This window comes from Monodelphis domestica, chromosome 1 (assembly GCF_027887165.1).
Source record: "Monodelphis domestica isolate mMonDom1 chromosome 1, mMonDom1.pri, whole genome shotgun sequence".
Classification (NCBI taxonomy): Eukaryota; Metazoa; Chordata; class Mammalia; order Didelphimorphia; family Didelphidae; genus Monodelphis; species Monodelphis domestica.
The window spans coordinates 573,989,801-574,278,158 of NC_077227.1; positions in this window are offsets into that span (position 1 = coordinate 573,989,801).

Here is a 288,358-nt window from a genome sequence, read left to right on the forward strand (position 1 = left end):
GAAATATCAGTACTCAACATGTATGCACCAAATGGCATAGCATCCAAATTTCTAAAGGAGAAACTAGTGGAGCTCAAGGATGAAATAGATAGAAAACTATACTAGTGGGAGACCTGAACCTTCCTCTATCTGAACTAGATAAATCAAACCAAAAAATAAATAAGAAAGAGGTAAGAGAAGTAAATGAAATCTTAGAAAAATTAGAGTTAGTAGACATGTGGAGAAAAATAAATAGGGACAAAAAGGAATACACCTTCTTTTCAGCAGCACATGGTACATTCACAAAAATTGATCATATATTAGGGCATAAAACATTGCAAACAAGTGCAAAACAGCAGAAATAATAAATGCAACCTTCTCAGATCACAATGCAATGAAAATAATAATTAGTAAAGGTACATGGAGAGGTAAATCAAAAATTAATTGGAAATTAAACAATACAATTCTCCAAAACCGGCTAGTTAAAGAACAAATCATAGAAAAAATTAATAACTTCATTGAAGAAAATGACAATGATGAGACATCCTTTGAAAATCTATCATATGCAGCCAAAGCAGTACTCAGGGAGAAATTTATATCCTTGAGTTCATATATTAACAAATTAAGAAGGGCAGAGGTCAGTGAATTGGGCATGCAAATTAAAAAACTGGAAAGTGAACAAATTAAATATACTCAGATGAATACTAAATTAGAGATCCTAAAAATCAAAGGATAAATTAATAAAATTGAAAGTCAAAGAACTATTGATTTAATAAATAAGACTAGGAGCTGGTACTTTGAACAAACAAATAAAAGAGACCAAGTACTGGTCAGTTTAGTTAAAAAAAAAGACAGAAGAAAACCAAATTGACAGTATCCAAGATGAAAAAGGAAACCTCACCTCTAATGAAGAGGAAATTAAAGCAATCATTAAAAACTATTATGCTCAATTATATGGCAACAAATATAGCAATCTAGATGATATGGATGAATACTTATAAAAATATAAACTGCCTAGACTAACAGAGGAACTAATAAATTACCTAAGCAACACCATATCAGAAAAAGAAATTGAACAAGCCATCAAAGAAATCCCTAAGAAAAAAATCCCTAGGTCCAGATGCATTCACAAATGAATTCTATCAAACATTCAAAGAATAACTAATCCCAATATTATACAAAGTATTTGACAGAATATCAAAAGAAGGAGTTCTACAAAATTCATTTTACAACACAAACATGATACTGATCCCAAAGCCATGCAGGTGAAAAACAGAGAAAGAAAACTATAGACCAATCTCCTTTTTTTAAATTTTTTTATTTTTTTTTTAAAACCCTTACCTTCCGTCTTGGAGTCAATACTGTGTATTGGCTCCAAGGCAGAAGAGTGGTAAGGGCTAGGCAATGGGGGTCAAGTGACTTGCCCAGGGTCACACAGCTGGGAAGTGTCTGAGGCCAGATTTGAACCCAGGACCTCCCGTCTCTAGGACTGGCTTTCAAGGCACTGAGCTACCCAGCTGCCCCCTAGACCAATCTCCTTAATGAATATAGATGCAAAAATCTTAAATAGGATACTAGCAAAAAGACTCCAACAAGTCATCACAAGGGTTATTCACTATGACCAGGTAGGATTCATACCAGAAATGCAAGGATGGTTCAGTATTAGGAAAACCATCCACATAATTGACCATATTAACAAGCAAACCTACAAAAATCACATGATTATCTCAATACATGCAGAAAAAGCCTTTGATAAAATACAACACCCATTCCTACTGAAAACACTAGAAAGTATAGTAATAGAAGGGTCTTTCCTAAAAAGAATAGACAGTATCTGTCTAAAACCATCAGCAAACATCATCTGCAATGGGGATATACTAGAAGCCTTCCCAATAAGATCAGGAGTGAAACAAGGATGCTCATTATCACCTCTATTATTTAACATTGTACTAGAAACACTAGCAGTAGCAATTAGAGAAGAAAAATAAATTGAAGGTATTAAAATTGGCAATGAGGAGACCAAGCTATCACTCTTTGCCAATGATATGATGGTTTACTTAAAGAATCCTAGAGAATCAACCAAAATGCTAGTTGAAACAATCAACAATTTTAACAAAGTTGCAGGATACAAAATAAACCCGCATAAGTCATCAGCATTTCTATATATCTCCAACCCATTTCAGCAGCAAGAATTAGAAAGAGAAATTCCATTTAAATCACCGTAGATATTATAAAATACTTAGGAATCTATCTGCCGAGACAAACACAGGAATTATATGAACACGACTACAAAACACTCTCCACCCAATTAAAATTAGATCTAATCAATTAAAAAAAAAAACACTGATTGCTCATGGGTGGGACGAGCTAACATAATAAAAATGACAATCCTACCCAAATTAATTTACTTATTTAGTGCCATACCCATTGAACTACCAAAAAACTTGTTTACTGAATTAGAAAAAAACATAACAAAGTTCATTTGGAAGAACAAAAGATCAAGGATATTCAGGGAAATAATGAAAAAAATGCAAAGGAAGGAGGTCTTGCAGTCCCAGATCTCAAACTATACTATAAAGTTGTGGTTATCAAGACAATTTGGTACTGGCTAAGAACCAGAAAGGAGGATCAGTGGAATAGACTTGGTGTAAATGACCTCAGCAAGACAGTCTACAATAAGCCCAAAGATCCCAGTTTGTGGGACCAAAACCCACTATTTGATAAAAACTGCTGGGAAAATTTGAAGACAGTGTGGTAGAGATTAGGTTTAGATCAACACTTCACACCCTACTCTAAGATAAACTCAGAATGGGTGAATGATTTGAATATAAAGAAGGAAACTATAAATAAATTAGGTGAATATAGAATAGTATACTTGTCAGATCTTTAGGAAAGGAAAGACTTTAAAACCAAGCAAGAGCTAGAAAAAACCACAAAATATAAAATCAATAATTTTGATTACATCAAATTAAAAGTTTTTGTACAAACAAAACTAATGCATCCAAAATTAGAAGGGAAACAACAAATTGGGAAACAATCTTCATTACAAAAATCTCTGACAAAGGTCTAATTACTCAAATTTATAAAGAGCTAAACCAATTGTACAAAAAATCAAGTCATTCTCCAAATGATAAGTGGGCAAGGGACATAAATAGGCAATTTTCAGTTAAAGAAATCAAAACTATTAATAAGCACATGAAAAAGTGTTCTAAATCTCTTATAATCAGAGAGATGCAAATCAAAACAACACTGAGGTATCACCTCACACCTAGCAGATTGGCTAACATGACAGCAAGGGAAAGTAATGAATGCTGGAGGGAATGTGGCAAAGTGGAGACATTAATTCATTGCTGATGGAGTTGTGAATTGATCCAACCATTCTGGCAGACAATTTGGAACTATGCTCAAAGGGCTATAAAAGACTGTCTGCCCTTTGATCCATCCATAGCACTGCTGGGTTTGTACCCCGAAGAGATAATAAGGAAAAAGATATGTACAAAAATATTTCTAGCTACACTCTTTGTGGTGGCAAAAAATTGGAAAATGAGGGAATGCCCCTCGATTGGGGAATGGCTGAACAAATTGTGGTATATGTTGGTGATGGAATACTATTGTGCTCAAAGGAATAATAAAGTGGAGGAATTCGATGGGGACTGCAATGACCTCCAGGAATTGATGCAGAGTGAGAGGAGCAGAACCAGGAGAACATTGTGCACAGAGACTGATACACTGTGGTACAATCGAATATAATGGACTTCTCCATTAGTGGCAATGCAATGACCCTGAACAACCTGGAGGAATCTATGAGAAAAACCACTATCCACATCCAGAGGAAACACTGTGTGAGTAAAAACAACAAAGAAAAAAAACTGTTTGAATATATGGTTCAAAGGGATATGGTTGGGGATGTAGACTCTAAATGAACATCCTAGTGCAAAGAACAACATGGAAATAGATTCTGATCTAGGACACAAGTAATACCCAATGAAATTGCATATTAGCTGTGGGAAGGGTGGGTGGAGGGGAGGGAAAGAAACAATGTGATTATTGTAACCAAGGAATAATGATCTAAATTTACTAAATGAACTAATTCAAATGGGAAAAAAAGTCTAGCCAGCAAATAAAACAAAAAGTCAAGTCAAAATTTATAGTTCACCAATTTTGAGGAGCAAATCCTCACATTGAAAATTTAATAATTCTCTTTGGTTGCCTAGTTCAAACTGGCTCCAGCACACCTCTGCAGAAAGAGACCTAAAAAGGACAAGTCAGACAAGTAAAAGGAGCCCAGGAGAGAGTAGGGTCATGAAAACCAAGAAAGGAAGACTTCAGCACAGGCTGATCAATAGTGACAGACAAAGCAAAAGGCTCACAAAGGGCTGAGAGACAAAAACCTCTTCAATTAAGGGTATCATTGGTAATTTTGTATAGGACAATCTCATTTACATTATTAGGTTAGACATCAGACAAAAGGATAAGGAGTTAGCAAAAGGAAAGGAATTCAAATGTAGATAGTTTTTTTTTTTTTAATTTTGGCTACAAAAAGGAGAGATATAATGTCATATCTCAAAGTGATAATCAGTGGTGAAAAATTTTCTTGTTTTAAGGAGAGGGGTAACAATTACATTTGAAGGCAGCAGTCATGGAGAGCTTGAAGATTAGAGAGGGATATTATTGAAAACTTTAGGAAGGGATGAGATCAAGGGCATATGATACAGGCAAGCATCTTTGATTAGTATAATCCTCATTTTATCTTTCATTTGATAGTAATGAGCAGACAACTTTTGAAAACAATTATTTTGTGTGATAAAGCAATCTTTTATGTCCTCATCATATGTGGAATTGACATCTTACTGGAAACGAGCCCTCACAATTTTCTTACTTTATTGAGACAAAATAATTTTATTATAATTAGCAATTAACTAGTTTATTTGCTTTGCCTCAGTTAATTGTTGACTATGTAGTTATGGTCTGCTGCATGAGAATTTGTTCCCTTGTTCTATTTTCTTCAATGATATGTTTGATATAAACACAGACCACATTCATATTTTATAAAAATAAGAAAATTCACATGCATCTCGTAGTGATTTTTACTGAATTGCTTTTTATTGGTAATTTTTCTATGATAAAACATACATCCCTATTAACAATAAGAAGACATTGCTATGTTAGAACAGTTTTTTGTCCTCTAGTTTCATTGATCAAATCTGCCAGGAGAACCTGGTTAGCTGGTTGATATAACAAATTTATTATAGGCCTGACTTCTTCTCCATGTTGTTTTTGATACCTTGTGAACTAATAATGCTAATATTCCCTGGTCAAATTATCTTTCATAACATCTTGTACATTGGTTAGCCATTCTAAATTGCTTTTACTTTTGACTGTCATGTGTATTCATCAGGTAAGGAGATCAAGTATTTCCTGAAATGACTTCTGGGGTCTTTTGACTTCTTCCTAGTGGCAATTGTTTTTCATCAGTTAAACTTTTCTTTAAAAAAAAGTAATAATACAAAATAAACCCACATAAGTCATCAGCTTTTCTATATATCTCCAACACAGCTCAGCAGCAAAAACTAGAAAGAGAAATCCCATTCAAAATCACCTTAGACAAAATAAAATACCTAGGAATCTACCTCCCAAGACAAACACAGGAACTATATGAACACAACTACAAAACACTCTCCACACAACTAAAACTAGACTTGAGCAATTGGAAAAACATTAACTGCTCATGGGTAGGACGAGCCAACATAATAAAAATGACTATCCTGCCCAAACTTATTTATCTATTTAGTGCCATACCCATGGAACTCCCAAAAAATTTCTTTACTGATTTGGAAAAAAGCATAACAAAGTTCATTTGGAATAACAAAAGATCAAGGATATCCAGGGAAATAATGAAAAAAAACACTAATGAGGGGGGCCTAGCAGTCCCAGACCTCAAACTATATTACAAAGCAGCAGTCATCAAAACAATTTGGTACTGGCTAAGAGACAGAAAGGAGGATCAGTGGAATAGACTGGGGGAAAGCGACCTCAGCCAGATAGTATACGATAAACCCAAAGATCCCAGGTCTTGGGACAAAAATTCACTATTTGATAAGAACTGCTGGGAAAATTGGAAGACAGTGTGGGAGAGATTAGGAATTGATCAACACCTCACACCCTACACCAAGATAAATTCAAAATGGGTGAAAGACTTAAACATAAAGAAGGAAACCATAAGTAAATTGGGTAAACACAGAATAGTATACATGTCAGATCTTTGGGAAGGGAAAGACTTTAAAACCAAGCAAGACATAGAGAGAATCACAAAATGTAAAATAAATAATTTCGACTACATCAAATTAAAAGGCTTTTGTACAAACAAAAGCAATGTAACTAAAATCAGAAGGAAAACAACAAGTTGGGAAAAAATCTTCATAAAAACCTCTGACAAAGGTTTAATTACTCAAATTTATAAAGAGCTAAATCAATTGTACAAAAAATCAAGCCATTCCCCAATTGATAAATGGGCAAGGGACATGGATAGACAGTTTTCAGATAAAGAAATCAAAACTATTAACAAGCACATGAAGAAGTGCTCCACATCTCTTATAATCAGAGAGATGCAAATCAAAACAACTCTGAGGTATCACCTCACACCTAGCAGATTGGCTAACATGACAGTTATGGAAAGTAATGAATGCTGGAGGGGATGTGGCAAAGTAGGGACATTAATTCATTGCTGGTGGAGTTGTGAACTGATCCAGCCATTCTGGAGGGCAATTTGGAACTATGCACAAAGGGCGATAAAAGAATGTCTACCCTTTGATCCAGCCATAGCACTGCTGGGTTTGTACCCCAAAGAGATAATGGACAAAAAGACTTGTACAAAAATATTCATAGCTGCGCTCTTTGTGGTGGCCAAAAATTGGAAAATGAGGGGATGCCCATCAATTGGGGAATGGCTGAACAAATTGTGGTATATGTTGGTGATGGAATACTATTGTGCCCAAAGGAATAATAAAGTGGAGGATTTCCATGTGAACTGGAACAACCTCCAGGAAGTGATGCAGAGCGAGAGGAGCAGAACCAGGAGAACATTGTACACAGAGACAAACACACTGTGGTATCATCGAACGTAATGGACTTCTCCATTAGTGGTGGTGTAATGTCCCTGCACAATCTGCAGGGATCAAGGAGAAAAAAACACTATCCAAAAGCAGAGGACAAACTGAGGGAATAGAAACACCAAGGAAAAGCAACTGCCTGACTACAATGGCTGAGGGGACATGACAGAGGAAAGACTCGGAGCGAACACTCTGATGCAAATACTAACAACATGGCAATGGGTTCAAGTCAAGAACACATATGATACCAGTGGAATCACACGTCGGCCACGGGGGGTGGGAGGGAGGAAAAGAAAATGATCTTTGTCTTTAATGAAAAATGCATGGAAATGATCAAATAAAATACTATAAAAAAAGAAAAATATTAAAAAAAATAAATAAAAAAAAGTAATAATCTTAAATTGGTTTATTTTTATTCATTTCTCATCTTTTCAGAGTCACTAGTTCACTTAAGTAGGAGGATTTGGTCATTGGACCAAATGTAAGTAGGGGTCATTGGAACTGAGTTTTAGAAAAATTGCTTTGGTAACTAAATAGAGGATAGTTTGGAGTAGGGAGAAACTTGAGGCAGGCAGTCCCAGCAGTAGTTCATTCAATAGTTGAAGTGTGAGGTGGTGAGAATTTGCAGCAGGTTGGTGGCAGAACAGAGAAAATGGAATATTCTAGAGAATTGCAAAGATGAAATCAACAGGACTTGGCAAAAGCTTACATATGGGGGCGGAGAGATAATGAAGAGGTGAAGATGGCACTGAGGTCACAACCCTGAAAGACTGGGAGGAAGGTGTTACCCTTGAAAATAATAAGTAAGATAGGAGGTGAGGGAAGATTTAGGGAGATGGATAATGAGTTTTATTTTAAACTTGTAGTGTTTAAGATGAATAATGGAAATCCAGTTTGAGATGTTTGAAAGCCTATTGGAAAAGTGAGCAGAAAGATTAGGGCAGAATTAAGTAGATTTGGAAATCTTTAGTACAGAAATGGTAATTAAATGCACGGGAGCTCATGAGACCACCAAGTGAAGTAGAACAGAGGGAGAACTGAAGAGGGGTGAGGTTAGAGCCCTGTGATACACCTATAGTTAGAGGGCATGACCTAGATGAGGATCCAGCAAAGGAGTCTTCTCATAGGTAGGAGGAGAACTAGGACAGAGTAGTGTCCCAAAGCACAGTAACATAATGGAGAGAGTGTGGGCCTAGAGTCAAGAAGACTCATCTTCCTGAGTTCAAATATGGCCATAGATAATTATTAGTTGCATGACCCTAGGCAAGCCACCAAACCCTGTTTGCCTCAGTTTCCTCACCTGTAAAATGAGTTGGAGAAAGAAATGGCAAACCACTATACTGCAGTGGTTTGGCCAAAAAAATCTTTGCCAAGAAAACTCCAGATAGCGTCATGAAGAGTTAGAACTAAAATGATTGAGTTACAAGTGTCCCAAAAACCTAGGGAAAAGAGAATAGAAAGGAGAAGAGGTGATCAAGGGGATGTCAAAGACTGCAAAGAGATCAAGAAAATGGGGATTGCGAAAAGATACTTGGGTTTGGCAATTAAGAGATGATCAGTAACTTTTGAGAAAAGTTCCCTTCTCTCCACTCACAAAGCTACCACCATAGCTGAGACCCTTATCATCTTTTACCTGAGAGTATTGCAAAAGATTCATTATTGGATTCACTATTTCAAGTCTCTCCACACTTGAATTTACTCTCAAAAGCACCAGACACTTATTTTCCAACAATGCATTCCTCATTATATGATACACAGCTCTCCATTCACTAAGCTCCAGTGGTTTCTTGTTAACCTCTAGGAACAAATCAATTTATTTGGCATCTGTAGCTCTTCAAAACCTACATCTTTCAACTTTTCCAGTCTTTTTATATACTTTCCTCCTCCATAGCCTCTTTGGTTTAGTATTATTTGCCTGCTTGCTGGTCGTCACACATAATGCTCCATTTCTCATCTCCATCTTTTTGCACTTGTCTCCCTCCCATGCCTGAAATGTCCTTCCAAGACCTTCCTGTGTGTTGGAAATTATGCATAATGGCAAACTCCATTATTTAATAGGTATTTCTTATATGAGCATAACTATGTACTTTATGACTTTTCTTAGGCTTATTAGTGTTACTGACATCACTAGTCTTATGTTTTGGGGACATTATTAATAACTAAATGGCACTGATTAAACAAAGAGAAGCACTCCTCTGATGTGGATATGACATATTACAATTAAGAACCCTGGACAAAGACTGATATGGGAGCTAAATGTTGGGTGCGAAACAATGTAATGACACATTAATGCTTCTCAGAGTTAGAGAGAATGATTGCATAAACTGCTACAAGACATTATGCCACTTGGAAAAATGGCACACATTTAGCATGTAATTAAAGAATGTTCATTTTGCATATTTTAGCCTTTATTTTTTATTGCTAATCATATATACCTGAATTTGCATGTGTTGCATTCACATAAAACCAGGTACTACTGTATAAAGAAAGCTTAAAAATCTCTCTTAAAAGCTATAAGATTCTTGCAAGGATTTCTAGAGACCCCAGAGAATTTCATTGTTCATTGCTTCTAATCTACTTGCTGGAGGGCTTTATTTGCTTTTATTTACCTGTGAACTACTTTTGAACTTCCTTGCAAACTGCTTTTACCTGAGGGTGTTGGAATACATTTTTAATAAAAGGAATACTTATTTAAACCCTCAGAGTCTGAGTGATCCATTGCACCAGATGCAGAATTGCCAATGGGATATAGATATTAGAAGAATGGAGGTCCCTCCTACCTTGTTAAATTGGCTTACTGCTTTTAACAACCTTATGCATCTTCCTAAGACAAAGGCCCACTTTTAAACATTAATAATCTTCCAATGATATTGTATGACTGTATCATAAGATGTTATAATCACAAAAAGAATGAGACTTGTAGATTACCTAACAAAATCTCTAATAAATTCTGGGAAGTGACTAAATCATGATGTGTTCTCTGTGATACTTTGTGACTGACACAAATAGAATTATTTACTGAGGAGGCACAGCAGTGGAAAGAAATTCTCCAATTGATAAAAAGAGAGACTATCTATCCTGATTGCTGGTTCACAAAGTCCAACCTTGTCAAACTGAGTTTAATTTATGTTTCCTTGCTAGCCATCTCTAACATCTCCATCAGTCATTGGCAAGAGGTTTCACTGGTCCTCCATTCCAGAAAGGAAGGTATGATGCTAGCAGGGCAGAGCTGCAATAGACACGTTTAATGTAGGTTTGGTACCAAAGGAGAGATCTGAATTGTATCACAGTGCTCAGAAAAAGGTCTAAACAAAGTAAACACCTAATGACTTGAGACTAAGTCTCAGGTACTGTTGTTGTTTGGAAAACTCATCTGTGGCATTGGTAGTAATAGTTATTCAAGTGATGGCCTATAGAGCATCATTTTTTCAAATGTAAAAATGAACTAGTTATACAATCTTGAATCAGAAGAAACCATAGAGGGTCACTCAGCCCAATTTACACATGAGGAAATTGAGTCCCAGACATATACATGGGACAAAAAAATAGCAGAATCTCAAAGACAGGCCTTTTGACTCCAAATCCAGTGTTCTTGTAACTGTACCATATTGCTCCACTCAGTACTAGGGTTGGTTAAGGACAAATTTTACTCCCAAAATGAAAATTTTATTCTAATATACTTCTTAAAAGCTATCCACATTGCAAAACCTTTTCCTTTCCCCCCATATCTTTTTCCTCCCACCCTGAATTTCTCCTCTCCAGTTTCCAAGTTATCATACAAGGGTAATGAAGGGAAGACTAGCCCATGGTAGAGAATTCAGATATCTCTCTAGTCTATAGTGATTCTGAGTTTGGGACTCACTGGTCCAGAGGCCTTAGTGTTCAACATAAAATATAATTGGACAGTCTCTATTTTAGCATGTACATCTTTATTCCTTACATTCAGAACAGCATCAATTTTTTTTTGTCACCTCCTTCTAGGAAGTTTCAGGCTTCCACCTGGAATTCAGTTAGACTCTATGAGTGCTGTTTTCCTTCCTTCCTTCCTTCCTTCCTTCCTTCCTTCCTTCCTTCCTTCCTTCCTTCCTTCCTTTCTTCCTTTCTTTCTTCCTTTCTTTCTTTCTTTCTTTCTTTCTTTCTTCTTTCTTTCTTTCTTTCTTTCTTTCTTTCTTTCTTTCTTTCTTTCTTTCTTTCTTTCTTTCTTTCTTTCTTTCTTTCTTTCTTTCTTTCTTTCTTTCTTTCTTTCTTTCTTTCTTTCTTTCTTTCTTTCTTTCTTTCTTTCTTTCTTTCTTTCTTTCTTTCTTTCTTTCTTTCCCTTACCTTCTGTTGTAGTATCAGTTCTACAAAACCCTTTTAATTTGATATAATCAAAGTCATTCATTTTACATTTTGCAATGTTCTCTATCTCATGCTTGGTCTTAAATTCCTTCCTATCCCACAGATCTGACAGATATATATGAGTGCCGATTTTCAATCTACTCTTGTTTTCACTTTCTAGCCTTTTAATTTTAATCTCTTCACTAACAACATAGGGCAACTTTGCCCTTAGACTTGCTATCCTGATTGGTGAATCCTTACTCTGGATTCTATTTCATGAGCTGCCCAAGCAATGCTCACTTCATTTCTGGCTCAACTCACTCTAAACTCCTCCTCCTTCTTATAAGAAGCCTTGAAAAAATAATTATAATTGCTTATTATGTGCCCAACCCTGTACTATTTGTTGGAGATACAACCACAAAAAAGGAAGACAATCCTTGTTCTCAAGGAGCTTATATTTTAATAAGTAGTGGGCAGGGAATAGTCATTTGGTTCAGAAAGTTATCAGCATGGTAAGGGGAATTACAAAGAAGACTGACAGATCCTTTCTATATTCTTGATTTATTTATAGTTCTATAAATATAAATGTTGGAGATGGGGAGTGGAAAGGAAGCGAGTACCCATTTGGCCACAAGGTAGTTGGTGAGAAGATGACCAGAAAGTCAACATGACTGGAATCATGGCTGAAACTGGTCTAGAGTTAGTGTATTACCTACATATAGAAGCAGGGGTTGCACAGTGGAAAGAGTTCTGGGCTTGGAGTCAAGAAGACCTGATTTCAAATCTGATCTCAACCACTTACTAGCTGTATGACATTGGGCATGTCACTTAAACTATGCCTGCTTCATGTTCTTCAGTCATAGAATAGGGTTAATAATAGCACCTATCTCCCAGGGCTATTGGAAGCATCAACTAAGATAATATATGTAAAACACTTAGCACAGTATCTGGTACATAATAGGTGTTTTCTTTATGCTTATTCCTTTTCTGCTTCCCCCATCACCTGAGGTACTTACTGATTAGGACAACAGCTCCCTAGGTTTGGAGTTCCAAAGCTCTGGAGGGTAAGTAATCACAAAGACTTTTAAGGAAAGCTTGAGATGCTTCTGATCTCAGTGAATCCTTGTAACTATTGTTAGCTCACTAGAAAGTTGGGTACTTCAGTCTTTCAAATATGAAAGAATTTTAAAATATAATTTTTAAAAAAACTATTCTTGTTCATGTTTAGAGAATCATGGAGACCTTCAGAGGCACAAAAACTGTGCTAATTTTCAGAAAGTAGGAAAAAGCTAGGGTTTCAAACCATAGGCTTGTAAGCCTGAACTGACTCCAGTTGAAATTCTAAAATGTGTTATTATTTCTTTATTTCTCTTAAGCTTCAAAGTATAAATATCAATCAGAATTTGAGACAAGCTTTCCCTTGGAATGAACCACTTCCTGATTATAAAGCAGTCCCCTTTGGAACATAAATTTACTTTTCCCAACTTTTAGTGCATAGTTTAATCACTCTTTTCTACATTACTCCTGACTAAGCTGAAAATACCAGTATGGTTTAAATGACAATTGAAATCCTGCAAGAAAGCCAAGAAGTCAACCCTAGAAATGTCTATTTCAATGTGCTTTGTAACCTAGATAAAGGATCCAGTGCAGAATTAGACATAGTGCTTGTATCAGTATTATAATGATTTATTCAAGATCTTTACATAAATCATAACTTTCTCTTCCTAAGCACTAGCAATAGGTGGCCTGTCATCAAAAGAATCTAAACTGTCTTAATAACATGATGACTTTTGAGCAAATGTAAAGTAAATTGATGATAACTGTGAGCCATCATGAGTTCATTAAAAATAAATTATGTTGGACAAAGGTTGTTTCCTGATACTAGGAAATGACATAGACATAGTAAGGGAAACTATTTCCTTAAAATTAGAGTTGTCTTAAAATGGAACAGACCCTCTTTGGAGAAGGAATTCCCTGTTGCTGAAGGTACTTGAGCATAGCCTGGAATTTTATTTATTAAATCATCAGAGATATTGAAAATGATATTTACATATGAGGTAGGGTTGAACTAGATGGTTGTTGAGGCCCCTTCATATTTGGAAATTCTATCATCATCTAGAGCAGTGATGGAGAACCTTTTAGACACTGAGTGCCCAAACTGCAATCCTCATGCCATGTGTCAAGTCCCTGCCTTACCACAGACAGGTTAGGAAGAAAGCATTCCCATTGGGCTATTAGGCAGAGAGGCAGATGATGAGAGAGATTTCCTTCCGTGCATGTGGAGAGGGGGAAGGAGCAGCCCTCTCCAGCATGCATGTCATAGGTTTGCCAACATGATCCTAGAGTCACAATTTCTTGCCTCTGAAAATTTTAACACCATGGTAATCACCTTTTTGTGTGATGCTCATTTATGAAAAAGCTGAAAGGCTGAGACTCTTAATTTGTCAAAAGATGGACTTGAAAAACTGCTACTTCAATTGCATTGCAAAATTCCTGAAGGCATAGATCAAGCTTTCATTAGGGTACAATCAGCCATGATTTGAACTAAGTTCTATGGAAGAAGTACAAGATCTCGTCTCTTCCCTCAACAGTTATAGAGGACTTCAACAGTCAAGATTGTATTCATGAAATAACATGAAATTGTAGGAGGTGCATAATGAGAGAAATTAGAGATGGCCAGAGTAATGAAACAGTCATAATGACACACATTTCTATAGTGCTTTAAGGTTTACAAAGCATTTTCCTAATATAGCCCTGTGTGATAGGCAGCATTTTTACAAACTAGGAAACTGAGGTTCTTAACATTTAGAAGAAGGCCAGATAAAATGGTGTCCTGCAAAGCTCATTGGGCTAGGACTCATGAGAGAACAAACCATCCAAAGTTTATATGACCTCTACCATGTCTTCTGGATAATAGAGTGGCTTAGGGTTGTGGGAGGCCTGGCAAATGTCTCTTCTGACACAAGTTTTATGACTGCAGTTGATCTCTCTATACATCAATTGCCACCTTTGTAAAATAATGCTGAGGCCCATAATATCTATATTATGTAAGAATCTGTAAGAATCTAATTATATAATATATGAGCAGCATTTTGTGAACTTTTACATTGAGATAATTGCTACCATTATCCTTAGAGGAGGTGAAATTTGAGCCAGGGCTTGATGGATGTGTAAGGATTGTGTCCTTTCAACTTTTAAACTCTCTATTCATAGAAGAACCATAACTAATAATCCATGCATCTATGGCAAACTCTATCAACCCTGCAAGGGGCACAAAAGATATCCTCAGTGATAACAGGGCAAGTCACGGTCTCTTAGGGAAGACAGGGACCCCTGGACCTTGACAGAAGGCCACTTTTAGGTAAGCTATTGGGGCTGACCTAGGCAAGTGAAAAGGTCATCATAGAGTGCCATCTAGTGACTTCCTGTTTAGCTAATTAGTTATTTATTTTGTTTTTGTTGTTTGTTATTTTTTATTATCACGCACAACACACTTACATATTGGTCACTGTTGTTAGAGCACAATCATACAAAACCCAAACGCCAAAATAAACTATAAATACTCCAGTGTGAAAGACAGTATCTGCATCCTTCTTACTCCAACAGTTCTTTCTTTGGAGATGGATCACATTTCCCATCATAAGTCCTGCAGGATTGCCGCAGATCATTGCATTGCTGAGTGTTGTTTGCTATTGTCTACATAGCTAAAAGGATTCTTTTGTCAGCAGACTTTAAATTCCAGGTTCTGAGGCAATGCCTTGATCATCTCAGCCCGGTTATGGCTCTGAATCATAATACCTAATGTAATACCCTCCCTTCCACTCAATCCTCAACAAGTAGATGCATGATAGAAATGTTTACTTAACCTAATAGCTAACCAAAGGGTAATCATTTCAGGAACCACCGCTTTGAGCTACAAATATATTCTGTACTTCTGGTCCCTAACCCTGTCTGCTATCATTCCGGCAATCTTGCCAGTTGTGTGAAGTGGTGGACAGGGCAAATTCCTCTTGTAACCAGTTATGCACTCTGGTTATATCCCCAACACCTGCCTGAGGCTGCATGCTGATAAGACAAGAACAGGCCTTGGGAGAGACAGTGAGTGCTGATCATCCTTCTCAGAACGGGAAGCTGCCTGACTGGCTAATGAACTAAAACCAACAGGAAAAAGAGAAGAAACAGAGCATCAGGTAATTCTCTTTCTCTCTCTGTCTCACTGCCTCTGTCTCTGTCTTCTATCTCTGCCTCTGTTTCTGCCTCTTTGTCTCTCTGTCTCACTGTCTCTCCATCTCTGAATCTCTCTAGTTCTCTGTCTTTCTCTCTCTTTGTCTCTCTTTCTGTCTGTCTGTCTCTCTCCTCCTTCCTATGATCTCTCTCCTACCCAACTATCCTCAGAATCCTGCTTTTTTTTCTTTCTTTTAAATTTTTATTCATGTTTCTTATGTTTATATCACCTTCATTTTTAATATATTTCTTTACCTTCCTCTATCCAGAGAACTATCTCATGACAAAGAATAAAAACAAGAGAGGAAAAACATCCTGCTTCCCTTTTCACAAAGGAAAGAGATGATTTCTATTGTTTCCAAAGCCTAGGCAGATGGATTAGCATTCCAGCTCTAATCTTGGCTGGCTCCTGGACTTCCAACCTGTTGATTCATTTTTCCTATTGCAGATTGGTACAGAATCAGGGAGGACAACATGTATACAGAACACATGCTCTCGAGACTAGCATAACTAAAGGCACATTAGACATTATGGCTCTGAGGGTCTATGAAGCCAGTAGCAGTCTAACATACAGGTGGATTAATAGATTCATAAATGGTTAGAGCTGAAGAAACCCTTGGAGATCAGTTAGCACAACTCCTTTGGCCACAGACTGGTTAGTGATAGAGTCATAACTCAGAAACAAGTCTCTTTCTCAGACTTGTACTCTTTCTGCCACTTGTTTTTCATGTCATTCAAGAAGAGAATCTAGGATTCCTGAATTTTCTATTTATTGAAATCGCTACTGCCAGCTAACCAGTGAGCCTTTCCTAGAAGGTCTACAACCACCACACATTTCCCCCCAAACTCTCCCTTTCAATCTATAAGCCATGTAGTAGTAATAATACTTCCACAGATTCATAACTTTAACTGGTAGAGGCACTTATTATACCAGTACATATCACAATCTCCAAGTGCCTTCTTATCCTCTGTGATTCTTATTCACATCTTTCTTTAAATCTTCCTTAAGGGAGCCAGAATGATAGGTGAAAGTCTAATGTCTCCAAAAGGATGGAGGTAGGTTATAGAATGGCATAACATAATGGAAGGAAAAGGATATGGAGTCTGAGTACAAATCTCATCTCTACCAGTTACTATAGAGACCTTGGGCAAGGCATATGGCCTCCCTGGGCCTCAGTTTCCTCATCTGTAAAATGAGTGAGTTGGACTAGATAGCCTCTTAGGTCCCTTCCAGGTCCAAATCTATAATCCTATGTACAATTAAAAGGCCAGTTTGACTGTAAATAAGAGTGCATCAAGAAGTGCAATATGGAACAGGACTAGAAAGACTGTGGTAACCCCATTGTTTAGGGCTGCAAAAGCAGAGGACACTTTCCCTTGGTTCTTTTACTATCTCATATATGATAATATATTACTTGGACTTCTCATATGTTATCTCTTATTCTTTCTATATGTCCAGCCTTGATGCCTTTTCCATTGGCATTAGTCCATGACGGTATATTTACATGTTACTTTTTACACATGACTTATTGTTGGTAATAATAACTTAGTTAAATCACACCCACCATTCACCATTTACATTGTCATTATGATTCTTTTGAGAGCATTGTCCTCTAGGATTGGCAGCTAAGTAGTGTCACTGGAAGGATATTGCTATTAAGGAGATGCACTCCTGTGGCAGCACAAAGCTAGGGCAATTGAAACAACCACCAAGTTTCCTAAATTCATTCAGCTCAAACATCTCCTCAGTTCTTGATTAAACTCATTGTTCATCTGTAGCATCTATACAAAACATATTGATATTGTACATTTCATATTAGGTACTTATATGTTACATGTATTTTAATGTGTTTATATATTATATATGAGGTATTATATGTATCTATGTATTATCTAAACACTGGTTCTAGAATTGGAGAACCTGTGTTCAAGTTCATTCATAAAGTCAACCACCAGAGTAGATAGCTGTATCTTGCACAAGACATTTAAATTTTGAGACCATCTGCTCATCAGTAAAGTGAGGATGAAGATTAGATGGCCTCCAAAGTCCTTTCTGTCTTTGGGTCTATGATACCATGGCCCTATGTTGTGATGAAGTAACACAATAGGCTACACATCAAACTGAATATAATGACATAATATATTGATATGTTAATCAATATCAATATATACCATTAATACAATATTAATCAAGATGAATATATGATAATTATATATATAATATATTGATAGCATAATATAATGACAGGGAATAAGTGTTTTTTATGCAGTTGAATTTTCTGTTCAGGTTGATTGGGTTATTCTTTTGAGATCTCACTGAGAATCCAAATGGTATTCTTGTGCTCAGTGCAATCAGTACAATGACATCTTTTGCATAAGTCCTTCAGGAGTATCCTGTCTTGTTGCATTGCATTGCAATCTATTACATTGGATTTTTCCAAAATGTTTTACTTTCTCTGTACAATGTTCTTTTAGTTCTGCTCATTTCACTCAGCATCAGTTCATTGAGGTTCTCCCAGTTCATATAGAAAGCCACCAGATCAGGGGGCAGCTGGGTAGCTCAACTGATTGAGAGCCAGGCCTAGAGACGGGAGGTCCTAGGTTCAAATCTGGGCTCAGACACTTCCCAGCTGTGTGACCCTGGGAAAATCACTTATTCCCCATTGCCTAGCCCTTACCACTCTTCTGCCTTGGAACCAATACATAGTATTGATTCCAAGATGCAAGGTAAGGGTTTAAAAAAAATAAAGAAAGTCACCAGATCATCACTCCTTACAGAACAATAGTATTCCATCACCAACATATGCCCCAATTTGTTCAGCCATTTCCCAATGAAGCGACACTCCCTCATTTTCCAATTTGTTTCTACCACAAAAACATGGCTATGAATATTGTTGTACAAATATTTTTCCTTATTACCTCTTTGGGGTACAAACCCATCAGTGGTATTGCTGGATCAAAGGATATGCATTCTTATAAAGTCCTTTGTGCATAATTCCAAATTGCCTTCAAAATGGCTGGATTAATTCACAACTTGACCAGCAATGCCTTAATGTCCTGATTTTGCCACAACACTTCCAACATTTATTATTTTCCATTACTGTCAAATTCATTTCTCTAATTATGAGAGACCTAGAGTACTTTTTCATGTGCTTATTTATAGCTTTGATTTCTTCATTTGAAAACTGCCTATTTATGTCCCTTGACTATTTGTCAATTTGGGGAATGTCTTGATTTTTTTGTACAATTAACTTAGCTCCTTATAAATTTGAGAAATGAGATCTTTGTCAAAGGTTTTTGTCATAAAATATTTTCCCCAGTTTGTTGCTTCCCTTCTAATTTTGGTTGCATTAGTTTTGTTTGTACAGTAACTTTTTAATTTATATGATCAAAATTATTCATTTTACATTTTGTAGTATTCTCTGTCTCCTGTGTGGTCTTAAATTCTTTCCTTTCCCATAGATCTGACAGGTATGCTATTCTATGTTCACCTAATTTGTTTATGATTTCCCTCTTCATATTTAAGTCATTTACCCATTCTGAGTTAATCCTGGTATATGGGGTAAGATGTTGATCTAAGCCTAATTTCTCCCATATTATTTTCTAATTCTCCCAGCAGTTTTATTGCTCCACCATTCTATCTCTAAGCCTGTACCATATAGTTTTGATGATCACTGCTTTATAGTACAGTTTGAGATCTGGTAAAGCTAGGTCTCTATCCTTTACATTTTTTTTCATTATTTCCCTTGATATTCTTCCAGATAAACTTTATAATATTTTTTCTAATTCTATAAAAAGTTTTCTTGGTAGTTTGATAGGTATAACACTGAATAAATAAACTAATTTAGGTAGGATTGTCATTTTTATTATATTAGCTCCTCCTACTGAGGAGCAATTGATGTTTTCCCAGTTGTTTGGATCTAATTTTATTCGTGTGAAGTGTTTTGTATTTATGTTCATATAATTCCTGAATTTGACCTGAAAGTAGATTGCCAGATATTTTATCTTATCTAGAGTAAATTTAAATGGAATTTCTTTCTAATTCCTGCTGCTGAGTTTTGTTGGAAACATATAGAACAATAATGATCTATGTGGGTTTATTTTGTACCCTGCAACTTTGTTAAAGTTATTGATTGTTTATACTAGTTTTTTTTTGTTGTTGATTTTCTTGGATTCTCTAGGTATACCATCATATCATCTGCAAAGAGTGAGAGTTTAGTTTCCTCATTGCCTACTTTGATCCCTTCAATTTCTTTTTCTTCTCTAATTGCTATTGCTAGCATTTCTAGTACTATATTAAATAGTAGTGGTGATAATGGGCATCCCTGATTCACTCTCTATCTTATTGCAGAGGCATATAACTTATCCCTATTGCAGATGATATTTGCTGATTTTTTAAATAAATACTGTTCATCATTTTTGAAGACAGATACTTCTATTCCTATATTTTCTAGTGTTTTCAATAGGAATGGGTGTTGTATTTTCTAAAAGGCTTTTTCTGCATATATTGAGATGATCTGGTGATTTCTATTAGTTTGGTTGTTTTTATGGCAAATTATGTGGATGGTTTCCCTAGTGTTAAACCATCCTTGCATTCCTGGTATAAATATCACCTGGTCATAGTGAATAATCCTTATGATAACTTGCTGAGACCTCTTAGCTAGTATTTTATTTAATAATTTTTGCATCTATATTCATTAAGAATATTGATCTATAGTTTCCCTTCTCTGTTTTTGGTCTGCCTGCCTTGGGAATTAGTACCATATTTGTGTCATAAATCCATTCGACCCTCACAATTTTTTCTTAGGGAGTTAGGTCATTAGATTATTTAGTTTCCAATTTATCTTAAATTTGCCTCTCCATGAACTCTTATTAATTATAATTTTTATCACATTATGATCTGCAAAGCTGCATTTATTATTTCTGCTTTTCTGCATTTGTTTGCAATGTTTTTATGCCCTAGAATATGGTCAGTCTTTGTGAATGTACCAGGTACTACTGAAAAGAAGGTATATTCTTTTTTAGCCCTGTTCAGTTTTCTTTATGTATTTATTAATTCTAATTTTTCCAAGATTTCATTCACATCTCTTACTTCTTTATTATTTATTTTTTGGTTTGATTTATCTAGGTCTGATAGAGGAAGATTGAGGTCTCTCACTAGTATAGTTTTATGATCTATTTCCACCTTAAGTTCACATAGTTTCTCCTTTAAAAATCTGGATACTATAGCATTTGGTGCATACATGTTGAGTACTAATATTTCTTCATTGTCTATCCTATCTTTTTATCAGGATGTAATTACCTTCCTTATCTCTTTTAATCATTTCTATTTTTACTTTGGCTTTGTCCGATATCATGATTATGACTTCTGCCTTCTTTTTCTCAGTTGATGCCTAATAGATTTCACTCCAGTTGCTTTCCTTAATTAAATCCTGTATGTGTCTACTTGCCTTATGTGTGTTTCTTGTAGACAACATATGGTAGGATTTTGGTTTTTAGTCCCTCTGTTATCTGCTTCCATTTTATGGGTAAGTTTATCCCACTCACATTCAGGGTAATAATTACCACCTGTGTATGTCCCATCATTTTGATTTCTTTTAGTCCTGCCATTTCTTCTTTCATTATTTCCTTCTACACCAGTGTTTTGCTTTTAATCAGTCCCCCTTTTCCTCACCCTTATGTTACTTTCCTTCCCACTCCTTCCCTTCTTATTTCCCTCTTATTTCTCTCTAAGGACTATTAATTACACACACACACACACACATATACACACACGCACACTCCTCAACCTTTCCCTCCCTTTTAATACTCCCTATCCCACTCCCCCATTTCATTATTCCCTTTCAAATGCCCTGTAGGGTGATAGTTTCTATGCCCCAATAGATTTACACAAAATAAAATATAAAGGAGCTCAATTATATTCAAATACAGTTATAAAAAATTAAAAACAGGTACACATATCCCAGATTAAGAACAGTTGTCTTATGTAGTTTAAAATATTCTTATGTTAAACCATGGAAAATTCCTGGGATCAGATCAGAATTTTCTTTAATATGTGCTGATGTGTTGTGAATACCTGAATATGGATGAAAAGGATATAGATCCATACTATATGATAGGAGTGGGGATGAACTGGGAGACATATGTAGAGAACTGAGTATGCAGACTTGAAGTGAGCTTTTTGTGAAATTAGAGCAATATAGAAAAGAACTAGAGAGCTTCATGAGGTAAAGAATCCTCAGTACCTTGATCAAAAGTACAAATTTTGTACTAGTGATATTGTACTAGTGCTGGTGGTACTGCCAGATCAAAAATTCATACTCTTAGATTCATTAGAGATTTCTGAAATGATCTGGTTCAATCTCCCTCATTTTGCAGGTGAGGAAACTAAATCTCATAGATATTTTTCTAGTCACACAAGTATCAGACCCAGAGCCAGGCTTAGAATTTGAATCTCCTGAGTGTCCATATGGCACTCTTTTTTACCACACTATTTTTTTCTATCTTATTTATTAGAAGGTTGGATTTGGCACGTGTTTTAAAATGGATTACAGAATAAATACCTGTGCCCTTAGAACAGGACATCCATATTTTATACAAAGTCTGCATTACAGGAACATGCAACATCAAAATCTGCAAAAAGAGTGAGGGAAGGATAACCCTGCCCCTACCTCATCCCTAAGATCTCAAATTTGTCATCATTTTCAGAGTCCAGGTCTGTGGTTGGAGTCCCATCCTCTTCCCCTGTCCATGGCATGGAGGGCTCCTGTTACTTCGTTATATCCATAGATCCTGCTCTGTGCACAGAAGATGCCAAAAACTCTGTGAGAAGTGTCTTTCGAACTGAGGGAAGGGTAGAGAGAGGCAGAAAATATGCTTGGCTTAAAAATAATAATTAAAAAAATCAACACAAAAACCTACCGGATCATCTCTTACTGAGTCAGTGACTGACCTTTCCCAAAGAAAATCAAGGTATAATCATAGACTCTCAGACTGCAATATTTAAACCTGCATCGGAAAAACTCAATGGATTTCCAATCCATTACTTTAGATCCTCAGCCATAAGTATTTCTAACTCTTTTAATTACAGTGAGGCTCAGAGAGGTGAAGGGACTACTCTCTCACTTCCACCTCTTAGGCTTCTCTGGTTTTCTTCAAGAATCAACTCAAATCCTATCTTCTACAGGAGTCCATTCATAATCCCAGCCCCTTATCCCTTTCACTACTAATGTCTTTTGCAAGAGATTACCTACTATCTCTTCTATACCTACCTTGGATGCATAGTTATTTAAATATATTTTTTACTTGTTTTACATATTTACATTTTATTTTGCCCATTCAATTGAGAGTTTCTTGAGGGTGGGGATGGCATTTTTGCTTTTCTTTGCTTCCTTACTATTTGACGCAGTTCTTGGCACATTGTAAGTGCTTATTAAATTCCTATTTATTAGGCAACAATAACATCTTTATAAAACCTCACAAACTACATTGGTTATAGAGTTAGAGAGTTACCTGCCAATAACTTTGAAAAAAAAATGTCACTTTGATTTTAACTGAGCTGGGTATTTTCCACACTCCATAATAGATCATTAATAAATGCTTATTCTTGACTTTTTGTAAGTTAGTGGAAGAGCCAGAAATGAAATCCAATTCTCCTGATTCCCAGTCCAGAGATGAGAAAAAATTCAATTTAATTCAAGTGAAGTTAAGACAACATGAGTTTATCAAGCTTATAATATGTGCATTATTGTATTTCTTAGTTAGGATTATAAGGTTAGAGCCAGGAAATACCAGGTGAATTGGTAAAGGAGGTGACTGCAATGGTACCAATCAAGTAATCATATCTATGTATCATAAGCTTTGGAGCAGGAAGGGACCTTACTCCAACCCTCTCATTTTGACATAATATTTTATTGATGATCTTTTAATAAAACAGTCACTTCCAAATGACTATTTCTCCACGGCATATTCCTGTGCAACAAAGATGTTATATTAAGCAACAGCAAATTATTTCATTGCTAACCTCACATAACCTATATCAAGAAAGCAAAAGACAGAGACTTGGGGTGAAGTGAAGCGAAGTGAAAGGATTTGTCCAATGTCAGACTGAAAGAGATACAATGTGAGACCAGGTGCTCTGACTCCCCATGTGGTTGTCTTCCTGCTTTATCAGGTCACTCTTAATGTGGATTAGAAGCTCAAATGGTAAATATTCAAGACCCCACAGTTAAATATAATAGAAAGCTTCCCAAAGTAAGCCATAGTCAGTCAACTGTTCACCCCAGAAATGGAAGGTGGCAATAGGATGAGATTAGCCAAAAGAATTGTAGCTACAAGTGTGAGGATTACAATGAAGGAAATCAAAATTCAAGGTTTTAATATCATATACATTTGAAAATTGACCTTCTTGACATTAGAGACTTTTAAAGATAAAAGGAAGAATTCTTGTCATCGCTAACCTCAAAGTTGTTTCAATCTGCAATTCTCTAATTATTAGGAATTTAGAGCATTTTTTGCATAACTGTAGAGAGCTTTAATTACTTTGAGAACTACCTGCTTCTAACCTTTGACCATTTATCAGTTGGGGAATGACTTGTATTATTATACATTTGATTCATTTCTCTATGCACTTAAGAAATGAGTCCTTTATTAGAGAGACTTGTAAAAAGGTTTTGTACCATTAAAATTACTGTATATTATTCTCCTTCCCATTTCCCCTTGCTTAGTTTACAACCAACTCTCCCAATTTATTCTTTTTTTCTATCAGCCTCACCCCCTTCTCTTATTTCCTTACCCTCCTTTTTCCTGTATGGCAAGATAGATTAAATACCTAACTGATTGTATATTTTCTTCCCTCATTGAGCTAATTCTGATGAGGGTAAGATTCACATATTCCCCTGCCCACCTCCCCAGTCTTTCTTTCCACTGAAAAATCTCTTTCATGCTTTTATGTGTAATAATTTACCCCATTCTATTTTTTCCCTGTGCCTCTTCCAATAGAATTACTCTTTTTTATGCTACAATTTTCTTATTATCATCCCATTGTATTCAACTCACATCCTTGCCCTCTGTCTACATAAACTCCTAATTGCCCTAACTGAAATAATAAAGTTTTTAGAAGTTATAAGAATCATCTTCCCCATGTAGGTATATGTACAGTTTAACCTTATTAAATGATTTTGAGTTCTCTTTCCTGTTTATCTTTTTATGCTTCTCCTGTGACTTGTATTTGAAAGTCAACTTTTCCAGTAAGCTCTTGTCTTTTAATCAGAAATGATTAAAAGTCCTCTATTTCACCGAATACACATTTTTTTTACCCTGAAGGATTATGCTTATCTTGCAGGTAAATGATTCCTGGCTGAAATCCTATCTCCTTTACCCTCTGGAATATTGTTTTCAAGGCTTTTCAATCCTTTAAAGTAGAAGTTGCTGAATCTTATGTTATCCATGACATTTGAATTTTTTTTTCTTTTTAGCTGCTCGCAATATTTTCTCCTTGGAACTGGAAGTTCTGGGATTTAGATATAGTATTCCTAGGAGCTATCCATTTGGGATTTCTTTTATGAGATGATTGGTGGATTTTTTCAATTTCTGTTTTGCCCTTTGATTCTAGAATATCAGGAAATTTTCCTTGGTAATTTCTTGAAAAATGATATTCAATCTCTTTTCAAATTATCTCCAATAATTCTTACATGATTTCTCCTGGGTTTATTTTCCAAGTCAATTGTTTTTCCAATGTTTTTCTAACATTAAAAAAATTCTTTTGACTTTGATTGTTTTTTAATGTCTCATGGAGTAATTAGCTTCTACTTGCCGAACTCTAATTTTAAAAGTCTGATTTTCTTGAGTGAGCTTTATACATCCTTTTCCATTGGTCAATTCACTTTTTAGTGAGTTCTTTTCTTCAAGTAATTTTTGTGCCTCTTTTTCCATATGGCCAATTCTGTCTTTTCAGAAATTATTCTCTTCAGCATTTTTTGTATCTCTTTTTCATTTGGCCATTCTGCTTTTAAAAATGTTTTTCTCTTCTTTGGATTTTTGTGCCTCTTTTACCAATTGGGCTATTTTTAAAAAGATATTGATTATTTTCAACCTTTTTTGCCTCTTTTACCAAATTGTTGACTTTCCCCACAATTCTCCTTTATCACTCTAATTTCTTTTCCAGTTTTTTCTACTTCTCTTATTTGATTTTTTAAAGTCCTTTTTGAACTCTTCCATTAATTGTTTTTGGGTGTGAGAGCAATTTATATTTTTATTGGAGGTTTTGGATGAAACAATATTAACTTTGTTTTCTTCTGAGTTTGCATTTTGGCTTTCTCTGTGACCAAAATAATTTCTTATTTTCTTTTTTCTTGTTATTTGTTTATTTTCCAGCCTTTTTCTTTCCTTTTAATTAAATAAAAATCTGTTAAAATTGGGCTCTATAACTGTGGTGAAGAGAGCAGTTTCCCCAAGTTTCAGTTTCCTTGTGCAGCTGCCTTTGTAATTAGCTCTGGAGAATCTATCTGCTTTTATAGTTCTTCCAAGGTGGTATGATGCAAGAAGAGATATGTTTAATACTCTCCTCACCTGTGCTCTGGTCTATGAGTAAGCACTCTTTTCCCCTTTGGAATGTCATGTCATCAGGGTCCATTTCTCTCCTGTGGTCAGAAGCACTAGTGTGTTCTAGAGCTCCTCTTCAGCCTGAGACCATGTCTTAGGACTATAAAGGATGAAAAATCATCAAGCTATAAAAGGGATTTAACCATTGGTCATTAGTCAAGCAAGGAGTAACCATTTCTCTTCAAAAAGAAGAGAACAATTAGAAAGTAAATCACTTTGAGTAACTCCAAGGCAGGAGCCAGTATAGAAGAGGACCTCAGCTCCTCATGAGGCATATTGAAGATGCATGGGGCTAGAAAAGGGAGACCAATAAAAGCCACATGTAAGTGGAAGAATAGAAGAATGGAAAGAGAATGCCATCACAAGGTATAGGGACAAGGACACCTAGAGAAGTGCTATATGCTCCTATCAAGTGCTTAGAACATCATAAGACAGATTCTGTATTGTTGGAATCCACTGGCCTACACATCCCAAATTAATTCTGTATTTATTTTTTCCTTTTGGATTCCTTCATGGAAGTTTGAAAACTTTCCCTATGAGCATGGGGAAAATCTATTTATCTTTGTATTGAGTCTTTATTTTGTCCTGATAGTGTATACTAGTGGCATTTGATAATTTGGGAGTACCTACTAGGAATACAGGTAGACCAGATATAGTAGTGGTACACACCTGTGATACTAAGCACAGAGTCTTGCAGATCTCTTGAGTTCAAGACTTATGAGCTGCAGTGGGTTTGTCTACCTGGTGACATATTAAATTAGGTATTAAATGATGAATGCCTTCTTCTTGTAGTGTGGATCAAGTTGCCTAAGGAAGGACAAAAGAGGCCAAGTCAGAAATCATTGCTTGGCTGATGGCCAATGATTATGCTCTATAAGTACAAACTTAAAATTCTTTGATGTTATCATTTAATTAGAGTCTGATGCCATATTATAGTGCTAAGAGGCCAGTTTGGAGTCACACACTAAATGGTCCTACTGTAATAGAGGCTCCTCAACTAGGATATTTAAGGTAAGAGAAGTGCTGGAGCAGTGACACTAAGAAATAGGTTAAAGGAGAAACTGGGATTCTCACTCCTTCCCCCCACCCACTTCCTGCATCTCTCTCTCTCTCTCTCAGTCGGTTTTAACAGATCTTCTCAGATGGTAAGTTAGCAGCAGCTTTCAATAGACTAATTTTACACTATAGTGCTTTCTAAAAGGGATTTATTTTAAAGAAAGAAAGTTATGAAGTTGGGATAGGAAAGAGGGAATTTATGGTTTCCCTAATCTACTATGAAATTCAATACAAGGAAGTAAAGTTGATTTGTCTCTGAGGGTATATTGTTGATAAATTGAAAAGAATCTTCAGAGCTATACCCCAATCTTTTCAATGTTAAGTCACTAGCCAGGAATTCATAGCAGTGGCCTGCTAGCTCCTTCTCTGCAGTTCAAGAGAGAAGAAATTTCAGATGTTGACTTTCTTAACTGTCCCCCTGACCAAATTTTTCTTTGTAATCTTCCCTTCTCTCCTTGATTGACAGTCCTTCAAGCTTCCATTCTTTGCATCTGCTTGCCAATCTCACTGATGTTGTAATCTCTTCTTCACATTGTGAATTTTAACTACTCCACCATACTCAGGCTGTAGTTTAGAAGATCTGATTTAGCTATTTCCTGATTAGTAACAATGGAGATACTTGGTTTAACAGAATCAAGTCTTGGGAACTATACATTTCTCCACCCTACTCAGTTTAACAAGGTCAGGATGCCTGTACCATACTCAAAGATTTAATTATCTGAGGAAATGGCCTTCAACAGACATGTGCAGAAAAAGCAGACAGACCCCTGGGCTGTCCTAAGTCAAGCTAAGCTATCTTTGGTACAGATGAGATGCGGGAAAGTGGTGTAAAACCATCTATATAAGGCACGTCACTTCCTCTCTCTCCCTCTTTCCCCGGAGTGGTGACTCTGGCTAGCAGCATGCTAAACATTCTGACATCGTGGCATGGTGGCAGCTATTTGTCTGGATTTGGTGGTGAGTTTGCCCTTGAGCTGATTCAGGTTCAGACATCTTGGCTGAGTCCTTTTGGAATTCAGGCTGGTTCCTTCCTCCTTACTTTCTAGACCCTCTGGTCTTCTTTCTGACACGAGCCAGACAGGAGAAATCCAACTCCCTTTCCTTCCTTTTTCTTAATCTCTTTCCACTATATCAATTAAATCACCATAAATTTCCAGCTGACTTGGGTATTTTATTATTTGGGATTTTCCCTGGTGACCAATTAAATTTAGATTTTAAGTCATAACACTAAAATTATCTTTGCAACACCAAAACCTTTTGAAACTCATAGGTAAACATATAGAGTCTACTTTCCTATTGTTAACTCTGTTGCAAGGTCTTGACTTACTCTAAGGTCCTTGAGTCATTTTCTTTTTGCTGCCTTAGGTAATGCTAGACTCTCCTACTACTTTGAGGTCCTCGTCAAGAAAATCCTTTTATTCTAGCTTGGTATCAATAAAGAACTCTGAGAATTTTTCCATTACAGCTGAATCTGACTAGGAATGTACTCTCCTACATCTGCTACTGGTTACCTCTTCTTAACCAACCCATTTTTAGGATATATAATCTTGTCACTTGAACTCTAACTTTGAATGTGTTCTCTCCACAACATGTCTCTCAATGCTGAATTCCATTAGATTGTAAGCTCCTTGATGACAGGGACTATCTTCTGTCTCCCTTTTGTATTCTCAGCACTTAGCACAGTGCCAGGCACATAGTAGGCACTTCATCAATGTTGATTGATTGGACCACTTTCAATTCCTAGATATGTTTCACATTTTCCTTTATTTATGTCTTTGCCTCTGATGCTTCCTATATCCAACCCAATCTTATTTATCCTTTGAGGTCCTGTTTAAATGTTATATCCTCCATTCTCCACCAAATCTTCTATGGTCACCCTAATGGAAGTGGTGATCACTGTCTTCTCTAAGCCCCATAGTTAGGGTAAGTTTCTTTCTTGTGAGGAGAGACAAACATCCATGTGTTTATATCAACATATTGTGTACATATACTTTGCCTATTTGCTGCATCACATAACAAAAAAGATAATGATGGCATCATTTCCCCATCAATTTTCTAGAAATACCAGACCTATGTATGTGAGAGGCCAAATAAAACAGATTCCCTTTATAATTGAAAGAATTGTTTCATCCTTCACAATGGGATCATTAGCAGATATCTTTTAATAGTAAATTTAGCATCTGGTTGTCAACACCCTTACTTTCTGTGATTAAATCCTGGACTACATATGAAATATGTAGGAACAAAGACTCCCATGCCAATCAATGTAGGCTTGGGTTTCCAGCCTTGTGAAATAGAGAAAGCCAGTCTTAAAAAAATTAAAGTTTTAAAATATCATTTGGTTTGGAGAGGGCAATTGGGGTAGCAGCTTCTTTAGAAGAGAGAGAGAGAGAGAGAGAGAGAGAGAGAGAGAGAGAGAGAGAGAGAGAGAGAGAGAGAGAGAGAGAGGGAGGCAAGGAGGGAGGGAGATAGAGATACAATATCTGCTTGGGTAGTTGGGGTTAAAAAAATAGGGTAGTGAATAGCAAAGCTAGGCCTGGGACCCACTGGAGATTTTCTAACTCCAGATCCATTCCATTCCACTATACCATACTTTTACTCCCTCTACTCCCTTAAAAGAAATCAGCAACTCACCAAATTAGGAGGTAGCTAATAGTATCTCCAGAGAGGAAGCTAGATGGGGTAGTGCAGTGTATTTTGGGAACCTTCAAGAAGTCTAACTCCCTCTCAGGAGTTCAACAAGACCAAAATGATTTTCATAATACTGACATTTTCATTTCTGATGTGGTAAATATCAATTGATATAATTCATATAAATAAAAGGGACATCTAGATAGTAGAGTGAATAAACTGCCAGGCCTGGGATCAGGAAGACTCATTTTTATGAGTTCAAATCTGATTTCAGAAATTTATTAGCTGTGTGTTATGGGTCACTAGTGTGGACTATGGAAAAGTCACAACCCAGTTTGCCTGAGTTTCCAACTGTTTCCAGCATCTTTGCCAAGATAGCCCTGAATAGGATAAGGAAGAGTCATCATACAAGACTGAAATGACTGAACACAATATAAACAAATATTCTAGGACGAGAGAGGGAGGTTATCAATAATATTTTTCTTTTCTTTTTTATTCTTTTACAAAACCAAATGAAACAAACATTTCCATATACGAAGAAAAAGAAAATAATACACAAATGAAATCATGAATCTTCTATATATTTACTTTACTTTTCTTCATACCTATATAGTAAGTCCTATCCACTAGTATCCCATTCCCTCCTCACTCTCCCTGCATCACAAAAGATATCCTCAAGGTGGCCAACGTATACATATAAATTGTCTTTCATATTTCACCTTTCTGTTCACTTTCTAGAGGTAACATTCACATTTTATTTTTCCAGGATTAATTCTGTGGCTGCATGTATTGTTCTCTTGGTTCTACTCATTTAGCTTTTCATTATATCATGTGGTTTTTTCCAAGTCTTTAAAAAAGCAATCTCTTCATTTTTATGTCATCAGTAATTTTAAGAGCATAGAAGGATCTTGAAACTAAAAATTTGAGGGTCTCAGATATAGTGAATAATGTTCTGGGCCTAGAGTGAGGAAGACCTTAGTCCAAACCCTACCTGAGACTTTTATCAGTTGTGTTTGACCCTAGGAAAGTTCTTTAATCTCTCACTGCTTCAGACTCCTTATCTCTAAAATGGGAATACTTAATAGAACCTGATGTGAGAATCACATGAGATAGTACACATAAAGTACTTTGAAAACTTCGAAGTGCTGCATAAATGTTAATTATTATGAATATTATTATCACTTCATACTACATTGTACCACCTTTGAGGACAAGAATTATGTAGTTGCTTCTTATTTCTCCCTGGCTCCCCAATGTACTAGCACAGTGCTTTGTCTATAACGGGTGCTTAGTAAATATTTACTGGAAGAGGAATACCAAATTATGTCAGCTACAACAGTAGATTGAGGCTTGGGGTAGGGAATATGGCTGTTGCTTGGATTGTAATTTTAAAGCCCACAAAGAAAGGATTCATTCTTCAATAGTGATGAGGAACTAGTATATGAAGTATTTGTGGGTGAACTCCTTCTATATAAGGACCATAACAGGATTGAATCCAATTTCTAGCTGGAGAGAGAGGAAAACTCATTAATAATTTTAATACAATGTTTCAGTTTGAAAAAAGGTAACTTATATAATGCATGCATTAGAATAAAACTGAAGGGAATCGTTGTTTTATTTTCTTTTTAAATTAATAACCCACAGGGAGTCAAGAGACTATGTCAATATACTATTTTTTAATATATCCAGAGTGAATATGTAGCAAGGATTTAAGAAAACATGCATTTGGGTAAATTATCTATGTATGTATATATCTATCTACATATATAGAATTGGAATATATATATATGTATATATATATATACATACATATCTGCAACTGGAAAAGCCAAAGAGGGTAGTAAGGGGAGGGAAAATGTCTCAATTAATGAAAAGAGATTCTATTCACAAAAACCATTTTAGCTTATAATTTGGTCTAAAGGCATCACCACTCCAATGTTCTTGACAACCACTAGCTGATCTGAGTTTCTATTTTTTTTTAATGGTCTGGGGCAATAATAATAATTCAAAAGCACAAGAAGGCAGGGCACAGGTACCTGTCACAAAAGCATAGTGGGAATGGGAAATGCCTGGCATAACCAACAAAAAAAGAACAAAGCCTCAGGGGAAAAGATGGCATCAGACCAATCATCATTTGCCAACAGGCTTGGTAATATCAAGTGCCTAATTCAGTGCAGGCTTCCTGGCTTGAAATGCTATTAGATTATGCCTCTACTTCAGCCCTTTGGGATTCTTATCTTCACAAGAAACTGCTTCCTTTTACTTGCCAACCACATTGCCTGATGTTGCACTTTCCTGGGCATTATTATTTGCTCTATGCTCTTATGGGGGACTAGTTTTCCATTAATTCTAGCAGCATTTTGGCTTGTCTTGGATACAATTTAATTCTTGCCAGATAAGAATAGAATTGGGGCAACACTCTTTTCAAAAAGATATCTGGCTTTTCCTTTGCAATCTGCAGAATTGAGAAAGATATTTGTTTACTTCATCTGTGCATTGGAAGGAAAGAGAAGACATTCAAATACATAGGCTCCTTGACAAACCACCCTTAATTGATTTTCACAATTGGGAATTCTTTCTGTCACCTAGTCTAAATTTCCTGTGTAGTCATTTCATTTTCCCTTCTGGAACCCCCAACATGGAATAACAAATTGCCCTGATTGGTGACTATGAAACATGGCCCAGTATATCTAGCAAGTCCCAGCTATATTTCACATTCCACCTTGGTTATCTTTTTTCACCATCATTCCTGCCAGCCACTATATCCTTCAGACCACTATACCTTGGTATCTACCCTAATCATACTGTGATAACTTTACTTTTACCCCTGGAATCATAATTAAGTTAATACTACCATTGCAATGGGAAAGAGATTGTCAATCAGTTCTGCTTTGTATTTATTGATCTTCAGACCTTGAAACCAAAACATTCCTCCTTGGCTCTCCTTTGTATGTCTTCCTCTACTAGAATGCAGTCTTCTTGAAGGTAGAGATTATCTTACTTTTATATTTGTATTGCTGATAAAGTATATAGTAAGCAATTAATAAATGTTTTTATTGATTTATTGATTTTATTAACTTAAATTTTTTTTGGATTACATGCCAATGAATTACATTATAATTTCTAATATTCACTTCCTGGCATTTTGTAATCCATGTTCTCTTCATCTCTACCACCTTCTTCTCAAAAAGGCAGGAAATATAAGTAGCACATATATTACCATAGGATATTTATTTCCCTTTTTGTCATTTTGTGCAAGACATATATTGCTTATAGTAGAGAAAAATTCATGGAGTAAATGAAGTGAAGAGAGGTATGTTTCATCAGCATTCAGACTCCATCTGCAATTTCTATGTGATGGATATCTTATTTTATCATGAGTACTTTGGAGTGGTTCTGGATCCTTGTCTTCTCGATAAGTTGTCATTCACCATTGAGCATTATATATTTTTGTTGTTATTGTATACTATATTTTCCTGGTTCTGCTCACTTCATGTTGTATCACTTCATATAAGTCATTTCAGTTTGTGTGTGTGTGTGTGTGTGTGATTATCTTGTTTGTAATTTCTTATGGAACAATAGTATTCCATTATGAACATGTACCACAACTGACTTAGCCATTTCCCAACTGATAGACATACCTTCAATTTCTAGATTTTTGTCATCACAAAGAGATACTCTAAATATTTTAGAGCATGTAAGTTCTCTTTCTTTTTTCCTTGATCACTTTAGAAAATAAATCTAATAGTGGTGTTACTGGGACCAAAAAAATGTTTTATAAATCTTTGAGTATAATTCCAGATTGCTCTCCCAAATGATTGGATAAGTTCACAGTTTCACCAAAAAGTATTAGTGCCCTCATTTTCCCAAAACCTTTCCAATATTTTTCACTTCTCCTCTTATCATTTCAGCCAGTCTGGTAGGTATGAGATGATTGAATATCAGAGTTGTTTTGATTTACATTTCTCTAATAAATAATGATTTAGAGACTTTTTCATATAGTTATATATAGCTTTGATTTCTTCACCCCAAAACATCCTGGCTGCTGGTTCATTTTCTCTCTTCAGTCAGTAATTTGGATACACTCTTACTCCTCTATGAAGGATTCTCTATAAAGTTTGTTTTAATCTTGAAATGTCCTATTTTCCAACATATGTTGACTTCTTTCAGCAATCTAACATTTATAAGGCATTTTCCTCACAGTAATCCTGTGAAGCTTTGAGTCCAAGTGTCAGAAGATCTGGATTTAGAGCTAAAGGTATCCTGAGAAATTGTCTAGTCCAACTTCTTCATTTTATAGTCATTTTTCTCTTTGCATCTCTAATACCCATCACAGTGCCTGACACAAGGGAAAGTGATTTCATTGTAATAGGAAATTCTTAAGGGAGGAAACTCAACCCATGCAGACCAACATCTTCTCTGAAATATAGTTTTAGAAAGTTGGTTAAGTGATTTGCCAAGTATCAGAGCCTGTACATGTCAGAAGACAGCCTTTAATCTAGGTCATCCTGGCTTCAAGATCATCTCTCTATCTACTAGATCACTTTGCCTTTCTAATCCATTGTCAAACGAATAAATGAATGAATAAATGAATTTTAATTACAACACTTTCCACTATGCAACTTTGTATTATCTATATTTGACTCAAGGAAACTGTTTCAGAGAAGTGAATTTGCTTGCTGAATGAATTATTTAAAAAGAAAAACTTTTGTTAAGTGCTTAATATATGCAAAACTCTAAGGGTACAAACTGAAAAGAAATGTTTTCCTGTTCTCCAGGAACTCATATTCAAGAGAAATTGTCAATACTTAGAGGAGATTTTAGCTGCACATCAATTGGAAAGGCCAGTGGTCCTTAGGGTCCATCAGAAAAGCAGATAGTAAAGCATCTTCTTTAGTATAATTTCCACTAATAAAACCATATAGGTTTCTGATGATGAATCATTTGGCAAAACCATTTGACTCAATCATTTGATTGAGAACTGTGGTGGTAAGAATTTTATTTTCTAGGTCTTCAGTGGCTGTTCTTGATAAGAAAATGGGGACTTGGCAGGTAGGAGGGACTTTGCACCTGCCTCAAGGAAAATACCAGGTTGAATGTCTACAAAGGTTGTTCCCCTTTTTTTACATGTCTATATTACATTTCAGTGCAAGAATCCAAAATCAAATATTCTGTAGATCAATCCAGTCCTTTCCCCACTCAATATGGCAGTCATTTAAAGGGAATATTTTCCTATTGATAGAAACAACATATGTCAAGACATGTGAATAAAATGGTTACAAGAAAATCAAAGGAGTAACATTCAAAGGACTCTAAAGTAAAAACCAAATGATTCACACATGTGAGATCAAGAAAATACATGAGAACCCGTTCTTGATCATAGCTCAAAACAATGAACTCAGGATCAAAACAGATAACCAAAAGTTCTATGTCTAAGGCTTTGCTGTGGATGTTCCTATTCTTCAAACACATCCTGTGGAGGTAAGAAACCAAATACTGGCACAGGATGTTCTAGACCTAATACTGACACAATGGGATGTCTGGAAATCATGGAGACATTTTGAAAGAAATCAAAGATAAAACAAAGATTCCAACTGTATAATGCCTAGCTATAGACAATAGGCTTCCTGGAGGATGACAGGTTGCAAATGTAACTTTTTGCAGAATAATCAGATAGGCTAGGTAAATAGATCTTTTATATGAAGAGCTTAAAGAATTGTCACATAGCTCAACTGAAGATACCCAAGGGAACATGGAAGGGAAGTCAGGGGAAAGGGTCCTCTTAGTGACCCCCACCTTGTGCTGGCCCAGGACTATTTCAGTAGAGGAAAGGAAGGGGGAGGGCAAAGGGGAAAAGAAAGAGCAAGAGAAAGGTAAGAAGAGGAAAGGGAAAAGGAAGATTTAGACAGGATAGTTTTCAGACCATGGCAGGATTGTGGATTTTATAATATTCCTAGAATCCTGCATTAACTATCCCTCTTTATATTGTAGGGCAACTTAGGGATGAGACCATTCAGGTATTCTATAGAGATGAGAGGAAGTTTACTTATATCAGTCTAATCACTTTTCTACCACTAGGATCACAGGAAGGGAGACACCAACCATTTAGGAAATGGAAAATTCCTAATCTGAAGTAGGAAATTCCAGATGAGGAGTTCCAGAAAAAAGGCAGAAAATAAAGAAGGAAGTAACATCAGGTAGAAGGAAAAAGCTTTAATGGGGTATGGGCAGACTGTTTTATAAAGAGAAACTAAGTCCATTATAAATAAGAGAACACTAGCACAATCTAATATATAGCCTTTGGGTGACACATTCAGAAAACCTAGGGGAAAAAAGAGTTTGAGGCCTAAAGGGAAGTTGTCTCAAGAGGAATGAAATGCTCTCAAGAATTAATTTCTTATGACAATCACAAATTATTCTGAGGAAGAAGTAAAAAGAGATGATTTAAGACACCAATGTGGCTAGTTGGGGACCTTTCCTCTGGCTCAGATTTTAAAATAATATTTACAAAAAATAAAAGGGAGGGTATATATAACTAAGGGTGACTTTAGAAGAGTGGTATAGTCCTAAAATAATAATATCAGGAAGGCTAGTGGAGAATGAGCTGAGGTTTTGGGGGAATATAATGGGAAAGTAGAACTTTTAAAACCACTTAGGAGAGAAGTTAGGAAGAGTGTCCCAATGTCCAGGAGTGACTTTGATTATTACAACTTGGGCAAAAGAAAAGAATGGCCTACTTTCCCCCCTTCCCCTTATTTTCTTTGTGAGGAAGAAGAATCTTTAGAATGGTAAGAAGAGGACACAAATAAATGGTCAAGAGGAATTAGACCCAAAGATAAGAGAAAAAGTATAGTAAGAGACCACTAAACTGCTTCGACAATTATAAAATTATATTATAATATTACAAAGACCAATCAATAATATCCACCACTTTTAAGTTACACTTAAATGTAAATTAATGTGAAATGTGAAATGAAGCATCCTGTTGTTTCAAAGGTGCAAATTTAAAAAATGCATAAGGACAGTACACTTATAATTATTTTATTTCATCTATTTATTTTTGGTTCCCATAATATTTATTTTGTCATCAATATGTTATACTTCACAGTAAAAGAAGAGAAATTCAATCTTTTGCATTTTCACATTCTCATCTCAGTGATCACACAGGCTTCTAAAGGCTTTTCTTTTTTTTTTTCCTTTTTATTATCATGCAAAACACACTTCCCTGGTGGTCATTGCTGTAAGAGCACACTTATACAAAACTAAAACCCCAAACTAAAACTTTAAATACATTAATGTGAAAGATAATATGCTTTTATTTGCATATGACTCCAACAGTTATTCCTCTGGAGGTGGATAGCATTCCCCATCACAATTTTTTCAAGATTGTCCCAGATCATTGCATTGTTGAGAGTAGCCAAGTATTCTTGGTTGATCATTGTATAATATTGCTACTGTAGATGATGTTCTCCCAGTTCTGATTAATTCACTTTATATCACTACATGCAGATCCTTCCAGATTTTTCTGAACTCATTTACCTTATAATTTTTTATAGCACAATAGTATTTCATCATCAACATTTTGACCTTATTTTGGTAAAGGGTGTGAGATATTGGTCTATACCTAGCTTCTGCCATACTATTTTCCAATTTTCCTAGCAATTTTTAAATTTTTAAATAGTGAGTTCTTATTCTAAAAATTGGGATCTTTGGGTTTATTAACCAATAGGTTGCTAAGATCATTTATCCTTGTATATTGTGTATCTAATCTATTCCATTGATCAGCCATTCTTTAGCAAGGACCAGATTGTTGTGATGATTGCGACTTTATAGTACAGTTTGAGATCTGGTACTGCTAGGTCATGTTCCTTCACATTTTTTTCACTAGTTCCTTTGATATTCTTGACCTTTTGTTCTTCCAGATGAATTTTGTTCATCTTTTTTTTTTCTAGTTCTATAAAATAATTATTTAGTAGTTTAATTGGTATGGAACTAAATAAGTAAATTAATTTAGGCAGAATTTGTCCTTTTTGTTATTTTAACTCAGCTACCGATGAGCAATCGATGTTTTTCCAATTGTTTAGAACTGACTTTATTTGTGTGAAAGTATTTTGTAATTGTGTTCATTTAATTCCTGAGTTTGTCTTGGCAAGTAGGTTCCAAGTATTTTATATCATCTAGATTTATTGTAAATGGAATTTCTCTTTCTATCTCTTGCTGTTGAACTTTTTGGTAATATATAGAAATGCTGATGATTTATGTGGATTTACTTGTATCCGGCAACTTCAGTAAAGTTATTATCTCAACTAGTTTTTTTAGTTGATTCTACTCAATTATTTTAAATAATATTTCTGTATATATAACATATTTAAATGATATATATCAAGTTGTAGCTAACTTGAGCAGAGAATAAAATATTTTTTATTCCAACCATAAGTATAAATAAACAAGGAATATTGTTCTCACATCTTTTGCAACTTCCTTAATACCTATATTTTCTGTTCTTTGTCTTTTGGAAAAAGCATTGAGTTGTAAGGCTCCTGCCTCTTGGGATGTGGATAAGAATTAAGGTCTTTTTCTTAATGTACCCTCTATCTATACAAGTTTGAGCTGAAGGAAACCCAACTTACCAGAAATTTTCAGGTGTGCTAGAAGGAATATAGAGGAATCAGTGTCTTGAACAGAAGGCTAGTTTCTTTTCTCGAAAAAATTTCATATAATAAATTTCACATTTTTTTATATGTGTCCACATAATTTTCTCCTCTCTTGTTTTTTGTACCACCTTAATGTGGGGGGAATTTTATAATGTGGTCCTTTTTTCATCATCTTTAAAGGAAGGCTCCAAAAATGATTTTTGTTTGACTTTATTATGTAAATCTTCTAGACTGTTTAGTTTCTTTGTAGCAACTGATAATTTTTCATCTTTTACATGGAGATTTTCTTTTTGCTCACTGAGTGGAGAAGTATCTGTCAGATAAGATTGATATTCTTGATATATTGTCTGGTCTAACAATTCTGATAAGCTATCATGCATTTTTCTTCCTAACTATGGATTTTTCTCTCCTTTTTGATCTTGCTTCTTGATTTTTAAAAGCATAGTTTCATTAATCAATGTACAATTCATGTCCATAGTCTCCTCTACTTATCTTGATTGACACTATCCTTATAGTAATATCTATTTTATACTGAGAAAGATCTGCTACTAGATCTATACTCAACAGGATAGTTTCTCTCAATTTTCTTGTAGAATTCATTCTTTAGTTTTTCTACAAGGATTTAATTGACAAACTAAGGCAAGTTCATAATCTCCTTGTCCCATCCTACTTTTCATTTTTTATTGCCTCATAATCACAAGTGACTTCATTTCCTTGGCTTTTTTCTTGATGATGGATAGCTGAAAATTGATCTGATAGATCTAGGGACTTACCCTTTACAGAACTTTACAGAATCTCCCTTGACAGAAGGTAGAATATCCCCTTAGAAGGAGAAGCATTTTCTTTTTCAAAAGACCTTTGGGAACAATGTTTACTTTCTTTTTCAGTCTTCTTCCTTTTGGCTCCTCTGCCTCCCACTGGTTTCCATGACATAAAAAGATCACATCAATAGCCTCATTTTTGCATTGGTCTCAACTTGTGTATCTATTGATTCATCTATAGTCTTACTCACAAATATTTGCTTAATGGAAGAAAATGATTGATAATAGTGCTTTCTTGAGAACCAAGATTAAGGCATTGTAAAAAGGCTTTAGATTTAGACCTAGGTTTCTGTAGTCTAGAATTATAATTATTGCTGAGGGGGGTTGTTTTAAGGTAGGATTTTTTCTCAGCCTCCAAAAGAGAAGAGGCCAATCTTGTATCTAAACCTAAGCCATTGTTTTTTTGAGCAGAAGCAGCTCCCAAAATAGGAAAGGATGTCTGAACAATCCAGTCAACTTTTTGTGGAATCCTTGGAGAGGAATCTGAAAATCTCAAAGCATCTTCACTATTTTCTATGGATTATTGAAAGAGTTGTTTCTTTGGTTGTTCTTCATATTGATGGTACAGTTATTCACTGAGGAAACTGAGAGCACTTTGAGAATCAGAGTCCTTTTTAACACTAAGCCCAAGAATTTTGACAGCAATAGCAACTACATGTCAAGATGATTTCTTAATGAAATTATTGTTGGTTTCTTGAGTATTGGTCATAGGTAAAACTCTTTGAAAAGAGATATTTTGTGATCAGGGTTCCTTTCTGAGTGTAGTTTTAACTGGATGTCCCTGAGATCTATTCCAACTCTTAAATTTTATGATTTAAATCTATACGGATGCTTCCTCAACTTATAAACTATGTACCCCAACCTTCCTTGGTAGATGATTTCATAATTTTTCTTGGCAAAAATATATCTTGACATAGCCAAGATGGTGGAGTAGAAGCAGGGAAGCTTAAAACCACTGTGAGAATCCTCTCCAATCAATCTTAAAATAAAGACACAAAATGAATACAGGAGTGAAAGAAACAACAAGGAAATAGAATGAAGCAACTTTCATGAAGAGAACAACTTGAAAGGTAGGCAGAGAGGATCTGGGGCACTAGGTTGAGAGGAGATCCCAACCAGCATGAGGCTACAGCAAGGGGCAAGGAGTAAGCCAACAGCAAGCCCTCCCAACCCCCATATCTACTGTTCAAGGTTCTGTTGGCCTTAGCCAACATCCAGATCCTGGACCCTGCCTGGGCTAATAGCAGTCCAACTCAATGCACAACCCCTTAAAGTTCTAAGCAAATCTTTTGTGTGTTCTGAAATACCAGCTTGGGTCAGTCTTTGCTGCCAAGCCTGATGGGCCTAGAGTAAGGTAAGGAGTTCCTTGAATCCCAGTTTGGGGCAGTCAGTAGACCCAGAGATGGACCCCAATCCCTGGGAAGGGTGGACCCCCGGGTGCTGGCTTGTGGGAACCTAGATAACCCTTGCCAAAGATAAAGGAGCAGCCCAGGGCAGGTCAGTCTACAGTGTGTGGTGTGCCTGACCTAATCAAACCCAAAGTGAGACCAAAATCCTATACCCAAGCCTGAGGCTAGAATTTGAGCCATCAGAAATCTCAGTGGGTGATTGAATCAGCAGTTTGAGGTGGCTCTCAGCACTCCCAGCCCACAGGTCATCATACCATCTTGGAAGAACTGAAACTTGAAGAAACCCAGAAATAAGACTAAGGGTAGCATCAAGGAAGAATCAAAGTTTAAAAGAGTGCCCTGGGGGGTGGAGTCAAGATGGCCACTTAGAAGCAGCAAAAGACCAGACCTCTGTGAAAACTCTTCCACACCAATCAAAAACAAAGTGCTTCAAGAGTACAGAAAACAAAATATAACAATAGGACAGAACCAGGGGACCCCTCTAACCCTGCTCAATTCAACTTAAAAGTTACACAGAGAAGGCTGAATTCTCAGGTTTAAGAAAAAGGAAGAAGGAATGTCCCAGGACCCCTGCCCCACCTACTGTACTGAGTCTCTGATGGTTGCTGGAATCTCTAGCTGGGAGGGAATGCTTTGCTGCCATAGCTGTGCCAGGTTGAGGTCTCTAACCACAGCTGGCAGGGAGGCAGCTATAGGAGAGGCACTGAGAGGAAGGCAGCCTAGTCATAGCAACTACTCCCCATCTTGGGCCTCTGTTTCTCAAGGTTTTGGCCTAAGGGCACATCCATCTCCACCTTGGCTTAATCTAGTCTATCAATAGGGCAACTAAGAAGCCTTCAGAGGGCAGGGAAGCTCAAACTCCAACACCCTTCCTCCACCAAATGAGCTCAGAACCACCATAAGAATCCTGCTGACTCAGATCCTAGGGCAAAGGCTGCAACCTCAACAGAATACTTTGGTAACAGGGAGGGAAACACAGCTCCCTTCAGCCTACACACCTTCACCTACACCTTCAGCTTCTGCTGCCAGCTGGGGAAGATCTGACCTCAGGGCTCATTAATACTCCATCAGCTTAATCTAGTCAATCAGTAGAACAGAAAAAAAGCCCCTTCAGGACAGGATAGCACAAACCCACAGATCCAGCAAATAATCAGAGGAGCAAGATTAGAATCAATGACAAGAGTCAAAGAAGGAAAAAAATATATATGTGAGTAAACAACAGAAAAAGAAAAAAGAAATGACAATTGACAGTTTCTATCCATGTAACAAACAAAAAGCAAATGGAACACCAAGCAAAAATGCAAAAACTACAGAAAATTGGACACAGGCTTTGGAAGAACTCAAAACAAAATTCAAAAACCAATTAAGAGAGGCTGAAGACAATGGGGAAAAGAACTTAAAAAGCAAAATAAGTCGTCTAGAAACAGAGGCATATGAACTAAAATAAGAAAATAATATATTGGAAGACAGAATTGACAAGCTTGAAAATGAGGCAAAGAAAGTGAAAGATGGCCTAAAAAGAAAAACAGACCAGAAGGAGAAGGATGACCAAAAAGCCACAGATGAAATTCAGTCTTTAAAAATTAGAATTCAACAACCAGAAGCAAATGACTTCACAAGGCAGCAAAAATCTATAAAACAAAATCAAAGGAATGAAAAAATTGAGGAAAATATAAAACACCCATTGGTAAAACTACATACCTGGAAAATAAATCTAGAAGAGACAATTTAGGAACTATTGAACTACTGGAAAATCATGACAAAATAAAAATCCTAGACATCATTCTACAAGAAATTATCCAAGAAAACTGCCCCAACATTCTTGAACAAGAGGGAAAAGTAAAGATGGAAAGAATCCATAGATCACCTCCTGCATTAAATCCCCAATTGGCAACATCCAGGAATGTTATAGCCAAATTCAAGAACTAACAGATCAAGGAAAATATACTACAAGCTGCTAAGAAGAAGTCATTCAGATACCATGGAACCACAGTTAAGATAACAGAGGACCTAGTTGAGTTGCATCCACACTGAAGGCCCAGAAGGCATGGAATATGATAATCTGCAAAGAAAGGAAACTGGGTCTACAATCAAGAATCAACTACCCAGCAAAATTGACTATATTCTCACAGGGGGAAATATGGTCATTTAATAAAATAGAAGACTTCCAAGCATTCTGAAAGAAAAGACCTGACTTAAATAGAAAATTTGATGCTGAAACACAAAACTCAAGGGATGCATCAAAAAAATTTTTTTTCTTAAGGGACCCAATAAGTTCAAATGATTTGTTTTCCAATGAGAAAAAGATGATATCAGTAACTCTTAACAATTGTTATTATCATCAGGGTAGCTAGAAGAAGGATATTTAGAGAGTACAGTGACAAGTTGTAAAAAAGAGGATAATATTAAGAGAAATAGGAAAAGAAATAAAATGGAGTAAATATATATTACAGAAAGAAGTACATGGGGGGAGGTTGGGAGAAGACTAATACAATGGAAGGGTGAAAGAGGTTAGAGACAGTCTCAAAAGAAATTTTAATTACTCCAGTGGGAAGGGTCAGAAAGGTTCAAATGGAAGAAAAACCTCCAACTCCAAATTTAATCATCATCATCATCATCATAATCAACATCAACACTATCAATATCATCAACAATATCATCATCAACATCAACATCATCATCAACAACAACATTGTCACCGACATCATTATCATCAACAAGATGATCAACATCATCATCAACTACATCATTAACACTATCATCAATATAGTTAACAACATCATCATCCACATCATCAACAACCTCATCATCAACATCTTCAACATCACTATCAACAACAACATCAACATAATCAATGTCATCATAAACATTAACATCAACATCTAACTATTCATCTAGATTTTTGCTGGGTGGCCTAAGCTAAGAGTATACTATTCAGGGTACTGAATAAGAGCCAAAAGACCTAAACTCTGGGTTTGCGCTTCACTACATTTCCTTTGGGGATAAAAAGAAAGCATTCTTTTTTCTAGACTCAGTTTCTTCATTTATGCATGAGTGAAGTTTATCTGGACTCTGCATTAAGTTAATTAATTAAATCAAAGAATAAACCAGGTGTAAACAGGGGAAAAAGCTTTTTGTAGCATGCTAGCAAAGTTCAGAAAATTAAAACTGATATAGCTTGGCCCCTTAAAAAACAAATAAAAGAGTGCCCTATCCTCTTGGAGAACAGAGCCTACCTTTAAAATAAAATTTATTTATTTTTAAAATATTTTTCCAGGTTTACATGATACATTTTCCTTCTCTTCCCTCTTTCCTCCCCACTCCCAGATACAACAGGCAATTCCACTGGGTTATGCAAATGGTATAACTTGATACCTATTTCCACATTATTCATTTTTGCAATGGACTAATCTTTTGAAACCAAACCTCCAAATCATGTACCCATATAAACAAGTGATAAGTCAAATATTTTTCTTCTGTGTTTCTACTCCCACAGTTCTTTCTCTTGACATGGATAGCATTCTTTCTCATAAGTCCCTTAGGATTGTCCTGGATCATTGCAAAGTCCATTACATTTAATCATTCCATAATGTTTCACTTTCTGTGCACAATGTTCTCCTAGTTCTGCTCATTTCACTCTGTATCAGTTCATGGAGGTTTTTCTGTTTCATATAGAAATCCTCCAGTTCATCATTCCTTATAGCACAATAGTATTCCACTACCATTGTATACCACAATTTGTTCAGCCATTCCACAATTGAGGGACATCCCCTCATTTTTTAACTTTTTCCACCACAGAGAGTGTGGCTATGAATATTTTTGTACAACTCTTTTTTTAATTATCTCTTTGGGGTACAATCCTAGTAGTAGTATTGCTGGATCAAAGGTTATGCATTCTTTTAAAGTCCTTTGAACACAATTCCAAATTGCCTTCCAGAATGGTTGGATCAATTTACAACTCCATCAGCATTGTATTAGTTTCCCAATTTTGCCACATCCCCTCCAACATTTATTGTTATCTTTTATTGTCATATTGGCCTATCTTTTAGGTATGAGGTGTTACCTCAGGGTTGTTTTGATGATCATTTCTCTAATCAGGAGGGACTTTGAACACTTTTTCATGTGATTATTGATGGTTTTGATTTCATCTGGAAACTGCCTATTCATATCCTTTGACCATTTGTCAATTTGGAAATGGCTTGATTTCTTGAATATTTGACTTAGTTCCTTATATTTTGGGGAATTTAGACCTTTGTCAGGGAATTTTGTTATAAAATTTTTTCCCAGTTTGTTGCTTCTCTTCTAATTTTGGTTGCATTGTTTTTGTTTGTACAAAACCTTTTAAATTTATTATAATCAAAAATATTCATTTTACAATTTACATTTTAATTTACATTTACATTTTTTTAATTTTACACATTATTTTATTTGGTCATTTCCAAACATTATTAACTGGAAACAAAGATCATTTTCTTTTCCTCCCCTCCCCTCCCTCCACCACCTTTCCCTCTCCCATAGCCGACACACGATTCCACTGGTTATCACATGTGTTCTTGACTTGAACCAATTTCCCTGTTGTTGGTATTTGCATTAGAGTGTTCATTTAGAGTCTCTCCTCAGTCATATCCCCTCAACCCCTGTAGTCAAGCAGTTGCTCTTCATCGGTGTTTTTACTCCCACAGTTTATCCTCTGCTTTTGGATAGTACTTTTTGGATCCCTGCAGATTGTTCAGGGACATTGCATTGCCACTAATGGAGAAGTCCATCACCTTCGAGTGTACCACAATGTCTCTGTGTACAATGTTTTCCTGGTTCTGCTCCTTTTGCTCTGCATCACTTCCTGGAGGTTGTTCCAGTCTCCATGGAATTCCTCTACTTTATTATTCCTTTTAGCACAATAGTATTCCATCACCAACATATACCACAATTTGTTCAGCCATTCCCCAATTGATGGGCATCCCCTCGTTTTCCAATTTTTGGCCACCACAAAGAGCACAGCTATGAATATTCTTGTACAAGTCTTTTTCCTTATTATCTCTTTGGGGTACAAACCCAGCAGTGCTATAGCTGGATCAAAGGGCAGACAGTCTTTTATCACCCTTTGGACATAGTTCCAAATTGCCCTCCAGAATGGCTGGATCAATTCACAACTCCACCACCAATGAATTAGTGTCCCCAGTTTGCCACATTCCCTCCAGCATTCATTACTTTCCATAGCTGTCATGTTAGCCAATATGCTAGGTGTGAGGTGATACCTCAGAGTTGTTTTGATTTGCATCTCTCTGATTATAAGAGATGTAGAGCACTTTTTCATGTGCTTATTAATAGTTTTGATTTCTTTGGATGAGAACTGCCTGTTCATGTCCCTTGCCCATTTATCAATTGGAGAATGGCTTGATTTTTTGTACAATTGATTTAGTTCTTTATAAATTTGGGTAATTATACCTTTGTCAGAGGTTTTTATGAAGATTGCTTCCCAATTTGTTGCTACTCTTCTGATTTTGGTTACATTGGTTTTGTTTGTACAAAAACTTTTTAATTTGATGTATTCCAGATTATTTATTTTGCATTTTGTAACTCTTTCTAAGTCTTGCTTGGTTTTGAAGTATTTCCCTTCCCAAAGGTCTGACATGTATGCTATTCTGTGTTTGCCTAATTTTCTTATAGTTCCTTCTTTATGTTCAAGTTATTCACCCATTTTGAATTTATCTTGGTGTAGGGTGTGAGGTGTTGATCTAAACCTAATCTTTCCCACACTGTCCTCCAATTTTCCCAGCAGTTTTTATCGAATAGTGGATTTTTGTCCCAAAAGCTGGGATCTTTGGGTTTGTCATATACTATCTTGCTGAGGTTGCTTGCCCCCAGTCTATTCCACTGATCCTTTCTGTCTCTTAGCCAGTACCAAATTGTTTTCATGACCGCTGCTTTATAATATAGTCTGAGATCTGGGACTGCAAGGCCACCTTCCTTTTTATTTTTTTTTCATTTATTTCCCTGGATATCCTTGATCTTTTGTTCTTCCAAATGAACTTTGTTATGTTTTTTTTCTAAATCAGCAAAAAAATTTTTTTGGAAGTTCCATGGATATGGCACTAAATAGATAGATGAGTTTGGGTAGGATGTTTATTTTTATTATATTGGCTCATCCTATCCATGAGCAGTTAATGTTTTTCCAATTGTTCAAGTCTAGTTTTAGTTGTGTGGAGAGTGTTTTGTAGTTGTGTTCATATAGTTCCTGTGTTTGTCTCAGGAGATAGATTCCTAAGTATTTTATTTTGTCTAAGGTAATTTTGAATGGGATTTCACTTTCTAGTTCTTGCTGCTGAGCTGTGTTGGAATTATATAGAAATGCTGATGACTTATGTGGGTTTATTTTGTATCCTGCAACTTTGCTAAAGTTGTTGATTATTTCAATTAGATTTTTGGTTGAATCTCTAGGATTCTTTAAGTAGACTATCATGTCATCTGCAAAGAGTGATAGCTTGGTCTCCTCATTGCCAATTTTAATGCCTTCAATTTCTTTTTCTTCTCTAATTGCTACTGCTAGTGTTTCTAATACAATGTCAAATAATAGAGATGATAATGGGCATCCTTGTTTCACTCCTGATCTTAATGGGAATAAATTTAGTTTATCCCCATTGCAGATGATACTAGTTGATGGTTTTAGATATATACTGTTTATTATTTTTAGGGACGACCCTTCTATTCCTATGCTTTCTAGTGTTTTTAGTAGGAATGGGTGTTGTATTTTATCAAAGGCTTTTTCTGCATCTATTGAGATAATCATGTGGTTCTTGTTGGTTTTCTTGTTGGTGTGGTCAATTATGTGGATTGTTTCCCTAATATTGAACCAGCCCTGCATCGCTGTTATAAATCCTACTTGATCATGGTGGATGACCCCTCTGATCACTTGCTGGAGTCTTTTTGCTAATATCCTATTTAAGATTTTTGCATCTATATTCATTAGGGAGATTGGTCTATAATTTTCTTTCTCTGTTTTTGGCCTGCTGGCTTTGGAATCAGTACCATGTTTGTGTCATAACAGGAGTTTGGTAGAACTCCCTCTTTGCTTATTATGTCAAATAGTTTGTATAGTATTGGAGTTAGCTGTTCTTTGAATGTTTGATAGAATTCACTGGTGAATCCATCAGGCCCTGGGGATTTTTTCTTAGGAAGTTCTTTGATGGCCTGTTGGATTTCTTTTTCTGATATGGGATTATTTAAGAAATCTATTTCTTCTTCTGTTAGTCTAGGCAATTTACATTTTTGTAAATATTCATCCATATCACCTAGGTTGGTATATTTATTGCCATATAGTTGGGCAAAGTAGTTTTTAATGATTGCCTTAATTTCCTCTTCATTGGAGGTGAGATCCCCCTTTTCATCCTTGATGCTGTTAATTTGCCTTTCTTCTTTCCTTTTTTTAATTAGATTGACCAGTACTTTGTCTATTTTGTCTGTTTTTTCAAAGTACCAGCTTCTAGTCTTGTTTATTAGCTCAATAGTTCTGTCACTTCTGATTTTATTAATTTCTCCCTTAATTTTTAGGATCTCTAGTATGGTTTTCTTCGGGGGTTTTTAATTTGTTCATTCTCAAGTTTTTTTATTTGCATTTCCAATTCCTTGATCTCTGTCCTCCCTAATTTGTTAATATATGCACTCAGGGATATGAATTTTCCTCTAAGTACTGCCTTGGCTGCATCCCATAAGGTCTGAAAGGATGTCTCGCTGTTGTCATTTTCCTCAACGAAATTATTAATTATTTCTATGATTTCTTCTCTAACTAACCAACTTTGGAGTATCATAGTAATTAATTTCCAATTAATTTTTGATTTGGCTCTCCATGTACCCTTACTGATCAATATTTTTATTGCCTTGTGATCTGAAAAGGCTGCATTTATTATTTCTGCTTTTCTGCATTTGAGTGCCATGATTCTGTGACCTAATGTATGATCTATTTTTGTGAATGTGCCATGTGGTGCTGAAAAGAAGGTGTATTCCTTTTTGTCCCTATTTATTTTTCTCCATATGTCTATTAACTCTAATTTTTCCAAGATTTCATTCACCTCTTTTACCTCTTTCTTGTTTCTTTTTTGGTTTGATATATCTAAATTTGATAGTGGTTGGTTCAAGTCTCCCACTAATATGGTTTTACTGTATTTCCTCCTTCAATTCTCCTAGTTTCTCTATTAAAAATTTGGATGCTATACCATTTGGTGCATACATGTTGATTAGTGGTATTTCCTTATTGTCTATACTCCCTTTTCACAGAATATATTTACCTTCCCTATCCCTTTTGATCAGGTCTATTTTTGCTTTGGCTTTGTCAGATATCATGATTGCAACTCCTGCCTTCTTTCTATCAGTTGAGGCCCAAAAGGTCTTACTCCAACCTTTAATTCTAACCTTGTGAGTGTCAACCCACCTCATATGTGTTTCTTGAAGACAACAAATGGTAGGGTTTGGGGTTCTAATCCAATCTCCTATTTGTCTATGTTTTATGGGTGAGTTCATCCCATTCATGTTCAAAGTTATGATTGTCATTTGTGGATTTGCTGGCATTTTGATATCTTCCACTAGTTCTGACCTTTCTTCTTTAGCTATCTCTTTTTGAACCAGTGATTTACTTTAGGTCAGTCCCCCTAGTCCCCTCCCTTGAGATGCTTCCCTTTCTAGCCCCTTCTTTTTTGTGTTCCCTTCCCCTCCCCCCTCTCCTTCCCTCACTTTTTATACTCCCTCCCCTTCCCCCTCCTTAATTTTCCTTTCTTTCTTGCCCTAATGGATAAGATAGAATTCAGGATCCCACTGGATCTAGATGTTCTTCCCGCTCAGATTTGATTTCACTGAGAGTAAGGTTTAAGTAATTCCACTTCACACTCTCTTCCTCTCCTTCTCATATGAGAGTTCTTCCCCTCCCCTTCCCATGTGTATCTTTATATGGGAAAGATTATTCTATTAAGTCCCCCCCTATTTCTTGAAGTAAATCTTAGTGTTATCGATGGTTCCCCCCTCCCTTTTCCTTTCTTTGCCTCCACTTTCCCCAAATCTTCTTAATGCCCCAATGTTTCCCTATGCATGTTTCTTCTAACTACTCTTATGATGCATACAATTTTTGAGAGTTACACAAAACATTTTCCCCACATATTAATATATATATATACATATATATATATATATAATTTGATGTAAATGTAGTCCTTATAGAAGAGAGTTTGACTTAAAGAAAAAGATAAGATTTATCTCTTTTTCCCTTTCTTTCATATTTACCTTTTCATGTTTCTCTTGCTTTCTGTGCTTGGATATCAAATTTTCCACTAAGTTCTGGTCTTTTCTTAGCAAATGCTTGGCAATCTTCTATTTTGTTGAATGCCCATACTTTTCCCTGGAAGTATATAGTCAGTTTTGCTGGGTAGTTGATTCTTAGTTGGAGACCCAGCTCTCTTGCCTTTCTAAATATCGTGTTCCATGCTTTTTGGTCTCTTAGTGTGTTAGCTGCTAAGTCCTGTGTGGTTCTTATGGGAGCCCCCTTATATCTGAAGCTCCTCTTCTGGGCTTCTTGTAGGATTTTCTCCTTTTCTTAGAAGCTCTTGAATTTGGCAATTACATTCCTAGGGTTTGTCTTTTGTGGATTTAGTGTAGAGGGTGTTCTATGAACCCTTTCTATTTCTATTTTGCCCCCTTGCTCCAGAACGTGTGGGCAATTTTCTTTTATAATCTCCTGTAGAATAATATCGAGTTTATTGTTTATCTCTGGTTTTTCTGGGAGACCGATAATTCGGAGGTTGTCTCTTCTTCCTCTGTTTTCCAAGTCTATGACCATTTCAGTGAGATATTTTATGTTTTCTTCTAATTCATTAATTTTTTGGGTTTTCTTTATTGATTCTTGCTGTTTTATGATCTCACTTTCTTCGAGTTGCTTAATTCTGATCGTTAGGGACTGGTTTTGCTTTTCAGCTTCGTCTGCCCTTCTATTGGATGCTTCGAGTTCTTTTTCCAATTGAGCAGTCTTATCTGTTAGACTGCTGATCTCTTTCTCCCATTTTTCTTTCCAGTTTTCCATCTTTTGGGTAAGTTCCAGTTTAAGATCTTCCAGAGCTTGTTGATAGTTTCAATTTTGGGAGGCATGTTCTGATTTTTTTTTTTTTTGGATTTCATCCTCTTTCTCTTATTTTCCTTGGGTATTTCCACCATAAAAGTTTTCAATAGTCACCTTTTTCCCTTTCTTCCTGGAGGCTTGATTTTGGGCCATGTGAGCCATCCCTTTGGTGGTTTTATTCCCCTTTCCTTTTTGGTCTGGGGTCTGGGTGATATGGGCAGGTTTTCTGTGAATTTAGGTTGCCTCAGACTAGTTCTTCCCAGCCTCTGAGTTTTCTTAGAGCGCTGGGCCCCTGATCACAGCCAAAGTGCCCAGGTGTTTAGCTCCACCCAGAAGCTCAGTGCAACCGTTCTGAGTAAGGCTCTGCGGCCCGTGCTCAGCACAGGATTCTCCCGTGAAACCACCCTGAGATGTTTTTTCCTGGCAGTCCCCAGATCCCAAGGACCCTGGAGTGCCCCCCCCCCTCAGACAGAGATGTTCCCCACTCACTCGCTGTCCCAGTTAGCGCTCTGGTAGCTCACTCTGGTTTGGTGGGGGAGGTGGGGGAGGGGTGAAGGGCAGCTCAGTTCACGTTTCTGTGCAAGCTTTTCCTCCTTCTTGTTTATAGTGTGGAGATGTTCAAACCTCACATACCTTCGCCTCTGTGGTATACTGGGGAGTACTGGGGAGTCCTTCTGTTCCTCCAAAGGTGATTTTTATGCTCATTTGATGTAGTCTATTTCGTTTGGTGCCGGGGAGAGGAAGTGTGAGGCGTCTAGATTGCAGCCATGATTACCCAGAAGTCTCTTACCTTTACATTTTAATATTCTCTGTCTCTTGCTTGGTATTAAATTCTTTCCTTTCCCACAAATCTTACAGGTATACTATTCAACATTAACCTAATTTATTTATGATTTCACTCTTTATAGCTAAGTCATTTACCCATTTTGAATTTATCTTGGTATAGGGTGTAAAATGTTGATCTAACATAATTTTTCCCATACTGTTTTCCAATTTTCCCAGCAATGTCTGTTAAATAGTGAATTCCTGTTCCAAAATCTGGGATATTTAGGTTTATCAAACACTAGCTTGCTGAGATAATTTACCCCTTTACTCTACCATTGATCTACCTTTCTATCTCTTACCCAGTAACATACTGTTTTGATGATGATTGCTTTGTAGTACAGTTTATGATCTGGTAAAGCTAGGCCTCCATCCTTCACATTTTTTTCATTATTTCTCTATAAATATTCTTGGTTTTTTGTTCTTCTAGATGAACTGTGTTATACTTTTTTATAATTCTATAAAAAGTTTTTTGGTAATTTGATAGTGTGGCACTGAATTAGTAAATAAGCTTAGGTATGATTGTCATTTTTATTATATTAGCTCATCCTACCCATGAATAAGTAATGTTTTCCAATTGTTTAGATTTAGGTTTCTTTGTGTAAAAGGTGTTTTGTAGTTGTGTTCATATAAATCCTGAGTTTTTTGTGACAGATAGATTCTCAATTATTTGTTATTGTCTAGAGTGATTTTAAAAGGAGTTTCTCTTTCTAACTTTTGCTATTGAGTTTTGTTGGCCATATATAGAATGCTGATGATTTATGTGGGTTTATTTTGTTTCCTACAACTTTGATGAAAGTATTAAGTATTTTATATAAATTTATATTTTATATATGTATAAATATATATATATAAATATAAATATAAAATTATACTGAGTAGTAACTGTTTCTATATTGTTTTATGACTCACCAGTTTTGAAGAATTATATTATTTAGTTTCCAATTAATCTTAAATTTGTCTCTCTGTGAACATTTATTAATTATAATTTTATCACATTATGATCTGAAAAAGTTGTATTTATTATTTATGCTTTTCTGCATTTGTTTGCAATGTTTTTATGCTCTAGTACATGGTTGATCTTTGTATATGTATCATGTACTGCTGAAAAGAAGGTATATTTTTTTTATGCCTGTTCAGTTTCTCCAGATATCTATTAACTGATTTTTCTAACATTTTTCACTTCCCTTACACCTTTTTTATTTTTAAATTCAATTTATCTAGTTCTGATAGGGGAAGGTTGAGGTCCCCTACTAGTATAGTTTTACTATCTATTTCCTTCCTTCCTTCCCTATCTAAATTCCTTCTTAAGCTCCTTTAGTTTCTTCTTTAGAGATATGGATGCTATACCATTTGGTGCATAAAAGTTTAGAATTGATATTACTTCATTGTTTATATTATCTTTTAGTAAGATGTAATTTTCTTCCTTATCTCTTTTAATCAGATCAATTTTTTATTTTAGCTTTGTCTCATATCATGATTTCTACTCTTGCCTTTTTCACTTTAGATGGTACATAATAAATTCTGTTATAGTCTTTTATCTTGAATCTGAGTCACCTTGCTTTAAATGTGCTTTGTAAACAACATATATAGTAGGAGTCTGGATTTTATTCCACTCTGCTATCTGCTTTAATTTTATGAGGGAGTTCATCACATTCAGAGCTATGATTACTAACTGTGTATTACCCTCCATCTTAATTCCCTTTTGATCCTGCTCTATTCTCTTTCACTCTATTCTTCCTCACCATTGCTTTGCTTTTTAATCACCCCATCACTTCCCCCTCCCTCTAATTAACTCCCCTTTACCTTGTCTTATTCCCCTTCTACTTCTCTGTAGGGCACGATATAATTCTATACCCCAATGAGTATATATTTTTTCTCTCTCTTAACCAGTTATGATGAGAGTAAAGTTTAAACATTGCTCATTGCCACACTTATCCTCCCCTCTACATAATGATTTTCATGCCTCTTTATATTATATAATTTACCCCATTCTATCTCTCCCTTCACTTTTTTCTCAGTGAAATCCTCTTTTTCACCCCTTGATTTTTAATATATCATATCATATACATACATATCATATCATACATACATATAATTTTATATCATTACATATACATCATGTCATTTTACATCATCATATACTTCATGTCCTCATAATCAGCTTACTTCCCAACCCTCTTTCTAAGTATATTCTTTCTGTCTTTACTACTAAGAGTAATTTTTGAGAATTACAGATACCCTCTTTCCATGTAGAAATACAAACATTTTCCCCTTAATGAGTCCCTTAAACTTTCTCTTTCTTATTTACTTTTTTAGGCTTCTCTTCAGTGTTGTGTTTTGACTTCAACTTTTTGTTTAGGTCTATCTTATTCCTCAGGAGTGCTTGGAAATCTTCTATTTTTATTGAATGTCCATTTTTTCCCCTGAAAGAACTAAGTTTTTCTGTATAGGTAACTCTAAGTTGTAAACCTAGATCATTTGACTTCCTGAATATCGTATTCCATGAGTTCCAGTCCTTTAATGGAAAAGCCTCTATGTCCTGTGTGACCCTGATTGTACCCCCATGGTATTTGAATTGTTTATTTCTGGCTGTTTGAAGTATTTTTTCCATGGGTTGGGTGCTCTTGAATTTAGCTATTCTTGAAGTTGTCCTTTGAAGATTTCATTCTGAAGGTGATCTGTGAACTATTTAAATTTCAATTTTATTTTCTTGTTTAAGGCTATCTAGGCAGTTTTCTTTGATAATTTCTTGTATTATTATGTCCAAGTTTTTTTTTTAAATCATTGCATTCAGGACATCCAAAAATTCTTAAATAGTCTCTCCTGGATCTATTCCAGGTCATTTGTTTTTTTCAATAAGATATTTCACATTTTCTTTGTTTTTTTAATTCTTTTGGTTTTGTTTTATTGTTTCTTGATTTCTCATGAAAACATTCCTAATTGCTCAATTCTAATTTTTAAGGTCTGATTTTCCTCTATCAGCTTTTGGTTCTCCTTTTTAATTTCTTCTTGTATTGCTTTCATTTCTCTTCACAACTTTTCCTCTGACACTCTTAATTTTTTTTTTTAATCTTTTTTTGAGCTCTTCCAGAATCTGTGTCCAATCCACATTTTTCTTTTGGACCTTGTATGTATTTGCTTTGCTTTCACTATCTCCTTCTGTATCAATACCTTGCTCTTTGTCTACATAAAAATTCTTTAGAGTTAGTTGCTTTTTGGTTGTTGTTTACTTCTTTTTCCTACCTTTTTACAAGTAGGCTCTGTTTTCTGGGAAGATAGGGTACCCTCCCAAACTTCAGTCCTTCCTTAACTCTACCCCTAGCTTTTTATCTGGGTTTCTGTCAGTTTTGAAAGCCTGAGAGCTGAGAGCTCTGAGAACCCCCTCCTGTTGCTGATTCAATTAACCCTTGAGATGCAGATAGCTTAAAGACTTGCCTCATGCTTGGGCATAAAATTTTGGTCTTACTCTGAGCTTGATCAGGTCAGGAACTCCTGAAATTCTAGCCTAAGGCTTAGGTGTAAGTTTTTTTGGTCTCACATGGTTTATTGCCCTTTCCTGGAGATCTTCCCTGAGCTTTCCGCAAAAAGATCCAGATCTACCTCTAGTCCACCAATTACTCCAAACTGGAATCTATATGCTTACCCCAATCCAGACTGGGACTCCTGGCTTTGCTCTATGCAAATGCAGACTGTCCTGGGCTGGGATTCTGGGTTTCCCCACAGGTTTAGAATTTCAAGAGGTGTGGGTTGATGGAACTGCTATTTGCCCAGACAGCATCTCAAGATATGGATGTTGCTTGACTTATGTTCTGAACCTGGGACAACAGATGTGTGTGTGTGTTTGTGTGTGTGTGTGTGTGTGTGTGTGTGTGTGTGTGTGTGTGTGTGTGTGTGTGGCTTGCTCTTGACTTTTTTTTCATTCCTTGGTATAGACTCCTGCTGACTGTGCTCCCCTCTCACCTCAGTGCCCCAGATGTTCTCTGCCTATCTTTTGGGTTTTTCTTTTCTTGAAAGTTGTTTCACTCTATCTCTTTATTGGTTCCTTCTCTCCTGCATTAGTTTTATGGTGTTACTTTAATATTGGTTGAAGAAAGTTCTTGTGGTGACTCTGAGCTTTTCTGATTTATTCTGCTATCTCTTACCCCCATAACAAAATTCCTATCTTTAAAATAAAAATGAAAGTCAAGAAAAAGGCTGTGAAAATGAGCTAACATCTAAAAAAAAAAAACCTAAACATCTAACCATAGATTTACAGGAATCACTTCCTTCCTCATCATCCATAACTCTATGGGAATGCCATCATCTTCTCATGAAATCAACATTCTTTAAAAAGGACTTTCTCTTGGGATCTATTTAGAATCTTTTCCAGGGTCCCTGGAGCATTTCCCATCATCTAAAACAAAAATTCCAAAAAAGGAGAAAAAAGGGGGAAAACAAAAAAATCTGAACTTTCTAATCTTTTCCCACTTTTATTTGTATTCCTAAAGAGGTCCTGTTTTAAAAATATACCTTTTCACACCTAGAAGATTGGCCAAAGGTAAATAATCAATGATGGAGGGGATACGGCAAAAGTTGGGACACTAATGCATTGCTGGAGGAGTTGTGAATTGATCCAACCATTCTGGAAAGCAATTTTGAATTATTCCCAAAGGGCTTTAAAATAATGCCTGCCCTTTGATCCAGTCATACCACTGCTGGGTTTGTGCCCCCAAAGAGATAATAGGGAAAATATGTGTACAAAAATATTCATAGCCATGTTCTTTGTAGTGGTAAAAAACTGGTAAATGAGGTGGTGTTCCTTGATTGGGGAATGGCTGAACAAATTTGTGGTATCTGATGGTGATGGAATACTATTATGCTGAAAGGAATAATAAACTGGAAAAATTCCATGTGAAATGGAAAGAACTCCAGGAATTGATGCAGAGCAAAAGGAGCAGAACCAGGAGAACATTGGACACAGAAACTGATACATTGTGGCACAATCTAATATAATGGATTTCTCTACTAGCAGCAATGCAATGATCCAGGATAATTCTGAGAGACTTATGAGAAAGAACACTATCCACATCCAGAGAAAGAACCATGGGAATAAAAATGGAGAAGGAAAAAATGTATGATTGATCACATGGTTTGATGGGGATATGATTGGGGATGTTGACGTTAAATGATCACACTATTGCAAATATGAATAATATGGAAATAGGTTTTGAACAATTATACATGTAAAACCCAGTGTAATTGCTTGTCAGGGAGAAGGACAGAGAAAGGAACATGGTCCACAGAAAAATATTCTAAATTAAATACATAAATAAACAAATAAAAGTTTGATTTAATTTAATTAGAAAAAAATTTTAATCTATTTTAAGCTTCCTTCTCAAGCTAATGCATGGTCTCCATGAACCATCCTAAGCACTGACTAATTTAAAGTGGAAAATGGAATTAAAAAGGAAATTCATCATTCCTCCAATCAAAATCATGCTGATTCCTCATTTTCTAGAACTGAGCAAAAAGGCCCTCCACTTCCCCATAGTCTAACAATCTAATTTAAAATAACACAAGACAGATCTTGCCAAGTTGATTCTTAGAGTGGCTGCTGTCTCATATGAGGAACCAGAACTCAAAAAAAATCTATTTTCTAGTAAGCCATTTTTGTGAAAAACTGAGAGGTACAGGAAGAGAAGGAAAGAGAAGAAAAAATAGAAGGCATATCATCAACTTCTGGACACTATATTGTTATAACTAAAAATTAATCTGTAGACTTATTAATAAATTTATTAGTGTAAATTTTAAATTAATATCTAATAACTCCAAGTATATTTATAAGATTTATCAACAATTACTTGAAGTAGAAGTAAAAAGAAATAGAAGTTATAAGCCTAATTTTCTAAATAAAGTAAGATCACGTGAGTAAACTTTCCTGCCAAGCTCTCCCTCTAGCCTCAGCAACCACATTCTGGGAAGAAGAGAGAGGGCAGAGATGCACATAACTTATATCTTTCATATGTTAGCACATTAGCATGAATATGCAAATAGAATGCTGGAAAAGAGAGTCCCTGGGGAGCAAAATTCTATCCACACAATGACCCCTGTGATTCCACTGGGAAATGAGCATGAAGAAATCTACCCAGATTTAAATGCCTAGTTTACCAGTGAATCAGTACACATAACCAATTTATATCTCTAAAGATCTTTAACTAGAGGTACATACAATATTGCACTTTTTAAGGGGAAATTACAATAATTTGGGGATAAGAGGGAAATAAAAGATAAAGAGAACTGAATCAATGATTGCTAGGCACATTGACAAAAAGGCAATTGGGGGAAGACCCCTTTGGCATGAGTGAACATTCAAAATAAATGCATTCAACACCCCACAGTTCAATTTACTACATCCCAAAGTTCATCTTGGATCTTTTGGTGCAGTGAGTGGTTTCTTCAGATTTCTTTATGGTGTGTTCTCCAAACAGTTCAGTTTCTTTATTTGGGAAGGTAGCAAGTTTCTTATCCTAAATTTACTCTCAAAAGAATTTAAACTTTGCATTATAGGATAATAATACACCCCCCCCCAACCCGATGAGGGTGTTGACCAACACACAGATCACCCTGGGATAGATGACTAAATTATGAGGTATATGAATCAATTGTCAAAAGAAAATAAAAAACAAAAAAAAAACAAAAAAAAGCATCTTCTGGATGAAACATAAAATATCACAGTCTCATGTGTAAAAATTCTAAGTAAGGAAGAATAAGCCCATAACAGGTACTTGAACCAGAACCCAATGAATGTGATTTATGTCCCACAATTCTGTAGTAGGAATTTTGCACTTACCAAATCAGTAGCTAGGACTACAGAAAATTGGAATTCTATAAAAGAAAGAAAAGGGACTAGATTTTGAAGCAAAAGGAAAACATCATTCCCTGGTCTGATTATACTTTTGTTCTCAGGGATAGGGGAGCCAAAATGGCAGCCAAACTGAGGTACTTGGTAGAAGTCTGGATCTGGCATGAGAGAATCTTGTGTCTGAGGGTTTCAAATAGCCACTTCCTCAAACCCCAGAATAAATTCAATTCTGTCTTGGTGCAGAATCTCATCAATCCCACTGGGATTAGTTGGTCTCCTCAACCTTGTACTCCTTGGCACTGTGCAGTGGCTCTTTTGTGATCCCTTCTCCTGGATTCAGACACAATAATTAGTCAAAGTCTCATAAAATTTAACAATCAATGGAAGATTTCCATAGTCTAATGCTTTTGGTTATGCATTGACATTAGGGCTAACGGACATTTTAAACTTATCACAGTGGAAAATCAAAAAACTTACTACTGGTAACATGTGCTTCAAATCCAAAAAAAATGAGAGGAAAAAGGAAAGCTCAAATACTCTATTGAATATAAAAGGGAAAATAGTAATAAAATTTAAAGAAAAATAAAAAATATATATAGTTCACATTCCACAAGACACTCTGTTAGAGGCACAGTACAAAGGTTTCTTACCCAAAATGAGATCCATTTCCTTTTTAATTTGGCCTTGATCCACAGTGTGAGTGCACATGATTTTTTTTTTATCAAGTAATAGCTTTTTAAAACAGTAGTACAGCAGTTGATGCACATTCAAAGAAGTACCCAAATCCCCCAAATCACAAGAGTCCATTCAATGACAATAGCAAACAAACCCACTATCATTAAGATGCACTAGTCTCTATAGCAACTTCCTGTGTCACATTTAAAAAACCTTTGAAGCTCATGGATACTTGTCACAAGTTCCCCAGATCTAGCTAATCTTTCATTCTTAGCAAAGATATTTGTGACAAAGTCTATTACTGCTATCATTTCAAAATGTGGCAGGAGAAACCAGAAAAAAGCCCCCAACAACCCTCTGTACTGCTGATGAAAACCTTTTGGGTCTAAAATGTCACCAAGAACCTAGATCATTCTGGTGGAAATATAGAGTAAGCTGAAGAGTTGCAAATATAACAACCTGTCTAGGGTTTACAAAGCCCTCTGGGAAAACCTTATCACTGTCTGGATAAGATTATAACCATCTTGGGGTAACCAAACCCCTTGGGAAAACCTCCCTCCTCTGGTATGAAACTGTAACAGCTATAAAAAACATGTCTTTATATTTCCCATCCATTGCAATTGGAGGTGAAGAATACAATAGTGAAAATCACTTCTGATATCTCATCTGTTACATTTTTATAAATGCAGAGGTAAGGAATATAATAGTGACATTGCACTTCACTTCAGCTACTAAATGGACCCTTACCTCTTGTTACAAACAACTCAAAGGTAGGTAAATGATCTGTCAGAGATAGTGGTCTACTAGATATCTGAAATTAACTTCTGAAGACCCCTTAAAATTAACTGAGATTTTTAGCTCATTAAATTCTCCAAAGGTTGTATACAGGTTGTAACCAGTTCAATGGAGTCCATCCACCATCATCTATGTGACAATTAATAAAGACAAAAGGCCATCAAGTCAACATGTGACCTCTATGGATCTGGTTTGTCCAAATTGTTTATGGACTTTTATAATGGTATTTTCTCCAGTCCAGTAATAGGGTAGTGCAAATAAAGACAGTGCAACAGAATATATAGCTAATAGCCAAAACACAGTAACTGAAAATGATATAATATAACATAAGATATTGGATGAGATTAATATGTGGACTTAAACAACAAAATTAAATCTTAAAACAAACAAATCAGCAAATGTAATAAGTAAGACATGTTCACTCATTATCTAAATAAGGTACTCTCTTTACATGTGAGTAATGGATCCAAGAGTCCTTTTCTACAACTCTGATAGCTGTGTTACAGAGACTTCTTCACTATTTGGAGGGGAACAAACTGAAACAATTAACATCAATAAGGCAATGGAGTTCGAAAAGGCTTAAAATTCACCTCCAGAATCATTAAGGTTGCTTCCCCTCCCAAGTATCATCATCCATCTAGATTCCTTTGGTCATACTTCTGGGATTCCCAATACTAAGGCATAGTGTAGATGAATCCCATATTAGAGGTATTGCAAAGGCTGGGCATGCTTAGATAGTAAGGGAAATGAATCTCTCTTCTGAATCTTGAGATTACTCAAGCTAACAACAAGGACAAGTTTACTCAGGAACTGTAGTAAGAAAAGGCATCCTAAAACTTTGAGCTGTGTGAGCTCAGTAATGATTTCTGGGAATCAGACCTGTTTGAGATATGCAGGAAACTGGGCCATGCTTGCAATTCTACTTCCTGTCCATAGGTGGTGTTATCCTAGTATGTACTGGCTAGGAGTGAAAACCTCACAAGGCTAGTAGATGGAGACAAACTCCAATCAACCTCTGAATGGAGGGTGAGGTGAAAAAAAACTTAGCCTGGGACTGGATTTAGTAGGGAAAAGAAGAAAACACACTGTCTTGAAGGTAAAAACAAACAAACAAACAACAAACAACAACAACAACAACAACAAACCTTAGGAGTTATCTAAGAGTTTTGGAAGAGTAACTTTCCCCTCCCTAACTAGGAGCAAAAATGCCAAAGAGACACTTGCTTCCACTGCCATGTGAGCAGGGGACTGCTGCTCCCCTTGATTGCTCTCCCCAGCTATGTGGGCAGGGGGTTAAGAGGGTAGAAGCTTGCCCCCAGGTGAAAGCCCTGAGGAAACTAATTGTTGCCTGAGAAACATCAGGGCTTCCCATAGCAGCAAATACTCAGCTGTTAGCAATGCAAGGGGAAATTTACATTTTGCCCTCCAATGCAGAAAAACGGCTCAGGAGAGCCCTCAGCTAGTTTCTGGTCGAATATGTGAGGCAGTGACAGTGGTGGCAGCAGCAACAGCAACAGTAGCAGTGGCAAGTGAGTGGGCGGGTGGCCCTAGGCTTTTAAAACTAAACTGTCTTTTTCTCTATTAAAAAAATTGCTCTACCAACTTAGAGAGGAGCAAGGGTCCTAAACTCCAGACTTCTGGTCACCAACAATGTAAAATTTAAATTAATATCCAATAATTCCAAGTATTATATTTTATATATAATATTTATTAATAATCACTTGAAGTAGAAGAAAAAAGAAATAGAAGTTAAAAGCCTAATTTTTTAATTAAAGTAAAACCACATGAATAAACTCTCCTGCCAAGCTTCCCCCCCCCCCCCCCCAGCCTCAACAGCCACATTCTGGGAAGAAAAGAGAGAGGGCAGAGCTACACAAAACTTATATCTTCCCTACTTCAATATATTGGCATAAATACACAAATGGGATGCTGGGGATCAAAATTCTATCTCCTTATTAGTAAAGTGAAAGAAAGAGAGAAATAGGTTTCAGTCCTTCTAATTGAAGGTAAAATTTCAATCCTCCATTATAACAAACACTCTATCCTGCCTCTCAACAATAGCTGAGACCAAGAAGGGAGGCAGTGAGTCATTTCACTGAAGCTCTTGCCTCTAAGTCAACCTCCACCTTCCAGGTCCACTCTCTGAGGAGACATACTCAGTCCCTCAAGGAGACAAAAAATGTTACCTTTCCGAAGGGGAAGAAAAGGGAAAATCAACCTCTTTCTCCTCTCATTCTCTCAACTCTTTCTCTCCCTCTCTCCAGTTCTCCAGTGTAGGTGGGTGTGTACCTCCTTACTGGCCATATATTACATAAGTCTGTATAGAGTAGATATGTAACTAATAAACATATAGTAATACACAGGCATAAAAAAGACAGAGATGTCACGTGTAAGGAAAAAAGAAGGCCAGCTTTGCTGAATCTCAGTATGGAGATTAATGTTGAACGAGGCTGAAAATACTTTGGGGCCAGTATGTTAATTTTTACCCTAATTTTGTGCCATTTTTATTTTGATAACTCTACTATCTGTGACTTTACCCAAGTTATTAATAAAAATTTTAAATAGTACAGGTCAAACATTGGGGGACTTAACTGAAAAATCCTTTCCATGTTGACATCACACCATTAATGATGGCTGTTTGTATCTAATAAATCAATCAAACCCGAACACACGTAATTGAACCAATTTGTACTGTCTAATTACCCTTTTTCCTTATTTTCCATATGAATAGCATGAGAGACTTTGGCAGATGCTTTGCTAAAATCTGGATAAATTTCATTTCTAGCCTTGTTGTGGTATACCAATTTCATGATCTGTCAAAAAAGAGAGGGGAAAATATTTAATCTGGTATCACTTATACTTGATGAAGTTATGCTATTGTGATAATCATCACTTCCTTTCCTGGATATTAATAAAATGTTCTTTTAATAAACTTACTCAGATTTTTGCCAGGAATCAAAATCAAACTCATTGGATATAGAATCATATAAATAGATATCCAGAGCTGGAATAGATCTCAAAGACCATTTATTTTACATATGAGGAAACAGAGTCCCAGTGAGTTTAAATGACGTGCTCAAGGTCTCATACATACTCTGAACATCAGAATGGGTTTTAAAAATAGGTGTTCTCTGAATCCAGAGGCAATGCTTTTTTCATTACACCATATTACAATGTGCTACCTTAAAAAAATTAACACATGAGTCATCTTTCTCCTATCCTAAGAAATCCTTGTACTTTTCCATAATCTTTTAAATATACATAATCTTATTTTCCAGTTCTTTCACTACTAAAGGATGTACTCCATCTGACTCATGTGACTTGAACTAATAAAGAACAGCATGTGCTCCCCTTATTTATCTTTAGTATGAATTCCAGTGTTGTTTTTGTTCTTTCTAGTCCATAGATCATACTCCTTGCCAAAAACAAAAAAACAAAAAAACAGAAGCAAAGTGAGAAATGATCAGGTCCACCTCATTATTTTCTTCATCATCATTGCCCCAAATAGTGGTTTAATCTCTTATTTTATTCTTCTCTTTCATTCAGTACAGCTCAAAATAAAACACACTTTTTGGTTATCCTCAAATGGTCAGCCTAAGCTCATTCTGAACTTTAGCATTATTGATGTGATTCTTACAGAAGTGTACAGAGTCAAATCAGCAACAAGCCTTACTTATTATGTGCCAGGCATTATTTTTAATGCTGGAGATACCAAAAAAATAGTCCCTCCTCTCAAGAAGCTAGCAGTCTAATTAAAGAGACAACATGAAAATAACTATGTACATGCAAAATATATAAAAGACAAATTAGAGATAATTTCAAAGGGAAGGTGGTAAGATTAAAGAGAAGTGGAAAAGCATTTTGTAGAATGTGATATTTTAGCCTGATACTTCAGAGTATCAGAGAGTGGCAATCAATACGGAAAGAATTCCATTCATTCCATTCATTCATGGAAATAGCCAGTGAAAATTCTGGGATTTGAGGGATAAAGCATCTTTTTATAAAGCATGTCAAGGAAGTCAAATGTTTCTGGCTCAAATAATTCATAGAGATGAGTATGGTCTAAGAAAACTGGAAAGGTAGGAAGGATTCCAGGTCATGAGGGCTTTAAAAGCCAGACTAAGGATGTGATATGTGATCCTGGGTATAAGAAAGGTACTGGAGTTATTGAATAGGTAACATAGCCAGATCTGTGCTTTAGGAAGATAAATTTGATAGCCACGTGGAGCAGGGACTGGAGTGGGTAGAAATATGAGGCAGGAAGTCCTATCAGAAGGCTATTACTATAGTCCAGACATTAGGTGATTATGGCCTGGATGAGACTGGTCACAATCAGTGACCCTGGGGTGATCACAGTGCCAGAGAAGAGAACTGGATGTATGTCAGAAATATTATAAAGGTAGAAATGTTAGAATTTGGGAGAATAGATATGGGGTATGTGGGGTGGGAGGAGAACATAGAGAAGTGGTACATGACACCTAAGTTGTGAGCCAGGGTGAATGAGAGATTGATGAGTAAGTATTCTTTATAGAAAAAGAAAAGTTATGAAGAAGGAAAAGTTTAGCAGAAAAATAAAGTGTTTAAGTTTTGGGTATATTAAATTTATATCTATATGGGACATTCAGTTCTAGATGTCTAATAGATATTTTTGTATTCATCCTTTATTGCCTGCTCTTATTTCTATATTCTGTGAATCTTCTAAAAATCTGTATTTGTTCATGAGCTCCCTGTATTGGGGGACATTGGTTTCTCTTGACAACTACTTTTCTTCAATAGAACTTTTTACTTTTTATAATTTCATTCCTATCCTTACTGTACTATTTCCTTATAGCATTTTATTGCCTGGGATTCAAGTTATCCCTTTTTTGAATCCTTTGAATTCTAAACTTCCCAAATCAAAGGGAGTTTCCCTCTCTTCTATCATAATTGCAAGATATGGAATTTTCACTTTCCTTCAAAGTTCTTATCATTTCCATTTCCCCTACATTTGGAATTTGATTGGCATAGTTCTAAATCTATAAATTAATTTGTATAACATTGCCATTTCTATTAGTATAGATTAGTCATGAAGTCTTCCTTTATTTTTGTAAAGAGTGCTTTATAGTTGTAGTTCTTATAAGTTCTGTGTGTTTTGATTGGTTAATTCCAAGATATTTGGTATTTTATATTTCATGCAAGGTAACCAATTCATTGACATTTTTCTATCAATTTCTCCTGATATTTTTTATTACTATGCAGAAATGCTATTTTGTGAATTATAAAAATCTTATTATTCTACTATTGTTTCTATTAGTCTTTTTATTAATGTTCTATGGTATATAAACATTGTATTTAATATTTCTTCCCTTAGACATTATTTATTAAATCTTCATTCCCTGACATAGTATAATTTTGATAAAAGATTTATTGATAGGCATATTCTTTAATATGCACATTCAGAAGTTGTTGAGTTCTTCTAGATCTAATTTTTCTAATAATCTATTTGTTTCTATGCTTTCCTTCTTATTTAGCTTCCTATTAGATTTATCTAACTCTGAAGGGAGAATTTTATTTTATTTTTTTTAAATACTCTGATTTTTCTTTTCTTTTTTAAATTTTATAGTATTTTATTTGATCATTTCCATGCATTATTCATTAAAGACAAAGATCATTTTCTTTTCCTACCCCCCACCCCCCATAGCCGACGCGTGATTCCACTGGGTATCACATGTATTCTTGCTTCGAACCCATTGCCATGTTGTTAATATTTGCATTAGAGTGTTCGTTTAGAGTCTCTCTTCTGTCATGTCCCCTCAACCGCTGTAGTCAGGCAGTTGCTTTTCCTCGGTGTTTCTACTCCCACAGTTTGTCCTTTGCTTATGGATAGTGTTTTTTCTCCTAGATCCCTGCAGATTGTTCAGGGACATTACACCGCCATTAATGGAGAAGTCCATTATGTTCAATTATACCACAGTGTGTTTGTCTCTGTGTACAATGTTCTCCTGGTTCTGCTCCTCTCGCTCTGCATCACTTCCTGGAGGTCGTTCCAGTCTCCATGGAATTCCTCCACTTTATTATTCTGAAGGGAGAATTTTAAAGTTTCCTACAATCATTCCATTACAAATTTTGACTTTTCTCTATTTTTTTTAACTTTTCACTTAAATACTATGTGATTTGGCAATGTACATTTAATAATGAAATTTTATTTTGATGGCTTTATGCTTAATATAGTTTTCCTATTTTTTGTCCTTAATATTATTAATTTTTTATTATTGACTTATCTAAAATTATGACTAGAACAACCTGACTTTCTGAAATTGCCAAATATAAAACAAATTTTGCTACAGAGCCTCATTTTTATTCTGTATGAGTCTTTACATTTCAAATGTGCTTCCTATATGCAGCAACTTGTTTAGTTATATTTTCTTACTCATTCTTTCCATTCTTTTTCATTTTAGTGGGAAGTATATTCTTAAACATTTCAATTTCTGTATAACTTTGCCACCACTTGTTTAGCCTTCTTATTTTAACTTATGTTTGCTAACTTAATGAGCGTGAAATTGTTGCTGTGAATTTTACATTTACATTAATCTGAATATTTATGAGGAAAACTTTCCTCATAAATTTTCAAGTATTTTTATACTTGTATTTCAATCTAAAATTGGTGAAAGTCTTTGAGGATTAAATGAAATAACAGCCATTTATTACTACATTTTAGATGTTTTTATATATTGTGCTTGCTCTGAGTATGTTTTTCAGAAGCTGAAGTCAATAAGAGCAAGTAGAACTGAACAAAAAGATATAGAAGAAATCTATGCAGGAGGCAAAAGAATTTTCAAAAATTTCTAGGATTACCTTTTAAGTTAATTTAAAGATAGAAAGATTTCACAAGAATAGAAAATATCATGGATGTTATTTTTGTAAGGATAAGAAACAAAAAGATATCAAGAGGTAATAAGCTTTGTTCTTACTTTTTTAAATTATTAAAATATTTAAGAAATAGAATGTTCCTGTATGAAGTGTTCTTCATGAAAATATGAGAAGACCTAAAATTGTTTCATAGATTTTTTTTTCAATAGACATTTTCTGTTATAAAATTGACTGATGGGTATTGAGAATATAAAATCATATAGTGTTTATTTTGCTGATTACATAAAATGTTTTGATGTGGTAGAACAAAACAGTCTTAATAGCTCTAAGTTAACAAAGTATAAAAATTCTTTAATAAATATAACTTCTGAAATATCATTCTCCAATGATATTTTAATTGGTATGAAGCTAAAAATAAAATAGGTATGTGCATGTTCACCAAAGGTGAATTCTTGTCAAGTATGAGAGATTAACTTGTTCTTTTTAGTTCTGAAATGTAAAACTAAGGTTAATAGATGTTAATTATAAAGAGACAAGTTTAGTCATAATGTAATTTAACATTTCCTAACTTTTAAAGCTAATAAAAAACAGGTTACACTTTCTTGGGTAAGAGTAGTATCTCTTATGAAAGGTCTTTCAGCAAAAGTTGGATGGCTACTTGTTGAAAATTTTGTAGATGGAATTGTTGTTTGGATGAACAATTGAAGTTGGAAGTCTCTCATATGGCTTCTCTAATTCTGAGATTCTAAGTTGTTCCAGCTACTCCTCTGGGTAGATAGTTTTATTTTGATGGCACCAATTCCTTAAATATTATAGTAAAACCTCCAGATATTCAAAAGGGATTGACCTAGCAAGCCACATAGGAAAACACAGTATAGAATGCTTATTTTCCAAATTATGATGTGAAGGTAGATGGACAGACAATGAAGGTGAATAATGAGCTAGACCTAGAAGTAAATAGGAGGAACAGAACAGGATGGATTGCATTTTGAGAAATTATGTAGTGTCTTCAATGATCCCAAAGTACTTCTTACTACCAAAGTCACTGATTTTCTCTAGGTTATGTCATTTGGCTACAAATCATTGCCTTGATTTCAGAAGGACATAAACTCAACATGAACCAAAGGAAAAGGTAATGATGCATGTTAAGTGTAAATGGACTAAAGCATATCACCAAGAAGCAATTGCCCAAGAAATGGTGTGCAATCCATTAGGTTGGCAAAGAGGACCAAAAGAAATGTTAAATGTTGTAAGGGCTCTGAGAAAATAGCCATATTATTTCACCATCGATAGAGCTGTGAATTGATGTCAAGCTATTTTGAAAAGCAACTTAGAACTTAAAGTCACTAACCTGCATATTTCTTTTGATCTAGCTATACTATTACTAGGCCTATATCCTAAAACATCAAAAAGAGAGAGGAAAGAGACCAAAAATCTGGAATCTATGAAGGAGCCCATTAATTGAAGGATGGCTAAATAAATTTTGTTATATGGGTATAATGAAATATTAATTGGTATAAGAAATCATGAAATGGGCAATTTCAGAAGATATTGGAAAGATTTTCATGAACTAATTCAGAGTGAAATGAATAGAACCAGTAGAACATTTTTACAGGTACAACAACACAAAGGAATGAAACAAAAAGGTTTCAAAGACTTTAGAACTTTGATCAATGCAATGGGAAACTATGGATCCAAAAGTCTCAAGAAAAAAACATAATATAGGCTTCTGGAAGAGAAGTGATGGACTTAAATGCAGGATGATCCATACATTTTTGGACATGTCTAATGTGGAAATATGTTTTGTTGAACTTTGTATGTTTGTTATTAAGCCTTTATTTTTTTTAATTGTTCAATTGAGGGAGAATGGAGAAATTGGACAAAAAGATAATAAATGATTGTTCAATTATTCTTAAAAAGAAATTGTATAGAAATATTATCAAGAGTACATTTAAATATAAACACAGTTCTGATAGTAATCTAGTGAGAGTGATGGATAATAGTTTAGCAGTCTCACTGTTGAATTTGCACCCACAAAATATTAACAGACCTAGTGGAAAGTATCCAGAGTGTTAGTTTCTCTTTGGCAGATTTATTAAAGGACATCAATTGAACAAGACAAGAAGATATTTGGAGGAAAGATTGCAACATGCATCATTGCATCCACTTTTCCTTATCCTCATCATTCTTGACCTTTCTATAGCCTTTGATGCTATCACTCTTGTTTTTGATTCTCTCTAGGTTTCAATGACATGACTCTATACTTTTTCTTCTTTTACATTTTGATCCTTTCTCTGCAGTGTCTTTTGCTGGATCTTTATATAATCATGTCTACTAACCCTGGGTTTACTCCAAGGTTCTCACGTGGGTGCTCTTTTCTGCTTCTGTACTATTTTGCTTAGTGATCTTATGAACTTTCATGAAGCCTATTATCATCTTAATAATTTTTTCCAGATTATGACATACAATTTTCAATAATCATTTTTTGACATTTTGTGATCCATTTTCTCTCCCTCCCTCTCAGTGCTCCCAAGACAGCAGGTAATATGATCTAGATTGTAAATATGTTATTTTAAGTTTGTATTTAGAAATAATACATATTTCTTTGTTCATCATGTTGTGAAAAAAAAAGACACTTATCACTTAACACTAGAGAAAAAATCATGGAGGAAATAAAGTGAAGAATGGTATGCTTCAATCTGCATTCAGAATTCCTTGTTTCCTTCTATAGCAGTGGATAGCCTTTTTCATCTTGGGTCCCTTGGAGTTGTATGGGATCCTTGCAATACTGACAAAAGTTAAGTCACTCATGTTTGATCATTCTGTTTTATAGCTGTTCTGATCACTTCATTTTGCATTACCTCCTATAAATCTTTCCAGGTTTTTGTGGGCTTCATCTTGATTGTCATTTCTTAAGGCACAATAGTATTCCATTACAAACATGTATCACAACTTGTTAAATTATTCCCCAATTGATGGACATCCCTTCACTTCAGTTCCCAATATCATCTTAATGCTAGATTCTCAGATACTTATCTAGTCCCAACCTCTCTCCTAATTTCTAAACTTGAATCTCCAACTGCCTATTGGATATCTAAAACTGGATGCTTTTTAGACATCTTTAACACAAAATGTTGCAAAACACATCATTGGCTTTCCCCCAAAACCAAACTCTTCCCAATTTTCCTATTATTGTCCAAAGTAATTACCACCTTCCCAGTCATCCAGGCTTGCAACCTAGATGTCATCTTCAACTTCTCACTTTCTCACCTCCCAATACCCCAATCAGTAATCAAGTGCCATAATTTTTACTTTCCCTACCCCTTCTCTCTGCTGATACTAGCACCATTTGGGACTCGTTCCTGGACTACTTCAATAGCCTTTTGGCTGTACTCCCTGTCTCAAGTCTCTCCTCACTCTAGTCCATCCTCCATTCAGATGTCAAATTGATATTCCTAAATCACATTTCTGTCTAAATCACCATTCCACACGTCCAGTAAACTTTAGGTTCTCTATTACCACTAGGATCAAATATGAAGTCCCCTATTTGGCATTGAAAGCCTTTTAGGACTTCATTCCCTTCTACTTTTCCAAACCTTTTAAACCTCCATATATAATACTATTCATTGACACTGGCTTCCTTGTTCTTTTTCACATATGACATGCTATTTCTTGACTCCTAGCATTTTCACTGGCCATCCTCCATGCCTGGACCTCTCTCTCTCCTTATCTCTCTCTCCAGGTTTCCCTGGCTTTCTTCAAGTCCTAGCTAAAATTTCATATTTTGTAAGAAGTCTTTTAATATTCATAGTTTTCTGTTTTGCCCAATTATATATATGTATATATAGGTATTCATGCATGTTATATATTTATACACAAATGTGTTTTTATATGAGTGTAATCTATACCCATATAGCTTACTTATAAATAGCCAATTAACAAATATTATTAGGTTCCTATTATGTGCCAGAAAGAGAGAAGACTCATTTTCCTGAGTTGAAATTTAGTCCCACTTACCAGTTTTGTGCTCCTGGACAAGTCACATACCCTTTTTGTGTCAGTTTCATAATCTGTATAGTGAGCTGAAGAAGGAAATGACAAATTACTCTTGTATGTCTGCTAAGAAAAACCCTTGAAATAAGGTCAGGAAGAGTCATACGTGACTGAACAATGAATGAAAACAACAAAGCAATGTATCAGACATTGTGCTAAGCCCTGGAGATAGAAAAAGAGACAAAAGACAGTTCTTGCCTTCAAGGAACTTATAATTTAATTATAATTAATAGAATTTAATTACATTTTAATAGAGGAGAGGAGAAGCAAACTAAAATCTACAAACAAGCTATATACAGGATAAGTAGGACATTGTTAACAGGGAGAAGGCACTGGAATTGAGAGGGTTTAGAGAGGGTTTCCAGTAGAAGTGGCAACTTAAGCTGGGACTTAAAGGGATCCGGGGGATATCAGTAGATGGAGAGAAGAAAGAACATTCCAAGCATGGGGAGCAATCAGAGAGAATGCCTAGAGTTGAGAAATGTAGTATCTTCACAGAACAACCAGTAGGCCTCTGCAACAAGAGAGTAGAGTATGTGTGTGGAGGGCAGGGGAAGTAACAAGAGTTTTGAATGTTAAAACAGAGCATTTTATATTTGCTCTTAGAGGCAATAGGAAGCTACTGGAGTTTATTGAATGAGGCTTGACATGATTAGACCTAAGTTTTAGGAAAATCATTATTGGTTGAATGGAGGATTTGTGTAATTAGAATCTGTTACCCTAAAAAAAAACAAACTATGATTCCCAGCACCCTACTCACTTCCTGTCGATACATGTACAGTAGACAGGATATAAATTCTGTGGAGTTCCATCTCTAGCACTTCCTGTGAGAGCAACTGTGGATGCAAGACTTTTGAAAAACTTAACCACATGGTTCTATTTTGTTAGATAATAAACTTTATTAAATATAATACTTGGAGTATTGGATATTAATTTAAATCCTACAGATTGATTGGAGTTTGAAGAGATTTGAGGCAGACTGACCCACCAGGATAGTATTGTAATAATCCAGGCATTATTTGATGAGAACTTACATAGTTGGATTGTCAGAGGAGAAAAGGGGGCAAATTTGAGAGTTTTTGAAAAGGTGAAATTGATAGTCCTCAGCATTCTTGTTTGCAAGTCATTTCTCCATTAAACTATAAGCTACTCCTTAAAAGCAGGTAGTTTGGTGTTTTTCTTTGTGCCTCAGCACAGCACCTGGCACATAGTAGGCACTCAATAATAATGACTTGACTTATTTTGATGGTGACACCAGAAAACCTTTACCTTCTCAATAATTTTTCTCATCACAGTGGTACCCACACCAATATAACTCAAGGAGAATGTAATCTGAGAGAGTAAGGTTGACTTCTTCAGGTTCTAAGTAAATCATGACTTGCCTGGGTCTTATTCCACCAAATACACAGGCCAAGTTCCCTTTGTTCTTATACATTCCCTGCATCACTTCTCCTTCCTTTACCACTGCAAAGGAGCCGCTCACCAGAGGCCCTCCCTGGGGGCTTTTATTAAATCAGTAACAGTTCACATATCCCTTCTGGCTCCCCTGGACTTGTAATGTGTACTTTCCCATGAAAGCCTTCAGGCTATCTTTTAACCAATTAATGGGACTCTGGACAAACTTTTATAAAAGAAATAATCTTTTTTTCAATGTTCAAAGCATAGAAAAATGTATACTATAATCAAAATGTTTATAAACAATTCTTTATGACTTTGGGTTCATCACTGTCTGCATTGTCTAGACTCTAAGTGGACTTCAAAATTCTTCACAGCAAGACTTGAGGACGAATTTGGGGGCATATTTTTCTGTTGCAAGTTTCTTCTTAGCTTCTTTTTCAAACAAAATTATGTAACAGAGCAGTTTTTGATCATCAGTGTGAGCTAAATCTTCAAAGCCCTGTAGATATTAGAAAAGGTTATAAGAATATTCTTTCTGAGCCTGCTGACTCTGTGATAATTTGAGCATGTCAGAGAATATATGCCCTGGAAGAAACCTTAGAACATAGGATCTTAGAGCTAGATGGGCACTTGACAATGATCTATTCTAACCCTGAAAGAAACTGAAGTCTAGTGACAAGAAATGACTTGGTCAAAGCTCCAGAATAATTTAGTGGTAATTCTAGGGGTTGACTTCTTCTCTTGTCTTCTTTCCACTATCCATAGTCTTCATTTCTCCCTGGTTTTCCCACCCTGTGACAGCAGAGGAATTAGAATAGATAATGGATCTTAATAACTTTGGTGCTAGAGCTGGAAGGCACCTGAAAGATTATCCAGTTTAATTCCTTCATTTTTTGCATAAGAAAATGGAAGACAGAAGAAGAGAAGGCAATTACCCAAGGTTACACTATTAGAAAATTTGAGAGCCAAATTCAAACTCAAATCTTCTCTTTTTTAATCAAGATCTCTTCCATGCTGCTTAGGTTAGTGACAGAGCTTAATATGTCCCTCCCTCCACCTTCTTTGTAAGCAAATATTTTATGTTTTGATCCTATTACATAAGGACCTGGAGACAAATGTTCTTTTGGTCCAAAGGAAAAAATAGTCATGACACATTCAAGAATTTCTCATATTTGAGCACCAGCCCCATTCATAGCCAAGGCTATATTTCCTAATTGATTAATTAGTTGATATTAATTAGATTTTACAAAAATAAATTTGCTGAAAGGATATAGCAAGGACCTAAGTTATAAACATAACCCAAATCACACACATGGTCCCTGGGGAAAATGAGTTCAAACTTAAAGTAAAAATGTGGTAAAGAATACATAGAGGAAATATACAGGACCAAAAGATAATTCACAACTCCTGTTTTTTTTTTCCTTTCCTCTTTGTGGGTGAAGCACTGATGGTGGACTGGCTCATTGCAGAGAACAGTGTCTCAGCTAATCCATCAGTCCACTTCTAGCTTAGGTCAAGCAGGTCCCTTGACTGCTGTACTAGCTACTCATAGACTTGATTGATCCTTCCACCAAGTCTGGTTGCCCATGGAACTTCTTTAATGGATCTCCTTATCTCATTGGTCACCTAGGCACTGTCCTGGTCAGGCCACATCTGGAGTATGGCATTTGATTTAGACATAAGATTTTGATATAGATGACTTATACAATACTATCTAGGGGCCATTCTGCTTGAAAAGAAACAATCACATTCAGAAAACAATTCTGAAAAATTTCAGAACTCTAATCAATATGAAGAGTAAACATGAATCCAAAGGAATAAAAATGAAATATGATATTCATCTTCTGACAGAGAGGTGATGAATTTAAAATGCAGAAAGAATCCTAAATTTTCAGAATGAGTGAGACTGTTTTTTGTCAAATTATACAGCTATATGTTGAATGCTTCATTTATCAAACTGGTATGTTTTTATTTGCTGAGTTGTAGTTTGGGGGGAGGGAGGAAATAATAGTAAGAAGGACAAGCAAGTAAAATTGTGTTTATTCATTAAAATAATAAATAATAATTTATAAAAGGGAGAATCTCATTTGCTGGAAGAAATTCTTCAAAAAGATCACACTTTTACTCAAGAATATATAGCAAAAGATTTAACAAGTCCAGAATTACAAAGATTCCCACCCTATCACCTGGAAGGTATTTACTTTCCTCTACCACCTATCTCTAGGGTGAGTGGACTAAGATGTAACAGAATTTCTATGTAGTATTCTCTCCTCAAAGTTTACTTCCAAATATGGTACAATCAAAGGATAGATCAATAGAAATGTCTGTTATCACTAGACTGAGATGTAGAGGTTGCTCAGGACTTCACTCCTTGTATCCAGCTTCTGGCAAATACTGGAATGGTCTCCAGCTAGGGGAACTTTGATGGTTCTTGATCCCTTTCAAAAATCACAAAAATGTAGCTATTCCCCTGTCTCCCTTACCTATAACAAGAAAGAACAAAAGCAAAGAAGAAAAAGCAGAGGCTCATGTTTAGGGGTCACATGTTGAACTCAAATGGAGAAGACAAAGCTTCTCCCTTGACAGCATTAGCATTGTCTCTTTATCTGGAACACAACCAGACAGAAAAAAAGAGCCGGAGCCAAGAGACTACATTTTCACAGATGTGTGTGCGTTAACTCTCAGAAAGGATATGTCCCAGGCAAGTACTTTGATTGGGTAAGATAACTCTGTAGAACAGGACTTCAAAAACATTTTGATCTTTAGCAGGATTTTTATATCAGGCGTTAGAATCCTGAGTGGTTGCATATTCAAGGATTCAATTTAATTTAATTCAATACAACAAAGGTTTTGTCATGACCCACTATGTCCAAAGTATTGTTTTAAATATTGAGGATACAAAGATGAAAAGTAAACAATTCATGTCCTGCAGGAACTTAAAATTTAAAGTTAAATAATATGTATATAAACAAATGAAATCAAAGTAAGTTCTTTGTAATTCCAGGATGGAAAGAGCACCAGTGGTTGGACTTCACTAAAGTGCTTCATGAAGAAGATAGCATATTAGCTAAGTCTTGAAGGAAGACTTGAAGGAAGCTAGAGGTTCAATGAGGCAGTTGTCAGGAGGAAGTACATTCCCGATTTGAGGGTCTACCTGTTCAGTGATGCAGAGGTGGGAAAGGGATTGTCATGTATAAGGAATGGGTAAAGGAGAGTAAAATATGTAAGACTATAGGAAAAGTAAGTGAGGACCATTATAAAGACTTTAACCCATGAATGATTTTTAGTTGGGAAAGTGACCTAGCTATGGATATATGGAGGTATCTAGGACAAATCAGGCCCACTGAGGAAAAGTAGACAGAAAAGACATGCCTGCAAGTTTGAGATTCTTGGCAAGGCCAGTCTCATAGCTGTAGCTGTTCTCTAGGCTGAAACTCAGATAATAAAGGATTACTCCCCCAATATGGTCATCATCAAACCTGGGATCTTTCCTCATTCTAAAGAGCAAAGACTTCTTTGTAATATCATGACTGAAAGTAACACATCTTCCTTTCCCTGAGTTACACAGAATAGATTAGCTGTCATTCTTTATCAATTTGCTTACATTTGTAAAGGAACCTTGGTAATGCTCTTGTGTGAAGTTATTTCATTAAAAATATCCTGTGGGAAAGTAACACCCCGCCCCCCGCCAAATGATATAATGTTTAGAATTCTACTCTCTATAAAAGTCTTCTTGTCACAATAAATGGAGTTCATGGAGACCATGCCTCTGTGTCTGGTGCTTGTTTTGTTATCTCTATAATCTCTATCCCTCTCTCTCTCTCTCTCTCTCTCTCTCTCTCTTTCTCTCTCACTCTCTCTCCCCTTTCTTTTCCAACAACAGAACCCTAGTACACTATATAGTGCCCCCAACACATAGCCAAATTTGTGTTTTAAGACTATCAACTTGTCAGCTCATGGAAGATATATTGTAAAAGGCAAAATGTAGCAGTGTGGAGCTAAAATAAATAAATAAATGAAATTAAAAATAATTGTACTAATCCTTGTGAAAAGTATTGAGGGAATGAAGTGACATACTGACTATGTAAGTAGAGAGATGATGGATATAATATATATTGAAGAAGTAGAATTTACAAAACCTGGATTGGATATCAGCACTGAGGAAGATGGAAACAAGAAAGGTTATTGAAAATTTCTAAACCTGACTGACTGGAATAATGATGAGGCTCTCAACAGAAACTAAGCATGTGGTAGAAGGATATGAGTTACATATTAGACATGTTGAATTTGAAATGTCTATAGGATATCTTAGTAGAGAGAACTAGCAGGTAATGTTGGACAAGAATTAAAAGAAGTTGGATATATAGCATTCATGGCTCAGTGAATAGAACACTGAGCCTGGAGTCAGGAAGACTTGAGCTCAAATCCAGTTTTAGGCATTTGCTAGCACTGATCATAAGTAAGTAAGTTGTTTAACCCCTATTTGCCTCACTTCTTCATCTGTAAAATGAGGATACACTGGAGAAGGAAATGGCAAACCAATGCAATATCTTTGCCAAGAAAACTCCATTGATGAACTCATGGAGTTGTGAAGGACTGGATAAACTGAACAACAACAAAATATAGCATCTACACATAGGTGACATTTAAACTCATTAGACTTGACAAAAATCACCAAATGTATAGAAAGAAAAGAAAGCATGGCCTTCATCTGACTTTGCATCTTCAGAGGAAATAGGAAAGGAGAAATGAACACCTTCCATCCAACTGTATAGCTTCCATCTTGTACTGTGTCTCCTACCTGATTTTCAGTCTTCTGTGAGAAGAGGAAACATACCATCCATTTAATAACTAACACACATCTGGTCCTACCCTTTATGCCCCAGTCAATCTGAACTTCTGCAGATCATCCAAACCTTATTCCTCATCCCCTACCGCCGAATTTCTTATTCCCATTCCCCTCAATCCTGTCATCCTAAAATCCCAACCAACTTCCATAGGTAACAAATTTGCCTTCATCTGAAATCTTTTCCTTCCCCACTGCTTCTATCTTCTGGAAATCACTAAGACACAGTCTCACTGGCCATCTTTTTGAGGACTTCTTCCACTTTCATTTATTCCTCTCAGTTTATTGGCCAAGGAGAAGGAGTTGAAATTCTTCTTGTTCCCAGTATCTCCTTCCATGTTCTGTCCCTTTATCCATCACTCAATAACCTATCCTGCTATGAGATTTATATAATCCAAATCTTCCACCCAATCAAGATAATAATAATAGTTATTTAATACATAATATAACATATGTTATGTAATGCATAAAGTATCCTTTATAATATCATATTTATGTAGTGTTTATCTCACTTGATCCTCACAACAAACCTGAGGAGTTAAATGCTATTATTAATCCCCACTTTATAAATGAGGAAACTAAAGCAAAAGTGACTTGCCCAGGGTCACATAACTAGCAAGTACCTCAGGCAATATTTGAACTGAATTCTTCTTGACTTCAGTCCCATTGCACTGTCCACTGTGTCACCCAAGATCCTAGTAGGTTTAATCATTAGGGAATAAGAAAAAACTAATTTTAATAAATTCTACTGGGATCCTGGGGGTATTGATATTGGAGATATTAATAATTAATAATGAGAATAACACACTAATTTTGCATTCCACATACTATGTATCTTGCAAGATTGATGGAAACACCAAATTACATAATGTAAATAAAATATTTTGTAAACATCAAACAGAAAACAAATGTAAGTTATAATGATATTTTTGTCATTATTATTATAATTATTGTTCTTGCCATTATTCCTTTTTGAACCATATGGCCAGAATCTAGGCACTAGCAGTCACATAATGGCAACTAATCTAAATTCCTATTAAAAGGAAGCAGCCTTACATTCTAGAAAAACAGACTTACAGAGAGATGGCAGCCTGTGTACAATACAAGATATGTGATAATCCTAAATATTCTTTGGGAATTTGTAATTGTTATAAATGCTTCATATTTTGAAATAAATACTTGGTACTGTCCCTAGGCAGAATCACAGAATGTTTGAGCTTTATGATTCCTGGTGATCACCCACTCCAAGACCATGATTTTATGGATGAAGAAATTGTATTCCAAAGTATCAGCTAGATTTTGGGGATCCCCAAGCTTGTCTTTGTCCCATGGGAACTTGCCATTAGTGGAAGTCCCAAACTAACCTTGTCTTAGACTGAACAAGGGCTCACCAAGTGTCCATTAAGTGTCCTGAATAGCGATAGAAAAAAAAAGTGATAAGAAATGCTCAAATCCTCAATCACCCTTTTTGTCTTAGAAGTTTCCCCCATTGAATCAGAGATCCATTCCCAAGAAGACCAACACCTGGAAGGAATCATCCTTTAGGTATCCTGATACCCTAGCCTCTAGATATAGCTTCTTTCCCAAGCCTGTTTGTAACCAGTCAGTGTATGTTTGCTGTACTATATTCCCCCAAAGGTATATAAGTTCCCAAGTTCCATTATTCTTTGGAGAATCATCTTTGGCAGTGATTCTCTCAGAGATACTGTCCCAAGAGCCCCACAATTTTGACTCTGTGTGGTATTTAGAATTTAGCTATGTGGTGGCTGAATATTAAGGACTTGTTTCCTTTCCAGATTAATGATTTGGTTTTTATGACTACTTTAGTGGTTCTATGTTTTTCCAAGTTGACAAAAGCAACTTGACCAATATTCATCAGAAAGGAAGTATTAAAGCCAGGATTCCAACATAAGTTTTCTGATTCTGATTCAATACTCTTTCCACTTCTCCATATTCCCTCAGCAGTAAGCAAATTAATGACCAGGTGGACTCAACCAGTCCAAACACACTTATGCTTATGAATTTGGATGTTGGTTGTATATCTTTTGTTATGGTGAAGCATTTACTTTCAACTGGAATGTCCTGCCCTAGTTAAAGCCCCTACTTATCAATAAATGAAAACAAATTTGGATACAGAAGCACTTAATCTCTTAGTGCATTTGTTACACAGATAACAGAAAAAAAAGATGAGATTTGAATCCAAATCCTCTTACTTGGGGTCCATTGCACTTTCTACCTTGTTACACTAAATCAATTAAAACCTAGATTCAAATATAAAAAGACAAAGTTTTTTCACCTAAAGAATAAGAGATTTGGACTAGATGGCTCCATACAGATGTAAGTCTATGATCTTAGGTTTCTGTTGTTCTCTAGCCTGGAGGTTGCAGAATTTCTAAGCAGTTATTTTTGTTCAATTGACCCAAGAGTCCCCTAAACAATATCTTTCTAGATCACCCTCTAGTTTTTTATTAAAGATCTTCAATAAGAGGAGATTCATTGCTTCATGAGATGGCTCATTCCTCTTTGTGGATTCATGTAACTCTTCAAAAATGTTTCTTTATAACCAGTTGATAAGAATTTAGGATAATATATTTAGAGCTTCTGGGGACCTTTGAGGCCACCTAGTTCAACGACCTCATTTTATAAATGAGGAAACTGAGGAACAGAGAAGTTTCTTAGCCAAAGTTATAAGTAACAGGTTAGTATTTAAACCCAGGTCCTCTGATTTCAAAGATACATTAATTTCCACCATACTACTTCTACTCATTATGCCTCATTTTGCTTTCTGGAGTCAGTCAAATCAGTTCTAATGACCATTGCACATGACTACTTTTCAAACACTTGAAATAATATACATGTTCCACTAAAATGTTTTTCTTTTTTTTTAAAAAACATTATTTTATTTGGTCATTTCCAAACATTATTCATTGGAGACAAAGCCCTTTTTCTCCTCCCCCCCAACCTATCCTGTAGCCGACGGGCGATTCCATTGGGTATCACAAGTGTTCTTCATTCTAACCCATTTCCATGTTGTTGATATTTGCACCAGAGTGTTCTTTTAGAGTCTCTCCTCAGTCATATCCCCTCAACCCCTATAGTCTAGCAATTGGTTTTCCTCAGTGTTTTTACTCCCACAGTTTGTCCTCTGCTTGTGGATAGTGTTTTTTTCTCCTAGATCCCTGCAGATTGTTCAGGGACATTGCATTGACACTAATGGAGAAGTCCATTACGTTCGATTGTACCACAGTGTGTCAGTCTCCGTGTACAATGTTTTCCTGGTTCTGCTCCTTTCGCTCTGCATCACTAAAATGTTTTTCTTACTAGAGATTACGATTCCTTTAAATGATCCTTCAATGCTATGATTTCTAGTTCCCTTACCAATTGAGTCATTATCCACCTTCTCTGCACACCCTCATCTAATCCCCTCCCATGATGAGAGGGGTTGTAAGTATGCTGGAATTTTTACTTTTAATCCAGACCAGATAAGATATGCCCAATGATAGCTTTTGGCAAAGGTTGGCTCATGGATGACTTCCCTATTCAACAGAATTAAAGAGGACACTTCAAAAGCTCCACAGAACCATAATTTCTGTCTCAGGATACTGATTTCATGGCTGTTCTAAGAATGATGAAAAACTACATAGCTTATTCAGTAGGGGCATTGATTTACCCAAGCAAAGCAGTAAAGCTTGTCCAGAAGTAACTAAACCCAGCATGCCCTGTGGTTACTGCTTGGCTCTGCAATTTCAAACCTATAATTAGATATGTTGTTATGTTTTTCAAGCCTATAATGACCTCTCCATTCTGTTTATGAACAATGTCAGAGAGCTGCCCCCTAGGGCAAACCGTGTGGGGAGTATGAGCTGATGATGACTTTATGTTTTATTTATTCATCACATTGAATCCAGCAATAAGATTTCCTCATTATCAGTTTGTTAAAATCTTCTAAGATAATATGCAGCTCTCTCTTTCTCTCTCTCTCTCTCTCTCTCTCTCTCTCTCTCTCTCTCTCTCTCTCTCTCACACACACACACACACACACATACACACAAACATTTTTTTAACTGAGTATTAATATAGGCTCCTTGAAACTGAAGCTGGATATTAGGTCTGTAAGATTGGGATCACACCACTAAAACTAACTTTAGATCACAGAATTGTAGATGGAGAGCTTGAAGGGATCCTTAAGACCATATCATCCAAATGGCTCATTTTAGAGATAAGGAATGTAAGACCTAGGGAGGTTCCTTGACTGGCATGAAGTCTCATAGATGGCAGCAGAAGGAATATCTGAACTCAAATTCTTTGCCTCAGAATTCTTTGCTCTATGCTTTTCTGTCACTGTTGCCTTACCTTCCAGCATGAAGGTGTTCCTAAATAATGTTTCAATGAACATCAAATCATTCCCATGTCTTTGACAAGAATTCCCTTTGGACAGATCACAATTGGTGTGCAATGGTCTATGGGTCATGGACATGACTGCCTGACTGAACAAATATATTCAAGGAATGGATGGGACAGCATTAATTAAGCATTTACTATATGCCTGTTCTATGCTAAGCCCTTTACAAATATTTCATCTGAGAGAGAAATAGCATAGTATAGAGGCAAAGGTCCTAGACTTGTAGTTAGGAAGATTTGGATTCAAATCCTCTTTGTATCTTTAGACAAATCACAACCTCTTTGCCTCAGGAAACTCCACAATAAAGGTGTTAAACTCCATGTGGTCCTCAAAATTTCCAAGTAAAATGCAATTGGAAAGCGTTTAACAAAATAAAAAGAATATTAGTTTGTGGTTGTCAATATATAGCCTTGCAGGGATTTGAGGATGACACTACTACTCCAGAAGATTTATCTACTAAGTTTTAGATGCATTGTTGGGGAGCCAAGATAAGGAAGAATAAAATAGAACTCACATATAGAGCAAAGAACTATACTATATTCATACAATAATAGAACTTCAGAATGGGAAGGAGCTTCAGAATTCATCTAGTCCACTCGTCCCTCAATAGGACTCCTTTTTATAACACCCCTGAGAAGTGGCTATCCAGCCTTCTCCAGCTGGCAGATCAAACATTCTGTACTGGAAGCAGTCTATTGCTCCTTTATATGGTGCTGCTTGTTATAAAAGTTTTCCTTAGATTGAGGTGAAACCTGCCTCCTGGTGACCTCAGTCTACTGTTTCTAAAATAGTCAAATCTATAGCCATTTACTGAATCCCTATGATGCATTCCTGATACTTAATTCTGACAGGAATACAAAAAACAAAAAATATACCAACTCAAGAAAACATTTTAGTTAAATTAATATGATATATATGTGTATGCATATACACATATGTATTTGTGTCTACATATGCATGTAGTAGTATGTGCATGTATATGGGCATGTATATATGGTGTGGCTATGGCTATATTTGGGTGAAAAAATCAAACAAGAAAAGTTTTAAATAATGGTTCAAGATATCAATTGGGAAATTGTCAAAGATCTTATATGAATAATCACTGAATATAATCAGCCAATATATTTTGGAAGACAAATGATAGAAGGGAAAAATTATGATGGAATAAAGTAGTCAGGGAGGTTGCATTTCAATAAAAACATTAAGATACTGATCTCTCTAATCCATGCTATGATTGGAGGATCAGATTTCTTTTGAGTTGGCTAACTTATTCCAGAATAGTAGGAATGTAGATTGAGAACTGGAGAAGGTCTTAGAGTTTAGACTTGATCTCCAGTCCCTAATCTTTGGAAGTATGAGGACAGCCTTTTTAAAAAAACCCTTACCTTCTCTCTTGGATTTGAAACTAAGTATTGATTCCAAGGCAGGGGACTGGTAAAGCCTAGGCAACTGGCATTAAGTGACTTGCTTAGAGTCATACAGCTAGGACATTACTGGGGCCAAATTTGGACCTAGGATCTCCCACCTCCAGATTTAGTTCTTTATCCACTGAACTACTTAGCTAACCCCAGAGAGTTAGTAATTTTTTAAAAGCTTGTGGGAATCCATATGCTAGCAGTTTTACTAGTAGTATCCTTTGATTAGTAATGAAGAAAGTAAAAAAAATAATTTAGCAATATTTAATATGTATTAAATATATTAAAATATATTGGTATTTTATTATTCACAATAATATTTAGACATAATTCATGGCCCACTTACATTATTTTTTCTTTGTATTTTCCCCAATTAGCATTAACTCAAGTAACAGGAAGAATATCCCTGAATTCCTGAGTCTAGAAACTCTGAATATAGCTTGCTTCTAAAGTCTCCACTGATAGATATAAAAAAAATTCCCAGTTCTTTTGCAAGCCCTTCTGTTAACAATGACTATATTAGGTATTAGACAGTCATTATTACACTCTACATAAAATATAAAAAACAAATAATGAATTAATAGTATCCATTTATAATTGATAAAATTTTCTTCCCTTTCCAGTGAGCCATATTATTCCACAAGAACCTAAATTCCTCCAAATTCATAATATTATGCTTTTTAGTTTAGATCCCCAAGGAAAGAAAATGAAATTTAGGTTGTTGATGGGTCAGACACTTATCATTCCACTCTATAGAATTTCATCCCAAAGACTCATATAGATATCTAATCTTATGGTATTTGCAGAGTGTATGAACTCTCCTCAGAAGGAAATTAAATTGGGGATACTAACAGAACAATTGTTTCCCATAGGATTTATACAACTGATTAACTTACGGTGATAGTAAAGGGCCAAGTCTATGTTCTTTTGTTTCCCTAAATCAGAATTTACAACCTGCTCCACTGAAGTGTTATTCCAGTATCTTTAGGGTCCATGAACTCTCTTTTCCCTTCCAGAAGCTTGGGCTGCTCAGGAAATTCTCCTTCTCTCATTAGAAGATTCCAAGACTTATGAACCTGAAGTTGACAGAGAAACAATGCCAAAGGCTAGGGCTTTTCAAGATTCTGGGGTAAGGTGCTACCCAGAAATTCCTCCCTCTTCTTTTTAGAGAACTGGTGTTTAGTTTGAATACATGGATTCCTTCTCTGTAACTGTTGTCTCTTGGATCACTGCCCAAGGGTATACCATTGCTTCTCCAAGTCTTAAACCAGAAACTGAACACAGAAAAATTCTTAGACTTCATGTGGTTAAAAACATATTTAATATGCCTATTACCTATTGCCAAAGTAGTCATTGGTAGCCCACAGAAGACCTTCTCCTCTAAAATGTTTAGGTATACTCTTCTGAATTTTATCTATATTCCAAAAAATTGAAAAGAGAAAAGGAGGCAAAAGGGACCAACATCCCAAATGATATCTTTCTTTTATAATCCAAAATAAAGGACCACACCCTTATATATGGTAGCCTAGATATGAGAGACATAACTCATCAGTATGAGTAGAAGTTGAGGTCAAGACCTTTAAAGCTTATAAAATCTATTTTTTCATCTATCTCTTTATCTCTCTCTCTATCTCTCTCTCTCTCTATCTATCTATCTATCTATCCATCCATCTATCTACCTACCTGCCTATGTATTTCTATTTATATATTCATGTTCTATCTACTTATTCATCCCTCTATCTACCTATCATTCTTCTATCTGCATATTAATCTTATCTATTTGTCTATTTATAATCTGTCTACCTATTCATCTATCTCTCTATATTATCTAACTTCCTCATTTTAAAGATGAGAAGACTGAAGTTTCAAGCTGCTAAATGGCAAGATGAAGAACTGGATTTGGAATCAATTTTATCTGATTCCAATTCCAGTACTCTTTTTAGTATAGCACACTGACTTTTTACCCTTTTACCTTCAGAGACAAAAGAGTATAATAAAGGACCCAATATGTCCCTGAAAAGTAAGTGGTTGTCTTTTGTGATGTTTGGGAGTGATTAGTGTGTAAGGTTGAATTATTTTGTTAGAAGTGATAGAAATAAAGTCTGTATCTTTTTGTAATTTCTTGGATTTTTCTTGGTTGGAGAAAAAGAGAAAATAGAGAGATCAAAATGGGATGAAAAACCTCCCCCCCACCCCAATACGCTACCACATGAATGGAAATTTTCTGATTGACTGAGAATGAGCATGAGATTGTAGACTGGATCAATGAGCACTCAAATGAAATAATTCCAAATTTTGAATGAACATAGAGGTAATGTGGGGCAGGATACATATTTTTAGAGAGCATTGTCAACCACAAGGTCCAGTAAATTGTAGCTAGATTTAACAGCTTAGAACTTTTAGGAATTACCTCAGCTGGGATTCCTTGTTGCTTATAATTGTACCTTGTGGCACAGAGCCTCCAAGTTCTGAGCTGCCATGGACTAAATACATTAGGAGCCACTTTAATTGTGTCCCTGGTGAGACAATACTTAGAAAATCTCAAAGAAAATTTCTTTCTCCCATTAATATTGCCAATGGGGTCCCCAGCTCTTACATAAACACACAAAGTAACAAATGTATATTAGATACAGGACAGCCTTCATTTCACCTTTAAAACATATCCAGAAATACATATTGGGTTGCTATATAGCAGAGATTCTGGATAGATCCTTCTTTCCACATAGTCCTACACAGTCTTTTTTCAAGACCAAGACAATTTGTGATTTATATTTCCCAAGAAGACAATCACATTTTGGGGCTCCTGGACAGACAATTCTCTTTCAATAAGCCTGTAGTTTTAACTCAAAAGAATGTTGAAGGAGTGGGAAGTAAAGTACAGATTTTCTAATCCCCTTAAACCTTAGTAAAGGTTTAACTCTCATTGCCATAAGTGTACTGGAGTCAGCTTGAAACAACTCTCTATAACCAAATATCAAATTTTCAGTATTAATCTTCACACATCAGGAGAGTGGCAGAGACTAAAAATCAAGGCTTGATTCATTCCTTTGCTGATTTTCTAGACTTAAAAAATGTTAGTAATGTAGATTAAACTTAAAACTGTGTTATGTACATTTTGTTTTCCAGAGACCTGGTTGTTAAACATTTGCCGGCACACTATTACTAACTACCCTCCAGCTAGAAGAATAATCTTTTTCTACCTCTAAGATACATGCTACTCAGTAATAGCACTTTTCCTATAGGGTAAAGCATTATCTTGGAAGTCCTACTCTTTTAAGTCTTGAAGTTAGAGTTGGAACAATCTTGAAAGTTGATGTTGACTAAGAAATTTCTCCTGTTTGGCTAGAAGATCAAATCCTAGGGTAACATTGCCTAGGAAATCACATTTCTCTGACCAGGATGGAGACATTCAGAAATAATATTCTTCAAGAATTCCTCTCTTTGGCCACAAAAGGGATAGATTTCTCCCAATAGAGTCTATCTTCCCAAGCTTCAGAGCCAACTAATTTATCTTATGAGTAGCTCCTATCTCTAACCTTAGGAAGACCTATGGCCATGATGTTGAACCTATGGCATGTATGCCATAGGGGGTACTCAGAGCCCTCACTGTTGACAAGTGTATGTCATCACCCCAGCACAGAGTTCACCAGAACTCCTTTCTAGAAATTCAGAGGGACATGGGACCAGGCTGCTCCCCTCCCCCTCTCCATGGGGATCTGAGGACATTTCTCATATCATATGTTCCTCTAAAAGGCTCACCACCACTGACCTAAGTGATAACGCCAAACCAATTGATTTGTCTCAATTCAGCCAGAAGCACTAGAATTTATTCATGAAGGTCTTTCCTTGCTCTTAAAAAGATGCTAATGAGTATATCTATACCTGCAGTGGAGATTGGTTATAAACAAAGTGTTTATATTATTATGTGTTAATTAAGGAAGTCTAATCAACTCTTTACATGCTTTATACATCCTTCCAGTAACCTTTTCTGGTGTATTATTTCTGCATTTGATGTGATTTTTTTTCCCTTTGTGAATAAATAACAAAAAAACCACAGTCTGATGATTTGCAGTAAAAGTTGGCAGAGGGAAGAATAGGAATAGGAAATAAATAAATACCAGATTCAATCATATAATTATGGTTAAAAGAAGGAAGAAATATTATTAGAAACCTTGAATAAGCTGCAACAGATCTCTGAACCCAAGAAGCTAGGCAGAGTTAGGGACAGCAAAGGTCAGAGATTTGGGTCCCAGTAATTGGAGTTTTGTGTTTAGGGAAGTTTATAATAACCTAGTGGAAAAAATAAATCTACAGGGCAGTTTTGGGGGTGAAGGAGCTGAAATTCCCAGGAAGCTAACCTCAATTAGCAAGGTCTAAGGCCCAGGGCCAGATCCTTTACAAGGGCCATATAAATACATCCGCAGTTAGTCTTACTGCTAATAACTTTCCCTGAAGCCAAAGAAAATTAGTTTATCCTGCTAAGGGCCATGAAGCCTCTAAAAGGACATATGAATACCAGCTAGATAAAAATAAATTAGTAGTTTTGGAAGCATCATATTAAAAGAAGAGAATAGAAGCTTTATCTTTCATCAGAGTTGCCTAGAGTCATAAACAAGAATTTTATCTTTCACCTGGGGTACAAATCCTTAGGGGGTGAGTGCTTTTGTTGCAGGAGAGTTAGATCTCACCTGTACAAGAAATAGGAGGGATAGACTACCAGGTGGTTCCATGGCTTGGAAGGGGTGGGGAAAGGGCAACTGCAAGGTGGCACCATCGATGCTATATTTGACCTATGAAGTATCCAACCCTGAGGTTTGCCTAAGATTGTTGGAAATGTAAAAATGGGTTCATTTAATTAACCTCTTTCTTGAAGAGAGATAACTTTGACATCTAATTATATGCCACCTTGGGCCATCACTTGGTTTGCCAGGGCTTCAATATTGCCTTTTAAATATATATATATATATATATATATATATATATATTTAATAAATATATATATATAAAAGTGAATGAAAATATCTGAGGTACACATCTAAAGACGAAACCATAGAGAATAACTATTCTCCCAGAACATATACAGTGGTAGTCCAATCAGGCCAATGGAAATTAGAGATAAAAGGGTATGGATTTTGACCCACTTTGATGACTATTCTCATTTTCCAGATTTGCATTTGTAAACTCATCACCTTAAGAGCATCTTTATTTCTTTTCAGATTCTTTGCAGGAATTAGGCTAGAAGATCAAGAGGACAACCAAAACTGGTCCACTGCAGAAAGTATTGTTAACAGATAAATAAGAACAATCTGGAATTATCTCCAAAAGGAAGGCTAAAATACCATACCATCCTTCACAGAGCTACTCAGTTGATTTTCCCAAAGCACAGTTGTGCTCATTCACTTCTTGTTCAAATACCTTTAAGGTTCCCTGATGCCTCTAGGATAAAATACAAATTCATATGTAGCATATAAAGTCTTTCACAATATGATTGCACCCTATCTTTTCAGACTAATTTCAAGCTTTTCTCCCTCATACTCTTCCCTCTTTAGGCAAACTAGCCAGCTCACTATTCCCCATGTACAACATTCCATCACCATCCATTGTATCATGGCACAGACTCTCGTGGCTAAAACTGAAATGCTTTTCCTGGGAATCCTTAACTTCCTTTCCAACTTAGTTCAATTCTTACATTCTACACAAGTTCTTTCCTGTTCCCCACAATGGTAGTGCTTCCCCTACCTACCTGAAATTACTCTGCATTTATTCTCTGTGTGTATGCATACATTAATATCATTAGTAGTAATAGTACGTAGCTGTGTATTTGTTTTTATAGACCTCACTACCGCCACTGCACACCATACTCTTAGCAAAACAAAAGCTACAATATTTGAGAGTATAAACTTTTTGTATTTTTCTCTTTGTATCCTCAAATGCCATCCAGTTCATAAAACATACAGTTTTTAATAAATGCTTATAAATGAAATTGAATCTCAGGAATTCTACTTTGTAAAACTTCAAAGGAAATTATGTTCTAGAAATGATATGAGAAAAACTGGGAAAGTATATCAACCTGTAGAAGGTCTCGAATGAAAAGCAAAGGCGTTTGAATTTTACTTCGTGGGCAATGGGAAACCATTGAAGTGACATCAGTGGATCTTTGCATAAGGTAAGTTAGTGTGATAGTGGTATGACCCAGGGAGGGAAGAGAAGCAAGAGCAGCTGTTGGAAGATTACTGAGCTAAATCTATGAGCCCATAGAATAATCCAGGTAGGTAATTAGGAGTACCTTTATTATATTGTTAGTACTGAGAATAAGGAAGGAGATAGCTATGACTGACATTATGGAGTAGGGAAAAGAAAATATGTTTAGTTAGGGACATGTTTGGGTTCAGATAAAGACATTCAAATGGAGATGTACTATGTACCATAGGAGATGTAAGTGTGGAGTACATAGGAAGCCTTAGTCAACTACACAGAAAGCATGTAAATAAATTATAAATAAATAAACCAAGGGAGAAATTTTAAGGAGAAAGAAAAGAAATCAAAACAGAGTTTGTAGTGAACACTCAATTTAAAGCATCAGGAAGATAATAAGAAATCAGTAAAGGAGGAAGGAGAGTCAGGAGAGTGTGATATTTCTGAAGCAAAAAAATAAGAGAGTATCTAGTAGGCAGCTAAGTATCCTAGTAGATAGAATACAGGGTATGGCATCAGGAAGATCTGAATTGAAATCCAGCCTCATATTTACTAGTTATATAACCCTAGGCAAGTAATTTAACTTATTTGTCTCAGTTTCCTTAACTGTAAAATGGAGATAATAACAGAGCCTATGTCACAGAGTTGTGAAGATCAGATGAGCTATTTGTAAACACATAGCACAACACCAGGTTAATAATTGCTTGTTCCTTCTTTCTTTTTTAGGATGGGGTGGTCAGCAGCCTTAAAAGCTGCATAGGGCTCAAAAGAGATTAGATCTGAACAAAAATAATTGGATTATGTGGGCAAATCCAAAGTCCTTAGTGACTTTAGAAGAACAATTTACTTATTTATTATTTTAATAAATTTCCACCTAAGTTTTCCAAAGTCATATGATCCTTGTTGTCTCTCTTCCTTCTTCCTTCCCCCTCTCAGAACTGACAAGCAATTCAATCTGCATTATACATGTATTATCACACAAAACATATTTTGATATTACTCATTTTTGTAACTGAATAATCTTATAAAACCAAAAACCACCAAACATATATCCAAATAAACAAGTGATAACTCTTATGTATTCAACTACATTTTAATTCCAACAGTTCTTTCTTTGGAGGTGGATTGCATTTTTGGTCTCAGAACTGTTCTGAATCATTGGATTTCTGGTAGTAGCAAAGTCTATCACATTTGATCATTCCACAATATTGCAGTTACTGTGTACAATGTTCTGGTTCTGCTTATTTCACTAGACGTCATTTCACATAGGTCTTTCCAGCTTTTTAAGAGAACAATTTCAATAGAATGATAAGTGTGGACACAAACTGACTAAATAGGGAATATTTGATAAAATGTAGACTTACTGCTATAACTAGAAATGTCTGTATCCTCAAGTGCAACCCAGTTCATAGAACATACTAAGTATTTAATAAAGAAGTACTAAATTAAATTGAATCTTAGGGATTCTGCTTTGTAAAGCTTCAAAGGAAATGATGTTATGAGAAATGATAAGAAAAAACTGGGAAAGTATGTATGAACTTGTGGAAGGCCTTGAATAAAAGGCAATGGAGTTTGGCAGAAGTTGCAGAGACAAAGATTTAGATACAATCTAAGGGTTGAAACATCTTAAAAATTACAATTGTTCAGAGGTAGAAAGAACTGCCTTCACCCAGCATGATCTGATGGCCTTTCAACCTCCAAGATTCTCTGATTGTACAAGGCTTCTCTTTCTTCTCTTTATTCTATTGCAATGGCAGGATCTAGAAGCAATATTTTATAGTACAAAGACCACCAATTTTGGGTTCAAATCCTTTCTCTGACATTCTTTGCTGTGACATTATATGTTACTTCTCTTAGCTTCAGTTTCCCTTTCTATAAATTGGGAATAACAATATTTGAACTATGTATGAAATAGAGATAAAGGTCCTCTGTAGCATGATTCCTAACTGAAGCTTAAATTAAATAGATTTTTTTAACTTTAATTTTTTCCTACTGTTACATGTAAAAACTTTCTAATACTTTTCAAACAATATTAAATCTTGAATTATCTCCCTCTTTGCCTCCCTCCCCACTACCAAACACCTCCTATGCTAAGATGGCAAGCAATCTCATATCAATTTTACACATGCAATGATGTAAAACATCTTTCCATATAAATCCTTTTATGGAAGGAAACAAAAAAAAAGAAAGAAAGTGGGAAAAAAGTGTGCTTTGGTCTGGATTCAGATTCCATCCATTCTTTCTCTGGATGCAGATGGCATTTTTCATCATGAGTCCTTCGGCACTGTTTTGTAGCATTGTATTGTTAAGAATTGCTAAATTGTTCATAGTTGTTCATTGTATAGTATCCCTGTCATTGTGTACAATGTTCTTCTGGCCCTGCTTATTTCACTCTACTTCAGTTGGTATGTCTTTCTAGTATTTTCTAAACCCATCCTGCTCATCATTTCTTACAGTCCAATCATATTCTATGACTTATTTAATCATTCCCCAATTGATGACTATCCCCTCACTTTCCCAATCTTTGTCCCCATAAAAAGAGTTTGCACATGCACCATTACCCAACAGACTTTGTTACTAAAAAGCTAGAGGGACTCAGGGGCTGAGCTTCTCTGTTTTCCCTCTCCACTATACCTGAGGACATTCCTCACTTCACCTGCCCCTCTTCCCAGCAGCCCAATGGGAGTGCTTCCTCCCTCCCCTATTTGGGGTAGGGTGATAGGGAGAGGGGGATGTAGCACTTGGTTTCAGGAAGAGGGGCATGGCACTTGGTCTCTAAAAGATTTGCCATCACTGTTCTGGTAAACTGGGTTCCTGTTGAGCCCCCATCCCTTGATTGGATTAAAAACAAAGCCCTAGGCTTATCTGTATAAGGGGGACACATCTGGGAGGATATCAGAAACCTCATGGTTCCCTGGCATCTGGAAAGATGCTGGCCTCTTGGCCCACATGAGTCCTTGCATTTGGAAGACTGGCCTTTGACCCAAACTGAGGTCAAGTATGTCCAATCAGAAGGCCCTGAAAAAGTGATGTTATAGGGAATATAAGTTATGGGTCAAAGAAGTTCGTGGTTCTGTTCTGGCCAAATAGCAGGAGTGAATGGAGATGCAAGGTGAACATTGGAGTTAGATTATCTATGTGACTGATCATGTATGAGCCTTTTCTTTCTTTGACTCACTTTTCACTATTTAATAACTAATTATAAATTAATATATAGTCTCCAGAGAATGTCAGTCACAATATTTCTATCCCATTTCCCTCTTTTTGGTATCTTACTGCCATCTCCCCCAATTTGCCCTCTTTTCTAATAACCCTCTTTCCCCTTCACTTATTCCCTTTCCCTCCCACCTTCCTGAAAGGGTAAGAAAGATTTATATACCCTATTTTTTATGTATTTTTTTCGTCATTGAGCCAATTCTGATTAGACTAAGGCTCACATATTTTCTTCCTGACATCCCCCATTTTTACCTCCACTGTAAAAGCTCTTTCATGCCTTTTTATGTGAGGTCATTTACCCCATTTCCCCCTTTCCCATTTCTAATGCATTCCTTTTTCTCATGCTTTAATTTTATTTTTTTTATCATTCCATCATATTCAACTCATACTCTTTCCCTCTATCTATATTTCCTCCTCCTAAGTACCCTAAAATGATAAAGTCCTTAGGAGTTATAAGAATCATCTTCCCACATTGGAATAAATGCAACTTAATCTTACTGAATGTCTTTTGATTTCTCTTTCCTGTGTACGTCTTTATGCTTCTTTTGTGTCTTGTATTTTAGAGACCAATTTTTCGTTCAACTCTGATCTTTTCCTCAGGAATGTTTGAAAGTCGTCTATTTCATTGAATACCCATTTTTTTTCACCTGAAGAATTATGTTCAGTTTTTCTGGGTAAACAATTACTTTTGTTTTTATAATTTTTAATTTATTTACTTTTTATTTTTTTCCATTGTTACATTATTCATGTTGTCTTCCTCCCCTCTTCCCTCTCTACTCCCAGAGTTGACAAGCAATTCCACTGAGTTAGATATGCATTATCTCTCAAAACCTATTTCCATATTATTCATCTTTGTAACAGAGTAATCTTTCATAGCCAAAACCCCAAATCATGTACCCATATAATCAAGTGATAAATCATGTTTTCTTCTGCATTTCCATTCCAACATGTCTTTCTCTAGATGTAAGTAGCATCCTTTTCATAAGTCCCTCAGAATTGTCCTGTATAATAGCATTGCTATTAGTAGCAAAGTCTATTCATTTGATCATCTCACAGTGTTTCAGTTACTGTGTATAATGTTCTCATGGTTCTGCTTTTTTCACTTTGCATCAGTTCATATAGATCTTTCCAGTTCTTAAAGAAATCATCCAATTCATCATTCCTTATAGCACAATAGTATTCCATGACCATCAAATACCACAATTTGTTCTGCCATTTCCCAATCAAGAGACAGCCCCTCATTTTCCATTTTTTTGCCCGAGTAAATTATTCTTTATTAAACTCCTCATTCCTTTTTAGGCCCTCTGATCCTTTAATGTAGAAGCTGCAAAATCTTGTGTAATTCTGACTATGGCTCCACAATATTTGAATTTCTTCTTTTTGGCTGGTTGTAATATTTTCTCCTTGACCTGGGAGTTCTGGAATTTGGTGATAATATTCCCAGGAGCTATCCTTTTAGGATCTCCTATGGGAGGTGATTGATGGATTCTTTCAATTTTTGTTTTGCCCTCCAGTTCTAGAATATTAGGGCAGTTTTCTTTACTAATTTCTTGAAAAATGTTATCTAAGCTCCTTTTTTGGATCATGGCTTTCAGGTAGTCCAATAATTCTTATATTATCTCTCCTGAATTTGTTTTCCAAGTCAGTTGTTGTTTTTTTAATAAGATATTTCTCATTTTCTTCCATTTTTTCATTCTTTTGACTTTATTTGATTGTTTCTTGATGTTTCATGGAGGCATTACCTTCCCCTTGCTGAATTCTAATTTTTAAGACATGTTTTTTCTTCAGTGAGCTTTTGTACTTCCTTTTCCATTTGGCCAATTTTACTTTGTAAAGAGTTCTTTTCCTCAGGGAATTTTTGTACCACTTTCCCCATATTGTTAATTCTGCCTTTTTAGGCAGCTCTCTTCAGTGCATTTATATATATATGTATATATGTGTGTGTGTGTGTGTGTGTGTGTGTGTGTGTGTGTGTGTGTGTGTGTGTTTTTCCATTTGTTCAACTCAGTTTTTTAAAGAGTTCCCTTCATTGGATTTTTGTGCCTCTTTTACCAATTTACTTATTCTGTTTTTTAAGATATTATTTTCTTAAGTATTTTTGGCCTCCTTTACTAAGTTATTGAGTCTTTTTCATTATTTTCATGTATTGCTTTCATTTTTTCCCTGATTTTTTTCTTCTACTTTTCTTATTTGATTTTTAAAATCGTTTTTGACCTCCTCAATTAATTCTTTTTGGGATCAAAAGCAATTCATATTTTTCTTTGGAGTCTTTAAATGCAGGAATATTGACTTGGTCATCTTCTTCTGAGTTTGCATTTTGGTCTTTCTTATAACCAAAATAACTTTTTATGTTGAATTTCTTTTCGTTGTTGTTGTTGGCACATTTTCCAGCCATTTTCTTTTCTTTAACTTAAAAAAAAAAAACTTTTAAAGTTGGGTTCTATTACTGTGGTAAAGGGATCATTGTTCCAAGCTTCAGGTTATTTGTGTAGCACCTGCCTTTAGAGATGACTCTGGGGATTTATCTGCTTTCATTTTTTCCCCAGTATTTGCTATGATCTGTGAGTTGCACAAGCATATTATTTTCCCCTTGGAACTGTGAGCAGGGTCCCCTGGTCCCCAGTGACTATGAGTGCTGGTATATGCTAGTACTTCTCCTTACTCTCATATTATGCCCTCATATTGCTACCTGGCTTTTTGGATAGGCAATGCAACAAGACTCTTGCACACAAAGCCAGCAAAGGGACTCCTAAATCCTTTCCTAAGCAGTTGTCCACCCTCATTCCCCCATTACCATTTGTAACTGAGAATTCCAGAAGGCTTTGTTGCTGATTCAGTGGTCCATAAGGCATGTTGCCATTGTGGGATCTGTCTTGGTGTACTGCTTTGAGCTCCACTTCCACCCTACTGCACTATATCTTTTGTGCCAGTCTTCTAAGTTATTTTGGGCTGAAAATTTGTTTTACCCCATCTTTTGGGGGTTTTTGCTACTCCAAAATTCAATTGGATGAGTTATATCATAGTTTTTTAGAGATTAATGGTAGGGATCACGTGGTTCTGTGTAACTTCTCTGCCATATTGGCTCTGTCCACTGTAAATGCCAAAACTGTAAGGATAATTTTTAGTGTTTTGACATACAATCTAAAATAAGTGGTCACCATGGGAAATTCCCAAATATGAAAATATCCAAGTCAGCTGGGGATTTATGGGTATTTTAATTAATTTAAATGAAGTAATTAGGGAAGGAGAGAGAGAATTAATTTAAACTGCTCTGGCTCAAACTGAGCCAAGAAGTAGTTAAAGGCCTAGGCCAAAGTGGCCTCCCTGAGCCTAAGAGAGAGCGAGTCAGTCTTTATTACTCACAAGACCGTCTCCAAGCAAGCTCCAGTCTTCCACTGAATCTCCTGAACTCCAATTCAGAATCTCCCTCCACTCCAAACTGAATTGCTCTCCAAACTGAATTACCTCAACTGACTTTTTACCCCTTCCTTTTAAAGAAATTTTCTGTCACCACCCCTACATTTTCACGACTACCAATCACAGTATATGCTTTTTTCCAGGACTGCCCATTCTTAGTTCTCATCTTCTTTGGTTCTAACCTTCTCTGGTTAGATTATATTTTCTGAGTACTTCACACATCTTTGTTAAGCTTGCCTTTTGTAAGTTATTTGACCCTTTTGTGATTAATTTAACCTTTACAGGTACTTAACACCTTTTTGTATTAGATCTAAAAATAGACCTATGTTAAAGTTCTAGCTTTACTATAAGGTATGAATTAGGGACTTTCATTGTTCAATCAGGAGTTTACAACTTTATATATATACAACAGCCCTAAGGCACTGTCTGAGTAGGGTGGAGTAATTTTAAAAGTTCCCAATACATTCTTGATTCTTGTTAGAACAAATATCTCCATTGTTACAATAAGAAAATAGTTTAAATCAAATCTTCTAAGGTACAGTCTGAGTAGTTTTTAAGATTCACACCACCCCCTCCCATTTTTGTTAATAGCTAATTGTCCATAATTGTTGACTAAAGCAATTTTTCAAAAATGAAAGAAAAACCCAATGAATGGGAACACTTGATTCATGTGAATTCAGAGACTTGGTTCCTGAGATCTTACTCTAATTAAGTGGAGGATCCTGTCAAAGAGAGGCTGTGCTAAGTGGAAGTGACAGGACTGGGATTTACTCAATTAATATCTTTTGATATGCAACAAGATTAGATTACATTTGCCAGACAAGGCTTAATGACTGTGCTAATGATCACAAATGTTTCTCAGGAATCTGAGGTTTCTCAAATTCCTGGGAACAGCAAAATTGTGTCTGAAACAAATGATGGGGTTGACCTAAATGATTTCTAAGGTTAATTCTGGGTTCTGATGTTCAGTGAACTTATAATCCACAGAAACAGTGAAAATTGCCTAAAATTCTCTATTATGGTAGTTGGAGAGCTAAAACAAGATCATTATGTTCTTAGTGAGAAAAAGGCAATTATAAGGTTATGTGTTTTGTACTGTCCTTTTTGAGCAAAAGATTTTTAAAATCAGGTATTTGTCCCAAGTAACAGAAACTTCAGCAGGAAAACTGAAGGCTGGGCTGTTTGCTCATTCACCTGACAGGGGTTTGTGACAGAGGCTCACACTAGGGGAAAAGTGCTAGGGATGAAGAGTGTGTGTGGATCTGATCACCTCAATAGGGGAGGGACCCCAGGAAGCAGAATCTTGAGGAGTAGAAGGTTCCCTTCTAAAGAGCAGTTAGTCTCTCAGTTTGGAGAAGCTGAAGAGGGAGGGCTGGATAAGATTTTCTGCTGTCTCTCCTAGATCCTGTTTCTTTTATCACCCCAAACCTTTCTCCATTACAAGTCATAATAGAAAAGAAAAAAAAACCCCAATGAAGGAGCACAAGTGAAATAGTCAGAGGGATGGAGGATAGTTGGGAGGAGAAAGACTAGCACCTTAGGGAAGATAATTTGTACTGATTAATCAGGAAAGACAAGGGGGAAATGATAGGATCAAAACATTAAGAGCTAGACAAGTCCTAAGAGAACATCTATTCTAATCCCTTTATTTTATGATTGAGGAGTCAGTTAGTTAATTAACATTTATTAAGCACACACTATGTGCTGAGCTAGAGATACAGATACAAACAAAAAGATAGCTTTTACTTTCAAGTAGCTTATATTCTTTTAGAAAACAACATAGAAAAGGAAAGTTGAAATGGGGCAGAGTTTGGTAGGCCATACAAGGGGAGGCATGATGGTTAAATCTGGAGTATCAGAAATGACTGGTCTATGTCCTTTCCAAAAATGGAGGTTCTGGAAGAACTCCCCAATGGGAGAAGTGACTCCCAGAGCAGAGTTAGAGAGAACTTGTTGGGGTCCTTCCCCAAAATGGAGATTCTAAGAAAGAGAAGAATTGAGGCAAGAGAAAGGAAGCAGAACCAGGATATAGCCCTAATCCTCTGACTCCAAATCCTATGTTCTTTGACTATGTCATACATACAATTGAGATAATAAGACCATAGATGGATAGATTTAGAGATGGAAGGGACCACAGGAACCATCACATCTATCCCCCTCATTTTATGAAAGGAGAAGCTAAAGTAGAGAAAGATTAAAGTAGAGAGACTTCCCCTAAGTCACACAGCTAGGAAGTATCTGACTGTGGGACTCTCAGCCTTAATTTAAATGGGGTGGGCCAATGCAAAAACTTAGAATCCAAAAACCTGGCTTTAAATGAACTCCCAGACTTGATAGCTGCACACTGTTGACTATTCCTTCATCTCTCTCAAGTCCAGCTTTTCTTGTTATAAAAAGCTATAAAATAAATTCCATACCACCAACTTCATAGAGTTTTTTAAGAAAAGTATGCATGATTTAAGCAACCATACCACAGAAAAAGATATTGAACAAACAATCAAAGAATACTCTAAGAAAAAGATCCCAGGGCCAGATGGATTCGCAAGTTAATTCTACCAAGCATTCAAAGAACAATGAACTCCAATACTACATAAATTATTTTGAAAAATAGGGGAAGAAGCAATTCTTCCAATTATTTTATGATAAAAATATGGTAGTGATCCCCAAACCATGAAGAGTTAAAACAGATAAAGATAATTATAGATCAATATCCCTAATGAATATTGAGGCAAAAATTCTAAATAGAATGCTAGCAAAGAGATTATAGTATTATATTGCACGGATCATTCACCATGACTGTGGAGGTGGAATTTATATAAAGAATGTGGAGATGGTTCAGAATTAGGAAAGCTACCAACATAATTGACTACCTCAATAATAAAATCAATAGAAACCATATTATTATCTTAATCTTTTTAAAAAATACAATACCATCCCTTATAAAAAACATTAGAAAACAATGGAATAAAATGAGCTTTCTTTAAAGTGATAAAGGGCATCTATCTAAAACCACACAAAAACATTATCTGTAAGAGTCCTTTCCAATAAGATCAGGGGTGAAGTAAGAATGACAATCATTACCATTACCATTACTATTCAGTATTGTTCTAGAAATACTAACAATAAACAATAGCAATAAGAGCAGAAAAAGAAATTGAAGGGATTAGATTAGGCATTGAGGAAATACAACTATTAATCTTTGCAGATGATATAATGGTATAAATAGAAAATTCGGGAAAATCAACAAAAACTAATAGAAATAATAAACAACTTTAGCAAAGTTTCAGATTACAAAATAAACCCACATGAATCATAAGGATTTCTATTTACCACCAACAAAGTTTAACAGCAAGAGATAGAAAAGTAAAATCCATTGGAAAAAAAATCTATGGACAATATAAAAAAACTATGGGTATACTTACCAAAAGAAATTAAGCAACTATATGAGTATAATTACAATGTACTTTTTACACAAATAAAGTTAGACCTAAACAATTGGAAAAATATTAGTTGCTCATGGAATAGACCAAGGAAATACAATAAAAATCATAATTATACTGAAATTAATTTACCTATTTAGTGCCATAGAAATCAAACTCTCTCCAAAATATTTCCTAGAACTAGAAAAAATTATAATAAAATTCATCTGGAAGGACAAAAGATCAATAGTATTAAGGGAATTAATGAACAAAAATATAAAGGAAGGTGGCTTAGTAGTACCAGATCATGAACTGTATTATTAAGCCATAATCATCAAATGGCTAAGAAATATGGTGGATCAATAAAATAGGCTGTGAAATAAAAACACAGTAGTTAATGACCATAGTAACATAATGTTTGATAAACCCAAAAAACCAAGGTTTTGAAGGAAAAGTTAATTATTTGACAAAAATTCCTGGGAAAATTGGAAAATAATGTGGTAGAAACTAGGCTTAGACCAACATCTCACACTATGCACCAAAATAGAGTCAAAACACATACTTGATCTAGAAATAAAGGGTGATGTCATAAACAAATTAGAGGAACATGGAAAAGTTTATCTTTCAGACTTATGGATAAGGGAAGAATTTATGAACACACAAGAACATTATAAAAAATGAAATGTATAATTTTATAACATTAAATTAAAAAGTTACTGTACAAACAAAACCAGTGCAACCAAGATTATAAGGGAAACAAATTTTGAGGAAAATATTATAGTAAGTAGCTCTGACAAAGTATTCATTTCTCAAATACATAACAAACTGAGTAAAATTTATAAGAATGCAGAGCACTACACAACTGACAAATGTTTAAAGTATATGAATAGACAGTTCTCAGTGAAGAAATTAAAAGAATCTCTAGTTGTATGAAAATATGCTTCATATCACTACTGATAAGAGAAACAGAAATTGAAACAATTCTGATGTACCAGTTGACACCTATCAGATAGATTAACTAACATGACCAAAAAGGAAAATGATAAATGGTGTCAGGGATGTGGGAAAATTGGGATACTAATATATTGTTTGTGGAACTTTGAACTAATACAACCATTCTGAAGAACAATATGGAATCATGCCCAAAGATCCCTAAAACTATGGATACCCTTGAACTGAGAAATACAACTAAGGGGTCTATATTACAAAGAGATCAACAATAGGGAAAAGAACCTACGTGGACAAAAATATTTTTAGCAGTTGTTTTTGTAGTGACAAAGAATTGGAAACTGAGGGGGGTGTCCATCAGTTGGACAATGGCTAAACAAGTTGTGGCATATGGTTGTAATGGAAAACTATTGTACCATAAGAAATGATAAATAGGACGAGTTCAGAAAAACCAGGGAAGACTTATATGAAGCGATGCAAAGGGAAGTGAACAGAACCAGGAGAAGAATAGAAATATTGCATGATGGTCAAATATGAAATACTAAACTATTATCAATAAAACAAGGTTCCAAGATAAATCCAGTAGATTCATGATAAATAATACTATCCATAGCCAAAGAAGGAACTGTTAGAATCTGATTGCATTTTAAAGCTCACTTTCACTTCCATCTTTCATGATGGAAATTTCCATCATGAGTTTTTTATTTTATATATATGTGTGTGTGTGTGTGTGTGTGTGTCTTAGGAATTTCTTCACTCCCCCATTACATTTCATTCTAAATCTTATTTACAAAGGAGATATTTCTGTCACAAAAGAGCTTCTGAAGGACATAAATTCATTGAGAAGAAGAAACAAGTTATTTGAGAGAAGTTTTAAAATTGTAAGAAAAATTTTGTAGGAGAACGTTGGAAAGCAGGGGAAATTTGAAGTAAATGAGTCAAGCTGAAAGAGAGGAAAGGCTCATTCTAAAGGAGAAAATTTGAAAAGAACATCCAAAAGAGGAGATACATTTAACCAACCTTAATATTGTCCAAGGCACTAGAAATAAAAATATAAAAAAATCTGCCCCTGACTTCATGATATTGACATTCAAATAGAGAAAGAGAAAGTAATTGATAAAGTGGGGAGAGTTCTAAACATGGATTTGAGAAAATGTGAGTTTGAATCCTGCCTCAGATATATTAACTGTGTGTGACGCTGAGCAAGTCAACCTAACCTTTTGGGGCTTGAGTCTCCTCATCTATAAAATGAGTTTGTCCTTTATAGCCTCCAATCTATGAAACTCTGATTTTATGAAAGAAATAAGTAAAACTAATTGGTGACATGAAGAAATTAGTGAGCATAAGGTAGGAAATTAGGCATGATTTTCAGGTGATTAAGAGAATAGAACCTGCATTTCTGGACTGACATTCAGTAGATACTTTCTAGCCAGTATTACCTACTAAATTAAAAATATTTGTTTGGAGTCTTTTAAAACTAAACAGATTAATTAAATTGAAAAGGAAGATGGAGGGAAAAGATACCCCAGTATCAAGTAAGATGCAAGAGAGAAGTTGTAAAGAGAGGAGAAAAAAAAAAAGAACAGCAGTTTGAAATACTCAGAAGCTCAAAAGGAATAAAACTGAAGAAAGTATGAAGGCATAATACCTAAGGGCTCAAATGTCTATATACAAATGCACAAAATATAGTCAATAAGAGAAAGCAAACCTGATCCCATAAGCATCATTGAGGCTCACTCATAAAGACCTTGACTGAAATATGGCTCTGAATAAATATACCTTATTCAAAAGAAGGAGGAGAGGTAAAAAAGAGTGATAACCTTGGATCTGAAAAAGAAATGCTCATGAAGCTTAAGGAAAGTGTAAATAGAGGTACTTTTGGCACTAGCACATACCACAAGCTTCCTGATCAGAAAGAAGAAATAGAGTGGGGGGCAGCTGGATAGCTCAGTGTATTGAGAGTCAAGTCTAGGAATGGGAGGTCCTAAATTCAAATCTGACCTCAGACACTTCCTAGCTGGTTGACCCTTGACAAGTCACTTGACCCCCATTGCCTATCCCTTAAAAACAAACAAACAAACAAAAAAAAAGGAAATAGATGAGTAGAACAGAAAAAGTGATTAAAAACATGATGTTCAGACATTTGTTAGGATGCTCTGTGTCAAAAGAAGGATAGCTTAACTTAACTTGATGGAATTAATGATAATTCCATCCTTTGAAAGATAAAGGAATCAACATGGGAGGATTATATTTGAGATCTGAGTCTAACCAAAAGGCAGAGATTGTTTGATATGGAAATTATGGGAATCATTGGAGGTGGACAGGAAGAGTAATCATTCCCTATCAAGTTTGTGATACAGAAAGAGAGGAAAACTAGAAATAATCTGGCATAAACTCTAGATTTTGTAAGAATAATTCTAACGAGTCCAAAGGAAGACTATTTTGGATTATATATACTAACATTCCACACAATAAGTGAGGCCAAGAGAAATGAGAAACTCTCAACATTGAAATTTTGAAGACCTAAATGGAAATCTGAGAACCAAAAACTGTTTTCTCTGAAAACACTAATATAGGTTCATAGTACTCATCAACAAACTTAGATTTTTAAAAGATGTATAAAAGAGAAGAGTAAGGCTGGATCACATGAAATAATACTTTAAGAATAGGGTCAAGAGAGGCAAGCTAAGAGGCTCAGTAGATAGAGAGGGAGGCCTGGAGATGGAAGGACCTAGGTTCAAATCCAGATTCAGAAACTTCTTACCTGTTTGACCCTCAGCAAGTCACTTAACACCAATTGCCAAGACTTACCACTCTTCTACTTTGGAACTAATACTTAGTATCAATTCTAAAATAGAAGGTAGTGGTTAAAAAAAAAAAAGAGTAGTATCAAGAGCACTAAAGCTACATTGGGGGAAAGATCTTTTACTTAGGTTGGATGGGGCAATAAAAACTGGCAAAAGAAGGTGGACCTGTTCAGATCTTATCTTAGCATGACTTGCTCTGAAAGCAAATCAGTTTTAGACTGGAAATAACAATAAAAATAATACTAGCAATCAATTATGTAGCACTTTGAAGTTTTCAAGGTGTTTTATAAATACTATTGCATTTTGTCCTTACAACTACTCCAGGAACTCGGGGCTATTATTATGTCCATTCTACAGATGAAAATCATATAAAAGTTAATAATAATAACAGCAATAATAGCATTAACATAGCACTTTATGATTTTCAAATCACTTTACAAATATTATATCATTTTATCCTCCAGTCTCCAGTGGGATATAGCTATTATTATTATTATTCCCATTTTATAGATAAGAAAACTGAAGCAAAAAGAGGTTAAATGACTTTTCAGAGTCATATAGCAAGTGTCTGAGGCCCTATTTGAATTCTAAACAAATGTAGCTAATAAAGACATCATGCCAAAGATCATGTAAATCTTGAAATCTCTCAGACTTGTGAATGTTAAAAATTTCCCCATCAGGGAATTCTTAATTGGAACAAATTCCCTACTGAGAAACATTTCCCATTTTGATGTGAGAACTCGCCAGGATCAGAAATGGGAGGACCTCTACTCCAACCATACTTAAGACTGTTTTAGGGGAAAAAAACTCCTTGCTAAACAAAGAAAGTACTTGGATCCATGTTTATGGTGGGGTAAGGAGTTCTTTGAGCAAGGCCTGTTTTTAGAATTGATACAATGGGATGCTAGGTACCTAAAAGGGTTGGGCAAGTTTTCTCTTGATGAGATTAGTTGACTCAGCTGTGTTTTCTCTAGTTCAGACTTACTGAGGATCTTGGTCGACACAGCAGCATTTTTTCTGATTCAGACTTACTGAGGAGATTTGTCGACTTAGCAGAAATTCAGATGGGCAGTCCTTTGAAAAGCGTCTACAGTGATTGGTAGATGTAAGGACTTAGGGGAGGTGACATGGGAGAAAAACCCCTATATAAGAAAAAGCAGAATCTCTTGAGGAGAGATATCCTTTTGGAGATATCCTTTTGGAGAAAGCCTTTTGGAGGATCTCTGATGAGGACCGCTTGGGAAGAATCTCTTGAGAGAGGCCTTTTGGAACAGTCTCTGGCTGGAAGGCTTTCTGGGTGAAGTCAGCTGAGATGGAGCTGGCCTGGTGTTACTAGAATCCTTGTTTAGTCAGACCTTGTGGTGAGTGTTAAAAAACTGACTGATTTCTCTTTTAAGACTCAGGTCTAGGCCATATTGGCTTGAGGCCCTTCGTACTTATTCCTTTCTTACTCTCTCTCTCTTCTTTGATTACTCATTGTATTGTTCATTAAAATCTCTATAAAACCCAATTGACTTGGGTATTTGAATAATTGGGAATATTTCCCTGGTGACCACCTTACATTTGATTTAAAACCCAAGACACTGTAGTGAAACATATTTCTGCGGTCAAAATTTACTCACCCTCTCTTATATCTATCACAATTTATATCTTCCACCATTTTAACTCACTACAGTTTAAGACCTCAACCATTTTAAATCTCACAATCAATATGGGGATACTAAGAGAGTACCAAGTTGCCCTGATGGGTTCAAAATACCTGATCCAAATGAATTACAGTTTCAGAGTATTGGAAGAACTGCCATATATGACAACTGAACCACTTTCAGTGACAGCTGAACAGTTGGGGAGAATGGGAGAGTTTTCTCTCAAGCCTGCTTCTTCATCTGACTTCATTATTTTCATCACTTCAATGACCTCCCATATTTGAAACCTTGCTGCCTCCCTTATTTGTTGGCAAGACTTGCAGTTCTTTATCTAATTCATATCTCATATCTTCCCCCTCTTTGCTCACCACCCTCAAATAGACCTTTATTTTACCCACTTCGATTTAACCATCTCAAAACTATTGTAAACTAAAATTTATTACACCAAAGTACTCTGGCTTCCATTTTCTTACCCCTCAAATCCATCCTTCATATCATTCCTAGAAGTTGTTATTTAAAAAAAAATATTGATGTGCCATTTTTTATTATCTATTCAATCTATATCTCCTCCTTGCTACTTAAATCTTTACTTAAAAAAACAAAACAAAACAAAAAACCTTTACCTTCCGCTTTAGAATCAACACTATGCATTGGTTCCAAGGAAGAATGGTAAGGGCTAGAAAATGGGGATTAAGTGATTTGCCTAGGGCCACACAGCTAGGAAATGTCTGAGACCAGATTTGAACCTAGGACATCCTGTCTCTAGACCTGGCTCTCAACCTACTGTGGTACCCAGCTGCCTCCTGCCAAATTTTTATAATAAAATATTTATAGTAAAGATTTAAAAAGAAAAAGACTAAAGCAAAACTAACCAACATATCAAAAAAGTGTTCAATTGTCTAGCAAGCAAAATTCAAACCAAAAACTTGATATGCAAAAAGGTGTCACTTCATTATGAAAGTGTGCCAAGGCCTATACAGTTAACAAATATAGTATATGGAGAAAATGGACTAGGAAGTATGGGCAATGGAATAAAAACTAATGAAAACAACAAAGAGATTTTAAAAACATGGGAAATTAGTACAGGAGATATCAATGAAGAATTAGAGAATGAGAAACAGGAACAAGTGAGGTGACCAGGTCTGTTACAAAGAAAACATCTTGGGGTTTGTCTGTATTGTCTGGGGTTGTAATTATTTCTGGGTTGTCTATAAGTTCTTAGTGCAGCTACTCTTTTTTCCTGCACTTCATTACATTTCAGTTTTTGTTTAAACTCTCTAATTTCTTTGGTTAAGTTATCAATTATATCATTTTCCTCTTCTATCTTTCTTATCTTGGAAAACATAGTTTGTAATTCTCCTAATTTCATCAAGACCCATCTCAAACCAATTTGGGCAGTTACTCCAAAAATAATTTCAGACCACAGGGCATGCATTTTTTACAAACTGCCTTTGAATGTGATTTACATTCTCATCTGTTAAAGTTTCCAACCCAATTCATTTTTCTGCACAGTCAATAATTCTATTGAGGAAAGTGGAGAGAGTCTCTCCCACTTCCTGCTTTAGGTGCTCAAATTTAGATCAGGTTCCTGGGCATCTGGAATTTTGCCTCATAGTTTCAATTATTGCCTCCCTGGCTGTAGTTAAGTCTCCCCCAAAAGAGTTATATTCCCAACCAGGACCTCAAGTTGGCCAATCAGCAATTAGGGGGTTATTATTAGTGTCTTATATAATCTGCTGTTTCTCTCTTTTCATTAATAATTCATCCATAAAGATGTCAAAGTCCATATAAGAAGGATTGTAAAGCTTAACTAAATGCTTGAACTGCTTTACAACACCCGTGGGTTCTTCTTCATATGATGGAATATTTTTCTTTAAACTGTCTATGTCAACCTGTGTAAACTTTTTGTGGCACATGAGATTCACTATAGTACCTCCCTTAGAGGAAACATATGATCTGGTTTGCTTTCTAATGCTTTAGTTTCCATTTCTAATTTAGTTGGATTATCTGATTTAGTTGCATCCTCTAATTTAGTTGTGTCATGTTCTTTAGTTTCTGCCATTGTCCTTTTAGCCTTGAGTAATTTCTCATATTGAGTTTGCATTCTATATAGTTTAGTCTCTAGATCGTTCACTTTTAACATTAGATCACTTTTTGCAGTAGCTTGTTTGATGCTTGCTTTTAAATGTTTAAACACAACTGTCAAAGATTTGATCATCATGTAAAAGCACATGATAGACAATAGTAGCACAGGGACATAAGAGATTAGTTGTAGTAGTGTCCGTGAGAGTACTGGCATTAAAAAGCCACAGGCAATTACAATTTGTGTAAATTCTGGTACAATGGTGAAAATGATAGAAGTCATATATAATAGAGGAAATCCCATGGTGATTCTATGTAGCCAATTCACCAGGTTTTCTGAGAGTAGAGTCTTTGTATCAAGTTGACTGTAGCCAACTAGAGTTCAGCTCACTGTTATCATAGCTCATTTCTAATTGCTTCCATAGACCTCTTGCTGAGATAATGGCTCCAACTGCCTAAGTTGACAATTGGATCCTTAAAATCAGACAGTTAGGTTCTTTGTCCTATTTAGCTTGCCAAATTGTAAAAATAAAATTTTGTTAGCTATATAAAATAAAATATTTAGATGGAAAAACTGTTCAAAACTGTTTAACTCACCAATCAGGTTCAAACTATTCAGATACTTTTGATAGAGGTAAAAGTATCCTCAGTAATGAAGTGAAGCTCAAATGTAAACTTACCTTCAGAGCCAGGCAAAAGGACACTAAAGAGACTCCTATTAAACATGAAATGTTTATTGAAATATAGAAGGATAAATAAAGGATTTCTAATTCTAAGGGATTCTAAATCCATCCAAATAAACTCCCAGGTTCCTCAAGGAACCACTTCTCCCGTGTTTCACAGGATACATTAATCCTCCCTGATCTAACTTACCCAAATTTATACTATCTAAATAAAAACTACCACTATTATCCTTATAAATCTTAACTTCGTCTTCAAATGATAAAATAGCAAAGGCTAGCTGGTTGAGTCTCAACAAGAATCAAGTTAGGACTCTGAGTCTTAACAGATTCAGAGTCCAAACGAAAGACCAGGTTTTTCTTTGGTCTTCTCAAAGTTAAACAATCTATAAAACCACAATAGATATTCAATAGTGTTTCCCAAGTTGGGAAAGGAAAACACTGAGCTCCCTCAGATCTTTCCCTCAGACAGAGAGAGAGGCAAAGATGTTACTTCCTCGATCCCTGAGAGAGAATATCTGAGAGTGTCTCTGCCAATTGACATAGAAAAACGATTATAACTGTCACATCTGAAATTAACATGCTCTCTCAGCTCTGCTTAAAACTCCAGTTCTTTTTTCCAGCCAGCACTTTACTTCTTATCTCTAAACTAATAAAACAATACTTATTTTCTAATATCATCCTTATACTATCAAGCAGAATTCAAACCCATTTTCTTAAATTTAAAACTCTCTCCAATCTAGCATCACCTTATTTTTTCAGTTTTATAATAAATTACATTTTTTCAAACAAGTTTTAGCCAAGTTGTCTTATTTTCTGTTCATTTTTTTAAAGCTGTACATTTTTACCATCATATCTTTGCTTGATCTGTTTACTATTCCTGGACTCTTTCCTCCCATATCTCACCTACCATTTAAATAAAGCTCAATTCACATGCTACCTTTTTCATGAATCCCTCTCTGATTTCACATACCACTTTTTGTATGTCCTTTGATCATGTCCTATGGGATATTGCCATTTTCTCCCTCTGTAAGTGTCTTTTCTCCTTACTAGACTGCTAGCTCCACTAGAACAGTGTCTGTGTGTACTATTTAAACTTTGCTTCTCCTCTGGTATCCGTGAGAGTGCCCTGGACATTTAATATGTGATTGTTGTATTGTACTATATTTTAATGGAAAGAACACTGTATTTTGAGTCAAAGGTCCTAAATTGAAACATCAACTCTGCTATTTAATATAGCAGGATGATAAGCAAATCACATCACCTCTCCTGGTGATTCTATTCATATTTTAATCTGTACAATGAAGGAGTCGGTTTCTAGGTCTAGTCTAGTTTTAAACCCTGTGAATCAAATTTGTTGAGTTCAATTTGCTCCTCAATGTGAGCATAGGCATAAACCATGGAGACATTTGCAAAAGTGCTAAACTCTTCTAAAGGACATACACAGAGACCCTTCCTTCTGAGACTGTTACAGGAAGGCTGGGTGGCAAGTACTTTATAGATACAAGACTCTTTACTTGTCATATCTAGTTTCTTGTCAAACAATGGATATTGTTAACCAACATTTCTGGGAAGTTAATATAAATCATAGGAAATACTGGTCCCATTGTGGGAATTCAGTACAAAGACATTAAAGTAAATCTACTGGGTTCCAAGAAAAGAAACATAACTTGTAGGAAAATATAAATTATATGACTATACATAAAAGGTGTCATTCTATAGTTCAGTGATGGCAAAACTATGGCATGTCACCCACCCTCTTCCCAGCAGACCATTGGGAGCACTTTCTCCCTCCACTGTATGGGGTAAGAGGGAAGTGGGGCATATCTGGCATGTCACAGGGGTAGGCACAGCATGGCACTCAGTCTGGGGGGTTGGGTGGGGGTGGGGCTCAGCACTACATCTCTAAAAGGTTTGCCTTCACTACTACAGTTACACATCAAATCCCATTTTGAAGTTGTAAAGAAAATTTTATGTCTTACAGAAATATAAATACCTTGGCTATTTCAAGCCATGCATAGTCTAATTAAAACCTAATGCAAAGAAATGAAAGTAAAACTTTGTTATGTGATTGAATTGACATCATGTGACTGTTTTTACTGATACCAGCGCATTAATCTGTTCTGATAATATATTGGAAGTGAACATCGAAGGTGGGAATTGCTGCTGCCTTTTCTCTCTCTGTGCATTTATTATGCAGGACACAGTATAAGAAACATTTTACATCAAGTGTCTAGACATAATATATTCTCTTCTCAGGTGATTAAAAGCACATTAGCCAATCTGTCTTTTTCTCATTTAGCATTTCACAACACCAGGAGATTTTATGCAATAATATATCTTAGAAAATTGTTCAAAATCTGAAGCTTTTAAAAAAAATATTGATGTTCCCTTCCTTGTGGTCTTTTTCAAGGTAAGTGGTCATCTTCAAGAACTTGTTTTAGAGTTCACTTCTTACTAGGAAACCAACACCATGGACCCAAAAGCTCAGTCATTTCCCAAACTCAGGAGGTTGCCATTAGAGCTAGAAGAACCCATCTCAGAACTGTTTAAATGATTGAACAATCATTTATACTCAGGGAAAGAAATATAAAGTAGAAGAGAATATCTGGGCTTTGGGACCCAATCTCAAACTCACCTAGTTCTTGCTTCTGTGAAGGAGCAGTCACTTTAGCTGTTTAGAGGAAAGGGAGAAAAATCTTCTTAACAACTCTCGGGGAGTTTAAGGAATATCTATCAGAGACCCATTCAGGAAAGAGAGAGATAAAGCAGAAGTTCTTTCCTTCATAGTCTACTGAATACATAATTCTTACTGTTCAACTGCAAAATATCATTAGCACAGCCCCTCAAACCTGCTACTGTGATGTATGTGTACATACCATGGGTCACACAGAGGAAAGGAAAGGAAAAGAAGGAGGTACCATTATAATCCCCCATTTTACAGTAGAGGAAACTGAATCAGGCAGACATTAACTGACTTGCCAAGGGTTGTACAGCTACTAAGTATTTGAGTAAGAATTTAAACTTAGGTCTCTCTGACTCTAGGCCCAGAAGTTTATGCTCTACACTACCTTGCTGCCTCTGAATGTGGCTTATGTTTCTGAAAATGATCCATCTCCAGGCACTATTCCCAGGAGGAATGCACATTTTTACATTACATTTAATGAAACCACTCATTTTAGTGGGTTGAAGGGTTCTTTGTTTGTTGTAAAATACCATACCCTGTCAGTATCTCACTCCTAGATGATTCCTGCTTCTGCAGTGTTCAACCTTTTCATACAGTTCTCATGAAAATTGACCATAAATCCAATCTGTCTATAATAACTAATTAAATCTTGAGAAAATATTAAATGGTTTCCTTTCTACATCACATCACATAGAAAATTATAAAATCAGTCATGTTTTTCAAATCATGTATTTTATGCTTTGAGCTGAGACTAAAATCCTTGGACTTACATTCCAGACTCCCCACAGTCTAGTTCCATCCTACCTTCTCAGACTCATTTCACACTACTCCATTTCATATATTTTATGCTTCAGCCAAGCTGGATTACTCACAAGCCTTTGATCATATTCTGTATTTTCTGCCTGTACATCTTTGCTCATAATGTTCCTGAAGCTTAAAAAGGTCTCCCACTTATTGATATCTCAACTAACTGGCATTCTCCCCATTCCTCAAGGCCATGCTCAATGGTCACATTCCCTGTGAAGTCTCCCTTAATCTCAGATCCCTGTACCCTACATTAGATAGTGATCTTTATCTCCTTGGACTTCTCATAGAACTTTGCTTATATTTTTTAGGCACTTAGCATATATCAAAATTCTTTGCAGATGTATTCTCAAAAGGAAGAAACATACATTCTTATTTAATTTCTGTATTTCTCTAAGAATTAATCTTCACACAATCCTGTCTTAATAAATTTTCATTTAATTTTACTTAATCTTGGGGCATAGTCAAGATGGCAGTGTAGAGGCAGCAAAAGTTCAGACCTCTGAAAACCCTTCCTTAACGATTACAAACTAAATGCTCCTAGGGGATTGAAAATCAAACCTAACAACAAGACAGAGCCAAGGAACCCTCTTTCTGGACTCAACTTAAAAGGTACACCCTCAAAAGTTGGAATTCAAGAACACTCCATGTTAAGGGTAAGGAAGAAGGAAGATCCCAGGACCCCTACCCCACCTAGAGCACTAATCAGCTGGAACCTCTGGGCAGGCAAAGGCCCTGGTCTGGAGGGAGTATCTTGCAGGAAAAGCTGTGCCAGACTCAAAGAGTCCAACACAGGCAGTGGGATGAAATCAAGTCGTTAAGAACCAGAATACAACTAGAAATGAGCAACTTCACAAGGTAGAAGAACACTATAAAACAAAATCAAAAGAATGAAAATATTGAGGAAAATATGAAGCACCTCATTCACAAAACAGAAGATTTAGAAAATTGTGCCAGGAGAGACATTGGTCTACTGAAAGACCATGACAAAAGAAAAATCCTGGACATTATACTACAGGAAATTATCCAAGAAAACTGCCATGATATTCTAGAACAAGAGGGAAAAGTAGAGATTGAAAGAATCCACAGATCACTTCCTATACTTCACCCCCAACTGACAACACCCAGGAATGTTATAACGAAATTCAAGAACTATCAGATCAAGGAAAAAATATTACAAGTTGCTAAAAAGAAGTCATTCAGATACCATGGAACTCAAGTGAGGATAACACAGGATCTGGCTGTGCTAGGGTCCGGGTTTTTGCCCACCACCATGGAAGACCAATAGACAATGCAATTAGCAAGAGAGCCGTTTATTGAACTGGTGTGCACCAGCAGCACACCCCAGGGGAGCTCCGCCAGAGAGTTCCAATTGTAGTCTGGGAATGCTGGGATATATATGCCCTCAAGTATGCATGGCCACCCCCAGTCCCTATATGGTACATACCATTGTTGGAATGTCTGCCAGCATTTATGGTCCCTAAGTTCTTATCTGGGACCTACCTACTGCTAGGACCTTTGACATATTAACTTCCAAGGTCCAGTAGTTTCTAATCAGGCCCCTAAGTTATCTGGTACCCACTGCTGGGATCTTTGACATATTAATTTCCAAGGCTCGGCAGTTCCTGCTCCCTCAGCTGCATCTACACTGAAGGGCTGAAGGGCATGGACTATGATATTCTGGTAAGGGAACTAGGTCTACAACCAAGAATCAACTACCCAGTAAAACTGACTATATTCTTACAGGGGATAGTATGGTCATTTAACAAAATAGAAGAATTCCAAGCATTTGTAAAGAAAAGACCAGACATGAACAGAAAATTTGATGCCCAAACACAGAACTCAAGAGAATCATCAAAAGGTAATTAAAAAAGAGGGGAAAAAGAAAAACAAAACCAAAGAAACCCAACTTTCTTTTCAAGAGACCCAGTAAGTTAAAATGATATGTATCCCTATAAGAAAAGAGATCATTGGGGGCAGCTGGGTAGCTCAGTGGATTAAGAGCCAGTCCTAGAGACGGGAGGTCCTAGGTTCAAATCTGGCCTCAGCCACTTCCCAGCTGTGTGACCCTGGGCAAGTCACTTGACCCCCATTGCCTAGCCCTTACCACTCTTCTGCCTTGGAGCCAATACACAGTATTGACTCCAAGACGGAAGGTAAGGGTTTAAAAAAAAAAAAAAAGAGATCATTGGTAACTCTTAAAAATTGTTATTATCACCTGGGCAGCTAGAAGAATTATACATAGATGGAATAGTGATGAACTCTATAGGATGAAATGCCAAGACATAAGTATGTATATAGATATATGTATGCATAAATACATATATATGTATGTATAAACACACACACACACACATATATATATATATACAACTAGAGCTAAAAAAACAGGTTAATACTAAAAGAAATGGGAAAAGAAACAAAATGGGATAAATTTATATGTCACAAAGAAGTTCATGGTGGAAGGGGGGAGAACATCAATACACTGGAAGGGTAAAGAGGTTGGAGATAGGAATACTCAACTCGTAGGTGCATTGAAATTGACTCAAAGAGGGAAGAACAATAAAAAACTTTGGGGCAAAGAATTGATTTGCACCCTATAGGGAAGTAGAAGGCTAACAAATGGACTGGTGGGGAGGGAAACAGTACAAGGGAGGGAGAGGGTAGAGGTAGTATAAAAAGACTAAAGAAAATAAGAGAGGAATAATGAGGGAGGGGGTAGAAAGGGAAGTAAAATAAGGGTGGGAATGAGGGGGATTGATTAAAAACAAAACATTGGTGTAGAAGGAAATAGTGAAAGAAGAAAAGGCAGGACTAGGAGTGGAAATCAAAATGCTGGGAAATACACAACTGATAATCATAACTCTGAATGTGAATGGAATGAACTTACCCCTAAAACACAAGCAAGAAGCAGAGTGGATTAGAAACCCAAACCCTACTATATGCTGTCTACAAGAATCACACATGAGAAAGGTAGGACATCTATTGGACATCAACTGATAAAAAGAAGTCAGGAGTCTCAACCATGATATCTGACAAAGCCAAAGTAAAAATAGATCTAGTTAAAAGAGATAGGGAAGGTAATTACATCCTGATAAAAGGAAGTATAGACAATGAGGAAATATCAGTATTCAACATGTATGCACCAAATGGCAAAGCATCCAAATTTCTAAAGGAGAAACTAGTAAAGCTCAAGGATGAAATAGATAGAAAAACTATACTAGTGGGAGACCTGAACCTTCCTCTTTCAGAATTAGATAAATCAAACCAAAAATAAATAAGAAAGAGGTAAGAGAAGTGAATGAAATCTTAGAAAAATTAAATATAGTAGATATGTGGAGAAAAATAAATAGAGACAAAAAGAATACACCTTCTTCTCTGCAGCACATGGTACATTCACAAAGATTGACCATGTATGTGGACATAAAAACATTGCAAACAAGTGCAAAAGAGCAGAAATAATAAATGCAAACTTCTCATATCACAATGCAATGAAAATAATAATTAGTAAGGGTACATGGAGAGGCAAACCAAAAATTAATTGGAAATTAAACAATATGATTCTCCAAAATCTGTTAGTTAAAAAACCAATCATAGAAACAATTAATAATTTTATTAAAGAAAATGATAATGATGAGACATCCTTTCAAAATCTATGGGATGCAGCCAAAGCAGTACTCAGGGGTAAATTCATATCCTTGAGTTCACATATTAACAAATTAGAGGGGGAAGAGATCAATGAATTAGGCATGCTAATTAAAAAACTAGAAAGTGATCAAATTAAAAATCCTCAGATGAATACTAAATTAGAGATCCTAAAAATCAAAGGATAAATTAATAAAATTGAAATTCAAAGAACTATTGGTTTAATAAATAAGATTAGAAGCTACTACTTTGAAAAAAATAAAATAGACAAAGTACTGGTCAATCTAATTTAAAAAGGAAAGGAAAAAAACAAATTGACAGTATCCAAGATGAAAAGGGAGGCCTCATTATATCCAATTATAAGGAAATAAATATGACAATCTAGGTGATATTGATGAATATTTACAAAAATATAAATTGCCTAGACCAACAGAGGAAGAAATAGACTACCTAAAAACCCCATATCAGAAAAAGAAATTGAACAAGCCATCAAAGAACTCCCTAAGAAAAAATCTCCAGGTCTAGATAGATATACAAATGAATTCTATCAAACATTGAAAGAACAACTAATCCTAGTATTATACAAACTATTTGACAGAATAAGCCAAGAAGGAGTTCTATGAAATTCCTTTTTTTTTGACACAAATATGGTACTGATTCCAAAGCCAGGTAGGGCAAAAACAGAGAAGGAATACAATAGACCAATCTCCTTAATTAATATAGATGCAAAAATCTTAAATAGGATACTAGCAAAAAGACAAACACAGGAATTATATGAACACAACTACAAAACACTCTCCACACAATTAAAACTAGATCTAAACAATTGGAAAAACATTGATTGCTCATGGGTAGAATGAGCTAACATAATAAAAATGACAATCCTACCCAAATTAATTTACTTATTTAGTGCCATACCCATTGAATTACTGAAAAAAAAAATTTACTGAATTAGAAAAAACCATAACAAAGTTAATTTGAAAGAACAAAAGATCAAGGAAATCCAGGGAAATCATGAAAAAGAAATGCCAAGGAAGGAGGCCTTGCAGTCGCAGATCATCAAAAAAAAAATTGGTACTGGCTAAGAGACAGAAAGGAGGATCAATGAAACAGACTTGGGGTAAGTGACCTCATCAAGTCAATCTATGATAAGATGAAAGATGCCAGCTTTTGGGAGCAAAATCCAAAAATTGCTGGGAAAATTGGAAGGCAGTATTGGATAAATTGGGTTTGGATCAACATCTCACACCCTACACCAAGATAAACTCAGAATGGGTGAATGACTTGAATATAAAGAAGGAAACTATAAATAAATTAGGCAAACACAGAATAGTATACTTTTCAGATCTTTGGGAAAGGGAAGACTTTAAAACCAAGCAAGAGCTAGAAAAAAATCACAAAATGTAAAATCAATAATTTCAATTACTTCAAATTAAAAAGTTTTTGCACAAACAAAACCAATGCAACCAAAATTAGAAGGGAAGCTACAAATTGGGGAAAATCTTCATAACATAAACCTCTGACAAAGGTCTAATTACTCAAATTTATAAAGATCTAAACCAATTGTATAAAAAAAAAAAACAAGCCTTTCTCCAATTGATAAATGGGCAAGGGACATGAATAGGCAATTTTCAGTTAAAGAAATCAAAACTATTAATAAGCACATGAAAAAGTGTTCTAAATCTCTGATAATCAGAGAAATGTAAATCAAAACAACTCTGTGGTATCACCTCACACCTAGCAGATTGGCTAACACGATAGCAATGGAAAGAAATGAATGCTGGAGGGGATGTGGCAAAGTTGGGACATTAATGCATTGCTAGTGGAGTTGTGAATTGATCCAACCATTCTGGAGGGCAATTTGGAACTATGCCCAAAGGGTAAAAGTCTGTCTGCCCTTTGATCCAGCCATACATAGCACTGCTGTGTTTGTACCCCAAAAAGATAATAAGAAATAAGACTTGTACAGGAATATTCATAGCTGCACTCTTTGTGCTGGCAAAAAATTGGAAAGTTGGGGGATGCCCTTCAATTGGGGAATGACTGAACAAATATATGTTGGCGATGTCATACTATTGTACTCAAAGGAATAATAAAGTGGAGGAATTCCACAGGAACTGGAACAACCAACAGGAAGTGATGCATAGTGAAAGGAGCAGAACCAGGAGAACATCATACACAGAGACTGATACACTGTGGTACAATCGAATGTAATGGACTTCTCCATTAGTGGCAATGCAGTGATCCTGAACAACTTGAAGGTATCTACAAGATAAAAAAAAAAAAAACAAAAACTATCCACATTCAGAGGAAAAACTGTGGGAGTATAAACACAGAAGAAAAACAACTGTTTGAATACATGGGTCGAAGGGATGCGGTTGGGGTTGTAGACTCTAAATGAACATTCTAATGCAAACACCAACAACATGGAAATAGGTTCTGATCAATGACACATGTAATACCCAATGAAATTGTGTATCAGCTATGGGGAGGGTGGGGGCAAGGGAGGGAGGGAAATAATATGATTCTTGTAACCAAGGAATAATGTTTTAAATTGACTAAATAAATTAATTTAAAAGCATTTTACTGAATCTTTATAAACAATGATCTCAAAATATTCTTTTATCATTTCTATCTGCCATATATTGTATACATCAGTCATGCTGGATTATTCCCAAGCCCTTCATCATTTTCCATATTTTTTACCTGCACATCTTTGCTCATACAGTTCCTTAAGCCTAGAAAGGTCTCCCTCTTTTTGTCATCTCAACTAAGTGGAATTCTCTCTATTCTTCAAGGCCAGGCTCAAGAAATATTGATTACATGCCCTAAATATGTAAGGTTTAGGTTTCATAAAAGCACCTTAGGGAGATAAGGAAGGAGAGGAAGAAAACTCTCATATTTACAGATCTTTAGAGTCTACAAATCATATAGGGACTCAACTTTTAGTTCATCCAGCAAGAAACACAACACTAGCCATCAGAAGCTATAAGGACCTAAGATTTAAAGAAAAAAAAAAAACCTTTGGCAAACTGGGATATATGCAGTTGAAAATAAGTAGAATGGTGAGAAAATATGTAATTGGAAAGAATGACTGGAACTTTGCCACAGAATGCCAAAACTGTAACTTTTGAAAAAATGCTTAGTTAAAATAGGAAGTCCCTATAATATTGACAAGGGTGTTGGACTCTGCTCCATCCTTCTCTCTAATGTGGTGACCTTCCCAGAAGTGACTTCATGATGGTTTCCTTTATCCCCCAATTTCTCCTTTGTTCTAGATGAGATCTCATTTTGTCCCACTTATTTTAAGCATGTTTTTGTTGGTTGCTCCAGTTGCAGAAACTCTTGGCTTATTGCTCTCATGATGGAAAATATGAAACCATGCCATGTTAAGAAAAATATAAAGGAAATGGGAAAATTTAGCCAAGAAAAGATCAAATATCATAACAATATTTGAATATAAAAAGGCTATCACATGAAGTAGGAATGGATTTATTCATTGTAGACAGAACTAATATTAATAGGTGGAAGTAGACAGGGAGGCAAATTTTAGCCCTCCACCTCCATAGGGATACACTTTTGAACAATTAGAGCTACTTAGAAACGGAATGTGTTGACTCATAATATTGTGAATTCCCTGTCACTAGAAGGAACAGATAAATGAGGCAATAAATAGAGCACAGGGCCTGAAATCAGAAGACTCAACTTCATGGGTTCAAATCTGGCCTCAGACCCTTAGTAACCATGTGACGCCAGGCAAATCGCTTAACCTTATTTGCCTCATTTTTCTCATCCATAAAACAAGGACATGTCAAATCATTCCAAATATTTGTCAAGAGGCCCCAAATTAGGTAATGAAGAGTCAACTGAAAAACAATGACTGAATCACGGCAATAAAAAGTAGGGAATCTCCCAGAATTATAATCTTAGAGTGGAAGGTACCTTAGATCTCTTATTTTTGCATTTTACTCCCAAAAGATTATTAGCTCCTTAAGAACAAAGATTTTTCACATTTCCAGTGCTTAGCATAGCTCCTAGAAATAAATAGATGTTTGATAAGTGTTTATTGGTTATTAAGTAAAGAATAACTGGGTTGGGGTGATAAATCTTTCTTCCCTACTTCAAACTCCTACTCTCTTACTATGGGAAGATCTTTAAATTATCATGTTCTTCCTAATAATCTAGGGTTCAGTCATTCATCTTCACAAGCCTAATGCCTAAAGGGTTGTATAAAAATAGTTTATTAAGCCCCTGGGGGCAATGATAGGTGGTCATAGACATATATCCAGAGCCACAACTTATAATTTTGATAACTAAGTCATAAAGTGCATCTAAGGTAATCAACAAAAAGTCCCCTCTTTAAAAACGTTTTAAAGCTAAACTAAGTTATGTGTAGAGAGTAGGGAATAACTGGGGAGAGGGAGATCTCACACTTCAGGACACAGGGTCCCATATTCTCAAAGGCCACTGCTGAAAAGACTGGCCCCAGAATATAGAGGACAGGGCCAGGCTCAGGAGAATTTACCTGAATTATGGTTGCCTTGAGTAGCTAGAGGCTTCCTGTTTTAATTAGGGATTTTTTTTTTAATTTTTGCTAATCAGGTGCTAAATGCAGTAGCTCTGCCTGATTGTATTAGCAATAACCATAACATTTTGGTTACTAAAAAAGTAGATATGATTGTTCCACCAAAATGGATGACTTCATTTAGAGCCAATTCATTGATTTACTTACAATATGGGGTCTTTTTTTATTATGCAGGACTTGAGGAAGAACTAATAACATTCATGGTTTAGACTTATAAGGTCATGTGACAAGTTATTGAAGACTTGCTGAATTGAGTCAGCTTCCTCTGGTATCAGAGTTTCTCTCTAGTCTAGGAGAACTCTATCTTTTCTTCTATGACTTTCCTCTTTGACTACTTTTTAAATTTTCTTTGATATGTGAATCTAAACTAGAGACAATGAACCTTCCTTAGTTTCCTGAGCTTTCTTGATTCTCTGAGCTAAGAGTTTTGTTGTACTCAATCCATGCTGCAATAACTGAATGCTCTTATCTGGACTTTATTCCATCTTTCCCTTCTACTCTCTCTTTCCACACACTCCAGGGCACAGTAGCCTATTTTCTAATCTTTATTTGTAAGACAAAGAGCATATCTATTGTAATGGAGGAAGAGAAATGGAGTCTCCCACCACTAACTTCAGGACCAGAGTGTGATAGAGATAGAATGTAGCCAAGGGATGAAGAGAAGTGATAGATTGACTTTTCCCTCTCTTTCCCTGGTAATCCCCACTCTGGTTGCCTTCAAATCACAGGTTACTGTTCCTTCAGAAACTTGTTTGAAATATAAGAAAGACAGCTCCTTTCTCCTTGAAGAGGGAATGTAACCCCGCCCCCCCAACACCAAATCTTCTTTCTTGAACACTGTGAAGTAGGCACCTGATTTAGTAAATGGCTATTTATTCTAAGGAACACATGAAAGGTAGGACAAGTGAATTGTGGGATAAGGTGTTGGGAAGGTGGAGAATAGGAAGTCCCTAACACTAATAATTGAACCCCTTTTCCCCTCAAATCTTGCAGTGTCAGACTTTGCCCACCTCACCACCTGAGGTCAATTGTGAGACTTGTCCTGACTCCTAGCTGTCCTAGCTATTATCAAGTTTAAGGATTATTAGAAGTATTTAGAAGAAATCTTCTGGTGATGAATAGCTTTCTGGCAAAGTCCTATTCACTCTGGTTTGTCTTCACTGGATACTGGGGTCTGGTTCCACAAGAAAATGCTCCGGGCTCAGAGGTTTACTCAGATCAAGTTCTCTAGTGGGCTTCCCAAAGAGAAGTGAGTTCAACTGTTTGGATCTTCTCAGTTTTTCTGTTCCTTCTTTGGAATTTTCTCTCCTTCCTGTCCTTCCTCTGCTCAAGATAGTCTTCCAGCATGATAAATCTGTTGTACTTGTTCCTCTGGCAGATTAAGTCTAAGTTTCCTCTCTTACAATATTTGGAAATAATACTCATAGTTTTTTGTAAGTCAAGGTTTTACCAAAGAACTTTTTTATAGACTGTGAGACTTAAAAGTCACTGGCACAGAACTATCCAGCATGGAGTCCCTGCATCAAAGAAGGCACTGTGCTCTATGAACAAAGTAGAATTGCAGTAGCTCAAAAGAAACATGAGATATATAATTTTAGAGGCATCCATCCAAATGTTCATACAGGCTGCCCTCCCAGTTCATATTGGTCTGGTCAATTACAGTCCAATGTCCTACACTTTGAACCTAACAAAGTGATGTCATTTTGGTCCTCTTGTAAAAATAAATTTTGTGAGTTATAAAAATAAAATATTTAGATTGGAAAAACTGTTCCAATATAGGTTCAAAACTTTTCAAAATTGTTTAACTCACCAATCAGGTTCAAACTGTTCAGATACTTTTGATAGAGGTAATCAAAAGTATCCTCAGTAATGAAATGAAGCTCAAATGTGAACTTACCTTCAGAGCCAGGCAAAAGGATGCTAAAGAGACTCTTATTATAAACATGAAATGTTTATTGAAATATAGAAGGATAAATAAAGGATTTCTAATTCTAAGGGATTCTAAATCCATCCAAATAAACTCCCATGTTCCACAAGGAACCACTTCTCCTGTGTTTCACAGGATACATTAATCCTCCCTGATCTAACTTACCCAAATTTATACTATCTAAATAAAAACTACTACTATTATCCTTATAAATCTTAACTTCGTCTTCAAATGATAAAATAGCAAAGGCTAGCTGGTTGAGTCTCAACAAGAATCAAGTTAGGACTCTGAGTCTTAACAGATTCAGAGTCCAAACGAAAGACCAGGTTTTTCTTTGGTCTTCTCAAAGCTAAACAATCTATAAAACCACAATAGATATTCAATAGTGTTTCCCAAGTTGAGAAAGGAAAACACTGAGCTCCCTCAGATCTTTCCCTCAGACAGAGAGAGAGGCAAAGATGTTACCTCCTCCAGCCCTGAGAGAGTCTCTGAGTGTTTCTGCCAACTTCCAGAGAGCAGCTCCCAATTGCCAGAGAGAGTAATTGACATAGAAAAATGGTTATAACTATCACATCTGAAATTAACATGCTCTCTTAGCTCTGCTTCAAATTCCAGTTCTTTTCTCAAGCCAGTACTTTACTTTTTATCTCTAAACTAATAAAACAATACTTATTTTCTAATATCATCCCTACACTCTTCAAGTACAAAAAACAACTAATCAACCACCCAACCATGTGGTATTTAACTTCCAAACTATTCTCCCCAAGTTATACTTATCAGGACTAACTTAGCCCTTTCTAATTCTCTCAGTCTCAGTGTTTGCTTCCCTTAAATCTCCTGTTAAGCCTAGACTTTTTGTGCTTTGGGGGATTTACTGACCTGTTCAAACATTACAGATTGAGGTCCATTCCACAATCCCAAACTCATTGTCAGCCAATCAAGAAGACTTTAGATTACATGCTATTTTTTTCACCTATTATTAATCAATAATTCCTTATATGAAATAGTTGTCCTTCTACCCAAAATAAATGGAGAGAGGAGGATAGGAAGAATAATTAATAGTGTATATTCTATCATCTCAAAAACTAGAACAACTTTCTGGAAGTACAAAAGTACAAAAGCTGCACCCTTTCTCAAAAATTGGTATGCTTATATGCTGAATCCAAATCCTTAATCAGAACATAATTTCTCTTCCCCATCCCTTCCTTTGTTAATGGACTATCATTTAAGGCCCTTCCTGAATATCTCTGTTGGTAAGAAGTCTTCTTTTCCCCCTCAGATCCAAACATAAGTCCTATCTCTTCCAAGAAGCCTTCCCAGCTACTCTGGGGCTGACTGATCTCTTTATGGTAATATGATTAAGAGCTAGAAAGAAATTTAGAGATATTCTAGTTTATGCATTTTTCTTATTATAGATGAGGTAACTCAGACAAAGAAAGGCTATGCAACTTGTTCTATCTGGGTCATATTGATTCAAATTCTAGTATTCTGGTATTTCCATGCTGCCCACATGGCATATTTACACTATTACTTTGATCTCTTAAAATCTGTCCTCATATAATGATAAAAGGGATCATCCTAATCATTACAATCAGAGTGAAATCTCCCTGGTCAGATTCTACTGGGAAGTTGTCATTTCCACAAACATTTATTTGATAACCATTCTTGTAAATATTTAGCATATTCAAGTACTTGCTATATTTATTCTTCTAAGAGTAAGAATACAAGGATGAAAAAAATTCATTCGTGTGCTGCTTCATTCATTAAACATTTATATACCCACTATGTGCTAAGAACTGGGGAAACAAAAGCAAATGTGAAATACCTCAATGAGTATATTCTATTGGGGGGAAACAACATAAATGCAGATATTAAAAATCCTAAATAAGTACAAATTAAATTCCAGGTGATTAGTGATAAAATCCTACCAGCTTAAAAAGTGTCAGTAGTTCCTTAAAGATTAAAGAGAAAATTATATACTTCTCTGATTGGCATTTGAAACCCTTTGCAAACTGAATTCCACCCATATTTCCGCAATGATTTTGCTACCTCACTCCTTCCTGCAAATATTCTATATTCCAGACAAACTGGCTAGGTTGCTGTTATCCATGTCTGAAATTCCTTTTTTCCATTCCTGTGCTTTCATACATGTTAGGTTTATCTCCTATTCTTGAATCCTGCACACCTTCACTTCTGACTTTTGGCAACTAGGTGGTGTAGTAGCTAGACAGCTAGGCCTAGAGTCAGGAAATTGTTCCTATTTCTTTTGCTCACTTATTTTTTCACTTGTGTCAAACTCATCGTGACTCTACTGGGGTGTTCTTGGTAAATATACTGATTGGGCTTGCTATTTTTTCTCCAGGACATTTTATTCTGTTTATGTAGGGGGACATATTGTTATGTCTTAATGAGTTAAATTTTGCATTATGATATTCTAGCAAAGTATATTATTCAACCTTTATGAATATTTTTAATTTTAAAAAATTCCATGTTTACATGATTCCTTTTCTTTCCCTCTTCTTTTCCTTCCCCCTTCCCAGAACCAACAAGCAGTTCCACTGGATTGTACAAATGTTATCATTTGATACCCATTTCCACATTATTCATTTTTATCACAGGGCAGTCTTTTAAAGCCCAAGCTCCAAATCATATATTCATATTAACAAGTGTTAAGTGATAACTTTTTACTTTGCATTTCTATTCCCATAGTTCTTTCTCTCAATGTGGATAGCATCTTTCTCATAAATCCCTCAGGAATGTCTCCTGGACATTTTAAAGATGAGGAAACTGAGGGGTATGGAAAGAAGGAATTTGGAACTGAAAAAAAATATATTTAAAAATGAAAAGAAATTAACAATTGTTTTTGAGGTGAGCTAGCTCCAGCACATCTCAGTTGCATGAAGAAGGTGAAGAATGGCCATGTAGTAGAGAAATTATGTTCATTAATTATCCCCAAAGAAAAGACTTTATGAGCAATTGATAGAAGCTCATAATTCAGCTCAATGTAGGTGGACATTTTCTAACATTTTCTAGATAACTAATCTGTAGGAACTTTCTAACATTTTCTATACTTGTAGTCTGAAATATCCAGAAGTGAAATATTTTGCCTCCAGTGATATTAAGTTTCTTGTCCCAGGAGATGTTGAGAATGAGGCTGTGCTTCAGGCAGGCACTAGACTCTTAAGGGTCTTCCTATCTGTATAATTCTACAATCATGCAACTTATGTAGTGGGGTCGTGAGAAAGAGACATGGGAGCATGGCTACAACGGGAGGATGCAGAATTTTAAAACAAAGCACGTTCAGGGAATCACTGCCCAATCTTAAATTAAGTACCAAAAAAAGTTCAAAAGATAGGTGAATGTCAGGCCAAGTTCTTATTTTTAACTGAACTGGTTCACTCACCCTTATCAATCTGTAACTCATTTCCTGGGGCTCAGCAGGGCTGGAAGCTGTAGAAAGACCCTGCCATGCTTGCTCTACCCAGAGCACAATTTCACTCTGGCTTAACAAGCCTTATTCTAATCATCCTTAGATCACTGGAACTATTTCTCAATTGAAAAATGACTACCCTCCCTTCAGAGGTTGTGGTTTTCTATGATTTCTTATCAGGTCAGTTATGTTTCTCACCCTCACTTTATTTACTCATTGTTTTTCACTTCTCAATCCAAGTTATTTGGTAGAGAAATCTCTAGATAGTCTAGTTGTAAACTGGGATGGAACTTGGAAATGTTGAATCCTCAAGTGAAAGTGCCCCAAAGCCTGCCTCTCTTCCATTCAATTGCTTTCTACTCCATGCTAAACACCCTCAGGTCCTTTGACTGATATCTGTATGTCAAAGATTTATATGGAGCACTGATCCAGGAATCAGAAGACCTGACTCTGACTGTACCTTTTTTGGTTTTGGTTTCATAATGTGAAATATGGCAAGGCCAGACTTACATGATCTCCACAATCTCTTCCAGCTTCAGATCCTATGATTCTAAGTCTTGTCACCATTCTGATTACCTTCCTCTCTACTTACTTTAGTTGACTGATCAAATCTGCATAGAATAGGGCTAGAGGTTATAATCATCAGAGAAAGATATTGATAATGATGGAGATAAGATGTCAGGTGGTAGATCATCATATTAAAATACAATAAGCACTAGATTTGTATTCAAAGGACCTAAGTGTAAATCCTGTCTTTATTGCTTAGAGAAAAGTATCTCTTACTTTTTGTAAGATCACTTACTTTTTGTGCAACCATTGTTTCAAATGACAATGTTTGTAAAATGTTTAGAATAGTGCCTGATAAGGAGGCAGAGTCAAGATGGAGGCTTAGAGGCAGTGAAAGTTCAGACTCTGAAAACCCTTCCTTACTGATTACAAACTAAATGCTCCTAGGAGACTGAAAATCAAACCTAACAATAGGACAGAGCCAAGGAACACTCCTGCTTGACTCAACTTAAAAGGTATGCCCTCCAAAAGCCTGAATTTGAGAACACTCAGGATTAAGGAGAAGGAAGAAGGAAGGTCCCAGAACTACTCCCCCACCTAGAGAACTGAGCCTCTAGTGGTAGCTGGAATCACTGGTCTGGCATGGGTGCTGGTCTAGAGGGAGTACCTTGTGGGCAAAGCTGTGCTAGGTTCAGAATGTCAAACACAGGTGGTGGGGAAGCAGTTGGAGAAGAAGTGCAGAGTGGGCAGTCTGGATGCAGCAGTGGAGACACTCCATATTGCCCCCCCCCCCTTCTGAAGGTTTTGGCCTTAGGGCACATCCAGCTCTGCAACTTGTCTGGCCTTAATCTCATCAAAGCCTTCAGAGGGCAGGGAAGCTCAAGCTCCAACATCCCTTCCCCCATAGACTGCCCTGAGAGAATTGCTGACAAAGCTCCAAGGGTGAAGACTGACAGAAAAACTGAAAACCAGAGATCCAACACAAAATGAAAGGAACAAAAGTACAGGCAACTACAGAAAGTAAAGAAGGCGGTAAATATGAGCAAACAACAGAAAAAGAAAAAAGAAATTACAATTGACAGCTTCTATCTAGACTGATATATATTAATTTAAGGTCGCCAAGGAATTCAGCTATGTAATTCCTAAATGAAAATTCAAGTCAGCGGTCAACCTTTTTATGGTGTTTTAATTACAAACAGGAGGAAGAAAAGTATTAGATGGAGAGAGAGAGAGAGGGAAAGGGGAAAGAAGGAAATAGGGCTTAAATACCCACTCTGTTTAAGCTGAGCCAAAGGCACAAGGCCCTGGATAGCCGAGGTAAAGAAAAGAGATCAGTCCCTATCACTCACGTGACCAAAATGGAGAAACAGTCTCAGGGCTCCTCCACACCAAGCACCAGGCTCCCACCACCACCTTCTCCCTCCATACAGGAAGTCCCCAGAACTCCTGAGCTGTCCTCTACCTCACTTCCTGTGTCTCACCTGTACCAATGGTGGCTCTAGCTTAACCTAGGACCACCCAGAGGTCTGTCCTTTTTGCACATATCTTTTGAAGGCCATATTCTCAAATAATTAAATCTTGAGTTTTGCTGCAGCCCTTCCTAAATCTTGTTACCCTGAGTAGGGTGGAGATTGTAGTTTCCAAGACCTAATTCTGTTATTCCAAGTATCTCTATTGTTATTGATCAGGAAATAGCTAAATCCCATCTTCTAAAGAATGGTCTGAATAGGGTTGAGTAGTTTTGAAATTCACAGCAAATAGAACAAAGAAGGATGAGGGAACACCAAGCAGAAAAAAAACAAAACAAAACAAAAACAGAAACTCCAGCGAATTGGATACAGGCTTTGGAAGAACTCAAAATACAATTCAAAACACAATTAAGAAAGGCTGAAGACAACTGGGAAGAGAACTTAAAAAGCAAGACAAGTCATCTGGAAACAGAAAACAGTGTCATGAAAGTAAAAAATTAATCAGCTTGAAAATGAAGCAAAGGAGATGAAAGATCAGAAGGAGAAAGATGACCAAAAGCCAGGGATGAAATCCAGTCTTTAAAAACAAGAATAAAACAATTAGAAGCAAGTGACCTCACAAGGCAGCAGGACACTATAAAACCAAATCAAAAGAATGAAAAATTTGAGGAAAATATGAAGCACCTCATTCACAAAACAGAAGATTTAGAAAATTGTTCTAGGAGAGACAACTTAAGAATCATTGGTCTACTGAAAGACCATGACAAAAGAAAAAGCCTGGGCATAACACTACAGGAAATTATCCAAGAAAACTGCCCCGATATTCTAGAACAAGAGGGTAAAGTGGAGATTAAAAGAATCCACAGATCACCTCCTGTACTTAATACCCAACTGACAATACCCAAGAATATTATAGCCAAATTCAAGAACTATCGGACCAAGGGAAAAAATATTATAAGTTGCTAAGAAGAAGTCATTCAGATAGCATGGAACTACAGTGAGGATAACACAAGATCTGGCTGAATCTATGCTGAAGGACTGAAAGGCATGGAATATGATATTCCAGAAAGCAAGAGAACTAGATCTACAACCAAGAATCAACTATCCAGCAAAACTGACTATATTCTTACAGGGGATAGTGTGGTCATTTAACAAAATAAAGGAATTCCAAGCATTTGTAAAGAAAAGACAAGACCTGAACAGAAAATTTTATGCCCAAAAACAGAACTCAAGAGAATCATCAAAAGGTAATTAAGAAAGAGGGAAAAAAGAAAAACAAGCCCCCAAAAAACACAACTTTTTTGAAAGACACCCAATAAGTTAAAATGATATGTATCCCTATAAGAAAAGAGGTCATTCATAACTCTTAATAATTGCTATTATCACCTGGGCAGCTAGAAGAATTATACATAGAGGGAACAGTGACAAACTCTATAGGACAAAATGCCAAGACATAAATATGTATATAGATATAGTAGTAGTCTCTCGGTAACCGAGGATGATGATTGTCTTTGTGCGTTTTCATCTATGGTGTATAGATGAGTGTGCACAAAGACACTTGTGCATGAAGGAGATTTAAGTGGAAAAGTTGTTGCACAGAGACAGTCCCACTCTCTAGGCGTTGGAAGCCTGGATCCATTGGCATGAAAAATCGTTACACCTGGAGACTTCCTCAGCTGCATTGGATGGCTGTGTTGTCCTTTGTGCTCCAACATGCCCTAAGCACTACACAGTGCTTTGCTGCGTCGCCATCTCAGCCGTTGAACCTTCTTATTGGTTTCTTCCATCTGTTCAGCCAAAGTAGTCTTCACATGCTGGGTGAGCAAAGCCTTGGTTCACCAGGGGTCTATGACCCGATGGCTACCCTCACAAGGTTTAGCCACCCTGTCGAAGCCGTTGCCCAGGGTGTGGTTGCTGCCACATGCTAGCAGCTACTAGGAGCCACAAGTGAGAGCTGGGGGTCAGGTGGGGGTCAGAGGCTGGAGAGCTGCCCTAGGAGGGCACGACAAGCCCTCCATACCAGAGATACTACCTCTGAGCACCCCATAACCAGTATATAGATATATGTATGCATAAATACATATATATGTATGTATAAACACACACACACACATATATATACAACAAGAGCTAAAAAAGAGGTTAATACTAAAAGAAATGGAAAAAGAAACAAAATGGGATAAATTTATGTCACAAAGAAATTCATGGTGGGAGGGGGGAGAACATCAATACACTGGAAGGGTAAAGAGGTTGGAGATAGGAATACTCAACTCTTAGGTGCATTGAAATTGACTCAAAGAGAGAAGAACAATAAAAAACATTGGGGCAGAGAATTGATTTGCTCCCTCTAGGGAAGTAGAAGGCTAACAAATGGACTGGTGGGGAGGGAAGCAGTACAAGGGGGGTAGTATAAAAGGACTCTAAAGAAAATAAGAGGACAATAAGAAGGGAGGTGGAAAGAGAAGTAAAATAAGGATGGGAATAAGGGGGACTGATTAAAAACTAAACATTGGTATAGAAAGAAATAGTGAAAGAAGAAAAGGTGGGACTAGAAATGGAAATCAAAATGCTGGGAAATAAACAACTGATAATCATACCTCTGAATGTGAATGGAATGAACTCACCCATGAAACACAAGTGAATAGCAGAGTGGATTAGAAACCAAAACCCTACCATATGCTGCCTACAAGAAACACAAATGAGGAAGGTAGACATGCATAGGGTAAAAGTAAGAGGATGGAGCCAAATCTATTGGGCATCAACTGATAAAAAGAAGGCAGGAGTCTCAATCATGATATCTAAAAAAGCCAAAGTAAAAAAAAAAAGATCTAGTCAAAAGAGATAGGAAAGGTAATTACATCCTGATAAAAGGCTGTATAGACAATAAGAAAATATATGTACTCAACATGTATGCACCAAATGGTGAGAGAGCATCCAAATTTCTAAAGGACAAACTAGTAGAGCTCAAGGATGAAATAGATAGAAAAAACTATACAGTGGAAGACATGAACCTTCCTCTTTCAGAACTAGATGAAACAAACCAAAAAATAAATAAGAAAGAGGTAAGAGAAGTGAATGAAACCTTAGAAAAAATAGAGCTAGTAGATATGTGGAGAAAAATAAATAGGGACAAAAAGAATACACTTTCTTTTCAGTAGCACATGATATATTCACAAAGACTGATTATGGTTAGGGCATAAAAGCATTGCAAACAAGTACAAAAGAGCAGAAATAATAAATGCAAACTTCTCATATCACAATGCAATGAAAATAATACTTAGTTAGGATACATAGAGAGGTAAATCAAAATTTAATTGTAAATTAAACAATATGATTCTCCAAAATCAGTTAGTTAAAAAAAACAATCATAGAAACAATTAATAATTTCATTGAAGAAAATAACAATGATGAGACATCCTTTCAAAATCTATGGGATGCATCCAAAGCAGTATTCAGGGGTAAATTCATATACTTGAGTTCATATATTAACAAATTAGAGAGGGAAGAGATCAATGAATTAGGCATGCTAATTAAAAAACTAGAAAGTGATCAAATTAAAAATCCTCAGATGGATGAAGACTAAATTAGAGATCCTAAAAATCAAAGGATAAATTAATAAAATTGAAAATTAAAGAACTATTAACTTAATACATAAGACTAGAAGCTGCTACTTTGAAAAAACAAATAAAATAGACAAAGTATTGGTCAATGTAATTAAAAGAAAGAAAGAAGAAAACCAAATTGACAGTATCCAAGATGAAAAGGGAGACCTCACCTCTAAAGAAGAGGAAATTAAGGCAATCATTAAAAATTATTATGCCCAATTATATGGCAATAAATATGCCAATCTAGGTGATATGGATGAATACCAGGGATGCAAGGATGGTTCAATATCAGAAAAACCATCCACATAATTGACCAAATCATCAAGCAAACCAATGAAAATCACATGATTATCTCCATAGATGCAGAAAAAATCTTTGACAAAATATGACACCCATTCCTATTGAAAACACTAGAAAGTCTAGGAATAGAAGAATCTTTCCTAAAAATAATAAACAGTATCTATCTAAAACCATCAGCCAACACCATCTGCAACGGGGATAAACTAGATGCATTACCAATAAGATCAGGAGTGAAACAAAGATGCCCATTATCACCTCTATTATTTAACATTGTATTAAAAACACTAGCTACAGCAATTAGAGAAGAAAAAGAAATTGAAGGTATTTGAATTGGCAATGAGGAGACCAAGATATCACTCTTTGCAGATGATATGATGGTCTACTTAAAGAATCCTAGAGAATCAACCAAAAAGCTAGTTGAAATAGTCATCAACTTTAGCAAAGTTGTAGGATACAAAATAAACCCACATAAGTCATAAGCATTTCTATATATCTCCAACACATCTCAGCACCAAGAATTAGAAAGAGAAATTCCATTTAAAATCACCTTAGAAAATATAAAATACTTAGGAATCTATCTGCCAAGACAAACATAGGAACTATATGAACACAACTACAAAACACTCTCCACACAATTAAAACCAGATCTAAACAATTGGAAAAATATCAATTACTCATGGGTAGGACCATCTAACATAATAAAAATGACAAATATACCCAAATTAATTTACTTATTTAGTGCCACACCCATTGAACTAGCAAAAAACTTTTTTTACTGAATTAGAAAAAAAACATAAAGTTCATTTGGAAGAAAAAAAGATCAAGGATATTGAGGGAAATCATGAAAAAAAATGTGAAGGAATGAGGCCTTGCAGTCCCAGATCTCAAACTATACTATAAAGCAGTGATCATCAAAACAATTTTGGTACTGGCTAAGAGACAGAAAAGAGGATCAATGGAATAGACTGGGGTAAGTGACCTCAGCAAGACAGTCATAGATAAGCCCAAAGATCCCAGTTTTTGGGACCAAAATCTACTATCTGATAAAAACTGCTCGGAAAATTAGAAGACAGTGTGGGAGTGATTAGGTTTGGATCAACATCTCACACCCTACACCAAGATAAACTCAGAATGTGTGAATGACTTGAATATAAAGAAGTAAATTATATATAATTATATACAAGTAAATTAGATGAACACAGAATAGTATACTTGTCAGATCTTTGGGAAAGGAAAGATTTTAAAATCAAGCAAGAGCTAGAAAATATCACAAAGTTTAAAATCAATAATTTTGATCACATCAAATCAAAAAGTTATTGTTCAAACAAAACCAATGCAACCAAAATTAGAAGGGAAGCAACAAATTGGGGAAAAAATCTTCATAACAAAAACCTCTGACAAAAGTCTAAGTACTCAAATTTATAAAAGCTAAATCAATTGTACAAAAAAATCAAGCCATTCTCCAATTGATAAATGGGCAAGGGACATGAATAGGCAATTTTCTGTTAAGAAATCAAAACTATTAATAAGCACATGAAGAAGTGTTCTAAATCTCTTATAATCAGAGAGATGCAAATAAAAACAACTCTGAGGTATCACCTCACACCTAGCAGATTGGCCAACATAACAGCAAAGGAAAGTAATGAATGCTGGAGGGAATGTGACAAAGTTGGGATGTTAATGCATTGCTAGTGGAGTTGTTAATTGATCCAATCATTCTGGAGGGCAATTTGTACCTATGCCCAAAAGGCGCTAAAAGACTGTCTGCTCTTTGATTCAGCCATAGTACTGCTGGGTTTGTACCCCAAAGGGATCATAAGGAAAAAGACTTGTACAAGAATATTCATAGCTGTGCTCTTTGTGCTGGCAAAAAAAAAAATTGGAAAATGATTGGTTGCCCTTCAATTGGGGAATGGCTGAAAAAATTGTGGTATATGTTGGAGATGGAATACTATTGTACTCTAAGGAATAATAAAGTGGAGGAATTCGATGGGAACTGGAACAACCTCCAGGAACTGATGCAGAGTGAAAGGAGCAGAACCAGAAGAACATTGTACACAGAAACTGATATATTGTGGTACAATAGAATATAATGGACTTCTCCATTAGTGTCAGTGCAGTGATCTTGAACAACTCGGAGGGATCTATGACAAAGAACAGTATCCACATTCAGAGAAAAAACTGTGGGAGTAGAAACACAGAAAAAAAACAACTGCTTGATTACATGGGTCGAGGGGATATGATTGGGGATGTAGACTCTAAATGAACATCCTAATGTAAAGCCCAACAATGTGGAAATAGATTTTGATCAAGGACACATGTAATACCAAGTGGAATTGTGTGTCAGCTAAGGGAAGGATAGGGAGAGGCAAGGGAGGGAAAGAATATAATTTTTGTAACCAAGGAATAGTTTTCTAAAATGACTTAATAAATAATTTACAATGAAAAAAAGGAATACTACCTGATACTCTATAAAAGGTTTAAAAAATCCTCACCTGTCTTAGAATCAATACTGTGTATTGGTTCAAAGGCAAAAGAGTGATAAAGCCTAGGATATGGGAATTAAGTAACTTGCCCAGAGTTTCATAGGTAGGGAATGTCTGAGACCATATTTTAACCCAGAATCTCCCATCTCTGCGCCTGGCTCTCAATTCACAGAGCCATCTAGCTGCCCCCTAAAACTGATTTTTCCCCCTTCCCCATCCTCCTTCTCATAGAAAGATTGCTTAACATCTCTGAGCCCTAATATCCTCATGTGAAAAAAGAACATTGGATTAGATGGTCCATAAAGTTCCTTCTGGTAACAAATTATATAATATTTATAAAGCATTATTAAAGGACAATATGAATACTAGTTGTGGCTATTATTATAATTATTATTGTTATTATTCCAGTTCTATGTCCTATGTTCTTTGTCTCCATCTCTAGTTCTCCCCTTGTTTTCTGTCCCTTGGCACTGTCAATGGAAACCTACAAAAGAAATTTAGAGAATACACTTAGTTCTATGGTTCTGTAAGTGTTGGAGACCATTCTATTCAGGCTACTCACCATCTTTTATTCCTACTAACTTGACTATGCTAATTGCAAAGTTAGTTCACTGAGGGCTATCAAGTCCAACATGTACCCAAACAAGAAGTCCATCTACAATTTCATCAGCAATTCTTAAACCTTTTTTATCCTGCTAACCTCTCCTTTGACAAAAAATATTGCATTTCCAACTTTCTGTCATATATCTCAAATTGAATGTGTACTAGACATCTTAAACTAAACATACCTCAAACAAACCATTATTTTTGTGCCTAAACCCTCTTTTCTTCCTACCATGACTATTACTGTAGAGGACAAGACTGTCCTCCCAGTCCTCCAGGATCATTCTTGGTTCTTCACTAACTCTCATCTTTCATATCATTTAAGTCCCAACTAAAATCCATATCCACATCTTAACTGTAATGTTTCCAAGACCTGTTGATTTTACCTTTTTAATATATCTCTCAAACATATTTCCTTCTCTTCTGTGACACTGCCACCACTCTGGTACTGTTCCTCATCACTGCTTAAACTGTTGCAATAGCTTGCTGATGGATCTTCCTGTCTCTTTTTTTCTTTTCCTACTCCTTATCTCTCCTCTATTCAGTCACCAAAGTTATCTTCCTAGAATGCACATCCAGTTATGTTACCTCTCATCCCCCACTCAATAAATTCCAAAAGTTCCCCTATTGTGTCCAGGATCAAATTAAAAAAATCTTCTGTTGGCATTCAAAGCTCTTTATGATAGTTCCCTTCTAACTTTCCAGTCTTCTTATGCCTTACTCCTCACTATACACTTACATCTAATTACATTGGCCTCCCATCTGTTTCACAAATAATATATTCTATCTCTTGGTTTCAGGCATTTTCTCTGGTTGTCTTCCATGCCTGGAATATTCTTCCTCATCCTCTCCTACTGGCTTCTCTGACTTCCTTTAATTCCCAACTAAAATGCCATTTTCTCTAAGAAACTTTTCCTAATCTCTCTTAATTCTAGTGCCTTCTTGTCAATTATTTGCCATTTATCCTATATATAGCATGTTTGTATATAAGTGTTTGCTTGTTTGCTTTCCCAGTCATTTGTGAGCTCCTGGAGAGCAGGGACTGATTTTTGCCCCTTTTTGTGTCCCTAGCACTTACCACAGTGTCTAGCATATAACTGGTCCTTAATAAATGGTTCTTGACTGACTGACAACTAATAAGCCAAATCTTTTAGAAGGCTCCCCTAAGTGGAGAAAATACCTACTTCTAGAGGGAGCTCATTTGGTTCCAATTACATGGATTAAATTGTAAGGAAGTTTTTCCTTTTCCCTTCTGCCTATTTGCTACTATTTCTGTAGCTAAGCAAAATTAGAAAAATCTTTCTTTTACATTCTACCAAATATTGGAAGATAGTTACTAAGACCTACACCTTCCCAAATTGCCTCTTTTATCATTGAAATACTCATCATTCCTTCAACTATTCTTCTTTGTTGTAGATTTGGGTCTCTTGCCACTCTGGTTACCCCCACACAAATATGCTCCTTCCTAAAACATGATGCCCACCACTGAATGTACTCCAGATGTGACAATTAGAATGGCATTATCACATCCTTCATTCTGAGTTCTATGTCTCTTCCATTATGGCTTAAGATCATATTCCCCCTTTAAAGTCTTCCTCTAATGTCTCATCATGGATATGACTGTGGTTTCTTGAAGGTTTTGCCAGTAGACCACTGGTATTTGCAAGTCTGACAATTTTGTAAAAGCTTTAAGCATGGTCTCAGTGATGGATTACATGTCCATTTTCTAAGGACAAGCTTAATTTAATCCACAGAGGTTCATTACTAGTTTGACTGTGATTAATTTCTTGGCAGTAATATCTCTAGTAGATCATATATGTGGCTATAAACATACAATCAATGTTAGTTAAAGGAATACCCATGCTAACTAAATCCCAGATCCTTGAATTATTGATTATACATTTACTTTAGCTCTTTTGGCTCTCATGTCATACTCTGGACCCATCAAGTTTGTAGTCCACTAAATCCTTCAGGCTACTATCACACAAACTGCTATCTGTCTTCCCATCTTATGCAACAGATATTTTTGAATCCAAGTGATTTTTGTGCCCACATTTTTTTGACAACCCATTCACTTTCCCCATTCTGGAGTTAGCAAAAGTCCCTATCTCAGGAGGTAAAAATGAGGCCCACCTATTATTTCTAATTCCTTCACCTAAAATATCATTTTATCACACAGTCTTTTATTGAAGCATTAATCTTTAATAAGCAAGGTCTCTGCTCTTTATCACACCGACAAATCCTTTCAGTTGAACATTTAACTGAAGTTGGCCAATATAAAGACAATTAAGGTTTTAGTGCATTTTTTGAGAACTGGGAACTCCATATAAGTCACCGGATTGGTGGGGTCAAGACCTTTTTCTTGTGGAATTTAGGGTGCTTGGGTGCTGTGGGTCATCAAACACTTGAAGATGAATATTTGTGTGTCATTTCAATTCAATTAAATTTTTAAAAGTTAATAAGCATTTTTATTAAGTTCCTACCATATGCCAGGTACTTTTCTAAGCACTGGGAATAAAAAAAGGGAAGCAAAACCTACTCCTTGCTCTCAAGGAATTCATGAAATAATGGGGGAAACAATAAACAGTTATGTATAAGATAGTCATATACAGGATAAATTTGAGATGATTTCAAAGGGTAGGTACTAGCATTAAGGGAAATTTGGAAAGGTTTTCTATAGAATGTGGATTTTAACTGAGATGTGAAGAAGACCAGGGAAGACAAGAGGTACAAATGAGGAGGGAGAGAATTCCATTGATGAGGATAGTTTTGAACTCAGGAAGTACACATCATGTAAGGAACAGCAAAAAGGTTAAAGTCACTGGATCACATAGAGTAAAGTATAATAGGATGAAAATGTAGAAAGGGCCTAGGTTAGGTAGGGCTTTAAAATACTAGAGAATGCATAGCTAGGTGTCTTAGCTGATAATGAGCAGGCCTACAGATTCTGGATTCATATTTGCCTGAGACACTTTCTAGTTCTGTGACACTTGGCAAGTTGCTTAACCCCAGTGGCCTACTGAATGATGGTCAACATTTAGAGACCAAGTGCCCAAACTGCACCCTCATACCACATATGAGCCCTCTTCCTTTACCCCAGACAAGGGAGGGAGGAAGATCTCCCATTGGACTACTGGGCAGGGGGGAAGTTGATGGGAGAAATGTCCTTTGAGGTGGAGAGGGAGAAGGGAGCAGTCTCTTCCAGTACACATGCCATAGGTTCACCAACATGGACCTAGCCCTTACCACTCTTTTGCCTTGGAACCAATAATCACTATTGATTCTAAGATAAAGGTAAAGGCTTATAAAAATAAAATAATAGAGGACTTAGATTTGATCCTGGATATAATGGAGAACCTCCAGTATTTGTTAAATAAGGAAGTAACATGGTAAGATGATGAATACTTTTCAGCCACTTTGAAAGAAAACAAAGAGGCAAAGTTCCAAGTCAATAATGGGTTTATTGAGAAAAAACATGGTTTCTCAGCAAAACTGGGTCAATAGGCTTTTTCACCTTAAAGACCCTCAGCCAGAGTTTTCCCTTGCTTATATACCCTAAAATTACATTACATCAGGATATCTTTTCCTGGCAATGGGTAGGAAGATACAGCTTCTTCTAAAGAGATAAGAGCAACAGTTTTGTGACAATGGATGAGGAATGTATTTTCTGACATACTGTGATATGTTTTTGCAAATTGGTGGATATACATTTTCTTCTATTGGGTGGGTGCTGACTTCTTGATGAAGTGTCTCAGCTTCTTATTGAATCCTAATTAGTTAGGATGGTCCTTAAGCTAATATGTTAGGTCATTACCTCCTTTGGATATGTCTCATATGGTTGGTAGACCTTCTGCTTAGAGGATGCTTATCTTCCCATTAATGAGACACATGTACACAAGCCCTTCCCCTGAATGGGGCCACATCCTATTGAAAAATGCTAGCTTATAGGAAAGTTACAGAAACAAGCTTACAGAAGCAACATGGAAATATGTTAAATTCCCTTTGCCTAATATAAAATTATTATTATAAAACATAGATGTTATAATTCTATTAATTAGTAGTCAATAATTATCCCATATTAATCACTTCCTTTGGCTAAATACTGATTGATTTTTATATCTGGGATCTTATTTAAAGAGGTCAGGGATTCTCATTCTCTTCAGTAAGATCTGTGCTTTAGGAAGATCAATTTGATAGCTGAGTGGAAGAAGATGGACTAGATTGAGAAGAGATTTGAAGCAGGCTATTAATAAGCCAGGCATAAGGGGATTAGAGCTTGCATTAGGGTAGTGGCAGTGTCCAAAGAGGGAAGGGTAGATAAATCAAAAATGTTATGAAGATAGCTTCAACAGAATTTAGCAACAGATTATATGTGAGTGGGAGAGACTGTGAGTGATAGAGAGAAGTAGACAGAGACAGAGAGAGACAAAAAAAAGAGAAATAGAGAGACACACACTCACACACACACACACACACACACACACACACACACAGGGTTGGGGAAGTCTAGGCTAGCATTTAGTTGAGTCTTAGTGCCTGAGAAGATAGTGAAGTCCTTGATAGTAATAGGAAAATCAAGAAGAGAAGAGGGCTTGAGGAAAAGATGAGTTAAATTCTGGACATATTGAGTTTTAAATGTTTAGAGAAAATTCAGTTTGGGATGACAAATCGGCATTGGAGATATGAGACTGACAGTTAGATTAGAGAATAGGTTAGGACTGAACAAGTAGATCATCAGCATAGAAATGATAATTGTGAATATGGGAGTTGAAATCACTAAGTAAAATAGTATAAAGGGAGAAGAGAAAAGAGTCCAGGAGAGACTTACAGTTAACACACATGATCTAGATGAAGGAGAGAAGAAAGAAAAGGTCAGACAAGTAGGAAGAGAATGAGGAGAGAGAAGTGTTGTGGAAATCTAGAGAGAAGAAAGGTTAAGGAAAAGGTGATATACAATGTCAAAGTCTTGGGAGCTATCAAAAATAAGGAAGACTGAGAAGGGCATTAGGTTTGGCAATGAAGAGACAGCCCATTGATAACTTTGGAGAGAGAATTTTCAATTGAGTGATGAGATCAGAAGCCAGACTGAAGAGAATTAAAAAGAGTATGAGAGAAAAGGAAGTGGAAGCATTGATGGCAGATAGCATTTTTTGAGGAATTTAGACACAGAAAGGAGAGATAGAGGATGGAAACTAGAAAATATGAATGGATCTAGAGGATCTAGTGCAGAAAGCTATATGGACTTGTTAGTAAGCAACAGAAAAATGGCCAGTAGACAAGGAGAGATTGAAGATAAGTGAAAGCAGGGATGATAGAAGGAGCAATCTCAGTCTACTGGAGAAGACGGAATGAAGCAGAATCACATGTTGAGGATTTTTGGCAAGATGAGCCACCTCTTCATGTGAGGCAGAGGTGAAGAAGAAGATAATGGCAAAAGGCAAATGAATGTTAAACAAGGAACTAGGGGAAAGAGGGATATATATATATATATATATATATATATATATATATATATATATATATGATAGACTTATGACTGAATAAAGATTACTTCTAAAGTTTTGCTTTTGTTTCCAATTCATAAGCTTCACAAAGTGCCTTTCAGGAAAGCCCTGTGATGTACGAAGCACATGTGTTATCATTCCCATTTTTCATATAAGGAAATTGCTTCATAGATGTTGTAATTTTCTTGATATTAAAGAGTTATTAAGTCTTGGAACTGGGAGTTGAAACTATTGGGAGGCTCCGACCCCCCAATTCATAGCTATTTTCTTCTTACTGTATTGTCTGTTGAGTCTCAGCTACACATCAGGAAAGAAAACACAAAGAAAGAAAAAAGAAAAGCTCCGTAACCTCTTTTTCCCTAATCCTCACACTTAGAATTCAGTCCATTCGTATAACTTACTAATACTCTTGGGTAACATCAAACCTATCTGTTAGTCATCTTGCTTGACTTTGTTGCTATTTAGTAATTTCAATTGTGTCTGATTCATTGTGACCCCATTTGGAGTCTTATTGGCAAAGATACTAGAATGATTTGCTTTTTCCTTCTCCAGCTCATTGTATAAATTAGGAAACTGAAACAAACTGGATCAAATGACTTAGCTGGGGTCACACAACTAGGAAGTGTCTGAGGCTGGATTTGAACAAGTCCTCCTGACTCCAGGCCAGACTTTATTATCCACTGTGTCATCTATATGCCTTTGGGGATTAATGAGCAAAGCCCAGTGAAACAAAATTCACATGCTGGCTCATTTACAAAAGGTTTTATTCCCTCTGCAGCAGGGAAAATCATTCATCAGGTAATCAATAGCAACTGGCAGGCCACATGGGTCATCCTCTAGGCAGAGAGCATTTGACTGAATTAATCAATACCATCCTCTCACTAATGATATGTGGCATCTGCCCTTGACCATGGCTAAAAAAGGATTCTTCTTTGTTGCCATTTAGTTATTTCTGCCTTATGAATATCTTTCTACATTCCCAACCTAGATTTCTTTTTTTCCTCCACTTGGGGCCTGTAAGCTCTAGAAAACTCCTCTCTCCTTTAACTTCCCTCCACCCCATTTGCTCTGTTTGGCCTTTTGTCCTTGAAGAATGTTGTGCTGTGGATGAACTCTAAATCTATCTCCCTTTGGAGCCTCCTAAAGGGAACTCATTTACCTCAGAACACTCAATTTCTGACCTGTCTCCCTTTTTTAAAAAAAATCTTATATTTTTGAAACAAGTTTCATGTCTAAGTAGAGAGAAGTGGTTGAAAGAAGGGCAAGTAGTGGAGTACTGAGCTTAACACCAGAAGAATCCTCGTTATTGATTGGCATAAAACATTTTATTATAATTTTATTTTTAAATAAAAAAATGCCATTAAACCATTTCTTTACTTTGCCTTTTAGATGCAAAAATATATGTCAATTGATGCACATTGGTGCTTCAGAGTATCATTAAATATTTTCCCTTCTAGTTAAGCCTAGCCAATAGACCTTACTTTTAGACTCACCTTGGCTATGTGGTATGCCCTTAGGTAAGTCACTTATTTTTTCTAATCTCTGTTTCCTTAGTGGTAAAATGAAAATACTGACTGTTCTTGCAGCAAGTACATGCCAGAAGTTGAATTTGGACTATTCCTAGATGCCAGGTCAGATTCCTATTATCTCATTCAGCCTCTAATTCCTAATTCCTTTGCAGTGTTTTTTGTGAGACTCCAATAACATGTATCGAAGGTGTTTTGCAAACTTTCAAGCACTGATGTAATCTAAATAACTTTAGACTCTAAGAAATCAAAAATAATCTGGTGGGGATTTTTGTAATAGCAGCAACAAAGTAGGATTAAGAGATGTGACTTTAGTAATGAGATTGGTTTTATTACAAAACCTCTAGGATTTAGGCATATAAATGGATGTCATCATTTTCAGAATGGCACCCAAAGGTGGCAGTATACTGTTCCAATGATATTGTTCCTACAAAGCATATTGGGGAAGGATTCCAGCTGAGGAGAACCGTTAGATCTTATGGAACATTCTTTATAGCATCCTCAACAGGAACAAATGTTTGTAACTGATAGTAGATTTGATTTTTGGTAATAGTCAAACTAGACTATGATCTTGTGAACTTGGAAAGTTTAGGATACAGAGGCACACAGGAGTATGGAAGCTGAAATCCTTGCTGAAGTTTTGCAGATGGCCAGATCTGGTGAGGAGTTTGTCAGAAACTAAGCTTGGTGATGAGCTAGTGCAGCCTTGAAGAGCATCCTGCTTTGCCCAGCGTGGAAGTGACTCAAAGGCAGCCAAGAAGGAGTGACAGTGACATTCATTGGTTGTATCATCTTCAGAAGTTAATTTAGTGGGGGACATGTGCTATAGAGGACCTGCTTTAAATGTGAACCCACTTTTCCCAGGTACCAAGGTGAAATAGGAAAGAAAATGTTCCTGGGGTTTGAGGAGAAATATTTGTGATTCTGTTCTTGGTATATCTCCCCAGTAAATATTCCTTTCATAACTGTTAAGATTATAAATCAAACAAAAAATAACAAATAAACCAGAGGTATGACAAGAAATAAATGATTGACCTTTACAAACTAAATATGAAGGCAATTTCAAAAGTATTAACCCTAAAAATGTTTTAAGCTTTGAGGATATCATTTGAATAAGTGAACAGTCTTCCAATAGGACCACTGATTTGTTCTGGGCATCATTCTGGGAGGGATGCTGAAGAGCTGAAGTTGTCTAGAGGAGGATAACTAGGATGTCAAAAATTATGCCAGGTGGGCTGGTTGAATAAAGTGAGGATGAACTGGACATAATGGTCATCTTCATATATTTGAAGCACTGTTGGAATTCCACTCAAAGTTAAACATGGATTATGTACATGATAGAACAGAACTGGCACAAATGTAAAAGTTAGAAGACAAATTGCAAAATGCACACAAACTAGGTTGTATAGAAAGTTGAATGTAGTATTAATTGGTGACCAGTTATCAGCATATCTGCTAGAGGTCTCTCTGCTGAAAGCAGAGAATCTGAGAAATTACTGATTTCCCTTGCAAATGACTTCATCTCTAACTAAGCAGAGGAGGTAATAGTCAGGAATGCTTTTCTGGACCTGGTATTGACTAAAAGAGAAATTGGTTCATTAAGTGGAAAGGAATGAACTTTGGAAGGTTGTTAGGGGCAGGCTTAATAGAATAGAATAGTATTCTATTCAGGCTCAGTTTAGGGATGGAATGAGACACTAATGAGTCACTGAACAGTTGACAAAAGGTTTACTTTGCCTTAACAGAAGCAAGAATATGCAACAGGGCACTTAGCTTTTTTTAGAGGCAGCTGCCTTATCTTCATTTGGAGACCTAGTCTGGACCAGACTAGAGAACATGAAAGCAAGGACATGTGACAAGATGAACAGAAAAAAAAGTAGAATGGCCTTTTAACAATGTTTGTAATCTTAAAGCTCAATATGAACTGAGGTTTGCTATCCATGTTAAGAGTAATATACAAAAGGACTCCCTTTCTGATTGGGAAAATGAAGTAATAGCATTTCTGCTTAGGATGGAAGGTACCATAATAGATGGTTGGCTGAGAGTTTCAGAACTGCTCAAATTCAATTTTGCTTCTGCTTTTTTAAAACTAAACAGAATGAATATTTTGAAGGGAGAGGAAAGAATAAAAATTAAATTGTCACACAAGTGAAGTGATGATTAGGGAGCGCTTAGTTCCCCTTAATAAGTTGAAATTGCCAAGCCCAAGACAAGCTACGTTTCAGAGTATTGAAAGAACATTAAGTTATGATTGCTGAGCTAAGAGAATGTGAAAAGTGTTCCAGACCTAAATAGACAAAGGTCCTGTTAAAGGGATTTTCTTAATTTCTCCCTCTGTCTCCTTAAGAGGCAGGAGAGCAGGGTTTCGAAGTAGATCAGAACTGACAGGAGTCAGTGAACCAGAGCTGAAGATTCTGTTACCAGGAAGACCAGGACTGGGGAAAGGAAGCATCCACTGACAGTTAGCGGTCTTTTGCCTCTGGGATCTTGAGAGAGCAGAAGATCTGTTTCTGAGGCAAGGGGCTACTGGCAGTTGGCTATTGACAGTTGGGCTGCTATAGAAAACTGATTGAAGGAGTGAGTGAGTGGTGGCTGTCTATTATTTTAGGGAGTTATGTAGTTGGTAAATAATTTATAGAATAGAGTAGATTAGGACTAGTGTGTGAGGCAGAAGAGCCAATCCTGAGAAGACAGAGATAGTTTTGGGAAATTTTCGATAGTTATTAGGAATTGTGGGTATATTTATATGGCATAAGTTTAATAATCTCTCTTTCTATCTGTACTTCTTTCTTAAATTAAACAAAGTTTCTGTTAAACTGCTCTCCTCACTTTGTTGAACTCCTTAATTTAACCCTTACAACAGTCCTCTTTTCTTTCTTTTTTTTTTTTTTTAAGAAAAGTTGGACTCAGCAATATATGAGTTGGTGAGCTTAACCTTGATTCTTGGAAAAATTCTGGGATGTTTTATCAAAGGAGTATTTTGTGAATGATTGATCCACTGAAGTGCTAATTTGGTGCTTTATTGTACCATGGAGGCGACCTGGGTTCTCAAAAGCCATAAAAGTAAAGCATAAGTTCCATCAGGTTTTGCCAATCTGGAGTAACTTTAAAACATGAACCCAGGGACAGAATCATGTTAGCAAGAATCTCTTTAAATTGGTCAATACTCATTAGAATTGGTTGTCTATGAAATGATGAGATAACCAGAGCAACTCATAAGGACCATATGATAAGGTTTGGGGTTTTGGTTGTTGTTACTGTGGGGAGGAGGAGTGGTGCTATAATCTACATCAGTAGAGAATGTGTCCAACTGAATAAAAACATCTCTTAAAGTATTTCCCCCTTTCCTCCTGTAATTATATTTTAAGTAAAATTTCCTCCATGAGGACAGAGATTTTATTCTTAATACCTAGCCACTAATTGGTGTCTTTTTTTAGACTTCTATTTTTCATCTTAGAATCAATGCTATGTGTTGGTTCCAAGGCAGAAGAACGGTAAGGGATAGGTAATTGGAATTAAAAGATTTACCCAAGATCACACAGGGCTAGGTAATTACAGTTAAATGACTTACTCAAGATCACACAATTAGGAAGTTACCTCAGACTTTCCTTAGTTACTTGGGTGACACTGTTACTAGATAGGTAAGATAACAGTGATGTGGTCAATAAAGCATACCAGAATTTCAGCAAAATATTTGATAAAATCTTACAAATATCCAGGAGCCAGATAGAGAAGGACTAGAAAGTTATATTGTTCAGTGTATGTGGAACTAATTAGGTGTCCAGACAAAAATAATGGACTTCAGCCAAAGGTGGCAATCAACTATTGTCAGTCTGGAAGTAGATGTCTAGTAGAGTGCTACAGAACTCTTCCTTAGGTCTTGCCCTATTCAATATTTTTACCAGTAACCAGAATGAATACATAATAATTAGAATTTCATCCATAGGTAAAGAATGGCCATCACTAGAGGTTCTGCCGGTCACTTATTGGCAATGTTTTAAAGAGGTGGATTTTTCTTCAGATAAGATTAATATTAGTTGTGTAACCTTTAGCATCTCATTCCATCTGTCTAGGCTTTAGTTTCTCTTTGTGTAAAATAAAGGCATGAAACTAAATGACCACCCTTCCACCCCTAAATCCATGCTCCTATATGAGGTGCTTCCAAGCTTTGGATTCTTTAATTCTGTGATTCTACTCTAATATAGGCACTCCTATTGGAGCTTGTGCTTTGAACCTATGAGGGATAGAATAGGAGATTTGACCCTTTTCTAAATGTCACATAATACTCCATGTGCTTTATCCTCTATGTCATTATGGGGTGGTGTATAAAAATAAGATTGACAACTGAGTTAGAAAAAGCAATCTATTTAGTAAACATTAAAAGGGGTGGCTGTCCTGTTAGTACTCTCCCATCTGCCAAGCATTGCAAGGACTCTGCAAGGCTCTCTTGGAAGAGAAAATGGTTCTCCAATACTTGTCCCAAAATTCTGATGGCTGCTCATACAGAAGTTAGGATACATACTGCCAAGATAAGATAAACCTCAGTCCTATGCCCCTTGCTGCACCTTTTGTTTTTATTTCTTTCCTTAAGTTCCCAAGACCAAAAAGTGACCAAGAGAGATGTGAACCTATTGGGAGTGACTGCCCCAGGAGTCTGTAGACAAGAAGAACAAGAATTTCTTGGGTTCTCTGTTAGAATTGACCAACACCAGTAGGAATTTTATGCAATTTTGTTTCAGTGAAGATGAGTTCTGCCAGAATACATGGATTTTGAAAGAGTTATTTAGTACAAAAGCAAAGTGAAGAGGATGTGGTCACTCAAAAGTTCCATTCAGCATTTCAAGTCTTAATATTTTAAGTATGAAGCTTCCAGAATGGTAAAATATAAATTATGGTCATGTTATATGTTTTAAGTCATAATTTTTATATATTATATATATTTAAGCTCTGAAGTGAAGATGTAAAAACCAAGAGACAACAAGAAAGGACTGAGTTGCCTTCTTTAGTAGCCAGATGCCCTCAGAACTGACCTGATCCCTTGATCTCAGGTTCAAGACTACATTTCAGAAAGGCCTGGGTTGAAATCCTGTCTCAGACATTTTCCATGTCTGTGACTCTGGGCATGTTGCTTATCCTATTTAATCTTTAGTACTCCTTTCTATAAAATGTAGATAGCAATAATACCAGCCTTACAGAGCTATTTCAAAGATCAAGTATGAATAACTCTTTGCAAACTTGAAAGCTCTATGTAAACGTGAGCTATATTTCTTTCTTTATCCTTCTCCAGTTTCAGAAATGGGAGGTAGAATGGTTCAATGAAAAGATCACTCAATTTGGAGTCAGAGAACCTGAGTTCTCACTTCTACCTCTGTCACTTTCTGCCTATGTGACCTTGGGCAAGTCCCTTAACCTCTGCTGTGTTTCAGTGTCCTCATCTATAAAATAATGAAGGTGGTTTCAGTGGCCTCTAAGGATCTCCTGTGAACTTATTATCCTATGATTATGGTATGTCACATTTATTTTCAACCCTCCCATTAAACAACCTCAAATATTCAAGACTCAAAAAACCCTGGAGAAGCACATTAACCTTTACCTTTCCTGTTTCTGTTCAAGCTCAATAAAGAGGGGGCACTAGAAGCAAACTTTAAAAGATGAGCTGATATCTTTGGTCACATGTAAAATTAAAGTATTTATGGAATACACAGATGCAAATGACACTAGAATGGTTATGATGATAAATTGCTGAAAAGAAATGGACAATTATTTGCTCACCACAGGAATAAAATTGGTTAAATAGCATCATCTCAGTCACATTAAACCTGAAGACTTATCATTTCTTAAAAGTTACTTAGATGCAGATGTTCCTTCCCTTAGTAATGAATTATGGCTCCTTCTAGAATCGAACTTTAGTTTCACAAAATTATAGGTAAAGGGGAAAACAGGACCACAGTCTCTCCTCTCCCTTTCCTTCTCCATCTCCTTCTCTATCTCCCTCTCTGTCTCTGTCTCTCTGTCTCTCTGTGTGTGTCTCTGTCTCTCTCTGTCTCTCTGTCTCTCTGTCTCTCTCTCTCATTCCCCAGATGCACTCCAATAGGCAACTTCAGCTTGCTTGAATTGTTTCCTTTCCTTTATGCAAGATTTGTAATACTTCAAGTTCATCAGTGTTCCCAAAGTCCTAGTGTAGTCTTAAGTTTTAATAGTCTTTAGTAATAGAATTATAGTAATAGCTACAGCATTTTAGAATTATGGATCTTAGAGTTGGAATGGACTTTATGACATCATCTGGTCCAACTGCCTTCAGAGACAGGCAAGGTATTATCTCCATTTTATAGATGAGATAACTGACACATAAGGGTAGCTATATGGCTCAGTGGATAGAATGCTGACCCTAGAGTCAGAAGTAGCTGACTTCAAAGCAGGCCTCAGAAACCTCCTAGCTATGTGACTCTGGTCAATCCATTTAACCCTGTGTCTCAGTTTTCTCATTTGTCAAATAAGTCAAGAAGGAATGGCAAAACACTACAGTATTTTTGCCAAGAAAACCCTAAATAGGATCATGAGAAGATACAACTAATTGACTAAATAATAAGTGACTAAGGCTATAAGGTCACACAGCTATAAAATGGCAGTAAGAGAGAACAAATTCAAACCCACATCTCTGATTCATGGTTCAGGATCTTCCTGCTATGCCAAACTGCTCTCCTTTCTATTGTTATTAATTGATTCATTTTTTCTTGTCTCCCCACTGAGACTGTAATAATAATAATTAGCTGGAATACTACTGTGCCATAAGAAATGAAAAACAGGTTAATTTTGGGAAAACATGGAAAGACCTACATGAAATTATGAAGAGTGAAATGAGCAGAACCAAGAGAATATTATATACAGCAACAGAAATCTTCTTTGAAGAATGACTTAGAGAGATAGAACTGATAAATAGAAATAGGTAAGACATAGTTTTATACATATATGTAAAAAAGTTTAAAAATAACTAAAAATAATAGCCAGCACTTGAATAATGCATGAAAATCTACTTAGGGCTACAGATATATGTATATATATATATATATATATACACATATATATATATAATTTCATTGGATTCTCACAAACATTCTGTGAGGTGACTACCTTTATCATTCCCATTTTACAGATGAGGACACTGAAACAACTGAAATGATTTGCTCAGGATGAAAGAGCAGGATTTAAATTCATTTCTTCCTGACTCCACAATGGTCATTTGTTCCTATGTCACTTACCTATCTGTCCTCCCTGATGAATCTCAGCTTTGGCTTTCTTTGTATTTCCCCATATAATGTATGGCATAGTTCTGGTACAGTATGAGAACAACATACATGTACTTATTTTGAAAGATTCTATATGAAAATGAAGATGCCATTTTGGAGAGGAGTTTGGTTTTTTATATATATCTCACATCTATTTGTTCATTCATTGAACATGAACTTGGAGGTATCCTGTGGAAACTTTCAACATATATTATTCAGACAGACAGAGAGGAGAGGAGAGAGGGGAGGAAGAGGGATATGGATGGAAGAGGGAGGGAGGTAGAGTGGAAAAGAGGGAGGAAGAGAAAGAGAGAGAGAGAGAAAGAGAGAGAGAGAGAGAGAGAGAGAGAAAGAGAGAGAGAGAAAGAGAGAGAGAGAGAGAGAGAGAGAGAGAGAGAGAGAGAGAGAGAGAGAGAGAGAGAGAGAGAGAGAGAGAGGAAGGGAGAGAGATAGAGAGAGAGGAAGGGAGAGAGAGAAGGAGAGAGAGAGAGGGAGGAAGAGAGAGAAAGAGAGAGAGAGGGAGGGAGGGATGGAGGGAGAGAGAGAGGGATGGAGAGAGACAGAGAGACAGAGAGAAAGAGAGACAGAGAGAGACAGAGAGAGAGATTGAGGGGGGGAGGAAGGGAGGGAGGAAGAAGGAGAGTGTGTGTGTGTGTGTGTGCAAGGGATGCCTTGGAGCAGCCATCAAATGGCAAGGAGATTTCTAGAAAGTAGTGTGAGGCCTGATCTCACTTCTCAGCTATGCAGCAAGAAGGGAGAAGAAAAGGCATTCTAAGGAGTTAGAGTGTGGTAGGCTTCCACCAGAGGACCTGCTGTAATTCTCATTGCCTATTCATTTTTGATTAGTGCTTTGAGGGTAGAGTATATATTAAGAATTTAATTAAAAAGGAACAGGGGGAAAAACATGGCTTGAGGTGTCCTAGAACCTGAGGAATTGGGAGTCAGAAAGACAAAGTTTGAAAATTTTAAATAAATGTTCTCTAGTCATATATAAATCCTACCTTGACTATTTTCTGATCAACCCATAGGCTGAAGTACCAGCTAGCATTAGGAGATAAAGACAATCGCGAGGAGATCTTTATTTCTCGGGCCAGCCAGACCCTCACTCCATTTTACTGACTCCTGTGAGATCAGGATCATGAGCAAGCCTCACCGTGGTACAGACAATGAGATCTGATCTAACATCCTGTATTCTTCCTTTCTGTGGGATAATTTTATCCTTACTAGCTAAGTAAAACCCTGTTTTCATTAATACTCTTTGCTTATATTGGGTCGGTCATTTCTATACTGAGATGTCTACAATTATGTTGGCTTCTTCAGTCCGATAAAACAGGAGAACCAGACACTATGCTCCATGAAGGTAGGAACTGCATCTTACTTAGACTTTGTATCCACTCCAGTGCCTAGAAAAGGGGAGAAAAGAGAATACGCATTTATATAGTATCTTCTATGTGCCAGGTACTGGGCTAAGTGCTTTTTACAAATATTATTTCATTTGATCTTCACATTTACCTTGGAGAGAGGTGCTATTATTATTATTCCCATTTTACAGTAGAGGAAACTGTGGTAGACAGAGATTAAGTGACTTGGCCAAGGTCACATTTGAATTCAGTTCTTCCTGACTCCAGGCCCAGTGCTCAATCCACTGTACCACCAGCTCCCTCAACCACTTAGCATTGTACTCAACTAGGTACTAGATAAATTTGTATTTAATTGAATTGACATGACAAAAGAGGCAGAAGCTAGAATAATGGCAAGTGACATATGGAAAAAGCATGGTTTAGAAAATATATAATCCTTCCCTAAGAGCAATGGACAGCAATCCTGCTACCAGTGAAATTTCTCCCTCCCTCCCTTCCCTGAATCTTAGCTGCCTTCCAAATTAAGAACATGATGATGGCGATGATGATAATGGTAATGATGACTACCACAACAGCTCACATTTATAAGGTGCCATGATGCTGATGAGATGATGATACAGATTGGCAGGGAGAATACCTCCTGTCTCTTCAAAATATGTACTTCCTGCCTTCCTGGGTAGCTGGTCCAAGATGCCTTTAATAAGCTGCCTCCGAGTGCCTGGAACATGTTATCTCTGCCCCATGCTTTCCACCCTGGGTCCTGCAATCAGGAGCTACATTTAAGGCAGAATCCCAGGGGCAAAGCTTCTTGAGGATTATTTTAAGCTTGCTCCCTGGCTGAGTTTTACATTATGTTCTTGTTCACAGAGCAAGAGGCATGAATTATTTCAGTCCCTGGGGCCCTAATATCTCTGCTGGATGTGAGACCATAACAGCAATTAAAATAAATAAAATGATACTGCAACAGGATGGAAGATCAAAGGCCTTCATACCGGCTACCTTCTCCTAAGGGGTAAGCATGACTTTGCTGATAAAGAATGTTCAGAGGACAGCTAGGTGGCTCAGTGGATTGAGAGCAAAGCCCAGAGACAGGAGGTCCTGGATTCAAATTTGGCCTCAGATAAACTTTCTAACTGTGACCTTGGGTAAGTCACTTAACCCCCATTACCTAAGTCTTACTACTCTTTTGCCTTGGAAAAAATACACAGTATAAGGCAGAAGGTTAAAGAATGTTCAGGGGTAGGCAGCATGATTCCAGCATACAAAAGCCCCTCCACCCTTCAAAGGAGTTCTGAACTTTAAGGCAAGAATATTACTGTCCACTTCCTCATGTCCCCCAAAATAGTCAACCACCTCATTGCTTCTAGATACAAAACCTTTTAAGGGAGCCCAATTCTGAAAGCAAAGGCTCTCTGTCCTCTTTTAGCTCCTCCAGCTTTCACATTACTTCAATCCACTTTGCTCAGTTAGATCAGTCCAGTTCACTTTCATCTCAATTCAAGCCAAGTCAATCGATTTCTTTGGATACTAGTATCCTCATTGAGAAAATGAATTAATAATGCTAACATGACCTACCTCACAGGGTTGTCATGGGGATTAAAGAAAACAATATGTATAAATATTAAACTCAAGAAATACTACATGTTGATCAATCAGCAAACACTTACTAAGCACATACTAGTTTCCACATATCATACTATGCTTTGGGGATATGCAAAGGAGCAAAATGCAATCCCTTCCCTCAAGGAGCTTACAGTCAACAAGGAGACAACATGCCAACAAATATATACAAAAACAAACTATAGATAGGATAAATAGAAAATAAAAATAAGGAAGGTACTAAAATTAAGAGGGTTTAGGAAAGTCTTCCTGGAGAAAGATGGGATTTTATTTTCGACTTAAAGAAAGCCAGAAATGTCAGGAGGCAAAGTGGAAAAGAGAGAGCTTTTCAGGCATAAGGGATAGCAAGGGGAAATGTTCAAAACTGATATATGGAGTATCTTATTCATGGAATAGCCAGAAGGTCAGTATCTCTGGATGGAAGAGGAAGTGACAAGGAGTAATATATAAAAAGACTTCAAAAGTAGGAGGGGGTGAGGAGTTTGCATTTGATGCTGAAGCCAATAGGGAGCCACTAGAGTTTATTGAGTAGAGAAGTGGCATGGTCAGATACACACTCTAGGAAAATCACTTTCATGGCTGAATGGAGGATGGACTAGATATATGTGTACATATATATCTTAAATATGTGTTTCTTTATAATAATATGTATATATGTTTTTATTATAAAAAGACTGTGGACATATTTTCCTAACTTACATGTGCAATAGTAGACCAGATCGGTGGAAGACAACTCCTTACATCTCTCTCATTGGGTTCTAGGATCACCCCTGAAAGATTAGAACTACTTTTATAATAACATTGGCACAATCCACCATTCTGGCATGTGTGTATTCTCTACAACTCTTATTGCCCAGTACTGTTGGTATTTCCCCAGTATGACCAATAAGCAATTGACATCAACTAGTTTTTGATAAATAAATATATGTATATATATATATATATGCATATACATACATACATATATATGTATATATAGATATAGATATATATAGATATATCAAGAACAGAAGTATAAAAGCATTGTCCTAAACCAGGGCACATTCTTCCCTCTCCTACCTTGGTCTCTAAAAAGAATGGACTGAAACTTATCATGAGTACTACAAAGTCTTTGTCCCATCCAGTGGACTTCCAAAAGTGGCATAGACTCAGATGAAATTACTCATTGCAGGACACAGTGTCTTTGTTCCTGGGTTAATCCACTCTTGGATCCTACAAGAGATTCCTTGAGGCTACCAAGCTCAGCTTCCTTAACTTATCAAGCTTAACCTTATCAAAATATGCATTTTAATCTCATTCTTATATTTGAAAGAACATCTTGGTTACCTGTGGGTTACTCATTAAAAAACAAACAAACAAACAACTCTTTCAATTTTTTCCTGACGCCCATATTATTTCAGTCATCTTTTCTCACACTTAAACATTGTGATGCTAAATAATTTGGATAAAATGAAAGGAAAAACTTAAGATCCTTACCTTCAAGGAACTCACAATCTAATGGAGAGAGAGTAATATGGAAGTAATTATATACAAGTGATGAAAGGTCATAACAATGATGATGATGATGATGATGATGATGATAGCTAGGAACTTATATGGTGCTTTTAAGTTTTTTCATAGCAGGCAAGTTATCTCAGTTGAACTTCATAGCAACTCTGTGAGGTAGATGCTAATATTATCCATGTATTACAGATAAGAAAACTGGGGCTGACTGAGTTTAAATGGATTGTCTGGGGTAACTCACACAGTAATTGGCTGAGAGAAGATTTGAACTCAGATTTCCTTGGTTTCTTCATACTATCTACTTTGCAGGATTGGAATTTCCTATAGAAAGTGGAGTTTGAGCTGAGTCTTGAAGGAAACCAGGAACACCATAAGTCAGAGCTCAGAAGAGAGAGCTTTCATGGCATGGGGTTTGTGGTTTTGGTTGTTGTTGTTGAGTCATGTCCAACTCTTCATAACTCCGTTTGGGGTTTTCTTGGCAAAGGTACTAGAGTGCTTTGCCATTTTCTTTTCCCACTCATTTGACAGATGAGGAACTGAGACAAATAAGGCTAAATGACTTGCCAAGGGTCATATAGCTAGTACGTATCTGAGGCCTTATTTGAGCTCAGGGATGATTATTCCTGACTTTAGCCCCGGCATTCTATACACAACATCATCTAGCCTTGCTCTTTATCTACTTGCTGACTCCCAGCCTGGTGTTCTCTCCGTTGAAGCACCTAGCTGCCCAGAGCATGAAATACAAGCAGTGAAAAGCATAGAACCTGGAGATAAAGTATTATTTGCTGGAAACAAGAAGGCCAGTGTTGCCATATTGTAGGGTATGTTGAGGGGAATAAATGAAAGAAGATTGGAAATATAAGAAAGTGCCAGTTTGTTAATTACTTTAAAAGCCAAAAAGTATATTTTATATTTGAGCATATAGGTAATAAGAAGTCACTAGAGTTTATTGACATGGCCAGACCTGCACTTTAGGATAATCCCTTTGCCAGAGAAGGGAATGATAAATTGAACTGGGGAGAGAATTGAAGCTAGAAGACCAACCACCATACTGTTGCAATAGTCCAGGAAAAGAACCTGTACCAGGGTGAGGTATGGGAAGACCTATATACGAGACATTGTGAAGGTAGAAATGACAAAGCATGGCAGTAGACTGGGTTTGTTTATATGTGTGTGTGTGTGTGTGTGTGTGTGTGTGTGTGTGTGTGTGTGTAAGTAAGAAGGCAAGAATAACTCTAAAATTGTGAGCCTGAGTGACTTGGTAGATAGTGATGTCTGTTGTTGACAATAATAAGTTTGGAAGAAAAGGTGTAGAGGGAAAGACTTACCAGTTACAGTTTAGATATACTGAGTTTGAGATGTCTATAGGGCATCCAATTGTCTAGGAGGTAGTTGGTGATACAAGATTAGAACTTGAGAGAGAATTGGGGATTCATTGACATAGAGGTGACAGCTGAACCCATGGGAGCTAATAAAATCACTGAAAGAGAGAATAAAGAAAGAGAAGAGGGCCAAGAGGGACACCCAAAGTTCATGGGCATGACCTGGACAATGATCTAACAAAGAAGGATGGGAAGAAGTGATCAGTCAGGTTAGAGGAGAACTAGGTGAGAATAATGTCACAAAAACTTAGTGGGAAGAGAGTATTGAGAAAAATAGAGAAATTAGAAGTTTCAAAGGTGGCAGAAAGGGTAAGAAGGATAAGGATACAGAAAAGGTCAATAAATTAGACTTGGTATCAGAAATCATTGGTAACTTTTGAATAAACAGTTTCAGTTGGATTATAACATAGGAAGTGAGATTACTAAAAGTTAAGAATCTAGTGAAAGACAAGGAATTTGAGGCACCAACTCTAAAATAACTTAAGAAGGGGAGGAGAAATATAGGATGTGAGCTGGTGGGGAAAAGCAATCAAGTAATGTTTTTTGTTTGTTTGTTTGTTTTGTTTTGTTTTGTTTTTTTAAGAATGAAGGAGAAAAGGGAGCTGCTAGGTGGCTCAATGGTAGAGTGCCAGGCCTGGCATTGGGAGAACCTGGGTTCAAATCTGGCTTTGGATACTTATCTGTGTTACTTTGGGCAAGTCACTTAACCCTAATTCCTAGCCATTTACCTTTTGTCTTAGAATTGATATTAAGACAGAAAATAAGGGTTTAAAAAATAAAAGACAGAAGGGAAAATGTTTGTAGACAGCAGGAAAGCACCTAATACAAAAGGATAGATTAAAGATTAGTGAGACATATGACTATCAACTGATGGAGAAATTGAAAAGAAGAAAAGAATTTTTATCCAATAATTTAGAGCTAAAAGGGACCTCAAAATCTATCTCTTTTATTTTTCATATGAAGAAACTAAGTCCGATAGCAGATAAGTGACTCAACTTGGCAAATGTCAAATATGCAGTAAGTATCAGAAGGGGAATTTGACTCTAGAGTTTGTTCTGTTACTACTGAAATTCTGGAATGGAATAATATTGTTAGGGAGTGTAGTGGGGCAGCTAGGTGATGCAGTAGATAAAGCACCTGGTCTGGAATCAGGAAGAATCATCTTCCTGAATTCAGATCTGACTTCACAGATACTAGTTGTTTGGCTCAGTTTCTACAACTTTAAAATGAGCTGGAGAAGGAATGGCAATTCACTCTAGTATCTATGGCAAGAAAATTCCAAATGGAGTCACAAAGAGTCAAGCATGTCTGAAATGACTGAAAGACAATAACAAAATAGTGAGAATCGCCTAGGATCATAGACGCTGAGCTGGAAGTTTCCCAAGAGATCATCTAATCCATATCCTCTCATTTTATATATTACCTCCCTACCAGAGAAGCTGTTACTTGCTCAAGGCTATAAAGGTACTGCAATACTATTGACTATTTGCTACAGCAGATTATAGGGCTGAGATGAACAGTGTATATTGAGATGAACAACCAGCTCTCCCAAAAAGCATGACACACTTATAAATGCTCATCAGCATTTTGTACATCACTCAAATTTCACCCATATCATTAACATTTTCTCCAGCACTTCTATAGTCAAGACAATCAACAAAATAATCAATCAAATCCTGATTTGTATCATTTACCTGTTTCTGAAGTATAAATGCTCCCAATGAAAATTTCACAATCAGCTTGACAGCTCATGTGAGTCGGCTCCTGCCAGAGATTTAAACCAAAGTCTCCTGGAAAATTATTTTGGCCTTCAAAGGATTGACTGTGAGGGTAACAGAGCAAGACAGGATAAAGGTGATTTTTCAGGATTTAGCACACATACTTAGCTGGGATTTAGATCCATTCTTCCAAAAAGAGTCTAATACTCTTGTTAGCCAAAGGGTTGAAGATGGATTAGAAAGGATAAGACTAGAGGCAAGGAAACCTAGTAGGAGGCTCTTTCAATATTCTAAATATAATGGAAGCAGGTTTTGAGCATTGACCCAGTGGAATATATATATATTTGTATATACACACATACAATACATACATACAGTATAACCCAGTGGAATTGCATGTCAGCTCCAGGAAAGGGGAAGGAGGAAAGAACATGAATCTTGTAACCACGGAAAAATATTCTAAATAAATGCAAAACAACAAAAAAAGAAATATAAAACAAAATTCTAAACATAAGATGATTAGAGCCTGGGATGGAGAAGAAACAGAGGGAATTCAAAAGAGAGAACAGATATAGGAGCTCGGTAGATTTCCAGAATATTTTAAATTGCTCTTAGCTGATCCTGACCTCAAACACTATTCATTCTTCAGTGTTTCAAAACCTAAATTGTAGTTCTTAAAGTTGAAAGGAAATGTAGCATTATTATTGAAATTGCATTAGAATCAAAAATGTCTATACAAGTAATGAAAGGTAGTGTGTCACAGTGAAGAGAGAGCCAGCCAGGAAGACCCAGGCAATTCCCTCCCTTGCCTTGTTAGCTGTGTCACTTAAGTTCTCTGTACTGTAGGCAATTCTCTAAGTCTGTAAGTGGCAGAAGAGGTGTCAACTTTCACTGACAAAAGGAATTTTCTCACTTAAGCTCTGTCTATACCAATGAAACCACAGGACCACTTCCTATCCCTATATTAGTAATAATAACAAATGCTTTGATTCCTATTTAATTCCATAGTACTTTTATCACAAGTATCCCATGAGGCAGATGGTGGCTCTTTAGGTACGCCTTAACATACCTTCCTAATTTTCTATTTTTTTTCCCAAACACTTACTTATTTGAAATTTAAATTTAAAAAAATGTTTCCACTCTGGAGCCAGCTTGTTCTGGTCTCAGTATGATACTTTCCTCTCCCTAACTATTGCTTGCAGGCCAATCAGAAGGTATTATTGAGTGTTCATGTGGCTTGTTGATGCAGGGAACACTTTTGATTTAATGCCTGCAATTATTCACCTATGTGATTACTGTGCTGGGGCAGGTTCCCAAATGGTTGAGAGTGAAGTGAAGCCCCCACCTTTGCTTCATTGAGGCAGAGCCTAAGGTTTATCTTAATGAAGAAGCAGAGGATGCTTAGCCTGACAAAAAGACTATTCCAAGGAGAGATGACTGTTGTCTTCGAGTATCAGAATGATTGTCCCCAGGGAAAGAGGGGTGAAGCCAGCATCAACCTACTTTCCAACCTTATTACATATGCTCTAGATCAGCCGTTCTTGGTCTTTTTCGTGTTGCAGAGAATTTGGTAGTCTGGTAGAGCCTATGATCCATTTCTCAAAAAAAAAAAGTTTTTAAAAGTATAAAAGAAAATTGATGAGATTACAAAGGAAACAAATACACTGAAATAGTTATCAGATTTCCTTAAAAGTTCAAGGATATTGGAATAAAAATCCATCAGGTGGAGAGAGCACCATACTTAGAATCTGGGAGACTCATCTTCCCGAGTTTAAATCTGGTCGCAAATATTTATTAGCTGTATGACCCTGGGCAAGTTACTTAATCCTGTTTGCCTCAATTCCCCCATTTGTAAAAATGAGCTGGAGAAGAAGCTGGTAAGCCACTCCAATATCTTTGCCAAGAAAACCCCAAATAGGGTCACAAAGAGTCAGAAACAACTGAACAATAACAACAATACTCTAGATTCAGCTAAAATGAAGGGGGAAGCAAGAGGCTGGAATTGAATGTAAGAAGATTTAAGTTCAAGTCCTACTTCTGATACTGTTTGAGGGACTTACCTAGGGTCACAGGGTTAATTGTTGCCTGAAGGAAGATTTGATATAAGACCTTTCCTTCTCCAAGTTCAGCATTCTATCTACTAACAGTCTCTCCCTTCCTCATCCCTTGTCTCTCACAAAGAATTAAAAAAAAAACCCTTACTTTCAGTCTTAGATTCAATACTGTGTATTGGATCTAAGGCAGAAGAGCGGGAAGGGCTAGGCAATGGGGGCTAAGTGACTTGCCCAGGGTCACACAACTAGGAAATGTCTGAGGCCATATTTGAACCCAGGACCTCCCATCTCTAGACCTGACTCCCAATCCACTGATCTACCCATCTGCCCCCTTGAACTTTTCTAATGCAGTTAATCATATAATATAATTATTGCTTTCTGTCTGAGTCTTCTCTCCCTAAAAAGAAAAATGTAAATTCCATGAGGTCCAGTACACAGCAGATATTTAATTACAATTATTAATAATAACTAATAATAATAATGTACTTAATTACCATTGATAATAACAATTTATGTAGCAATTTAGGGCTGCTATGTGGCAAAGTGGATAGAGCAACTAGGCTTAGAGTCAGGAAGAACTGAATTCAAATATGACCTCAGATACTTACTGGCTGTGTCACCCTGGGAAAGTCACTTAACCTATTTTCTCATCTGTAAAATAAGCTGGACAAGGAAATAGCAAACCATTCCAGGGTCTTTGCCAAGCAAACCCCAAATGAAGTAATGAAGAATTGGACATGGCTGGGACAACTGAACAGCAACAACAAATATAGCACTTTAAGGTTTACAAGGTAATATTCCAAATATTTATCCCCACAAAGACCCTTTAAGATAGGTACTTTTGGAGACAGCTGGATGGCTCACTGGATTGAGAGTCAGGCCTAGAGACAAGAGATCCTAGGTTCAAGTCTGGCCTCAGACACTTGTTAGCTATGTGATCTTGGGCAAATCACTTAACTCCTATTGTCTAGCCCTCCTTGGAACAAATACATGGCATTCTATCTAAATTGGATGATAAAGGTTTAAAAAATAGGTATTACTATTATTTCAATTTTAAAGAAAAAGAGACTGAGGCAGGCAAAGTACAAAGGCAGGATTTGAATTCATCTCTTTCCAACTCTAACACTTTATCCACTGCACTACCTAGCTTCCTATACTACAATTTCAAACCTCAAAATATTTTTGAGAATTAAACAAATAAACAGTCCTAGAATTGATCATTATTGCAGACAAAAATATTACCCACAATTGCCAGACAAAATGATGATCCACAACAATTTAAGAATAGTTTTAAAAGATGTTTCTATAATCAAACACTCCCAACCTTCAAACTACATGGCACAAAAATCTCTTAATATTCAGAGATCAACCATGTGGGAATAAGAAATCAATCAATGAGCATTAATTAAATACTATGTGTCAGGCACTGGGCTAAGCTCTGGAGATCCAAAGAGGAGCTACGAGATGATCCCTGCACACAAGGCACATTCTAATGGGATAGGCAGTTTTAAGGCACTGGGAAATGGGGATAAGGGCAGAGGTGGGAATATAGCCAGGGAAGCTCAGAGTCAGGGTTGAAAGGGAAGAGCAATAAAGGCATGAGGGATGGCTTGCATCCCAATACTTTTATTCAATTTCAGACTTCCATTTTATCCTCCTGAGTAATAGTTCATTGAATTTTAAGTGTAAAAGAATTATAATAAGATAATAACTAGTCATGGGACCATTTCTATCTGAATTTCATCAAAACATAAAGTTAAGAATAAAGTAATAATATTGATCATGCTGAAGATGATGGTTATGGTGGCAGGTAGCATAGTATAGGGCAGAGGTGTCTAACATATGGCTTTAGACCTGCATAAAGATCTCTACAATTCCAAGTAGAGCCCACATCAGATTAAAATGTAATTGGGGAGGGGGAGAGCTACACAGCATAGTGGACTGAGTTGGGAGAATCTGGGTTCAAATCTGACTTCAGACATTTTCTTGCTGTGTGATCCTAGACATGTCTTTATCCCCCTTTGCCTACCTTTTCCACTCTTCTGTTTAGAATTGATACTAAGCTAGAAAAGAAGAGCTTTTAAAATATAATTGGGAAATATTTAACAAACTACAAATATAATAAAACATGGAAAATATCAATATTTGTTATTATGTGAGCCACAGGGCTCTTATATATGGTTTCTGTCTGTGTGTTTTTTTTAGTCACTGACATAGTGAATGGAGAGTCAGGAAAGTCTGGGTTGAAGACACTCCCCTAACCAATATCTGTACAGTCAGTGACCCTGGGCAAATTATTTAATTTCTTCTTATTTTAAATGATTCTCTAAAATGCACAAAAATTGATGATCTATTTTGATAGAGAGTTTCCTCATCAGGAGTTCCTTAAATCAAAGAAAGAAAAATTCAATAAAATTGATAATAATAATAAGGCATACCTATTGAGTGAAGTGGCATGGAGTTGCTCTGCAAAGCTCTAGAAGGCAGAATTTCTGCCATTGGGAACACATCTTTTCTCTGTTCATTACCTGTTCAGAAACAAGTAATGACTCTGTGGTCTATAGGAAAAATCCAAACTTCTTTGCTGGGAATTCAAGACCCCCCACCAATTTGGCACTAGTCTGCCCCTCCAGTCTTATTTCATGCTAATTTTCTTTACCAAGTCTATCTTCAAGCCAAACCAGACTACTTACTGTTCACCTAACTCATCCTGCCCTCAACTTCCTTCTTGCATTCACAAAGGTCAGCCTCCACACCTGGCCTGCTCTCCATCCTTAAATTCACCTGCTGAAATGCTTCGGTTATTTTCAGGTCATTCTCATATACTACTTCCTCTTTGAAACTTTTTCTGCTTCCCAGACCCAGACCCCACTGGAAAGTGATTTTCTCATAGGATTGTTGATTGAGAACAAGAAGGGATCTCAGAGGCCAAGCCCTTCATTTTACAAGTGAAGAAATTCAGGTTCAGGGAAATTAAGGGACTTGTACAAATTGTTTAAAAACTGCTTTTGTGTCAGACATCTTGATAGCACAATGAAACTGGAGTCAAGAAGCCTTGAGTTTGTCATATCCATATCAGAGACTTATTAGCTATGCAGACCTGGGCAAATTACTTAACCTTTATATGCTTCCGTTTTCTCAACTGTAACATGGGAATAATAATAGCACCTGCCTCTCAGCATTGCTATGAAGATCAAATGAAAAAATATTTATAAAGTGCCTGGCACTTAGTAGCTGCTTAATAAATGCTTATTCCCTTCTCCTTTCACAGTCTACCTTGTACTATATGATTTTTGTGTAAATATCATAAACCACCACCTCACTGAGGGCAGGAATAAAGTCACTTCAACTTTGTATCCTCAAGATAGAGATCACTGAATACAATGCTTTCTTATGAAATATATAGTAAATGTTGAACTAAACTGAAAACTTGTATTCTAAATGTAGTTTTCATGAATTAGCTAGGAATTGTGAAATCTCTCTAGGTATCATTTCCTTATACTTTGGTCTCACTTTCCAATTTTCCTGCACTTAATACAATCTCCTGTTAACAATGCACACTGAACAACTCAAAATTTCTCTCCAACTTGGTTTTCCAAGTTGTCTGAAGTCAACACCAAGTGTTTCCTGTGTCTGCCAGACAGATGTAGGACACCCAAAATGAAAGTTAGGAGCATTATCATCTTTGGAAAGAGATTTGCAGTGGAGAGTTACAAGCATCTATTCTTGGTCCTGTTCTATTGAACATTTTTAATCAAAGACAGTGATAAAGGCATTCTATATATGGAATTCCCATTAAATCTGTAGTTGATATAAATATAGGAGCCATCACTACAGAATAAAAAACAGAATCCCAAGGACGCAATGTAGAGATGGATCCAAATATAATACCCACATGAATTATATTCACACCTCAATCAATCAAAAAGCATTTATTAAGTGCTTACTATCTCTCAAGTGTGCTTAATATTGATGATGAAGGCTATTTGGGTTGTGATTTATTCATCTATTAGAAAATGATCTCCAGGTGGAGAGGGACAGGTCTTACCTAAATTTTGAATATATGTCTAGAGTGAGTGCAATAGGCATCTAAACATGTTGAACAAATGAATGGTCAGTTAACTAACAATGGCTCATTCCACCATTTCTCCTCATGAATGGAGCATGTTTTAAATATCAATATTGAAACAATAACTCAAGAGATGGTACAAGTTAATAGATGAATAGATAGACAGTAGGTGCTACAGAAATTCAGAAGTAGGAGATGCCATCTGTTTGGCACCTTCTTCCCTCCAACATTGGCAGTCAGGGATATTTCCTCTTATAAGTAGGATCATTCCTATCAAGTTCTGGAACCAGTCCTATTCCTAAGTAGTTTTTACATAAGTATCTCCTAGATCAGCGGTTCAGATGTCTACATTGATATAATCTTACTATGGCTCTACTCTGATCTGGTATTTGAAGATACAGTATTGGTAGCTGAATCCATGAGATAGAAAAGTATTTAGAAGGAGAGAGGCCATATAGGAGAACATAGAAGAATGCTCATATTTAAGAGGTGGGTGAAAGAATATGAGATGCGAAAGGATACAGAGGAAGATCAGTCAAAGAGGTAAGAAAATAAACAGAAGCCCAGCATCTCATAAGAAGAGGTGCTGCAGAGAACTGGATAGATAAGAACTGTTGGAAAGGTAATTGGATTTATAATTATGAGGTCATTGATGACCTTTCAAAATGAAATTTCAGGAGAGTAAAGGAGTAAAAGTCAAATTTCCAGAAGTTAAGAAGTAAGCATGTGTCATTCAATATTTGTGTGTCTGTCATATGAAAGAGTGATTAATTTTTTCCCTGTCAGTTCCAGAAAAAATAATATGACATTTTGAGTACAACAGGTTTTCCTGAAGTAGAGAGAGCACTGAATTTGATGCGGAGGATTATGGTTCAAATCCTGATTCCAGGCTCATATCTTCTGTGACCCAAGTCAGAGGTTATTTAACTTTTCTGGGTCTCAGTTTCCATACTCCTATAAAATGAAGCTGGAATATGATCCAAAAGGTCCCTTTTAGCTCTAAAGCCTATGATCATAGAAGCAGCACAAGAAGGAGAAATTAAAGAAAAAGTTGGCATAGGGCATAAGATTATAAAAAACTGGAATAGGTTGCCTTGGTACCAGCTTCTCCATCTATCACTGAAGGTTTTCAAAGAAGAGCACTTAACTGATATATTGCAGTTATAGGTCTAATTCTCTAATCTCTGAAATCCATGCAGAGTCTAAGTCTGATTCCAAGTGGAGATGGTGAGTTTAGATAGAGAAACACTGTGGTAAAAGAAAGGAGACAAATGTCAGGGAAAGGGAGGTCTCAAACATGGCAGTAGCTACAAAGGATAGCAGGATTCAGTGAAAGTTTCTTTAAGGTAGTGTAATCTAAGGCATATTTCAAGACAAAGGGAAAGGAGCCATGGACATAAATGTAAGAGCATGAGAAGATAATTGAGAGAATGAGTAAGAGATGGGTGAGAAAACATAGGTGATGTGCTTAGCTTTAGAAAGAAGAACCATGGTATATCATACAGAAGGTAAGAAAGGATGAGTTGAGTCAAAAGTGTCTAATTTTTTAAACCCTTATTATGTGTCTCAATCTCTCCTCTAAGACAGAAGGCAAACAGGGTTAAGTAACTTGCCCAGGACAATATAGCTAAGAGTCAAAGGTATTTAAATAAGGGAAGATTAAGGCTTTCACATTAGAAGGCCTCCATCTTTTCAATAAGGTAGAAGGAAAGGTCATCTAGTATGAGTGAATGGGAATAGGAGGATTGAGAATAACAGAAAAGGGTTGGAATATTCACTGTGGTGAGAAAAATCACAAGAAATAAAAGAATTACTGAGCAAGAGTAAAGTCTCAGGTGATGTTGAAGAGGATGAAGTTGTGGTGAACCAGATCAGCTTGAGAACCTAATTTTCTCCCACTCTTTACTGTGGCCTAGAAAATGTAAGTGAAAAGAAGAGAGATTCAGAATTGATATACCCAGCATGCTAGAACACTAGAGAGATCATGGGAAGATATAGGACAGAGGTAGAAAGGTCCTGAGGAATCATCTAATCCCTTGTTTCAGAGATGAGGAAATGGAACCTCAGAGAGAGGAAATAACATGACAAGAAAAGAGTGCTAAATCAATTGAAGATTAGGACTACCACCCAGATTTTATAACTTCCTATTTGCTCCATAATGTTGCCCACAGTCACTGGCTCCTTGAAAGCAACATATTTGGATGGGGTATGGTAGAGGCATAGTGGTTAGTGATGAATTTTTTTTAAATATCACTAAACCAGTTTTAAAAAGTAAAGAAGGGAACAAAAATATATAGAAGGGAATGCAAATAAATAGAGCAACTTTGTAACTGCTTTGCTAAATTATATATACTCATATATATTTTTAAACACCTATATGTATCATACAAATTGAGTTTCTTATAAAATACATTTTTCTTGCTTTCCTTTGTATATTGAAATATTTATTAATCATTAAGCTCACAATAAAAATAAATTTAAAAACAATAAATATATGAAACTAGATTTGGACTGAGGCAGGAGACCTGATGGCCGTTCTCAGCTCTTTCATTAATGAGTTATATGCTCTTGAACAAATCACTTTGACAGTTGGTACCTAAGTTTCCTCTTGTCTGAAAGGAAAAATTGAACTAGATCATATCTAGAGTTTTCCCCAACTCTAGCATTTTATGTTCATTGATTTCAAGTTTCTTCCAGCTCTGATAGTCTATATCATAAAGTTTCTTCCAGATGTACATATTACAACATCTTTTCTACCCATGCCATTCTGGAGTCTGATTTCTCAGACACAAAATGAATAATAAATATCTGCTTCAACGTTCTTTTATTCTATGCAGCAAAATTATTTAATGTAAAGGTAAGCTGAAATTAATCTTTTTACCTCCCCTTATTTTTCTTCTTTGCAAATTGCAGCCCAGACTTACTTGTCACAAAATGGCTAGGAGATCACAAAAGGAATGACTGTAGTTTTCCTATCACATCAGACACCCCGAGATATGAGGTCTGGACTGTAAAGCCAATGACAGCAGCATGAGTTGCTGATTTTCTCCCCTAGTTGATGAACTAGAACATACTGGTTCATTAGCTACCAAGGACAGCCTCTGTTTGCACAACTAATTAATTTCCAAAACAGTTAACCTAATTAGGTGATGAGACAGGTCCCTAGTGAGGAAGACAGACAGCTAAATGAATTGTCATTAGCCTAGCATTCCCAACAGTGACCTTTAGGATATGGGTGCCTGTCTTGAATATGTCTGGCTGAATTCCTAATTCCAAAGGCCAAATAAAAATCTCAGTAAGTTGCAGGATTGGAATTCAGATAGAGAAGGATTCAGATAGAGAATTCCTAATTCCAAAGGCCAAATAAAAATCTCAGTAAGTTGCAGGATTGGAATTCAGATAGAGAAGGGGAAGAGGCAAGACAGATTCATAGAGACGGAGAAAGAGCTACAGAGAAACAGAAGCAGAAATACAAGAAGAAAGAGAAACACAGAGAGAGAAAAGGAGAGACAGAGACAGAGAGAGAAAACAATAGGACAATCAGCAAGAAAATGGGGGTTTAACTAGTACCCAAAAGTCCAAGAGGCTAGAGATTAATGAAAATAATATCTATCTCTATATACACACATATATTGATATCTAGACCTAGCTATTAGATACTATTATTACTATACTATAGAGATATTATATAGTATAAGCATATATACATGTATGTATCACTATGCATATATACATAATGAGAATTATATTCAATATGATTCATTTCTTTTATAATCCCATGTAATTTATCTTATACATTTAAAAGCATTATTCCATGAAGAGGTCCATAGTATTTGCCAAGAGTGCCAAAAGGTTCTATGAAACAAAAACAGTTCAGAATCCTGGTCTGAAGGTCAGGGTCACCTCACATCAAGATGTATTATTGGACAGGGCTTTTAGAAGAGGATGAAAACACCAAACCCCTTCAAGCAAGCAAAATATTAATATTGCCATGAAGTTCCATTTCAGATAATTGTCTTCAGGGGAACAAAGAAACTTAATATTTCAGAAGGTAGCTGGGGTAGGGGATGGAAAGAAAACAAAGAGAAGAAGAAGGAAGAACTTTCTCTAAAAATTCAACCTATGGGTCTAGGTCTATGAGCAATAGGTTATCATCCCATCATGGTATAAATGCCAATTTATAATTGTATATAATTATATATAATTTTATCCCTGTAGATAAAAATAGCAAGGCTGCAATTAAAAACGAGCCTGGCCTCTGGCTTTCTTGATCACCTCCAGCTCAGGATCAGATGCATACTGATCCAGGGCAATAATTAACAGGCAAATGATATTTGGGTCCAGGAATAATTGCTCATTTCTACAGAGTTTCAACATCATTGTTGTTTATTTGCTATTGGGAGTCTTCCTCTGCACACCTTCCACCCACACCCACATATTGCAGTATAATATACATTTTGGGTTGCAGGAAGCATTACCTATGCTGGATTGTCCCATATGAGCATGCCTGGCTTATCTTTTTGCCTCTACCTTTGAGCAACACTTCATTCCTCAGGTAACCAACTGCATAGTGTGTGTGCAAATGTAACCCATTATCCCATAATAGAAATTATGTATGATGATAAACCATACAGATGCAAGCTTATATATATATATATATATATATATATATATCAACAAATTATAGGCTGTAGCCATTTCTAAAACAAAATCCTGGAATGAATCCCTGCAGTCTTGAAGGAGTACATGGTGACCCAACCCATTCATTATTCTCAGGCCTTAGCATCTCTGAAACAAGTCAGTTAATCCCAACTGAAATAGGAGCCATACATCTTTAGAGACCAATCCTCTCAGAATTTAGCCCCAGGACTAGGTACCTCCCTAGTGGAGGCAAGAATCAGAAAGTGTCTTTTTATTGAATTGCTCCTGGTGAGTAGAAAAAAAGGCAACATGGGATAACTCGTCTTAGAAAACAAAGACAAACCAACCAAAATAAAGATGTATAACCAATGGAGCTAACACTGGTACCTTTTTAGTCTTCGCTTTGTTGTCTTGAAGTGATTCAAAAGAATGATATGAGCCTAAAAAAGTGTAATAAAGCTATAACCCCTCCATGGGGCAAGCAATTAACTTTGTTCCTGCAGTTTCCTGAGTGTGACCTCCTAACCATATTCTGCAGTTTCTATGGCCCCAGAATCCATCACCTTGCATTAACATAGGAATCAGCCTCTCTGAATTTAACTAAACTTGTCTTCCACTCTCACTGTGGCATCTGAGCAGAATTAGACTAGAGGAGACCAGGAACTAATAGAGATTATCAATAGCCTTGGGTGAATTGGGTAAAGAAACAATATGGTAGAGTAAAAATACACTGGAAATATTAATAGCCATGCCTTTGTTGTAGCAAAGAACTGGAAACACAAAATATATCCATCAGCTAGGGAATAACTCCACAAAGTGCTTTATGTGAAGGTAATGGAATACTATTGCAATGTAATAAATGTTCAGTATTACAATTACAGAAAACCTTAGGAAAACTGATATAGAGAGAATTGAGCAGAAACAAGAGAACCATTTTAAAAATGACCATAATAATCATAATAATGTAAATAATGTTAAAAGGCTTTAGAAGTTTCTTGTAACTTACTACATGTCTGAGAAATTCACTTTCCTACATTGGGTCTCAGTTTCCTCATCTTTAAAATGTAGAAAGTGGTCAAGAGAGCCTCTAGGTTTCCTTCCAGCTCTGGACCAATGATCCTATTAAGTCAGTGACCAAACATGACTTCAGAAGACTGACCATGCTCTTCTCCATTTGGCTAGAAGATTGAGGTGCAGAGGGGGCAGCTGGGTAGCTGGGTAGCTCAGTGGATTGAGAACCAGACCTAGAGATGGGAGGTCCTAGGTTCAAATCTGGCCTCAGACACTTCCCAGCTGTGTGACCCTGGGCAAGTCACTTGACCCCCATTGCCTAGCCCTTACCACTCTTCTGCCTTGGAGCCAATACACAGTATTGACTCCAAGATGGAAGGTAAGGGTTTAAAAAAAAAAGATTGAGGTGCAGAATGACTCACATTTTTAGACATGATCAATATATTAGTCTCATTTGCTTACCTGTATTTGTTACATGGCAAAGCTTCTGAAGGATAGTAAATTAGCGAGAATTATAGAGATGAAAAATAAGAAAGAACATCAATAAAATGTTAAAAATACACAGAAGAAAAGAAATACCAGAAGGAACACAAAGAAAGTGACTATATGAAATGTAGTATGCATTTTAAAATTTAAAAAAAATTGTTTTTAAAAATTATATATTGAAATAATTTTTATCATTTTTTCTGCAAATTTGCAATTCAAATTCTCTCCCTTCTTGCCTCCTAAACCTCCCTAAGATAAGTATAGGTTATGTCAGTGCTTTAACACAATATTTATTTCCATATTCAACATGTTGTGATTAGAGATACATATCACAAACTCATGAAGAAAATAAAGTGAAGGATGGAATACTTTAACCTAAAATTAGATTCCAAAAGTTCCTTCTCTGGCTATGAATAGTGGGTTTTTAATATTATTATTATTATTATGAGTCCCTTAGGGTTATCTTGAAATCTCATTTTACTGAAAATAGGTTAGTTTTTCACAATTGATCATGATACAATATTTTTGTTGCTATATTCTCTAGGTTCTGCTCACTTTTCTTTGCACTAGTTCATATAAATCTTTCTAGTTTTTTTCTTGGACTCATTCTTTTTATAATTTCTTATGGTGCACTAGTTTTCCATTGTAACCATATATCACAGTTTGTTCAGCCATTCCCCAATTAATGGACATCCCGTCATTTCCAATTGTTTGTCATTGCAGAAAGAGATACTAAAGATATTTTTGAACCAGTAGATCCTTTTCCCCTATAGCTCTTTGGAATAAAAACCCAATAGAGGTATTACTGGATCAAAGGGTATATACAATTTCATGGCTCTTTGGATATGGTTCCATATTGCTCTCCAGAATGGTTGTATCAGTTCACATTTCTAACAGTGTATTAGTGTCCCAATTTTCCCACATCCCTTCCAACATATGTCATTTTCTTTTTTGGTCATATTAACCACTCTGATAGGAGTGAAATGGTACTTCAGATTTAATTTGCATTTCTTTATTCAATAATGATTTGGAGCATTTCCTCATATGAATTTAGATAGTCTTAATTTCTTCACTGAGAACTGCCTGCTCATATCCTTTGACCATTAATCAGTTGGAGAATGTTTTATATTCTTATATTTGGCTCAGTTCTCTATATATTTGAGAAGCGAGGCCTTTGTCAAAGACAGTTGTTAAAATTTTTTTTTCCCAGTCTCTTGTTTCTATTTAATATTGGTTGCATTGGTAGTTTTGGTACAGAAACTTTCAAATTTAATATAATCAAAATTATCTATTTCACTTTTCATTGTGTTCTCTATGCCTGTTTTGGTCATAAATTCTTCTTTTATCTATAAGTCTGACAGGTCAACTTTTCTGTGTTCCCTAATTTGTTTATGGTATCATTCTTTATTTTTAGATTATGTATCTATTTTGACTTTGTTTTGATGTATAATGTGAATATTGTTCTATGCCAGGTTTCTGTCATATTGTTTTCCAGTTTCCAAGGGGCTTTTGTAAAATTTTGTTATGAATAATTTCACAGGTCATCAAGCTGGGGCAAGAAGCATGGGGGTTGGGTTTACAGGAGGGTCTGTGCCAACTAAGAACTATGTAGACAGACAGTTTCTTAGAGGGGTGGCAAAGTTTATTGGGTTGGGGTATACAATTTATAGGGTAAATGACGTAGGTAAAAGACTTAGGTAATCTTTATACAGAAACAATGATAGGTAATGATTCACAAGGTAATGATGATGAACATAGGTTACTTCAGTGATCATAAACAAAAGTTTTCTATATGTAATGGATCAATATGTCAATGCATGATTGCCCAGCTAGGTTTGGTACTTCAGTGGGTGACTCCCTACCCAGACTCCTGATAAAATTCTTGCCCTAGTGTTTTTTTGGCAGGACATCTGATAACTTGGAGAGAAGAATGGGTATTCAAGCTAAAGGGGAATGATTTCAGTTCATGCTAAGGGGAAAAGCTATGGGTTTACTGCTTCAGAGTTAATGATTTCTAGATGCCTTGCAATCTGGGGTACACTCTTACACTGGGGGCTACAAAATGTTGCCAGAAAGTTAATTCTTCCTCAAATACATGGATCTTTGGGTTTATCAAACACTAGGTTAGTATGGTCATTAATTATAGAGTATTGATTTCCTAAGCTATTCCATTGATCTACTATTCTATTATGAGCTATTGGTGATAATAATCATGAAAATAATAAGCCAAAATGATGATGAAATTGAGATACTTTAAAATGGAGAAAGCCACTGGACTTGGTGACAGGGAGACTTTCATTGAAATCCCATCTGAGACAATAATCAAATGACTCTCTCAGTCTCAGCCTCTCCTCATCTGTAAAATGGGGATAATAATAGTACATCCTCCCCAGGATTATTGTGAGGACTGAATGAGATAACATGCATAATGCTTTGCAAACCTTAAAAAGATCTTTAAAAATCTAACTATTATAGTAACTATTATTTGGGTCCCTTCCATGCAGATTCTCCATCCTGGTTTCCAGAGGGGTTTAGAGGAAGAAGGTCCCAAGGGTTTTTGGTCACTGTCCATTCCCTCATAAAGCTAAAGCTCAACAGTCTTCTCTGTTCAAGAGAAGTGCCTGTCTGCCCAGAAATGGCAGAAGCAATGGTGATCTCTATGGAAGCCACAGCTTCAGGAAAAAGATACTGCTGGATGTGAGACTGTGTTGCTAGAGTTGCCACATACATCAGGGAGAGCTATAATTCCTATCAGGCAACGAGACAACTCACGGTTTCTTCCCCTTACCTTGATGACAGAAAATGGCAAATGATAGAGAGCTATCACTTCCAGTCTTGCTGATGAGCAGAAGAGCAATTCCAAGAGTAAACCAGCCGGGGGCAGCAGAGGGCAACCCCAGGAGTGAAACTACTCTATATAACTACCCCTAGGGAGTTATTCTGCCCTTTGTTACTCCCACTAAGTCAAAAGCTCAGTTAGACAACCAGGACCTGGGAACAAAGACTTCATAGGTTGCTCAGGCAGAGAAGACCTAATTCTGTATTTGCAACCAGAAACTGCAGATTTAGACTTAAAGGATATTTAAGACTGATGGTGTTTCATTCAAGGGTTTCTGCCCTTTATTCTTCTAATTCAATAAACTTTCATTAGTAACAGTGCATGCCCAGCACATAGAAAGTCAGTTCCATTATATTGTTGGAGGGCAAGGGAGTAGAGGAAAGACAGCAAGGGTGTCTCCTTGGGTACAAGCTGTGAGCCAAGACAATGAGAAATCCTCTTCCTCCTGCCCTCAACAAATAACTCTGAAAATACTTCTTTTGTGGGACCTGGCCAGATCAAGATGATTCATTCATTTTACAAACAGGAAAACAGACCTAGATGGAGAAAATGCCCCTGATCACATAGATAACATAGATAGTATCACCTCCTGCCTCTGAGACAAGTTTCTCATATTCTAATTCTATGACTGCTTATTCAACTCCCTTTTCTTTACCTCTCTCTCTTCTCTTTCTCCTCTCCCTATCTTTATTCCTTCCCTTCTTCCATTCTTCTGTTCCCCTCCCCACTCCTTCTCCCTCTCTCTTTCCTTCTTCCTCTTTTTTCTCTATCTTTTTCCTCCTCACCCCACACTTCACCCCTCATAGGCTGGCTAATCAGAATAGGTCCAAAATAAAGTCTCCAAATATAGTCTGATCACTGTGCATAGGTTTATTTGAAAGCAAATAAAAATCAATTTAATTTGAGAACTTTTTCAATGCCCCTTGAGATAATTGGAAAGATTCTAGTACTATTTTCCATTTGTCCTGAAACATGTAGCTTTAGGACAAATACCAAGTGCTACTTTACACGGCAGGGAGCAAACTAATGGAATTCATTACACCAAGAGGTGTTTCAAGCTATAGATAAAAATAGATTCCAAATGCAAATTCATGGGTGACCAAATGGAATTATAGAGGCTTCTGGGGTGCGGGAGGTAGAAAGGAGAGAGAAAACAGCATAGGGTGGTTGGGGATTTTTTAAAAGCTGATTTTGCAAACAAAAGAGAATAAAAAGCAGTTAATTTAGAATTATCCCAGCTCTGCTATTTTCTAGCTATGTGACTTGGAGCATCACTCAATTCTCAGCCTTACCTTTTCCTTCATATTGGGGACTTGAATTCATCTGAAGGTATCTGATTTCTAAGGTCCCTTCCAGTTCTAAATCAATGTCCTTTTGACCCTGTGGTATAAAACCAAATTCAGTTCTGGCTCTGACACCATTTACAAACAGTGCTACTTGAGCAAGTCACTTTACAAGTCAGTTATCTGTCTGACTAGCTATCCTTGGCAATATCATACTTACAATTGACACTAAATTAAAGTCTAGTTGATTAGAATGGAGTGGGGAAGGTTAAGGGGACCCTTCTCTGTCTCTTTCTCTGTCTCTCTGTCTCTCTCTGTGTCAATCTCTTTATTTCTGTCTCTCTTTCTCTTCTCTCTCTTGCTCCTCTTCCTTGTACATTTTCTGTCTGCTTTGGCCTTCACTTAAGCAGCCTGCATTGTCTTATGTTAAGGCAGACCCTACTGAGCCCAAGAGAGGTAATGTAATTCCATCTTATTTATGGGGAAGCTTATGTGTCTTGTCCTTTTAGAGTTGTTTTTAAGAATCATATTCTCAAATTATAACAGTCATTTTTGATAGATTGGTATATCTATATTGGACCAGAAATGTTCCCCAAAATCCATGTGCTTGCTTGTCCTCATTAAATATCTCTCCCTATCCCTTGAGCAAAAATTGTCTTTGATTCAGAAGGGTTCAGCCTGCCAAACAGCCTATAGTCCAGAGCCTTAAAGGATCCTTTAGTAAAGAAAACACTCGTGTTTCAGAATTGATGGAGAAACGTTGCCATAGGAGATTTCTATGATTTCTATTTATGTCTTTTGTTTTCTCACCATAGTCATATCTCAACATATTGCTCTCCACAATGAACCCACCATAGAGCCAGAACATTTAAGTAAAATCCAACTACACTGTGACAGAATCTAACAGGGAAGGCATGCAATGATCTGCAACTGTGATTCTCCCTCTGCCCCATTACTCGGAGAAAAGACAAGTGCATTTTAGCACACCATCTCTGGGACCAAAATTGGTTACATGACAATTAATTAATTAGAGGTCATCTACCTTTCAGCATTGCCTTCATTTACATTATTGTAGTCATTGTCAACTTGTTCCTGGTTCTCATCAGTCCCCTTTACCATTGTAAAGAAAGGGATGCTCAGAGCACTTCAGCTTGAGAAGCTGGAACAGTACTTCTCTGGGCTTTTATTTTCTGCTCCAAAATTCCCTCTCTCTGTTGAGGGTACAGTTCTCCTCCTGGTCATAATGGTGCCTAACTTGAGAATCCAGCATAGGCAGTTAGGTGGTACAATAGATGAAGCGCCTGGCTTTGAGTCAGAAAGGCTCACCTTCTTGAGTTTAACTCGAGCCTTAGAAACTTATTAGCTACATGACCCTGGGGGAGTCATTTAAGCCTGTTTGCCTCAGTTTCCTTATTGGTAAAATGACTTGGAGAAGGAAATTACAAACCATTCCAGTATCTTTGCCAAGAAAACTCCACAAGAGTTCATAAAGAATCAGACATGACTGAAATGACTGAACAACAATTACAAGCTGAGACTCATCCTTGATATTCTCTCTCACTTCACTTAAGTCCAATCAGTTGCCAACACCTGTTGATCCTTCCTTTTCTGTTTACTCATGGTGTTACCAAACTGTTTCAAATCTTCATCATTTCTTGTCTGATTTCCTATTATCCTCCTAATTGGTATCCCTCCTTCCAGTCTTTCCCTTCTCCAACACATCCACCACATTAATAACAAAATAGGACTCCTAAGACACAGGTTCAACCATGCCATTCCCTGCTCAAGAATCTCGACTGGTTCTTCAGAATCTCTAGTATAAGAGACAAATTCCTAAACATAGAATTGGAAGTCTTCCACAATATGTCTTCTATTTACTTAAAAAACAAACTCTTAACTTCTGTCTTAGACCAGCAAGAGCTAGACAGCTGGGGCTCAGTGACTTGTACAGGGTCATACAGCTAGACAATGTCTGAGATCAGATTTGAATCCAGGTGCTCTCAACTCCTGGCCAGATGCTCAATCCACTGTGCTCCCTAGCTGCCCTTCTTCTACTTGCTTTCACAGCATTATTTCATATAATTCATTTTCATGATCTCTGGAATCTACCCAAAGTACACTATTAACTATTCTCCAAACTTGTTAGCTTACCTTCCATCTCCATATACTTGCACAGGCTAATGTACCATATCTGAAATATATTTATTCTTATTTCCTCCTCTTTTATCTTTCAAGACTCCCTTTATGATAAAACTGTATCTATGAAACCTTCCCTTATGCTCTCAATTGTTAATACTTGCCCCCTCTCCAATTTTCCTTCTATATACTTATTTATATAAATGTTGGGGATTAATGCAGATGTGTACCCTTGTGAGTATTCGTGCACGCGCGCGCGCGCACACACACACACACACACACACACACACACACACCTCCTTCTTCTAAGTTACTTCTAAGGCAAAGAATGTTTTGTTTGTCTCTTCCTCTCTACCATGAACATATGTAACAATTCAATGCTTGAACAAAGAAAATACTTTTTAAAAAATAGATTTTTATTGTTACTTTTGTTTTTTTACATTGCCTTGATTCCCCCTATATCTAGCTCTAACCTCTCTCAAAGACAGGTCTTATAATTATTTTTAAAGAAAAAGAGAAAGATGAGATAAAATTCCACAAACTGATCAATGCATTAGAATTTTTTGGATATTATACACAATATCTAGGGATCCCCACCCTCAAGAAAAGAGTTAGCACTGATATCTTTCTTCTTTTGGAGTCATCTTTATTCTTTGAAATTTCACAAAATTCATGATAAGTTATTTTGTGGCTATTGTAGTCATAGTATTGTTTTCTGGACTCTGCTTACTTGTGTCAGATCATGCATGTTTTTCATTTTTGTCTATATTGATCATGTTTGTCATTTTTTACAGTACACCAATAATGTTCTATTACACAGACATTGTAATTTTTTGTCCATTCTTCACTATATATTATCCAACATATTTAGCCATTCTCTGATCCAGAGGCCTTGACTTTGTTTCCAGCTTTTTGCTACCACAAAAAATATTGCCTAAAATTATTTTGCAAAACTTAGAGCTTTCTTTTTATTAATGACCTCTCCAGAGTATATGCCTAGCAGCAGAATTGGCTAGGGGACAGGGGTCAAAGGCTATAGATGTGTTCATTATTTAATTTGTATAATTCCAAATTTATTTCCAGAATGTTTGTACTAATTCACAGCTCTACCAACAATGCATTCAAAGGGAGTGCCTATTCATCCCTCAACCTCTTCCATCTTGATTATTTTCATTTTTCTTTACTTTTTTTTGTCAGTTTCTGGGTGTAAGTTGAAACCTCAAGGATCTGGGGAATGTATACTTATCTTATTAGTTATTTGAATTGTTCTTTTCATACAATTGTTATAGGGTTTTTTTTTTCATTTTCTTCGACAATTTATTCATTGGAGAATGACTTTTATTCTATATATCTGTTGGTTGTCTATAAGTCTTGGATATCAGGCATCTGAGAAATATGATAAAAAGAAAGTTTTCTTTGTAGCTGACTACTTCCCTTCTTATGATAGATGCATTAATTTGATTTATGCAACAGCTTTGGAATTTCATGTAATAAAAGTTACCTATTTTGTCTTTTGTAATTCCTCTATTCTTTGTTTAAGAATGTATCTCACCCTGGCGGTTAAAGACAGATTATTCTGCTTACCTTCAAATACTTTTATATTTATTTTATATTTTATATATAAATATATGTACGTGTATTTATTTTGTATTTATTTTTATATTTCAATATTCAGGTCATGTATCCATTTTGAATTTATGGTGGAATACACTAAAGGGTGTTGTTCTAAGTCTAATTTATGCCAGACTTTTTTATAGTTGTCCCAGACGTTCTAATTAAATAGGAAGTTCTTCCCTAAGTAATTTCTATTTCTAGGTTTATCGAACACTAAGTTATTGAGTTCTATTATTTCTGATTCTCCCCTGCCTCGCCTATTCCATTGGTGTGCTTTTCTATTTCTTAACCAATATCAATGGTTTTGATGATTGTTGCTGAATAACATAGCCTGAAACCAGAAGTGCTATTCCCAATTCATTCCTACCTTAATTTTCTCCCATTAATTCCTAGGTTATTCTAGATCCTTTATTCCTCCAGATGGATTTTTGTTTTTATTTTATTTAGCTCTGTCAAGTATTCCCATGTTAGTTGACTAATACAACAATAAAACTGTACATTAATTTTAAAAATATCATCATTTTTATTACATTGGCACAGCTCAGACATGATCATTAATAATTCTAAAGGCAATAAATGTTTATTGATTTGAAATTAATCTGTAAATTGTGATAGTGTGATAGATTGGGAACTGGACTCAACCAGGAAGACCTAAGCTCAAGTATTTTGCTACATATTTGTTATATGCCCCTATTACTTAACTTCTCAGGGTCCCTAGGCAAATATCTAAGTCTATAAATTACATAGAAGGTACCAAATGTTAGAATCTGTTGAGAGTTTCTCATTAAAGAGCTTCCTTTATTGATGAAAAAACATGTCCTGTTAGAATAATAATATTTGCATTGTGTATCTTACCAGGATGTTGCAAGGAAAATCATTGTAAATTTTAAAGACTCGTGGAAATAAACTATTAATATTGTTTACCTATGAAAATAAAATCAAGGAAATGCAGAATTTAATTATTAAAATGAACCTCAGTGGCTATCTAATCCAACAAATGCCCAAAAAGAAAACAACCTTCACAACATGCCTAAGCAATAATCAAATAGCCTTCACTTGAAGACTTCCTAAAGAGAGAGGACCTATTTCCTTTGGGGGTAATTAATTATTAGAAAGTTTTTCCTTACATTATACTTAAAAGTACCTCTTTTTAACTCTTACCCATTGCTCCTAATTCTTTCTTCTGTATCCAAATGGATCAAGTCTAATTTGTCTTCTATATGACAATAGTTGAAACACTTGAAGGCAGTTATTAATCAACCTCCAAAGAGTCTCCTTTTTTCCAAATCTTTGATCTGATCTTCATGTGACATGAAGTTAGATATTTTATAAATATGATAATTTTCCTTCCAATCTTCCCCACACAGAGCCATACATAAATTTCTTGGGTACTCTTTTCATTACTTCTTCCCCAAATGGCAGTACATTATCATTATTAATGGATACAATTGAATCTAGCTATTCCATTAGTCCTGAACACATCTAACTGTCCTATCAGCTAGACTATATCTATCTTTCCCACAGGAATCATTTGAGAAAATTTGTCAAATATTTTATTGGACTCTATTAAGAGATGATCAGCATACAGGAATAAGATGTTAGTCATAGGTCGGATTATACCTGGTATACTATATTCAATTCTGGGTACAGGCTTTTAGGAAGGACATTGAGAAGATTGGAATTGTCCAGAGGAGGGCAACCAGGATAGAGACTAAAGGTGATGATGATGGTGACAATGATAAGCAACTCACATTTACATAGTACTTTTAAAATGTGTGTTTGCTTTATTAAAAAAAAGGACTATTCCTTTTCTTTTCACATTACACATACTTTTAAATATAGCCTTCCAATTCCTTTGCCCAGTGAACCCATCCTTACAACAAGAATTTTCAAAGAAAAAAAAATTGTTCAGAAAAACCAACGAATAACATCTGAAGCATCAATCATTCTCTTTTCTATCCCCTTTCTTTATAATTAAATTTGTAGATATTACTGTTTTCTTTCCTTTTTTCCATGTCCCTTATATATTAAATATATTGATTTTTCCTAAATAAGATTATCTGAGAAAAAAATTACTTTTTGAATTTTGGTTAAACAAAATAACTCTTTTTCTTCAGTTCCATCCTATATAATATTAATTTGTAAACAAGCTTTGGACTTTCTAAGAATTAACTCCCCAAATGAATGTGGCCTTTTAAAAAATTATATATATATATATATATATACACATACATATATATTTAACATAACAATAATATAACACATGTGATTTGTTATAAATATTAATAAATAATAACTATCATACTTATCCAAGAAAAACAAATTCTCACCTTAGCTATGTTCAAAAATCTATAGCTTTCTTTTTTTTCTCCCTCCCATTTTTCGTCCCTAAGAAGGCAAGTAATATTATATAGTTTGCAGATATATTATTATGTAATACATATTTTCCTGATCATCATGTTGTAAAACAAGAGACACAATGCTTACATTAAAACAAAGTCAGGTCAAGAAACATTTATTAAGTATCTATGGCAAGCAAAACTCTGGACTAGTGCTGGGACAGATAAAATGTTTGGATAGAATACAATTAATAGAATCATTTGGTGATCATTTCATCTAATCTTGACACCTTGGTTTATAAATGAGGAGCCTGAGAATCAGAAAATAAAATTAAGTAATTTTCCTGAGGCCCAAGAGATATCAAATAGCTGAAACAGGTGCCTCTGGATGTGGTTGATTTCCTTTCTTTGGAAGTCTTCAAGCAGAAATTAGATGCTCACTTCTTAGAAAATAATATTGGGGACTCCTTTGCCTTGTGAGTTGGTCTAGAATCTAGATGGTGACTGAGGCCCCTGTCAACTCTCAAATATTATGGTTTGTGATTCATTTGCCTCCAAAGCCTGTGTCATTCCTACTGCAATGAGTTGCTATTAGCTTTATAGTAGTATTGCTATCTTACATATGAGGAAATTGAGACTAAGAGGTTAAATGAGTCCCCCAGGGTCAGGCAGTTAGCAAATAACAGTAAATATTCAATTGCAGTCTTCTCAAATGAAAAGTAAATGTGACTTCACTATGTCAACTTGTCCTCTTAAAATTTTAGTGCCTGCCTCTAATTTGGAAAGAATAGGTTTTATGTAAGAAACACAAAGTTGGAGAGGTAAATGGTTCCTGGAAATGGAATCTCATCTTTTCCCCCTTATCTCCAAAGTGTTTCTGAGGAGCAGGCATATTGTTATGTCCCCAAACCTACATTATGTCCTGGCAGAGTGGATGGTTGCTTTAGTGGCAATCTTAGAGCCATGCTCCCCTGAGAAGCTCCACCATTGGTTTGATAGAACATCTGAAGAGTCACTGTTAAAGGCCCTGACCAGATATCTCCAGGCCATTTCCCCTTCACTGTCATCAACTTTTCTGACAGAAACTCATTCTCATCCCTTGCTGGAAGCCATCAGGCCACGATGCCTTGACAGAGTCATGCATGGTAGCTGGGGAGACCATAGAGTGGTCCTTGGTGAGAAGTGATTGCCCACCCAATCCCCTTTTACATGACCTCTTTCATCAAGCCCCTTACCTATGAATTGACATGATTATTATTCCCCCTAGTCTCAAAAGAAATAATGCAAGAGCAAAACACCTGTACCCTAATTCCCCAAAACATCACCAAAAAGATCAGATTCTTAAACCCAATCCCAAAAAGACTATCATGGGTTAAATTTTACTTAGGTACATAATTCCCAGCAAAACTGCAGCTACAGGACAAGCCCAAAACTTTCCCACTCACAGAAACTTATTCTCATGAAGCCAGCACACAAATCAATCATAGAGGCCCATACAATAAGTACAGGTACACCAAGTTTCAATATGCCTCAGTGACTCAATTTCACAAATCAATAACTCAGGAACTCCCTAGTAAGAACCCTGAGAAATGACTAGTCTAAATTTGAATTGTGTTCCCAGTACCCCTCAACCTCAATGATATGATTATTGAATTGTCTTTTAAGAACTGTTGATTAATTATTACATTTTACTAAATAAGTATAAGCAATAAGTAATTTTCCTTGATTGTTTGTAAGCTCAAAACTTCTCACAGGGTAATGAGAAAATTAAGCCACCTGTGACAAAAATCATTTATCTTGTGTGCAACCTTTATTCTGTCTGTAATCACAATACAAAAATGTAGAATGTTAATCAAGCGATTTGTTAAAAGTTAATGTATCACTTTTCCAATCATCTCTCTTTGATTATGTGCATTTGAGTGCCAAGAAAATGGGTTTAAAAATAAATCCCAGGCCTAGGAATGGAGGAGCAGCTATCAGATGCAAAGCAGTCCCACAGCCGTAATGATTAAGCTGTCTTCCATTTGTTATTTATTTTGACTGATCGTTCATTTGCCACCAGTTGGGAACCCTTGGATTCATGAGTGAGGCTGGACCCTGCCCTTGGCAATCCCTGTTGGATACATGTCCTCCATTGCCTGGTCCATTAATATGAGGCAAACTGAATTTAACTTAGGTATTCCCAAGAAATTAGGGTAAGGCACAGAATAAGGCAAGCCAGTGCAGATAAATTATAATCACTTAAAATACCTCCATATCGAAGACATTAGTTGATTAGCATGTGAGTTACATACAAACCCCAAAGAAGTTCTTCTAGGAATACTTGACAGCTATTTTTATCAGTGTGAAAAGTATGAATTCCAAATAGGATTTAAGTTTCTCCATGTCACTTGGCATGAATTGACTTCAATTTTGGTTTATGTAATACAGTGCCAAAGACAGAAATCAAAGGTCCTTTGACACAAGTAGTGTTGAAGACCGAAATCATTCCGAGAATCCATAAAATCTCTTATTTAAAATGAATACTTTCAGGGGCAGCTGGGTGGCTCAGTGGATTGCAAGTTAGTCCTAGAGACGGGAGGTCCTAGGTTCAAATCTGGCCTCAGACACTTCCCAGTTGTGTGACCCTGGACAAGTCACTTGACCCCCATTGCCTAGCCCTTACCACTCTTCTGCCTTGGAGCCAATACAGAGCATTGACTCCAAGACAGAAGGTAAGGGTTTAAAAGAAATGAATACTTTCATCTTTTCTCCTAGTTGTGAAAGATTTGGGGTATTGAAGAGTAGCAGAGAAGGGTAAATGAGAAAGGATAGTGTCCTTTCCTAAAAGAGAGTGTGAAGAGGAAGGCAACTAGAATCCTGTTCTATGCCATGTGAGAATTAGTTGAAGAAATTGGGGATGTTTGATCTACGGAAGAGAAAATTCAGGGGAATAGGATGAATGTTTTCAAGTATCTGAAGAGCAGACATGTGGAAGAGAGTTCACCAGACTTGTTCTGCTTCTCCCCAGAGAACAGAACCCGAAACAATGGGTAGAAGTGGCAGAAAGGTAAATTTAGATGTAGGGTAAAGAAAGAATTCTTATTAATTAGAGTTATCCAGAAGTAAAATGGTCTGCCTTGGGAAATAATGAGATTCTGTTCATTGAAAGTCCTTAAGGAAAAGCCAACAATTTGTATATGTCCTCAAGGGAATTCTTTTCAGATGGATATTGGACTAAGTGACCTCTGAGGTCCTTGCAGAAAGGCATAATGGGCATTTTAATCAGAACAAGGGCCCCAGAAAAGCCAAGAACATTATTTCTTTTTATTCAAGAAAGATTGATTGTGTACTCACTATACTCAAAGCACTACATAGCTAGACTAAGAGAACCATTCAGTACCTTACAAAATCAATCATGGTACTAACACATAGCGGAAATAGAGTTATTAATAATGCAAATTTCAAGTTATTTAAACTGTGTAAACAAAACTATGTACCCATCAGAAGTTACCAAAGACTTTGAGAACTCTCTAATCAGACTTTTTATGGAGGAATTTTTTTAAGACTGACAAGGATCTGGCTTTTCCACCATAACCATATTTAAGGTAGCTTTTGGTTATATTGGCAAGGCAGATGAGTTTAAATTCACTGTCTTCCAAGCCAAGGCAGAAACTCTCCAAACCCGCCTGAGAGCACATTTTGGGAATTTGTGGGCCAGGAGAGGCAGCTGTTAACCATACTTTGACCTAGCCAAGTTCCTAAGCCTCATACATACGTTCTAGGAAATATGCCATCTGTTCGGTTAATGTGCCAATGTTCATCTCTCCCCAAAAAGCTATTTTATAAAGAAACAGTGCAGTCTACTGAGAAGACCTGCCTGGTTTCCAAATCTTTGACCCTAGTTTTGAAGTGAAGATATGTTACAGACTAGCTGTGTGACTTTAGGTAAGTCATTCAACTTCTCTGAGCTTCAGGTTCTTCATCTGCAAAATGAGAATTCTAATATTGGCACTAATTACTTTACAGAAATTTTACATAGAAAGTACTGTGATGGGTTTTATAGAACTGTGAGCTATTCTTATTACATTAATATTCTAATCTTCCATTATAATTCTACCCTAGTGATTTGTCATACCAAAAGGGCAGTCCTCTGTTCTTAAAATCTTGCCATTGAAAGACAAGTTTTGGCAAGTCCTCAAATTGGAAAAATGTCAGATATAGACCCTGTAATGAACTATGTAACTATTAACTGAGAACTAGTAAAGTTTTGTTTTTTTTTAATCGGAGAAGGAGAGAGAAAGAAAGAGAGAAAAGAAAGAAAGAAAGAAAGAAAGAAAGAAAGAAAGAAAGAAAGAAAGAAAGAAAGAAAGAAAGAAAGAAAGAAAGAAAGAAAGAAAGAAAGAAAGAAAGAAAGAAAGAAAGAAAGAAAGAAAGAAAGAAAGAAAGAAAGAAAGAAAGAAAGAAAGAAAGAAAGAAAGAAAGAAACAGAGAGAGAGATTAAATTTATTAAGCACTGTGTTTAAAATATTGCACTAAGTTCTGGGGATACAAATATAAAAAAATGCAAGACAGTCCCAATCCTCAAAAAACTTACATTCTTTTGTTAACAACATTTTCTCTCCCCCAACCCATTACCTGTAAAACACTTTAACATTCTTTTTTTTTAAAGCTCTGAATTCCAAGTTTGCTCCCTTCTTATAAGTTTGCTCCCTTCTTATATACATATAAGAAGGGAGCAAACTTGGAATCATGTATAATCATGTAAAACATTTTCCTATATCAGTCATTTTTGTAGGAAAAAAAGAAGAAAAAAAAATCTGGTAAGTTTCAGTCTGCATTCAGACTCCATCAGTTCTTTCATGGAGGGCAGATGGAATTTTTTATCATGAGTCTCTGGGATTGTCTTGGATCACTGAATGAATATTGATGTGGAAATTTTAAATAAAATGCTAGCAAGGAAATTACAGTGATAATATCACAAGGATCATTCACTATGATCAGGTGAGTTTTATCAGGAATGCAGTGATGGTTCAACATTAGGAGAACTAGTAGTACAATTTACCATAATAAAATAAATAAAAACCATATGATTATCTCAATAGATGCAGAAAAAGCTTTTGACAAAATATAACACCCATTGCTGTTGGAAACAATAGAGACCATAGGAATCAATGGAATTTTCCTTAAAATGATTAGTATCTATCTAAAACTATCAGCATACATTATCTGTAATGGGTCCAAGATAGAAGCCTCCTCAACAAGATCAGGAGTGAAACAAGGACTCCCATTATCACTGATATCATTCAATATTGTACTAGAAATGCCAAAAGAAGAGAAGAAAAAGAAATACCAGAAGAAGAGAAGAAAAAGAAAATTAAAGAAATTAGAATATGTAATGAAGAAATAAAATTATCATTCTTCACAGATGATATGATGGTATTTTTAGAGAATCCTTGAGAAATGACTAAAAATTTAGTTGAAATAATTAACAACTTTAGTAAAATTTCAGGATATAAAATAAACCTACATAAATCATCAGCATTTCTACATATTCCCAACAAAGCCTTGCAGCAAAATATAGAAAGAGAAATTGCAGTAGAAAATATAAACTATTTTGAAGTCTATCTGCCAAAACAAACCCAGGAACTTTATGAACTTAATTAAAATAAAACCTTTTCACATAAATAAAGTCAGCCCTAAACAATTGGGAAAAATATTAATTGCTTATGGGTAGGCTGACCAAATATAATTTAAAATGATGATTTTTTTTCCTAGCTAATCTACTTATTCAATGCCATACCAATTAAACTGCCAAAAAATATTTTATAGAGTTAGGAAAAAAAAAAGAAATTGATCTGGAAGAACAAAAGTTGAAGAATATCAAGGGAATCAAAGGAAGAAAAAATGTGAAGGAAGATGTCCTATTAGTACCAGATGTTAAATTATATTACAAAGCAGAAAACATCAAAACAATCTGATATTGGCTACGAAATATAGTAGTACATCAGTGATATAAATTAGGTACACAAAACCTCATGATAAATGAGCATAGTAATTTAATGTTTGATAAATCAAAATCTCCAAGCTTTTGAGACAAGAATTCACAGTTTGACAAAAACTATTAGGAAAATTGGGGGAAAGTATGGCAAAAACTAGAATAGAACAGCATTTCACACCAAATATCAAGATAAAGTCACATGTCCATGATCTAAATATTGTGAAGATTAAATTAACTCTCCCTTTCCTGTTTTTAGTTTTAATCACCAAAAGAATATACACCCCACTCACACTTGAGTGGGGGAGGTCTGTGAGCCACATGTGAGATTGTGGGTGATGAATCAGAATCAACTGACTGCTGGGGCAGTCATAAGCAAAGCTTGATCTGCAATTGGTACACATCAAATGGAAGAAAGTCACAGGAAGTGATGAAAAGAAACGCTAAGAACTTCCTGTGAGGGCTCTTGTTTAGTCTTCAACTTGAATTTGGAGGAGCTCAGGCTTGAGATCTCAAACTACTTCCCTTTGGACTGGTACATGGTGAATTAAAGGCTGACTCCTTTCCTGGATTTTCTGTAGGGACTAGCTTCAGGCTAGACCTACCCTCTTGAGAGAGGCTCCCTGTATCCCCAGGTCCTGGGCTGAAGGCTGAGGGCCCTCTGGCTAAGGGCTAATTAGTTCTGCCTGGGTTGAGCCTGGGGGCTGGAGCAAAATACTTAGTGCTTAAACTATATGTCTTACCCTATCATCTCTCTGATTTTCTTACTTTTACTCTTTCTATATTTTATAAATAAATTGTTAAAATAAATCTCTTTGGAATTAATGAAAATTCCTGGTGACCCTATTCTTGAATAATCCAGTCCAAACTTTTATAAAAACCCCTTACATTTTCTACCCCCTTACAATATAAAGGATGATCCTGTAAACAAATTAGAGGAACATAGAATAATTTATTATAGTCTTACCTGTCAAATCTATAGATGAGGGGAAAATTAGGACCAAACATGAGGTAGAGAGCATTATAAATTGAAAAATGGATGATTTTTATTATATGAAATTGAAAAGATTTTATACAAACAAAACAAAGGTAACCAAGCTTAGAAGAAAAGCAGAAAGTTGGGAGAAAGTTTTTTGCAGCAATTTTCACTGATAAAGGAAGAAATCTCAAATATATACAGGACTAAGTCAAATTTATAATAATAAAGGTTATTCTTTAATTAATAAATGATCAAAAATATATGAACAGGCAGTTTTCAATTGAAGAAATCAGACATCTATAGTCATATGAAATAATGTTTTAAATCACTCTTAATTAGAGAAAAACAGCTCTGAGGCACCACCTCACATTTATCAAACTGGCTAATATGTCAATAAAAGAAATGATAAATATTGAAGGAAATACAGGAAAATTGGGACACTACACTATTAGTGGAGTTGCAATCTGATCCAACCATTCTGGAAAGTAATTTGGAACTATGCTCAAAAGGCACTAAAAGTGTGCATACCTTTTTGACCTATCAATAACATTACTAGTTCTATATACCAAAGAGATAAAAAAAAAAAGGTGGGGAAGATCTATATGCACAAAACCATTTATTGCACCTCTTTTTTTATAGCAAAGAATTGGATATTGAGGGATTATCTACCAGTTGGGAAGTGGCTGAACATGTTATGGAATATAATAATTATGGAACACTCTTGTGTTATAAGAAATGACAAGCAAGATGATTTTAGAAAAATCTGGAAAGACTTACATGAGCTGATGCAAAGTGAAGTGAACAGAACCAGAAGAATACTGTACACAGTCACAGCAATGTTTCTTGATGACTAACTCTGAAGTAATTTCCATTTTAATGGGGTAAGACAACACATAAAAGGGCATCTGGAAGGTGAGGGAGGTAGTGTGGGAAGCAGTATGAAAGCGAGGCCTAGACCCCAACAAGATAAGGCTAAAGCTCACCTATCAGAGAAGAGGAACCCAGGGTTGGAGTCTAAGCATTCGAAGGGTGGGGATGGTTGTGGATTAGGACTCTAGTGAGGAAAACTTCCATGAAGTGGTATGGAGACCTAGGCTCCAGTAAGATAAGGCAACATTTTGCTCTCCTGTCAGACTCAGCAGCCCCAGGAGCCAGAGACAATGTATTTTTTAGGGTGGATATGATTAGAGAATAAAGCACTGATAAAGTAAGATACTTGATTAGTTTAGGAAAGCTCATCATGGTTATCCATCAGACAGGGAATATAGCATGAGAAACATGTGAACAGAAATGAGCACAATATGTTTGTGAGATAAAAACAGCTCAGGTATTCAGGAATGGTTGTTCAGGAATAATTCTTCAAAATATCAATGGATATTTCATCTCATCAATATACAAACAGATCACAACCCATCTATGCCTTCTCATCCTGGGTGCTTTAGTCCATATCTTGTAAGGGGGAGAAAGGGGTTAATTTATATAAAGGTTGGACTGGATTATTTAAGAATGTGGTCACCAGGAATTTATATTAATTTCAAATAGATTTATTCACAATTTATTTACAAAATGTAGAAAGAGTGAAGTAAGGAAAATCAGAAAGAGGATAGGCTAAGCACTAAGTAATCAAGCAAGGAGAGTTGATTCTTAACTGGCCTCGGCAAAGCCAAGAACCTGGGGAAAAACTCTCTCAAGAGGCTAGTCTCTCCTAAGGTTAGTTTCTTCAGAAAATATCCAGGAAAGGTGGCAGCTCTTTCACTCACCACGTGTCAGTCCAACAGTCTCATCAGGAACAGGGTCTCAGGTCTAGTCAGTGCTCCTTTTAAAGACACTTCTTTTGCATCACTGAAGTTTTTAGTAATATTGGCTTGATTCAATTAACTCTCCACTCATCAGTTAAGTCTCCCAGGACAATGACTACCTTAAGTTCAAGAAACTCTATGTGCCCTCATTCCTAAAATTAGAGCTTACAAGCCCCCGTCAGTGTCTTTGCCATCAGTACCCAGAGGTCACAACTTACTCAGTGAAAAGGCATTTAGTGAAAGGATCTAGTAGAATAGCAGTTATGCCATATTTTGTCCATTATCCTGTGGCACATTTTCCCACAAGGGTGCATAGCCACAGTGGCAAGAGTAGATGACCAGATAGCTCACAAGCAGAGAAGTGTCCCATTAGAGAACAAAATGCCACAAGTATGACATTTGCAAACTGAGACTGGTAGTTATTGGATATATCCCTGTTATTAATATTAGATATATATGTACAACACAGTTATATATTCTTGGGGTGTATAGGTGTTTAAGAATGACTAGCGCCCCAGTATGGGGGCTTGTTGAGCCTTTTTTAGGGCTGTTCTTCCACCTTTCGTGTTTACCTGGCATTCAAATCTTACTTATGGCTCCAAGAAGTTGTAGAATGCACAGCAGCCACTCCCCAGGACACCACCTCAGCAGGTGGACTTGAAAAAAAAATGAATTTGCATTGAATGCTTTTATATCCTTAATTATAAACCAAGCGATCACATATAATCCTTTAGGTAGTAACTATACAATTTTAGAAAGAGTTAGACCCAGTTATTTATTAACTGTGTATAATCATAGTAATGGATAGGGAAAGATTTAGCTTGGTGTCTTGGAATTTATAGCTACCAATAAAATTAAGAGCTTCTGCTTCCAACCTTGGACAGCTCCAATTATTTGATACTAATAAGATTAATAGGTACAACCTGGAAGTTATCAGTAGAAGTTAGGAATTTAGTACAAGGCCAAGATGGTGTTTGCTTTTGTGAAGGACTTATAGTCACTATAGATTCCTCAGTCTATGATCAAGGCAAGTGCTTCTGGCTTCTCTTTAACTATAGTGTTACAACTGTTTGTCATGCAATTATTTATAATATCAATTAGAGATGATTGAAAATTGTATCCTGATCAGATTCATTCCCATATTTCTGTTATCATTACTTTCAAATTGCAATGATGAACAGTGCTTGTGATATTTCATTAACCATACATTCTAGTGGTTGAGATATTTAACAGAGGCCCTATTTTTTTATAAATCCTTCTCATGTCCAAACAAGAAGTCTTAATTGGTGCTAAATCACCAGAATAATAAGGGCTAGTCAGATCTGCTTGTCTTAAACTCTTTAATTTAATGCATTAACTCTTTAAGCAAATATTTCTTAAACTTTAGAAACATATTTTGTGCATTTGGTTTTGTTAATTGCTTATGTTACTTGACTGTCAAAAGCCTAAAAAACAAATTGTTGTACCTAAATGAGGTTTTGCCATAGGCTGTGCATAGTGAGACCTTGAGCTTTAATATCCCACCATTAAAGTTGAATTTTTCATCTCAGGATGATGACCCAGATATTTTTATTTCTAACAAGCTAAATCAGGTTAAGGGTAATTGATGGGCCATAAACCCATCAGTGAGTTGGGGCTGGGAATGGGGGGGGGAGGGCAGGCAAGCATCTACTCCAACCAAGTGAAGACTTCCTCTGGAAAAGGAACAATTTGTCCCAATGGCCATGAAGGTGGTGGAAGTGGGTACTAGGGAGTGCTTCGAGCTTGGTCAGACATTGAAGAGTCTAAATCCATTCATACTGTATCCCGCATTATCACTAGTCCTGACGTTTGTTTTTCCAATGACTTTGATAACTCTGGAAGAGAGAAAGAGGCTGATGGCATTTTGCAACTCTGCCTCACTTAAATCCAATTCATTCACAAGTCAAGTCATCACTTCATGGTGTAATTGGTCCTCATTGAAAAGGACAAACAAACAGCAATATTGTTGAGGTAACTGGAGACTAAGAAAGAGGTGGAATAGAACAAAGAATATTGAAAGTACCCAGATCTAGATTCTAGTCTTGGTTCCACACCTTATTCATTATATGACTTTGGGTGTGTTACAACATCCCTGATCTTTAGTTTACTTTATTTGTAAAATGGAGTTGAGTTTAATGATACACAACATTTATTCCTGGGCTAAGAAATTCAATTTCTATGAGACATAGCTGAAAGGCAAATTGTAGTAGGTCTTGAACATTAGACTGAGTTCAGATTAATCTTCTTTCACCATTAAACTATGCACTCCTTGAGAGCAAGGACTATTTCTTGCTTTTTTGATTTTTTAATCCCCAGTACTTAACACAATGCCTGGCAGAGAGTAGGTCTTTAATAAATGCCACTTGACTTAATGGCTTACCTTGTTTCACTGTTAGAGCAGAAGGAAGAATGCTGAATTTGCAGTAAGACAATCTGGGAAATCCCTTTGAAAAATTAAAAATGCTTTATAAGGGCAAATATTTATTAGTAAAGGATATACTAAGGAGACCCAAGTTTCCATGTCTAACTCTTAAGTTTCCAGTGGTTATAGAAGGCATAGAGTTGGAGATTCCATCACACTGCATTAAATCTCCTAATATCCTCTCTGCCTTCCCAACATGTACCATGCTTGTCTTTTGAAGGTTACCCCTACTCTCTTCTCTTTTGGCCAAGTTTCCTGCTGCTGCCTGACCCTCCTTAGAAAACAAGGGGCATGGGTAGGTTGAATTAGAGAATGAGTCCTGTAATTGACAGTCAAGATAAGGGATTTGAATAATTGAATGAACTTTTCCCAAGCTAATCTCATCATTTTATGGGATTATGAGCAGGAAAGGCCTTTGATATCCATGCCCATAACCCCAGTGTTCTCTGAATCCAAATCCAGTAAACTTAACACTATATCCCACGGTCCCAATAATCATAGTGTGAGTCAGAGATGTGGGACAGGAGAGGGCTGACTGAACAAAATTGAAGTTGTATGGGGCATCTCTTGTCTGAGTCACACATCCGCAGGCTGTCAAGCTGACTGAAGAGACTGCAATGGCAAATATGATGGTAAATGTTGGAGTCTGGAACTGTTCTCTAAGTGAAGCCAATTCTCATTATTATTTCCCTTTTCTTCTGCAATTCTAGCTTGCTGGCTCCTGACCTGAGGCTTTCCTATATTTCCTTAGCCCCAGATTTAGTATCTCTCTGAATATTCTTGTCTTCCTCTTTGATCTTTGTTTGTATTTTGGCTCTGATGACTCCCTGGAGCTCTCTGACTTAGAATGAGAACATGGCCTGGTTTATTGTCAGACACTTCTTTCTTACTTAATGAGCTGGAGAATAAGAGTTGGAGAGAAAAAGAGAAGAGGAGAGAGGGACAGACGAGAAGAGGGAAGGGGAGAGAGAGAAGGGGAAGGGAAGAGACACAGAGAGAGCATTTATTAAATTTTATCTTACTTTAACAATGAAAATAAGCACTATTGACTTTAACAGTAAGACAGTGGCACTTTCAATAGAATTTGCTCTTTGTTTACCATGAGCCAGGCACTGGGCTAAGTACAAAGGATACAAATACAAGCAAAGAACTCAGTCCTTGCCTTCAAAGACCTTACATTATAGGAGTCCTGGTACTCCAATAAATTTAGGTGTAGACATAGCTCAGTAGTTGATGGAAGTTTGAGACAGCTTTAATTCCTAATTAGGCTCATTAACACTAATCAACTAAATACTAAATCACATTGTTAATTCTTGTAAGTGACTGAAAAACCTCCCCCTCCCTTTATGTTGGAAGACAAGGGTTTGCCTACTTCTCACAGAAATGGTTGTGGTTTTGGTGAGCAACTGAATTTATAAACTATAACCTTTCGTCTGGAAGAGGCTATGAATAGTTGTAATAGCTTGCTTGGTCATGGATGATCATCATACTTCCTTTTGGTGTACCCTCCTGTTTTTACTATCAGTTTTCTAGTCTAATTCAATTTTTTAAACTTTGATCTTGAGGTTAAGATTATTTGTAAATAAGATTCAAGATCTGGAAGATATGGAAATTGTTTAGTCAGACTGGAGAACATGAACCAATGAGAATAGAAAATAGGAGTAAAATGCTCCTGCACTCCCTCATTACATTTGTTAGAAGCACCTGTTACATTTAGCTTTGCAACTATGGACAAGTCACTTAATCTAAGACTTGGTTTTCTCCTCTATATAATCAGGAAAATAATACCCTTAATACCTACTTCAACACATTTTACAAGGCTCAACCCTGATAATATAAGCAAAGCAATTTGCAAAACTTTAAAAATTAAATAAAAACTTATTTATTATTGAATTACATTGAATGTCCTAGTGAAGCGATGATCTTCTTCAGTAATGCCTTTTCTTACACACTAAATATTTTGTAGGAGCAAATGAAGAACCTGACACTGAAAATAGTATTCTTTATTCTAAAGCATGTGTTTCCTGCCCCCTTTCTTCTTTCTCCTCCTGCTCTTACCCCTCTGTCTCTTCTTATACTCATTGTCTTATTACCTCTTCTTACTGCCCCTCTCTCTCCTCCATTCACTGAGTAAGCACCTGCTTTGGTTGGCTGTTGTATATAACATGTTGTTCTCCCCTAGGCTTGTGAAATGTGTTACAGATCATCAGAAGCACAGACCATTCCCAGAGGCACATAAGCTGATTATGACAGGGTTTCTGGTTGCCAATCCATTGCCAAGCCAACCCCAGAGATCGAAGAAGGAAGAATGATTCAAGTTATTAGCATATTTTAAGAAGTTAACGAGCAAGGATATTTGTAGAGATCGAGCTATTGTACTAACTGGAATTCTATTAAAAGCAGTTCTTGAAACCATGCATATGCCTTAATATGACCCTTTCTTTCTGTGTCATTTCCTTTAAAGACTACCACCCCACCACCAAAGATTGATATTTTTAACTACTTCATGGTATTTTGAGGGGGTCTCATAAAATCTCCCTCAATCATTATAGGAAACTCGTGAAATGTCAATATCATCTCATTTTTCTGTCTCTGTCCTGGCCCCTCAAATCCATAAGTTCTCGCTTCAGAAGACATTAAATATAAAATAGATTTTATTTAAACCAACAGAAATAATAAGAAAGTGTAAGAGCCTGGGAGAGGGGAAGAAGAGCCCCAAAGGTTCAGAGCAGGGGCTGAGAGGTTCCCTTAAGTAGGAGTGAGAAATAAAAGACTAGAGAGATTAAAATCTTTTGAGTTCAAAAGGGCGGCTTATAGCTAATATACAGCTGATAGCTAATGCCAGCAAAGGTTATTGAATAGGGGAAGGGTTTATAAAGGAAAAAAAAAACCCACAGGAATGAAGGAGCAAGGGGAGCATGAGTACATGTGGGATTCAGCAAGTTCATGGTTAAATGGGTACAAAAGCAAATTCTTTCTCAAGATTTTTTTTCTGGCCATCTGTGCCACTTCCTAAGATATTTAGTCTACTGAGATAGGGGAGATTTTCACATTCCAATCTTTGTCCTTAGACCTAGAATATTATTTCCAAAGTTTGGACCTTTGCCTAATTTCTTAGGTCCCAAACTTGGTTTGTCTCTGTCAAGAAAGTCCCATAGTTGTGGCCCTTCTACAAAAAAGAAACCTTTGCTCCCTTTTCCTTAAGGTATCAACAAACTCTTTTCTCTAAAAGGATATGACTTTCCTCTAAACGTAAGTATTTCATGTGATATACAGTACATGCTATTCAGTCTTGCTCTATCTCTCTAATGAAACTCATTTCTCCCTATATAGCAAGCTCCCCCTAGCCACTCTGTGACTTCTTGTTCCTCAGCATATGTGGTTCACTGTTGTATAGATCCTTCTGATACTTCAGAAAGGCAAAGTCCCACGAAGTCCCCAGTAAACAAGCGAGGGGAGTCATATATTCATCCTTACTGCATTCTTCTCCAGTTAAAAAATTGCAGTTTCTTCAGATGACAATCCTAAGCCCTAATCCCCCCAAAGCATTATTTTTGCCCCATTACCAGTAAACACAATCAAATTATATGGCCAACATTCTTGCTGATTCTGGGGGTAAATATCAAGAAACAGAAGAGACATTAAAGATCATTAACTACAATCCTCTCATTTTATGAATGAAAATAGCAAGGCCCAAAGGAGCAAGTGAGTTCAAGATGTTTTGTTGTTGTTGTTGAGTCATTCTCAGTTATATTCAACTCAGTTGTATCTAAACTCCAACTCATTTGGGGGTATTCTTGGCAAAGATACTGGTGGAACGCTTTGTCATTTTTTTTTTCCAGCTCATTTTATAGATAAGGAACTGAGGCAAAGAGTGTATGCCTTGCTCAGGTCACACAGCTAGTAAGTATCTGAGGCCCAATTAGAATTCAGAAAAATGAGTCTTCCTGAGTCAAGGCCTAGCAATCTATCCACTGCTCCACATAGCTGCCCTTCTCAGTGGTGCTCAAGGTTACCCAGATAGTAAGAACCACCTCCAAAGGAGTATGTATCAGCTGAGTCATTGGACAAAGAGTACAGTTAGCTTTATGGTGAATTGCTGCCAGTTCTGTTCATTTAAATTTCCCATTTTCTTTGGGTCAGAGGCAGATGTTCTCAGCCCTATTTATCACTCAGTGAACTAGCATTGTGCCAGAACCTGCTATGTGCCAAGTACTTTGTTATGATCTGGGGATACAAAGAAAGTCAAATAAATAAATAAGTAGTTTCAGCTCTCCAAGGAGTAACTAGTCTAATGGAACAGATAAGTAGTAGTAGTCTCTCGGTATCCAAGGATGACAATGGAACAGATAACATACAAATAACTATGTACAAATGAGATATATACAGGATAAATTGGGGAAAGTCTCCAAAAGGGGACATTGATTAAACAGGACTAGAAAAGGCTTCTGGAGAAAACAGGACATTGGTCTCTTTCTTTAAGGTCCATTCAATCTATAGCTTCATTTCAATAAAAATCCTGAGAGCTATTGTCTACAAACCACCAGGATATTCCTCTTCCTTCCTCAATAAGTCTGTATCTGCCTAACAGTATTTCTCTCTTCCCTCAGCTGATTATGTATCTCTAGAGTTCAAGTTAATAGAAAGCGATAGTTTTCTCCAAAACATTAATATGTATTGAGAATAGCCTGTGGTGATATTTCTCTTGGCATTGCATATTGCACAGAAAGGCCACATGCAACCCCACCAAGCCTTCTGGTCAGGTCTCAGGGTCCCCAGCAGGATCAGCAGGGAATCATTATATAAACCTATGAAAAATGTTCTAAATCATTATTGATTCGAGAAATGCAAATCAAAACAACTCCAAGACATCATCTCACACCTATCAGATTGAATAAAATGATAAAAATGCAAAATGACAAATGTTGGAGAAGATGTGGGGGACACTAATACTTGGCTGGATGAAAATGCCATGAATCTGTCAATCTCTAGGACTTTCAAGGATCTCAAGAAACTTTCAACCTAATGTGAGTGGAAGAGATTATATGCAAAAAAAAAATAATAAAATGTGAAATAAACTGTGATGGGGCAAAGAACAAAAGCAGTTGTCATGCCCCAAGAAAATTTAAGAAGGGAGTGTACTTAAGTTAGGCAGATTAGAGTAGGTGGTATCTGAACTAAACTTTGTAGGAAAAAGATTGATGGCAAAAAAGTTGAAGAGAAAATAGATTTTAAAGTTTCTTAAGAGTGAATATTTTGCCATTTAAAAATCTATCCGTCCTCAAACCTAAGCAGACGTCCTTGAGTCAAGTGGGCACTGAAAAATTTCAAATTCTACATCATTGGTTTAGATGTTCCCTACTAATGTAAAATGTAAGTGATCCATCCCATGCGATTTTTTACAATGCCTCCCAGAAATTCACTCCAGAAGGTCTACCCCATATAGTGGAGACCTTCTTTGCTTTCTCCTGAAATCAAGAGAATACCAATAAAGCCAAGAGACTAGAAAATTGTAATAGGTAGAAAGGGTGGTCACCAAAAATAGCAATTAACCCATAAGTCACAAGACTGTTGATAGCTAGATTTATTAATAAGAAAAAGAAAATGAGAGAAATATAGAAAGGAGGTGAAGAATTTCCTAGCTAAATAATTCAGAGCCTAACAACTCAGTGTCTGTCTCTCAACTTCAGAAAATAAACCCCACCCCGCCACCAGCTTCCTGCTGGATCTCATCTTATAAGTCCTCACTACAAGTACTAGCTCTTCTACATCACTGCCCAGGAACCAATCATAGCTCCTCAATTAGCCTGGTACCACCCAGGTGGCTGATGGACCCAAATTCAAAATAAATGGAAAGGAAGTCTAAATCTCTGATTGATCAAATCAAAATACAGATTCCCTTCTCACAATCCCCTCTACGATTGGGAGACAAGCATGTTGAAATCTCCTCAACTGAGTGTCTCGGGAGATTAACATGACTAATCTCCCCCATGAATCATTTCAAATAACATGTCTATTTCTAAGGATTCTCCCACTAAAGGTGTACAAAACATTGCCCTTTCTAAGGGGAAATTAGAGCAACCTGGGAACAAGAGGGAAAGAAAACAAAAACAATAATTAAGAGATGCATTGACAAAAAGTCAACTGGGGGGCAATCCCCTTTGGCTTAAGAGTTTATATTCAGAATAAATGTGTTCAACCCCCTTCAGTTCAGTTCATTCTGGATCTCTTGATGCAGCATGTGGTTTCTGCAGGCATCTCCATGGCACCATCTTAAAAAAAATTGCCTTCCCAATTTGAGGCACTGTCAAGTCTCTTCTCCTAAAATTCTTCCAAAAGATTTTCAGACTCTGGATTTTAGGATAACCATAAATTAAAACCATACATACTTGACATCACTTTCAATTACCATGTAACCAACATATCTGGTTTTTAATCAAATATTCCTTTGATGACATCCTTCACTTTAGTTCTTAGAAACCCTTTATTTGTTATATGTTGGAGGCTGCTCACATCTGCTCTGTGCTTCTCTATTGCCTTCTATGAGACACTAATTTTCTTTGGGGATCATTTTATTTCATACCTCAAAGCTGTACAACACAGGCAGAATATTGATATAAAAAATATAGGCCTTTGTCTTAGGGAGAAGTTTGGGGTCATTAAAGGAATTCCTTTAGGCAAACCAGATCAGTTTCATTGTATCATTTAATTCTGGATTCAACTCATCAACATTTTAATTGTCTATTCCAAGATATATACTTATCTTGGAAGTTTGTGCATATATATGTATGCTTGCATATGTGCTTATATGTGTATGTATATATATATATGTATATATATATATGTGTGTGTGTGTGTGTGTGTGTGTGTGCGCACCCCAAAATGGATAGGTTCTACAGATTGTCTTATTGAAAATTGATCAATTGCCATTCTTCATCCGTTTTGTTTTCTCTATTTGGATGGTTAAACAAAAGGAAGGGAAAAGGAAAACAGAAGTCTAAAAGAGAAGTATAAAGAGTTTCATGATAAACTTTCATCACTATCAAGGATGAAAAAATAATATTTATTACCTAACACAATAGCCCCAGATATACATAGAGAAGAGGTAGCAAAAGCACTAAAGAGGACAAAGGAGGAAAAAACCAAACAGATTAGATCAGATATACATAAGGTGATTGATACTTGAGGTGGCACCAGTGAAAAGGCATTACAGGATTGATTCACAAGATATTTGAAGAAAAGGAAAATTCCAAAAACATCACAGGTGGTAGGGGGTACCTCAGGAAAAAGATTGAGAAAACATCAATAACTATAAATCTATATGCATTTTTTCCTATTTATATAAACATTTCATGAGAATTCTCTATGCACACATTAAGGGCATCCTCAACAAAGGTATTAGTAGGGGAAAGGTAGCCTTTTGCTTTCCAGTTCTTTGCCACCACAAAGAGAGATAATACAAATATTTTAGAACATAAAAGTTCTTTTCTTTTTAAGGGATATACTTTTTATAACTCTCTGGGAATAATTTTAGATTTTTGCAAATGTCATTCTCTAGTAAGACTCACTTTTATCATATAATTAGCTAAAACATTAGAATGGGAAAAAGAAAGAATCCCATTGTGGTTTTTTTGGTGGTTTTTAATTATTTTTAAGAAAATATTCAATATAAAACATCTACCTAAAACCATTAGCAAGTATTATCTGGAATGGGGAGAAGAAAGAGGAGCTGAGATATTTGTACACAGATCTATTATGCTGATGTGAAGAAAACTAAGCTAAACAGAGAACATTTATGATTTCATTTGTGTAGTATCTTCTTTTTCTTTATATATGGAGATGTTTTGATTGGTTTTGCAAACATTTGGAATAATAATAAAAAGAAACACAATAAAAAGGAAAAAATAAATTATTCAATAGAGCAAAATACCAAGTTTTCTTCTAACAAGATTTCTCAATCAACACATATGTATTAGAATTAATTAGAATGCTGGGCTTGGAACTGAGAATACAAATACTGAAATGAAAAGCTCTTGCTCCTCAGAAGCTTACAATTTGAAGAAGGAAACAACATGAACAGATATAAGTATATAAAAAAAGAAACATTAAAGGGAGATCAGGAAAGGTTTCAGGTACATGATGACTTTTAATATTCAGCTTTAAAAGAAGTAAGAGATTCTTTTTTTCAAAATTTAATTAGTCAATTTAGAACATTTCCCCTTGGTTACAAGAATCATATTCTTTCCCTCCCTTTGCTCCACACCTTCCCATAGCCATTGTGCAATTCCACTGGGTTTTACATGTGTCCTTGATCAAAACCTATTTACATGTTGTTTATGTTTGCACTAGGGTAATCATTTGGAGTCTACATCCCCAATCATATTCCTCTTGACCCATGTAATCAAGCAATTGTTTTTCTTCTGTGTTTCTACTCCCACATAGTTTTTCCTCTGACTGTGGATCTTTCTCGTAGATCCCTCTGAGTTGTTCTGGATCACTGCATTGCCACTAATGGATAAGTTCATTACATTGTATTGTACCACAGTGTATCATCAGTTTCTGTATACAATGTTCTCCTGGTCCTGTTCCTCTCACTCTGCATCAATTCCTGAAGGTCATTCCAGTTCACATAAAATTCCTCAAGTTCATTATTCCTTTGAGCACAATAGTTTTCCATCATCAACATATACCACAATTTGTTCAGCCATCCCCCAATTGGAGGGCATCCCCTCATTTTCCATATTTTTGCCACCACAAAGAGTGCAATTATGAATATTCTTGTACAAGTCTTTTTCCTTATTATCTCTTTGGGGTACAAATCCAGCAGTGTTATGACTAGATCAAAGGGCAGACAGTCTTTTATCGCCCTTTGGGCATAGTTCAAATTGCCCTGCAGAATGGTTGGATCAATTCACAACTCCACCAGCAATGCATCAATGTCCCAATTTTGCCACGTACTCTCCAACATTCATAACTTTCCTTTGCTGTCATGTTAACCAATCTTTTAGGTGTGAGGTGGTACTTCAGAGTTGTTTTGATTTGCATCTCTTTAATTATAAGAGATTTAGAACACTTTTTCATGTGCTTATTAATAGTTTTGTTTTCTTTATCAGAAAATTGCCTATTCATGTCCCTTGATCATTTATCAATTGGGGAATGGCTTGATTTTTTGTACAATTGATTTATCTCCTTATAAATTTGAATAATTAGACCTTTGTCAGAGGTTTTTGTGATGAAGATTTTTTCCCAGTTTGTTGCTTCCCTTCTAATTTTGGTTGCATTGGTTTGTTTGAACAAAAACTTTTAAATTTAATGTAATCAAAATTATTTATTTTACATTTTATAATTTTTCTAACTCTTGCTTCATCTTTAAAATATTTCCTTTCCCAAAAATCTGACAAGTATACTTTTCTGTCTTCACTTAATTTACTTATAGTTTCTTTATATTAAATTCATTAACACATTCTGAGTTTATCTTGGTATATAGGGAGTGAGATGTTGATTCAAACCCAATATCTCTCTTACTGCCTTCTAATTTTCCCAATAGTTTTTATCAAATAGTGGATTTTTGTCCCAAAAGCTAGAATCTTTGGGTTTATCATAGACTGTCTTGCTGAGGTCACTTACCCCAAGTCTATTCCACTGATCCTTCTTTCTGTTTCTTAGCCAGTACCATATTGGATTGATGATCACTGCTTTATAGAACAGTTTGAGATCTAGTAATGATAGGCTACTTTCCTTCACATTTTTTTTTCATTATTTCCCTGGATATCCTTGATCTTTTGTTTTTCCAAATGAACTTCCAAATGTTTTTTTTTTTTAATTCAGTAAAAAAAGTTTTTTGGTAGTTCAATGGGTATGGCACTAAATAAGTAAATTAGTTTGGGTACAATCGTCATTTTTATTGTTAGCTTGTCCTACCCATGAGCAATTAATATTTTCCCAATTAATTATATCTAATTTTAATTGTGAGGAAAGTGTTTTGTAGTTGTGTTCTTATAGTTCCTGTGTTTGTCTCAGTAGATAGATTCCTAAGTATTTTATATTGTCTAGAGTGATTTTAAATGGAATTTCTCTTTCTAATTCTTGCTCCTGAGATGTGTTAGAAATATATAGAAATGCTGATTACTTATGTAGATTTATTTTGTATCCTGTAACTTTGTTAAAGTTTTTGATTATTTCAACTAACTTTTTAGTTAATTCTCTAGGATTCCTTAAGTAGACCATCATATCATCCACAAAGAGTGATAGCTTGGTCTCCTCATTGCCTATTTTAATACCTTCAATTTCTTTTTCTTCTCTAATTGCTACAGCCAGTGTTCCTAGTACAATGTTAAATAATAGAGATGATAATGGACATCCTTGTTTCACTCCTGATCTTATTGGGAAGGCTTCTAGTTTATCCCCATTGCAGATGATGTTTGCTGATGAAGCAAGAGATTCTAAGAAGCAGAGATAACAAAGTAGTGCTTTCCAGGAAAGCTTTGCCTGTGGAAAGGCAAAACGGTGGAAGATAGGTTTCCATTAGAAATACTTTGAGAGATATTACAGAGGAAATAATCTTGTCCAATGGCTTTATCATCATGGGACTTTTAGATATCCTTTCACTCTTCTAAATCCCTTTGCTTGTGAACTTGTCATTAAACTGAAATTGCCCTCTCCAGAGTAACCAACAACCTCTTAATTCCATTTTACCTCCAGGAAGAAATATAACATCCTTGCTTGATTTTTAAAACACTCTATAACCTACCCCCTTCCTGCTTTTCCAGTCTTCTTACACTTTACTCTCCTGCATGTCTATGATCTGGTGACACTGGTCTCCTTGCCATTTTTCCCACAAAGTAGTCCTTCTCCTGATTCCTTAAGTTTTCGCAATTTGTCCTACATAGTTGGAACTTTCTCACTCCTCTTTTTTCCCACAAATATTTTCTCAAACTCCTAAATTTTGTTTAGCTTAAATATATTAATTCGTGTAGCATAGAATTTTAATACCATTTAATTAAATCCATTTACCTTGTTTCCTCTAATTTCTCCTATTTGTCTCATACATTAAAAAAAAAAAACCTCTCCTGCAAGGCTGATTACATCTTCTTTTATCTTTTTTTATTAATTTGATTATATGTTTAAGTCTATAAAGAGATGGAATTTATTATGATATACAGTGTAGGTGTGAGGTCATATTTTCTGCTGTAGAGCTATCCAGTTTTCCTACCATTTGTTAAATAAGGAATCTTTTTATCCAAAAGTTATTTTCCATAGGTTTATCAAATATTAATTTCTTGGATATATTTAATATTCTTTATCATCTTTATTATCTTTCATTAGTCTATAATTTTTCTTTTCTTTTTTTTCTCCAGATCTGGTAGTTTTGATGATTAGAATAGAAATTTAGAGCTAGAAGGTAATCCACAAGAAATTTAGCTCAAAACTCTCATTTTAGATTTCCTCCAGGTCCCAGAGGTACTAGATGTCAAAGCAGAGATTTTAACTCAGTTTCTCTTTAAGTTTTAGAGACTTGGAGGTCCTTTTTATGTTTTCAAATCTGATCCCTGAGATTTCTATTCTTCCTTAGTCTTCCCTCCTTTCCCTCTCTCCCAAATCCTGCAGCTAAAATGTGATGAGGTTCATTCTCGGTCTCATTAGATGTATAGCAGGCAGGCTGCCAATAGTATGGCTCTGTGTAATGTGAATCTACCATTACCCTTTTCCCTCCCCATCCCCCAACTAATAATCGAGATTAGTATAATACTTATTAGTGTAGTTATTCAGGCAATTCTCTCAAATGCTATTAGAAGTGCTCATAAAGCTCTCATTTCTAAGAGAACAATGACTTCTATTATTGGCAGTATCAGCATGCTAATTAAGCAATCTGTTGTTATGATTGTTAATAAAGGCAGCATAATTTTGACTAAGATTGACACGATTCATGGCATATTCATCCAATAATCTCAATATAGCAAAGGCAGGGAGCCAGAGAGTCAGTAGGCCTACTCAGTGATTCATGGCAAAATAAAAACAGCTCAGAAATGAAAAAGAGTTATCAGAGTGACTGAGAGAAGATTTGCCCTTGATCTTAACTGTGCATGATATTAAGGAAAGTCCCAAATTATCTATTGACAGGAAAGAAAAGCCATAAATGCATGTTTTGTTTGACTAATTAACACATATACACATATTTCAGTACCACTAGACAGCTAAGTAGTACAATGCATAGAGTGGGATTTGAGGTCAGAAGACCTGTGTTCAAATATTACCTCAGATCCTCTCTAGCTGTGTAATATGCCCTTGGTATATTACTTAACATCTTTGTTTCCTTATCTGTAAAATGGGATAACTCTACCACCTGCCTCACAAGGATATTTTAACTCAAATGAGTTAACATATGTAAAGAGCTTTGCGAACCTTAAAGTGTTATATAAATGCTAACTGCTATTATTATTGCTTTGAAGACAAGTTATTTCATGCAATATGGATAGTCTTTCTTCAAATATAGAACCCAATCCATCTATGTCTTTGCAATTAGGTCTTTATCAAACAAAAATGGCATCTGGTGGACTTCCGGTTAAGATGGCGGCTTAGAGAAAGCTAAAGCTCAGATCTCCGGAAAACCCTTCCCGACCGATCTCAAACGATAAGCTCCTAAGGCGCCGAAATTCAAAACGATCAACAGCACAGACCCTGGGAACCCTCCTCCTGGACCTGGACCCGGATCAAAAGGTACGGCTCCCCTTAAAAGCCAGAACCCGAGATCACTCGGACCTCAGGGGCAGGAGCGCAGAGTCCAAGGCTCCCGGAAGCCGCAGCCCGGCCGGGCTCAGAGAACAGAACCCTCAGGGCCTTCTACAGTCCCGGTGAAAGTTACTGCCTGGGGCTTCCGCTGCAGAGAGCTGGTCGAAACAACAGCAACCCTCAGGGCGGGCAAGACAGCCTCACTGGCTGGATCCTGCTATCCAAGTCTCAGTGAAAGTCCTCGCCCTCGGAGCTTGGGCTAGCTGCAGCCCATCCCCCCGCAGGCCGACGAAACAGCTTCACGGCCAGCGATTCTGAAGGCAACTTCCGGAAAGCGAGCTGGGGGGAGAGTGTGGTCTCGTGGTCCGACCCTTCCATTCCAGTTCCAGTGAGGCATATTCAGTTTAACCCAGGGAAAGCTCATAGACAATCAGCCCAGGACTAAAGCCTCTGATCACCAGACAGAGACAAGAAAAACTAATCCTCCACATTCAGAAATGGCAAACTCCACAGAACCACAGAAGCCCCAAAATACCAAGAAAAATAAGAAGAAAGGGGCGACTTTGGACACATTCTATGGAGCCAAAATACAAAATACAGAGCAGACAGAAGATAATATAAAAGAAAATGCTCCAAAACCTTCCAAAGGAAATGGAAACTCTCCACAAACCTATGAAGAATTTGAATCAGAAATGACCAAAAAGATGGAAGCCTTCTGGGAGGAAAAGTTGGAAATAATGCAAAAGAAATTCACGCATCTACAAAACCAGTTTGACCAAACTGTAAAAGAAAACCAGGCTTTAAAGGCCAGAATCAGGCAGCTGGAAGACAACGATCGTGTAAAAGAGCAAGAATCAATAAAGCAAAGCCAAAATACCAAGAAATTAGAAGAGAACATAAAATATCTCACCGACAAGGTGATAGATCTGGAAAATAGGGGGAGAAGGGATAATTTAAGAATAATTGGACTCCCAGAAAAGCCAGAAATAAACACCAAACTGGACATGGTGATACAAGATATAATCAAAGAAAATTGCCCAGAGATTCTAGAACAAGGGGGCAATACAGCCACTGACAGAGCTCACAGAACACCTTCTACACTAAACCCCCAAAAGACAACTCCCAGGAATGTAATTGCCAAATTCCAAAGCTATCAAACAAAAGAAAAAATCCTACAGGAAGCCAGAAAAAGACAATTTAGATATAAAGGAATGCCAATCAGGGTCACCCAAGACCTTGCAAGTTCTACTCTGAATGATCGTAAGGCATGGAACATGATCTTCAGAAAGGCAAGAGAGCTGGGTCTCCAACCAAGAATCAGCTACCCAGCAAAACTGACTATATACTTCCAAGGGAAAGTATGGGCATTCAACAAAATAGAAGACTTCCAACTTTTTGCAAAGAAAAGACCAGAGCTCTGTGGAAAGTTTGATACCGAAAATCAAAGAGCAAGGAATACCTGAAAAGGTAAATATTAAGGAAAGGGGAAAATGTTATCTTCTTCTTTTACTCAAACTCTCTTCTATAAGGACTACATTTATATCAACCTATGTATACTAACATATGGGGAAAATGTAATGTATAAATAGGGGGTAAAGAAAGACCAAATAGAATAATCATTCTCACACAAAGATTCACATGGGAAGGGGAGGGGAAGAAAACTCCTATAAGAAGGAGAGGAAGAGAGGGGGGGGGGTGTTACTTAAACCTCAATCTCAGGGAAATCAGCTCTGAGAGGGAAAAACATCCAGATCCATTGGGATCTTGAATTCTATCTTACCCAACAAGGGTAAGGAGAAGGGAAAACCAAGGGGGGGAGGGGGAGAGGGAGAACAAAAAGGGAGGGAAAGAGAGGGGGGAGGGGGAGGGAACAAAAAGGGAGGGATTAAAAAGGGAAACATCAAGGGAGGGGACAAGGGGGACTGTTTCAAAGTAAATCACTGGACTAAAAGGTAGAGCCGAAGAAGAAAAGGTTAGAATTAGGGAAGGCAATCAAAATGCCAGGGAGTCCACAAATGACAATCATAACTTTGAACGTGAATGGGATGAACTCACCCATAAAACGTAGACGAATAGCAGAATGGATTAGAATCCAAAACCCTACCATATGTTGTCTTCAAGAAACACACATGAGGCGGGTTGACACCCACAAGGTCAGAATTAAAGGATGGAGTAAGACCTTCTGGGCTTCAACTGATAGAAAGAAGGCAGGAGTGGTAATCATGATATCTGATAAAGCCAATGCAAAAATAGACCTGATCAAAAGGGATAGGGAAGGTAATTATATTTTGTTAAAAGGGACTATAGACAATGAGGAAATATCATTAATCAATATGTATGCACCAAATAATATAGCACCCAAATTTCTAATGGAGAAACTAGGAGAATTGAAGGAAGAAATAGACAATAAAACCATACTAGTGGGAGACTTAAACCAACCATTATCAAATTTAGATAAATCAAATCAAAAAATAAATAAGAAAGAGGTAAAAGAAGTGAATGAAATCTTAGAAAAATTAGAATTAATAGACATATGGAGAAAAATAAATAGGGATAAAAAGGAATACACCTTCTTCTCAGCACCACATGGCACATTCACAAAAATTGACCATACATTAGGTCACAGAAACATAGCACACAAATGCAGAAAAGCAGAAATAATGAATGCAGCCTTCTCAGATCACAAGGCAATAAAAATAATGATTAGTAATGGTACATGGAAAACCAAATCTAAAACCAATTGGAAATTAAACAATATGATACTCCAAAACCGTTTAGTTAAAGAAGAAATCATAGAAACAATTAATAATTTCATCGAGGAAAATGACAATGGCGAAACATCCTTTCAAACCTTTTGGGATGCAGCCAAAGCGGTAGTCAGAGGTAAATTCATATCCCTGAATGCTTATATTAACAAACAAGGGAGAGCAGAGATCAATCAATTGGAAATGCAAATGAAAAAACTGGAAAGCGATCAAATTAAAAACCCCCAGCAGAAAACCAAATTAGAAATCCTAAAAATTAAGGGAGAAATTAATAAAATCGAAAGTGATAGAACTATTGATTTAATAAATGAGACAAGAAGCTGGTACTTTGAAAAAACAAACAAAATAGACAAGGTACTGGTCAATCTAGTTAAAAAAAGGAAGGAAGAAAAGCAAATTCACAGCATTAAAGATGAAAAGGGGGACAGCACCTCCAATGAGGAGGAAATTAAGGCAATCATTAGAAATTACTTTGCCCAATTATATGGCAATAAATACACCAATTTAGGAGAAATGGATGAATATATACAAAAATACAAACTGCCTAGACTAACAGAAGAGGAAATAGAATTCCTAAATAATCCCATATCAGAAATTGAAATCCAACAAGCCATCAAAGAACTTCCTAAGAAAAAGTCCCCAGGGCCTGATGGATTCACCTGTGAATTCTATCAAACATTCAGAGAACAGTTAACCCCAATACTATACAAACTATTTGACATAATAAGCAAAGAGGGAGTTCTACCAAACTCCTTTTACGACACAAACATGGTACTGATTCCAAAACCAGGCAGGTCAAAAACAGAGAAAGAAAACTATAGACCAATCTCCCTAATGAATATAGATGCAAAAATTTTAAATAGGATACTAGCAAAAAGACTCCAGCAAGTGATCAGAAGGATCATTCACCATGATCAAGTAGGATTCATACCAGGGATGCAGGGCTGGTTCAACATTAGGAAAACCATCCACATAATTGACCACATCAACAAGCAAACTAGCAAGAACCACATGATTATCTCAATAGATGCAGAAAAAGCCTTTGATAAAATACAACACCCATTCCTATTAAAAACACTAGAAAGCATAGGAATAGAAGGGTCATTCCTAAAAATGATAAACAGTATATATCTAAAACCAACAGCTAATATCATCTGCAATGGGGATAAACTAGATGCATTCCCAATAAGATCAGGAGTGAAACAAGGATGCCCATTATCACCTCTACTATTTGACATTGTACTAGAAACACTAGCAGTAGCAATTAGAGAAGATAAAGGAATTGAAGGCATCAAAATAGGCAAGGAGGAGACCAAGTTATCACTCTTTGCGGATGACATGATGGTCTACTTAAAGAATCCTAGAGATTCAACCAAAAAGCTAATTGAAATAATCAACAACTTTAGCAAAGTTGCAGGATACAAAATAAACCCACATAAATCATCAGCTTTTCTATATATCTCCAACACAGCTCAGCAGCAAGAACTAGAAAGAGAAATCCCATTCAAAATCACCTTAGACAAAATAAAATACCTAGGAATCTACCTCCCAAGACAAACACAGGAACTATATGAACACAACTACAAAACACTCGCCACACAACTAAAACTAGACTTGAACAAATGGAAAAACATTAACTGCTCATGGATAGGACGAGCCAATATAATAAAAATGACCATCCTACCCAAACTTATTTATCTATTTAGTGCCATACCCATTGAACTACCAAAATACTTCTTCACTGATTTAGAAAAAACCATAACAAAGTTCATTTGGAAGAACAAAAGATCAAGGATATCCAGGGAAATAATGAAAAAAAACACATATGATGGGGGCCTTGCAGTCCCTGACCTAAAACTATATTACAAAGCAGCAGTCATCAAAACAATTTGGTACTGGCTAAGAAACAGAAAGGAAGATCAGTGGAATAGACTGGGGGAAAGCGACCTCAGCAAGACAGTATACGATAAACCCAAAGATCCCAGCTTTTGGGACAAAAATCCACTATTCGATAAAAACTGCTGGGAAAATTGGAAGACAGTGTGGGAGAGACTAGGAATAGATCAACACCTCACACCCTACACCAAGATAAATTCAAAATGGGTGAGTGACTTAAACATAAAGAAGGAAACCATAAGTAAATTGGGTAAACACAGAATAGTATACATGTCAGACCTTTGGGAGGGGAAAGGCTTTAAAACCAAGCAAGATATAGAAAGAATCACAAAATGTAAAATAAATAATTTTGACTACATCAAACTAAAAAGCTTTTGTACAAACAAAACCAATATAACTAAAATCAGAAGGGAAACAACAAATTGGGAAAAAATCTTCATAGAAACCTCTGACAAAGGTTTAATTACTCATATTTATAATGAGCTAAATCAATTGTACAAAAAATCAAGCCATTCTCCAATTGATAAATGGGCAAGGGAAATGGATAGGCAGTTCTCAGATAAAGAAATCAAAACTATTAACAAGCACATGAAGAAGTGTTCTACATCTCTTATAATCAGAGAGATGCAAATCAAAACAACTCTGAGGTATCACCTCACACCTAGCAGATTGGCTAACATAACAGCAAAGGAAAGTAATGAATGCTGGAGGGGGTGTGGCAAAATAGGGACATTAATTCATTGCTGGTGGAGCTGTGAACTGATCCAACCATTCTGGAGGGCAATTTGGAACTATGCCCAAAGGGTGCTAAAAGAATATCTACCCTTTGACCCAGCCATAGCACTGCTGGGTCTGTACCCCAAAGAGATAATGGACACAAAGACTTGTACAAAAATATTCATAGCTGCGCTCTTTGTGGTGGCCCAAAACTGGAAAATGAGGGGATGCCCATCAATTGGGGAATGGCTGAACAAACTGTGGTATATGTTGGTGATGGAGTACTATTGTGCTAAAAGGAATAATAAAGTGGAGAAGTTCCATGGAGACTGGAACAACCTCCAGGAAGTGATGCAGAGCGAGAGGAGCAGAACCAGGAGAACATTGTACACAGAGACTAATACACTGTGGTATCATCGAACGTAATGGACTTCTCCATTAGTGGCAGTGTAATGTCCCTGAACAACTTACAGGGATCCAGGAGAAAAAAACACCATTCATAAGCAAAGGATAAACTATGGGAGTGGAAACACCGAGAAAAAGCAACTGCCTGAATACAGAGGTTGAGGGGACATGACAGAGGATAGACTCTAAATGAACACTCTAATGCAAATACTATCAACAAAGCAATGGGTTCAAATCAAGAAAACATCTAATGCCCAGTGGACTTACGCGTCGGCTATGGGGGGTGGGGGGGGAGGAAAAGAAAATGATCTATGTCTTTAACGAATAATGCTTGGAAATGATCAAATAAAATATATTTTAAAAAAAATGGCATCTGGTGGCCAACCCAGTGATGATGACCCTCTTTTTGCTTAGCATAACTATTTCTTGAATAATAGACACCTATTCCATTGCTGGTTTTGATACCTGAAAATCTCTAATGTGACTCAATCTGACCAGGCTTGCATCCTACCAGTATAGCCAGTGAGAACTCAGGGTTGCTTCTATGACTCAGTGAAGCTTCAGAGTAGAACTTTAGTGGTTAACAAAGCAGATAGGACTAGATGGCATTCACCCAAGAGTTTTAATGAAATGGAAGGATTAAATTGTGATATCATTGGAGAAAGTGCTGTCCCCAACATCTGACATAATAAAGGATTTGGTATATGGCCAAATAATCTCCTATAATAAGAGTTCCAGCATGAACCTGTAGTTTTCCAGATGGCAAATTCCCTATCAAGCCAGTTGATTGCTAGGTCCAATATGGCAGGAACAATATGACTACAATATAGGACAGGTTAGGTTTTTTTACTATAGATGCAGTGGAACTGATAGTGGACTAAGGTTCAAAGATCATTAACACAGATTTTTTTTCTGTTAATTATGATAGAAAAAGCCCAGAACAGTAGCAAAAGTTCCTCAGGCTGGATGCGCTCTTTTTTCAGGGAGCACCATCTTGGCAAATAAGAAACTGCATTCAATGAAATAAATGCCATTTCCTTGCTAAAAAATTTCTCCTCGGTTAGTATTTTTTTAAAAAATATCCTTACCTCCCATCTTGGAGTCAATACTGTGTATTGGCTCCAAGGCAGAAGAGTGGTAAGGGCTAGGCAATGGGGGTCAAGTGACTTGCCCAGGGTCACACAGCTGGGAAGTGTCTGAGGCCAGATTTGAATCTAGGACCTCCCGTCTCTAGGCCTGGCTCTCGATCCACTGAGCTACCCAGCTGCCCCCAGTGTCCTCAGTAAATGTTTTGGTTAAATATTTCATTGTGTACAATCATGCTATTTTATTTCCATATAGAGCCTAAACCTGAGTCAGATGTGACCAGATGTGACACAGCCTTAGGATAGTGATAAGTAAAGGACCAACAATTGTGACCTTGGATAGGTTGAGGTTGGGATAAAAATGCTGTATCTAATCATTGAGGTGTTCTGAAATAGAGAAAAGAAGTTGGTATGTCAAGGTTATGGTACTAGAAACATATTAGGTAAAATGTAAGATGAACAAAATTCAGAATTACTGGCAAGATGAAACAGAGAGACAGGTTAAGAATCAATATTCAGGAGCTAGATGGATATGAAGACATATGTCTCTGAGTGGTCATGTGGAACATATCAACCTTACTCCCTCTTGTGCCTTTCTATCTTTCCAGGCTTCCTACATATTACTCTTTAACATTTACTCCATGGTCCATTCAGGTTGTATGGGTATTCAAGAAGGACTAACAATCCAGCACTTCTGGTTTGAGGGCTTGCTAAGCCCTTTTCAGGGCTGCTTATCCACCTTTGGTGTTCACCTGACACTTAACTCTCACCTATGGCTCTAAGAAACTGTAGCTATAGCATCCTAGATTATCACCAGTCATTCTGACTTTTGTCATTGGACTTTGATGACTGTGAAAGAGAGAAAGAGAAACTGATGACTATGTGCAACTCTGCCTCATTTAAATCCAATTCATGAGTGAGTCAAGACCTCACCTTATGATATCATTGGTCCTCTTCAAGAGTGAAGGATAAACAACAATGGTCCAGTAATACTGTCCTATTTGTCATTCATAAATAATGTTACATCCACCATCTCTGTGCTTTTTTCATGTTTACTCCCATGCCTAAAATATTATTTCTCCTCATATCTGCTTCTTATAATTCCTGATTTCCTTCAAGATTCAGTTCAAGTGAAACTCTGACATGAATCTTTCCTGGCTGTCCTAGCCATAAATGTATATATAGCCTTTAAAGTTTGCAAAATGTTTTACAAACATCTCATTTTATCCTCAAAATAACCCTGGGAGGTAGGTAGGTGCTATTATTCTGCCCCCTCTCCATTTTACATATGAGAAAATTGAGGCAAAAAAAGGTTAAGTGACTTGCAAGGAGTCACATAGGTCTTTTTGACTCCAGGGTCAATACTCTGTCTACTACCATCCCATTATTTCTACATATGTACATGTCTACTCTCCCCTTCAAAATGTTAGCTTCAGGCACAAAGTAGGTGTGACAACAAGAATGCTTGTTGATTATTTGATTAATTTCAAGACCACTATGCTTTCCAATATACCATACTGTCCTTCATTATCTGAAGCTCATATTGTTTATTTTTTAAATGGGGATAATTATGTATCATCTACACATATTAAAGAAGTATCATCTACTTAACAGGGAAAAGGACTTTGCAAGAGTTAACATAACATTATAAGTATATAATTAATTGTAGTAATAGCTATGATTAATGGATATCCAGGACTGAGTGATTATCCTAAAGATTTTCCCTAAAGTATATAATGGTAATGGTAATGGAGATGTGACTTTTGCTTCTTCAAACTAGCATATTTTGGTCACTCATTAGGCTCCATTTGTTTACCTTACTGTACAATCTGCCAAGCATCTCACATGACTGAGCCATCTGAGACATTAGGTAGGATAGAGCTAGGGAAGAGATTATGTCTGTGACTTCTTTTCAATTTAAGTCAGTGAACATTTAAGTGCTAACTCTGTGCCAGGCATTGAACTAAGTGCTGGAGATACAAGGAAAACTTAAGAACAGTTCCTGCCCTCAAAGAGTTTATAATCTAATGGATGAGACAATACAAAACAATTATATGCAAACCAGATATATGTAGGATAAATTGGAGATAAGCTTAAAGAAAAAGCAATAAGATTAAGGGGGTCTAGGAAAGACTTTTTAAATATGGTGATATTTGAAGGAAGCCAGAGTAGGTGGGCAGTAGAGAAAAGGAAGGGAGAGATTTACAAATGTGGCTCATAGACAATGAAAACACAGAAAACTGGGAGAATTTCAAGGAATAGTCAGTCGATAAATAGCAATTAGGCATTTACTATGTGTCAGGTGCTGTTCTAATCATTGGTAATCCAAAAAGAAACAAAAGGCAGTCCCTGCCTTCAAGGAGCTCACAATCTAATGGAGGATGCAATAAGCAAACAAATGTGTACAAGCAAGCTACATAAAGGATAAATGGGAAATAATAAACAAGAGAAGACACAAAAAAATAAGAGAAATTGGGAAAGGCTACATGTAGAAGATTTAGTTAGATTTTAGTTGAGACTTGGAGGGAGCCAGGAGGAAGAGATGAGAAAGGAGAACTTTCCGGTTATGGAATGCTAGAGAAAATGGCCAGAGCTAAAAAATGGAATGTCTTGTTTGTGGAACAGTCAGAAAGTCAGTATTTTAATCCAGTGATTAAAGAGCATTTGTAGAGAGTAAGGTGTCAAAAGATTGGAAAAGGGGGAAAGGGTTAGGTTACAAAAAACTCCGAATGCCAACCAGAGAATTATGTTTGATCCTAGAGGTAATAAGGAGCCATTGGAATTTATAGAGTGGGGATATTGAGGTAGGAGTGATATGGTCAAACCTGCACTTTAAGAATACAATTTATTGAATAGAGGATGACCTGGAGTGGGGAGAGACTTGAGGCAGGCAAACCTACTAGCAGTTTATTATAAAAGTCCAAGTATGAGATGGTGAGGATCTATACCTGAGTGGGGGCAGTGTCAAAGAGGATAGAGGGTTATAATTCAAGAGATGTTAAAAAGATGAAATCAGAAGACATTGACATCAGTTTAAATATGAGGGAAGGGAGCAGTGAAAGAGAGAGTTGAAGTTAATGAATACTTGGGTGGCAAGTCTGAAGCCTGGGAGGTAAAGGTGCCCTTGACAATAATAGAGAAGTTTAGAAGTGGACAGGATTTAGGAGAAAAGATAATGAGCTCAGTTTTGGACAGGCTTAATCTAAGATGTCTATTAAACATCCAGTTTGAGATGTCTGAAAGGCAATTGGTAATGCAAGAGTGGAGGTTAGCAGAAAGATTGGGGCAGAATAGTATTGAAGAATACATGAGGGAGAGTAAGATGTAAAAAGACTGGAAAAGCATAATGTAGTGAGGTTAATAATAGCTTTTAAAGGAAACTAAAGATTTTATTTTTGATCCTAGAAGCAAATAAGGGAACCATTAGAGCTTATTGAACATCAGAGTATAGTGACATAATCAGATAACTTTAAGATCAGTTTGCCAACTGAGTACAGTATGGTTTGTAGTGAGAAGAAACTCCAGATATGAAGATCATCCAGTAGGCTCTGACAAGAATCCAGGCATGAGGTGATGAGGGCCAATAGCATGGTTGTAGTATTATCAGAAGAGAAAAAAAGACTTAGGCCACACTACAGCAAAGTTTATCAAAGAATCAAATCAGTATAAATGTTCCTGTGTCCCTTATGTATGTGTATTTTCTCCCTTCTACTTGACTGGTATCATCAAAAAGTGTTGTCATAGTTGTCATTTGTAGTAGTAGTAATTTTTACAAATAAGTAAATGGGCTCAGAAATTTTAAGTGACTAACTTGTCACACAATCACAGATACAGTTAAGCCAAGAAAATTCCATAAATAAAAGAATATTTCAAAGGTAAAAGGAAGATCATGATCAAGGAGATAAACAAGGAAATGTACTGGGCATGCCAATTCTGTTAAACAGCAGGATGTCTCTAATAGTTCAGAGATCTAAAGAGGGAAGGTTACTTTTCACATCTGGAAGAAATGAAAAGAGGATTCCCTCCCTCTAATATATTTTGCACACTATATAGTTTCACTTTTCTAGGACATTCACTCTCTTCTTGATTTCCTATGATGTATATTCAGAGACCAAGAAATTAATATTTAATGGATTTTTCCAGCAGGGGTAAGCACTAAAAAGTGAATTGCATATTCTGAATAAATGATAAAGTCATGAGCTGTGGAATTTATTCAGGGAATTAACAAGGCACCCAGTGTTGGATAAATTTACCCAATGTCTCTTGGCAGCCTTTGGTGTGACTTACAACTTAATAATTTGTACTTTGTACCTCTTTCCTGGGTTTTGAACCCAAGATTTCCAAAGAAAACCTTTACATATGAACACCTCTGGTCCTTCATCACCAGAGAGATCAATCTTAGGATCTATAGGATCCTGTCCTTATTTGAGGGGTTCTGAGGATGACTTCCTTCAATAAATGTCAATTGTAAGGCCCCTGAAGAATGGAATATTGATATTTATTTTCAGCTGGACTGATTAAATAACATGTCATTTCTCAATGCTACCTAGAGCAGGCTTCATCAAAAGTAGTTTTAAGCTTATAGTGTTTCCAGTGTCTTTGGGGGAGTCTGCAATTACAGATTTTGGCTGAGATCTTTCTCATAACAGATACATTGTCAAATCATGCAAATATTATTGTATTGTTTGTTACATTATTAGCAAACTATTTATCAGTACCATTGATGATTTTAACCCTTAGTTTTCTTACCTCAGATTGAGAATTAATGAGACAAATTAGTCTAGATTAGTTAAATAGAGAAGTGTTGCTGTGCTTGCTAACTAATACTCCATGTAGTTCTCAGATCTCATATTAGTAAACCACATCTGTAATCTTGAATAAGTTACAGAATCTCTGACTAAACTTTTTTATCTGTAAATAAAAGGATAGATTATTAGTCATACCTTAAGATTCCTTCCAGATATAAAATAATACTAAATATAAGACATTAAATTTGCAATATCTAAACCAGGGGTCCCCAAACTACAGCCTGTGGGCCACATGCAGCCCCCTGAGGCCATGACTGAGATTATATATATGTATTCCCTTACCTCATATTTAATCTGATGACAATGTCTTCTGATCAGTATATATAACTTTTGCCATTTGTTTTGAGGTTGTGGAAAAAGCTGATTTAAATGAAACATAGTTTGTTCCTTAATCACTAAATTCTCAAAGTATTTGGAGGTTCTTGAAAGTAGAACTTAGATTGTTTAACAATATCATTTATTTTCTTCATCCCTCCCTCAATTTATATTATTAATTTACTTAAGAAATCAATCAATAGTTCAAAGACAAAACTTAGTCCAATAGGTATCTAAATGATCACAAATTCCTCAACAGTGGAAACTGAAGTAGTTGACATCACTAAAATGTTTTACTCTATTCTAGATTGCTGAACTCCACAGAATTTCCTTAGAGCTCAGAATCTCTCTTTGTCCCTATCACATTCTACCTTTAACACGTTTAATTGTTTACTTATTGTATCTACCCCAACTTCTATAGACTACAAATTCCTTTAGAGCAGGCACAATGTCACTTTTCATAAAGATCCTATCCACTTGCATATTCACCTAATCTTTAGCCTTATTCCTTCTATAGAAAAATAAATGAGTATCTCTATTCTTAAATATGGCAGTTCCATTCAGTCTAACTACTATATTCATGGGAGAATTAAAGAGTGCCATGTAACTCAATTTTTAAAAATGAATATAGCTCTGCCTTTTGTACAAAAAAAAAGAATGACATTTATTATGCAGAGGCCCCAATCTATTACCATATTTAAATTCATAGCAAATTTTTCCTTTTCTTCAAGATGACATTGTTACCTATACGAATACATAAAAGGAACACATCAAATAAGATGTTTAACATTTTTAAATTTTATCTTCTCTTTTATGCTCACCACAATCTGTTACTTAGTTAAGTCTAACAAGTGATCTAGAAGACACTTTACTCCAGATTTATTTATTTATGTATTTACTTAATTTTTTTGCTTTTCACTCATCTTTAATAAACCAAAGCAAACAGGTTTAAAAACATTAAAATTTTGGATCTGGGAAATGGTAAGTAGCACTGACTTAGTGAGATAATAGGGAAACAACATTGTTCATGATTGGGATAGGGTAAAACCAGATAGAGGTCAAGATGACAAAATGGAGGAAAATACAAATCTAACAATCATAATTTTTTGGTTTCCTCTGTAAATCTTGACTGTATAAAATAAGAATATATTAATTATTATTTTTATTACCTATTACAATAAAAATGAAATAAATTTCCATAAATAAAAATAAAGAAGCACCTAGAAATTTTACTATTTATTAAATCTATAAAAGGAATTGTAATAATGATCTCAGTCAAGGCAATAGCAAAAACAGATTAAATAATTTAAACTTTTAAGTAAATTAAAAACAGGCTAAAAGAGATATAAAGATAAATAAGCTGCAGCAATAAATTACTGTCTGGATTATTCCCCTCATGGATGAAATCTTAGCTCTTCTTCATCGTCCAACTATCCTTCACTTTCATTTACACGAAGTCTTCCCCCAGTAATGACAGTTGGCCTTTCAGCATTGCTGTGGTTAAATATGCCATTCCTTAGTCTATAAAAAAGCTCTTGAAGAGCAACCCTAATTTCTGTTGGTGTTAGCCTGATGCCTTTGAGAACCCTATCTTTTGTACCTCAATAATATAACAGAAAATTAGACTTTATTGCACCTGCAGAATTGAATAAAATCTTCAAAGCAGTATATGACCTCTTCAGAAAAAATATGATCATCCAATAATAATAATAATAATAATAATGTTTCAAAAACAAATGCAGAAAAGCACAAATATTTTCAGATTTAAAAAAATACAGTTTGCCATACTAGCCCAATCTAAGAATCTCCAGCCTGCTCTGTTCCTTTTATTATAAGGCCAATGACATCACTCCTTCTGCAACTCTAGTTGAACAGACTTGAGGGTCAGCCTCTTCTTGGAACCAGGGAACCATAAGACCTCTGGTATCATCCCACTCTTGACACATCCTCCTCCCATTTTCTTAAATATTCTCCACTACTTCAGGACACTATTCTGTCCTGATTCTCTGACTATATCATCAGTATCTTTGCATGAATTGCAAGTAAATTTCCCCCTAAAGGTTTTGTTCTGAGACCTCTTCTATTCTCTCTTTATCATTTCTTTTGTCAAAAATTAGTATTGTGAAATTATTTTTCCCTCTGCCACTCTTCTCAGATTCAAGATGAAACAGTCTTATTCTAAGGTAAGGATACACCCAGTTTCTCCCCCCAGGCTAATGAAAATGGGATGGGACCCTTGTCTTGGCTAAGAATAAAAAGATTAAGGGAAGGGCTGGCCAGCCAAGGTGAACTCTTGATCTGTTTGAAAGATTAAGGGAAGTCAGCCACCTCTCTGGAAGTCATGCTGGATTCCACATGGCTGAATCTGTTGGTGTTTTCTTTGTATATGGAAAAAGACCCACCTATTCCTGTGATGAACAAATGAGAGAGGAGTTGAAATTTCAAAATCCACATCCTTAGTAGCTATTTGCCAATTAGAGATGTCTTGAGATGTCAAGCGGAGGGACTAAGTGGTGAGCTCACAAGGGGGGTTGGCCTCTTTTGCCACCTTCTTTCACCTTGCCAGACTATGGAGAGTCAACTGACCAGATCAAGATGTCTTGACTGGTTAATTAATAAATAATTTTACAATTAAAAAAAACTGCCTCTTGAGAATTTGAATCATTACACCTTCTTGGTGACTTCATAAACTACTAATTATTATATTCTCCTCCAAAATTATTATATTAATTTCTCCACCAAACTACTTTTTTTCCCCCTGTGGAAAACACTATCATCCTTTTCAACCAACGGATTCATAAACAGGAAGATATCTTTGACTTTGGAGAGGTCCCTCATCCAAATATACAATAAGGTTTTCTTTTTTTTAATTTTTATTTAGAATATTTTTCCATGGTTACATGATTCAGGATCCTTCCCCCACCCATTTCTCCTCCCCCTCCCAAAGCTGACAAGCAGTTCCACTGGGTTATAAATGTATCATTTTTCAAAACCGATTTCCATGTTATTCATATTTTCAGTAGAGCAATTCTTTAACAAAAAAATCCTAATCATTTCCCTATCGCATATGTGGTGCATCATATATTTTTCTAATGCTTTTCTGGTTCCACAGTTCTTTCTCTGGATGTGGACAGTGTTCTTTCTCCTAAGTTCCTCTGGATTGTCCTGAGTCATTGAATTAGACTGGTAGAAAAGTTCATTACATTCAATTTTGCCTCTGTGTATAATGTTCTCCTGGTTTTGCTCCTTTCACTTTGCATCAGTTCTTGGAGGTGGTTCCAGTTCACATGGAATTCCTCCATTTCTTCATTCCTTTCAGCATAATAATATCCCATCACCAACATATACCACAATTTATTCAGCCATTCCCCAATCAAAGGGTATCCCCCACAAAGATCGCAGCTATGAATATTTTTGTATAAGTCTTTTTCCTTATTATCTCCTGGGGGTATAAACCCAGCAGTGTGGTATGGCTGGATCAAAGGACAGACATTCATTTAAAGTACTTTGTGCATAGTTCCAAATTGCCATCCAGAATGGTTGGATCAATTCATAACTCCACCAGCAATGCATTAATATCCCAATTTTGCCACATCCCCTCCCACATTCATTACTTTCCTTTGCTGTCATTTTAGCCAATCTGCTGGGTATGAAGTGGTACCTCAGAGTTGTTTTAGCTTGAATTTCTCTAATCAGGAGGGATTTAGATCACTTTTTCATGTGCTTATTGATAGTTTTTATTTCATCCTGTGAAAAATACCTATTCATGTCCCTTGACCATTTGTCCATTGAGAACACAATTTGTTTTTCAAATCTTGTCAACTCTAAATTTAAAATATCATTCATGTCCTCTTGACTCCACCCCCTTATCAACTACCTTTATCCAGGCCTTTATCCCCTTTCTCCTAGACTATTAATATATGCCTCTTAATTGTACTTTCTGCTTCATAATTCTCCCTACTAAAATCCATTCTCCATTAAGCTGCCAAATCGATATTCCAAAAATCAAATATCTGACCATGCCATCCTCCACTTAAAAGTCATTGATGATTCTGTCTCACATTTAAGTACCTTCAGAATCTGTTACTTTTTTAGTCTTATTTCATATTGCTTTCCTTTATGAACTCTCAGTTCTTATCAAGCTATACAAAACATTTCATCCTCTGGCCTCTGGGCTTTTTACATAGGTGGTCCCATGTCTGGACTGAACTCCTTCCTTAACAGTGCCTTGTAGAATCCTTAGCTTCCTTCAGAACACAGTTTTGGTGCTACCTCCTATCTGAGGCCTTCTGTTATCTACCCAAGCCCTTTGAAATTACTTTGTATATACTTTGATTTATTAAATTATGGATATATTGTTTCCCAAATAGAATATAAACCTCTTGAGGACAGGAATTATTTTGTTTTTTCTTTGTATCCTCAATGCCTAAAGCAGTGCCTTCTTTGCATACAGCAGATATTTAATAAATCTTATGGAAATGTTTGCTAAATTGAGTTGAAGGTATGGAAAGGAAAATTGAATCAAGCTCTGGATTTTCTGCCACTGAGGTGGAGTAAACAGCAGTTGGAAGGTTAGAGTGAAGATTGATGGGCAGCAATGACAGTTGGTGGGGGAAGGAGAGGTGATTGGGAGAGTGACAGTTGCTCTCTAGGACTCCCTTTCCTGGCCCTCAGACTGGGAATGCTCTCTTCCTATCTCAGGATAGAAGTATCTCTATTCCTGGATATTTACCAACTATGTGTTCTACCTGTATTCTTTTATTGTGTCATTGAACAGAAGGATTTAAGGGGTGCAGTTTGAACTTAATGCCAGTCTTTAGGGAATTAGTCTGAAGAGACAGGCCCACCAACTCTGAAGGTCAGAACCTTTTCTTCCTCTTGCTTTCTTCTACTAAAGACTTTGAACTTAACTTAAGAAAACTAGCACAGAAATAGCATAGACAGGAATAAAAGGAACTTGGCCTCAGCTCAAAAGCTGAGAGAGACTCAAACCTGATCTGGAGAAAAGTATGGGACAATTCTTATTTCCCTCAACCCTGATACCCTTCCAATTCAAACTTGTTATTAAATTCATCTTTATTGAAATAACCTGCAGTCAGATAAGAGGACTCTCATTTCAGGGGACATAGAGGAAGACCTAAGGACAGCTATTCAACCATAAACTGTCCTTATTGGACCCCTGCCAGGCAACCTTTGTCAGGGGAGAGGCTTTTCCCTCAGGGGAGTCCATGCTTACCTGCCCTAGGGTATCTTCAACATCAATCAATAGAGAAGACATCCCCTCAGGCTATCATAGTTGGCCCATTTCTCAGGAACCCCATTTTTCAAAGACAGACTCTCAGGAGGTGGTGTCTCTCTCCTTTGTCACCAGCATCCATATTCCCTCTATCCTTTCAACTCCTCCATTCCATGTTACAAAACCTTCCTTATCCCCTGTACTTCTTCCATACTCTACAATTCTTTTAAATATTACAAAGGCAAGAAACTAATTTTGGGGAAAGGGTTGATGATCAAAAAAGCAGGAATGCCAGCAAAATTAAGTTGCCATTACCTGTGAGGACTGGGAGGGTATGGATCAAGGAAATAAGTATTCATTAAAGATTTGTTCAGGCAGCTAGGAGGCACAGTGGATAGAATGCTGGGCATAGAGTTAGGAAGACATCTTCCTGAGTTCAAATCTGGCTTCAGATACTTGCTAACTATATGATCCTGGGCAAGTCACTTAACCTCATTAGGTTTATTTTCTCCATCTGTAAAATGAACTGTAGAAGGAAATGGCAAATTAGTCCAGGATCTTGCTATGAAAAATCCCAAAGGGGGTCATGAAGAGGCAAGCACATCTGAAATGACTGAACCACAACAAATAGATTTAATCCATCAACATGGACATATACGGACAATTGTGATCAGTCCATATGAATGCTTAGAAAAAGCAAGAATTCATTGAGAGGTAGAAGTACCTTCAACAATGGACAACTGAATATTCTTCAAACAAATTGAACCGTACAGAAGAAAACAGGGGGAGGGCAAAGGCAGGGAGAAACTGTCTAAGAACTAGTCTCAAAGAATAGACTTCAAGTCCCTTAGTAGAATCTATCATTTTTGTGACCAGAGATCCACTCTGAACCTGTAAAGTGATCATTTAGTTTTGCCATGCAGACCTCCAGAGAGGGAAAGCTCATTAGTTCATTAGTTCTTCAAGGAGCCTGTTGCAGTTTAGATTAGTTGGTCATAGGAAGCATTTCCTGATATCAAACAAATTGGCCTCTCTCCAACTTGTACCCATTTTCCTGAATTGCAACCTCTGATGCCAACCAGAAACAATTCAATTCTTCTTATTCATAACTCTCCATAAAAAAAATGGAGTAAACTAGGTCTTTCTCCTCCAAACTTTCTCATCTTCAAGCTAAATATCCCCAATTTTTTCAAATAATTTCACATGCTGTGATTTCCAGGGAGGAAGGAAATGAGCATTTAAATAGCACCTCCTACATGCCAGGCACTGTACTAAGTGATTTTACAAATATTTCATTTTATCCTCACAACAACAATTTGAGGTAGGTATTGTTTATTATCTTCATTTTACAGTTGAGTCAACTGAGGCAAACAGAGTAAGTGATTTGCCCAGGTTTACACAATTAGTGTCTGAGACTAGATTTGAACTCAGATCTTCCTGGATCAAGGCCCAGAACTCTCTCTACTGTACCACCTATCAACCTTCAAGTCTCTTCATCATCAGTTTCAACCATAGGGTTGAACTATTATCTCCAGTTCTCCATTCAGTTCTGACACTGCAGCATAAATGAGAGTCATTGTATATCTCATCTGGACCTTTATGTAGATGGATATTCCTCAGGCTCTGTGCCCAGTTTGTTAGGGCTGGCCATTCAGAACTTTCTCCAGATGACATCCATGCATTGTGCAGAATGACTATACAAGGGAAAGACTGCAACAGGAGGAAACATTCACCACCATTATTTTCCAAACCACCTGCACCGGTGAGAAATATGTGAACTTCTTGAACTATGCTACATTAATCCTTCAAAAGCCACCACCTGCTGCTGTCAAAGTGTGGGAAAATGAGCATTTTTCATCATTGAATTTGGGTGCTGAGAGCACAGGTGTAGTTTCAATAGAGATTTAGTTTATTCAATTTTAAAATGGAGATAATAACATTTGATTGTAAAGAGATTTCTGTTTCATGCTAAAAATCAGTGGCCATAGTTTACAGAATAATCAAAGTCTTTTTATGTAGAGTTAATATAAAACCTCCCCAGAGGTACCTCATGTTCTTTCATTGGTACCATTTGAGTGTGGGCAGAAGACGTAAGTTGGAGGACCTGAGAAATATAAATCTTCTGCTTTTCCTCCCAATGAAGATATTATAGGTGGAAAGATGCCTATATGTTCCAAATAGAAGCCAGAGCTAGGAAAATAAAATGTCTAAAACTATAATATGATGAAACAAATATTGTTTCTGTGCTCATAGGTTATGATTTAAGTGATCTTGAGCAAGTCACTAAAGTTGACATGTTTATTCATTTATAAAATAGAGCAAATGGAATTGAAGTTAGAATGACTTGAGTTTAAATTCCACCTATGACCCTTAACAGCTCTGTAAATCTGGGCAAGTCATAGAATCTCTCCTTGCCTCAGTTGACTTATTTATAAAATGAGGAAATTGAGCTAACTGGCTTCCAAGGTCCTTTCCAACCCAAAAGTTATGATCCCATGACAAGCTTACCTCTAAGATCTGATCCAGTTTCAAAGCTACATTATAGGTGCCTAAGATGTTATTATAATGAGACATATAGGTGTACAGATTATTCCAATGCAGGTAATATGCATAATAGTTGCTACTTTGGAAATGCTTTAAAGTTTATAGAGTACTTTCCTCAGTTCAACACAAGGACAAAGGACTATTAATTGCTAATTGATTTATGATTCATTAATTGATTAATTGGTACTTGGGAAAAGAGAAATATTTTCTGGGATGGGACACAAGGGTCAGCTATTCACCCTTACTTTCTACCCATGAATTCATTGTGCCTAACTTGTTCAGGAGATGGGGCAGATGTGAATAGTTCAGTCTTAGTCCTGAGGCTCCCAGTTTATGAACAAAGGAATGGAACCACTCAAGGGTCTCTCTGAAAGAAGGTAGATCAAGGAGGGAAAGACCATGATGGGAGCAATAGGGAACTAATGTTGTCATGCTTCAATAAGGTATAGAGAATACAGAGGCAAATGGATGGGAAGTTCAGAGGTAGATGGTGTGCGATGAGGGAGGTAGGCAGTGTAGAGAAGAGAATGGTAAGGAGAATAAGCAGAGAGTTGATTATATAACCATGGGTCAGAGTTGGGAGCACTTAGGCAGCATGGATCCATAGTAGATGGTGCAGTGTTGGAGGCAAGGAAAGGAAGAGTTTGAGGTCTCATTTTTATAGTGTTTGATGGTTAGATGGAGGATGAACTAACCTTTATCCATATCACCTTTGGGGTGAGTTCATTAATATAGCTCTTTTATCTCAAAGTTATCAGTAATTTTTAAGAATTACTTCCTTTGCATAATGTTCACTGGTGTTCTGCTGCTTTTACAGTGGGTTTCTGGAGCTTATCTCAGTCTTACACACCATGGGCACTTAGCAGGACTGAAGGGCCCCTATTATAAGGCCTAGCTGGCTTCCCTTAATTTAGTACATAGTTTTAGGATTTGGTCTCAGTTAATTTATGAGCTAGTTTCCAGTGGCTCCTATGCTCCACTAATTTGAGACAGCTTGTTCCCTTAATTTATGAGATAGTCTACATGTGACTCCTAAGTCTCCTTTGTAATCTTACTTCCTTCTATTGTTACCTCACACCAAGTATTTGTGGATTATTTTTTAAGATTTCTCCATATTCAAGGTATAAAAGTAGAAGTCTACACAAATAAGAAGGAAAGGGGTAAGTGGAATGGGTGATACATGAACTTCACTTTCATCTGAAAGAATGAAGAAATTCATAAATGGGTACAAAAATACACATCACTAAACAGGGAAAAGGAAAGAGGAGGAATAATAAAGAGGGAGAAGTAAGAGGGATATAGATTAAGGGAGATATTAGTTCTATACAAAGCATATTCTATAATGATCTATACTAATATAGCAACTCTTTTTTGTGGAGACAAAGAATTAGAAACTATAGGGTGTCCATCAGTTGGGGAAAGGCTGAACAAGCTATGGTATATGAACAGTGATAAAATACTGTTGTTCTATAAAAAATAATGAAAGGGATACTTCAGGGAAAATGGAAAAGACTTGAATAAATAGACACAGAGTAAGATGAAAAAAAAATACAAGTAAAATTTGCTTAATGACAGTGAAAAAATGCAGTGAAGACAAACAACTTACAAAGTCTTAGAAACTCAGATTAGTGTAATGACCTACCATGATTCCACACAACTTCCAATAAAACATGCAACATACCTTCCCATACAGAAACAAAGGACTGAGACTACAGCAGTCATATTTCATATGAACAATGTCCTGACTACATATGTGTGTAACAGGAAACTTACTTTTTTTTCTTTCTCATTTCAGGGCAAGGGAAGGAAAGGAAGAAGATAGATATTTGCAGATTAAAAAAAATATCAAAATGATTGTCCATAAACTTCCTTTGTCATCCAAAGTTCTCCATATTTCAGTTCTAACACTGGAAGACTCCAAATAAAAATGAGTGCTAGAAATGAATCAAAAAATATTCAAACTGAAAGAAACCTTAAAGATAATCAATTTTGGCAGAATGAAGAGAAGTATTGAGCTCTTGTCTATTTTTCAAAAATGGTTCCAGTTTGAATGGAAAACACGGAACCCCTGGCTTTTATATTTATGTATTTCTAACACCAGCTTCTCTCTCCCTGCAATGAGAAAGGGCTAATTTGTAATTGGCTGTGAATTTACAATGCAGCACTTGCTATCTAACTAATAAATGAATCACTAAAACAGTATCAGATTCCAACTAAATAGAAGGTTCTCTCCAGGAACACATAGCAACTCATAAATACTAGGTTTTTATTCCTCAGTTTCAGTTTTCTTATTATATTTATATTATTTTAAATTTCAACGGGTTTGTTAAAGTGATTCAAGAAAAGGTCATTAAGAAGCAGGTTAATAGTGTATTAATTTTTAATACAATGACCTTTAAAAACTTTCTTGTACAAGCCCGACATTACTTATCAGTGCTGAAAATTTAATCTTGATGTTCAAACCCAATTCAATCCCCTTAAAATTTAAAGATGAGCCTTGGTTTTTTTTCTGAGTGTTGAATGCTCTCTCTCTCACACACACACACACACACACACACACACACACACATACACACATACAGAGAGAGAGAGAGAGAGAAGAGAGAGAGAGAGAGAGAGAGAGAGAGAGAGAGAGAGAGAGAGAGAGAGAGAGAGAGAGAGAGAGAGAGAGAGAGAGGAGAGCCTTCTTAAAAGACAAAAACATTTATTAAACATCTACATTTGCCAAGTACTACATTAGGCACTGGAGGGTGGGGGGGAGAAAAGGGGACAGGAGGTGAGGGGGAACAAATTTAAATAAGACTAGGATCAGAGATTTAGAATTGGACTTATTCACTTTTATTTTCTTATGCGTACAGTAAATATAATAGACCAAAGAGCAAAATCCATTTTTAAAACACACAATCATACTATGAAAGGGAACTTCCAGACCATCTATGCCAGTCACATATTACAAATTAGGAAATTGAGTCCTAGAAAGGTGAAGTGGGTTAATTAAAGGTACACAACTACTAAATGGCATTATTAAATTTCAAATCCAGATCCTCTTGTTTTTCCATTGCATCAATGTTCCTTTTTACTCCTGGCTCAAGAGTCCGTAGTCTAATAGGAGAATCTTCTCCATTTGCCTAAGCTTCTTGAGAGTGCAGAAGAGGAGAGATGTACAAGAGACCCCAGAGGCTGTGTGGAAATGAAAAGAGAAAAGGTTCCAGCAGCCGCTGGGGATGGGCTGGAGAGATTTTGGAATCTTAAGAAAAAGGGAATCCAGAGAGCCGACAGTTGGGTCTCTAAGTCTGTCTCTCTCTGGCTCTGAGACAGCTGAGGTGAAGTCCAGTCTTGGCTGGGCTGATCCCAAGAAAACCTTCTTTTCCTGAAATCCTGATTTCCATTCTCTCAAACTCCCACAAGTGGATAAAGACAGAAAGAAGAAAAGTTCATGAGAAGAATCTCTGCAATCTCCCCACCTGAATTGAAGCTCCTGCTGTGCAGGACTGAAATCAGGGTTCATGACTCTGAACCCCTTCTGGGACTTGAGGCCATTGAGCCCAAGGTCCTCACAACTTTGTTGGGGGGAAGAGTATAGACAGTTAGGGACCCCTTCTTCCTCTTCCCTCCAGCCTCAACCTACCAAACTTTTCCCACTCCATCCTGTTTTATTACCACATTAGAATAAATTTGTGATCTTTTATAACTGGCTGATGTCTGAGTAAGGGGCAACTTAAACTGAGGGAGTAAAGTGACTAATCTTCCCTTAGGAAGAGGAGCTCGTGGAACAGCAACCAAGTGATAGAGGGGAGTAACCCAGTATGTTAGGTGAGAAGCCATAAGTAGGGAAGGTTGAAGGGGGAGGAGTCAAGGAAGTTAATTCCCTCCCCCTCCTGAGTAGCCTGACCTGTCCCTCAACATTCCTTACATAACACAGTTAAGCCAGGTTTGTATCCATTACAGACTGTGTGCATCATTGAAAGGTAGGGGGAAGGTCTTTTCCGGGCTTTTGAAAGGAGAGAGCAGGCAGGTAAGGAGGGAGAGGAAAAACTTAATGGAGGCCAGGCACACCTGGTTTGAGATCTTAGAGTAAGGCAACGAGATTTAACTTTAGTCTAATCTACCCTTTCTATTAATAAACTTTATATATTTAATAACTGGGTAGGAATATTAATTTAATTATTACAGAGGAAACAAACAGACTCACCCTCCTCCATTCCCGTCAACCTTAACAACAGATACCCCTCCTTGGCTTTGCCTTGAGGGGGAGAGCACTCCACTCTCCCTCTCTAATTCTTTACCACCAAGCACCCTCTATTACAAGAGCAGGGTTGGTCTTTTTCCTTTCTTTGCATCTTCAGCACATTGCCTGGCATACAGTACATCCTTAAATATTTGTTGACTGACACAAGACATAGATTCTATAAAACAACTTCTTTTTAGAGCCTCAAGCTATAGCATCCAATCTGCCTTTTCTTTGGGTTCCTTGTAATTTGTCTTTCCAGAGTCAATGGCTCATATCAGATTCTGATATTCCCTTCATTACTTTCTCTACCTTCTGAAAGAGTGTCATCTATAAATAAAATCAGCAATTCATCAGCTCTTCATCTCTTTGTGGCAAAAGAACTCCAGCAAGTGTCCAGATAATTCAACAGTAATTCAACATCCAAAATATCTTCTTTTGCTCAAGGGGTCTATAGCTTATTCCCACCAAACTATCTCTTCTTCCCTTTCCTTTCACCCTCACCCATAAAGTATCTATCACATTTTTTCCCTTAGAGACATATATTTCATAAATATGTACATGTATATATGTAGTTATCAGAGCTATTACTGTCTTCTCTATCTGGGTTGTGAGTATAGAAGGACAGTGTTGTGCCTCTACCTTCCCTTTTAGTTTAAAGTCAAATGAAAACTCAGCAAGTTTTCATTAAAATATAGTCATTCCAGGATTTATCCTTATACAGGATCTTTTTACTATGTATCTCTTCTGTTACAAGTCTCTTCCTTCCATATTTCAGTGACATTTATAATTATATTTATCTACTTATATTCAGATTTAAGTCTCATTTATTACTAATACTTTGCATACTTGTATAAGTCATAAAAGGGTAAGTATTGGGTTTCGGGGGATTCATAATAGTCTTGCATAAATGTTTGTCAGTTGATTGATATCAACTCATATTTCTATGGCTTTTAGATTTATGAAGAATTTTCCTTATAAAAACACTGTAGGTACAGGTATAAATGTCTCCATTTTACAAAGCAAGAAGCAGAGAATAAAGGTCAAGGATTTTGCCCACAATCACACAGCTCAGTGCTGTTGTTACCTCTTTTCAAAATTCCCTATAAACAACCATCACTTTAAGTAGTTATATTTACAGAAATAAAGAAAACGATACACACACACACGTATATATATATATGTAGATATATATATATATATACTTACTTATGTATAGATATAGAGGGAGAGCTATAGCTGTATGTGTGTATGTGTATATGTAGAAATAACAACCAATGTCATTCTCTTCTGTATCTGGTTGTATGACTATATCAGGGAAGCTTTCTGCCTCTACTGTCCTTTTTAAAGTCAGATTAATATCAACAAGTTTTCATTAAAATATAGTCATTTCAGTCTTTATAAAAATAATAGCTAGCATCTGTATAGTGTTTTGAGGTTTGAAGGTACTTTGCATATATTAACTAGATTTATCTCTACAATAACCTTGTGAGGTTGGTGCTATTACCTTCATTTTACATCTGTTTCACAAATTAGGAAATTGAGGTACAGAATGTTTGATACTTGATAAACATCATTCAGCTAGTGTCTAAGACACTCCTCAGTCTCAGGACCCCTTTGCACTCTTAAGAATTATTGAAGATTGCCTACCCCAAAAAGCCCCCCAGAGAATTCTGTGTATGCGGGTTATTGATTGGATCTCCTTCTCCTATTGATTTTATTTCCTTCTCCTTAATCTACCATCCCTCTAATTCCTCCTCCTTCCTTTTCCCTTTTCCTTCCCATTTCCTTGTTGATGAAAATGTATTTCTGTACCTTGCAGTTTTTATCATATGTGTACTCTTTCTTCTGATTTAGATGAGAATGAAGTTCAAGCGTTACTCTCTTCTCTCAACTCCCGTTTCCTTCTATAGCTATTGATTTGTGTGTTGAGAATAAGTGAAATAATCATCCCTAATCTTCCTTTCCCTCTCTGCCTAGAGTGTTTTCTTCTTTGCATCCCTTTCTAGGATTTTCTTAAAATCAATAAGACATAACATAAATGATCCTTGGTCTTGTGTATTCACTGGACTCTCCCAATGAACCTTGATGATTAGGGATAAGAGAGGAAACATTTCCTCTTCCCTTTTGAATGTAGGAAGTTTATACTTGTTAGTCCTTTATCACTGTTTATTTTTAAAACCCTTAGCTTCTGGCTTAGAATCAATATTAAGTGTCATTTCTAAGACAGAAGAGCAGAAAGGGCTAAGCAATAGGGATTAAGTGACTTACAAATAGGGTCACACAGCTAGGCAGTGTCTGAAGTCAAATTTGAACCCAGATCCTCCCAATTCCAGGCCTAACTCTCTATCCACTGAGCCACCTAACTGTCCCTCCTTATTTATGTTTAACTTTTTATGTTTCTTTTCATCCCTATGTTGTCTGCGCTGGTCTTTTCATCTGGAATGCTTGGAAGTCTTCTATAACATTCAATGTCCATTTCCTCCCTGACTAAAAGAGCATCATATTCAGTTTTTTTAGATAAGTTATTTTTTACTGCCAGCTCATAAACTTTGACTTCTGGAATACAACATTCCAAGTTATCTGTTGTTTTTAGTGGTGGCTGCTAAATCATGTGTGATCCTAACTTTGTCTCAGTACTTGAATTATTTCTTTCTGCTTTCTTGGGGTATTGGATGTTGGGTTTATTCTGAGATCCCAGGGATAGGCTGTAGACTTATAAGATTTTGGTGTCCCCAAAGTGGTCTAATTTGGAGCAAAATCAGATTGCTGCCTCCTTTACAAGTTCCTGACCTGGGTTTGGATCTGAGCAAAAATAAACTCCTGATGGTCTTACCTATATTTGTCAGTTGGGAAACACTGTTGGTTCAGTGACAGAATTGTAAACTCCCCTTTAATATGGGATATTGCCCCACAGATTTTGCAAGGGGCAAGAAATGAGGTCCTTCACTGACTTTGAGTTCCAAGCAGCATAGCTATTGTTGCTGCTGTCATTTTGTTTCTGAGCAGCTTCATGTTTAGTATACTTCCAAGGGCCTTCCTACTCAGGAATGGGGACTCCTCAGAATGGGTGAATGACTTGAATATAAAGAAAGAAACTATAAGTAAATCAGGTGGACACAGAATAGTGTACTTGTTAGATCTTTGGAAAAGGAAAGATTTTAAGGCCAAGCAAGATTTGGGAAAAAAAATCACAAAATATAAAATAAATAATTTTGATTACATTAAATTAAAAAGGGTTTGTACAAACAAAACCAATGCAACCAATATTAGAAGGGAAGCAACAAATTGGGAAAAAATCTTCCTAACAAAAACCTCTGACAAAGGTCTAATTACTCAAATTTATAAGGAGCCAAATCAAATGTACAAAAAATAAAGTTATTCCCAATTGACAAATGGGCAAGGGACATGAATAAGCAATTTTCAGATAAAGAAATCAAAACTATTAATAAGCACATGAAAAAGTGTTCTAAATCTCTTATAATCAGAGAAATGCAAATCAAAATAACTCTGAGGTACCACCTCACACCCAACAGATTGGCTAACATGACAGCAAAGGAAAGTAATGAATGTTGGAAGGGATGTGGCAAAATTGAGACATCAATGCATTGCTGGTGGAGCTGTGAATTGATCCAACCATTCTGGAGGGCAATTCAGAACTATGTCCAAATGGCGCTAAAAGTCTGTCTGCCTTTTGATCCAGCCATAGCACTGCTGGATTTATACCCCAAAGAGAAGACTTGTACAAAAATATTTGTAGCTGTACTCTTTCTGGTGGCAAAAAAATTGGAAAATGAGGGGATGTCCTCCTATTAGGGAGTGGCTAAACAAATTGTGTTACATGTTGGTGATGGAATATTATTATACTCAAAGGAATAATGGACTAGAGGAATTCCATGTGAACTGGAATGACCTCCAGGAATTGATGCAGAGTGAAAGGAACAGAATGAGGAGAACATTGTACACAGAGACTGATACACTATGGTACAATCAAATGTAATGGACTTCTCTAGTAGTAGCCATGCAATGATCCAGAACAATAGGCTTTGATCAAAGATACATGTAAAAACCAGTGGAAATTGATCTTCATCTCTTATTATCAGAGAGATGCAAATCAAAACAACTCTGAGGTATCACCTCACACCTAGCAGATTGGCTAACATGACAGCTATGGAAAGTAATGAATTCTGGAGGGGATGCGGCAAAGTAGGGACATTAATTCATTGCTGGTGGAGTTGCGAACTGATCCAACCATTCTGGAGGGCAATTTGGAACTATGCCCAAAGGGCGATAAAAGACTGTCTGCCCTTTGATCCAGCCATAGCACTGCTGGGTTTGTACCCCAAAGAGATAATAAGGAAAAAGACTTGTACAAGAATATTCATAGCTGCGCTCTTTGTGGTGGCCAAAAATTGGAAAATGAGGGGATGCCCTTCAATTGGGGAATGGCTGAACAAACTGTGGTATATGTTGGTGATGGAATACTATTGTGCTAAAAGGAATAATAAAGTGGAGGAATTCCATGGAGACTGGAACAACCTCCAAGAAGTGATGCAGAGCGAAAGGAGCAGAACCAGGAAAACATTGTACACAGAGACTGATACACTGTGGAACAATCGAAGGTAATGGACTCCTCCACTAGGGACAATGCAATTTCCCTGAACAATCTGCAGGGATCTAAAAAACACTAGCCACAAGCAGAAGATAAACTGTGGGAGTAAAAACACCGATGAAAAGCAACTGCTTGACTACAGGGGCTGTGAGGAAATGACTGAGGAGAGACTCTAAATGAGCACTCTAGTGCAAATACCAACAACATGGAAATGGGTTTGAACCAAGAACATATGTGAAACCCAGTGGAATTGTGCGCTGGCTATAAGAGAAGTGGTGGGAGGGGGGATGAAAAGATAATGGTCATTGTTTCCAATGAATAATGTTTGTAAATAACCAAATAAAATAATGTTTAAAAAGTCTAAAAAAAAAAACAGTGGAATTGCCTGTTGGTTACAGAAGGGGGTCAGGGGAGGGGAGGAGAGAGAAAAAACACAACTCTTATAACCAAGGGAAACTATTCTAAATTGACTAATTAAATCAAAAATTTAAAATATATATAATATTAAAAATACTTAATACATGCCAATTTGCTGGCTCTCCTTTGTAGGAAAACTAAATGGACTGTAAGCCTAGGGGATCCTGGAACTACTCCCTTGTTCTACACATCTGTGGAGAACAAAATCTTTCCATCTTTTGTGCCTCTTGCTGCTGACTTCTGTGGCAAATTGCTTGTTTTCAGTGCTCTGTCCTTACCAGGGTGTTCTGAATAGCTGCATTTATGGTACTGATTGACCCCTACTCATCTCTTTTTGGTATCGCCTGCCCAGGTAGAAGCTATAAGCTATTAATCACCTTCTGCTAATCTCCTGATGGAGAAACAACAATAAGGAAAACGCACTCAACTTCATAAAAACAACCATTTCTGAAATTCTCTGCTGCAGGCTTCCAGAAGAAGAAGAAAAAAAGACAGGGGAAGAGCTTCAAGGAAAAATAGGAAAAATAAAAGAGATGATCTGTTTCAGGTTATCATGGAAGGAAAAACAATTAGGAAGAAAAATATAGGAAGTAACTGGGAATAAGACACAAGTGCAGAAAGAAAAATAACAAGAAGACGATACCTCTAGGAGAGGACGGGAGACAGTAAACATTTGTTTCTAAACAGGCAGCTATGTTCAGAGTTTGCAGAAGAGAAAAAGGAGAGAGGAATTATATTCAGAGAAAACCGTGGAGTGAGAAAAGCAAGGAATGTTTGAATAACTACACAATTCTAGTGGTATGGCAGAAGAAAGAGCAGTCTCCAGGGAGTAGGAGACCTGGGTTCCATAATCACTTCTCCACTAATTAATAGTGTGACATTAATAAGTCTCTTGGCCTCAGTTTTCTCCTGTGTATAGTGACAAACTGGGTAAGATTTTTGAGGTTCTTTTTGATATTATTATTCTGACACCTCCTAAAGTAAATAAACTTCAGAGTGCTATCTAAATGTGTATTGTTCTGATTGTTTTTTGCTTGTCCTGTTACTCTCTTTAATATATTCTGCCAATTTCAAATTCCAAAGAAAGACTAGTATTGTGAAGATGGGATTAACTCTTCCTTCCTTTATTTTTAGATTTAATCACCAGAAGCACATACATCTCACTTATCCTTAAGTATGAGGAGGTCTGTGACCCACATGTGCTACAGTGGTTGATGAATCAGAATCGTCTGACTGCTCCCTGGGCAGTCCTAAGCAAAGCTCTAGCTACAATTGGTCCATGTAAAGTGTAAAGAAGGCACAGGAAGTGATGAAAGGAATGGTCTTTAAAAGTGAGAGAAACTTCCTGTGACCAGCTCTTTCACCTTTGAACTTGACCTTGAAGGATCTCTGATTTGGGACCACAGACTGCTCTTCAGTCTTCCTTTAGGACTACCATGTAGGTGAGTGAAAAAGGCTGACTCCTTTCCTGGCTCTGGAAGGGACTAGCATCTGCAGAGGCTCCCTTCCCCATTTTGGAGGAGGAGACCATGTACCTGGAATCTTTGCTTAATTTAACCCTAAGACCTCTGTCTGGGGCTTTTTGTAGCCCTGCCAAAGTAAAACCAGGGCCTGAGCAATAGTCTAGCTCATTAAGTTAGATTTCTCATTCTACCCTCTTTCTCTTTCCTCTACCTAATTCTTCCCCTCTGTTTTGTAAATAAACTACTAAAAGGTCATTCTGACTTGAGTAATAACTTCAGTGACCACATTTTTATATATTTAGTCCAACCTTTTTATTTTAACCCTTACAGTAGAGGAGGAAAGTATTGTCGATAGAGACTAAGAAAAGGGGGGAAATCAATCAAGACGTATTCATTAAATACCTTCTATTTGCCAGGGACTGGGTTAGATCCTGAGATACAAAAATGAAAAATGAAATGATCCCTACCTCCAATGAATGAGAGAGACAACAAGTATATGTGAAAATACATCCAGCATAAACCTAAAGTATATGTATGTATGCAATACAAATAAGACAATGAGGAAAGGCTTCATACAAGAGGGCTCCATTTTAAAGGAAGAGATCATTTCTGTGAGGCAGAAGGAAGGAAGGGGTGGATTCCAATGAAAAAGAGTACAAAGGCACAGAGATGGTGATGGAGTGTCATGAGTGAGAAACAGAGAGGACAGTTTTGCTGGATTACAAAGTAATATACAATGAGGCCAGAAAGATAGATTGATGCCAGATTGGTTAAGACTTTAAAAGATAAATAGGGGAGAGGGAAAGGAGGAGTAGTTTTTGGCTCAGTGGAATGAGAGTTAGGTCCAGAGGTGGTGGGTCTTGGGTTCAAATTTGACCTCAAATAATTTTTTTATGCATATGATCCTGGGCAAGTTACTTTACCTCCATTTTAAAATAAAATTTTTATAAAATATTTTTTAAAAAGCTAAATGGAGACATTCTCATTTTGTCCTAAAGACAATCCAAAGTCATTGGAGTTGGTTGAGTAGTGCAATCACATGCTCAGGACTGTACTTAAAGAAAGTTGCCTTTGCAGGGATGTGAAGATCAAATGAGATAAAATTATAAAGTCTTAGCACAGTGCCTGACCCAAAATAAATGATCTATCAATGTCACCACAGACTGGCTAATTATTTTCATGGTATGTTGTAGAGAGGATTCCTGTTCAGGTTGTGGATTGAACCACATGGTTTCTAAAGTTCCTTCCAGCTCATAAGTTCTGTGATTTTGTGAGGTATGATGGAAATTACTAGCATTAAACTTATAACACAAACCTTTCTTTTAACAAACAGTTACAAAAGTTGAAGTTGAATTGTATATGCCATAAGTAGTTGAAAGTCCCTTTTAATTTTGTTTTTATTAACTGTCTTCAGGGAAAATACTTTATAGGTGACTGATTTGAATATTTGTTTAGATTTGTCAGCTTCAATAAAACAAAATTTATCTATTATTTCAGGTCATGCAAACAATGCGTCAAAGTAGACATTTCTCGATTCCCTGTGATCTCTCAAATCTATCCAAAACAGAAAGTAAAGTGTCAAAGATAAAAACAGCTTTAGCTGTTTCCACAGTCTAGGACACTTAGAATCCAAAAGAAGGTAAAAGAAAATTCACCTAGTCCCATGAACTGACACTGATCCTGAGCTCACTCAACATCTTTTATCCACCTTCCTCACTCCCAATAACAAGATCATATCACAAACCAAAAGACTTCCATTAAATGTTTACATCAAAGTCCACTCCTGGACTTCACTTCCCCCTCCCTTTTTCCAGTGCTATAGACCCTATGTACATGGTCTATTGCTATAGATCTAGTGCACAGATCTAGGCTCCAGGCTATGGTATTTGTTCAGGCCTCAGCAGCTAGTTTTGTCACTGTCCTTCAAAAGCAAAAGAATGTTAGTAGCTATAATTTGGAGGCATTGGTGATATGAAGATCTGAATTGCTAGTTCCAGGGAAATCAGTCTCTCTGAACTTCCAGTGCTGGGTCAGAAACTGAGGAACAGAGGGAGACTGTCATGACACCTGAACAGGACATTATACAGGTGAAGTGATGTTCAAAACTCCACCAAACTTGAGGGAAAGAGCATATTGTCCAACTGAGGTTAGTTCTGAACACTCAAAAATCAATTGTTAGACACCTAGACTGGTGAATCATGAATGGCCCAATGTGGGAGACTTTTTGAGGTCTGTACTCAAAGAAACCACCATCAGAGGGGAAAGAGTCAGGAAGTGAATGATAAGGAAAATAAGGGAGTAGGGTGGTGAGGCAGAGAACAGATAGTACCAAAGACTTCAGGAGAAGAAAATTCAAAGACCTAGAAGATAAACTGATAATCAACAGAAAAAAAAAAAACAAAGCAAATATGGCCTTCAAATTTAGTAAACAAATTCAGTCATCTATAAATAAATGCTAAAAAAAAAGATTAAGTACTTCATAAGAGAGGGGACCCTGTGGATTCTGAGAACAAGGAACCATAATATCCTTTTTCTGAGTGGTTTGAAAGAGAAATCAGATTAATAAGTGCAAAATGTATGTCCTGCACAATAAAAATAATGGGCAGAACAGAAAAAACAAACAAACTTGAATCTGCAATGACAAGCTTCAATAAAGAAAAAAGATAGAGCATAGATTAAGAATACAAATGCACAGAACTAAAGGATAATCTAACAGTAGCAAAAAAATAAAAGAAAATATGCTCACTATGCAAGGAAAACATACTGAACTCAAAGACAAGATAAGCAAAAACAACCTCTAGAACAGAGGTTTCCCAGAAGAATGCAATAGAGAAAAAATCCTTAACACTATAATGAAGAAAACAATAGAAGCGAACTGTTCAGAACTTTTGAACATCGAAAATGAAATACCATTTCAAGGAATTTTCCAATCACCTCTAGAAAAAAAATTATCTATATAGCTATCCCTTCCACATTGCTACTTTCCCCTAGTGATTTTGATATATTGCCAGTAGCATAAAAATTCAAGTGGAAATTTTATGGGAGTTTTGTGAAAGCCACAGACATCACATGAAGGCCAGTAGATAATACAGAAAATGTTTAGAAACTATATAGCCTATGAACAAATACTTAGCCCAAATTTTATAATAAGGTACTATAAACACCCATTAAAAGAAAAAAGAAAAAATCAGACTTCTTCTCTGGTATGATGAGGTCAAAAAAACTTTACACAGATTTTCCAGATTATAGCATTACCATGGTCCTAACTCTTGAGATGTGGAAGGGATACCTGTAGAATTTACATCTGGAAGATTTTTCATTATTTAGTCTCACCCTTTCATTTTACAGAAGAAGAAAAAACTGAGACCCACAGAGAATAAATAATTTAATTGGAGGGCAGCTGGGTAGCTCAGTAGATTGAGAGTCATGCAGGAGGTCCTGGGTTTGAATTTGACCTCAGACACTTCCTAGCTGTGTGACCCTGGGTAAGTCACTTAATCTCCATTGCCTAGCCCTAACTGCTCTTCTGCCTGTTCAATACTATGTATTGATTCCAAGGCATAAAGTAAGGTTTAAAAAAATAAATAAATAATTTAACCAAATTCACCCAATGAAAAGGGAAAGATGTATCTCAAATTCAAATGCTCAAAGTTCAGTGTTTTTTGCCTTATAACCACATGGCTTTTTTTTTTTCCAAGGATAGTTAAACTTTAGTTGAATTTGTGAAATTATTGCCTTTCTAAAACACACTCTGAGATTGTCTGCAAGTCTGATTTCTATAACTATCTTCTTATTCATTCATCAAATGACACTAGCCTCTTTGACCAGGAGCAGTACATTCATTTTCACATATTATTTGAGATCATGACATAATACAAATAGGACAAGTATTACCACCTCTAGGCAGCAAGCAGTTCACATTTGTTTTACTGTGACCCATATGTTCTAGTCCATTGCTATTGCTTATGAAAAATTTTAGAGATTTCCATAGGAGAGTCAGACCAGACTATAATTGCTGAAAGAAATGGGTCTTTAGCATATTTAAATTCACACAAAGGAAGTCTTTTGTGCCTTGCAATTTGAAGTAAAGGGGAAGAAGAGGGAAAAGAAGGGAAAGGAAGGAAAGAGAAGTAAAGAGTAGGAAAGAAGAGAATAAAGGAAGGGAGAAGTGAGGGAAGGTGAAGTAAGGAAAGATTCAAAACAGAGATAAGGATTCAACTGGATCTTTGGATGGGAAGTATATATCTGGAATTTAGCCATGTAAGAGGAGCCCACATTTGGAGTAAAAAGAAAATCCATGATCCTGCAGTACCCAGGTTATGTCAGGTTGTCATCACTCCTTCAAGGTGGTCATAGATTCCACCTCACCCAATACAACTTCCTTCCTGATGCAAGAAAGGACCAAGGTTTAATAAGGAGTTGCTAGCAAGTATGTATGATTGATTTTCTACCTCTAAGATTCCAGATAGTAAGGAATAAGCTTAGAAGATAGAAATTTCCAGTTTTATAAAATTGCAAAAAAGAGATTGTGTTTCCCAGGAAGAAGAAAAATGCATAACCAGGGCAAAGACAGCATGTAACAAGAAAGGCTAATTCATCCAAAATAAATGTTTCTTGGACCACTATGCAATAGAAGAAGGGAAAAAAAAATTAAGGAGAAATTGAGTAAACAAATGATGAAGTTTTATTGAGTGATAAAACTCTCAGAAGTTTCATCAATAATCTTATTACCTCTTAAAGGGGGAGGTGGGTATTGTCTCTTGGAATAGATTTTTTTTTAAATTATAGTGTTGAATGGGACCTAATAGGTCATCTAGATCAAAATTTCTATTCCTTTTTCTTTTAAACCCTTGCCTTCCCTCTTAGAATCAATACTAAGTATTTATTCCAAGGCAGAAGAGTGGTAAGGGTTAGGAAATAGGGGTTGTGATTTGCACTTACTCACACATCTGGAAAGTGTCTGAGGCCAGATTTGAACCCAGTGTCTCCCATATCCAAGCCTGGCTCTCTATCCATTGATAAAGAATAGCACAGTTGCCCCCCTCTCTGTTCCTTTAGAGTGGTGTGACTCAATCATGGATATACTTGAATTCTTTCTTTCTGGTGACTTTAAGTATTTTTTCTCTGCTTTGGAAGTTCTGGATATTAGTTATCATGTTCCTAGGAGTTTAAATCTCAGGGTTTCTTTTAGGTGGTGACTGATGACTAGTGTGTGAATACCTAGATTACAGCAAGTGGTCATCTATCCTCTGCTTGAGTAATGGAAAATATACTACTTTTCACTTTTTTGAAAGTTAAAATTAGTAAAAAGTTCTATCTCAAGAAACCGCTTCTGTATAACATCTATCTACTGATTCTCCTAGTGCTCTTTATATCCACCTGGATAAGGTCTAATCCTTTATGCAAGACTTCTTTCTATATTTGAAGATAACAATCATGTCTTCTCAAGATTTGTTTTATCCATGCTGCAAATGATGAGTTCCTTAGAGTGTTCCTCATATGTCATGTTTTAGAGTCCCTTCACCCTCTAAGGTACATTCCAGTTTTTTATTGCCTCCTGAAATTCAGTACTCATCAGTAACCAAAGAACTCCATAATCCTCGATTCTGTGATTCTATAGTATTTGTTCTGAATAAGCCAGTGGACCATTGTTTAAGGGATTATTACTTTCCTTATTTTGCATCCTATAATTTGATAAATGCAGCCTATGATTTCATTGGCTTCAGGAATAGCTCCATAACACTGCTGGCAAGTGAGCTTGTAGTAACTGAAATCCTCCAGGGATTTTTTTAAAGGAGCCTTATTACATTTAGCCATATCTCTGTTTAACTCCACAAATATCTTCCTCATCCTATACAGGTAATATTCATTTAATAAAAAACAACAACTATGTGCAAGACACTATACTTAACCATATTAAATGTCATTTTATAGAGTAAATTGTTGTAGATTCTAAAAATATTTTTCCTGCTGTTACTGCTTTATGTCATCTCCAAATTTTACATTCATGTTATAATCTTCATCCAAGCCATTGACCAAAAAAATGAACAGAGCAGGACAGAGGATAGGACATAATATTGGAGTTATTCCCCTGAAGACTTCCTCTAAGTTGTCATTAATATGTTAATCAACTACTTTTAAATCAATTTATTTCATCATCTTGTCCATAAAGACACTCTGTCTAACTGAAATCTAGATGTATGAGATATATAATTTTCCTTTGATCTACATGTTAAATGAATAATAGTCCTCAGGGAAAAAAAAAGATAAGGTTAGTCTGTGAAGAATTTTTTCTTAGTGAACCAGTGTTATCTCCTCATGATCAATGTTTCTTCCTTTCTAAGAGTTCACAAAACATTCATTTAATAGTCCCTTCTAAAATTTTATTTTTCAACATCAAACTCATCTATCTACATTTTCTAGACTCCAGCCAGAAGAATCTAAATTCCTTAGAGGGCAGAGACTGTTTTTAATTTTACCTGGATATCTCCATCACCTAGCAGTTTGTCTTACACTTAATGGATGACTGGTATCTTGGATTAGATTTTGTCACTTGTTGAAAAATCTAAAAAAATGTTCTTCACTATTTAAGTACCTCACCCATTCATTTTTAAAACTATGTTTTATTTGCTTTTGTCAGTCAAAATCTGCTTTTTCATCTTCTCAATCACCTATCGCCCAATTGAGAACAGAAGAAAAATTAAACTTATTATAAACATTTATGGTCAGTTGAAACAACTTTCCACATTGCCCATGTCCAAAAAAAAAAAAAAGAGAATATCTGTTTTATTCTGTACTCTCAGGCTTTCGTCTCTCTCTCAGGAGGTGGATAGCATGTTACATAATCAGTCTTTTGGAATTCTTATTGGACATGTACTTTTCTCAGAAGAGAACAGCAGATCTATAAGGTGGCAAAATAAGGCCCACTAGACCCATTTTATAGATCATGGGTTCATAGGATTATAATTTTAGAGATAAAATGATTTGATATCATCTAGACTAACCTCTTCATTTTATAGAAAATTGCTATCAAAGAATCTACAGTGATTTTCTTAAGGTCCCCCAGAGAATACATGATGACACTAAGGTTAAAGACCAAGTCTCTTGACTTCAAAACAATTCTCTCTCAGAGCATGTTTAAGGCAAAGCATTTAAAACCTTTTCCCAATAAGAAAATCTTGGCTGAGGCAAAGAGAAAAACAATTTAATCTGAAATGTCAATACTAGCTATCTGTTAGGAGAGAAAAGAAAGATTACTGGATCTCAGGAATGTGGGGCTGTTGTTTGAGTCAAACAAGTTAAACATATCTATCTTCATAATATTAGGGACCAAGAACTTTCTCTTCTAATTCTGCTCAGAAAGTGCAGTTTGGGATTAATGATTATCTTAGAGAAGCAAAGAGAGCACTTTGCAAATTGCCACCACTTTTCTTCCATGGCTAAAGGCTGTAATGTTGAGAAGTTAATGAGAGATGATGTCTGCCCTGCTCTGCACAACCTTCTGTTCCCCAGCTCTCGTAGAGCCATCCTCCACGACTCTGATAGCCTCCTAAACAAGGACTGATGAAAATACATTTCTTTACTGAGACTAGTGGGAGAGAATTGCCAAAGGCAAACCTAGACAAGAACTCTTCCACTTAGGTTCAAAAAAAATCAATTGCACAAGCACAGGGTTGGGTGGAATCAGGGCAGTGAGAACACTGCTAGGCCACATGTAAGACTGGGGGAATGGGAAGAAAAAATACCTGAAGGATTTAATAGATTGTGAATTTAATATCAGCCACCAAAATATAGCTAAGTGTTCTTATTCTTTATTAAAAGGGAGATAGTGATGACAACATATCAGCATTCTTGGCTAGGGAGGCTGAATTTGGGTTTGAATGCTATGTTTTGGGGAGGAAATTGGCATGCTGAAACACATTCTGATCAGGGTGTTCAGGATACTGTACAGAGAACAGTTGAAAAAACTCGACAGCTGTTTTATCTGAAGAAGATAAGACTTAAGTGGGGAGGGGGAGGAAAGAGAAAGAAAAGTATTTTTCCTATTTCCAAAAAATATATTTACCTTTGTATTATAAGTGAAAGATGAAACTTGATTTTCTTAGCTTGAAATAGGAATGATAAATGAAAGCATCTAGAGGGCAGATTTTGACTTAACATTAGGAAAAACTTTCTAAATGAAATGAACCAACTCAAGTGTGAATGGACTCCTCATAATTGGATGTCATCAAGGGAACAGTTGGATATCCACCTGTGGATTTTGTGGAAGAGATTCAAGTTTTAGTTGTAGGTTGTACAAGATGGCTTCTCAGAATCTTTCTAGTAATTTAACAGTATTACGAGCAATTCCATTTCTGGAATTCTATAATTCTAGAGCTCCCTTGTTTTTGTTTTTCCATTTCTATCCCTTATTACGTTGTATTGTATTGTATTTTTGAAAATTTTTATTTATTTAATTGATTTAGAATATTTTTTCCATGGTTACATGATTCATGTTATTTCCCTTCTCTCCTCCCACCCCTCTTCCTTTAGCCAAGGAGCAGTTCCTCTGAGTTTTACATGTATTGTTGATCAAGACTTATTTCCATATTTTTAATATTTGCACTAGAGTGGTTGTTTACAGTCTATATCCCCAGTCATATCCTGTTGACCCAAGTGATCAAGTAGTTGTTTTTCTTCTTTGTTTCTACTCCCACAGTTCTTTCCCTGAATGTGGATAACATTCTTTCTCATAAGTCCCTCTGAATTGTCCTGGATTATTACTTTACTGCTAGTAGAAAAGTCTATTACATTTGATTGTGCCACAGTGTATCAGTCTCTGCGTACAATGTTCTTCTGGTTCTGCTCCTTTCACTCTGCATCAACATGTAATTCCAGTTCACATGGAATTCCTCCATTTCATTATTCCTTTGAGCACAATAATATTCCATCATCAACATATAGCACAATTTGTTTAGTCATTCCCTAATCGGAGGGCATCCCCTCATTTTCCAATATTCTTGCCACCTCAAAGAGTACAGCTATAAATATTTTTGTACACATCTTTTTCCTTATGATCTCTTTGGGGTATAAATCCAGCAGTACTAAGGCTGGATCAAAAGGCATGCAGTCTTTTAAAGCCCTTTTGGACATTGTTGCAAATTGCCATCCAGAATGGTTGGATCAATTGACAACTTCACCACATCCCCCCCAACATTCATTACATCTTCTAGGTGTGAGGTGGTACTTCAGTTGTTTTGATTTGCATTTCTCTAATTATAAGAGATTTAGAACACTTTTTCATGTGCTTATTGATAGTTTTGATTTCTTTATCTGAAAATTGCTTATTCATGTTTCTTGCCCATTTATCAATTGGGGAATGGCTTGGGGTTTTTTTTTGTACAATTAATTTAGTTCTTTATAAATTTGAATAATTAGAGCTTTGACAGCAGTTTTTGTTATAATGATTTTCCCCCAATTTGTTACTTCCCTTCTAATTTTGATTGCATTGGTTTTGTTTGTACAAAATGTTTTTAATTCAATGTAATCAAAATTATTTATTTTACATTTTGTAATTTTTTCTATCTCTTGCTTGGTCTTAATATCTTTCCTTTCTCAAATATATGATAGATATATACTATTCTATGTTCACCTAATTTACTGATAGTTTCCTTCTTTATATTCAAGTCATTCACCCATTCTGAATTTTTCTTGGTGTAGGGTGTGGAATGTTGATCTAAACCTGTTTTTCAATTTTCTCAGGAGTTTTTGTTAAGCAGTGAATTTTTGTCCCAAATGCTAGAATCTTTGGGTTTATCATACACTGTCATTCTAAGTTTATTTACCACAATTCTTTTTCCACAGATCCTCTCTTCTCTTTCTTACCTGGTACCATATTGTTATGATGACTACTGCTTTATAGTACAGTTTAAGATCTGGTACTTCTAGGACCCATCTTTCACATTTTTTCATTATTTCCCTTGATATTCTTGATCTTTTGTCCTTCCAAATGAACTTTGTTATCATTTTTTCTAATTCAGTAAAAAAAATTCTTGGTAGTTTGAAAAGTATGGCACTAAATAAGTAAATTAATTTGGGTTAGATTGTCATTTTTATTATTTCAGTTCATCCTACCCATGAGCAGTTAATGTTTTTCCAATTATTTAGATGCAGTTTTCATTGTGTGGAAAGCATTTTATAGTGTTCATATAGTTCCTGTGTTTGTCTTAGCAGATAGATTCCTAAGTATTTTATATTGTCTAGGATGATTTTAAATGGAATTTATCTTTCTAATTCTTGCTGCTGTGATGTGTTGAAAATATATAGAAATGCTGATTATTTATGTAGATTTATTTTGTATACTACAACTTTGCTAAAGTTGTTGATTATTTCAACTAGCTTTTTCATTGATTCTCTAGGATTCTTTAAGCAGACCATCATATCATCTGCAAAGAGTGATAGCTTGGTCTCTTCATTGCCTATTTTAATACCTTAAATTTCTTTTTCTTCTCTAATTGCTACTACTAGTGTTTCCAGTACAATGTTAAATAATAGAGGTGATAATGGACATCCTTGTTTCACTCCTGATCTTACTGGGAATGCTTCTAATTTATCCCCAGGGCAGATGATGTGTTCTGATGGTTTTAGATACATACTGTTTATTATTTTTAGGAAAGGCCTTTCTAGTCCTATACTTTCTAGTGTTTTTAATAGGAATGAGTGTTGTATTTTGTCAAAAGCTTTTTCTGCATCTATTGAGATAATCATGTGATTTTTGTTGGTTTGCTTGTTTATACGGTAAATTATGTGAATGGTTTTCCTAATATTGAACCATCATTGTATTTCTGGTATAAATCCCACCTCATCATAATGAATAACCCTCATGATCACTTGCTGGAGTCTTTTTGCTAGTATTCTCTTTAAGATTTTTGCATCTATGTTCATTAAGGAGACTGGTCTATAGTTTTCTTTCTCTGTTTTTGATCTGCCTGGCTTTAGAATCAGGACCATATTTGTGTCATAAAAGGCATTTAGAAGAACTCCTTCTTTGTTTATTATGTCAAATCATTTGTATAGTATTGGGATTAGCTGTTCTTTGAATGTTTTATAGAATTCACTTGTGAATCCATCAGGCCCTAGGGATTTTTTCTTAGGGAGTTCTTTGGTGTCTTGTTCAATTTCTTTTTCTTTTTTTCTTTTTGGTAATGTTTATTTTTAAATTTTATGTAATTAGATGATTTAGAATAATTTTCCATAGTTATAAGACTCATGTTCCTTTCCTCCCCTCTCCCCCCGCCCCATATATGACACACAGTTCCGCTGGGTTTGACATGTGCCATTGATGAAGACCTATTTCCTTAATATTAGTATTTTTACTAGGGTGGTCTTTTAGAGTCCACTTTCCCAGTCATAGCCCCATTGACCCATGTGATCAAGTGGTTGTTTTTCTTCTGTGTTTCTGTTCCCATAGTTCTTCCTCTGGATGTGGATAGCATTCTTTCTCATATGTCGTGCCAAATAGTTCTGGATCATTGCATTGCTACTAGTAGAGAAGTCCATTACATTTTAATTTACCAGTGCATCAGTCTCTGTGTACAATGTTCTCCTGGTTCTACTCCTTTCACTCTGCATCAATCAATTTCTTTTTTTGATATGAGATTATTTAAGTATTCTATTTCTTCTTCTGTTAATCTAGGAAATTTATATTTTTGTAAATATTCTTCTATATCACCTAGATTGCTGAATTTATTGCCATATAATTGGGCAAAATACTTTCTAATGATTGCCTTAATTTCATCTTCATTAGAGGTGAGGTCTCCCTTTTCATCTTGGATACAGTCAATTCAATTTTATTCTTTCCTTTTCTTTATTAGATTAACCAGTACTTTATCTATTTTATTTGTTTTTTCAGTGCACCAGCTTCTAGTCTTATTTATTTATTCAATAGTTCTTTTACTTTCAATTTTATTATTTTCTCCTTTAATTTTTAGGATCTCTAATTTAGTTTTTATCTGGGAATGTTTTATTTGTTCACTTTCAAGTTTTTTAATTTGCATGCCCAATTCATTGATTCCTACCCTCCCTAATGTGAATCTTGAAATTTCTCAGACTTGTGAATATTAAAAATTTCCCCATTGGGAAATTCTCCATTGGAACAATTCCTTACTGGGAACATTCCCCATTTGGACAGTGAGAACTCTACTTAGATAAAAAAATGGGAAGACCTCTGCTCTACCCATACTTAAGACTGCTGTAGGGGAAAAAACTCCTTGCTAAACAATGAAAGTATTTAAACCCATACTTATATTGAGGAAAAAAGTTCTTTAAGCCATGCCTATTTTTAGAAGTAATACAAAGGGGTGCTAAGTACCTATTAAAGGTCAAGCAACTTGTAAACTTGCCAGGAGCAAAGAGGTAAAAACTTATTCAGAAGTTTTTTCTGGTTCAAACTTACTAAAGGGATTAGTCGACTCAGCTGTGAATTCAGAATGGGCTGTCCTTTGGAAAACATCTACTGTGATTGGTAGATGGAAGAGCTTAGGGGAGGTGACATAGGAGAAAACCCCCTATATAAGAAAAAGGAATCTCTTAAGAAAGGATCTCTTGAGAAAAAGCTCTTGAGAGACAGGCTCTAAGGGGGTCTCTTGAGAAGAATCTCTTGAAGGACTATCTCTAAGGAGATCTCTCAAGGGAGGCTGACTCTGGCTGGAACTCCCTCTGGGGAGACTCTGTCCCCCAGAATCCTCGCTTAAACAAATCTTATGGTGAGTGATAACTGACTGACTGATCTTTTCTTTTAGGACTTAGGCCTGGGTTGGCTAGGGTTACCCTGGGCCAGCCTATCCTTTTCTCATTATTTCCTTTTTCTCTCTTTCTCTAATTTCTCATTGTATTATTAATTAAAATCTCTATAAAACCCAGTTGACTTGGGTATATTCATAATTGGGAATATTTCCCTGGTGACCACCTTATATTTGATTTAAAACAAAACACTGTGGTGAAAACATATTTTCTGCAGTCACAATTTACTCACCCACTCTTATATCTATCACAATTTAAGTCTTCCACTATTTTAATCACTACAGTTTAAGATCTCAACTATTTTAACTCTTATAGTTTAAGGCATCCACTCTTTTAAATGCCACAGTAATTTGTTAATATATGCACTCAAGGATATAAATTTACCCCTGAGTATTGGTTTGACTGCATATCATAAATTTTGATATGATGTCTCATCTTTGTCATTCTCCTCAATGAAATTAATTGTTTCTGTGATTTATTCTTTAATTAACTGATTTTGAAGAATCATGCTATTTAATTTCCAATTAATTTTTGGTTTGCCTCTCCATGAACCCTTACTAATTATTATTTTCATTGCATTGTGATCTGAAATGGTTGCATTTATTATTTCTGCTTTTTTGCATTTCTTTGCCATGTTTTTATGCCCTAGTACATGGTCAATCTTTGTGAATGTACCATATGTTGATGAAATGGAGGTGTATTCCTTATTGTTCATATTTATTTTTCTCCATCTATCTATTAACACCATTTTTTTCTAAGATTTCATTCACATCTCTTTTTTTCTTATTTGTTTTTTTGGTTTGATTTATCTAGATTTGATAGCGGTAGGTTCAGGTCTCCCACTAGTATAGTTTCACTATCTCATCCTAAAGATTCAATAATTTCTCCTTTAAAAATTTGAATGCTATACCATTTGGTGCATACATGTTGAGTAGTGATATTTCCTGATTGTCTATACTGCCTTTTATCAGGATGTAATTACCTTCCCTATATCTTTTAACTAGATCTATTTTTACTTTGGCTTTGTCAGATATCATGATTGTGACGCCTTCCTTCTTTTTCTCAGTTGATGCCCAATAGATTTTGCTCCAGCATTTTACCTTTATTCTGTGTGTGTCTACCTGCCTCATGTGTGTTTCTTGTAGACAACATATGGTAGGATTTTGGTTTCTAATGCACTCAGCTGTTTGCTTTCATTTTATGGGTGAGTTCATCCCATTCACATTCAGAGTTATAATTACCACCTGTGTATTCCCCATCATTTTGATTTCCTTTGCCATCCCTGCTCTTCCTTCTTTCACTATTTCCTTCTTTAACAGTGTTTTACTTTTAATCAGTCCCTTTTCCCCCACTTTTATTTAACTTCCATTCTCACTGCTTCCCTTCTTATTACTCTCTTATTTTCCTTTATGTTCTATTAAATTCACTCCCCCTTCTCTTTCCCTCCCTTTTTGTATTTCCTTCCACTAACCCCCCCCCCCCCAATTGGTTTTCCCTTTTCACTTTCTCTGTAGGGTAAGATAGAATTTGATACCACAATGAATATAGTTGCTCTTCCCTTTCAGAATTGGTTTCACTGAGAATAAGGTTTAAGTATTACCTATTAGTACTCTGGGGTGTATGGGGTGCTCAGGGAGGAGTAATATCTTTGGTATGGAGGGCTTGTCGTGCTCTCCTAGGGCATCTCTCCAGCCTCTGACCCTCACCTGACACCCAGCTCTCACTTGTGGCTCCTAGTAGCTGCTAGCATGCGGCAGCGGCCACACCCCAGGCAACAGCTTCAACAGGCTGGCTAAACCTTGTGAGGGTAGCCATCAGGTCATCGTCGACCCCTGGTGAACCAGGGCTTTACTCACCAAGCATGTGAAGACTGTTTCAGCGGAACAGGTGGAAGAAACCAACAAGAAGTTTCAACGGCTGAGATGGTGATACAGCAAGGCACTGTGGAGTGCTTAGGGCATGTTGGAGCACAAAGGACAACACGGCCATCCAATGCAGCTGAGGAAGTCTCCAGGTGTAATGACTTTTCGTGCCAATGGATCCAGGCTTCCAACGCCGAGAGAGTGGGACTGTCTCTGTGCATTGACTTTTCCACTTAAATCTTCATGCACGAGTGTCTTTGTGCACAAAAACGCACAAAGACAATCATCATCCTAGGTTACCGAGAGACTACTACTACTATTACTACTACTATTAGCACTCTCTTCTTCTTGTTATAATTGTATTCTTCCCCACCCCCTCCAATGCACCTCTATATGTGATATAAATTATCCTATTTTTCTCATTCCTTCTAGTTTTTCTTAATCCCATCTTCTAATCTTTCCCTTTTCATTTTTTTACATATCATCTTAAATCACTTAGTACCCCAAACTCTACTTATGCATAATTTTTCTAACTACTATGATAGTGAACATAGTTTTTGAGAGTTATAAATATCACTTTTCCATCTGGGAATATAAATAATTTGATTTTATTGAAGCCCTTAAAATTTTTTCCCCTCTTTCTTGTTTACCTTTTCATATTTCTCTTGAATTTTGTATTTGGACCTTAAATTTTCCATTTAGCTCTGGTATTTTCTTTACAAATACTTGGAAATCTTTCATTTTGTTAAATACCCATACTTTCCCCTGGAATTATATAGTCAGTTTTGATGGGTAGGTGATCCTTGGTTGTAGACCCAGTTCTCTTGACCTTCTGAATATCATATTCCAAACCTTCTGATCCTTTAATGTGAAGGCTGCCAGATCCTATGCAATCCTGATTGGTGCTCCTTGATATCTGAATTGTCTCTTTCTGGCTTCTTGCAATATTTTCTCCTTAGCTTGGAAGCTATCGAATTTGTAATCACATTCCTGGGGGTTGTCTTTTAAAGATTTTATGTAGAGGGTGATCTATGGAGTCTTTCAATGTCTATTTTTCCTTCTTATTCAAGAACATCAGGGCAGTTTTCTTGGATAATTTCTTGTAGTATGGTGTCAAGATTTCTGTGTATTTCTGGATTTTTAGGTAGACCTATGGTTCTCAAGTTGTCTCTTCCCCATCTATTTTCCAAATCATTCATTTTCTCAATGAAATATTTCATGTTTCCTTCTATTTTGTCATTCTTCTGGCTTTGCTTTATTATTCTTGCTTTCTTGTGAGATCATATGCTTCTACTTGCCCAACTCTAGTCTTTTAAGACTGGTTTTCTACTATAATCTTTTGATTTTTCTTTTCTGTTTGGTCTATCCTGGTTTTCATGACTTCCAGTAGGTCATTTCAGATCTTAAGTTTGCTTATCATTCCATTTGATTTCTAGGCTTCCATTTCCAAGTAGGAGATTCTGTCTTTTAAACTGTTGTTTTCTTTTTGAACTGTTTCTCATTTTTCTTGCCAAGTTTCTCCTATCTTTTTAACTTTGTCCTCAAATTCCAGTCTGATTTTTTGGAAGGTTGTGACTAATTTCCATTTTTTTTAAAGTTTGGATGTCTATGCTTATTTGTTGTCCTCTGCTTTCTCCTCTGTAGTTTGTTTTTTTTTTCTCTAAGTAGAAATTATCCAGAGTCAAAGGCTTTTTCATATTTTGAGGGGGTAGTTATAGATTGTAGTTCTTGGGTGTTGGTGGGCATTGTTATGTTTTTTTTTTCTTCCCTTCTCAGCCAGAAGTCCTAGTGAGGAGGGTAGGCAATTCTCTCTGTATCCAGCATCAGTGATTTTGTCCTGAGGCTATTTTTTAAGTCTCCATGGTATCTGCTGTGGGCAGACCTTCTCTGCCTGGACTCTGTGACCAAGCTCTGCATTTCTCAGTCTCCTGGGGTCCTAAGTCTCACTGCTCTCAGGAGTAGGTTTGTGGTGTTTTCAGCTAAGCCCCACCCCACACCCCCTGAACCTAGAGATTGTCTCTGACTCTGGTATGGTAGATAGTGGGGGAGGGGTGATCTCTTCATGCTTTGGTATGAGTAATTTTATCACCTTATAGTGTGAAAATGCCCAAACCCTGCATACCTTCCAGTCTGTGCCCTGTGGTAGAGCCTCTTCAACTCATCTGCTTCTGCTCCTTGACCTTTTCAGCCATTACACATCATTCAGTGGTGAGGAGAAAGAGCCCCTTGCTACTACTCTGTGGCCATCTTAGCCTGGAAGAACTCCCTTATTGATAATTTTTGTCACACATCTCATTTCATGCCACAATAACAAACTCTCTCTGTGATAATATTTCTTTCAAGGATTCCTTTTCCTTTGCTTCTTTCAGTATCTTCTGCTCCATAGAGTCTTATTTGCATATTAGTAGATTCTTCTAATATGATAATTAGATTAGCAGAACTTATACATGGCAAGGTGAGAGAAGACAGGGAATTTAATAGAGGGAAGTCTGGGTAATGGAGAACTTTACAGAATAGACCTGTGTTTGGTGCCAGAATATGGATACCAAAGAGTTAGTATAAAGCCTCTAAGTCTCAGGACAAAGGATTGCCCACAGTGGAGAGGAGAACATTGTATGGGACAGTGGAAGAATACCAAAGACAGAATCACAGAATCCCTAAGATGGAAGTTATTTCAGAGGTCATATAGTTAAAGACATTTTGGACTAAGAATGCCTTTAGTATCATTGGCAAGTGAAAAATCATCATCTGACATTTGCTTAAAAATCTCTATTGAAGAAGAACTCTTTACCTCTCAGGGAAGATAACTTAAATTTTTATAATTCTATTAAAAAGTGAGGCTTTTTTTCTTTAAATTGAATCAAAATCTGACTCTATTACCTCCATTATTTGCTTCTAATTGTGCCCTCTGAGGCCAACCCAACCCAACAAATATTTATTCAGCATCTCTGTTATAAAGTTCTATGTAAGCAACATTTTACAATGATCAATTGTGAAAACCTAGCTACTCTCAGCAATGCAATGATTTAGAACAATCCTGAAAGACATGATGCGGAATGCTATCCACCTCCAGAGGAAGGACTGTTGGGATTGAATGGATGCAGACCAAAGCATACTATCTTTCACATCAGTGTGTATTTATTGTTTTATTTGGGGGTTTTGTTTTTGTATGAGTGTACTCTAACAACAACCCATAAGGAAGTGTGCTTTGAATGATAACAAAAATAGAATAAAATTCTGTATAAGGAACTGGAGATATAAAGAAATAAAGAAGTCTCTGTCTTCAGGGTACTTACATTTAACTGGTTTATGGTAGAAGATTTAATAAGAAAATAATTAAAACACCAGAAAAAACTGAGAAGAGAAAGAGCATTAAGAATTAGGAGGCTCAAGATGGGTTATATGAAGGACAGACTGACACTTGAAGAAACCTAAGGAGTATAAGGGTTAAATTTAATGGTTGGACAATAATTTTATGAAATTATATGGTCTCCAATATTTATTATATCTTGAATCAGAAATTTATTTACAAATATATACAAATAGAAAAGATACAATAAAGAAGAGAAATGTGAGGGAGTAAGAGAGTTTATCTATCCTGTCTTAATCCAGGCAGAGATTAATTCCCTTTCAACCGGGAAGTCAGGTAGTAAATAACCACATGGCCTCCTCCAAGATGGAAGCTAGACTCTCTAGAAACTAGGAAAGGATAGGAAAGGAGTTAGCCTTTTACTCACCCTACGAAGTAGTCAAGGAGTCAGAGTCCAAGTTGAAGCTGAGCTCCAAGTCCAAGATCCAAGTCACAGTCTCCATCAAAGTTCCCTGGAAGACTCTCTCCAGTCAAGTCCAGTCAGTCACAAGACTGACTCAAGCTGAAGGATTTGGCTTTTATGGTGCTAGCACTGCCTACCTTCTGTAGATGTGAACTCTTATCAAAGGCCTCTGAAAGTGTCAACTCTGATCATGGGATTCACAAGTTTGGAATCCACACCTCTCATCCTCTGAAGATGTAAACTCTTATCAAAGAATTCACAAGTTTCTGGAGCTGTCACCCATTATAGTAAGTGACTTGCTAACTCCTCTATCTAGTTCAAGCTTTTGTTGGTTCAATCCAAAAGTGGACAAAGGAGAGTTAATTCTGTCATCACAATCTAGTGGTGTACTTAGTAGGGGTACTTAAGGGGTACTTATTGTTTAACCAAGTGTTAACTCAAAATAGAAAAAGGAAATAAAGAATTCCCTTTCATAGGTATAAACTCAGAAAAGAACAAAGAGTTCCCTTTCAGAGGAGGATGCAGATGATGGTGGTGTTGATAATGATCATGGTGATGATAATAATAATAATGCAAATATTTATATAGTACCTACTATATATCAGGCACTGTGCTAAGGCCTTTATAATTATTATCTAGTTTGATCTTTACATTAACCCTAAGAGGTAGATGCTATTGTTATACCCATTTTACAAAGAAGACTGAGGCAAACAGAGATTAAGTGTGCCGCCCAAAGTTACATAGCTAGTTAGTGTGTGGAGATGGATTTGAAACTAGGAAGCTGAGCCTTTCAAACTTTGGCTCAGATTGTACTACCTAACTGGATACCAAGAGCAAGAAATAAGAAAGGATTATATCCCAGCCATGGGGAAGGCATTTGCTCAATGGAATATCAAGTCAGAAGAGCTAGTGGTCTAGTTTTACTGTAGTATTTAAGGAAAAAAAGGTAAAATCCAGACTATAAAAGGCCTTAAATACAAGCTAAGGAGTTTGAGTTTTATCCTAAAGGCAACAACAACCCAAGGAAAGCTGCTTTAGCGCATTCATAATGTAATCAGACCTGTGCCTTAGGAAGGTGATTTTGGAAATTCTGTAGAGGATGGATTAGACAAAGGAGATATTGGAAGCAGGAAAACCAATTAGGAGGCTATTATCATTATATAGGTAAGAATAATGATGTCCTGAATGATGGTGGTGGCTGTATTATTAGAGAGGAGGGTATGAATGTAAGAGATGTTGTGGAGGAAGAATCAAATGATTAGATTTGGGGGTTGGGTGAGGAAAATGGAAATGTGAAAAACTACTTCCAAGTTCTGAAGGAGGGTGATGGTTATGTAAAACAGAAATGAATATATTTGTAAAAAAGATAGATTTACAGGGGAGATTATAAATTCAGTTCGGGAACTATTGAATTTGAGATTCTTTGGGATACCCAGATGGGGGGAAAATCAGTCTCTTGGTAATCTGTAATAGTTCTAGAAGATTTTGGAAAAATATATACATCTTGCAGTCTTCTGTATAGAGATGATAATTGAATCCACAGGTATGATGCCCTTCTGAAGATAGAAAAAGAGATTATAGAAGGAGATTAGAAGATACTTCTAGTCAGTATTGGGGAACACCCATTTTAAGGGAACAAGAAATAGATAGTTATTAATAAAAAAGACTGAAAAAGTACAAGGAAAATCAGAAAAGAACAGTATCATAAAATCCAACGGAAGAGTGTTCAAGAGAAAGGCATAATCAGTATCAAAAGCTGTAAAAAATTTTCAATAAAAAACTAAGAAAATCCATTTAATTTCATTTAGTGTTTAGAAAGACAGGTGTAACTTATACAGAACAGTTTCAATTGAGTGATGAGGTTGGAATTCAAATTATGAGGAATTAAGAAGTGGGAAACAACAAATACAGACAGTTCTTTTGAAGAATTTGGAAGTAAACATGAGTTAAGATATTGGATGGTTACTTCAAAACAACAGTAGGATCAAGTGTAGTTATTTTAAGTATAGCATAGAGCTAAACATATTTGTAGGTATTGAGGAAGGAGTCAGTAGATTGAGACTTAAGAAGAGAAAAAGATCATAAAAGCTCTCAAAATAGATGGTTGGGGATTAGAGTGAGGGAATAGGAAAAATAGAAAAAGAAACATAGGAAAAGCCTCAGAAATAGAGGAAAAGAGATGAGAATACATTTAGTATAGAATTATATGGTCTAGAAGATGGGAAAAGAAGGAATTCATGGCATCTATTTTCTGAATAAATCAGAGCTATCAAGGATAAAGAGAAAGCATTAGGAATGTGGCAAGAGAAGAAAAGGCTTGGAGTAACACTGAGGAGAATGAGCTAGAGAAGCAATCAATGAAGAATCAAATTTCTGCCCTGAAGCATTGAGAGTTTAGAAACATGAATGTTTTGTGCACTGAACTGACATCTGTGATGCAACTTCCTCCAGTGGCATACTTTATCTTTGGTGTATGAGCAGAAAATGCATATGGTGAAGGTGATGCAGGGTTGAGGTTTCAGAAGAATATCAATAAGATGGAGGGCCAAGGGAGTGAAGGGTTGAAGAGGGCGTATATTTAAATAGGACTACTTATTGTAAGTTCAAGATAATGAAAAGAAGAAAGAATACAGCAAGGATATTGAAATGGGATAACAGAGAAATAGAGGAACTGGATGTTGTAGGAAGGAGAAAATAGATTTAGGAGAAACACAGTAGAGGATAGATGGAAGGACATAAGGTAATGATTAGAGAGGGAAATTTCATTAACATAATTAGGGTTGATGATAGGTGTTTGTGAGTGATAGAAATAGAATGAAGCTGTAGAGCATGAGAATTCAGAACATTGATGGAGACCAGGCTGTTTGAAGCTATGTCAACATATATATTAAAGTCCCTAGATTTAAGAGCAGAGTTTGAGATAGAGAGAAAACTGGTAAGTAGATTTTAGCAAGAAAGATGATAAAGCATGACGGAATGAACCACAAAGGGGCAGAAGTTGCTGAGTGATGGAAGCAAAGGGAAAGTGTTAATGAAAGTGTCAATGGAGAGCTAGGGACATTAACACCCCTTTCTCCTGGTATACAGTGTCAGGGAACAGCAGAGAAGGAGTGGCCAACACTGGAGAAGGTAGCCCAAGATGCATTGTCTCTGAAAAAAGTCAAGTGTCAAAAAGCACAAAATGACAAAAAGTAAAAAACAAAAATGATTAAAAATAAAGAGTAGTTTGTTAAGGATCAAATTTTGGCAGAGAGGAATATGGAGAAAGGACAGAGGGGATGATGAAGATGCATGACATAGGAGGGAAAGAACTGAGGTTGGATTGATTTGGATGGGGAAACAAGGGTTGGGGGTGGGGGGAGTAGCAGGGAGAGAGATTTTTTGACCAAAGAGGTAATTACTCTGAATTAAAGAAGTAGGAGGTGCAAATCTCCTAGTCATAGAAAACAGTAGTTTGAGGTCTGTTCTTTTCAGAGCCCTATGATAAGGGATTGCTGTGATTTTCACTCTTTTTAAAATATTTTTTCCATATTACATGCAGATACAATTTTAATAATTGTTTTCTGACATTTTTCAATCTTGTTCCCTCCTCACCTCCCTAAGATGGGAGATATGATATAGTTTGTTCCTGGGTTAAAATGCAATACCTTATTTCCCATGAATGTCATGTTGTGAAAGAAGACAAGACACATGACTTAACATTAGAGAAAAATTCATGAAGGAAAAAGACCTCCTGTCTCTAGGTATGGCTTTCAATCCACTGAACAACCTACCTGCATCCTAAGTATGTAATATTCACTTAAACCAGGAATCTGGAGGTGATAGTGGTAAAGACTTTAGACTGTAAGTCTGGGTGCCCCAAGGCTGTGCTGAGCAGTGGCACTAGCCCTGTAGTTATAGCACAAGTTGGTAGAGTATGAGGCCTGGACACTCTCCAGCCTACTGATGTGCTTCTTAAAATGTGGTATCAAAAACAAATACAATACTCCAAATGCAGTCTATTAAGGACAGTGGCAATATCCCCTGTACTTCTTTCAGTGCATTATAGGATATATAACACTGGACATTCCAGGAGTGACTCTTTTCATTCTGATACGCTGCCTCTGTCTAGCACACAGTAGGCATTTAATAAATGTTTAATGAATGAACAAAACAAAACTTTGTTTTATTGTGAGTGCTAATAACTCACTGCATTGAGAAGCTGATTTGTGAGGTTTTGACTGATGCCGGCCAAATTCTTTAATTTCTTCCAAGGAATGGTGCATACAGGCATTTTTTTTATTACAGAGATCAATCATTAGAAACAGCTTGGATGATGCACTCCATGCAGTTAACCTCAAATAATATTGTAATAGTTGCAGGAGATAAGCTGGTATTCAAATATTACTCTCATCAAACATAGAGATTAAATTAAATCTTTTTTGTTAACCTCATCTAGAGAAACAATTATAAATTCTCTCTGTGATAATATGATCTCGTGAATAGAATTGTCATGTTATTTAGGGACTTCCGAGTAATATTATTCCAAGCCTTGTCTCACTCAAATGAGGGGTTGGAAAATATCATTAAGAAGGCAGAGTATGATAGTTTCCTGAATTCCTCAAATCTGGCTCTTGATATTAGGTTTTAAGACAAACTAGCAAGAGTTTTACATTTGAAAATCCCATTGATATATGATTCTTTCAGTATATTAGTTTACTTTCTACCTTATGTACCTTATTTCCATCACTGGCTTTCTTTGCTGTATTATAGGACTACTACAGCCACCCTGTATAATGCTCTTTGAGATCCTCCTGGAGGGCATGCTCTGAGGCAACACCAGTGTAAAATTTCAAGGTATTTCCCCTAATGCAACAAATCTAAAGAGAGGCTTTTACCATGTTTGTATTAAATTGTACCTCTATCTGCTTTTTAGACTTATCCAAACTTGTAAAATGGGGATAACAATACTTGAACTGACAAGGATTATCTGCAGATCAAAGGAGATAATGTTTGTAAGCTACTCTGAAAACTGTAAAATGTTATATAAATACCATAATAGTAGCACCATTTTTATATCTAGTGTCAGGGAATAATGCACAGATCTGATCACACCATATTTGTGCTCAAAACTTCCTAATGGTTCCCTATTGCCCACAAAATAGAGTGCAATCCCCTGGCATCCAAGGCCTTTCACAGTCTAGTTTCAACCTGCCTTCCCAGATTCAACTCATACTATTCTACTCTGCTCACAACACCCATATACTGAAGGCAGTTGTGTGGTTTAATTGGATAGAACTCTGGACCTCGGATTTTAATCATATCTTGGAAAATTCTCAGCTTTGTGACACTTGTGACAAGGAAATCACTTTAAAAGACTGATATATATTAATTTAAGGTCGCCAAGGAATTCAGCTATGTAATTCCTAAATGAAAACTCAAGTCAGCAGTCAACCTTTTATGGGGTTTAATTACAAACAGGAGGAAGAAAGGAATTAGAGATAGAGAGAGAGAGGGAGAGAGAAAGGGGAGAGAAGGGACTAGGGCTTAAATACCCCTTCTGTTTAGGCTGGGCCAAAAGGCCCAAGCCCTTAGATAGCTGAGGCAAAGAAAAGAGATCAGTCCCTATCACTCACGTGACCAAAATGGAGAAACAGTCTCAGGGGCCTCCACCTCCAGCTTCTTTCAGAGCAAGCTTCTCAGAGCACAACCTCTCCAACCTCCCCCTCTCGTCCTCAGACCCTGCTATCTTTAAGGAAACCATCCAAGTTCCCTCCCCTCAGTTCTCACATCTACCAATCACTGTCCATGTCTTCCCTGTGCCAATGGTGGCTCTAGCTTAACCCAGAACCGCTCAGAGGTCTGTGGCTTTGCACATGTCTGTTGAAGGTCATATTCTCAAATAATTAAATCTTGATCCTTTGCTGCAGCCCTTCCTAAATCCTGTTACCCTGAGTAGGGTGGAGATTGGAATAATTAAATTTTGATCTATGCTGCAGCCCTTTCCATTGTTCAGCAAAAGGTTTCTGTCCTAAAGGAATCTTAAGAAGGGAGGAGGAGGAACCTCCCATGCCAATGGGGTTCACATTCCAATAGACTATCAGTAAGAAATTTTCCAAGTAGGAAATTTCCCAATGGTGAAATTTCCAACATTTATAAGTCTAAGAAATTTTAAGGTTTACACACTGGGTAAGTCACTTAGTTTCCATTTGCCTCTTTTCTTCACTTTCAGAATTGATATTGTAATATCGCCTGCCCTACAGGGTCATGAGGAACAAAGGAGATAATATTAAGCATAATGCAAAACTTAAAGTGCAGTATAAGTAGAAGCTATTGTCATTATTTCACTATAAAGCTTAGCACTGGACCAGGACTCGGGACTTGGGTTCAAATCCTGTCATAGTTACTTAACTGTGCTACTTTGCCTCTCAGATAATCAGTTTCCTCATTTGGAAAATAGGAATAACAATAGTTATACAACCTACCTCGCTAGGTTGTTCTAAAGGCAGTGCTTTGCAAACCTTAAAGCATGATATAAAGTTCATTTATTATAATTATTCCCTTTCACTTTCCCCATACCCCTTTTCTCTTCCTCTTAATATCATGCCCATTTTTGAGGTTCATCCCAGATACCACATTTTCTACAAAATCTTTCCTTATTCTTCTACTCAATTAAGAGCCTTCTGCACTTTAATCATTTATAGAAAATGGTTCAAATTTCCCTTGCAAGCTAATTATTTTTACTTTGTATCATAGTTCTCAAATTTGTATTATATCTTCCCATTGAGCTATAAATTACATGAGGACTGTATATTAACATATCCATTCTTCTTAGAATCTGGCATTGTGTTCCTTGAACAACATATGCTTAATACATATATGTATATATTAAGTTGGGGAAATACACAGTCAACAAATTATTAATTTCAGTGGTGCAAGGAAATTCACAGCAGAATAATAGATGCACATTGAATGTCAAAGCTAAAACTGACCTTAAGGATCAACTATTCACAGGTCACAGAATCCTAGAATATCAAAGCTGAGAGAAGTATTAAGGACTATAGTTTGAAATGTTAGGAGGCTTTTTAATCCAACTCCCTCACTTTATTGAAAAGGAAATTGAGAACAAAAAAGGGCAAGTGACTTTTTCAAGGTCATATAGGTTGCCTATGATAGAGCTGAACCTAGGAACTCTGATAATCCAGTTCTCTCTTCCATTATATAATATTTAATAATAAAACGTAAGCTAGAGTACTTACAAATAGAGATAATTGTCAACCCACTGTCTTTCAGAATTCTGGAAAAGGAAAATATACCACAAGACTAGAGATAGTAAGATGTCTAAATTTTAAGAAAAAGGAAGATGATAGATTTCAATAGATATCAGTGAGTTTGACTTTCTAACAAAATTCAAGATGACATTAAATGGATGTTTAATGGGTTCTTGGTTTTTGTGCAAGTGAAAATAATGTAGCCAAGATCAGAAATAAAGCAGTAAATTTGGGGGGAAAGACTTTTTTTGGAGAGAGGTCTAAATATCTAAAATATATAAAGAATTTTGTCAAATTTAAAAGAATATGAGCTCTTCCTCAAATGACATATGATCAAAAGATATGAACAGTTTTGGGAGGAAGAAATCAACGATATATATATATAGAGAGAGATAGATATTATGTGAAAAATGTTCAAAATCATTATTGAGTAAAGAAATGCAAATCAAAACAACTCTGATATATCTCATACCTATCAGATTGGCTAAAATGATAAAAGGGCAAAATGACAAATGTTGGAGATATGGAAAAATGGGAACACAAATATACTTTGGGGTGGACTTGTGAACTGATTCAACCATTCTGGTGAGTAATCTGGAATTATGTCCAAAGAGTTATGAAACTCTTTGATTTAACAATGCCATTATTAGGTTTATTTCCTAAAGTGATTTGGGGAAAGGAAAAGAATCTATATATTCTAAAATATTTATAGAAGCTCTCTCTGTGGCGAAAAAGAACTGGAATTTGAAATCCATCAATTAAGGAATCGCTAACCAAGTTGTGGCATATGATTGTGTTGGAATATTACTATTATCTTAAGAAATGATGAGCAAGTTGATCTTGGAAAAAAACATGGGAAAACATACATGAAATTATGAAGAATTAAATGAACAGAACCAAGAGAAAATTATATATAGCAACAGGAATATCATTTGAATAATGATTTGCATATGTCCCCCTCCAGAGAAAGAATTGACAAATTGAAATAAACAAGAGCTAGTTTTATATGCAAATAGATTTTTCCTTCAAATGTGTCTTCTTTAATGGAGAAGAGTAGAAGACAGGAGGGCATTATGTAGATATTTTAATGCAACAAACAAATAGAAATTAAAACAGACCAAAAACCAATATGGGTTCATCAGGAATGTATTATACTAAACTAATAGTTGTGTGGATAGACTTTGTTTCCCAGGATTCTCTTACCCAACACCCCATTTGTGTGCTCACACTGAATGCAAAAACTGCATGTGTACCTACATAGGATAAAGTTTTGGTGTTACCCCACTCCTTTCTCTCTTTCTTTTCTTGATCATGGCTGTGGAAGCTGGCTTTGAGCCAAGCAGGAGAATTTACTCGCATAGTCTTATTTTTGGTAGATAATTAGGTTTTATACTTCTATTTCTTTTTTTCATTTTTTCTACTTAGTAATTATTACTAAACTTTATAAAATTAATTCTTGGAGTTATTGATATTAATTTAAATCTTACATAGTATTTCCTTTTTTTTTTTTACAAGATAACTAGATTAATGACATAGTGTGAAGCCTAACCATGGTATGGCGGTAAATTTGTGTTCTTTATGGATTTTACCACAGAAGTGAAAACTCTTTTCCAAATATTACCAATATGGTGCTCCTATTGATGAGGAGATTGGACAATGGACTAGTATAAGTTTAAATATACTCAGGAAACCCTGTCTCTATTGGGCCATTTCAAAGAGATCCAAAGGTTTTCTGGCCAGAGCAACAAGTCTATTGTTCCCTAAAAAATTCTTCCTAGAGGAGTTCTTTTGAAAGTTATCTTGTGGTATGTGAATCGCCAGTGAGGGTCCTTTTAATGATATCAGTTAGTTACTGACATATGAGCCTGAATTAGTACATGATATTAAATATAAAATTCTTATCATTGATTCTTCACTTTATAACATTGAAGAATCAATGGCAAATCATTGATGACATGGACTAGCCCAAATACAATAAGCAATGTAGGAAAGGAGGAATGTCTTCTATTCATCTTTCATTTGCCCAGAATTATGTTCAGAAGACCTCAAAGGATCTCAAAATTTGTTTGTAATGAGGCATCTAAAAAAGAATATTGAGGAGTCAGAAAAATGGTGTGACCATGTAATAATGTAACTTGTTGCTGTTATTCAGTCATTTCAGTCATTTCTGATTCTTCCTGAACCCATTTGGGTTTTTTTTAAACCCTTACCTTCCATCTTGGAGTCAATACTGTGTATTGGCTCCAAGGCAGAAGAGTGGTAAGGGCTAGGCAATGGGGGTCAAGTGACTTGCCCAGGGTCACACAGCTGGGAAGTGTCTGAGGCCAGATTTGAACCTAGGACCTCCCGTCTCTAGGCCTGGTTCTCAATCCACTGAGCTACCCAGCTGCCCCCCCCATTTTTTTTAATTAGTAAAGCAGTTTGCCATTTCCTTCTCCAGCTCATTTTACATATAAGGAACCTGAGGCCAACAAGGTTAGATGAATTGACCAGGGTCACCAGGGAAGATGTCTTCAGGTCAGGCACTCAATCCACTGTACCACCTAGCTGCTCAATAACACAAATTAGTTAGCACACATATTCAATGTAATGAAAAAAAACCCCACTGGATTTCAAATAATAAATTCTGGGCTTAAATATCCATTCCATTAGCTACTATTTATGTTACTAGGAGGAAATCACTTCATTCTAGACCCCAATTTTCTCACCTCTAAAGTAATAGAGTTAGATTATCAGAAGTATCAAACACAGGTCAAATATATAGCCCACAAGACTCCCATTGTGGCTCAAACCAGATAAAAAGCTAATAGTTCACACAATTAATTAAAATACAATAAAACATAGATAATACTACTGTGTAGTTTTCTAAGTCAAAATGTGATTCAGAGGGATCCTTAGTTTGGTTGCTTATTTGTATTTGAGTTTGATGCTACTGGATTAGACAATATCAAACTTAGCTTTAGGTTCTAAATCCTAAAAATCCTATGGTAGCTTGGTTGGCCAAAAAAAAAAAGAATTTGAAGTCAGGAGAGAAAGACAATAACTGGACCTAGAGATAAAGACAAAAATTAAATTCATAATCCAAGGCAGTTAATAAGAGCAGCACTAAATAAGGCATGTCTTAAGAGTCATTGTGGAACAAATAGGAGCTGATAATGGTTTATTGTGCTTGGTTTGTGGGGTAGAAGCACCCTTTACTTGGTTTTCAGACATAAAGTTCAGCTAGTTTTATCCTAAATGGCAGGGAATATATCCTGAGACATGATGGGTCCAGGAGACAAGGACTCAACCTATTAACAACAGCTTCCTGCTTATCTAAAATAGAAGAAAACAAAAGAGCCAGCCCATGAGGAGTTGATGACATTTGGACTTAACTAATATCCCACTGCTATGTGAGTCAACATACCCTCCTAGCTGTAACACAAACAACATAATTCATCTCTCCACTTGGGGCATTTCCTCTGGCTGTTCCCTATTCCCTGAAATGTTCTCCCTCCTCATCTCTGCCTACTAGCTATTTGGGCTTCCTTTAAGTCACAATGAAAGCCCATTTTCTGAAGGAAATATTTCCCAACATTTTTAAAAATTTAAATTTGTTTATTTGTTACATTAAAACTCCAGAAGTTAATTCCCTCCCTCTTTCTCCATTAGAAAAGGTATCATTTGACAAAAACAAACAAATGTGTATGTGTATATAAAAGTATATCTTAATTATTTCTATTTTCAGGTCTGGAGGTGGATGTACACAACTAATTCTTAAAACAATATTACTGTTGCTGCATATAATGTTCTCTTGGTCCTGATCATTTCACTTTTCATAATTTCATGTAGATCTTTACATACTTCTTTCAAAATTAACCTGCTTATCATTTCTTACGGTCAATAGTATTCCATCACAATCATATGCCACAACTTCTTTTACCATTTTCCAATTGATGGGCATTCCTCCAATTTCTAGTTCTTCATCATTATGAAGAGAGCTATTGTAAACATTTTAGAGCATACAGGTTCTTTTCCCTTTCCCCTGATTACTTTAGGAAATAAATTTAATAGTAGTCTTACTACATCAAAAGGTATAAATAGTTTTATAATTCTTTGAGTATAATTCCAGACTGTTCTCCAAAATGGTTGGATCAGTTCACAGGTCTACCAGCAGTGTCTTAGTGTTCTCATTTTTCCATATGCCCTCCATCATTTGACATTTTGCCCTTTTATCATTTTAGCCAATCTGATAGGTATGAGATATTTCAGAGTTGTTTTGATTTGCATTTCTCTAATCAATGTTGATTTAGAGCATTTTTCATATTGTATATATATCTTTGATTTCTTTATTCAAAAAGTTGTCCATACATATCTTTTGACCATTTGTTGGAGAATGGTTCATATTCTTTTATATTTGACAAAATTATCATTGTCTTAAATATGATTTCTATCCGATCAATTGTCTATTAAATTTCCCCAAAAACTTGTTGCTTCCTTCTTCTCAAAATTGCTACACTCATACAGAATCTCTTCAATTTAATATATTAAAAGTATCTGTTCTATATCCCACAATGCTTTATGACTCTTGTTTATTCACAAATTATTTTCCTATCCATAAATCTTTAAGATAATATATTCCCCCATTCTTCTAATTTGCTCAGAATATCTCCCTTTTATAACTAAGTTATATATACATTTTATCTTATTTTGGCAAATGGTGTAAGATATTGGGCTATATCTAATTTCTGGCAGACTGCTTCCCAGTTTTCCCAATAATTTTTACCAAATACTGATTTATTTTCTACAAAATGTGGATCTTTACTTTTTTCAACCATAAGGAACCCATAATCTTTTACAACTGTTTGTTGTATGCTGCTTCTGTTCCACTGATCTATTTTTCTATTTCTTAGTCAATACTAGATACTTTTGATAACTACTTCTTTATACTAAAACTCAAAGTCTGGTACTGCTAAACCTTCTTCTTTTATATGTTTTTTTCATTCATTTTTTGATATTCTTTACCTTTTGTTTTTACAAATTAATTTTGATATTTTCCTAGTTCAACAAAATATTTCTTTGCTAATTTAATGAAGATAGCATTGAATAAATAGATAAGTTCAGGTAGAATTGTCATTATAAATATATTGGCTCTGACCACTCAAGAACAATTAATATTTCTTTAATTATTTAAATCTGACTTAATATAAAAAATATTTTATAATTATGTTCAACCTTTCTTAATTCCAATGCCTTCCATCTGCTAATTATTCCTTTTTGTCTTTTTATATATCTTGTTTTGTATATGTTTGTTTATATGCTATCTCCCCATTAGACTGTAAACTCCTTGAAAGGAGAGAATATCTTTTGTTTCTTTTTCTATCTCCAGCACTTAGCCCAGTGCTGAGAACATAGCAGGTTCTTAATAAATGTTTATTGATTTATTGACTCAGCACTTCCTTCTGCAACCCAGTTTAAGCTCATTTAAGTTTCTCTCCCTATTCTGGGAGCAAATTATTGTCAATGCATTGAATCCAAGACATAAAAAAGCCACCTTTTTAGGTGGTTCATCTAATTACACATTAGAGTCTAGGCAATAGACTCATCCATATCAAACGTTCTGTTAGTAATCAGGCTTAACTGTTTTGACTTATGAATTTGACTTAGGAATCTGAGGCATAATGCCATTAACCCCAATGTTATCTGCAAGCAGGAGCATCTGAAGCATTTCATGATCTATAAAGAATTTCTCTTCTATTTGGATGTTTGAGTTCCTCTTTCACAGTGACAAACACCCTTGTCACTGTCAGCAAGAATGACTCCCTGTTTTATTGTTCTCTTTATTTTTAATTATCTTATGATCAGCAAACAAAGTTGTATCTGTCATTACATCTTCTCCCTAAAACAAAAGTCTATCTTTTTAAAAGCAAAATTCTTCCAGTGATGTTGTATAGCCTCTCACAATGGAATGCCACAAACTCAAAAGAATTAAAGTTGTACATCACCCAAAAAGCAATGGAGAAGTTCATGGTGTTTGTTAGAAGGGTACAATACATTACCAATGAAGAGTTGCTCAGGAGAAACAACTATATCATCAGTGGCACAATGCTGCAGTTCAGTGGCATAATGGATAAGGCAATAGAATTTAGAGTCAGAAATATGCAGTTCAAATCCTGCCTCATATGCTTATCTGCAAAAACTAGAGAAATCACTTCCCCTTTCTCAGATTCATCTTCTTCATCTGTAAAGGAAGATAATAATAGCACTGCCTTCCAGGGAGTGTTGTGAATATCAAATAAGATTAAATCTTTAAGGTGCTTTGAGATCCTTAAAGACAATTATGGATTATTTCCAACACAACTTCACCCCTTTGGCATTCCCCTACTCTGCCCCTCTCAGGACACTGCCTTCCAGGAGCTGATTCAGGTGTTAATTCCTGAGGGCATCTATAACCTAATGTTATACCTGTAGCAGCTGTGTTTGTCAGGATTCCCTGCCTTCTGGCACCTCCCTTTCCCAGATTAGGGTATATGGGCTGTTCAGAGAGGATTAGCACCTCCTGTGAGGACTTGATGAGTACTTTTCAGGGCTTTCCTCCACCTTTATTGTCTTCCTTTCTCCTAATTCTCATCTGAGCCTCTAATAAGCTGTACAAGGTGCAGCAACCACAACCTGGTAAAATCATATTGGCAGATGAACTAAACCAGGTTGAATATAACTGACAGCCTTTAAACCAGTTCAGTAAGGGGGATGTCTATCCCTAGCCTGTGAACACTTCCACTGGTGGAATGGGAAAATGAGAACAATTTGTTAAACAGCTTTGAAGGTAGATGAAACAGGCACTGTGGAGTGCTTATAGTTTAGTCAGAGATCAAGCAAGTCATCTATTATATCCCAGCCCATCACACCAATTGTCCTGACTTCTGTCTTGCCATTGGACTTGGATAACTCTGGGAGAGAAAAAGAAACTGACAACTTTGTGTGACTTTTTGCCTCACTTAAATCTAGTTCACAAGAGAATCAAGAAATCGCCCCATAATAACATTAGTTTTCTTCAAACAAAGGACCAATAAATACCAGATCACATTATGGGCAAGGATCTATTAATGGGCAGGTTCTGAGGGAGTGGTTAGTGTTGTGTTAGTGAACATAGGGTTCACATTGTGGAGGGGCTGTTCCCTTCCCCTTCCCCACTTGTGCCTGACGATATTTCTCCCATCTCTCTCCCCTTTGCCCAGAAGCCCAATTCCTCCCTCCCCTATCTGAGGTACATTGGCAGAGTAGGGGGCCCACATGTGGCATGAGGGTTGTAGTTTGGGCATGTGTTTTTTACAAGGTTCACCATCACAGGGCTAGTGACTATTGCAGTTTAGACTATTCTTTGTGACCCCATTTTGTGTTTTTCTTGGTAAAGCTAATGGAATGGTTTATCATTTCCTTCTCCAGCTCATTTTATAGATAAGGAACTGAAGCCAAGAGAGCTAAGTGGCTTGCCCAGGGTCACATTTCTAATATGTGTCTAAGGTCAGATTAAATTTATAAAGATGAGTCTTCCTAATTCTAAGTCCTGTGTTCTATCCTTTGTGCCACATGCTCTAGAAGGGACAATCCAATTACTTTGATTACATTTGAGTTTCAGTGTTCTGCGCCTTTACAATCTAAGACAGCATAGTTGAACATTATTGTGATCTTAGAGTAATAAAGACACTTTTAGAGTATTAGAGCTATTAGACTAATGACACTGCCTATGGCTTGAATCTACTTGGAAAAAACACAGAACCACCAAAGCAGTTACAATCAGAACAAAGGAGGCAATGCTTTTATAGCCACCACACAGAGTCACAAGTACACACACACCAATACCACTCTGAGACAAGCTCTGAGACTCTAGGAACCATGTCTCAGGGAAAATATACCATGGCTGGCAATTTTCCATGAAGCTGAAGAACTTGGGGTCTTATAGTTATACCTGAGGGAATATACTCAAAGAAAAACAACTGACTAGTTATATCAGGGCTTCAGAAAGTTGTTGTATCGGGAGGCTACTGTGTCTAGGAGAAGCCTAATTACAATAAGAGAAACTAAGAGAACAAAGTAAGGTACTTAAGACTTGAAGATCTCTTATCATTCTCATTCAGGGTGCTCAATGGATGCTTGATGGCTTATTGTTCAATCTGAGACAAGGGTCCTTCTGGGAGTTTCTTGAAGGAAAGTTCCCATGGGACAGAGGTAAATTTAGGTCTCATAAAACAAAGTTGTCACTAGTGGGAGAAAAAATTTGTAATTGGATGGAAACACACACACATATGTATGTACAGAAACCTTGGGGATTTTGGTGGAAAAGAACATTTAAGTAGACATTTATGTTAAATGAAGAAAGTACCCATGAAGACAAAATCAAGATGTTTCAACATACCAAAAAAAAAAAAAAAAAGCCTAGCACAGAGATTTACTCAAAAAAGTTGTAAAGATTAAATTTAACTCTTCCCTGATTATAACAATGAAAATACTTAACTCTTCCCTGATTGTGAAGATTAAATTGTAACCCTTGTCTATTTTTAGATTTAATCCCCATAAGTGTAAACACAGTACTTAAAAGTTAAGTATGAAGATCTGCCCATTTTAGATTTAATCACCAAAGGTGTAAACACCCCATTCACACTTGAGTGGGGGAGGTCTGGGACCCACTTGTGTGATAGTGGGTGACAAATCATAATCGACTGTCTTCTGGGTCACAGAAGCAGAGTGTCAACTGTGACTGGTAGACTTAAAATTAGGGCAAGACACAGGAAGTGACACAAAAGAAGCATCTTGAAAAGGAGCTGTTACTTCCTGTGAGAGGCAGGTCTTCATTTTTTGGAAGTGGAGACTGGATGAATTCTTCATGCTTATGAGTTGAGGCTGGTGAAGAGGGACAGAAGGATTTCCTGACTGGACCTGAGACCCTGTTTTCCTGGTGAGGTTGATAAAGAATCTGCTGACTGGACTGACACATGGTAAATGAAAGGCTGACTCTTAACTGCTGATTTTTCTCTGAAGAGACAAGCCTCAGGAGAGACCTACTCTTGAGAGACACTTCCTGGGTCCTCTGCTTTGCTGAGGCTGGTTGAAACTAATTCTCCCTGCCCGGAGGGGCCAGGAATAAATTACTTAGTGTTCAGGCTAGATATCTTACCTTATCCTCTCTCTGATTTCTTGCTTCACTCTTTCTATATTTTGTAAATAAATTATAAATAAACTCTGTTTGGAATTAATTAAATTCCTGGTCACTACACTTTTAAATAATTAAGTCCAAACCTTTAAAAATTAACCCCCTTTCCCCCCTTACAAAGTCTATAAACACTATTAGAAGTTAAGAGATTGTCAGCTAATACAGGGGAATTTTATGTATTTATGTTGGAAAGAACATATACTCTAGAAGGGGCAATCCAATTGCTTTTATTACATTTGAGTCTCTAAATGTTCTGCACATTTAGAATCTAGGATAGCATAGTTGAATGTTGTTGTGATCTTAGAGTAATAAAGTTGTGTTGTTGAAGCACTGTTCATTCACCCTTTATGTACAGCCAGGATAACCACCCCCTTTCTGCCTACTAGATAAACTCCCTTCTCTTGAAACTTTCATTTTTCTTCTGCTGATGGACTTTAAATGAAAGTCATTTTCATTTTTAATGAGTAATGTTATTTGATATTTAATGAATAGCAAACTTGGAAGACAGTGTAATGGGTCTGTGCCTAAGCTTGAAAGCTTGCTTAAACTATAATTAATTTGAGAAGGAAAAGGAAGACAAGGAAAAAATCTAATCTTTTTCAGTGATGAAAGAAGATTAAGTCTGATTAAAAAGAAAAGTGAAAAGGCAGACAGAAATAAGGAACACCCATAAAATCCTCCTTTCCCAGTTTTGGCCTTTTGTAAGATGATAAAGTAGTAAAAGTTTTACTGGGTGCTCTCCTTTCCCAGGGGATCATTCCCTTCTCAGACAGAGTTCTTTGGTGCTTCCTACTGTTGAAGTAGGCCAGTGGGCTACCCAAGGTTATGCTTTTGGAATGGGGGTTTAGGGTTCCCTGGGGAACCCAAATCTCTAGAGGAATTCCAGGTCAAAAAGAGTATGTGAGGAATTCTTCAATTCCAGATTCCCAGGAAGGCAGGTGGCTGAAGAAAGCCCACCTGGGTGTAACCAAAGAGACAACAGAATAAACAAAAGATTCTCTAAGAGGTGCATTTCCTTTTGTTTTAGATGCATTTCTCTAAGTTTTAGCAAGGATGCATACCTTCCATTTGCATCTCAAACACCACTAAATTCTATACCTATACTTGAACCCCAGACACCAAGGCATCTCAATCCTCCTTGTTTGTCTCCCTCACTACCTTCCTTCTTGGTCATGTAGTCTTTGTTCCATTAAGGTATAAAAATACTACAGCCCTTTTCCCCAGCTGAGGCAGACTTCACCTGAACCTGCCTCCAAGCTGTTCATTCAATAAATTCCTCTATTTTTAAAGATTCACTGGAGCCTGGTAGTTCTTTAAGCTGGTGCCCTCCAGAACTGGCTAATATCAAATTCTCCCACAACACTTCTTCATGTTACTCTTAATCATTGGATCATATTCTAACTTGCTGCTATTTCTTATGCCAGGTCACTTGATGGCTCAGTAGGCCTGGTAGATAGCAGTGGATAGATAGAGGACCCTGGGATCATCTAGGAGGGCCTTAAAACCGTACAGTCTAAATTGTGAGGAACTTAGCAAGAAACCAAGTTACAGAAGTTTAGAACACCCAGCTATTAAAAGGCAAAGCTGGACAAAGGGTCCAAAGTTTGAACAAATACAAAGGCAAGAGATAAGTATGATTTAAGGGATAGGATGGAGGTAAATGGTGAAAAGAGAGACAAATGTATTAGAAGATCCTAAGAACTTGGAAAGAGACAAAATGAGCCAGAAAACAGATACATGGCACTCTTCCCTCACTAAATTCCCTAAAGGAAGAACTCTGAGACTAAGCCATCTTGCTATTTCAACCTCAGCTACCATTGTGTACCTTCCTTCCTCATGAGAACCATTCCTAAATGGTCCTGGAAGTTTCCTAATGACAACAACTGCAGACAGTTGGATGGCTGGTTTATGATAAATAACTTAATAATTACCTTAATGATGCTGCACTTCTCAGCAAGGACTACATTTTTTTTTACCCTTACCTTTTGTCTTGGAGTCAATACTAAGTATTGGTTTCAAGGGAGAAGAACAGTAAGGGCTAAGCACTTAAATGACTTGGCCAGGGTCACATAGCTGGAAGTATTTGATGCCAGGATCTCCCATCTCCAGGCCTGGCTCTCTATCCATTGAATCACCTAGTTGCCCCTAGGACTACTTTCTATGGAATCACAGATCATCAGAGTTCAAATAGGCTCCACTAATCATCTATCTTATCTTATTTCCAAGTCAACAAGATATACAGCATATACACACACCAATTGGTTATCTGAAGTCTACTTGGAAATCTCTAGTGATGGGATAATCATGATATCCTGATCTTTAATTACTAGAAAAGTTTTTTCCTTACTCTGAGCTAAAATCTGACTCATGCCATCTTCCACAGGTTGTCTCTATTTCTGCCAACCTGGATCCAGTAGAATAAGTCATTTTGCACTTCAAAGTTTGGTTTATTTCTTTGGAATATCCTTCTAAAAATATTCAAGATGGGGAATAGCATGATAGATTAGAAGTTTCTATTTAAAATGACCCAAAGATTATAGTGGACTCCAAACTCCATAAATATCAACAGTGTAATTTTTAATCCAGCTGAATGCTGGACAGACCGCCAATTGGTTAGAGAGACTCTTCAAATACACATTGCGCCTCGCCATCCAAAATGCGCCCAGACAGTTCACGCATCTTGCAACGTGAGTCGTCTCAGAGATCCATTCTATCTGCAAACATTCCAGTCCTGTCTGGATGACAAGCTGTCTGCCAAGGGACCACTCATTGGAAGTCCAACTGAGAAATGGATACAGTTCAGAGACGCGGTGACAGAAACATCAAAGGTAGTCCTAGGCCCCAAACAACACAACCACCAGGACTGGTTCCACAAGAACAACACTGCTATTGAAGACCTGTTGAACAAAAAGAACAAAGCCTTCATGGAGTGGCAAAATAACACAAACTCTGATCCTAAAAAGGACAGATTCAAGTCCCTCCAAGCCACGGTGCAGTGTAAGATCAGGAAAATGCAAGGCCAATGGTGGGAAAAAAAGGCAGAAGAAATCCAGTGCTTTGCTGACACGAAAAACTATAAACAATTTTTCAGTGCCCTAAAGACTGTCTATGGGTCATTAAAGTCTGCCACCACCCCCTTGCTGTCTTCTGATGGTGAAACTCTCATAAAAGACAAAAAAGGCATCAGCAACAGGTGGAAAGAACACTTCAGCCAGCTCTTCAACCTACCCTCCTCAGTCGACCAAAGGGCCCTTGACCAGATCCCCCAAAACCGCATCATTGAGCAACTTGACGTCCCTCCTTCATTAGAAGAAGTCCAAAAAGCCATTAAACAAATGAGTGCAGGCAAAGCACCCGGTAAAGACAGGATCCCAACCGAGATGTACAAAGCCTTAAATGGAAAGGCGCTCCAGGCATTCCACATAGTGCTGACCAGGAAGAGGAAGATATGCCCTCAGAACTCAGAGATGCTTCTATCATAGTTCTATACAAGAACAAAGGCACACGAGCAGCCTGTGACAACTACAGAGGCATCTCACTACTCTCCACTGCTGGAAAGATCCTCGCCCGTGTTATACTCAACAGACTTCTGTCATCTGTTTCAGAGCAGAACCTGCCTGAATCACAATGCAGCTTCCGACCACATCGCAGTACCATCAACATGATATTCACGGTGAGGCAAATTCAGGAAAAATGCCTTGAGTAAAACCTGAGTAGCTACATTGTCTTCATAGACCTGATGAAGATGTTCGACACAGTGAACAGGGACGCATTGTGGATGATCCTCAGCAAGCTCAGTTGCCCAGCAAAATTTGTCAAACTGATCCAGCTTTTTCATGTCGACATGACAGGGGAAGTCCTATCTGGTGGAGAGATTTCCGATCGCTTCAACATCTCCAATGGCGTGAAACAAGGCTATGTCCTCGCTCCGGTACTATTCAACCTATTTTTCACCCAAATATTATGACATGCTGTGATGGATCTAGATATGGGCGTCTACATCAAATACCGTCTGGATGGCTCACTATTCGACCTTCTCCGCCTGACTGCAAAAACAAAGACAACAGAGAGACTCATCCTGGAAGCTCTCTTTGCAGATGACTGTGCTCTCATGGCCCACCAAGAAAATCATCTTCAAACCATTGTGGACAGGTTCTCTACCGCAACAAAACTATTTGGCTTGACTATCAGCCTCAGCAAAACAGAGGTGCTGTTTCAACCTACACCAGGGAGGCCAACTAACCAGCCGTGCATTATAATCGACGGCACACAGCTTTCTAACGTCAACACTTTCAAGTACCTGGGCAGCACCATCGCCAACGACGGGTCCCTAGACCACGAGATCAATGCCAGGATCCAAAAGGCCAGCCAGGCACTCGGGTGGCTACGCTGCAAAGTCCTCCAACACAGAGGTGTAAGCACTATGACAAAGCTCAAAGTGTATAATGCAGTGGTCCTCAGCTCGCTCCTGTATGGTTGCGAGACATGGACACTGTACCAGAAGCACATGAAACAACTCGAGCAATTCCACTAACTCTCTCTTCGGTCAATCATGAGGATCTGATGGCAGGACAGAATCACCAACCAGGAAGTCCTCGACAGAGCCAACTCCACCAGCATCGAAGTCCTGGTCCTCAAAACCCAGCTACGATGGTCTGGACACGTCATCCGCATGGACCCACAGCGAATACCAAGACAGGTATTCTATGGTGAACTGTCAGCTGGACTCAGGAAACAAGGCCGACCAAAGAAAAGATTCAAGGATCAGCTAAAGTCAAACTTGAAGTGGGCTGGCATTACACCAAAGCAACTAGAACTCGCTGCCTCTGACAGAAGCAGCTGGTGAACCCACATTAACCATGTCACCATCACCTTTGAAGATGAACAACGTCGACATCTTGCCGCTGCGCGTGAACACCAACACCAGGCTACAACTGCACCTCCCGTAACAACTGGCGTTCCATGCCCCATGTGCCACAAACTTTGTGCCTCAGCCTTTGGACTTCAAAGCCACATGAGGGTACATCAATAGATGATAATGCACAAAGACAATCGTCATTCTCAGCTTCGGAGAGACTACTACTACTACTAATTTTTAATCCCCCCAAAAAGTTAATGTGACAATAGTTTCTCTATACTCTGCCTTAATTAAACTATATATGAAGTATTGTAGGAATTAGCAAACCAGAGAATATCCACTTAGGTTCTCCAAGAAATTTAATCCCGTGATATAATTTTAAATTATGCTTTTAGCTATTTCATCATAGTAAGCAATTAGAATCATGTCATGATAATCTCACTCAATGGGACCTTAGAGATCATATAATTCTGCAATAGTATTTTAGTAAGAAAATTGAAGCCCAAACAGGCGTATAAGTTTCCAAAAGTGTATATATAGTAAGGCTATGACAGAAAGATTTCAAGTCCAGTTCTATGGTTTAATTAAATTATTACTTTTTCCTCTAGTCCATATTTAATATTCATTTCAGGAATTTTGCTCTTCTTGTTTTTCATTTTGTATTGTTTTGGGGACAAGTAAATTTTTTTACAATTTGCATAATGATGATAGAAAGTCTATAATTTGGTGGAGGTAGGAATATTTGAGGTCACATAGTTTTAGAAGCTACTGTAAAAAAGAAATTTGTAATTTTAAATCATTTTTAAGAATTTGTTTAAAATTTTGAGCTATTTTATTTTTCATATTTTGAAAAGAATTAACTCAAGGCAATATCATCAAATGCCTGGAGCAACCCTCATGCTATTGTTAATTTGGTTAGTCAGAAAAACTCTGGAAGCTAGCTGTCAACTACAAAATCCTTGAGACTAATAAAGCAATTGTTTCACAAGGTCTTTGCCTGTCACATAGTAGGCTTCAATCAATAATTCTTGATTTTATTTATATAATCAGTAGAAACTTGAAGAGATGATCTTTAAGGTGAAATACTGAGATACTTTGATCTCAATTCTCTGTCCTTTAGAAATAGCATGAACTAGCAATCTTTGAAAGAAACAAACTCCAGCTTTGATACTTTGCCTAAAAGGATTTCACCCATTTTTAGCATGGAGTAGACAACAGAAAGAAAGTGGAATACTGGCAATAAAAATAAATATGGTTTTCCAGATCCTCAAGAGTCAGGTCCTATGAAGTTTCATCATTTTGTTCTAAATCCTCTGTGATTTTTCAGAACACAATAAATACCCCTATTTTTTTTTAAAAAAGCCACAAAAGAACATGGCTGAGCCAAACCTAATTGGATAAAACTAAGAGTAAGATTATTACAAACTATTTTATATAGTGTGTCTACTTTAGGTACAAGATAAAGAACAGGATAAAACTAATCAGTAATAATAAGAAAAATCAAATAAATTCTCCATTCACTAGTCCTAAAGTAAAATATCTCTTCATAAACTTTTTACTTTGTAAGTGTGATTTAATAAGGTCATCAATTCTAAGAATAATCATTGCAGGTACTGTTAGGAATTGCACCTTAATTTCTGTATAATGAATTAAGACTCAGTTTCAGATTTAGTAGGCATTTGATTCAATTCCTGTCTCTGCCTCTGACATTTATTAACTGTGAACCTAGAATGTTAACCCTTCAATGCTTCTGGCAACTCTTTTAATTGATTAAAATTACAGGTTTAGTTTTAAAAAAAAACCAGTTGGTTTGGACACACAAATCTCCTTTTGAATTCTTTCCTAGATCATTATCTAATCATGTACTTGAACTAACCCTAAAATTCTATCCTGGCCACCATTTTCTTTTCTCTCTCTCTCTCTCTCTCTCTCTCTCTCTCTCTCTCTCTCTCTCTCTCTCTCTCTCTCTCTCTTTCTCTCTCTCTCTCTCTCAACCCCCTTCCTCCATCCTCTCCCCTCCTCTCCTCCCTTCTTTTCTTTCTCCCTTTCTCTCTCTTTCACTGTCTTTCTCTCCCCCTTTTCTCCTCTCTCTCTGTTAATCTGACTTTATCAATTCCTATCAGTTTAATTATTTTAGCTATCCAGTTGAATCTCAGATCTATATTTGAAAAAATAACACTAGCCCTTATGTTTTTCTCAGTACCCCAAATTGAACTTTGGATTGTTAAAAAAAAAAAAGTTTTGATGCTAAATTTGAACTACCCCACTCTCTGATTGAATTAAGTTGCAATTTATCCTACCCTTTAATTTAATTAAGAATATTTAGAATTTAGAAATAGAATAAGAATAATTAAGAATTAATTAAGAACAAGCTTATCTGCCATTTAGAAGATGGAAGACAATTGTCTTTAGTTCCTTGTGACTCCCTGGCATTTGGAAGACCCACCTCTTCCCAGAATGAGGTTGAAGTTCACCAATGAGAAGAGATTAGAAAAAGGAATATTACTTAGAATATAAGTTTGGGTCCAGAGAAGAAATTTAGACTTTTTGGACAGGAATTGGGAGTAAGAAGATGTTTCTGGGGTTGACTACTGGGTTCAGGGTAAGTTTACTATAGGAACCATGAGAGGACTTTTCTTTCTCTGATCCATTCTTTTAGTTTGTTTAATAAATAATTATAAATTAAGATATAGTCTACGGAGAATTGCAATCATAACATATATATCACGGTCTAGTTCTCCTAAACTTAAGTGTCATATCACCAACTGTATCTTATACATATCAAACTTTATGTCATAGGATATTTCACACTCAATACATCAATACAACAGAATAACTCATTATTTTCCTACAAATCTCCTCTTCCAAACTTTTCTATTTTGGTTGAGAACACCACTATCCTTCCAGTATCCTTTTCTTACAACCTAGTTATAATCCCCAACTCCTCAGTGTCCCCCAACTACATATCCAATTAGTTGTAAAATCTTGCCAATTCTACCTCCACAAAGTTTCTGATATCTGACCTTTCTCTTTATTAATTACTTTTCTAATCCAGATTCTCAACAGAATTTTTACCAGAATTATTACTTGGTCTCCTAATTGGTCTCTTTGCCTCAAGACTCTCCCTTCTCCAATCTATCCTCAATAAAGCTGTCAAACTGTTTTATATAAAGCATAGGCATGACCCTGCCAGGCCCCTACTCAATAAACTGCAGTGGTTTCCTATTGCTTCTAGAATAGATGATAAATTTCTATTAAGATATTTTTACAACCTAGATCCAATATGCTTTCCCAATTTTCCTACACATTATTCTCTTCCATTTATTACTATCCATTCAAACTAACCTCTTTACTATTTATCACATTCCTCTCATATCAGTGCTTTTGCATTGGTTAGCAACCATGATTATAAATGTTCTACTCTTATTTGTCTCCTAGAAGTGATGTTTTCTTCAACACTCAATCCAAGTGCTAACATCTATGTAAAGCCTTTCCTAACATCCCTAGCTGCCAATCTTCCCCACCACAAAATATCTTGTCTTTATTATTTTGCCCAAATTTCTACTTACAGTCATTATAAATTTGTATATATATTTACATATGTGTGTATATCATTCTTTTTCTTTTTATCTCTCTAGACATTAGCCCAGTCCCTGGCATATAATGGAAAATTAATAAATAATTATAGAGTGATAGCTTGATTGGGATTGAATTAAACCTGATTGGGTTGGTTTTGATTGGGTGGATTGAGTTGGAACTTTATGGGTGGTTGTTATTAGTGGTAGTTATAAGGAATTATAGGTAAATATAGGCAGTTTTAGATAGTAATTATAAGCAATTATAGATAGTTATTGGATAGTTAGTTAGATATTAGGAAATTTATTTCTTTATCTTTTTCCTATATTTCCCTCCTTTACTATATTTATTTTACTATATTCTTTTACTATCTTTATTTTAATTAAATTAAATTGTTAATTGTTAAAAGCTCCTAGAAGTTTTCTTTTCTCTGGCATAATGGGATAATATTAATTTACAACTCTACTATATTCTCATTAAAACTTAAATTATTAAAAGCTGCTCTTTCATTTTGTCAAACCCATAATTTAACCTTTACATTGGTTATAACAAAGTCTTTGGCTCAGTAAAAAATTCAACTTATGCAATACAAATATATGAAATAGATTTAAATACAGTGTGAATAATGGAATATTTGGTGTTCACATGGAAAATCATAGTTTCAAAAATACATATCATGTGAATCTTAAAATTGCTTAGACTATACCTTAGAATATTTGGTTAAGCTATTCCCCATTTTAAACAACCCAGGTACTTGGTCAGGAATGTATTGAAAACTTTAAAATTACTCCACCCTGCTCAGACAGTGCCTTAGAGGAAGATAAAGTTGTAAAATTCCTTACTGAACAATGGAAAGTCCCCAACTCATACTTATAGTGAAGCAAAAACCCTAAGCTAGGTCTATTTTTAGATCTAATACAAAAGGGTGCTAAGTACTTATAAAGGTTAAATTAATCACTAAAAAGGTCAAGCAACTTACAAAAGGCAAGAGGTGTGAAGTTTTAGTCTACTCAGAGAAGGTGATAATGAAAGAAAATGTGAACTAAGAATGGTCAATCCTGGGGAAAATGTCTACTGTGATTGGTAGATGTGAAATTTAGGGGAGGTGACATAAGAGGAATTTCTCTTTAAAAGGAGCTGGCTCTCTGAACTTGATGAGAATTTGGAGCTAGTTTGGTGGACCTGGGTCCCTGAACTCAGTTCAGGAGTTGAGGATTTCAGTGAAAGAATGGAGTTTTGTTTAGGACAATCTTGTGGTGAGTGATTAAAGACTGAAGAGTCTCTCTTAAGGCTCAGGCCCTTCATACTATTTTATCTTATTCTCTCTCTCTCTCCCTTCCCTTAATTCATTCATTTGTATTAATTAAAATCTCCATAAAACCCAGCTGACTTGGGTATTTTCATATTTAGGAATTTTTCCCATGGTGACCACTTATTTGTGATTTAAATCAAGACACTAAAAATTATCTTTACAGTTTGGCTGAAACTTTTACAGTTTTGGCAGTTCACAAACCTTCACAGTCTTGGCAAACCATATTTTTGCGGTTACAATCATAAATGCAATAATCTCAACAATAATTGACAGAAAACATGACATTTTTCAGAGAATTTCTTATGGTCCTAGCCCCATCTTAAATCCATTTTCATCTCTTCTAAAAAGGATTAAGTATGACTTCCAAATGTAAAAAAAATCTGCACTAATCTCTTGATGTATATGGATGATATATAAACTACATGACTCCCCTGAAAAACACATAAAAAGTTCTTTGGGGGAATATTCTATCAAAATTTCACTTGGATTTGATATCAGAAGTACAAAGAGATAGAAATTAAACATTTCCAACTTGAAACCACATGTCAAATTGAATCAATGGATGAATTGACTACCATTACATTTCGTGGTCTCTTCCAGAAAGAAACAAAGCAAACAAAGGTATCAATGGTGAAGGCTGTAAGTCAATATGTTAAAAGTCTGTCTGGCATCCAGAAATCAAAGCTGAGTAGAAGAAATGTTTAAGTAATTACTAAATACTAAAATGGATAACAGATTTAGAAAGTACCCAAACAATAACCCATATAAAATATATGAAATACTATCAATGCTGCTATAGAAATAATAAACATTCTTAGTCAAAAATAAGGAAGGGGATTAATGGATATTCTCAGAATATATGAAAAAGAGATAAATACTTACAGAAATACTTTTGAAATAAGAGGCATGACTTAGTAGATTAATAGTATGATTAATGCCACTATATTTGAAAAATGTAATTAAAATTGGTTCACTTTCAGCTAGAGATTATGGAGAAACTAATACATAAGAATGGTTTTAAAAGGCCCTCCCATCAGATTCAGCCATAAAAACTCATCCATTAATACATTGACAATGGACATCCTGGGAAAACATTTAAATCATGTAGATCTGATTATAAGGCATTTATAATAATGAAACAGGCCAAGTCCAGATATAATGGCATAGAATACAGGAAGATGCCATAAGAAGGCTGAACTTCAGATGTAGGTTTTGCAAGGAAATGGCAGAAATTGGGCAATGTGTCATTATAGGTTATAAAAATGAAAATTAAATCTCAATAATAAAATTATATTTTTGGAGATTTATTAATGATCATTAGAAATAAAGGAATAAAGAAAGGATACAAAATTAAAAAAAAAAGTGCCTATGGCTGATCAGCCTATTTAAAACACCCACCCTACCACCACCATGCTTGCTGTCATCATGCCAAAAGAGGCTTGGACCCTCCACATCCCTGTCTAATATCCCCTGTCTACAGGAAGTACATAATGACAGGAAGTCAGTGGGCTCCCAGGAAATGTAGTTGTTGTTTTTTTAGGGTAACAGATATTCAATTACACAAGGTAGCAAAACTCTAGCAATTATTGAATATATCGAGAGATGGGATCAAATAATCAAAATGATACAACAAAAGTTTGCTGTATTTCATAAACTGATAAATGGAAAGCTTTTGTATTGTAAAAACAACTTGAAAACCTTTAAAATGCATCAAATATACTACTAGATTTGGAATATTTTCAAAGATTGTTATCTACACTCTCATTATCACAGAGATTGCTTCAGCTTTCGTACTCCCACTTCCATAGTGCTCTGTAACCTCTATCCTTCTAATTAGAGGGTTAGAAGGCAGGGAAAAACTTTCTTCCCAAGGTCTCCCTTCTTTAAAAAAGGCCCAGAAGTTTCTTCCTTTCCCACCGGCTTCACTGCTTTTTACACTCTACTATCATTATATCCTCCTAGAAGGTACCATCTACCTCTTACATCCCCATTTTTTGCCTTCCTTTTGCATGTTGTCTTTCCCCATTAGATGATAAGTTTTGGAAAAGGAATGCTTGTCTTCTTCTTAGTTGTATTTCCAGAACTTGGCACAAAGAAGGCACCTGTGTTGTGTTGTATCATGTCTGGACATATTAACTCATGAAAAACTAAAAATTATTTTTTTAAATATTTGTCTTTTGTCTTAGAACCAATACAAAGTATTGGTTACAAGGCAGAAAAGTAATAATGGCTACACAGTTTGGGTTAAGTGACTTGCCCAGGGTCAAACAGCTAGGAGAGTCTGAGGTCAGATTTAAACCCAGGACCTCCGAGCTTTAGGTTGGCTCTCTTTCCACTGAGCAACCTAACTATCTCAAGAATAATATTTTAATAGATTTAATCATATTAAGTATACATAACTTCCCAATTATATTGAATGAAAAAAATATCAAAAATAGAAAAAATAGTGGAAGAAGTCAAAGTCATGTGGGAACAATAGGAAGCACATATTAACCCCATCATCCTTTTTGCTACTGGAATTACCCCAAATATGGGAAAGTCACTTAATTCTCATAGCCTAACCCTTACTACTCCTTTGCCTTTGAATCCATAATTAGTATTGGTTTTAAGACAAAAAGAAAGAACCTTAAAAAAAAGTATCATCTGCAAAATGTAAATTTGGAAGCTAATCTTCAATAAACATAGTGAGGAAACAATGAAGCCAGAACTGACAAAATCACTTCTGATTTGAAGCCTGAAACTAGTTCTTGTATACCAGTAATACCTTACATCTTTAATCATTTTGAAAATTAAGTTAATAACAGATCCTTTTGGCCCTATTCTTTACCTGGTTCGACTTCTGCATACAATAGGTACCTGAGCAGAAACACTATTACAAAAGATCAAGTTTAGAACCTATTAGATAGGGGAATACTTCTGTAAGTATCACTGGAACCTAAGAATTTTGTGGCCAAACATGCCCCAGAATGTTAATCATGATGAACATTAAGTAGCAACAACTTTGGATTCTTTTCACCAAAAACATATGGCCGCCTTTCATAAGAATATTTTGACCACTTCAGGAGTCAAGAAGTGAGCTATATGCCTCCTTTTTAGAAAAAATAATGAGTTTCTATATCTCACCAAGTCTCTAAGTGCAGGGATAACTTAAGTGTCTTATGCTATCACAGATCAAGTTGAGAACTCTGTTTCCAACCTGATCTAATTGTGGCAGGACCCCACTCCCACAGTCTCGCTATATTGATATGTAAAAGTTAAAATTAATGTCAATAATTAAGTATTATATTTTAGGAGATTTATTAATAATCATTAGAAATAAAAGAATAAAAGGGATTCAAAATAAAACCATGTGCCCATGGCTAATTAGCCTAATCAAAGTCCCCACATTTACCACCACCATGCTTGCCATGAAACCAAAGAGAGGGAGCAGGACTGCCACTGAATATTTATTACCTGTCAAAGGAAGTACATAATGACAAGAAGTCAATGGGTTCCTGGGAAATGTAGTTTTTTTTTTTTAATAGGGTAACATATTTTCAATTATACATTTCCCCCTGATGATCAATTTGGGGGCCTGGTCTCCCCAATTTGATCATTTAACATAATCAACTTTATATTATAGTAATTTGGGGGTAAAAGGGAATAGAACAAAACCATGGTAGGCAAAAATGAGATCCATTTCCTCTTCAAATGTGGCCATGATCCACTCTGTGTGAGTTGAAATTATTTTCACAAAGCAATAGTTTTTATAAAGAACAATAGTACAATAGATAATGCATATTCAAGAAGTATCAAAATTCCCAAAGTTATAATAGCCTATTTAATGAGAATAGCAAACAAACCCATTATCATATTTTACATGTATATGCTGTATGACATTTAAAAAAAAACAAATCCTAGAAGCTAATGGATATTTGTAACAAGTTTTTTCAGGTGTAGCAATCTTTCAACCTTGGCTGAGATATTTTTTTAATCTATTACTGCCATCATTACAAAAATGTGGCAGAGGAGTCTAGACAAAACCAAACCTCTGTACTATTGTTGTTGGGTATAAAAAACATCACCAAGAATTTAGATCATTCTGGTAGAAGTATAGAGTAAGCTGAAGAGTTAAAAATGGGAGATCCTCCCTCTTAGGAGCCATCTATGGGTACCATACCCTAGGAACAATTTCCTCTCTCCTCTGGTATGAGACTGTTATGTCTCATCCATTTACATTTTTACAAATGTGGAGGTGGGGATTATAATTGCACTTCACTTCAGCTACTAAAATGGATGTTTTACCTTTTATTACAAATAACTCAGAAGCAGGCAAAATGATCAATCAGAGTTCTTGAAAGAAAAAATCTAAAATCATATCTGAAAACGGCTTAAAATCAATTTGAGATATTTAACTCATTAAATTTTCTAAAGGTTGTTAACCAGGTTGACAGAGTCTATCTATTATCTATGTGACACTTAACAAATGCAAAATGGAAGCAAAAGCTGTTTATGGGCTTTACAATATTTTGTTCAGTATAGTTATTGGGGAAAATTAACAGAATATATCTTATAGTTAAAATACAGTAGATTAAACTGATTCAATGTAACAGAATAGTATTGAATACATTAAAATATGAACTTAAAACAACAAAATTAAATCTTAAAGCAGACAATCAGCAAAATACAATAAGATACAGACTTTCATAAAACAATGGAGTCTGAAAAGACTAAAAAATTTCACCTCTGTCTAGACTCTTTAAAGTTTCTTCTGTATCCATTCAGATTCCTTTTGTCAGAGCTCTGGGATCTCCCATAGCAAGGGAGAATTCCTTGCTGACCATAGTGTGAAGGAATTCCAAATTGGATGAATATTAAAGACTGGGCAGGCCCATATGGCAAAGGGTAGTAGGGAGATTAACTTCTCCCCTAAATCCCAGGTAAGATAATTGAAAGAATCAGTGGACCCATGAATGGAAGGAAATATCTTAAAACTAGAAGCTGTTTAAAATAGGCAAAGGACTGCTCTGTTATAAAGTATGCTATGCTTTCAATTTTACTTCCTGTTTGGAAGAGTAAACTTCTTCCCTTCCCCCCCCACCCCCTGAGGTAAAAGGCTAGGGAGCAATATGTTTCCCCTGCCACAGGGACAGGGAGTTAGGAAGCTAATCATTGGCTAAGGAAAATACAATCTGGTTTTTACCAGCTGCCTGGAGAGGGCTCCAAGGCCTGTGAATTCCAAAGACACAGTGACAGCTACCAGCAGTCCAGTAGGACCAACAACAGTGGTTGGGGTTGGGGTCTGGAGATCAGGAGGATGATTCAGGAGCAGGAGCAGGAATAGGAGCAGAAGCAGAAGCAGGCCTCTGGGATTTAGCAGTCATGGAACAGATTTGGGAGCACTAAGAGTCTCTGGCTACGTCCCTCAAATTAAAACAGCCGGCCAGTAGGGAAGACAACCAGGAAAAAAGTAGGGAAAGAAAAAACCAAACAAACAAACAAACCAACAGGAGCAGGGCAGCAGCACTGGTCACAAAAAGTGGGGGTTATTGGAGGGGGGGGACGAAAAGTCTTGGAAAGATAAATGAGCCTTAAAAATTTTTTTATCTAGGTTATCATAAAAAGATTTGAGAATTCTTTTCTCCAACTTCTTGTTGCTATAAATGTAATTAATGTCAATAATAAAAATATTATACTTTAAGAGATTTATTAATTATTATTAGAAATAAGGGAATACAAGGAATACAAAATAAAACCAGGTGACCCCAAATGGCAAAACACAATTTTTTTTATTGAAAATCCATTACCCTAAAAAAGAACTACATTTCCTGGGAACTCACTGACTTCCTGTCATTACATACTTCCTGTAGACAGGGAATAAATACTCAGTGGGATGTTCTGCTTGCTCTCTTTGGTTTCATGGCAAGGATGGTGGTGGTAAGCATGGGGATTTTGAATAGACTAATTAGCCATGGGCATGTGGTTTTTATTTTGTATCCCTTTTATTCCTTTTACTTCTAATGATCATTAATAAATCTCCTAAAATATAATATTTTATTATTGAGATTTAATTTTAAATTTTAGATACCAGATGGAGAGTAGGTACCTGACCAAAATAGCCCACTGCAACTCAGATCTCCTAAACTCAAGAAATACAGCAGTCTCAGCTCCCTCAGAATTAGAGTTGTATACCAACATATACCAATTATATAACCATTTCTGAATATACTTACTCCAGATACCCCAGAATGTCATAAGGCTAAAGTAGTTACTGAAACATTATCTTGATGGCTATCTTTTGGGCACTGAGGCATATAAAAGATGCTATCTAGGTGTATTATAATTTTAAGGAGCTTTGGGTTTGTCAGATGGTTACATAATTTTGGAGAACAATTTGAAATTATACCTAAAGAGTTATAAAACAGTATATGGCTTATGACACAACAACGCCATTATTAGATTTATTTCCTATGGTGATCAGGGAAAAAGGAAAAGAACCTATCTGTTCTAAAATATTTATAGCAGCTCTCTTTGTAATGGAAAAGATCTGGAAATTGAAGCAATGCCCATCAATTGGGGAATAGCTGAACAAAGTGTGGCCTGTGATTGTAATGGAATACTACTGTGCTTTATGAAATAGCATGCTGGTTAATTTTTTAAAATATGGAAAATCTATGAGAAATTATGAAGTGTGAAATGAGTAGAACCAAGAGAACATTATATATAGCAACAGAGATATTTTTTGAAGAATGACTTGTGTTGTGTCCACCACTAGAGAAAAAACTGATAGAAATGAACAAGACATAGTTTTATATATACATTTTTTTTGTCAAATAATGTATTTTCTACTACAAGAAATGGAAGGAGGGAGGTGTAAAAATTAGAATTAATCTCAAATAAAAAGATTATATTTATATTTATTAATGATCATTAAAAATAAAGGAATAAAAAGGTAACAATGTGCCTATGTGCCCATGGCTAATCAGCCTGTTCAAAATCCCTGCTTACCACCACTTTTGCCAACAGGAAGGAAAGAGGCCGGGATCAGTCACCTCACTGCCTAATATCTTCTTTCTATAGGAAGTACATAATGACAGGAAGTCAGTAGGTTCCCAGGAAATGCAGTTTTTAGGGTAACAGATTTCCAATTACACATTCACCCCTGATGATCATTTGGGAGACTAGTCTCCCCAATTTGATCATTTAACATAATCAACTTTTAAATTACAATAATTTGGGGATAAAAGGGAAAAAGAACAAACCAACGATTGCTAGGCACATTGACAAAAAGCCAATTAGGGGGCAGTCCCCTTCAGCATAAGAGTATACATACAAAAACAAATGCATTCAACTCCACACAGTTCAAATCACCACAAAGTTTACTCTGGATCTTCTCGTGCAGCTTGTGGTCTGGAGGCATTTTCCTAGTGCCTTCTCCAAACAGGTCAGTTTCTGGATTCGGAGAGGTAACATGTTTCTTATACTGAAATTTCTCTCAAAAGAATTTAAACTTTGCATTTTAGAATGATAATACATTACACAAGGGAAATGCTTGGGAATTTTAATGTAACCAATTAATACAAAAAAGAATTAATGAGGGTTCTAAGGAAAAATCTTTCTCTAAATTCCCTCCTTTGCAAAACTCATCCAGACTTTGCCAAACAACAAAATCGCCTGGAATTGTGTGGAAATCTAGGCTTTGTATTCTTCAGTTGCAATAAAAATGGAGTTAAGCAAGGACAAAAGCTAAGTAAGGCAATAACTCTCTACTCACCTCATCCACATTATTGCTTTTATTCTGAGTATCCAGCAGCAAAATTAATATCAGTAGCAGCAGCCCCAACAAAACTGGCATTTTGTATTGTAATGGTCAGTAAAAAAAAAAAAAAAAACACCTCATTGCCTCTCTACACTATAAAAGGCTTTCAACATCTTTTCCATTACTTCTCCTATTTATGATACAATATCTTAAAATTTGATTTCCAACATTACCACTCTAATGAAACTATTTTCTCCAAGGATATACAGTTCTTGGCAGAGTTGAAGCTTAAAATGTGCTTGTTGATGATTGATTATCAAATAATTTATTAATTTCTAAATTAAATAAGTTCCTCATTCTTCATTTACCTTACAGTTTGTTTTAATACCACAAACATCCTTTCCAACTGGATAATTTCTTCTTCCTTGGGTTACATGGCAAATATTCTCCCAGTTCTCCCCTTTCCTATCTAACTACCTTTCAGACATATCTTCTATATCACTATCTAATTCCTGCCCCCTAAGCTCTTTTAAGCCCTCTTATCTTCTCTGTATATTTCCTCTTTTTTGGTAATTAGCTACCATATATTCAATTATTTTCTCTTTGCAGATGATTTCTGTATCTCCAGATCTAGTCTCTCTCCTGAATTCCATTATAACACCAAATTCCTATTGAATATCTCTAAGGGGATATTCTATAGGCATTTCAAATTCAAAATATCCACAATATAATACAGTACATCCCCACACCTCAACTCTAAACACAGGACTCATCCAAATGTCTCTATTTCTTTTCCTACCATCCACATAATCATTTAGGTTTGTAACTTTGGTATGGCTGACTTTGGCCGCCTACATTCTACCAATTACTATATTTTGTTGATTCTCTCTCTCTCTCTCTCTTTCTCTCTCTCTCTCTCTCTCTCTCTCTCTCTCTCTCTCTCTCTCTCTCTCTCTCATACACACACACACACACACACATACACACACACACACACACACACACACACACACACACACACACTGACAATACCCTAATTCAGTCTCTCTTAGCTAGACTATTGTATCATTCTTCTAATTGAATTCACAGCTTCTTGCCTCTCCCCATTTCAAATCAATTTATTCATGTAGTTGTTAAAATAATCTTCCTAAAAACCCAAGTCTAACAATGATAATGCTCTGCTTAAGAACTTCCAGTTGTCCCCTGTTGTCTCTAGGATAAAATACAAACACTTCAGCTGGATATTTGAAGCTTTTATCAGTCTGGCAAAAATGTTCCTGATTTCCCTAATTAATGCTCTTTCCCTCCTCAAATGATCATATTTATGCTTAGCTTTCAATGTGTTAAATCTTCCACGTAGAAAGTAAGTTCCTTTGGGTAAGGTCTGCTTTGCTGTCTATCTTTGTACTCCCAGCATCTAGCACAGTATCTTGTATAGAAAAGGTGCTTGTTAAATACTTGGATTGGATCAGATGGGATTTGAATTGGATTAGACTGGGTTGAGTTAGAAGCTACTACTTGAAGATCTCTAGGGATGGGAAACATTTCTTTACAACACTATATATCCCATTCTTTTACAGCTTTAACCAAAAGGATATTTTCCTTGTACTAAAGAAAATGCTGCTTCTCTGAAACTTCTTCTAATTGTTCCTAATTCTGCCTTCTGAATTCAAAGAGAACATGCTAAATCTCTGTTTCATATGGCCACATTTCCAATATTGATAGATAACATTCATGTCCCATCTCACACTCCTTGTTTCTTCAAATGATTCTTTTTTGGTTACCATTTATTTATATCTACATATAATATATAAAACATGATATGTAACTTAATATAATATGTATGATTTGTGATAAATATAGAATAAATTATAATAAATATGCTTATCCAAAAGAAACAAATTCTCATATGAGCCATGTCCAAAAATGTATCTATGTCTACTTCTTTCTTCTCCTCCCCCTCCTAATTCTTGCATGGAATAATTTTCAATGTCTTCATTATTTTGGCCAACTGCTCTAGATATATTTGTATTTGCCAATAACATTCGTAAAATGTGACCCTGAGACCATCACAAGAAGCTCCAGATAAGGTATGACCAGGGACAGAATCTTGTGGGGCTATCAGCTGCTTGTTTTGGGTCAATATGCTTCTGTTAGTATAATCTAAGATTATCCCAAGGGTTTTTTCCCTAGTTGTTACATCACATTGCTGATTTTTATGAAGCTTTCTGTCCACTAAATCCCCTAGATCATTTTTAAAGAAACTGTCGAGTCATACCTCCCTCATCCTCTATTTGTTCAATTGATTTTTTTTTTCAAACAACACCTTAGAGCTATCCCTATAAATTTTATCTTGGAAAATTCAGCTCAATTTTTCCAGTATTCTGAATTTATTTTTGTATCTTTTAAATTAGCTGTCATTTGAAAATTGGATAAGTATGACATCCATGTATTCATCCAAGTTGTTTGTTTGTTTTTAATGCCAGAACTCTGTGGCATTCCATGAGAACATTCCCTTAAGGTTGTACTCTTTTTGTCTAGTGACTCAATCACTTCTAAAACCATCTATTGTACTGTCATCTAGTTCATATTTCTTCATCTTATCTAAAAAGATGTCATGAATGACCTTGTCAAATGCCTTGGTTCTAGGTACATTATGTCTGTAAATCTAGTCACTCTGTCAAAAAAGAAAAAAATTATTTTCACCTGGCATACATAATTTGTTCCTAATAAGCCCAACATAGCTCATAGTAATCATCAATTACCTTTGTAAGAGCTCCTAATCTGTCCTTTTAACAATATTTTAATAAATTTGCTGAGAATGTATATTGTACTCACCAGTCTAATGAATAAATTAACATTTTCTTATGCCTCTGAAAATTGGAACATTTCCCCTTTTGTCCTATAGCACTCATCATTGTCCACATTATTTCAAAGATCACTACTAACAATTCAGTTATTATATCTCCAAGTTCTTTTAGTATTCATGGATAGAGTTCATTTAGACAAGATGGTTTTGAACTCATTTGAAACAAGAATTTTTTTTCTTATTGATAGCAAAGAAAAGAAGCAAATGAAGGAAGGGATCAAGTAAACATGTCAGAGGAGCAGTTGTCAAAGTGACCATCTGACTGTCTGAACCTTGGTCCTTTTGTTCTTGTGTCCTTTCTCATAGAGTAACAGAATTTGCTCACTCCAATAGTCCATAAGTATAAAGACTATTTCATATTTTTGTCTTTGTGTCCCAAGCACTCAACACCATACCAAGAATTTAGTAAGAACTTTATTAATGGCTATGAATTTATTGGTTGCTTAATTGTATAAGGAGGGTGTTGTCAATGTGGAATCTAAGAGAATCTAAGAGAACCCCAAGTTTTAGGATTAGTTTATAAGATAGAGACTCCAAAGCTTGTCATTGTTCCTGTGAGAATCCACCTTGAAGGGAATCTCAGATTAGCAGTTTCAGATTGAATAATAGACCTTAAGATATTTAATAGACCTAGCTAGATAGAGTTAGCAAATATTAATCAAATGCTAAGTACCATTTTATCCTAGTAGATTCTCCCATTGTATCAGAGATACTTTCCCAAGAAGATCCACATCTGTGCAGGGACCACCTTTTTAGTGTCCCTTGTAAATAATCTATTCCCTTACACCCTAGTCTCTGACTTTGGTTCCTTTCTCAAGCCTGTCAGTGTAGTTTGAACACTCCCATTTCCTTGTAGCCATAGTAATATCAATAATTCATATTTCCCTATCCCTCAGTTCCCCAAAA